Source organism: Myotis nattereri (assembly GCF_964212035.1).
Source record: "Myotis nattereri genome assembly, chromosome: 9".
Lineage (NCBI taxonomy): Eukaryota > Metazoa > Chordata > Mammalia > Chiroptera > Vespertilionidae > Myotis > Myotis nattereri.
In genome coordinates this window covers 8,070,072-8,313,864 of record NC_138084.1, presented here as the reverse complement: position 1 = coordinate 8,313,864, position 243,793 = coordinate 8,070,072, and the positions used below count along the sequence as shown (strand labels likewise).

Sequence of the window (243,793 nt, the reverse complement as noted above, 5' to 3'; positions counted from 1 at the left end):
GGCCTCCTGGTTCATAGGTCGACGTTCAACCAATGAGCCACGCCGGCCGGGTTCAAAATTTGATATAACTGCAAACCACCTGGGTATCTTATTAAACTGTAGACTTCAATTCAGTAGTTTGGGGTGGGGCCTATTTTAAGAAGTTCTTTCTGACAAGTGCTGATGCTGATGCTACTGGCCTATGACCCCAAACATAGAATAGCAAGATGCTAGGGCAGTTTTTTTTTTTGTTTTTGTTTGAATGGTCTGAGTTGTCTCACTATGAAGTCCAATTTCCAGCCCAAGAGAAGGGGGAAAGAGAGGAAGTGAAAGGAGCAACTTCCTTTTAAGAAGTGATTTGGAAGCTGCAGAAATATACCTCTGTTCCCATTCCATTAGTAAAAACTTAGTCATGTGGCCATACCATGACTGGAATAAGCTATGAACCTATTGCTGTGAAAAACGGGAAAACAGTTTTGGAGGATAACTAATAGTCTTCCATGAATCTTATTCTAAGTCAGTTTCTTCATCTGTTTTACCAGGGCCTTTATGCCTCTAATATTTTGGGTTTTGTGACACCGAATGTCCTCAACTGTATAAATCTGGATTCTGGGTTTACTTATTGCTGCTTTCTTATAATGTAACAGGAAATTTTTTGATTAACAGGATTTCAGGTGTGAAGCTACAAAATTGAAGAAACTCAGGGAGTTGAATTTCTGTGTCGGAGAAAAAGGAGAGATTTAGGAGTCTGGAGAGAAGATTCCAAAGGTTGTAAAGCTGAAACCAGGCAAGGCTGCCTGAAAAAAGGGTCAGAAGGGAGAGAAGGTATCTGGTATATCTCCTCAAGAGATGAACTTGAGGAGAGAACAGAACTCTTTAGTGCAGTTATTTATTAAAGTTTACTCTTTGTTTTACGATGTAACCCTCCAATCCATTTTCTCTACAAAAATCTTCCCTCTATGGATTTTCTTCTTGAGATACGAAGTACTGACTCCTAGCCTAAGGGCAGCACAAGGCAACAACAATGGCTGTTACTGGTTATATAATGTAGTAGGTTCAGTTATCTTTGACACTCACTTTAAAAATGAAAGAAAAATAAAACACATACACACACACACACACACACACACACACACACACACGGCTGAGAAGTTGAGAAGCCTCCCAGCCTCCCCTGTCCTCATGCTTACCGCAGAGCTGAGCTGGAGGAGGAATACGTTCTAATTTACACAGGGGTTTGGAATTTCAATTATTTCACTGACTGGCCAATTTCATTACAGAAATGAAACTATTATTGGAAATAAAAGTGCTGTGGGAACTTTTAATTTTCAAAGTGACCAAGAAAATTATGATCTTGCACAACATTTCCTCTGAGGTTTAAAGGGATAGTGAAGGGAAAGAATGAAGTTGCTTTTTACTTATACCTTATTTTGAGTGTGACCCATTTAATAGGATAGTTACAAAAGCATGTATGTGCATACCATACATTCTGTTCTACACTTTCCTTTTTTATCAAAATATAGCTGGGTGGCTGTTCCATATTAGTATATATAAATTTATGCATTCTTTAAACAGCTGCATAGTAGACCATTATAAGGATGTGCAATGATTTATTTTAATTGTTCCCTTTTAGGGTGTTGTCAATATATTAGTAACTCTTTTTTTTTTTTTAAATATATTTTATTGATTTTTTACAGAGAGGAAGGGAGAGAGATAGAGAGTTAGAAACATCGATGAGAGAGAAACATCGATCAGCTGCCTCCTGCACATCTCCCACTGGGGATGTGCCCGCAACCCAGGTACATGCCCTTGACCGGAATCGAACCCGGGACCCTTGAGTCCGCAGGCCGACGCTCTATCCACTGAGCCAAACCGGTTTTGGCAGTAACTCTTAATCTGTAAAGAAAAATGCAGAAAAAAATTTAAAGCAAACACTTGAATGCTTCTATTGTACTTAAACACACACTTTCTAAGTATCTATTTTATGTGGAAGGTATTCCCATTTTAGAGAAACTTTGTAAAAACACACACACTCATTGCTAAGCTTCATAGTAATCCACATCACACTTAACTATCCACTGGATGACTGTTATTAGTGATTGAAAGCTGAAATTCTGAAATTGAAAGCATTCAATATTAGGCAAATAAATTATAATTAAGCTAGGGGCCCAGTGCATGAATTCATGCACCTTGAAAGGAACTGTGGGCTGAGAGGCTGCGGTTGGCACAGGGGCGGGTCTTGGCCCATCCTCCGCATACCCACTCAACCCCTCCCACCATGGCCCTCTGTCTGCCGGCAGCCCCACTCCTGCCACTGCAGCTCCCACGTGCTGATAGCACCAGCCCCCTCACACCTGCTGATGGTGCGGAGCGATTGGGACTGGCACTAGGCGCTGGCAGCGGGTGCAAGTGGCAGCTCCAGCACCGGCTGCAGATGTGAGCAGGGCTGGTGCCGGCAGTGGGTGCGAGAAGCGGCTGCTGGCCCCAATCGCCCCTCAGGAGTAGGGGGAGGTGGAGACCTGCTGACGGTGTCAAGCAATTGGGGCCAGCACTGGGCACTGGCAGTGGGTGCGAGCAGCGGCTCCGGTGCTGGTAGCAAAGAATTTTCAGTAACTACCAGAGGCTCGCCCCAATGACAATGACCAGCACCCCACCTTGGTCTGGCACCCCCACTCACCTGCTCCACCATCCCACTGTGGCCAACGCCCACCATGTTCTGCACGCGCCCCCTGGTGGTCATCACACGTCATAGCGACTTGTTGTTCAGTTGTTACACAGTTCGGTCTATTTGCATATTAGCCTTTTATTATAGGATTTATTCTGGAACTTGGCTGAGCCACATAAAAACATTTCCTATTATACTAATTTAATACTACTGAGGTGGGTATAAGTCCATTATTTTATTATTTATTTATTTATTTATTTATTTTTATATTTTTAATTGATTTCAGAAAGGAAAGAAGAGATAGAAACATCAATGATGAGAGAGAATCATTTGATCGGCTGCCTCCTACACATACCCCATTGGGGATCAAGCCCACAACCGCGGGCATATGCCCTTGATAGGAACTGAACCTGGGACCCTTCAGTTCTCAGGCTGAAGCTCTATCCACTGAGCCAAACCGGCCAGAGCATAATTCAGTTATTTTATTTTATTTATTTATTTTTAAAGTTCCTTCTTTTTAAAATTCTTTTTAATTGATTTTTTACAGAGAGAAAGGGAGAGGGATAGAGAGTTAGAAACATCGATGAGAGAGAAACATCGATCAGCTGCCTCCTGCACACCTCCTACTGGGGATGTGCCCGCAACCAAGGTACATGCCCTTGATCAGAATCGAACCTCGGACCTTTCAGTCCACAGGCCAATGCTCTATCCACTGAGCCAAACCGGTTAGGGCAATTCAGTTATTTTAAAAATAACTTTTTGATTGTTTAACAAAGTTTTGTGCTTATTATATATTGAACACTGTTCTAACTTCATTACTAGTGTGAACTTATTTAATCCTTGTAGGAAGTATTGTCATTATCACCAATGTACAGATGAGGAAACTGAGGCCTAGAGAAGTCAAGTAAGCTGACCAATGTCACATCGCTAGAAAGGGACAAAGCAAGGATTTGGATGCAAGAAGTTTGGCTCTAGACCTCATGATGATAGTCACTACACCATATTATACCCCATAGACTGCCTGTAAGTCTATCACATCTATGCAAAGAGTAAGACTCATGGAGTGCTTTCTTAAAGCAAAACTAGTTTTCAAAGCTGTAATCTTCAATACCATCATCATCAACAAAATTGGATGATGAAGGCACACTACACCAAAGACACCCTTTTGGCATTGTGGATAAAAGAGATACAACATGGCCACTTTTTTTGGAAGAAATTTAATCTAATTTCCCTGTTGGGTCAAAGGAAATTGCCAGGGCTGACCAGCAGACCCTGAGCGACGGATGAATGATTATTACTCTGACACAATGTTTGCTGTGAAAGAGAGGACTAAGAGACTGCCTGGCTAAAGGAACCAGCCAGCCTCCATGACCTGCCTCTCCAGACTTTTATTGTAACAGCAGGTTGAGATAAAGTTTATCTTTTAGATACAATCAGTAGGGTAAGTAATCTTGGGAGGACACACGTGTCTGCAGTGTCCTTTAAGCAAGGACACCTAATAAGCATAAAGAATAAGCATAAAACACCTGAGGGTCTGCACGCGCACAGACTTGTTTGGAAAGGTCAAGGAACAATTTGCGGCAGCCGCCTTTGGCCAAACTCCCCTAAATCAGAATTCCAATAAAAAGGGCGAGCCACCTTCAGCCCACTTCCCTTTTTGGAATTCCCTCCTTACATACTTTCCAACCAAGTTTCCTGTGCTCCCCCACAGGAAATTGCCAGAGGCAGTATTCTAGAGAGTTACCAGGTCAGTTCCAAAAGAAAAAATATGAAACCTGATCATTATATCCAAATGAGGAAAAATAAGAGAAAACCAGGATGCAAATTCATTCAGCTTGGGACTGGAGGAAAGCTAATATGTGAGATGGTTCAAAGCAGACTAAAGCAAAGACATCTTGAATCCTTACCTGGGTGAGTTTACGTGTTGGCCACAGATTGTTACTAGTGACTTTTGGTGTGGGTGTGGTGAGAAGAGTCAAAGAGTTAAAGAGTTAAACCAATAGGGAAAGGGTCCTATGTGCCCATCCTATATGATAAAAGCCTAATATGCAAATTGACCAAACAGTGGAATGACCAGTCTCTATGATGCGCCAACTGAATACCAGGGTGCAGATGCTCAATGCAAGAGCTGCCCTCAGCCCGCAGGCCAGCTAAGACGGGTGCCAGCGGGGGGCCCCCCAATTGTCCCACTGGTGACCCATGGAGGGAGGTGACCGGTGGCAGCAGGGGGTGGGGCCGGCCAGTAAGTGGTTCAGCACTGCCCCGCCCACCCCCAATCGCCCCACCAGTAGCCCCCTGCAGGTCGCCCCTGATTGCCAACCAGGCCTAGGGACCCTACCCATGCATGAATTTTGTGCATCAGGCCTGTAGTCAACTATATGGGTAATCAAGGCTCCAACATATTACTTCTGAACTCCAGGTAGTACTCTTTTAACAGTACACACTAGAAATTTATAGACATGATTGGCTAATTTTTAAAAAAATATTTTTATTGATTTGAGAGAGGAAGGGAGAGGGAGAGAGATATAGAAACATTTATGAGGAGAGAGAATCATTGATCAGCTGCCTTCTGCACACCCCACACTGGGGATCAAGCCTGCAACCCGGGCATGTGCCCTGACTGGAAATCAAACTGCGACCTCCTGATTCATGGGTTGAAGCTCAACCACTGAGCACACTGGTCGGTCATGATGGGCTAATCTTGATAAGCATTCAACTGAGAGAGATCTAAGAAGGGAAAACTCAGATACCTACAGAGGCCAGGCTGGTGACTATAAATGAGTGTAGCAGGTCAGGGTAGTCAAGTTAAGAGTGCTTACTCCCTCTGACACCATTCAACAGCCCCTCTGGGTGCAGCAGCTTAGAATTTTATTGTTTAACTATTTCATGCCAATAGTCATTGTGTATGCAGTAAGCAGCTACTCTCTAGGGAAAGTGATATTTAGCTGAAAAGTCAAATAGCTTAAAGAGAGATTAAATAAACATTCCAGTTTTATTCTTTAAAGATTCTAAGGGGAAGTCAGGAACATAAGGGTTGATGGGTCTCCAACAAAGGATATGTTTACTACAAAGGCAGAGACAGCTGGATTGCAGGTTCCTCCCAGCACTTTGTTTCCTTAGTGTATAAACAGACTTCATACTTATTTTCAGAGACAGAAAGGAAGGGGGGAAGCTAAAGAAACTGGGTCAGACCACAACCAGTCTTAGGTGGGATGGGGTGGGGGAGGAACCTCAGGAAATAGAGCAGGTGGTGACAGCTGTGAGGAGTAGAGGAATGAGTGCTGAATCCCCAGGGAGCCTGCTGAAAGCAAGAAAGAGAGTTAGAGGGAGGTGGCCTAGAAGTGGGAATAGAGCTGGTACCTTTTTTTTTTTTTAATATATTTTTATTGATTTCAGAGAGAGGAAGGGCAAGGGAGAGAGAGAGAAACATTAATGATGAGAGAGAATCATCGATCAGCTGCCTCCTGCATGCCCCCTACTGGGGATGGAGCCCGCAACCCGGGCATGTACCCTTGACCAGAATTGAATCCAAGGCCCTTCAGTCTGCAGGCCAATGCTCTATCCACTGATCCAAACCAGCTAGGGTGAGCTGGTACTTCTTAACAGCCTTGGGAGTGGGGTTCTGGAAAAGTGCCCAATGAAAACACTTTTAAAGCAACCAAACTGGAGAAACTATGAAATTCTGCCTGATTGAATAAAATTAGTTAAAGAAAATGAGTTTGCTGTAAATGTTTAGATCATTTGGTTTGATTTCCCCAAGTTGACTCTCCAAAGGCTGCCACCATTTACATTACATCGTATTCCACTTGTCTTTGGGGGTTCACTTGTAGTCAAGTAAGAAACAGCACTAGAATAGCTCAACCATTATTTTAGCTTTCTATCTATCTATTTATTTTTACCTTGTCTATTTAAAAGACTTCCCTAAATTGATTTTCTTCATCTCCTACATATATAAAAAAATTTACCTTCATCTTATCATTCCCAAAATAAGCTTCTTAAAAAGAAAGTAATGGCCCTAGCCTGTTTTGCTCAGTGGATAGAGCATCAGCCTGTGGACCAAAGGGTTGGAGTTTAATTCCGATCATGGGCACGTCCCTTGGTTTCAGGCTCCTCCCCAGCTGGGGCCCTGGTCAGGTCACATGCCAGAGGCAAACAATTGATATGTTTCTCACACCTATGTATCTCTCTGTCTTTCCCTCTCACTTCCACTCTCCCTAAAAATCAATGGAACAATCTAGGTGAGGATTAACCAAAAAAATTAAAAATTAAAAATTTTAAAAAATAAAGTAATGAAAAGACTTACAGAGGATAAGAAAGAAGGTAATGAAATTTGTTAGCTTTGCAAATAAGGAGTCTTCAGGCCTGTAATCTAAACATTTTAGACTTTTATAATATTTTATTGCTATTTCATTTGGGTTTTGTTTGTTTCTTTTTTTTTTAATTAAATCTTTATTGTTCAGATTATTACATTTGTTCCTCTTTTTTCCCCCCATAACTCCCCTCCTCCCAGTTCCTGCCCCACCCTCCGCCCTCACTCCCCACCCACTGTCCTCATCCATAGGTGCACGATTTTTGTCCAGTCTCTTCCCGCATCTCCCTTTCCCCCCCAAGAATAGTCAGTCCATTCCCTTTCTATGTCCCTGATTCTATTATGATCATCAGATTATTTATTCACTTGATTCTTAGATTCACTTGTTGATAGATGCATGTTTGTTGTTCATAATTTGTATCTTTACCTTTTCTTCTTCTTCCTCTTCTTAAAGGATACCTTTCAGCATTTCATATAATCCTGGTTTGGTGGTGATGAACTCCTTTAGCTTTTCCTTATCTGTGAAGCTCTTTATCTGACCTTCAGTTCTGAATGATAGCTTTTCTGGATAAAGTAATCTTGGTTGTAGGTTCTTGGTATTCATCACTTTGAATATTTCTTGCCATTCCCTTCTGGCCTGCAAAGTTTCTGTTGAGAAATCAGCTGACAGTCGTATGGGTATTCCCTTGTAGGTAACTGAGTTTCTTTCTCTTGCTGCTTTTAAGATTCTCTCTTTGTCTTTTGCTCTTGGCATTTTAATTATGATGTGTCTTGGTGTGGTCCTCTTTGGATTCCTTTTGTTTGGGGTTCTCTGCACTTCCTGAACCTGTAAGTCTATTTCTTTCACCAGGTGGGGGAAGTTTTCTGTCATTATTTCTTCAAATAGGTTTTCAATATCTTGCTCTCTCTCATCTTCTGGCACCCCTATAATTCTGATGTTGGTACGCTTGAAGTTGTCCCAGAGGCTCCTTACACTATCTTTGTATTTTTGGATTCTTTTTTCATTTTGCTTTTCTGGTTGGGTGTTTTTTGCTTTTTCGCATTTCAAATCTTTGCCTTGATCCTTGCGCTCCTCTGGTCTGCTGTTGGGATTCTGTATAGTATTCGTTATTTCAGTCCGTGTATGCTTAATTTCTAGTTGGTTCTTTATCATAACATCGAGGGTCTCATTAGATTTCTTGAGGATCTCACTACATTTATCGACGGCTTCTAGACAGTTCTTAAGAGACCTTAAAAGTGTGGTTCTGAACTCAATATCCTCCATTGACAGTTTTGTCCTGTTTCTTTGTCTTCGCATTTTTTTATCTTTTCTTGGTGCACCCCCTAGTGGTCTTTGTGTGCAGTCTTGTTGTAGTTAAGCCTTGATTGTTGTCGGCAATACCAGGGGTGATTTCACCTCCAGGTTAACTGGCTATGAGAGTCCCTTGTTTGTTTCTATCAAAAATTCTACGCATAAATTTTAGGAAAATAAGAGTATATGACCACCATAGTTATCTTATTCCATATACCACAATTTGGAAAATAACAGATTTATTATTTTAGAGGGCAGCAAAGAAAGAACTTCAGACAGTGAATGATATCAGAAGCATAGTTCTTTATTTGAGAAATGTAATAAACTAATACATTATGGTCTAAACGAATTCAAATAAAGACTTAAAGTAGACTAAAAATTTCTGGTAGGAAAGAAGATATTTGCAGGTTTCCTTAGTGGAAAAAAATTCAGTGGGCCTCTAATTAATGGTCAATTACGTATAAGTAGATTTGCCTAATAAATCCTCTGTTTCAGAGTTATCCATAAGGTTGCTGTTTTTTTAATCCAAACTCTCTTTTAGTTCACTTTAAGGCACAGTATGGCTTATTAAGTAATTCAATTCTCTAAATAAAGTAAATTATATTGTAATGGGCTACCAAATTACTTAATATACATGGAATTGCCTTTTTAAAATTATTATTTTAAAAGGGTACACATATTGTTATCAAAAGCCTCTGTAACTATAGTTCAATACTTTAAGATAGCTATTGAAATAAGCAATTTGGTAATTGCCTTTTGAAAATAAATTTAAACAATGCCTTTTTAGTTGTTTAGCAAAATATTTATCACAAATAAATTATACTCAAAATAAGTATGTGTTAAAATATAGATATTCGTTAAAGATATTTTTTTTTCTTGGATAAATTTACCCTCTCTAACAAAATGATTCCAGAATGTGGCAGGTGGGTGGTGCATGAAGTCTTACAGCCTAAGCAAAGCAAACTTAGGAACAGATTTTAAAAAATAGATTAAGTGTTTTCTAAGCTACTGCTTGCCTACACTAGCCAGCTGAAGGCTTTAAATAATGTAATCCCTACAACAACTGCCAGCTCCAACTGGAAGCCTTAAACAAGGACTGGAATCACTGAGGACTCCAACAGGTGCAGCCTAATAGTGCTCCCCTAAATCTGCTACTGCACATGTGTAGGACACTATATTCTTAAATTCAACAGGTTGCTAATTAAATGAATTCAAATGCCTCTTGTTTTGTCCCATCTTCCACTATCATATTACCTAAGACATTTCTCTCCCTCCCCACCGCCCCCTCCCGCAGAGAAATACTTAGCACAATGTGTGGCAGGTACTGAGTTTGCTTTCAGTGTTACTTTTCTAAGCAAGATCCATATATATATATATAATTTTTTAAATTAATTTCAGAGAGGAAGAGAGAGATAGAAACATCAATGATAAGAACAAATCATTGATGGGCTGCCTCCTGCACGCCCCCAACTGGGGATTGAGCCCACAACCCGGGCATGTGCCCTTGACCAGAATTGAACCTGGGACCCTTCAGTCTGCAGGCCAACACTCTATCCACTGAGCCAAACCAGCTAGGGCACAAGATCCTTCATACTATAGATTAAGTTTTGGAAAGAAAATGAACTAATAAATTACTTTCTTCCTATTGTTATTGCTCTGTCTAACTTTTCTATATTAGTACTTGCTAAGTACCATTAGAATTGCTCAGATTTTTTCCTTTTATACATTTACTAGTGACCCAGTGCACGGATTCGTGCACATTGAAAGGAAATTAATTAGAAGGCAGGACTGGGCAAGATGGGCCGGACATGGAGCCAACCTCCCACGATCCCTCCCTGGTATCTTCAGAGTGAGCAGGGTCCCTCCAGCTCTCTGACATCCCCCGAGTGGTCCTGGAGTGCAAGAGGGCGCTCTGCAAAGTTGCTGTCGTACAGGGTGTGGAACACAAACGCAAGTGTACAGTAAACCAGATTCTGGCCAACAGTGCCCCAGCAACAACATAACCCATGGCCAAAGATGGCATCCCATGGCCCGGCGAGGAATCAGGCTCCCTCTTCTCTGGTTTTGGGGTGCATCACCCGAGAACCGCCACTGCCAAGTCACTGCAGCTCAGCAGCTCTTGTGTTGAGCATCTGACCCCTGGTGGTCAGTGTGTGTCATAGCGACCAGTCAGATGGTCGGACACTTAGCATATTAGCCTTTTATATAGAGAGAGATAAGTTGTATCAGAATGTACTTGTTGCTTATGTATTCAAATATATTTACAGATAAAATTCACACATACCTTTTATATAATCAAATTGAGAACTTTACTATCAAGTTAACTTGAAAAACCAAAGAAGAAAAGACCACTATTATACCCTCAATGATCAAAATATTATGAAATTATAATAAGATCTTTGCCAGACATGCAAAAAGGAAGTTTAAAAACATATACAAAAATTAACTTTGCCCTGCGGGTGTGGCTCAGTGGTTGAGCATCAACCTATGAACCGGGGGATCACAGTTTGATTCCCAGTCAGGACACATGCCCAGGTTTCTGGCTCGATCCCCAATGTGGGGCATGCAGGGGGCAGCCGATCAATGATTCTCTTTCATCATTGATGTTTCTATCTCTCTCTCCCTCTTCCTTCCTCTCTGAAATCAATAAAAGTATATTAAAACAAAAAAATAATTAACTCAAAATGGATTAAAGGTCTAAATATAAGACCTAATAATATAAAACTCCTAGGAGAAAACACAGGGGAAAGCTTTAGGACATTGGATTTATAATGGTTTCTTGAATATGATACCAAAAGCACAGGCAACAAAAGCAAAAGTAGACAAATAGGACTACATCAAACTTTACAACTTCTGTACATCAAAGGAAACAATCAACAGGGAAAATCAACCTACAGAATGGGAGAAAATATTTACAAATCATATATCTGGTAAGAGGTTGATAGCCAGAATAAATAAAGAACTCTTCCAACTCAACAACAATAAAAATGGGCAAAGGACTTGAATAGACATTTCTCCAAAGAAGATATACAAATGGCCAACAAATATATGAAAACATATGAAAATATACTTAGCATTACTAATCATTAGAGACTTGCAAATCAAAACCACAAAATAACACCTCATACCTATTAGGATGGCCACTATTAAAAGAACATAAAATAACAAATATTAGGAAGGATGCAGAGCAATCAAAGCCCTTGTGTTCTGTTGGTGGGAATGTAAAACGGTATAGCCACTTTGGAAAACAATATGGAAGTTCCTAAAAAAAAAAAAAATAGAGCTACTATATGATCCACCAACCCCACTTCTAGGTATAGATCCAAATGAATTCAAAGCAGGCTTTCAAAGAGATATGTGCATACCCATTTTGACTGCAGCATTAATCACAGTAGCCAAGAGGTTAAATAAAGCAACCTAAGTGTCCATCAATGGATGCATGGATAAAGAAAAGGTGTTATACATATGACCTAGCTATTTTACTTCTGGGTATTTGTCTAAAGAATATGAAAAGACTAATTCAAAAGGATATATGTATCCCTATATTCTTATGTTCATTGAAGCATTATTTACAATAGCCAAGATATGGAAACAACCTAAGTGTCCATTGATGGATAAATGGAGAAAGAAGATGTGGTGCATATATAATGGAATACTACTCAGCCATAAAAAAGAAGGAAATCTTAGCATTTGCAACAACATGGGTGGGCCGTGAGGATATCACACTGACATAAGTCAGAGAAAGACAAATACCCTATATGTGGAATCTAAACAAAATAAAACAAATGAACAAACTCATAGATACAGAGAACAGACTAGTGGTTACCAGGGGGGAAGAGGGTTTGAGGGAGGGCCAAAGGGATGAAAGGCATCATTTATATGGTGATGAATGGTGACCAGACTTACAGCAGGGAACACGAGGTAGTGTATACAAATATTGTACTATAATGTTGTATATCTGAACTACATATAACCTTGTATAGCAATTTTACCACAATAATAAAAGACCAATCTGAAAAAAGAGAAAATGTGGTATCTACATACAATGGAATATTATGCAACTTTAAAAAAAAAAGGAAATCCTGTTATATGCTACAACATGAGTAAACCTCAAAGACATTATGCTAAGTAAAATAAGTCAGTCACAAAAGGACAAACACTGTATGATTCCACTTATATGAGGTATCAAAATCATAGAAACAGAAAGAAAAAAGATGGCTATGAAAGGCTGGAGAAAAGGGAAGGGGGAAATTAATGTTTAATGGGTATAAAGTTTCAGTTTTGTAAGATGAACAAGTTCTATAAGAAATCTGTTGCACAACAATGTGAATATACTTAACACTACTGAATTGTACACTTAAAAACAGTTCAGATGGCAAATCTCATGTTACATGTTTTATCACAATAAAAAATAAATAAACATAATTAATAAATACAATCAAGGGGGAGTGTCCCAATATCTGCCTTCTTGCCCAAATCCTTTCTCTAATACTTTTTTCTCCTCTAAGATTTACAGGATTATTTTTTTATTTGGTAAAATTTAAAAACCAGAATACTTGTGAAAACTGTAGACTGAAAACTCATGCTAGATTCATTTTGCCACATATATTTTTTTCTCTGTCTCTCTCCTCCTACATATACACATATACATATAACATATATACACGTATATATGTACATAAATAGCCCTGGCCGGTGGTTCAGTTGGTTGGGCATGGTCCCATGCACCAAAAAGTTGCCAGCTTGATTCCTAGTCAGGGCACATGCCCAGGTTGTAGGCTCCATCCCTGGTAGGAGGCGTGCAGGAGGCAGCTGACTGATGATGTTACACTCTAACATCAGTGTTTCTCTCTCTCCCTCCCCCTCTCTCTAAAAGTCAATAAACTATTCTTTAAATAATTAATTAATTAATTTACAAATCTCTATTTATAAAAGCCTAAGCAACCAAATGACTGGTCACTATGATGTGCACTGACCACCAGGGGGCAGACACTCAATGCAGGAGCTGCCCCCTGGTGGTCAGTGCGTTCCCACAGCAGGAGCACTGCTCAGCTGACTGGGGTGAGTGGGGCCAGAATGAGTAGGAGCACCTCCTCCCCAGATCCCTGCAGGCCACGCCGAGGGACCCCACGTCTGCACGAATCCATGCACCAGGCCTCTAGTAATAAATAAGATTCCATCTGTACATTGATTGAAACACATTTGGGAAATCCCATCTCCATTAAAATGGATCAATAATTGTTCATCTTGCCCTAACCGGTTTGGCTCAGAGCATCGGCCTGCGGACTGAGGGGTCCCGGGTTCGATTCCGATCGGGGGCACGTACCTTGGTTGCGGGCACATCCCTGGTTGGGGATATGCAGGAGGCAGCTGATCGATGTTTCTCTCTCATGGATGTTTCTAACTCTCTGAACCTCTCCCTTCCTCTCTGAAAAAAATCAATAAAATATATTTTTTAAAAAATAATTGTTCATCTAGAATCATTTAGAAATTGTCTGGGTATATATAGGCAGCACCTTTCTATATGACTACTAACCAGTGTCTACATGAAAATGGTAGGTTTATTAATCTATTGTCAATTGGACAAGAATTTTATATTATTTTTCCAATTATAGTGGTGGATTTTCACAGAAAATTTTATTCTTTTTTTCAGGCCTCCTTTGGGCTAATAAGATACATTTATCAAGCAGTTGGCTGGCGCTATGGGTGCATGCTATGATTAAGGAAGCTAGCAAAGATAAATGAGCCACATTGGGATGAAAACTATGACCTCATTGACAAAGAGTTCCAACTAACCAGCACAGAGATAATAAATACATACTTCTTGGAACTTTGCTTTCTCTCTTTTTCGGAAGTGTTTTCTCTGTAGTCACTGAAGTATAGAGACATTTTATTCTCTCTAAGCTTCCAGCAGAACTCTTTGTGTCAGGGATAGCACACTCCATGCTTCTGTGTAATATTACCAGTAAACAACTAAATGATCATCACAGAGTCTAAGTATTTGTTGCCTCATAAAAGGAATTTAGGAGTCTTTGGACGTAAATCACCACCGAGAGTATAATAGTTGTATTATACTGTACAGAATATTATTATACCAAAGATTATGAGGCATACATACTTTACTGAGAGTCTTTTGTAGGCCAAATTCATGTCCTGAAAACAGACATGGCATATTAGCTAATGTAAATTTATGGAGATTGTAGATTTCCCCCCTAGAAAATGAATACATCTTTTATACAATCTCTGGGGTAAAGGACAAATATGAAACTGTGGAAGCAAAGTACTAAAATATTCATTATTTTTCTGTAACAAGTTTTTAGAGTTGGTAAAATCTGTTTTTAGGCCACCTGGTTGAGCATCGGCCTATGGACCATGAGGTCATGGTTCAATTCCCGGAGAGGCCATATGCCTGGGTTGCAGGCTTGATCCCCAGTGTGGGGCGTGCAAGAGGCAGTCAATCAATGATTCTCTCTCATCATTGATGTTTGTATCTCTCTCCCTCCCTCTCCCTTCCTCTCTGAAATCAATAAGAATATTTTTTAAAAATCTGTTTTTAAAAATTACTTCTATTTCAAATGAATCATTTGCTGAACAAACTCACATAAAATGTAAGGGAACACATACACCAAAAAGGTTTTGGGTCGATTCCCAGTGAGGGCACAAACCTAGGTTTTGGGTTCAATTCCCAGTCGGGGCAGATATGGGAAATAATCGATTGATGTTTCTCTCACACTGATGTTTCTCTCTCTCTCTCTCTCTCTCTCTCTCTCTCTCTCTCTCTCTCCCCCTCCTTCTTTCCCTCCCTCCCTCCCTCCCTCCCTTTCTCTCTAAAATCAATGGATGTATCCTTGCATGGGGATAAAAAAAGAAAAAGGTAAAGGAACAGAAAAAGAAGACATAAATGAATAATTTATCAAATTGTGGTTGTCTCACACTTTAGGATGCAAAAATCAGAAGTTATTCAGTCTAAAGGAAAAAGGGTTAACTGTAAGAACTTGTATAATTTTAAATTAAGCCATTTCATAACTGAGATTTTAGGAGTGGTTACATCAGTGTCCATTTGGTCTCTCTCTCTCTCTCTCTCTCTCTCTCTCTCTCTCTCTCTCTCTCTCTCTCTCGGTGTCTCTCTTCTTCCAGCTTCAACTTTTCAAGTAAGTTACATGTGACTGGATTAATTTATGTAGAGTTTATCTATTGGATAGACTCTGATTCTAGGACCCATCCCTGAGAAAAGCATTTCCTTCTTCTCTTAAGAGGAAAGAAGAAGCAGGACAAAGTCTATATCACGCCAATTAGTATAGGCCCCACATTTTTTAAAATCTTTATTGTTGCAAGTATTACATATGTCATCTTTTCTCCCCATTGACCCCCTCCAGTCCATCCCTCACCCCTACCCCAGGCCTTCACCACCCTATTGTCTGTGTCCGTGGGTTATGCACACAAGGTTTTTGGTTGATTACCTCCCACCCACCCTCCCTCGCCTTCCCTCCGAGATTCCTCACTCTGTTCCATGCTTCCAAGTCTCTGGATCCACTCCGTTTATCAGTTTCTTTTGTTAGATTAGATTCCACATATGAGTGAGATCATGTGATACTTATCTTTCTCTGAGTTATTTCACTTAGCATGACACTCTCCAGGTCCCTCCATGCTGTCTCAAAAGGTAAGAGATTCTTCTTTTTTCCTGCTGCTTAGTATTTCATGGTACAAATGTACCACAGCTTTTTTATCCACTCATCTATTGATGGGCACTTGGGCTGTTTCCAGATCTCAGCTTTGTAAAATTGTGCTATGAATATAGGGGTGCATACATTCTGATTGGTTTTTTGGTTTTCTTAGAATATATTCCTAGAAGTGGGATCACTGGGTCAAATGGCAGTTCCATATTTAATTTTTTGAGGAAACTCCATACTGTTTTCCATAATGGCAGCACCAGTCAGCATTCCCACCAGCAGTGTACTTTTTTCTACATCCTCACCAGCACTTGTCATTTGCTGATTTGTTGATGGTAGCTATTCTGACAGGTGTGAGGTGATACTTCCTTGTTGTTTTAATTGAATCTCTCTGATGATCAGTGACTGAGAATTTTTTCATATTTCTCTTGGCCATCTGTATGTCCACTTTGGAGAAGTGTCTATTTAGGTCCTTTTAGGCCTCACATTTAAAAATATATATATATATTTATTGACTTCAGAAAGGAAGGAAAAGGGAGAGAAAAATAGAAACATCAATGATGAGAAAGAATCATTGATTGGCTGCCTCCAGCATGCCCCACATTGGGGATCGAGCCCATAACCCGGGCATGTGCCCTGACTGGGAATCGAACCGTGACCTCCTGATTCCTAGATCAACACTCAACCACTGAGTCATGCTGGCCAGACTAGGCCCCACATTTTTAAAAACAAAAAAAAATATCCTCCTGCTCTGGTCAGTGTTGCTCACTGGTTAGAGTATAAGTCTAAGTACTGAAGTGTCTCAGGTTCAATTCCCAGTCAAGAGCACGTACCTGGATTGCTGGTTCAATCCCGGGTCCTGGTTGGGGCATGTGAGGAAGGCAACCAATAGATGTGTCTCTCTCATATCAATGTTTCTCTCTCTCTCTCTCCCCTTCCATCTCTGCCTTCAACTTTCAAGGGCACATGCCCAGGTTGCGGGCTTGATCCCCAGTGGGGGGGCATGCAGGAGGCAGCTGATCAATGATTCTTTCTCATCATTGATGTTTCTCTCTCTCCCCCCCTCTCCTTTCCTCTCTGAAATCAATAAGAATATATTTTTAAAAATATCCTGTGGTGCCGAGGCCGGTTTGGCTCAGTGGATAGAGCGTCGGCCTGCGGACTGGGAGGTCCCGGGTTCGATTCCGGTCAAGGGCGTGTGCCTGGGTTGCGGGCATGTCCCCGGTGGGAGATGTGCAGGAGGCGGCTGATCGGTGGTTCTCTCTCATCGATGTTTCTGGCTCTCTGTCTCTCTCCCTTCCTCTCTGTAAAAAATCAATAAAATATTTAAAAAAAAAATATCCTGTGGTGAGGATTAACAACAATAATAACAACAAGCATATATATGCATATATGCATATATATGGGTATATATATATATAGATAGATATAGATATAGATATATAGATATATATATCCCAACAGAAATGAAAATATTATGTACCAATATTTACTACAATGGAAAAATGTATGCATTTTGAGTTATGCTTGAATACAAAAAGGGACTGTGAGAAAAAATGTTTTTCAAAGTGGTGAGATTATAATTGGCTTTTTTTCTCTCAATTTTCACAAATATTGTTGTTCTACTGCTTTGACTAATTTAAGAAAGTTTTTAAACAATGAATATAATTTAACAATGCCCTGTTTTTCTAACTGATCAGCTCTAGAATTTTACTTTTAAAATCCTTTTCAACTCAAGCAATAGAGTCAGATTAAATTTAAGAAATGTGTAAAAGATGTGTTTAATTAACATTCTAATAGAAGATGAGTAAATAGTCATTTCAGGAAGTTTCATCATGTACATGGAGAATTCATTACTTGAAAGTGTTATATTTTGCTGTGGCCCGTTTGGCTCAGTGGATAGCATCGGCCTGCGGACTGAAGGGTCCCGGGTTCGATTCTGGTCGGGGGCATGTGCCTTGGTTGCGGGTACATCCCCAGTGGGAAGTGTGCAGGAGGCGGCTGATGGATGTTTCTAACTCTCTATTCTCTCCCTTCCTCTCTGTAAAAGATCAATAAAATATTTTTTTTTTTAAAAAAAGAAAGTGTTGCCGAAACCGGTTTGGCTCAGTGGATAGAGCATCAGCCTGCGGACTGAAAGGTTCCGGGTTCGATTCCAGTCAAGGGCATGTACCTGGGTTGCGGGTACATCCCCAGTGGGAGATGTGCAGGAGGCAGCTGATTGATGTTTCTCTCTCATCAATGTTTCTAACTCTCTATCTCTCTCCCTTCCTCTCTGTAAAAAATCAATAAAATATATTAAATAAATAAATAAAGTATTATATTTTTAAAAATAGCAGGTATATTTGTGTCCTGCTTACACACACTTTTAAAATATTTGTTCATCCCTCTACATAGCTGTAGTCATGCACCTATTGACTTTTTTGTAAGTGGGTCAAAATATACAAAGCACACTGGAACATTAGGAAAATATAGCTCTGAGGGTCAGGAGGTCAGGTATGCTTAATGTATTTATAGCAAGTGGGTATATTATATCAAGTGTAACATACACTCATGCTTTTATGACCAATTTTAATGGGCATGAATTTAAAATTAGAAATAACTATAGAAAACTTAAAACAATTTTTAAAATTCCACTCAATTGGTTAACAGAGCTTTTGCTTTATTACCAGTGATGCTTGATTGAGTTTTTCAGATTCTAAAGGACCAATATTAGCATTCATAGCCAGAAGATACATTTCTAAGTGTTCAGAATGATGGATCAGGAGGAATATATATTTATCAGAGTACCTAATTACAATGATTGTTCAGCAATTTAATAACTGTCGCTTATGTTTCTAATAAAATTAGTGTGTACGTTATAAAAAATCAGTTCCTTAATCATATGGTAAGTATGCTTGGTGTTAAGAATTCTGATTAGTATTTCTCATGATTTTCAATAAGGAAGTAACGTTCTTAACCAAATTTGTTTAATCAAGTGGAAATTGTATTTGTCTGCCACCTGGGGGATTCATGGAAACATTGCAAGTAGCAAAATTCACAGTAATAAAATATTACAATATATATTAATAGTATTATATTTGTCTTCTGAGTGGTGGTGGCTGAAACTTATATATGTATACATGTATATATGTGTATGTATATATCCTATATAATAAAAGCCTAATATGCTAAGTGTCCGGTCGTCTGTTCAACCAATCAAAGCATAATATGCTAATGACGCTCAACCACTCACTATGATGTGCACTGACCATCAGGGGGCAGACACTCCGACTGGTAGGTTAGCTTGCTGCTGGGGTCTCGCTCATTGGGACTGAGTGAGACTGGCACACCCTGGAGCCCTCCCACGGTTCCTCCCTGGCTGGCCAACTTCCCGAGTCCCTCCCCGGCCCTCTCACAATCTGGGACCCCTCGGGGGATGTCGGAGAGCTGGTTTTGGCCTGATCCTGCAGGTCAGGCCAAGGGACCTCACTGGTGTACGAATTCGTGCACCCGATCTCTAGTATATGTATAATTGTAGTCAATAAAGTAATGACAAAAATCAACAAAATTGAATTCTGGATTTCAAGTGACAAAAAAGTTTCCAAAAGAAGAGAGTGATCAGTTTCATCATTGCTGATAGATCAAATAAGATGAAGAGAACCAGCCCTAGCTAGTTTGGCTCAGTAGATACTAGAGTGTCAGCTTGTGGACTGAAAGGTCCTGTGTTTGATTCTAGTCAAGGGCATATGTCCAGGTTTTGGCTTGATCTCCAGTAAGGGGCTTGCAGGAAGCAGCTGATCAATGATTCTCATCATTGATGCTTCTATCTCTCTCTCCCTACCTCTCTGAAATCAATAAAAATACATTTTTAAAAAAGGGATGAAGAGAACTTAAGACTGACCACTGCATTTGGCAATTGGAAGGTCATAGGTGAACAGAACAAGAGCTATTTCTGGGTATTTTATTGTTTTTATTACTATTATGTGCATGTCTTTTCATTTATGATGTTTTTCTAATTCATTACTGCTGGAGCATAGGAAACTATTAATTTTTATGAGTTGATCTCTTACTTGACTACCTTACTGGATTTTATTATTATTTCTAATAGTTTGCCAATTGATTTACTTTTATTTTTTAGGTAGAAAGTCATATTGTTTGAAACCACTGACAGATTTAACTTACTTTTCATCATTTATACTTCATTTGGCATTAGTTGGGATCTCTAGTGCAGTGTAGCAGTAGAGTTGAAAGTGAACATAACTAATTTTAAATGATTTGCTGTAGATTTCTGGGAAATATTTAACAGATGCAGAAGTTTCCTTTTATTCCTAATTAGAGATTTTCCTTCTCTCTTTTTTTTAAAGCTTTTTTTCTTTAGATGTGTTGATTTTAGATGTAAGGATGGAACTCTCAATCATGGTGTATAGGGATAATGTTCTAACCAACTGAACTACCCGGCAACGGCAAGAGATTTTCCTTGTCTTATATTATAAATGTGTGTGGAATTTTACCAAACGCTTTTGTATTTTTTTTTAGCTTGAATGAACTGTACTTGTTTACTTATTTAAAATATTTATTGTTCTTTGTAATACTTTAAGCAATAAAATAAAAAAAAATAAAATATTTATTGTTGAAAGTACTACATGTTCCCATTTTTCCCATATTGACCCCCTCCAGCTTGCCCCCGCCCCAGGCCTTCGCCACTCTACTGTCTGTGTCCATGGGGTATGCATATATGCATATAAGGTCTTTGGTTGATTACCTCCCACCCACCCATCCTCTCCCACCTTCCCTCCAAGATTCTGCACTCTGTTCCATGCTTCCATGTCTCTGGAGCCACTCCATTCATCAGTTTATTTTGTTAATTAGATTCCACATATGAGTGAGATCATGTGATAGTTGTCTTTCTCTGACTGACTTATTTCACTTAGCATGATACTCTCCAGGTTCCTCCATGCTGTCTCAAAGGGTAAGAGATTCTTCTTTTTTACTGTTGTACAGTATTCCATGGTATAAATGTACCACAGCTTTTTTGTTGTTGTTAATCCTCACCCAAGGATATTCTTCCATTGATCTTTTAGAGAGAGTGGAAGAGAGAGAGAAAGACAGAGAGAAAGATCGATGTGAGAGAAACACATCGATTGGTTGCCTCCTGCATGCACCCCAACCAGGGCTCGGGCTGGGGAGGAGCCTGCAACCGAGGTATGTGCCCTTGACTGGAATCAAACCCGGGACCTTTCGGTCTGCAGGCCGACATTCTATCCAGTGAGCCAAACCAGCCAGGGCCGCAGCTTTTTTATCCACTTATCTACAAATACTTTTTAATAAATATCTGATGATAAATTTTCTTTTTTAAAATTTAGTATGACAACATATTTAATGGACTTCTTAATGTTAATCTACTCTTATGGATAAATCTATCTATCCTGTATTTTACGTTTTCTTTTTAAGCTCTGTTCTGTGCTGTTTTCAATTTGTTGATTTTGATTTTGGATTCTTCCAGTTTTGTTCATAAGTAAAATTGGCCTTAGGATCAAGTAATAAAGTACCAATTTTGGTATCAGAATTATTTTCAGCTCTAAAATGACGTTGGGAGTTAATGAAAGCAATGAACTAAATAAATTATTAAAATATTAAATAATTAAATCCCCAAGCTCCAGTGATGATTTTACACATTTCAAATGATAGCTAAAATAAAAATTTTATTGCTTTTTAATTCATTCAAAAGTACCCAGTGGATTCAATCCACTTGGAAAGTAAGTTATTAATACAGCTAATATCCGTGAGAAATTGGCACTGTGTTCGGCCTGGTGCTGAGGTACATAGCCCTCTACTATGACCCTTAATGACCTCCACCTCCTTTCTTCCATTCCCCTGCGTAATCCTCTTCTCTTGAGAGGGTTCATTGGCCAGCTTCTAATGAACCAAATATCATACAAGTGATGGTATGTCGCTTCTGAGGTTGGGCTATAAAAGACAGTGGTTTCTGTCCTGGATATTTACTTTCTCTCTTTCTTGGACTGCTCACTCTGGGGAAGGTCACCTGCCATGCTGTCAGGTATCCCTGCAGAGAGGTTCATGTGAAAAGAACTGACGGAGGACTCTGGCTAACAGTCAGGACAAAAAAAAAAAAAAAGGAGGTCCCCAATCTCCCAGTCCTGAGGAATAGAGGCCTATATTAGTCTAGTCAGGTTTTCAGATGAGACTTCAGACCCAGCCAACAGCTTAGCTACAACCTAATGAGATCATTTACGCCAGAGGAACCCAGCTAAGCTGGACCCAGATTCCTTTACGTCCAAATTATTTTGCAAACCCCCCCCCCCCAAAACTATATATGTCAATACATACCTATGAAATAAACATGCCAAAATGTTAGTCACTGAATCAAGGCAGTGGTTACACGGGTGTTCATTGTATTATTCTTTGAACTTTTAATTCTTTAAAGGTTTTTATTAAAAATATTGAGAAGAAAAAATGGCATTTGAGTGAAACTTGGCATGTGAATATGACTCTCAGAGAATAGTGTCCTTATATTAGTTCATCATAGACAAACTCAGAAAACAGATGAAAAGAGAAAAATTGACACAACCTAGGTACTGTATATAACATATACACATATACTGTACATCCTATTTAATGCACGCTATTTCTGAATTCTGCTTTTTCACCTAACCATACCATGGATACCTTTCTATCTTTACTGGCTGCATGACATTCCATTGTGGAGATGCCTGGTGATTATATTTAACCAGCACTGTTGTTGGGGGGTGCAACAAACATCTGTTAACATAAATCTTTTGCTCATGTGTCTCATTACTGGAAGGGGCAAGAATTTCAGGCTGTGCAAAGGGCAGAGGTGGAAATGCGGGCAGAGGCGGGGGAGTGAAAAGAATAGGCGTGTATGGATGGAAAAAGTTGAGTCGTTTGCTTTATCTGGGGCGTGGACCACGTAAGGAGCCATCTGTTGAGGATCCTTGGACTGGAGAGTTGGAGAAGACTTGTTCTCACTGAATCGTGGGCCATGCCAGGTACTCTTCTGAGCACCTTTTCATGTATAACTGGCTAAAATGGCAGGTGCTGTTGTTATTCCTGTCTGTAGGCAAGGAAATGGAGGCACAGAAAACTTAGATCGCCCAAGGCTACCCATCTAGTGAGAGATGCAGCCGGGATTCGAGAGAATGCGGTCTGGCCAGGGCCTGAGCGCTATTCCGCCCATTTTCCGCCCATTTTGCAAGCCGAGGAGTCATGGTGAGATGCCGGGCTTAAAACCGGGCCTTACTGACTTCAGAGTCTTAGACACAATGGTAGGTGGTAACAGCATACATTAAATATGGCCTTGACCTGTCCCTCTCGTCCCCTAGGAGCGTAAAAATCATCAGCTGAGGCTTTAGAAAACCTCGATAGATAGCTTATCTCCAAAACACAGAAGGCAATGAACATTCAGTATTGCTCCTGAAGATGGCCAGGGCCTGAACTTAACTGATTGGCAGTCAGGATTCGACGGTGAAGAACTGGGACCCACAGCTTGATAATTAGATTCCAAAAGGCGCGCGGGCCTTCCTGCAAGTTTCCCGCCTCCTAGCCGGTAGCAGCCAGTTCCGCAACAGTGGCCGCAGCCCAGCGCCGTGACGTCATCCCAAGCCAGGAACCCGCCCCCGGGATCTCTGCTTCTGCGCGGCCGAGTAACCGGCGAGTTGCGCTCTTAGCCCCGCCCACTGCCCCGGAAGTTAATACCGAAGCCACGCCTCCCCTCGACCGGCTGGGGCGCAGCCATTTTAATTCATAGCTGAGTGGGCGGTGGCGTTTCGTGTTGGCCGTCTGGCCCTCCTGGGCAGGGGGTGACTTTATTGGTTTGGGGGTGGTTTTTAGTTTAATTTTTCTTCCCTAGCTTCACATCTCGGGCCAACTTGCGCGTTCTAATTATCTGAGATCATGTCAGGAGACGCCGCCGCGGAGCAGGTGAGGAAGGAGAGCGGTGGGGCCTCGTGGCGACCTCTTCTCTCCATGTCTCTGTTCGCCCTGATTCTCCAGCCATGTTCGCTTGAGGAAGGGGACCAGGGGGCACGGAGTACAGAGAAATGGTGGGAATGGGGCGCAAGAGCTGACTGAGATTTACAGTTATCTTTCGGCTTTTCTGTTTTAGGCATTAGTATGAGCACATTCGGTTTAGACAGTAACGGGGAAGCTGCTTCCACCAGTTTAGGTTCGTGGGACAACCTCGGTTGGATGCCTTCCTTTCATACCATTTCGGTAGGAATTGATTGTTGAAACATGTACTCGCTGATATCGAAAAACTTGGCAGTCTTCCCCCGCCTCTTCTCCGATATATATATATATATATATATATATATATATATATATATATACACTGTACCCAGAAATAGGTTAATAGCCTGAGAAATAATGTGAGGTTAGACTAAGCTGGGAAAATAGACGCGTGCTCGAGCGAATGAGGGAAACAGCCTGGGAGCAGAGCAGAGTTTTGCGGGGTAAGAGTTGGGGATTTTGTGGCTTTCTCCCACTTCCTTCTTTATCTCTCCTGTTTACATTTCATTTTCGTTCGCACGAGACAGATATTGCAGAATTTGGTAAGTCGAAACTGAGAAGTCTGTTTCGGCCCCTCTAAATAAAACCATCGGTGTTCATCCTGGATATAAGCGATGTTTAAATATTTCAAAATGAACAATTTTAGATAATTTGTTTCTTTTGCTCATTATTTAGAATTTTGTGGGATAGTGTTTACCTTTTAGTTTGAAAGATGGAAACTGATATTTAATGATAGATGTTAGTTTTTTCAATTTAAGTTTTGGTATATGTTTAGGGAAGTAGTTTTTGAAATGGGAGCTAGCTGGCCTGCTGTCTCAATTTTCTGAAATTTCCCATTGCCATAGCAACGAGATACACTTAGGTTTTCATTTTCAAGTCCCCAGCTTATAACCTGGAGGTGGTCTGTGTGACTAAATTTTGGGAAAGTCTGGCTAACTGAATTTTGTGTTTGCTCATCGACTGATTTCAGTCCTAAACTCTTGGCAGTGTTTACTTTTTACATGATGCCCAAGAATGCAGTCTTATAATTAGTGTATCAGATCTGTTTATGCATACTTACCTTTTTTCTGGACTCATTTTTTTGTTATCTGAGATTCAAGGGAGGAGTAATATACAGAGGTTTCATTGAAAGTTTCCAGAATTCATTGTTACTTCTTACATTTTTCTAAAATTGTAAGGACACTGAAATGTTGCTGTGACCTCAGATTTTTCAGAACTGTGGTGTTTTAAATGGGAGAGATGTTGGTGAAAATTTACAGGGGGGGGGGGAACCTCATCCAAAAATTTTATTGTTTAGAACAGAAAAAAGTTAAAGTGCAATGAACACCTACAGTACAATTATTCACTTAAAATCAACAGTTAAACATGTTGCCGTATTTGTTTTATCTCCCATACAAATTTGTCAACACATATTTCAGCATTACCATTATTCAGCATCAGCCCCACATCATTCAGCACTAATGCTTTTACATAACCATCATGCCATTTTCCCACCTAAGGAAATTGATATATGATTTATAAAATCCAGTCCATATTCAAATTTCCCCAGTTGTCCCAAAATGTGATTCATAGGGTTTGTTTGTTTTGTTTTGTCAGAATCTAATCAAGGTTCACATTGTATAATTTGCTTGTCTCTTTGAATAGTCCCCCAATTTTTACCCCCTTAGGACAGGGGTGGGAAACGCTTGGCCTTCGGGCTGTATAAGACCTGCAAAATAATTTGGTCTCTACTTTTAACAAAAAAAAAAAGAAAAAAAAATTGGTCTGGCCATGCCAAGGCATTAGGGGTGAGTTAATTAAATATCTGAGTAAATATAGCAGGCTAATTGTTAAGTTGATAATTTCGTATGGCCCTTGAATGATACTATAAATGTCCGAATGGTCCTTGGCAGAAAAAAGGTTCCCCACCCCTGCCCTAGTATGTCTATTTGAAGAGTCCAGGACAGTTTTCTTCAGAACTCTCATATTCTGGATTTCTTTTATTTTTGTGTATGCAGTGTCATTTAACTTGCCTTTTCATCTTTTGTATTTCCTGAAACCTAAACTCAACTTTGACAATATTTTTGGATAGAAAACTTTATAGCATTACATAAAAAGGCACTTATTTCATGCTAGATTGTTCCACTGTTAGTGATGTTTAAGTTTGATCACTTGGTTAGGGTGATACTGCTGTAACTTTTACAATGAGTAAAAGATTATTTTCCCCTTTACAGTTAATAATCTGGGTTGATATTGTGTTCCTCAGTAATCTACCTAGTTACTTATCAATTGATAATCGTTGAATAAAGCAGTTATTACATTGGAGATAATCATTGAATAAAGCAGTTATTACATTGGAGATAATCATTGAATTTTATTTTTTTTTGGAAAAGCAAGCAAGAATTTGACTGTAACAAAAACACTTAGGACAGTGAAACAAGGAAGGGCTCAGAGGAAGCAACAGGAGAGCCTGGGCTGGGCTGCTTGACTCACTGGAAAGTCAGAGAAAAGGGGGCCTTGGAGACAGGTTTGGGGGATTAGCCTGGGAGGAGCTGCCAGTGCCCATAGCTCCCCTGGTTATAAATCTCCTGGGGTCCCTTGGAGATTAGGAGGTAGGTGCTGTGGGAGAAGGGGCGGGGGGGGATGGCACAGACATGCTCTCTGGAGGGACAGTGGGCTGGGACCTTCTTCAGGGGTTTCAAAAGCTAGGCCTTTAGGGGAGGGTCAATAGAATATTAAGCGTTATGCTGGTGAACCAAAAGGAGGTTTATTCTCTTACTTTGTCCTTGGGTATGGTTGACAAATGTCCCTGATTGGATTTTTGTTATCTGTCCCTGAGTAGGGTGATTTAAGCTATTTACCTTCTGGTTGGGGAGACGTGCAAATCATTTACTCCCCTGAGTGTCCTTGGTTTAGGGAAGATAGGATTTACTAGGTGGCTGCAAACTGCTGTTTAGCTATCTTAGTTTTCCTATCCCTTAGTTTGTCCTGGAATTTTCCTAGCTTCTTACTATACTGTACCATTCTTCCCTCAGAGATTTTCACCCCTAAAATCTTTTAGGATTGAGAGGGAGGATGGTCTGTCTTTAGTAGTTGTTTCCTGCTGAAAATGGTTTTTTAAAAATTCTAATATTCTGTCTCTACTTACTGGCTCATATTTTTCTGTAAAGAAGTTTCCTCTTTTTTTCCCTTTCTCCTTTTCAAAGATTATTGAATATCACTGTGAATTTATAGGTTTCTCTTTATTTCATGTTTTCAAATCAGTTATAACCATTTTCTTTTGGATGTTCACCTTGTCCCAATTTTAATGGTAGCTCCTATATCTTTTTCCTAGCAATCTAAAAAACATTTTTTTGCATCTCATTACCAACAGAGTCATCTTCATATAATATTTTCTTCAGTTTTTTAATGATATATTTCAAACATTCAAAAAAGGAAAGAATGGTATAATGTTCCTATCATAGAGTTCAACTCATGGCAAATCTTGTTTTTCTCCACACTTTCACTTGTTCTTCCCACCTCCATTATTTTAAAGCAAATTCTAAAAGATACCTTAAAGAGTGAGATGATTAATTATGGATTAACTAGCTTAACTAGCTTGCTTTATTAAGTGTAAGACAGCAGTCAGTGAAAATTCAGAGGAAAAGAGGGGTGCCTGAAATGATGGACAAGAAAAAAGAGATTAAGTAAATGTGAAGAATAATAAGAAAAAAATCAAAACCACTCTGAAACATGGATTTGCTTTGGAAAGGTGTCAAGGGATGGAATAGACAAAGAATCCTGCAAGATAACGAAGTGTGGGTTTCTTTTAGCCTTTTAGCATTGAAGCTTAAAAATGTTTGTTGAATAAACCCAATATTTATAATTTGTTACTCAAAATATGGATGATCATTTCATTTCTTTCTTGGTACTGAATCTCTGGATTTGTGCCCTTTGAAAGTGGGAAATGATTGTAATCAAAATCACTGCTAAGGTTTATTGTAAATTTTTTTACTCTTGTAAGGAAGTTAGTTTGCATTTCTAGAGTTATTTAAATGATCTTCCAGTGTTTGTGGGTATTCTAGAGTTCATGTTGACTGTCTTTACCAGTTTAATGGTGACAGGACTGTGTGTACTAGTATTTAGGTTCCCCCCTACTCCCAACAAAGTCCTTTGTGGAATTATGGCTATAGTCTTATTTTGTAGATACTTTTTTTAACTGCTCAATTCAACTTTTGATCTCATTCTTTCTTAGCTCTGCTTTATATTGTGTACTACTCCCTGCAGTGTTTAGTAGACTGTTGTTTAGAGTTCCTCTACTGAGTTTGAGCTTGGATTGAAGGTGCTTCCTTACTTACTGTTGCATCTTACAAACCTAGGAAATACATATGGGTGTTAAGTAAATGAATGGATTAATTTGGACCAAAGCTATGTGTTATACGTTACAAAGTCTCAAATAATTTAATCTGTTGAGAAAACAAGTACATAAATAATTAATACAACTAAAATATTTGGGGTGTAAATGGATGGTTTATAAAGTTTTATTGGATAAGAGGGGGAGAAATGTGTTAGGCCAGGTCAATCGATATGAACCTTTAAGTCCCTAAAATGTTTCTACATTCTTACCTTTTGGAAATAAGACTTCACTTTTTAAACAAACTATATATAGCCTATTCTAAAATTAGAGGAAGGCTCAAATATAAACAAAATGATCCTCATTTTGGAAAAATGCCCCTTATTTTGGAAAAATGTTATGACTTGAAGAAGCTCAAAGGAATTGCCACTTCAGGGCCATAAGACAATATTTTACTTTTGGGGAAAAATAAGCTTGTGGAGAGATAGAAAATATGAAAAATGTGTGTTCTGTTGTATACTTATCAATGAGGAAAGGAAGATGAAACACCCACAGTGTTGAAACCTGAAGCCTGGTTTATTTTGTTGGGTAATTACTAGTACTTATTAGCAGTTAAGAGATAACAGAAGTGCCAACTAATTTTATTTTATTTTTTAAATATATTTCTTTATTGACTACAGAGAGGAAGGAAGAGGGAGGGAGAGATAGAAACATCAATGATGAGCCCTGGCCGGTTTGGTTCAGTGGATAGAGCAGCCGTGGGCAAACTACGGCCCGTGGGCCGGATCCGGCCCGTTTGAAATGAATAAAACTAAAAAAAAAAAAGACCGTACCCTTTTATGTAATGATGTTTACTTTGAATTTATATTAGTTGACACAAACACTCCATCCATGCTTTTGTTCCGGCCCTCCGGTCCAGTTTAAGAACCCATTGTGGCCCTCGAGTCAAAAAGTTGGCCACCCCTGGGATAAAGCGTCGGCCTGTGGACTCAAGGGTCCCAGGTTTGATTCCGGTCAAGGGTGTGTGCCTTGGTTTCGGGCACATCCCCAGTGGGGAGTGTGTAGGAGTCAGCATATCTTATTTCTCTCTCATCGATGTTTCTAGCTCTCTGTCCCTCTCCCTTCCTCTCTGTAAAAAATCAATAAGATATATCTAAAAAAAAGAAAGAATCATCAATGATGAGAGAGAATCATGGATCGGCTGCCTCCTGCATGCCCCCCACTGGGGACCGAGCCCGCAAGCCAGGCATGGCCCTTGGCCGGAATCGAACCAGGGACCCTTCAGTCTGTAGGCTGACGCTCTATCCACTGAGCCAAACTGGCTAGTTAATTTTAAAGCCAAACTGAATGTGTGTGGGGTGGAGGGTAGGAAGAGGGAGGGAAAGGGCCAAGAATGTATGTTAGATAATGTTTTCTTTGAACCCAATTATTTTTATGTTTTTAACAACAAAATCTTTCTGTAATAGCATTTTCTACTTTTCCCCCTCTTTTTTTGTGTGTTTTTTTTTTTAATTCTCACCTGAGGATAATTTCCTATTGATTTTTAGTGAGAGTGGAAGAAAGAGAGGAGAGCCACAAAGAGAGAAAAACATTGATGTGAGAGAGACACATCTATTGGTTGCCCCCTGCATGTGCCCAACCTGGCCAGGGATTGAGCCTGCAACCAAGGTACTTGCTGTTGACCAGAATCTAACCTGGGACCCTTCGGTCTGCGGGCTGACACTCTATCCACTGAACCAAATCGGTTAGGGCCCCCTTCTATTTTTAAGTGATATTTATTTAGTATAGCAGTTTGGGCAGGCAAATATGATTTGGTCTTTATTGTTAATGTTCATTAACATATGAACTATCCTACATAATAAAGAGGTAATATGCAAATTGTCATTACAACATCGCGTGTAATGATCCATCAGCAGGAGGGCAGGGAGCGAGCTACCTGGGGTGGGAGAGCTATGAGCGATGGTGGGTGGGGCGGCCAGCTGAGGCAAGTGGCAGTGAGCTACTTGGGCACGGATTTGTCCTCAGGGCCACTTGTACAGAATTTTTGGCAATGATTGTTTCTAAGAGATTGATCTGTGTTTACAGAACTATTGGTTTTTCTTAGAGGTACAGCAGAAAGGTACTCTTAAGAGAGATTGCTTTCTCTCAGTGTTAGGATTACAGAAGTTTCTGGGAATACCAGAGTTGACATACTGGATAGACCAGTGATGGTGAACCTCTGACACGTGAACTCATTTTTTTGGTTGATTTTTCTTTGTTAAATGGCATTTAAATATATAAAATAAATATCAAAAATATAAGTCTTTGTTTTACTATGGTTGCAAATATCAAAAAATTTCTATATGTGACACGGCACCAGAGTTAATTTAGGGTTTTTCAAAATGCTGACATGCTGAGCTCAAAAGGTTCACCATCACTGGGATAGACCTTCTGGGACAACATCTGTATTCAGATGTTTGTGCCTATTAAGTGGACAATTGCCAAAAACAGTTCATAAATTTAAGGTCTTCTGTCATTGTCCCTGATTCTCTTTAAACAAGACTTACCTGTGAATTTGAGTCGTTCTGTTTTGCAGGATAGTTGGTAATAATGTGAGAATTGATCTAAAAAAGAATTTGAGTTGGCCCAATGTTTAAACTATTTTTAGATTAGTAGATATTTTATAATAAGCAGTAAATACTGAATAAAGCCAGAAGGCAGAACTATGTTCTGATTGGTATTTTTCTGTTCCACTTAGTTTATCTGATGACTTAATATCTTGGCTACTCTTGGTTTAAAGAAGCTACATTTTTCAAATTCTAAAAGATAAAGATTTTTATTTGTAGTTTGTAGCTATTTGTTTCCTAGGAGATAAATAAGCAAATATGATAAGTATAATTATTTGGATCAGTAACCTTTAGCCTATTTTTTTCTTAAGTTTTTGGATTGTTTGCATGTTTAGTAGATTTTTAGTTTTTGAAAGGGTTGAAGGGATTATATGCAGGATACATGCTCAGATTCATAACAAAGTCATCTAGTAGAGCAGAGCTCTGTTGCACTGGTAAAGGAACATAGGACTAAGCAGGCATCCAGTCCTAATGTTACCTGTCACATAAAGTGCTATATTCTCTAGGCATATTATTTGGCTTAGTTAGGCCTGTACTTGCACATGCTTTTTATTGACTTTTATTTTTATTTATTTATTTTTTTAAAAAAATATATTTTATTGATTTTCCACAGAGAGGAAGGGAGAGAGATAGAGAGTCAGAAACATCGATGAGAGAGAAACATCGATCAGCTGCCTCCTGCACATCTCCCACTGGGGATGTGCCCGCAACCCAGGTACATGCCCTTAACCGGAATCGAACCTGGGACCCTTCAGTCCGCAGGCCGACGCTCTATCCACTGAGCCAAACCGGTTTCGGCTTTATTGACTTTTAGAGAGAGAGAGAGAGAGAGAGAGAGAGACAGACATCAGTGAGAGAGAAAGATTATTGATTGGCTGCCCCCTGCACACCCCCTACTAGCAATCCAACCCGCACCCGAGGCATGAGCCCTGACTGGGAATCGATCCGGTGATCTCTTGGTTTCTGGGTCGATGCTGAGCCACACTGGCCAGGCTACCTTAGTCTACTTTTGAATTTTTATAGTTTACCCATTAAGAGACTTCAAATGTATAGTATAGTATGTGCAGTTTTCTTAATGCTTTAGCCACACACAAAAAATAACTTAGGTCTGATGCCACTTTTTTTTTTTAATGAAACAGCATTTGGAAAACATTTATTTACAGAATAGATAAATCAGGTAGTGCTTCTCAGAATGGAGTCCTTGATTCATTGCATCATAATCATTTAGGTGCTTTTTAGATGTATAAGTGCTGTACCCCAACTTCAGACATACTATAACTCATTCTGTAAGTGAGGTTCATAATATTCTAGATGAGTACCACAGGTGATTTTTGTGTAAATGAAAGTGTGCAAACCACTTAATAGGGGTTGAAGATACCTGGACTTCAGAAGTTGTTTTTGAGTAAATTCCTTTTTTGTTGTTGTTTTACATCTTTTTTTTTTAACTTATTTATTTTTCTTCTTGAATACATTTCTTGATAAAATTAAGTGGGGAGAAAAGTTGCAATTTTTTTGAGAATGGTTAGGCTTTTAATAGAGTGTTTTACTGATTTTCCTCCCTCTACTATAGTCAGTCATTACCCTGAACAGTGGAAAATTCTGAAAAAAACAGGCTTGAGACTCATCCTCTGCTTGTTCTGTTGGTCATGGTCAAGAGCTTATATGGGTTTAAATCCTTTACCACCACTACCCCATACTTTTGACACTTACACTTGGGTTAAACTTTCATTGACCTGTATTTTAATATAATTTTGGTGTGACCTCTAGAATAACACCTTCTTCATTTACCACAAAGATAGCTCTTTAGAAAAAGAAGACTGCCTTTTTCTTTCCTGTCCATGTTTTACTTCCCTAGTGCCGTGGTTGGCAAACCGCAGCTCTTTGGTCCCTTGAGTGTGGCTCTTCCACAAAAATACCACGTGCGGGCACACACGTACAGTGCGATTGAAACTTCGTGGCCCATGCACAGAAGTCGGTATTTTGTGGGAGAGCCGGTATTTTATGGAAGAGCCACACTCAAGGGGCCAAAGGGCCGCATGTGGCTCCCGAGTTGTGGTTTGCTGAGCCGCAGTTTGCCGACCACTGACCTAGTGGGATCGGGAAGAAGAAATTAGATTATTCTTTCAATCACAAATATAATAGTTTGCCACTTCCCTCTCCCCAAATTAACAACTTCCCAATATAAGTTAAGCTGTCCTATAGAGAGTGGTTTATAGTTTTAATAAAGCTTGACTTAGCGTTTTCCCGGGGCTATATGACATCCACAATTGCTTTTCCATTTTCCAACTACATAACTGGTTTTGTAGTTATAATCTTCCAAAACAATCTATATGTATAAAAGGCTAATATGCAAAGTGTCCCCTCAGGAGTTTGACTGGGAGCCCGGGAATTTGATAGCTCACTGTGACATGTGCTGACCACCAGGGAGCGACACAGAACATGGTGGGCGACCGGTGGCGTGGTGGCGGGGTGCTGAGGGAGTGAGGGAAAGAGGAGGTAGGGAGGCGGGGAATCTGACCAGCCCTGATTGCTGGCCAGGCCTAGGGACCCTACCTGTGCATGAATTTCATGCACTGGACCTCTAGTATAATACATTGAAGCAGGAGCAGATAATGTCTTTGATTCAGCTAGACCAGTGGTCGGCAAACTCATTAGTCAACAGAGCCAAATATCAACAGTACAACGATTGAAATTTCTTTTGAGAGCCAAATTTTTTAAACTTAAACTATATAGGTAGGTACATTGTTATTAACTTAATTAGGGTACTCCTGAGGCTTAGGAAGAGCCACACTCAAGAGGCCAAAGAGCCATATATGACTCGTGAGCCGCAGTTTGCCGACCACGGAGCTAGATAGAGAATCACACAAAAAAGTAAGTCAGTGCTGTTGTTTTCATTATTTTCTTTTTGCTTTGGAAACATTTTTTAAATGAATTTATTTAAAAATGAATTAAAATAATTTTTAAATTTTATTTTTAATATAATAATTTTGATAGAAACAACGCTCATTTTAAAATAATTCTTTGTCTCCTTAGTATTGAAGAGTGAAAAGTCATTCTTTACAAAGTTTTGAGAATTGTTGCATGGTGCCTGTGAGGCCAGTATCTTAAGTTCAATTTCTTTGAGTTAGCTTCACATAACAAACAAAAGGTTAAGCATGGAAAGTGAAAAGACAACTCACTGAATAGGATAAAATTTTTATAAAATATATATCTGAAAAAGGACTTGTATCTATAACATAGAAAGGACTATTGCAATTCAGTAATAAAGATAACCCAATTAAAAATGGATAAGAATCTGAATAGATATTTCTCCAAAGATATACAAGTGGCCAATAAGGAAATGCTTAACTTTATTAGCAATCAGGAAAATGCAGATACTTTTCACATACACTAGGATGGTTATGTTCATCAAAAAGTAAATAACAGGTATTGGTGAGGAGATGGAGAAATTGAAACCCTCATAACACTGCTGATGAGAATGTAAAATGGTTCAGTAGTTTTGAAAAACTGACAGCTCTGCTGGTGTGCTTCAATGTTTGAGCATCTACCTATGAATCAGGAGATCATGGTTTGATTCTCCATCAGGGGACATACCTTGGTTGTGGGCTTGATCCCCAGTGTGGGGCCTGTAGGAGACAGCCGATTAGTGGTTTTCTCTCATCATTGATGTGTCTATCTCTCTCTCCCTCTCCCTACCTCTCTGAAGTCAATAAAAATACTTTTTTTTTTTTTTAAAAAAAAGCACATCATTAAATTCACATTTTTTTTCTGATTTTTGTACTCATTTGAAATTGTATATGTTACTATGTATATCTGTATACTCCATACAGTTGCATTGGTTTTCTGGTTTTTAATATTGTACATATCAAAGAAGTTTCCAAAGTCCTACTAATATCATCGGTAATGTGTATGCCTTGGAAACTAGTCCAGTTTTTGTTCTGTTTATTTGATTTGGGGCCCATCCTACTCCCCATTAACATGTAGAGAGTGATAATGGAATTATAGTTTATTACAAAGGCAAAAGGTAGATTTTAATAGAGTTTCTTATAGTAATATGTTCTGGGACACATAAGCAGGGGACGGTGGTTCTCTTGCTGTAGTGATCAGGGTTCTGACCTCATTCCATTATAAATAGGCACTGGAAACTTGCTGGAAGTTTTTTTAAAGTGATCTATTCCTCTGATCTGTCAGTAGATTCAGGAAAAAATAATAATACAACTCCATTCCATTTTTTTTTTTATATTTTTTATTGATTTTTTACAGAGAGGAAGGGAGAGGGATAGAGAGTTAGAAACATTGATGCGAGAGAAACATCGATCAGCTGCCTCCTGCATACCCCCTACTGGGGATGTGCCCGCAACCAAGGTACATGCCCTTGACCGGAATCGAACCTGGGACCTTTCAGTTCACAGGCCGACGCTCTATCCACTGAGCCAAACCGATTAGGGCATCCATTCCATTTTTTAAAAAGTTGATTTTAAGAGAGAGGGAGGAAGGGAGAGAGAGAAAAAGAAACATTGACTTGTTGTTCCACTTCTTTATGTATTTATTGGTTGATTCTTGAGTATGCCCTGAGATCAACAAACCTGTGCTACATTGGCGTATTGGGACAATGCTGTTAACCAACTGAGTTACCTGGCCAGGGTATAATCCATTCCTTAAGGAGGGGCAATCTCCTTGTAGATACTACTAACACACTGTCCAGTTTTCAATTTTACTTTGCCCTATATCGCAATATGATAACCAGGCCAGAAAACAAAGACATTGTGCTGTTAGCTACCCAAATGGTTCATAGCTGTAAGGATGGATGACTTTTTTTTTAATTTTAATTTTTTTTAATCCTCACTGGAGGATATTTTTCCATCGACTTTAGGAAGAGAGAGGGAAAGACAGAGAGAAATATCGATGTGAGAGAAACACATCTATTGTTTGCCTCCTGCACGAGCCCTGAACAGGGCCTAGGCTGGGGAAGAACCTATAACCAAGGTACGTGTCCTTGACTGGACTCGAACCCAGGACTCTTCAGTCTGCAGGCCGACACTCTATCCACTGAGCCAAACTGGCCAGGGCTGGATGACTTTTTATTGTGAGAATTAAATATTAAATATGTCCATAATGACCAGAGTATACTTTTAGTCATTTTGGATAGCTTCCATTGTTAGTTAATGCACTTGATGGAGAATTATCTATATAGATTATTTTATGGACATTTGACTACATCCTTGATCAGAGGAAAATAGGGATGTAACAGATTTTATAAAGAGCTGAGCCATGGTTCTGTTAGCAGTTTTATGTAATTTAATTATATTTCTTATGCAATTGGGTTATTAGTTAACGAGGAGTGATGATTAATGCCTGACGTAGATGTTTTTTTCACATTTGATCTACAATATCCTTTGTATGGGTCCTTTCCCCCAGGTGTCTGTGGATAGAATTTTATGGGTTCCCTGAACTTGGATGGGTAATATAAACCTTTTCTTTTCACGAATCTCAACTCAAATTTAGCCTTTTCTTTAATCATGAATATAGGCAAGAAACCACAGTAGTAGTGTTAGCAACAGCTATGATTGGGACATAAATATTCAACATATTGCTGCATTCATCACTAGACTCGCCACTGGATCTTGTTATTTAATGTGTTAAGTATCTATTACTACATAAGACTTCGTTTTAAAAAATATTTCAATAATATTTTAATAAAATTGGTTTCCTTTGAAATCCCTCAGAGTTTATATATTTAAAAACATTATTCTGAGAACGGGTCCTTAGGCTTCACATAGAACTTCACTGGAAAGTTCTGTGGCACCAGTAAAAGTTAGGAAGCCCTGGAAGCCATGGTTTTCTTTTATTTTTTTTCCATCTCCATTTATCCCCTTCCCGCTTCCACCCCCACCCCACCCACCAATCACCACACTGTTGCTCATGTTTGTGCGTTCTCTCCTTTTTATTTTTTGCTCAATTCCTCCAACACTTCCCCCTTATAACACTGCTCCCCCCACCCCCGAGCTGTCTCCCTGCTCTTAATGAGTCTGTCTCTATTTTGCTTGGTGTTCAAATTGTTCATTAAATTCCATATATGAGTAAAATCATATAGTCCTAGTTTTTCCTCTTACTGGCTTACTTCACTTAGCATAATGTTCTCCAGGTCCATCCATGCTGTCACAAAGAGTAAATTTTTCTTCCTTTTTAAGGCAGAGTAGTATTCCATTGTGTAAATGTACCAAGTTTTTTATCCACTCATCAACTGATGGACAGTTGGGCCGATGAACATAGAGGGGTGCATATATTCTTTTGAATTAGTGTCTCGGGTTTCTCCAGATAAATTCCCAGAAGTGGAATTGCTGGCTCATAGGGCAGTTCCATTTTTAATTTTTTGAGGTAATTCCATACTGTGGAAAGCCATGGTTTTCAACTGAGGCTGCACATTGGAACAACCTAGAGAGTTAGGGTTTTTTTTGTTTTTTAAAATAATGATGTTCCAGTTCCCACTCCTAGTATTCTGATTTTATTGGTTGATGGTGGGGCTTGCACGTCTTTTTAAATTCTCTTTCTCCCAGTTGATTTCAGTGTGCTGCTAGGATTGAGAATCACTAGTGTTAATGGTATCTTACAAATTAAGATCCTGTTTTAAAGTTTGTTTTTTTCAAGACGTAAACTCTTGAAATAGGTCTATTTTGTTGGATCCCAAGTGCCCCTTCAACATTGTCTAGCACATACTAGCAAATATTTCTCAGGTGAATAGTAAAATTTCAGACACCAAAAGAGTATACAGTGTAAAGTGAGTATGTTGTTGTTGTGTGTGTGTGTCCCCACTTTTTTTTAAACTCAATATTACGGAGAATGTTTCATGTTGCTAACTATAGACCTTGTTCTTTTTAGTGACTACAAATTTCATAATAATATTTAGCCAGGTTTTTTTATACATGATTATTTAAATTATTTCTGGTCTTATGCAACAATATAAAGCTAGGAGCTAACTATTCTTCAGTATACATGTGCAGTAGGATACCTTGCCAGAAGTAGAATTCAGTGTCAGACATTCTTAGTAAATTTTGATCAGTATTACTACTTGCCCGTCAACGATGTGAGAATGTTTCTGTTTACCCTTGCAATGTTAATTATAAAACACTTTTGATCTCTATTTTATGGTTTATATTTCTATTTCTTCTTTTGTGTTTTCCTTTGTTAATCCTCATCTGAGGATATTTTTCCCATTGATTTTTTTTTTAGGGAGAGTGCAGGATCGGGGGAGAGAGACACATCTATGTCAGAGAGGCACCTTGATTGATTGCCTCCTGCACTCTCTCCAACCCAAGGGCCAGGATTGAGCCTGCAACTGAGGAATGTGCTCTTCACCGGGAATTCCACCAAAGACCCTTTATAGTCCTCAGGCCAGTGCTCTAACCACGGAGCAACTGACCAGGGCTCTTTTTTCTTTTGAGTGTTTACAGTTCATTTTTTCTATGAACTGTTTGAATACTTTTGTTTTCTTCCTTTCCATTTTTTTTAAGTTGTTGGTCTTTTATTGATTGAACTTTAAGTTTTTTTTAAAATATATTTTTATTGATTTCAGAGAGGAAGAGAGGGAGAGAGAGATGGAAACATCAATGATGAAAGAGAATCATTGATTGTCTGCCTCCTGCATGACCCCTGGGAATCAAGCTTGCAACCTGGGCGTGTGCCCTTGACCGAAATCGAACCCCGACCCCTCAGTCCACAAGCCGACGCTCTATCCACTAAGCCAAACTAATACTTTGCCAGTGTATTAGGGATATTTTTAAAGTTTGTCTTTTGACTCTGATTGTAAATTTTGGACCCAAAGTTACACTTCATGAATTAAATTATCGTTTTTTTTTCCAAAGGCTTCTGAAGAGCCTTTTCCAACCAGAGATAAATTTCAGTGTTTTTCTCTCGTTCTTCCTTGTGTTTTTGTTTTTAATGTGTCTTTGAACAACCTAATTTTTACTTTGGTAGAAAGAGTAAATAGGGATTCAATTTTATTTTGACAAAGCTCAGTTTGTAGTTACTCTAACATGACTATAGTTATTTTAACATCATACTTTGAATAATCCATTCTGATTTGAAGTATCACTTTTATTATCTTGACAATTTTTCATTAATCATTCTCTTTCTGAACCAACCTGCTTCAGTGATTGGTTTGTAACCATTACCAAACTGTTTTACTATGCCATTTTATGTTTTAATAGGTGGGTGGGGCCAGTAGTCCTTCATTAAAATTTTCCAGTTTTAGTATCTTGAGCAAGCTACTTAAAAGCTCTTGGCCGAGACCGGTTTGGCTCAGTGGATAGAGCGTCGGCCTGCGGACTGAAGGGTCCCGGGTTCAGTTCCGGTCAAGGACATGTACCTGGGTTGCGGGCACATCCTCAGTGGGAGGTGTGCAGGAGGCAGCTGATTGATGTTTCTAACTCTCTCTCTCCCTTCCTCTCTGTAAAAAAATCAATAAAATATATTTTAAAAAAAAAAAAGCTCTTGTATGTTACTAGTTTTTAAAAACATGTTTTTTTTTTCTAAATAAATAGTTATTAGTGATAGAAACTAATTTATATTAAAGAGTATATTTTTCCCAGGTAACTTTTTTCCCTAGATTACTTAAATTTTTTTCCCTCAACTTATGTTTTGACAGAATTGTTCTATGAGATTTTTTTTTTTAATTTTTATTTTTATTTTATTTTATTGATTTTTTACAGAGAGGAAGGGAGAGAGATAGAGAGCCAGAAACATCGACGAGAGAGAAACATCGACCAGCTGCCTCCTGCACATCTCCCACTGGGGATGTGCCCGCAACCCAGGCACATGCCCCTTACCGGAATCGAACCTGGGACCTCCCAGTCCGCAGGCCGACGCTCTATCCATTGAGCCAAACCGGTTCTGGCTATGAGATTTTTTTAAAAAGATTTTTATTGATTTTTAGAGGGAAAGGAATGGAGAGAGAAAAATATCCATGTGAGAGAAAAACATCATGCCCCCTACTGGGGAGTGAGTCTGGAACCCCAGCATGTGTCCTGATGGGGAATCGAACTGGCAACTTTTCCAGTGCATGGGATGACGCCCAACACTGATCCATTCTCGCCAGTGTGCCAGAATTGTTCTATGAGACGTTAATTGCCACTAAAATGAAAAGAAGAAAGGTGTCAGAGACACTGCTTTCCTCTTTATCCTCTGTTGAATATATATATATACACACACACACTAGTAGCCATGAAGTGTAACGACCGACCACGTAATGATCAGATCACGGATCAGACAGGAGGGTGGGGCAGCAAGCTACAAGCAGGCGGCAGAGAGCTAGTAGCCCTGCACACGAATCTGTGCGCCCGTAGCTCACTGCCGCCCGCTGCCCCACCCTGCTATAGCTCCCTCCATCCCCCTATCCCCCTTATAGCTTGCTGCCCTGCCCCCTCCTGTAGCTCTCTGCCGCCTGCTTGTAGCTTGCTGCCCCACCCTCCTGTCTGATCCGTAATCTGATCATTACGTGGTCGGTCGTTACACTTCATGGCTTAACAACCATTTGCATAGTACATCTTTATTATATAGGATACTTAAGTATATTTTTATTAATTTCAGAGAGGGAAAGGGAGAAAGAAACATCAATGATGAGAGAGAATCAATCATCCACTGGCTGCCTCCTGCCCCTTACTGGGGATCAAGCCTGCAACATAGGCATGTGCCCTGACTGGGAATCAAACCACGACCTCCTGGTTCATAGGTCAGTGCTCAACCACTGAGCCACACTGGCTGGGCTTGAATATTTTTAATGTGTAGGATCACTATAGATTTCCAGAAGTTCTGAAAAAACGCAGAATGAAACTTCATATAAATTAACATTTATCTGACTTACTGAGAATCGCTTTCTTTTTGTGGTACACAGTAGTATTCTTAACAATTTGGGAACTAATACTTGTTTTCATGCATCGGGTGCTAGCTGCTATTAAGATTATATTTCTACTATCGGGCCTCTAGTAGAAATATAGTCTTGCACCGGTGGGGTCCCTCGGCCTGGCCTGCACCCTCTTGCAATCGGGGACCTCTCGGGGGATGTCGGACTGCCGGTTTTGGCCCGATCCCCACAGGCCAGGCTGAGGGACCATGCACCCGGGCCTCTAGTATGCATATAAAATCTTTGGTTAATCTCTTCCCGCCTTCCCCACAACCCCCTTCCCTTTGAGATTCATCAGTCTGTCTCACGTTTCCATGCCTGTGCATTGAGCGTCTGCCCCCTGGTGGTCAGTGCACATCATAGCTAACGGTCAAATGGTTGCTTAGGCATATATATATATATGGGTGGGGTAGATATATATATCTACCTTATTTAAAGGTTTAGAAAATACTGAAAGATAGAAAGGAGGGAGGGAAATCACCTATACTTTTATCATCCATCACCCACATGACCCTAAACATTTTAGTACAATCTTTAAATCTCTTACTGTAGATTTATTTTATAACTTTTATTATGCTGTATATAAAGTTTTTGAGTCACGTTTTTAAACTTTTCTATCAAAATAAGCGTTCATATCATTTCATGCTTTATTGCTCAGGATGAATGCCCTATAGCAGTGCTTCTCAAAGTTTGTCTACGGACCTTGCGGGTTCCTAAAACTTTCAGAGAATCTGTGAATTCAAACTGTTTAATAATAAATTTAAAGCATTATTTGCCCTTTTCACTCTTAACCTCTTGTGAGTGTATAGTAGAATTTTTACATGATGTGATATTATAACAGATTGAATGCAGAAGCAGGTATGGAAACCCAGCTACATTTTTAAAAGTCGGACATTGCCGGGGTCCAACCCCAGCGGGTCCAGGGGTCCCCAAAGGTGTGGACGGAGTCAGCGAAGAAGGAATGACACTGAGACAGCGTTCAGTTGATCAGCAGCCTATCCAGGATCTCCAGCCAAGTTCTGGTCTGGATCTCCAGCGAGGTTCTGCTTAGGATCTCCAGCCAGGTTCTGTGTCCATGTTCTCTTGCTAGGTTCTCCAGGTTCTCCAGCCAGGCTCTGTAGCCATGTTCCCTCGCTAGGTTCTCCAGCCAGGTTCTGTCCAGGTTCTTCAGCCAGGTTCAGTCACCAGGTTCTAGTCAGGTTCTCTTGCCAATTTCTCTAGTCAGGTTCAGTCCAGGATCTTCTGCCATGTTCTCTCCAGCGAAGTTCTTCTGTCTCTAGAGAACGTTCTGTGTAGGTTCTGTGCCAATTTCTGTCTCCTCTCTGTCTCTCTTGCTGTCTTGTTACATCTGTATTTATACCAGTTGACTCAATCCTATCAATCTCTATTACAAAGGTTAGGGCGTTTCTTATCTCCATTCCAGGGAATAAAGATTATGTAGCTTAAGCATGATTGTTTGTAGTTAAAGTGATTAATTACCCGCCTGGCACTAGTTGAGAGGTTTTATTCCCTCCCTAACTTCAGGGGAAAATCCCTACCTGGGGAACAACCTTTCTCAGAGACCTTGGTTAAAACACATAGTGCCTAGAAGGTGAGCAAACATTAAGAACAGTATGCCATATATGCCAGGTCCGTTGAAACAGCAAGCATGGACCAGCTCCCGGCAGGACATTAAATTTATAAATATGTAAAACAAGGATGTTCTCAATTAATATGTAAATAGTTTTTTAAAAATATTTTTTTTTTATTGACTTCAGAGAGGAAGGGAGAGGGAAAGAGAAACATCAGTGATGAGAGAGAATCATTGATCAGCTGCCTTCTGCACTCTCCACACTTGGGATTGAGCCAGAAACCCAGGCACGTGTCCTGACCAGGAATCGAACCGTGATCTCCTGGTTCATAAGTTGACACTCAACTACTGAGCCACGCAGGCATGGCAATAGTTTTATTATTTGAACATGAATAAATATGTAATATTTTTTCTTAGTTTTAATTGTAATGGTAAATATTGAAATAAACCACATAAACAACCTTTTTTAAGGTATGTGATTACTTGATTTTGTTTTTATGCAGTTGACTTAAGGTAACATATAGATTACAGAAAATACAGGCCTCTTTTATAAAAAAGAGAACATTTTTATTCTTTGTATTCTGATACTGTATACTGATATCTTGTGCTTGAATAAAATTAGGCATGAAATTTTTAAAATGGTAACTTCAGTTTGTTACTTTTCTCTCCTCAGGCAGCTGAATATGTCCCAGAGAAGGTGAAGAAAGCTGAAAAGAAATTAGAAGAGAATCCATATGACCTTGACGCTTGGAGCATTCTCATTCGAGAGGCACAGGTTTAGTGATATAGGATTACATTTCCTTCTCTATGGGTCCAGTCACACTACTTGGTTCTACAGTAAATATTTTCATAATCCTAACACTGTAAATGCTGTTTATTGGTTTTCAATTTTAGAATCAACCTATAGACAAAGCACGGAAGACTTATGAACGCCTTGTTGCCCAGTTCCCCAGTTCTGGCAGATTCTGGAAACTGTACATTGAAGCAGAGGTTAATATTTTATTTTATTTTTCTTATATAGCATCTGATGGGAATTGCAGCATACACTATAGTGGTAAAGACAAGTTAGGGACATAGATAGCACAACTCGGACAAGGAGGGTTTAAATGTCTCTTGCCTTTATTTTGTAACATAGATATAAAGGAGTGATTAAAATGAATTTTTGAAATTTGGGTCTTTACAAGCTGATGATTGTTGCATTTTGCAATTGCAACAACATTAAAACAGTTTCAATGGTATTGGAGTGCTTTAGCCTTTTATTTACTTGTCATGTGTCAATTTATTGCCTCCTGTGTCATTTATTTAGAACTCATTTTTCTTTTGATTCCTGCTTACAAAAATATGAACTACTGGTATTATAAGAAAAATACAGAAATGTTAACTTAGTTTCATAGGTTTTGAACATCTCTGGTAAAATGAAACATTTAGATGAAAAGTTATTTCAGATTTTAATTTCATGGAAATACATGGTTTGTCAATAAATGTAAGCACTTCAATAATTTAAAGAAAAATTTTTTCTGTCGGAAGAAGTTTACATTATAAGGAATAAGCTAATGTGACTTAAACTTATGTAATCATAATTTACACCATGATACTTTTTAAAAATTGCTTTTTAACTGTTTTGATATTTGAAGTCAGGTATGTTTATTTTAAAGAGTAAGGGCCCCATTCTTAATTATAATTAGAAGGGAATGTTCCTTTTTGAAGACTGGAATTAGCAGTCAAGATGATAATAAAGTGTTAATGTGTTGATAACATTTGGCACCAAGTAATCCTTTTTCAGGTTATAAGTTAATGGAATGGAAAGGGTGAGGTGGGAATAATTGATATCCACATTATAACTTATGAAGTATTCTTACTTTCAATATTAATTTTGTATTTTAAATTCTCAACATAATCAAGTACACTGCAGCCTTGTCATATTTTTACACTAGCTGAAATTTGATAATATGTGGGTCTGTTTTTGGACCTATTCAAAGGGCTTTTAGTTATCTGCGATACTGAACAGACTTCAGCACCACACAGTGTTCTTACCTGTGATGTGTGTCTTAGAATGGACTCAACCAATAGCAGCTGTAAGTGGAGGCTACAGTGTACTCATTGTATTTGTGATATAACTTATATTACTTTGGGAGGGGGACAATTACTGAACGACAGCAGGAACATTGTGTGTGTGTTAAATTTTGTGTGTGTGATTGTATATGTAGTATGTGTGTTTGTATGTTTGTTGTGTAAGAGAGATTGTACCTTATGTGGAGTCTGGTTGTGGTTTTGGCCCAGAATCTTATCCTTAAGTTTTATCCTATGGGACCATTTCTTTTGTTAATATATTTAATCATCAGAATAGACTGGCATGAAATTCAGCAGGTGAGTGAATAGGTCTGTCTGAAGTATGCTGAAGCCAGTGCTGCTTTGTAATACTTACTAAAGCAAGGAACCTGAAGCACATGTACTTGCTCTGCATTCCAGTTTGACTTTACAAACACAGTTTATATGCAAACTCATCAGAAATGAACATCATTGGAATATAATAGTTTTTCTATAATGAAGTAGTATGTTCTGAGTTTTAGAAATTTCAGTTTCTCAAATATTTAGTCATTATTCATGTGCTTTATTATAACGTAAGTTAAACTGAAGTTGGCAGTTACATTCCATTCTATAAGTTTAAACACAATAAGTCTGTTTCTCCAATTTCCTAACTAAAAATATGAAGTGCATTCTAAAAGAGAATTTCAAGACAGACCAGATGTTATTCCAAGGGGCTGAAAGTTTAAATATCAGACTCATTTCATATATTTCAGAGCTGCTAGCAGTTGACTAATTTACTTAGTTGGTAATGTTTGCAGTTATTTTGCACACATACACACAAATATAAATATACGTATAAAACATCTTTTGAGAAAAAGTGGTAAAGAATATATTGTATATTTTGTAAAATATATATTTCCGGTTTAAGAGTTAAGATGTTAAACTGAATCTTAATTTCGGAAATCCATATCCTGAGCTGTGTTTTTCTCTTTTTTGATTTGCCCTTTATTTTTTAAATTTTTAAATCTTTTACTTTGTTTAGCCTGTGAGAGGCTAAATTTTTATTTGCCCGTATTTCCCAATGTGACCCTTAATGTTTCTGGTGAAGACACATAACCTGTTCATAATATATTAAAATCTAAAGTAATAAGAATGTCTTTACATCAAAGGTAGTACTAACAATGTTTACATAACGTCCTATTTGCATTCTCAAGAAAATAAAATTTGGTAATACATTTGTTGTAACTCAGTACTTCATGGTGGGGAAATTGTAATGTTTCATTTATTTATGTTCAGCTAAACCAACTCGTATGAATCCAAATACATTTAGTTTTTCTCTAATAGAAAATACATAATATCTTTCATAACAAGAGATTTGATTTCCCAGAGAAGTTTCTTATAAATCCTACTTAAGATCAAAGTGGGGGCGGGTAGCATATATTTGCTTTTAAATTTGAAATACCAATTGCAAATAAATAATTCTCAGTAAAGTAGTTAATGACACTAATCTAATATTTTTAATATTTGCCAATATATCAGCTTTTCTTATATCAGTGAGCATTTAGCAAATACCTGACTTCTTGTGTAAAAGTTGCACTTTATAATGTCATCCTTAATTCATTACCTACTTTTATTTTTTTACTAAAGCATAGAAAGTGTTGGAGATAATTTTTTTTTGTTCTAATGGAAGGGCATTTAGGACCAACATCTTTGTATCTATGATGTTACATAATTTCAAAATTAAGCCAAATTACTTTAGTGTTGTACCTATTATACAGTCATGCGCCACATAACTACAATTGGGTCAATGACGGACTGCATATACAATGGTGGTATACCGTAGGTCTATAGTAGGCTATACCATCTAGGTTTGTGTAGGTGCACTCTATGATGTTCACACAATGACAAAATCGCCTAACAATGCATTCATTTCTCAGAAAATATGCCTGTCGTTAAGCAGCTCGTGACCATATAGGCAATCACATTTTGCCTCAGGTATGTGAAAGATAATGTTTTACTCTTGAATTCCAGAACTGCTACTTTACATGATTTAACGTCATAAGAAAAACCAATTGTATGACTATTCTTAAAGTGCTATAAATATCAAATATAGTCTAATTGTAATTGTTACATGAAAATACTTTTGCTGCTGGTTAGTTTTATTTTTAATATATTTTTATTGATTTTAGAGAGAGGAAGAGAGAAGGAAAGAGAAACATCAGTGATGAGAATCATTGATCAGCTGCCTCTTACTGGGGATCGAGCCATACAACCCGGGCATGTGCCCTGACTGGGAATCAAACTGACCTCCTGGTTCATGGCCAACACTTAACCATTGAGTCACACCAGTCAGATCACTGGGTAGTTTTAAAGTAAACATTTTAATACATTTATAGCCATTTAATTGATGCCTTAAATCTGCAGTGTAGGTGGGGTTTTTTGTTTGTTTTTTCCTGTTCCACTTATTTATGCATTCATTGGCTGATTCTTTTTTGTTGTTCTTAATCCTTACGGGAGGATTTTTTTGTTGTTGATTTTTAGAGAGAGTGGAAGGGAGAGAGGGGACACGCGCACACACACACACACACACACACACACACACACACACCACTGCCTTCCACATGCTCCCTGATCGGGACCAGGGATCAAACCTGCAACCCAGGTATGTGCCCTTGACCAGAAATCAAACTCAGGACCCTTTGGCCAGGGCTCATTGGTTGATTCTTATATGTGTCCTGACTAAGGATCAAACCTTCAACCTTGGCATATCAGGGCGACGCTCTAATCAACTGAGCTATGTGGCCAGGACTAGTGTAGTATATTTTTGAGTTTAAGAAATGTGAGTTTTAAAAAACTAGAGTTAATGGAGTGTCCCTGAGAACCTGAATGCTCTTTAAAGAACCACTTTTTAGAGTGGTCAGAAGGGTCACTAAGTATCACAAAATTGAGACAATTTATAGTTTTGCCATTATGTTTTTTAAGTTTTTCTCTCCCTTGTGACTACAGCTTTTCATGTAGCTAGGTAGTCAGTGTGACAGCATGTATGTACATCTTATTGTTAGAAGTAATTTGTTTTGCATTGGGCCACATTCATAAGCAATTGTCCTATGAAAGGATGATGTTTTTTTTTTTATTGGTAGATAAAGGAGAAATGAAAGTAATGCTGCTGGTAATAGCAACAATGTATCTTGCTGTCTGTGAAAGCTGTAATTCTTGAATAAAAGCAATATAGAATTGATTGCATTTTCTTTTAAAGAATTTAAAAGCATTAATACTTAAATAATGGGTTGTAAAGTATATATTTTTAATTTTTTCATAATAATCTTTCTACTTGGGAAAAATCACTTACAAATACCTTTCTTCATGGCAAATGGAAGTGAACTCAGGATGGAACATGAGTGACCTAAATTGAAATAAACTTCTCTACTGTCTTTACTGTTTTAATGCCTCTGAATAGCAGTTTAAACTGTATTATGTTTTGTACATATTGAGCAATGTTATTTTTTTAAATGCAGATAAAATTATGGCCTTATTTATGTAGATTATAATTTTTCTATTCAGCTTGCAATCTTTAAAAAAATTGTACTCTTTTTCCTATAAATCTCTTCCTGTTTGTAATAAATGTTGGTCCATGTCTGTGTGATTATTCAGATTTTACTCTAAAACATAATATGCTCTGTAGTTTCCTAAATACATGTATAATGTAGTGTGGGGGTGTAAAAGAAAACAGGAATTATTTGCAAACACAGACCTGAGTGGTTAAATATCTGAAAGTGCTTTGAATAGTAACATAACTTTTAAAAACATAGGAAATATTTTCATGTTTACTGTAGGCAGTAAACAACTTTTTTGGTTTTATTATAATGTCTCATCCCATATTCCTTTATATTGTAGCATAGATGTTTAGGTGTTGTCACTTCTAACATGGTCTATACATTTTTTTTACTTGAGAGCCTTTTCTCTTCACCCAAGGCATTGTGTACAATGAAACTACTTGCAAACAGACGTAGTTAATTTAGATAAAATTTCTTTTTTTGATCTCACTTATGTCTTGTAGGTAGTTTATTATTTTATGTGAAATATAGGCATTTAATTTTAAACAAAACCTTGCACTATTCAATCTAATCTAATCTATTTATGTTTCTCAACTTTTTATAAAGCAAAATTATATTTTTTGAAGCCACTGATAAACATTGAAAAAAATGGTTATCTTTTTCCCTCGGTAAAGACTCTTAAACTTAACTCATCTTCTTTATATTCTATTTTTGTATGTGTAATAAGAGTTATGATTTATTTTGAAAATGTATAAAGGCATCTCTAACCAGATTTTAATAAAAAGTACATACATTATATTTGTTTTGAAACAAAAAGGGCTGTTTGATCATATAATGTGCAGTTCCCCTGTGGGTGGTGTTTTAGCCTAAATTTCTTGAGCATTTATGGAATAGCATAACATTTAATTTACAATACCTAATAGTTTAAAAAATTATTGGGCATTGTAGTCAATAAGATTTTAGGGGATTATTTTGGTATATTTCCCTCTATGCCTATCTCAAGACGTATTAAAGATATGCTCCAACATGGCATCCATGAATAAGCACAAACACATTTAAGCCCATCATAATATTACCGTTAGAAACTTCCACATTTGGATATAGAACTAATTATAATACACACAAACGTTTTAGGGTGCTCTGTATTTTGGTTCTAACTTGAGCATAAAGGAACCAGGTGGCAATTAATTGACTTTCTCTTAAAAAACAAAGACCTCTTAAAGTCAAAGGTTCAGCTATTTTCTGATGGATTCATTGTGAGGGTTTTTGTTTAGTATGTACTTTCATCTTGCAAACAGCTACTTATTTGAATGAGTCTGTTTCAAGGCACTTCTAAGAAATGAAGATGTTAAAATAATACTAGTAATATCAGTTAAAAGCTGTACTTCTGAGTGGACAAGACTGCATTTATTTATTTATAAATGATTTACTTTTTAAATTTTAATTTTTATTACTAAACAGTTTTGGTCTTACAAGTTTGGAGCAGAAAACAAATGGTATAATGGTATAATCAAAGTCTAATTTTTTCTCATACATATTCACTGTCCACAGCAATATCAACAAAATTATGAGTATTTGCTTTGAATACAGCTTGTTGAGAAACTAAACAGCATTTTTAATAACCTGGGGTAAATTTTATGGTTTTGTATGCTAGAAGGCTTCCAAAGAACAATTTCCTATTTGGAAATACTAAGTAATAGTTATAAAAACAAAGAATCTTACATCTAAGACAATATATTTAAATATAGTTTTATAATAATAATTTGAAATGTAATATGGTCCAAAGAGAAAATGAAACCTATTTTTAATATTTCTGATACTTTTTAGAACATGTTCAGTTATAACCTTTTTTTTTTTTAAGCAAGATTTTAGCTTTGGCATATACAGATAACATTATTGTAAGTCTTTGTCTAATGATTCTTGTATGGGAAATGGTCTTTTTTTCCTTTTCTAGTTTATTGAGATATAATCAACATTTAACATTGTATAAGTTTAAGGTGTACAACACAATGATTTGATATATGCACATTGCAAATGATTACTGCAGTGTTTAACATGCATCACCTCACGTAGTAACAAGGGAAATTGTCTTTTGTGGTGACATTTTCTGTACATTTTCATATTGAAATTGGAGAAGAAAAGTATTGATCATTTCATGATGATTTTCTTGAAAAAATTTCTATTTAACAAACCCTGAATATGCAGGTATTATGTATTTTAAGCCAAAGTGAACATTGAATTTAAATCAGAAATTTAAAGCTGGAAGACAAAATAAAGTAGTTCAGCCCTCTTACTTTATATATGAGTAAAATCAAGAAATGTTGTTTCTTAAACTTAAAGCTCATAAACCACACCAATGTATAGGCATTGCAATTAGCATGCTAGTATTGCTGATGTAGTCTCCAAAGAATGGACACATGGAATCTGTTATTAGGTGTTTTGGTAATTGAGACATTGCAAGGCAGCAATTGAATCTGAATGCTGTGAGTATGTTTCTTATCTTGCAGACTACTCCTTAAACTTGTCTGGACTATAAAGTCTGCTAATTCTTTCAGATGTACCTTGCTGTGCTTTATCAATCAGTATACAGTGGGGCCTTGACTTACGAGTTTAATTCGTTCCGAGACCGAGCTCATTAAGGAGCTCGTTAACTCAAATTACTCTGTCAACTCAATGCAAAAAATGGGCCAAGAGACAGCTGGTATCTCAAAAAACTCATTAGTCGGGACACTCGTAAGTCAAGGCCCCACTGTATAATCAATCAAGACTTAATCTTAGAAGCATGTATTATGTGCCTGGGAGTATTCTTGACAGTGTGGTAACTTTCTGAGGCCTGCAGTCAGGATTAGGGTTGTGTAAGATTGGATTTTCCAAGTTCCCAGAATAGTTGTGAGATTTACATTCAAAGAACACACTCCAAGTCAAAAGAACTTATTTATATAAGTGTCTGTGACTTAATTCTTATGTAGTTAGTGGAGTGGTTACTTGCCATGTGCCTCAACTGCAAGGTGAGAATTCTACCCATTATCTGTCTTATAGAAACAGTGGCCTGATTATTTTTTGTAGTGTAGAAAGATGTTTAAAAATTGGTTAATTTTTTTAAACGGCGGGGAATTTGTAGGTTACTCTATAGAGGACATATGGAGGAATAAAAATGACACAATTTAGAATATGGTGATGTAGGACTTCCTTTTCTTGGCTCTTCCATTGAATTACTGTGACTTTGGGAAGCCATTAATCTCTCCCCAATTTTTATTAGGAAATTTTTAAGATAAAAATTGAAAGAGTAGTATGAATATTAATGTAGATGCCTCTGTACCTTCCATCTTGACTCAGTATTTTGTTTTGCCATGCATGCTTCTTTCTCTGATTATATAAAGAATATAGTCCTCCATAACCACAATGTCATCACACTGAAAAGGACCAGCGGTGTTCTAATATAACTGGAGGCCTGATGCATGAAATTTGTGCAAGGGGCTTGGACCTTGCAGCCCCGGCTTTGTCCGGAAGGTCGTTTGGCCTGGTCTAGTTAGCATATTACGCTTTTAATATTATAGATATCCATCTCATGTTTACCTTTTTCTGTCAGATTTATCATTTCTAAAATTCCCTATTTCTATTATCAGTGAAATCATTTGAATTTCTGCTGTGCCTTCTGTGTATATCAGTTTACCACACAGATTTCTTACTATTTTTATTCTCGTCCCCTAAGAATTGTGACATAAATGGAAAAGTTTCATTCACTGTTCCAGGCAAGAGTTTTCTTTAGAAAACTGCCATAATACTGAGGAATGGGGTGGGAATTTTAATTTTTGTGGCTCCTACCCAAAATATGCATGGTACTGTACTGGAGTTCTTAAAAGCAAGCAGGTGCTTTTCAGTTCTGTTATATTTTAGGTGTACATCTGCAAAACTGAATTTTATGGAAAATAGTATTCTATATGAACATTATATAAGCAGAAGTATGGGAGGAAGACATTTTGAAGGTGAAATATTCTAAAATAGAGTTTTAGAAGAACAAAGATAGTCTTCATTTTAAAAATCCATTTTAAAATGAATTTTCAGTTGTATTTTGATGGTGATTTTTTTTTCTTTATTCTGATTACTTGCCTCAACAGTAACTAAAATTTAATAGGCTTTTAATGTATTCTGGGAACTGTTTTTAGTGCTTTATGTGAAATACTAGGTTATCACATTTTACCATTTGAGTTAGGTATCTATTATCCCTCATTTTCTTATTTTGTTCAGCTTTTCTGAGATTTAGAGGCCTTAAGTAGCTCTCCTAAGCTCAAAAACATTAAAGGTTATGCTACTGGGAAGTAAGTGGAAAAGGTGGTATTCTAATATCTGGGCCTACGCTCCTAGTCACTAACCACTATACTAACTAAGCTAAGGAACCTAAAGTACAGTATATTGTAGAAATAACTATATAGTGGATTCATAACTGACATTTTTCTTTGCTTAAGAGTATCTTACATTCTTATTTAGTTATTAGGATTTGGGGTTACATTTGAAAAAATAAACTCAGCAACTCAGCCACATAAAATCTCTACAAGTCTTTTAGAAGATGACATGTTACAATCACTTCTGTGCACCTCATCTCGTGGTATGTATAAAATCTTAGCTCTGAAACTCTACTTTGCCATTTGTACTTTCCCCTTCACAGTTTGAAGTGTTTTAGTCATATGTACTTGGATCTAATTTCAAATAGCAGGAATCCTGTACACAAAACAGGCAAGTTTTCTTAATTACGGACCTTTAACTTTAAGAACAACACATTCTTTACAACCCCAAATGCTTATTTACATTCAATATTAATGTGAGGACAATAAGTTTTACTTTCTGGTCTAACAATTAGGAGTTTTATTAGAATGGAATATCTGTTTACTAAACAGTGTTCTTTATTTTTTTCTATCCATTCAACTGTATAATGTATAAGACTTGCAAAATACGTTTTCTGATAGCATAGACTATATGTTATTGTGATTTTTTTTTTTTGTATTGGATGGGAGACCTTTAAAATACTTGAAATTATTGTCATGGTGGTGTGGCTCAGTTGGTAGGTGCATCGTTCCATACAGTCAGAGCACATACCTTGGTTGCTGGTTTGATCCTTCGTGGCACATGAGGGAAGCAACCAATTGGTGCTTCTCTCTCCCTATCCTTTCCCCTCTCTAAAAATCAATGAAAATGTCTTCAGGTGAGGATTTTTTTAAAAGTTGAAATTGTGAAACAAAATATAATGAAATAAAATATTGAAGTCAGAGGCACACAGTATCCAGCTCTCTTAAAAAAAACGGTTTGAAGGAGGATCTTGACTCCTGTAGTTAATGGAAAAATCACATTTATTGAAACTGGACCAACATTTCCGGTTGTTTGTATTTGGTGCTTTAGCAGACAGACATTTAAGAAATATTTTTGAGTACATCTCTCTGTCACTGGAAACTGAACTATCTTCATGCAGCCTCCTGATATTGCTCAGTATATTATAAGTAAACCATTAGGATATATCCAAACTTGAAATTACCTATGAAACAGTTTTGTAATTTTAATTTTCCCACAATGGAACTGTAGAAATTTGGTGTATTCAGTGGTGCTTATCCTAAGATACTTTTTGGTTTTTGTTGGATTGTTTTGTTAATCCTCACCTAAGAATATTTTTTCCATTGTATTTCAGAGAGGATGGAAGGGAGGGAGGGAGGGAGGAATAGAAAAGAAAGAAAAAATCTGTGTGAAAGACACATCAACTGGTTGCCTCCTGCATGGAACCTGCGACCTTTTGGTGCTTGTGGCCAATGCTCTATCCACAAGCAACACTTGTGGGGCCTATGATACTTTTTAGATAGGAAGAAAAGTATAAGCTGTAGTTTAACTTTCATGAGATTCTCTGCAAATTAAAATATGCAGAATTTTGTACCCTAGCTGGTTTGGCTTAGTGGATAGAGCGTTGGCCTGCAGACTTGAAGGGTCTGGGTTCGATTCCAGTCAAGAGCACATGCCCTGGTTGTGGGCTCGATCCCCAGTGTGGGGTGTGCAGGAGGAGGCAGCCAATCAGTGATTCTCATCATTGATATTTCTATCTCTCTTCCTCTCCCTCTCTGAAATCAATAAAAGTATTTTAAAAAAATAAAATAAAATAAAATATGCAGAAAATAGTTAGCGAATGCTTTGGCAGGTGATTTTATATGTGGAGCCTTTGCAAGTACCCTGAAACGGGTGTTTAGTAAAATGACTTAAACAGAAGCCTATTCACATACAGGGTGAGGCAAAAGTACATTTACAATTCACATGGAAAATAATAAATAATACAAGAATAAACTCTGTTTCGTGTACTCACAACTATAAACCTACTTTTGCCCCACTATGTATTTGCCTGGGTTATATTCAGAAAATATTGCCAGAAGTGTTACACTATTTTTCAGTGGTATAATTGATGAATTTATAGGTTCTCAAAGTCATCTTCAGGCCCCACATCATCTATTTTCATAGGTTTTTATTTGGCTACAGGCAGAAAAGTACATAAAAATGTTTCAGGTTCTTGCTTTGACTTTATATATCAGAGGAAGATGGTAATTACTTTTTAAGTATGTAGTAAGTGCATGATAGACACTTAGATGCTATAGACACCTCTGAACAAATTTACAGTTTGGTATAGGAGATGATTATAATAAGTGGTATGCTATAATTGAGAAAATACCTATGTTTGATAGAAACAAATATTTGCTGAAAGGGAAGAAAAACATGCTTTATTTGAGGTATTGAAACCGTCTGATAGTTTAAAATTTTTATTGATTTGTTATTCTACTTACTTATGCATTCATTGGTTGATTCTTATATGTACATTGACTAGGGATTGAATATGCAATCTTAGTGTATCAGGATGATGCTTTAACCAACTGAGCCACCCAGCTAGGGCCACAACTTGATGGTTTTTTAGCTGAATTTTGCTTCTAGTTCTTCCAAGTATTTCAGGTGACTATTACATAAAAAAATTTTAAATTACGAAAACATGAGCTTGATAGTTAATCTGGAATTGTAGCTAAACTGTTAATTAAAGAACTGGAGAAAAGGCATAAATATCTGAAATTTTATAAAGGCCAAAATAATGTGAATGTAATTTTGCTCTAGGAAAACCTTAAGTTGAGATATTTATAATTCTGGGCCCTGTTTTAACTCAAATGCCTACATGAATTTAGGAGTGAACTGAGTGGAAGTTTCCTTTTCACAGAAAAATTGCATATTGGCTAGAAATTCTTTTTTGGTTTCATTTTTATATTTGAGTCTTAAGAAACTAATAGAAATAAGAAGCCATGAAACCTTATTGCCTTTAATAATCTTCATATAGTTTTGGGGAAATGTGACATTAATTGAACAAAGTATTCATTTTGGGAGAGAAAGGAAGACTTTTTTTCTAAGGGAGAAAATTGAGGAGTTCTCTCAATTTGATTCCTAGAAAAATTTTCACCATGAGTAAAATGTTTGTACCACATTGCCAGTATTTATTTTTCAGTAACAGTTTCCAGATTGATTCCTGCTCAGAAAAAAAATGATCCTCGTTTGTTATGTGAATTGTATTAATGAAAAAATTTGAAACTATCTCCTTATTTTGTTAAATGCATACGTTAATATGCAAGTGTGCACTAAAAGGGACAGTTATACCAACAGGACAAAGAATTGATTACCAGGATTTTAAAATGCCACTTTTATTAATATCAGTATCAAAAATCAAAACCCTTGAACTTATGTCCTGGCATCTTGTGAATATTAATAGAATACTTAAAGACTGGCTAAAATTAAGAAAAGTGAAAGCACAAGAATTGGTTTTCAAACATCTCTTTAACAAAAATTATTGGTAAATCTACATCAGTCCCTAAATTTTATTTTCAAAATTTTGTAAAGTCCAAAAATATTAGGGAATATTTTTTACCTATGGCAATATGTTAGATGAATAATGAGAGAAGTATGGAATTGTATTAAGGGGATAGTGATTTATTGTATTTTTTTGGAATGGTATATGGAATACATTGTTTTTATAGCAGTAAGTAATTGAGGATTATAATGGAAATTTGGTCATTAAATTAGTGACATGATTGTTGATTGGGTGATTGTTGATTGGGTGATTCTTGATTGGGTTTGGCCACTTTTGGAATCTTCCAATACATTAGAATAAGCAGGGTTCCATTACAAGTAGAAGTTGGATATAGTAAAAAAAAAAAAAAATCAAATCATACATTTATATGAATTTATATTTCTGTCTAACATTTTTATATGTTTCATAGACAGTTATTAGTCATAAATTCAGATAGGTTGTTTAAATAAATTTTTAATAATTAGAAAAAGTGTCAGGAGTAAATTAGGGCACCAACTTAAGTATAGGATTTTGTGCTTGGTGTCTTTGGTAGGTAATGCACATAGTAGTCTCTTCAGTCACACTGGCTTTATTAAACATTGACATGTTCCCACCTCAAGGATTTTATTTACATTAGCTCTTTTATCTTCTCTAAAGAAATTTATCCAGATAGCTGCCTGATAAAATCCTCTGGTTTCTTCAAATTTTTGCTGAAGTGTTATCTTCTCAGTGAGGTCTGCTATGGCCATCCTATGTAAAATTACCACTTTTATTTCTAACACCTTAAAAACTTGTCCTTTTTTTCACCTATATAATACCATCTTCTGATAAAGTAACCAGTTTACTGTGCTTAGGGTTTGCCTTCTGTGCATTGTTATGTTTTAGGAACCTAGAACAATGGTATAATAGTGGCATTCTAAGTATTTATTGTATGAAAAATTCACAGCGGAAAATAAAGTTCAGTTTAATCATATTTTACAACTTGAATTTAATTTCTAAGATTTAGAGTATGATATCAATTTATAACAAAATATATTATTTTTTATAAAATTATAGGTGGCCAATACCTTTACTGTTAACTTACATTAAAAAACTTATACATTAAAAATATATCTTTACAGCCGAAACCGGTTTGGCTCAGTGGATAGAACGTCGGCCTGCGGACTGAAAGGTCCCAGGTTCGATTCCGGTCAAGGGCATGTACCTGGGTTGCGGGCACATCCCCAGTAGGAGATGTGCAGGAGGCAGCTGATCGATATTTCTCTCTCATCGATGTTTCTAACTCTCTCTCTCTCTTCCTCTCTGTAAAAAAATCAATAAAATATATTTTTAAAAAAATATATATATCTTTACAGTTTTTATAAACATACAAAACAGAGTTAGAATAAGCTTCATTTGTATTTAAAATTCATGTATGACCAAGAGAAAGATTTTTAAAGAATTACTCAATATAAAAGGCATAACTAATTTACCTAATGTTTGGAAGTACCTTTTTTAAAAAGTTTTTTACTTTTTTTTTTTTTTTATTGATTTCAGAGAGGAAAGGAGAGATAGAAACATCAGTGAGGAGAGAGAATCATTGATTGGTCACCTCCTGCATGCCCCCTACTGGGGATAGAGCCCGCAACCGGGCATGTGCCCTCACCTGGGAATCAAATCTGAGACCTGGTTCATAGGTCTATGCTCAACCACTAAGCCACCCCAGCTGAGCTGGAAGTACCTTTTAAGAAAATGTTTGCTTGTGTTTTCAAAATACTTTCAGATAAAATTTAAAAACCTGATACAGAAGATAAATCCCTGACTGGTTGCAATAAACTTTTAGCCACATATGGGTCGTCCCCCCAAAATATATATACACACTTTGACTAATTATAGAGGCAGTTATTATTAAAATACATTTGTTTTCAAAATTGAGCTATCAGCTGTTAAAGTGTGCACACATTTTTTTGGGACACCCTATATATTGGAGTAAAATTTCCAAGCCAATTGTATGTGTATATATGAGATGCAAACTTGAGTTTTCACAGCTTTTGTCACATTGGTGAAGCATAAGTATTCCAACCCCATAACCCCCTTTGCACAACTTTGATGTCGTGTATGTGTATAATGCCAACATATAATTGAGGAGAGGACATTCATTAAGACAAATGTCTATCTATCCCTCTCCCTCAGGATTTTCCCATTCCACTCTCCTCAGGATTACAGATAGCAACTTATTTAAATTAAATTATTTTAATCCATAAGCTTGACTTTATATAGGTTTACTTTTAAAACCATGTAAAAGATTACTCTAGCTTTTGTCTTTTAAAAAAGTTATAGAATTTGGTGTTAAATATTGTCATTTTTCTTTTTTTTTCTTGTGGCTTTCACCCAAACTTTCTTTACTTATGTATAGCAGACATTAAAGGTAAGCTCAAATTGGTGGATTTATAAAGTGTTTCAGAGAACTGAGTTACACCTATTTGAGAATGCTATAAAATATTACAGGAAATATATTTGATTGAGTTCTATAATGTTTTTAACCTTTGGAAATGTAGAATTTCAATGACATTGGATTTTAAAGTTTTTAGTTAGTTTCTTTTTTCAGTAAGAGTATTTGAGCCAAACTGACGACATTGCTGGGAAACAAGATCACAAATGCTCCTTTGGTTGCTTTAAATTAATTGCAAATTTTTTTGAAAGCTATCCTATGTAATAAAGAACTAATATACATATGATCGTCACACCCTCCTGCCGGGGCCGGTGGACCTGAGGCCGCACACCCGCCCGGCGCCGGGCTGAGGGACCTGAGGCTGCACCCCCCACCTGGCGGGGCTTGATGGGGGACCTGAGGCCATGCCCGCCACCCGGCACTGGGCCGGGGGACCTAAGACTGCGCCCCCCACCCTGCAGAGCTTGATTGGGGTGGGGCCAGCTGGGTCTGGGTCTTGCACGATTTTGAGGCACACACAGGTGGATGGGGACTTGACTCTCAGTCCCGTGGTGTGCCCCAGACCTGACAGGAGGGAGATTTTTTTTTTAAAAAAATATATTTGATTTTTTACAGAGAGGAAGGGAGAGGGATAGAGAGTTGGAAACATCGATGAGAGAGAAACATCGATCAGCTGCCTCCTGCACACCCCCAACTGGGGATGTGCCCGCAACCAAGGTACATACATGCCCTTGACTGGAATCGAACCTGGGACCCTTCAGTCCACAGGCTGACGCTCTATCCACTGAGCCAAACCGGTCAGGGCAGGAGGGAGATTTTCATGTAAATTTTACAAATTTTCTTTCATCTCTGACACTTCTATTATAGAGAAAGGGAAAATAGCAATATTAAAATATTTCCTCTAATTACCTTTTAATGTGCATGAATTTTGTGGACTGGGCCACTAGTATGTTAATAAAATATATTTAAGAGGATTTGGTTAATATGATGAGCTCTTCTATGTAGATCAGCTCTCACTGAAAACAAGGCAGGCTGCTGAACAGAATTTTTGAAATATCTTAAAAGCATCGAAGAACTAATGCATTATAAAGAATTACCAAGTGGAAAACAAACACTTTCCTCCTCTCCCCCAAAAAGAACATTGGGAGATAAGCTGAGTACCTAAACTTTTTATTTTGAGAACTGTTGCCAAACTGAGAATACTTAGGCTGAAATTTTGAGTGCTTCTAGAGGTTAAAGCCGGAAAAGTCAAAGTTCAAGGCATACCCAGCAGGATGTCCTTTCCCTTTAAAGCTGGGTGCAGGCAGTACTAAGGATGACAATGACCAGAAACAAATGAAGGCTACCTTCCTAAACTTGGGAGACTGAGGAAAGTTGCTATCTGTAATCCTGAGGAGAGTGGAATGGGAAAATCCTGAGATGTTACAATGATAAGTTGGCCCTTGCATGGGTTTGTGGTCCAAATAAACATCACTTGGGTATTTCAAAAGAATTTGAACCATGAATGTTAGTGGACTCGACCTGAATTATGCTCTTAGGTGCCTAGTAAAGCTTATTTAAACCCTTTAAAAATAAATTTTTTAAAATTGAATTTTCAAGAGTGAGAGGTAGAGAGAGAGAAACGTCAATGAGAGATAAATATTGATCGACTGCCTCCTGTGTGCCCCCTACCTGGGCATCTGCCCTGAACAGGTATTGAACTGACAACCTCTTGGTGCATGGGATGATGCTCAACCAACTGAGCCACACTGACCAGTCTCGAATCCTTTCTTTTTTTTTTTTTTTTTTTTTTTTCAAATCCTTTCTTGATGAAAAGTAGTTCAGTTGTTAAAACCTAAGCAAATAAGGAAATGGCATATAGTAGAAACATCTGCAAAGATTTCAAAAACTAGAATTAAAGTTGACATAGGTTGATATAACCCATTAGAGCTGAAGAGAGAATTGGAGAATTGAAGAAAAACAGACTGGAGCTTAAAGAGACTGAGATAGAAAATAAGAAACTAAGGATTAAGAGCCACAATGGATAGAGTGAAAATTTGCAATTGAAGTTTCAGAAGTAGAAGAGAAATGTTGGGACAAATCACAATTTTAACAGAAATACTAAGAATTTTTCAGAATGGCTAAAGAATTCAACAGTTTCAGGATGTTCAGTGAATCCCAAATAAGAAAAATTACCCACCTATCCTTATGAGAATGAAACTATAGAAAACTAAGGACAAAAATATAAATCACAGAAACAGTTGGATACAAAGAAAAATGACCAAAGGATTTGCAGTTAACCTGACAACTCCCCAACAGCAACAATGGAAGCCAGAAGAATGGAATTGCCTCTTGAATTTGCAGAAGAAAATGAGCTGTCAAAATTCTGTATGCAGGGGAAAAAAATCTATGGAGTGAAAAAAGATATCCTACTGGTAGACACAGTGAAATAACATTGTTAGTTACATGTATACTTTTGGGCATTACTGATTGTAGCATAATTTCAAAAAATACAGGAGCACTGTTTTATGGCTGGTTTTCTCTAAAGCCAAGATGGCAGCCAAGCAACCCCTCTCTGAAGAGTGTAGGGTTGCTATTAATCATGTGGCACATAGTGATGTTGGTTTATCTACTAGAGGCCCGATGCATGAAATTTGTTCATGGGTAGGGTACCTAGGCCTGGCTGGTGATCAGGGGCAATCTGTGGGGTGGGGGCCCCCTGCTGGCACTGGCCTTGGCTGGCCTGGGGCCTGTGGGCTGGGGACAGCTCCTGCGTGGAGTGTCTGCCCCCTGGTGGTGATTGCACGTCATAGCGACCAGTCATTCCGCCTTCCGGTCGGTGTGCATATTAGGCTTTTATTACACAGGATGGCCTGTTATTGAAGGCCCAGAAGAACCTCATCTTGCCACATTCTATGAAAATCAAGCTGAGGTGAAAAGGAAACATGGAAAGCAATTCATAAGATACCTAAGAGAAAGTAAAAGTACAACCTTCCTTCTGGTGATTAAGAGGCCTGAGAGCCCTAGATGGTTTGGCTCAGTGGATAGAGTGCCCACCCTCAGACTGAAGGGTCCCCGTTTCGATTCCAGCCAAGGGCACATGCCCGAGTTGCAGGCTTGATCCCCAGTAGGAGGGTGCAGGAAGCAGCCAATCAATGACTTTCAGCATTGATGTTTCTCTTGCTCCCTCTCCCTTCCTCTGGAATCAATAAAAATGTATTAAAAAAATAAGAGGCCTGAGGTAGATAACTGGGGAATAGGCATACAAGCTCTAGAGCAGGGGTCCTCAAACTACGGCCCGCAGGCCACATGCAAGTACAAATATTGTATTTGTTCCCATTTTGTTTTTTTACTTCAAAATAAGATATGTGCAGTGTGCATAGGAATTTGTTCATAGTTTTTTTTTAATCTATAGTCCGGCCCTCCAACGGTCTGAGGGACAGTGAACTGACCCCCTGTTTAAAAAGTTTGAGGACCCCTGCTCTAGAGTCTACTCTGGAATTGGAGAACCAGTTAACCAAACCCCTGTTAGACGTGAAGACCATAGCTTCTGCCAATAGCGACACTAATATCTTATGCTTCATGGATGAACAGAAGAGTAACACAGACTACCTGCAACACCAGCTAGTATATCTTAAGGAATTAGAAAATCAGGCCCAGGAGGAGGAAGACCCATTGAAAAAGCCTGAAGTGTTAGGTAAATAGACCCAACATCTGAAGGCAACAAAGCAAGTCTTGCCATTGTAGTAGGTCCCAAAATCAGCTACTTACCCTTAATCTCCATTTGTCAAAAGACTGCTTTCCTTCATTGGTGTGTATATAAATCCTTTTGCGTTATTAAAAAAAGAAATAGATTTGTATATTTTAAAGAATATCTTTTCATTTAGTAAGAATCCATCAAGTCACTCTTTATTTTTGTAATAAACTGTCTTCCCCCAAGTCATTCTGTCATAAAATTAAAGGACTTTTATTAGAATTGTAACAATGGTATTTTTTAGCTTCCTTTTTAAAGAGTTAAATGATTGAATTTTATTTTTATGTTTATTTATAAATAAACTTTGTAAATCTCATTTGATTGGTTTAATGTCAGAAGTTTATAAAGTCTATGGCTTACAACAGTTTCTTAAATGTTGACTTTTAGTCATATTTTTACCCATGTATATTACTACAGTAATCTCATTATTAAACGTTAGAAATAATCTATAAAACTTTTTTAATGTAGTTCAAAAATCCAAGATAACATGAGGGACCTACAATGAAGTCTTTCATGTACCTGTCTTGAGGCACCCAAGTGTTCAGTGTGTTTGTTCTTTTTCTCCTTTTACAGGAATAATTATGTAATCTTATGTTCTGTTTTTCACTTTGCTTTTTTTTGCTTAAAGTAAATTTTAGAGGTTTTGTTTTTTTTAAATAAGTACTTACTTTTCCGTATTTTAACCTACCTCCTACTGAACGACATTTAGTTTCTTCCCAAACCAGTTTTATTGTAAACATTTCTGCATTGACTATTATCTGTATACATGTCTTTTCCATTTGTATCAGTATATCTATATATAAAATTTGTAGTTGAGGACTTGCTGAATCAGAGTATGGGATTGAAAACTTTTTTATATCCAAATGGCTTTTCACAGAGTTTTTAACAATTTAAAATTACATTGATAATGCTTGAAAGAACCAATTTTATATTCTCTTTACAAAATATGTTATTACACTTTAATTTTTTGCCAGTTTTCTTAGGTAAAGAACTATAATCTCAGTGTAGTTTTGATTTTCACTTCTTTTATAAATGAGATTGAGTACATTTCCTATTTTCAAAGACCTTTATATTTATTTTTCTGAGGACTGATCCCCTTTACCCCAATTTTCTGTTGTTTCTTAATTTGCAGGAACACGATATATTAGGAGAGTTAAGGGAAATGTTTAACTTTTGCATGATTACTAGAAGTTCAAATAATTTTGATATAACTAAATAGTATGTTATCTTTACTGCTAATGTTTTTCTTAATGTCAGATGAGAAGGAATAATAAGTATCTTTGAAAGACCAATATTTTCCTTTGTTTTGGTGTTTTACTTTAAATATTTTTCTTTCAAAAACATGTCGTGCTTATAATTTCACTTAGTTCATTAAAACCCATTTCTCATTTAAATCTTGTTTGCAAATTATTTTTCTTACACGTCTCAAATCTTTTATATTGCTACTCAATGTTAGAAAGACATAAGACTTGAATTGCCAATATGTAATGATAATAATTTTAAATAGATTTAATAAGAGTATGTTCTGTTGGTAGTTACATTTTTCCCCTTAAATTGATTTGCCTATAAAGTATTTGTGAAGAAAAATCTTGATACACAGTTACATTTTCTTAAGTTATTCAATAAGGTCATTGAAAATAGAAAAATGAAAGCGTCTTTTAGGAATTGTAGAGATCCCTTTGATGTAAGTTTTATGTAGCATATGGATTATATTTGTACTATTTAATATTAAATATTTTAAAAATTAGTTTTCCCAATGGTGAGGTAATTAAACATTTCATAAAATCTAGTTTATAATAAAATATATTGATCCCTCCCCCCCCCCCCCCCCCCGCACCCTCTTCCCTCTCTTCCCCAGCTGCAGGATACTGATTGATTGATTGATTTTTTTTTTTTTTTTTTTTTAGAGAGAGAGCGGTTGTGGGGAGAGAAATATCAATTTGTTGTCCTATTTTTTATGCATTGATTGGTTGCTTCTTGAACCTGCAAACTTTGCTAATTGGGACTGGACAACCCTCTAACCAAATGGGTTGTCTTATCTGGTCAGGGCACATACAATCTAGTTTTCCAACTGCTTGCCTTCCTATCCAACAGTGTATTTCAACTGTAGCAATTGAAAGCCCATCCTTAAGATTATTTTAATAGTCTTTTGTGTGCATATTGTGGGATGGACGGAGAGGAACAGAACAGTGGTCTTGTTCCTGTTCTTCAGGTTTAGGTAGTGATTAGGGAAGGGCTGTCGGGAGCTCAGGTTCTTTGGGAAACTGAGTATTAGGGAAATGTTATTTTTCCTATTATTTTTTATATCACAGCTTTTGATCATCTGACAGCTCTTACTAACTTGTTACATAAAGCCAGGACAAAATTAGATCTGTATATTAGAATCCACCAGAAAGAATGACCATGTATTTATTAGATTACAGGAGCCTTCCTCCAGACTTCATTTATAGGATAAAATATCATCTTGATCCAGAGCTTGTAGGTTTTTTCCTCTTCAACTTTATTTACATTTCAGTGATAGCACAAAAATCTCCTTTTAATGGCAGGAATTCCCATCTGGTCTTTATTTCCTTCTTGTCTACTGAAATCTTAGTGGGTATTCCATATAGGATTTCAACCTAATTTGTTACTTTCGGTGGTATCACTTTGGGAAATATCATCAAAAACTTATTTTGGAGAGGTGAAATGTAAAATACTAACCAAACATTTCAAACCAACGGATATAAATAAAATTCCAGAGAAAATAGTGCATGCTTTTGTTCAGTCTTTAAATGTGACCCTGTTTGGAGAAATGCACTTAGGAACTTAAGAAGTAAGGGAAAAAAATTTTAAATAAGTACCTATTAGATTACATTATAAACATTCTGGAGATAATACTTAAAATTTCCAAATAGGACTTAACTCATTAAAATAGAACCAAAATTTCATCTTTGGAACATGTCTCTCAGCGGAAAATGATTCATCTGTCTCTTAATTGTGCTGGAATTTAATGTTTTAACCTGAATTTTTTGTTTTTTAAAAAATATATTTTATTGCCAAGACCGGTTTGGCTCAGTGGATAGAGCGTCGGCCTGCGGACTGGGGGGTCCCAGGTTCGATTCCGGTCAAGGGCATGTTCCTCGGTTGTGGGCACATCCCCAGTAGGAGATGTGCAGAAGGCAGCTGGTCGATGTTTCTCTCTCATCGATGTTTCTAACTCTCTATCTCTCTCCCTTCCTCTCTGTAAAAAATCAATAAAATATATTAAAAATATACATATATATATATTTATTATTGATTTTTTTTTACAGAGAGGAAGGGAGAGGGATAGTTAGAAACATTGATGAGAGAGAAACATCGATCAGCTGCCTCCTGCACACTCCCTACTAGAGATGTGCCCGCAACCAAGGTACATGCCCTTGACCTGAATCAAACCTGGGACCCTTCAGTCCGCAGGCCGACGCTCTATCCACTGAGCCAAACTGGTCAGGGCTTTTCTTGTTTTTTATAAAGGTAATTAATTTGATAGGTATATCTACGTATTTAAACCTCCACTTTCAAAATCCCAGTTTTTCACCTTTTACTTGGTTATTTGAGGCAGTGTTATATGGGAAATCATGTTTTCATTCAAGAGAATTAATGAAAAATAAAATTGATTTGGGTGTTTACATGGAATTCTAATAAGCCATGTAAAAATCTTTTCAAAATCCGTTTTAGAGTTTTAATGGGTCCTTAACTATTTTTAAAGATAGATAGTATTTTATTCTGAATTGACTGACAGTATAATTTGTATCATTCTTCCTAAAACCTTTTATTTAAGTGTGGTGTTTTTGTTTTGTTTTTTAACAAGAATAACAACTCCTGAGCTTTCTATACAAGTTCCATGGTTTCATTTTTATATTTCCATTACTAGTTAAGTTAGTATAATATTAATTCCACAAGTAATAAATATTTAATCAGTGACAGATTTTTAGCCACATTTACTTAGCCATATTTATTGAATGTCACTATATGTGGGCACTATTCTAGGTGCTTGGAAATAAACTGATAAAAATCCGTGCCTTTGTGGAATTTTATTTTATTTTCTGAAAGACAATGTTTATTGAGCCATATCTCAAAAAAGGACCAAGTCCTGGAACATACAGTCTAAATTACCAGCAGCAGCACTAGATAGAGAAATCAAACATGTCCTGTGGGATTTTTTTTATGATGGAGCTAGAGGTCAGGTGCACGAATTTGTGCACCAGTGGAGTGCCTTGGCCTGGCCTGTGGGATGGGGCCGACACTGGCTCTCCGACATCCCCCGAGTGGTCCCAGACGGTGTAAGGGCCCAGACTCGGCCGAGGGACCCCACTGGTACATGATCGGGGCTGGGGACACAAGAGGTTGGCCAGCTGGGGAGGGACCACGGGAGGGCTCCAGGACATATCTGGCCCTTTTCTCTCCGTCCCCAGCAGCAAGTTAACCTACTGGTTGGAGCATCTGCCACCTGGTGGTCAGTGCACGTCATAGCAACCAGTCGACTGTCTGCCCCCTGGTGGTCTGTGCACATCATAGCAAGAAGTTGAGTGGCCTTAGCATGTCATTAGCATATTATGCTTTGATTGGTTGAACGATGGACCAGACATTTAGCATGTTACACTTTTATTATATAGGATAATACCTAGATGGACTACTGAAAACATAGTTAAACAGTTGTCACTGAAGCTAAATATGTGGATGAATGAAAATTTTGGAATTAAATGGTACAATTTTACAAAGCAAGCATAATGATATATCAAATGAATGGAAGTTGAAAAAAGATGAGGAAGGAAAAACAGAACTTGTTTTTTAAAAAGGAAAATAAATTTAAAAGAGTAATATAGCCCTATCCGGTTTGGCTCAATGGATAGAGCATCAGCCTGTGGACTGAAGGGTCCTGGGTTCAATTCTGGTCATGGGCATATGCCCTGGTTACAGGTTCCATCCCCAATAGGGGGCGTGCAGGAGGCAGCCAGTCAATGATTCTCTCTCATCATTGATGTTTATATTTCCCTTTCCCTTCCTCTCTCTGAAATTAATAAAAATATATTTCAAAAAATAAACAAAATAGTACTATAATGTGGTTATTGCAGGAAAATTTGAAAAGTGTAAGCATAATGGGAAATAATTCATATTTCCACTATCTTTTACCACTGTTAGCTTTTCTAGATACAGGTTTCTATAAAACAAAAACTCAAAACTTTATTGTAACTTTTTTTTTTTTGTAACATGTTTTTTATATTTTTGTTATTATTCGTTATACGAAATTACTTTTAAATGTGCTAAATTAGTACATACAGATGTATGCTACTTAACCAATCCTTTATTGTTGTACATTCATATTTCCATTTTTTGCTTTATAAGAAACTAACATACAATTTTACTTAGGTATCTTTAAACATTTATGATCATTTCTTTAAACTGACCATTTAGAATTGGTATTTCACTATCAAAAGTTGCTGGCATGATCTTTCAAATTGAGTTAGGCAATGAGATTTTTTTTTTTTTTTGGCAATGAGATTTTTTAATTGCTTCAGAATTTAGTAAAATAGTTTGTCCAAGTGTAAAGAGGAAAAGATTAAGTAAATGTATGATTTTGGTGAAAAGGATGACTTGGAGAATATTTGATGAACATTTTAAAAGAATGTGCAATTAAGTCATTTAAATTAAAAGTAAAAATAACGTATGCATATAGGATTGAGAGAACTAGAATTGGCTCATAATACAAATGCTGATTTTATTGGATACAATGATTAAAAGTATCAATGGCAGAATTGCATAATGTAATTGAAATAATTTCAGATCTAAAATTAAGAGTTTGAATAGCATATTTGGATAAAAACATGGTATTTTAGTCTGAGGAATGCACTATAAAAGTTTTATGGAACAAGGAAATGTGTTGTTTTCCGCATTCATAAATCTATTGATAGAAAAATACTAGACGAGTAGGCACATTGCTCAAAAAGTAGAGAAATTTAATCCAGTTTTTGAAAAGTGATTTTAAGAAAGACTAGGTAAAGCATTTTTCTTGATACTAGATGTCTATTCTAATTGTTACACTTATTTAGCGGCATAACAGTAAATCACCTGTCAGCTCTCTTTTTTTCTTAGTGTTCTCCTTTGGTTTTTAGATGTGATTTTATCCTTTCTCTTATCGCAAGCACTCTGAGTTTCTGTTCCTTTTCTCTGCCTGGTAATGGCTGTTTTTCAGAAATTAAATCAGTGACTCAAATACACATCTTGTTTTATTTGAAAACCAATCCCTTATGTCCTAACTTTAAAAAGTTTCTGAGTTATTTATGGTTACCACATTAAATCCAATAAAATGTAAACTTGGCTCTGGCTGGTGTGGCTCAGCTGATTGCCATCCTGTGCGTATAAAGGTTGCCAGTTTGATCCCCAGTCGGAGCAGCAGATGGATGTTTCTCACATCAGTTTTTCTCTCTCCCTCTCCCCTCTTCTCTAAAATCAATAACAAACATTAAAAAAAGAAAAAGTAAACTTGCCCTCGCCGTGTAGCTCAGTTGTTTGGAGCATTGTCCCCAGGACTCCAGGGTTGCAGTTCGATCCCTGGTCAGGGCACAGGCAAGAATCAACTAAAGAATGCGTGAGTAGATGGAACAACAAATCAATGTTTCTCTCTTTTTCTCCCTCCCTCTCTTAAAATTAAAGCAATAAATAAAACACTGCATTAAAAATAGTAAAAAGTAAACTTTACAGCAATTACCATAACATTTTTCATCCCATGAAAAAATACACCTCTGGTTTTTCCCCTCTGTATTACTATTTTTCTCTCCCTGCCTGGCCTTCTCCCAAAGCCCAGGCCACTGTTACCCCAGTTAAGGATGATAGCAACAGCTTCTTAGCTATTTCTCTGCCAGTGCCTTGCCTTATCCCATGAGACTGAAAGCCACCTTTCTATCTTCCCCAATTTCACTCTCCCTCACCCCCCAACCCCACTGATGAGCCATAGTTTCTGTACTTTCATTATTGGGTGACATCCAAATTTTGTGTATATCAGTTTTAAACTCTGCTTGGCGTTTTGTTTAGCCCTCTGTAATGGACTGCCACCGCAATTAGCCAGCCTACTTTCCTAATACATATTCTTTCCACTCTTCCACAGAAAACTTCAGAGACTCACACAACCTTTTTTTCTGGATTTCATCTGCTCAGCAAAACTTTCCTCAGTAACTAATTGGCATGGGACTCCTTTTCCTCTTAATTTTATAGGACATGGTGATATATATAAAATTAAATTTTGTCCTCTGTTCTTCCCAGTAATTTCGTGTTTCCAACTTGATTATAAGATCTTTAATAAAATCCAGATCCATGGACCCATATCCACCTGGTAAATCTGAAGCACACACTGCAAATATTTTTTAGTTGGTTCAGAAAAGTGGAAGATTAATAACAAATTTGGTTAGTACAAAAAGTAAAAATGGCCCTGGCCAGTGTACTAAGTGGGTAGAACATCAGATTGCATGGTTACTGGTTCAGTTCTTGTCAAGGACATATACTTGGGTTGCACGTTTGATCCCTGGCCCCTGTTGGGATGTGCACAGGAGACAACCAACCGATGTTTCTCTCTCTTCCCCACCCCCCCTTCTGTCCCTTCCACTCTCTAAAAATCAATGGAAAAAATGTCCTCAGTAAGGATTAACAAAACAAAAAAAAGGAATGTAAACTCAACCTAAAACTAATTTGCCCTGCAAATTATAATTTCAATTATAATGTTACTATAACTGGTTTATATTCTCTACTCAGATAATGTTGTTTCTGTAACACAACTTTAAGTATCTTGAACAAAATTTATGGGATAGCAATAGGTTTTAGCCAACTTGTTAAATCTAAATCTGTGTATATGTAAGCATACATTTTTTTTTTTTAGTTTTAAAAAATTTTTAAATCCTGATATTTTTTCCATTGATTTTTTTTTTTTTTTTAAGAGAGAGGGAAAGATAGAAATATCAGTGTGAGAGAAGCACATCGATTGGTTGCTTCCTGCACACGCCCTGACCAGGGCCTGGGCTGGGGAGGAGCCTGCAACCAAAGTACCTGCCCTTGATCAGTTTGGAAACCCGGGACCCTTTGGTCCATAGGCCGATGGCCTATCCACTGAGCCAAACTGGCTAGGGTAGTGTTGACCAATGATCCAGGAGGTCACAGTTCTATTCCTGATCAGGGCACATGCCCAGGTTGTTGTCTTGATCCCAGTAGGGGGCGTGCAGGAGGCAGCTGATCAATGGTTCTCATCATTGATGTTTCTATCTCTCCTTCCTATCTCTGAAATCAATAAAAATATATTTTTTAAAAATTTGGTAGATCTTAAAGTGCCATTCTTCAATATTTTCCAAATTCCTTAAAATAACTTAGGTCTGTAATATCCAATACACTTTTTTCTGGGTATAAGGAATTAGAGAGCCCCAGAAAAAAGTAGTGAAAAAGGGGAACTGAATGGAAGATGGGGTTTGTGTTCAGGATGCCATTTGCTTTTAGGTTTCCGGATTGGGGCTAAACTTTTTAGAATGAAAAAGACAAGCAGAGCCCTAACTGGGTGGGCTCAGTGGTTAGAGCGCCGGCCTGCGGACTGAAGGGTCCCAGGTTCGATTCCGGTCAAGGGCATGTACCTGGGTTGCAGGCACATTCCCAGTAGGAGGTGTGCAGGAGGCAGCTGATCAATGATTCTCTCTCATCGATGTTTCTAAGTCTATCCCTCTCCCAACTTCTCTGTAAAAAATCAATAAATTATATTTTTTTTAAAAAGAAAAAGACAAGCAGAATCAGCTTTTACAGTGCAAACTCAAATTGATTGTCTCAAGTTCCACAAAAGTGCAAATCTTGAGAAAGATATGGGAAACAAATTAGGACTGTGTGTTTGCAATTAATTCATTTATTCATCCCATTTGTAGAAGCAACTGCTATGTAAACTCACTTGAGATGGGGTCTAACCCTGTAGTGTCTTAAAACAAGCATTGGCTTGTCTCAAATGGTGATTTTATATGAAGACCTAAACAAGTATATAGAGACTTCCTTTAAATTGTTTGGTTTGTTTCCTTTCCTTGATGCCAGTGGTTCTCAACCTTCTGGCCCTTTAAATATAGTTCCTCATGTTGTGACCCAACCGTAAAATTATTTTCGTTGCTACTTCATAACTGTAATGTTGCTACTGTTATGAGTCATAATGTAAATATCTGATATGCAGGATGGTCTTAGGCGACTCCTGTGAAAGGGTCGTTTGACCACCAAAGGGGTTGCGACCCACAGGTTGAGAACCGCTGCTCTATAGGATTATGTCTGTTAGATTCACTTGTCAAATACGTTTTTGAATTATTTAAAATGAATTGTATAGTTACTTATTAATAAGTACTTCTAAAAATAACATTTAAAAAATTCTGATAACAAAAAATTTGATATCGAGGAAAACAGCCAAAATTTTCTTTACATGTAGAGATTTCTCTATTAAGGAAAATGTCAGCTTTATAGGCATTTACACCATTTTATAAAATGTTCAATGAAATATGAAAAATATTCCTAATATTACTTAGGGAAAACTAATTTATTTTTAAACAGTTAAATATTGTAGCTTCTTTACATCTTCATATAAAAATTAGAGGCCCCATGCAAAAAATTTGCACACAGGTAGGTCCCTAAGCCTAGCCGGCAATCAGGGCCGACCAGTGGGGCGATCGGGGGGCCCCTGCTAGCACCCGCCTTAGCCAGCCTGGCGCTGCCCCCTGATCACCAGCCAGCCCTGCCACCACCACTGGTCGCCTCCCTCTGTGGGCGTTTGGGGGGAGGGGGGCCCCCCGCTAGCACCTGCCTTGACTGGCCGGGGGCCTGTGGACTAGGGGCAGCTCCTGCAATGAACATCTGCCCCCTAGTGGTCAGTGCGCATCATAGCGGCCAGTCGTTCTGCCATTCGGTCGATTTGCATATTAGCTTTTATTATATAGGATGTTCCAGATAAAGGGCACAGATATCTAAACTTAAAAATGGATGTTACCATAGTTAGTCAGTAGTTTATTAGACATTTCTTCTGATAAGGTTTACATTTTGCAAAGTTAAATAATCTGCTGTGATTATTAGTTTCAGTAAATGCCCAGAGGGTAGTTTTAGTTCCAAAAGATAATTAATGTTCAATTATGCTTGAGAATAATCATAGACGTTAGCAAAGAACTAGAATTAAGAAGTGTTTAAAGTATCTGAGATCTTGCTTCCCGCCATATGCAGTTTGACTCAAACTTATAAAAAAATTTTTAATGTATCAGGAATAGATCTATATTTATTCATTGTTATACTTGTTTTACTCTTCCCCCAATAACCAGTCTAATTTAATAAAAGTCAGAGTCTGCTTTTGCTAATCTAATTATCTTCCTTTTTTATAAAATAAAAATAGGGAGTTGACAATTTAAAATTTTTTCTTCCTTTCCCTCCACAGCATCTTTTCATATCTTGGTAAAATTAAAATGACTCAGCAAAAGAATAAAATTTCAAGTGCATGACAATTTTATTTTCTCTATTTTCCTCTCCCATCATCATTTATCCCTTCATACCCTCTTCCACCTTAACCCATCTCCTGCCCCTGGCAGTCACCACACTGTTGTCCAGATCCATGAGTTCTTTCTCTGGTTTTTCTTTTATTGCTCAATTCCTCCACCACCACTCTCTCAAAACCCCTCTATTAGAGCTGTTTGTCTATTCTCTATGAGTCTGTCTCTATTTTGCTTGGTAGTTTAGTTTGTTCATTAAATTTTACATATGAGTGACAAAAAATTCTACATATGAGTGAAGTAATATGGTACTTGTCTTTCTCTGACTGACTTATTTTACTGAGCATAATGTTCTCCAGGTCCATTTATGCTGTTGCAAAGGGTTAAATTTTCTTCCTTTTTATGGCTGAGTAGTATTCCACTGTGTAAATGTACTATACCTGTTTACTCATTTACTGGTGGACTCTTGGGTTGCTTCCAAGTCTTGGCTATTGTAAATAATGCTGCAGTGAACATAGGGGTGTACATCTTCTTTCAAATTAGTGTTCCGGGTTTCTTCAGATAAATTCCCAGAAGTGGAATGGCTGAGTCATAAGGCAGTTCTGTTTTTAATTTTAAAAAAATACATATTTTATTGATTTTTTTACAGAGAGGAAGGGAGAGGGATAGTCAGAAACATCCATGAGAGAGAAACATCGATCAGCTGCCTCCTGCACACTCCCTACTGGGGGTGTGCCTGCAACCAAGGTACATGCCCTTGACCCTATTGAACCTGGGACCCTTCAGTCCACAGGCCGACGCTCTATCCATTGAGCCAAACTGGTCAGGGCCTGTTTTTAAGTTTTTGTGGCAACTCCATACTACTTTCAATAGTGGCTGCACCAATCTACATTCCCACCAACTGTGCACAAGAATTCCCTTCACATCCTTGCCAACACTTGTTTATTGATTTATTGATGATAGCCATTCTGACAGGTGTGAGGTGATAATGATTAGTGACATTGAGTTTCATTTTTTAAAATATATATTTATTAATTTCTGAAAGGGTGAGAGACATAGAAACATCAGTGATGAAAAAGAATCATTGATAGGCTGCCTCCTGCATGCCCCCTTCCCCCCCCCCCCCCCCAGTGGGGAGCAACCAGGGCATGTTCCCTTGGCTGGAATCGAACCTGGGACCCTTCATTCTGCAGGCCCACGCTCTGTCCACTGAGCCAAACCAACTAGGGTCCATTGAGCATCTTTTCATGTCTGTTGCCCATTTTTTCATTGTTTTTTTGTTTGTTTTTGTTTTTTGGTGTTGAGTTTTATAAGTTCTTTATAAATTTTGGATATTAACCCCTTATGAGATGTATTGGTGAACATGCTCTCCCATTCCGTGAGTTGTCTCTTCATTTTGTTGATGGTTTTCTTTGCTGTGCAAAAACGTTTTAATTTCATGACAAATATTTATGACTAGCAGTAGATATATCAGAAAGGTGAATATTAAAAATTATCCTCAATTTTTTCTTGTAAGGATTTTTTAAATTACAAAAATAATATAACTACATTATAGAAATTTTGAAAAAACAATTATTCCATCACACTAACACATAAATTGGTCATATGTTGGTATATTTCCAACCATTTTAGAAAATCTTTGCATTAGTATAACTTGTGATTTCTGTTAAAAACAGAATTCTACACTTTTACCAACTCAGATGGGTTGCACATTGAAGTTTGAGAACTAAGAACAAAAATAATTTTTAAGGGCCCCTGTCACTTATAATTATATAGCATTACTTTTAGTAGATAGATATAAGCAAGTTTATGTATGCTTTTAAAACTATGTGTATGGATATAATGGACTTTAAATGGAGGTATTTTTGATTGGTTAATGATAGACTTGAGAATCTGATGTCAGACAAACTTCAAAGCAGTATTAAGAATTTTTTAAAATTGAAATCAAGCTTTGGTTTTCAAGTAGAGCCCTGTAAGCATGTTTATATTTATTATAAAATAGAGACGTAGTTTTTACTGAGATGCATAAATGAATCATATACATGATATAAAGCCTCTTTTTTCTTATCTCTATTCCTCCACTGATAGAACTCTGCCCATCAACTACATTAACAACTTTGTGTATGTTCCTTATTTTCTCCATGCTCATAAAATCATACAAACATACATGTATACAAATAAGATTATTTATTATTATTTTTAATCCTCACCCAAGGATATGTTTCCATTGATTTTAGAGAGGAAGAGATGAATATGTATATGAGAGAGAAACATTGATCAGTTGCCTCCTGCACATGTCCAACCAGAGATGGAGCCTGCACCCTGATCAGAAATGGAACCCGTGACACTTTGGTGCATGGGACAAAGCTCCATCCAACTGAGCCACACTGGCCAGTGCAAGATTTATTTTTTGAGCATTGTTTTACAAAAATGGAATGTATTATACACATTTTAATCTTTTTTTTATTCAATAAAATCTTGTGATAATTTATTTCACATGGGTATATGAATGCACCACAATTGATTGAACTATTTTTCTATTGATGAGCATCTACTTTAACTGTTTTTGTTTTTCCCATTTTGTAAGTTTGCATGTGTTGCCATATTATCTTTTTTTTTATTTTTATTTTTTTAAGTTTTATTGCTTAAAGTATTACAAAGGGTATTACATGTGTGTCCTTTTTTTTCCCCCCCCCGCCCTTGACAATCCCCCGTCCTCCCCTACCCCCCAGTGTCTTATGTCCATTGGTTATGCTTATATGCATGCATACAAGTCCTTCGGTTGATCTCTTACCCCACTCCCTCCTGCCCCCCAACCCTTTCCAACCATTTTCATTTTCTCTCCTGGAAATCACCTATTCATATTCTTTGCCAATTTTCCCAGTAGTTTTGGTTTCCCTAACCTATTGTAAGAACTGTATATAATCTGTCATTGCCTTTGGAAGCTAGTGACTTCAACTCATCTTACCTCACTGCCATTCTCAGCCTATTTACCTCTACTGAGCAGAGCAGCTGGATTCAAGGAAACCTCAGGTTTTGTGGCTGTCTCAAAGAAGAGGGCTGGTGGAGAGCCTAGGGCAAGGTATTAGAAACTGACCCATAGAAACACTTGGAAGTCCTGGACTTTCTACCCCAGAGGAATATGGACATCAGGCGAGCTGAGCCCTCCTACTCTTGAGCAAAGACTTCTTTCTGGATCTTTGTCAGAGGACTACCAACAGCCTATTTCCTGTCTACACCTGCTACATAGCTGTCATGGTAGGGAAGGGATCAGTTACTATCCTAAGACTGCCAACACAGCGTCAGGGAACAGACAGAAAAAATAATTGCAGTTAATGATGCACCAACTGTCAGGATAGGCCCCAACAAAAGAGCTGCTGAAGGGGAGAGACAATAACTTGAACAAAATAATATGAATGCAATGAGATTGAAAGGACAGTATTAAAATCTGGAGCCAAAAATCAACAAATACTTTTGCACCTAGATCAAAGAAAGGGTAAAAATAAGCAATTTTGAAGGTAGAATAAGGAGGCATAATGTGTATAATAGGAGTTCTAAAGGGAAAAGGAACAGAAGGAAGAGAGACAATTTTAAAAAGAAGAAAATTCCCAAGCTGAAAAAGAGACCGTCAGAGTTCTCACCTGCAATGTCTTAAGCCAGAAAACTGGGAAAGTTGGTATATATACTGCTGAGAGAGAAGGATCACAAGTCAAGATTTCTCTAACCAACCCAATTATTCACTTAGAGTAAAACAAAGACTTGCTGATAAATCATAATTGAGCAACTAATCCTACCTACCATCTGATGAAAACACTTGGAAGAGAAAAGGAGATCTAATTATATTTAACCTCGGTCTTTGCCTGGAATAACTCCCCCCTTTATTCACCAGTGTAAACGCATCATTCTTAATGTCTTAACTTTTTAGGAGATCTTGTGCAACTCCCCAAGTCTGAGTCTTGTGCTCCTCCTAAATGCACCTAGCACCCTGTACTTCCCCCAGTTCGGCATTTATTCCCATAAAATCGTCAGCTCTATCAGAACATGGGCAGACTGTGCAGGTTGTGTTCACTGGTAGCCCCAGTGCCTGGAAAATAGTAGTTTGCCTGAGTGACTAAAATTTAGTCAAAATGAGCAAAAAAAAAAATTCTGTTCTACTCTGCTTTGTATGTCTGTATTCATCTTGTTGACTATTTTACAAAATTTTAAATTCACAAAATTTCAACATAAATGAGTACAAGAAAATATTCATATAGGATGAATTTGTATACGGGCATATATTTATAATGCATATATCCATAATTGGGTTCAAACTTCTATTATTTATTTTAGAAAGGCAGGATTAACAGGAAAGTATAGAGATGAATTTGCAAGATTAGTTTTTTAAAAATGAGAGGTAGTGTTTTAATACTTTAAGAAGAGTGATGTTAATCTTGTATTTTTCTGTTTCTCTTCAGATTAAAGCTAAAAATTATGACAAGGTTGAAAAGGTGAGTTCTGTTAAAGATACTTTGACTTTTATGCTGAAGCTTAACTGAGGACTTACCATATTAGGAAAATATAGTAAAGTGTTAACAATTATTAAATCTAGGTAGTGATTATATAGTTCATTGTACTTATTCAGCACTTTTGTATGTTTGATAGTGTTTATAATTAAAAAATAAGAAGTAGGTAGGAGTTGTTTTTGCCATTTGTTTTGTTAAGAAGATAGATTCATGAAAGGAGCTAAGTTTGTTTTGTAAAGTTCCATTTTACCCACGTACCTGTGAAATTTACCCATGGATTCTGATAATATTTTCTTGTATTTATAGTTATTTCAGAGATGCCTTATGAAGGTTTTGCACATTGATTTATGGAAGTGTTATCTTTCATATGTCCGAGAAACCAAGGGCAAACTACCAAGTTACAAGTAAGTTAAATCAGGGTCTTAAGAATGCAAGTGATCCCAGGCACACAGTCAGTCCCACAGTAACTCACCTTCTCTTAACGCCAGGGAAAGAGACAGGCTTGTCAAACTTAATAAAGAGCATTTTATCATTCGTCATGGCACCACTTTTGGTAGGTGGCAATGCAATGTGCTACTTAAGTATTCCAAGGCATGTTTGACAGTTCTATTGTGTAGTTTCCCTGCTCTGACTCTCGCCCACCCATCTAACTTCACTGAGTCTAAGTAATGGACCTTCCCAAATGTTAAAACACACATCTAAGTTTTATCTATAACTAGAATTCTATCTTCCTTTCCTCATTATCCTTTATTGTCTTATATTGAAGAGGAAGTTCTTTTACTCTAAATTTTACTTCAGAGCTAATAGATCTTCATATGTCACTTACCTGCTTACACCAGGTATTTCCACATTTTACTTTGCTACATATAAGATTAAACAATTTAAAGGATATAAAAATAAATAAAACCTGGGCCTGATCATTGATAAGCTCACAAGCAGAAGGTAAAAGAAACAAATGACATTGGCAAGCTAACCAAAAGAAGCACTTTGTGTACTTGTAAGGATACCTTTACATTTTTGTTTATATATACAAAAAGGTCAAATGCTGTTCTGATACTGTGATCAGCAGTTATGATTGTGTTTTAGTTGTAGATACATTTTTAAAAATATGTATTTTTATTGATTTCAGAGAAGAAGAGAGGGGGATAGAAACATCAATGATAAGAGAGAATCATCCATTGGCTGCCTCGTGTATGCCCACACTGGGGATTGGGCCCATAACCTGGGCATGTGCTATGGACCAGAATCAAACCTGGGATCTTTCAGTCCACAGGCCGATGCTCTATCCACTGAGCCAAACCGGCTAGGATTAAAACAAACTTTTAAAATAAATAAATAGAATTTTTTTTAAAAAAACATGTCTTTCACATTTATTTCAGAGAAAAAATGGCTCAAGCATATGATTTTGCATTGGATAAAATTGGGATGGAAATTATGTCTTATCAGGTAGAGTTAAAATATTTTTAATATATACACTATAAATTTAAAAATATCAAGAAAGATACTAACATTTTATTTTATTTCTTAGATTTGGGTGGATTACATCAATTTCTTAAAAGGCGTGTAAGTATTTTTATGGATGTTTTTCAGTGTGCACATTTGATTTAGGTATAATATGATTGATGGCATTTCTTACCCAACACCAGGGAAGCTGTTGGATCTTATGCAGAAAATCAGCGAATAACAGCTGTCCGAAGGGTTTATCAACGAGGTTGTGTTAATCCAATGATCAACATTGAACAGCTCTGGAGGGACTATAACAAGTATGAAGAGGTAAATTAGGCCAGAGTAGTTATTATAACCACACCATTTTAATTTTAATTTTAATTTTAATGCATTGTGGGCCTGTGGATTCTAGCCTCTCTGATATTAGGTACCCCCATATCAGTGCTGCGCATGTCTGTTTTTATGTTGATTGTAATGAAAGAACCACTTCTGAAGTTTTTGCAAGGTTTTGAGAAAGTCATTATTTTTTAGAGACTACTCTGGGAAAATCAAAATTCTAACAAAACCCATTTTTATTCATTGTTAAACTATACCCACACATTGATCCCTTATGAAATGGTACCTTTTTAGAATTGTTTTTCCAATGGTAGTAATCATTGCAATACACCTCTTTTACCTAGTTATAGATATGATTGTTGGCTTGCATTTGTGAAATGTGGAGCTACCATCCAAGATTTTTGGCTTATTGGCATATGCTTTAATCATCTGAGCTAATAAGTAAACATGCGTGCCAAGTAAGCTTCATCATTAAAAGAAAGTTCCTCACATGTCCACTGTGATTTGGAAAAACTATGTAGAGTATTAAAATTGTTCCCTCATACATATGAACAGTAGCTCTCTTAACTTTTTATTTTTGGGATTTTAAAAAGTATTGAAGACTGAAGACTACAAAGAACTTTTCATTTTTTTTTTGAACTTTTCATTTTAATATGGGTTTTATATATCATATTCTGCATATTAACATTAAAACTGAGAACTTTTAAGATACTTTTTAATCATTTAAATTTTACAATAATAAACTCTTTACATTTTAACATAAATAGTATTGTAACAAACTGTAATTTCCAAAACAAGAAAAAATTTAATAAGATTGGCATTGTTTTGTATTTTTTTAAATTTCTTTAATATTGAGTTTAATAGAAAATAGCTAGATTATATCTGCTTCTAAATTCAATCTTTTATAATATTGAATGTCACATAGTCTCTGAAAAGCTCCACTGTATATTTGTAAGAAAGGCAAATGATGTCTAGTATTATATGAAAATTGTTTTGATCTTATGGACCTCACTGAAAGGGTCTTGGAAATCAGAGTTTCTTGGTCTGCTCTCTGAGATCTGCTGGTCATGAACGATAATGTTTATGTCTACTTCTACCATTGCATTTCTTTTTCTTTCTTTTTGTCCTGCAGTAATTTTGCAAGTTATGCAAACTTAGAAAAGTACTTTTCAGGATTAATCCACAGCTATTCTGTCAGATGAATCTGTACATCATTCTTTATTAAAATTTTATATGAAATAGAATTTGTATCCTTTCGAAATCATTCCCTAACTTTAGAAATTCCTGATCTATGGAAATTTTTTGCCAGTTTATATCAGACTTTAGCACATCTTCCTTGATCTCTGAAGCATATAATGTGATTGAACCTTTATTTTATTAACAAAAAAAATTCTTTTAAAATAAGAAATTTAAAGTAATTTAGTACATGAATAAATTTAACTATATTGTGCTAATATGAAAGTATAGTTAATTTAAAACTAACATGTTTTCTTTTGTTTTTTTCTTAGGGTATCAATATTCATTTAGCTAAAAAAATGATTGAAGATCGGAGTAGAGATTACATGAATGCTAGGCGTGTAGCAAAGGTATGAAATTCTGTCAGGCCACTTATTTTAATGATTGTTATGAGTTTGTTTACACAAGAGCTTTTCCTGTATGGTATTTTTCTTAATATTTTCAATCATTAGAAATCTTAATGATGATTAGTTGCATTGTCTGAGCAGATGATATATTTGAAATGAAATACCTCTTTTTTTAAAAAATAATTCTTTATTATTGAAAGTATTACATATGTCTTCTTCTTTCCCCCATTGACCTCTTCTATCCTGCCACTGCAAATGAAATACCTCTTTACAGACATGTTAAAGGGCAAAAGAGAATAAGTTGAGTTTGGAAGAAAAATTTTAAATATAGAAAATGGTCGTAGAGACAAGGTTCCAGCTATAATTGATGAAGTTCTTATCCTCCCCTCCTATTTGCTCATGCATATCTGAACACTATATTACTCTGTTGTCTATTAACAGCTCTCAGAGATAGACTTTTGTCTTGGGAACATAGCTTTTCACTAATTGACACGGTGAGAAGTTAGGGAAAATAGCCTAGTGATACAGGTTTAAAGAGACACAGTTTCTCCAGAGATGGCAGTAATGACGCCCCGGGTCATCAGTCATGCTCTGTGCTGGAGAGTGGCCTCCTGGATTAGCCCACAGACCAGGGGGGTTCTTGTCAGCCCGTCCTGATAACCTCTGCTTGGGTAGGTAACTTGCCGTAATCTTTCTCCCTGATTTTCAATATTTAGATTATATTAAAGTGGTATTTGGAAGAAATGGCATTTTAGCAAATTATTCCAAACTGATCATTTTGTATATCTGAGTTGTTCCTATGCTCACCACAGAATGCTAAATGCTTGTTGTCTAGGAATACGAGACAGTAATGAAAGGTTTGGACCGCAATGCTCCCTCAGTGCCTCCTCAGAATACTCCTCAAGAAGCTCAGCAGGTAGATATGTGGAAGAAATACATACAGTGGGAAAAGAGCAACCCTCTTCGTACAGAAGATCAGACCCTTATAACAAAAAGAGGTAATGAGATGAACCCTTCTGGGATTCCAGTTACATGCATGTTACACCACTTGATATTATCTCATAGGATACTGAGGTTTTGTTTTTTGTTTGTTTGTTTTTTTTAAATATATTTTTATTGATTTCAAAGAGGAAGGGAGAGGGAGGGAGAGATAGAAACATCAATGATGAGAGCAAATCATTGATTGGCTGCCTTGGACCAAGCCCGCAAACCAGGCATGTGCCCTTGACTGGAATCGAACCTGGGACCCTTCGATTCGCAGGCCAATGCTCTATCCACTGAACCAAACCGGCTAGGGCAAGGGACATAATGGAAAGTACAATGTGTTTACCCAGTCCATGAAACTTGATGGGACTCAATTCCAAACTTGGTCTCCAATACAGTGGGCAGCTTCAGCGATATCTATTCAGCTCTTTCAACCTTCCAGCTTTGCTTTCTACTTACTACATTTTATAGTTGCTCTCTTAGTATATTCTCTCCTATGCATGTCCATTTGGGGTATCAGCTAAATATCTGAGGGCATGTATGCCCAGATTTTCAGGCCCCACCTTCGATGGCTCTCTTTTGGGGAATTTCCTCCTTAATTTTCAGCTGTTTTCATAGCTCAGAATTACATCTTACTTATCTCAAGCCAGTAAGTCTTCAGCATTTGACTTGAGTCCTAGCTATCCCAGAACTATACACACAAGGGTATGCCCTTGAGGGGAAAAGCCATACTAAATATGGATCTCCCCAGTGTAGCTCTGATTTTTTAAGGGCTCAGTCTTCTCTGGTTTCTGTTCTTTTGGTCATTCTCCAGTGCCTTTAAATAGTTGCTTTTGTATTTTTCAGTTTATGAATTTCATTTTCGGGAGAGTTGATCTGATACAAACTCCTCTGCCACTGCCAGAACCAGAATTTGGAACTTTAAAAAAATTTCTCAATCTTGCCTTGCTTTCCCACCTATAGGCCTTTGCAAATACTGGTTTTTGTTTTAGTTTTTTGCCTACACCATTTTTGTGTCTACTCCTGACATTCCTGCACTCCACTTATTGTCTCATCTGACCAGCTTCTATCCCTTCTTCAGGTTTCGCTTTAGATGTCAGTTCCTTAGTGAAGCCTTTCTTGAGTCCCTAAACTATGTTAAGTCCTGCTGCTGTAAGTTTCAAGAGTACCCTGTACTTACCTAATCACAATACTTATTACATTTTGAGTATAGGAAGTCTTAGATTCACTGGTGTATTCATGGTGTTTTTTATATTCCTAGCATATAGTTGGTGTTCAATAAATATTAATAAATGATAGATAGGGCTTGGGAGGATGATGGTGCCAGAAATCACTAAAACTTTTTATTTCCAATTACCATACATTATTGAGTGCATTGATGTAGCCTAATCATTTAATTATGATGCTTGTATTGATAGTTTTGTAAATAATATTTATCTTAATTGAATGTTGTGACTATCTTTCCTTAGTTATGTTTGCCTATGAACAGTGTCTGCTTGTGCTGGGCCATCACCCTGATATTTGGTATGAAGCCGCCCAGTATCTTGAGCAGTCAAGTAAACTGCTAGCAGAGAAGGGGGTGAGTATTCCTTTTGGTCCCTTTCTGTCTTTCCATGGTTTTGGCATAGTACTAATTTGCTAAATATAGCACTGAGCCCTGGCCACTGCCGCTCAGTGATTAGAACATCAGCTCACACACTGGAGGGTCTTGGGTTTGACTCCTGGTCAAGGGCACATACCTGGGATACAGGTTTGATCCCTGGCCTTGGTCAGAGTGCATGCAGGAGGCAACTGGCAACCAATTGATTTTTCGCTCTCTCTCCCGCCCCTCCCTCCTTCTGCTCTCTCTAAAAGTCATTGGAAAAAATATCCTCGGGAGAGGACTAACAAAATTTTGGTAATAAAGAATAAGTGTTGACGGCCCGAACCAATATGCTCAATTAATATTTGACAAAGGAGGCAAGAACATACAATGGAGCCAAGATAGTCTCTTCAATAAATGGTGTTGGGAAAATTGGACAGATATATGCAAGAAAATGAAACTAGACCACCAACTTACACCATACACAAAAATAAACTCAAAATGGATAAAGGACTTAAATGTACAACAGGAAACCATAAAAATTCTAGAAGAATTCAAAGGCAACAAAATCTCAGACATATGCCGAAGCAATTTCTTCACTGATACAGCTCCTAGGGCACTTGAAACTAAAGAGAAAATGAACAAATGGGACTACATCAAAATATTTTATTGTGACTTTATTTAAGCTTCTGCACAGCAAAAGAAACCATCAACAAAACAACGAGAAAACCCACTGTGTGGGAAAACATATTTGCCAATGTCATATCTGATAAGGGCCTAATCTCCAAAATTTATAGGGAACTCATACAACTCAACAAAAGGAAGATAAACAACCCAATCAAAAAATGGGCAAAGGACCTAAATAGACACCTTTCAAAAGAGGACATTCAGAAAGCCAAGAGACATATGAAAACATGCTCAAAGTCACTAATCATCCGAGAGATGCAAATCAAAACAACAATGAGGTACCATCTCACACCTGTCAGACTGGCTATCATCAACAAATCAACAAACGACAAGTGCTGGAGAGGATGTGGAGAAAAAGGAACACTTGTGCACTGCTGGTGGGAATGCAGACTGGTGCAGCCACTATGGAAGACAGTATGGAGTTTCCTTAAAAAACTTCAAATGGAACTCCCATTTGACCCTGTGATCCCACTTCTAGGAATATATCCCAAGAAACCGGAAACACCAATCAGAAAGGATATATGCACCCCTATGTTCATAGCAGCACAATTCACCATAGCTAAGATCTGGAAACAGCCTAAGTGCCCATCAGTAGATGAATGGATTAGAAAACTGTGGTACATCTACATGATGGAATACTATGCTGCTCTAAAAAGGAAGGAACTCTTACCATTTGCAACGTCATGGATGGAACTGGAGAGCATTATGCTAAGTGAAATAAGCCAGTCAATGAAGGAAAAATACCACATGATCTCACTCATTCATGGATAATAGAGACCATTATAAACTTTTGAACAATAATAGATACAGAGGCAGAGCTGCCTCAAACAGATTGTCAAACTGCAGCGGGAAGGCCGGGGAGGGTTGGGGGGCAGGAGGTAGAGGGGGTAAGAGATCAACTAAAGGACTTGTATGCATGCATATAAGCATAACCAGTGAACATAAGACATTGGGGGATAGGGGAGGCTAGGGGACTGTCTAGGGCGGGGGGATAAAATGGACACATATGTAATACCCTTTGTAATACTTTAAGCAATAAATAAAAAACAAAAAAACAAAACAAAACAAAAAAAAGAATAAGTGTTGAAAACTTTAATTTATGTCAATATGAATCTTAGGGACACTCTTATATAATTAGACTTCCTTAGTCAGAATTAAAACATAGTAGCTATTTTTCAAGGTATTACAGTGATAAATCATTGACAGTATTTTATGATTCTTCTGTTAAAATAATGAGATGAGTCTTTGAAATATTTTTAAAATCCAGAAATGCATATGTGTCTATATGTGTGTGTGTGTATGTATTTTATTCTCTTTCAGCTATATTAACATTGTTATAGTGAGCTTTTCTTTTGTTTTTCCTCTTAGGATATGAATAATGCCAAACTATTTAGTGATGAAGCTGCTAATATATATGAAAGAGCCATAAGCACTTTATTAAAGAAGAATATGCTTCTGTATTTTGCATATGCAGATTATGAAGAGGTGAGTAAAAAATATTTAGAACTTTCTTATAATTGGATTTTTTACTGCAGGACTGAATTTTTTTCTGGCTGCCTCTTTGCCTAAAATATTATTTTTGGTAGACAAAGATGATACAAAATGAACATTTATTAGTCCTCAGCTCATTACATATTCATGCTCAAAGCAGGTGCCATTGTGGGGTGCAGCCTCTGGATCCCTCAGAGCTCTGATGTGCTTGTTTAGAGTATATATTCATATCCACTTCTTCTCTACCACCTTAGAGTCGCATGAAGTACGAGAAAGTTCACAGTATATATAACAGACTTTTGGCAATTGAGGACATTGATCCCACATTGGTGAGTACATTACAAATCTCTTTCCCATCTTTGCAGTCTGCTTTAACAAACAAAAATTTATGTACATACAACAAAACTCACTGTTTTTATTGTTCAGTTCTATGAATCTTGACCAATAACAGTGAATATTGGGACCATCATGATGATGAATTATGGGAATCATCATCCAGTGACATTTGTTCATCATAATTAAATATAAAACACTTCAGTGGCTCCCAAACATTCTCACGTGACCCAATTGTAGTCAACCCTTCTTTTTCCCCAATCTCTGGCCGTAACTGATCTGTCTCTACTCAGTCTGCTTTTTTTTTAATGCAGCAATATGGCATAGCTGCTGTGGCACTTTCTCCAACACCTTCATTGTGATCGTGGTTGGAGCCATTTATGCCACATAACTGTAGCATATTTTTATTTTTAAATTTTATTTTTAAATAAATGGAGGCAGGAGAAACAAGCATCCTGAGAAGAGATTGGACAGAAACTCACTTTGACCTGAATACTGCTCTGTAATAATGGTTTTTCCAAGTCCTGAGTTTTGTAAAAGTACCATCGGTGCGAGATCCAGAAAACGTAATGAGGATGAAGATTCACCAAAGAAGCTCTATCTCTTGGTCACCTATGTACCTGTCACCACTTTCAAAAATCTACAAATACTTAATGTCGATGAAAACTAACTGCTCATTGTTTACTAAAGTTATAAAACTGCCTCCTCCCCCACAAAAAGTGAAATTAAACATATATTTTAAGTGTGCTTGAATTATATAAAAACTTGAGTTTTCTAGGTGGTATTCATTAATGGAGTGTTTTCTAGTAGTTTCACTTTTATTTGTTAATAGGGAAATTAACAAATTCCTTAATTACTAATTTCACGATCTGAAATTACATAGTGGTAATAAGTGCACAATCTTGTAAAAAAAAAAACTCATTGAATTGAATTAATTACACACTTAAAGGGTGAATTTTGTGGTATGTGAATTATATCTCAATTTTAAAAAAATAATGTGCATGCATCTTTAATACCAGAACGAATTTGCTCATGGATTTAAATAGTGCAATGTCTATAATCTTACTTTCTGATTTCTTGGTTATTCAAGATTTATTTCTTATACAGAAAATATATTAATATTAAAGTAACATAAGCCAGTTTCGAACACTACACGGATCACATTCTGCCTTATTTATAGAACACAAATACTTGGTTTTACATAGGTATATATCCAGTATATGAAATTTGCAAGAAGAGCAGAAGGTATCAAATCTGGAAGAATGATATTTAAAAAAGCAAGAGAAGATACCAGAACCCGCCATCATGTCTACGTTACTGCAGCACTCATGGAGTATTACTGTAGTAAAGTAAGCACTGAAATAAAATACAACGATGAAATAATTTCTTTCCTCTGAGATACTTAATTGAAAGAAAGGTAGTTCTAGTTCCTGCCATTAGGCTTTAATTACTCTTGTCATAAAGGAAGTCTTTTAAAAATATATATATTTTTATTGATTTTAGACAGGAAGGGAGAGGAAGAGAGAGATAGAAACATCAATGATGAGAGAGAATCATTGATTGGCTGCTTCCTACACGCTCCCTACGGGGGATCGAGCCTGCAACCCAGGCATGTGCCCTTGACTAGAATCAAACCTGGGACCCTTCAGTCCGCAGGCTAACGCTCTGTCCACTGAGTGAAACCAGCTAGGGCAGTGGTCGGCAAACTCATTAGTCAACAGAGCCAAATATCAACAGTACAACGTCTGAAATGTCTTTTGAGAGCCAAATTTTTTAAACTTAAACTATATAGGTGGGTACATTGTTATTAACTTAATTAGGGTACTCCTAAGCTGGCCTTTGCTAAAAACGTCCTCAATCTGATTGAGGTACGTTTGCTGAGGTGGACCCCTTCCAACTCTCCCATCCACACTCGTCTTGTATACTTGTTTCGTCTATCTTTTGTCACCCGCGGGCGATTTGTGGACGTGACTAGCACTAACCACTGCACAATGGGACTGCTGACTGACTGGCTCACTCAACTCGTTCATGAATCGCACGCGCCTCCCCCGCGCTGCATATCCCGCGGTCCGCCTGAGCCGTGTCTCCCGTCGACCGACCGACACCCCCCACTTCTTCTAACGTCACTTCTTCAAAATAGACTTGCCCAGGCCGAAAACTGACTTCTGCACATGGGCCACGAAGTTTCAATTGCACTGTACGTGCGTGCCCGCACGTGGTATTTTGTGGAAGAGCCACACTCAAGGGGCCAAAGAACCGCATGTGGCTCGCGAGCCGCGGTTTGCCAACCACTGAGCTAGGGCATAAAGGAAGTCTTAAGTGCATCTGTGCAATTACATGGAGCATCATCCCAAACCCTCACTGCCTGCTCATTTCTACCTTATTAAACTCCATATTTCTGAATCTAAACCCCCTTGAGTGGTTTTTAGCACAGTAATTTTTACTTAATGTATTAATTTTCATTTTATTGCTCTTTTTTAAAAATATATTTTTATTGATTTGGAAGAGGGAGAGTGATAGAAACATCAATGATGAGAATTATTGACCGGCTGCCTCCTGCAAGCCCCCTACTGGGGATCGAGCACCCAACCTGGGCATGTGCCCTGACCAGGAATCGAACTGTGACCTCTTGATTCAACGGGCAGGGTTCCATTTTAATTCTTAATGTAACTTGCCACATTTAGGTACTGTAGTTTTAATATCCTTTTGAGTATCTTGTCTGACACTTCATGGAAATCAGTACTTTCCTCTATTTCTAGGACAAATCTGTTGCCTTTAAGATTTTTGAGCTGGGGCTAAAGAAGTATGGAGACATTCCAGAATATGTTCTGGCCTATATTGACTATCTTTCTCACCTCAATGGTAAGTAGATCTATAATGATTACATAATATTAAGCCATCAATGTTATTCTCTGAAATTATGTTGCTGGATTTTTTCCTTCTCAATGTATTATAATCATGTTATCACACCAGAATCAGGCACTTGATAGTCACTCAGGAAATATTTGTGGCCTGTCAACCAAGAATTTATATTTATTGAGAAATGGTGGGTGCCTTTTGACTCTGCAGAATCATCTTCAATGCATCATCAGTAAATTCCCATCAATAGTAGGATAAAGCTGTATATTTAGAGTTGGAGACAGAGTTGTCCATGCTCATCTCTGATGACTCTGGGTAAATTGTCTCTTGTGTGGGGAAAGGGGTAAGGGGTGATATGACAGGACAGACAAAAAACTATAGCCAACAAAACTCAAAGGTGCCCAAGCAGTAAAGTAAGATGCTTTGAGGCTACTGGGGAACCAACTTCAAAACCAAACATTATGTTTATTTAGCATCTTTATTTTATTTCCCTGTTCTATTATAATAATAATGGCCATCTATTGCTGAGTTCCTACCTTATACCAGGCACTAAGCTAGGGTATTCATATATACTGTACATGTATATCTCATTTAGTCCAGTTACCCACAGCCCAGGATAGGTTTTGACCAAAAAATGGTATCATAAAAGTTGATTTAAGAAAGAAATATATAAGTATATGCCATGTGAATGATTATAGAATTAGATATCACAGGTATTGACCAATGATTTTAATCATAGTTTCAGGAAATATATAACATTCTGTATACCTAAATAGTAGAAAAGAATACAACTTACATATGATTTTGTATTTCAGCTTAGTGATTCTACACTCTGGAAAAGGACTTAACTTCAAAAAGTGAGACAGTGGAGCATTTAATTAAATTTTTTTTCTTGTATGAAATTAATGTTCCTCACTAATTTTAACTATTTTGCTTGATTTTTTTTTTAGAATAGTTACTAGTATGTGTAATATTTGCTATTCTAAAATTGAGGACGATATCTGATGTAGGCATTTTTGTCTTCCAGCCTCAGTGTTTTAGATAGTCTGCCATTCATTTATCCATCCACTCATCTATCCATCATTTATTTATTCAGTACCTTCTGGTTCCTAGGGCCTGGGAATAGCAAGGTGAATAGGACTCCATTCTTTCCCTGAGAGCATTCTCATGGGGGAATCATATGTATAAACATAATTGCATCATTATGTGGTCCTTAATTAAAGCATGAGTTCTGGGATTAGGTATATGAACTTGTTTCGGGTTTCTCACCTGCAGAACAGTCATAGTAAATACCTTTCATATGATAAGTTGAGAGGATTATATGAAGTTTTGACTTTTATATGGATGTAGTAAGCATGCTATATATAAATGTTACCTACTTAGGATATGGTGGCAATCATGAAAAAATGTGCTAAATTCTGTAATAGAGCCCCGGGTGAAGTACTTTGGAGGCAGAGAGAGGAGACTATAATTTAAGTTCTAGAGCTATGCTGTGCTATTATGGTAGCCATTAGACTACTGAGTTTTGAACACTTGCAGTGCAGCCAGGCCAAAATGAAATGTGGTGCAATCAGATTTCAAAGAGTTAGTATGAAAACAAAAAAAAAAGGTAAATAAAATATCCTAATTTTTCACATTGGTTGCATGTTAAAATGATAATAATTTAGATATATTGGGTTAAATAAAATATATTAAAGTAAATCCCACCATTTTTACTCTTTATTTTTTTATTTTATTGATTTTCCGAGAGAGGGGAGAGGGAGAGATAGAAACCTTGATAAGAGAAAAACATCCACCGGCTGCCTCCTGCATGCTTCCTACTGGGGATCGTGGCCTTAGCCCAGCCTGTGCCCGGAGCCAGCAGCCTCTTGGTGCATGGGGTGACGCTCAGCCAACCAAGCCACACTGGTGGCATATTTTTACTCTTTTAAATGTGGCTAGCAAAAAATTTAAATTTTCTATTTGGCTTGCATCATATTTCTGTTGGGCAATGCTTTCTAGAGGGTGTCATAATGAAGGGGACACAAGATGGGTCGTGAAGGATAAGCTGTAGTTAGCCAGGTAAAGAGACGAAATGTGCTATTCCAGGCAGAGAACAATATGACAAGCAGTGGAAAGTTATACGGAATGGCAAAACGCGTGCCTAAAGCAAAGCGTGGAACACAGCAAGAAGAATAAAATGCAAGATTTACTTGCCACTCTTTAAAGTACAGTAGAGCTCAGGCTGCCCTGGCAGGCACCTGCCACCCTGGGCACGAGAAAGGGATGTGGGCAGCACCCCCCCCCCGCCCCCCCCCCCCAACTGGCCCAGGGAGCACAGTGCGAAGAGACAAACTTTTGGGGAGCTTGGGAGCCGAGGCCAGTGTGAGACTTTCTTTTCAATTTGGGGCAAAAGAGAGAGAACCTAGAGCGGGGCATGTTCTCCTCATTCTTAATTCATTTTCCATTTGCATATTTGTCTACCAGTCTAGATATTATTGTACCTATATAGGAATTTAAACCTAAATACCTATATTTAGAGCAGTCCTGGTGTTGCAAAATAAGAAACTCAACTATATCTCAATTTGAGTTTGCCATCCTTCCCACTCATTGTATTTAAAAATATCAACAGACTGACACTTCTAATGTCAGCAGATATGTAATTTTCATTATTTTTAAAGGCAAATGATGCCAAGCTTAGACCTGGTGACAGTTTTACATTACAACTGCAAGGTGGGCTGAACTACAGGTAAAAAGACTTGGTTTCAAGTTATAGCTCGGTTACTCAATAAAGGTGAACCAGATCAACTACCTTAGTTTTGTGAACCTCAAGTTCCCTCATCTATAAAAATTGGTTGTGATAATAGTTAATGCATGTGCAAATACACTGCTGAATTGTGAAACTCAGTTTTTTTAATATTTAAAAACTCTTTTATCCTAGAGGACAATAATACCCGAGTTTTGTTTGAACGCGTTTTAACGTCTGGAAGCCTTCCTCCTGAAAAGTCAGGGTAAGCCACCGTGAAAACTTGCTGGTCAGGTCCTAATGTGGCTTGAATACTTGAATTGTGATCTATGGAATGAACATTTGCTTGTTGAGTATAAATTTCAGGAGAAATTTCCCATCTCTCTTGAAGGTTAACTTACAAATGCCTACCCTCAATATTTTCGTATCTGTTTAAGATAATTTTTTTAAAAATTTTTGTTTAGTTTTTAAAGATACATTTTTAGTGTTTCATACTGATCAGAATTGTTTTGAGAGAAGCCTTAGCAATTTATTATTGACTATTTTAATATATTTTTCTAGTTTACTATATCCTTAGAAATTGATCTGAACAAATAAGAGACGTGTTCTGAAATTTTACCTGCCTGAGAGCAAAGATTCTTATAGATTGAAAGTTTGTTTGACACATTATATTCCTGATTTATGGTTTTACCTCTATCAGTTTTACCAAACAAAGGAACAACATGAAGTAGTGATATAGTGGAAATAGTAAGGCTTGAAGTCTTGGGTTCAAATTCCAGCTTAGCTAACTACACCCTGGGCAGATTTCATAACCTTGCCAATCCTTACTTTCCCATCGAGTAACAATAATCTCTACCAGTGTTGGATTTTTGTGATAGTTTTCTACCTGGTATGTAATAGGTATTCAGTATATTACTTTAGTACAGTGGCGCTTAATGACACTTAGAGCCTCAGAGAATTAATTTTGGCTGTTAGAATAGTAGTGAGGCATAAATTGATCCTCAGTGATCCATACTAATGGGAAAAATAGAGAGCTTTTTTATATTTTTATTCATAAAATTGAATGAAGAATGTATTCTATGTTGTAATTCATGCCACTCGACAAAAAGTGAAGCCACATTATTCAGGAGAAATTGGAAATCTATCCAGATTCTTTTTTTAGCTCTTCCACCTGGAGTTTACCTTTTCCAGGGTAAATATCTGTCTTATTGACCACAAAGAATAGGAAGGTATGCTAAATAAAAAATCACAACAGAGCTTAAATATAAAAGTATTTAGGGTGAAATATTATGATGTCTATAATTTACTTTCAAATACTTAAATAAAAACAAGATAAAGCAAATATGGCAAAATATTGGTAATGATATATTTGTTGCACTATTCTATTTTTCTATAGTTTGGAAGTCTTTATAATAAAAAAGAGACATAATTTTTAAAAGGGAGGGGGAAATATAAGGCTTTTTTTTTAATAAATGGATTTCCTGCCCCAAACCCAGAACAATTAAGTACTGATTATATTTATTTTCTTACAGAGAAATCTGGGCCCGATTTCTAGCTTTTGAAAGTAATATTGGTGATCTAGCTAGTATACTCAAAGTGGAGAAAAGACGGTTTACAGCATTCAAGGAAGAGTATGAAGGCAAAGAAACAGCTTTACTGGTAGATAGATACAAGTTCATGGATTTATATCCTTGCTCTGCAAGTGAACTAAAAGCACTTGGTTATAAGGTATGTACTTAGGGGCAAGATGTGTGTAGTGTCCTTACTTTTCTGAAGTTTTAGAACACTTCATGGATAAACTTCACTCTAAATTCTGAAGTAGAAAATAATCTAGTTTTAGAATAGATTTGCAGAAAACAAAAAAGTTCAGGGAATTTTCTTGGTTTTATGAAACACTGAATATCAAATGTACTGCCCTGGCCAGATGGCTTACTTGGTTGGAGTGTCATCTTGTACACCAAAAGGTGGTGGGTTCAATTCCCAGTCAGGGCGAATTCGGGAGGCAACCCATTGATGTTTCTTTCTCTCTCTCTTCCTTTTTCTCTTTCTAAAAATCAGTAAACATATCCTCGGGTGAGGATTTTATAAAAAAAAAGTACTGAACAAAATGAAATTTAACAAATACAACAAAATGAAATTTTTTTAAAAATATATTTTATTGATTTTTTACAGAGAGAAAGGGAGAGAGATAGAAACATCGATGAGAGAGAAACATCGATCAGCTGCCTCCTGCACATCTCCCTCTGGGGATGTGCCCGCAACCCAGGTACATGCCCTTGACCGGAATCGAACCTGGGACCTTTCAGTCCGCAAGCCAACGCTCTATCCACTGAGCCAAACTGGTTTCGGCAACAAAATGAAATTTAACAAATACTTTCATTCCCTGAAATTGTCAGTGCCCTAATGTCTGATGGGCAGATAGATGGAGGTGTTGGGAGGGAAGAAAAACAAAAGAAAATATGACTGTCATCTTAGGTATTTTATATATTTTCCTCAATAGTTCTTAAAACTGAATGTATTTGGATAGATCTTAAACCAAATGTAGCTCCTGGTACATATTTGTAGGTATAATGAAGAAATGTTACAGTTTGTTAAGTAAATTTCCTTGAGGGATCTATATATTTAAAACATCAATCCTTCCAGGGGCCCTTGAGGAAATTAGCTTATCTAGGAAAGGAACTCCTCTGTGTAGACCACTGAGTCATAAGAAAACAAATCTGGCTACCTGAACCTGTTCCGACCAGGAGGAAAAGTTAATGCTTACACGGCCCCAGAAACAGCCCTTGCTGAGAAAACCATTGTTGTATTATTTGTTGATTTTTCTTGGTCATGTTAGCAAGGACCAAGGTGGAAATTCAAAGGGAAGAGTCCTAGATTGGTCCCCTTAATCCAGCCAGCATTAGGGCGTTCCTGACCATCATTCTCCATTTCCTCGCTGCCCTCTTTTGGCCTGGGTCTCCCTGGTCTGCTGTCCAAACCAGGTTGAAATATTTGAGAAGAATTACTCATAATTAAACTTCAGACTTTTTATGAATGGATGTTCCAGTTCTGTGCCAGTCCCAAGCTCCTTTTCTGAACTAAGGGATTACTGCCCAGGGCTGAGCAGGTTCTCCTTCTAGTTTAACTATTTCTCAATGAAAAGCCAAAGATTACCACATGATCTCACCCATTTATGGATAATAAAGACCATTATAAACTGATGAACAAAAATAGATACAGAGGCAGAGCAGCATCGAATAGACTGTCAAACTATAGCGGGCAGGCTGGGGAGGGTTGGGGGCAGGGCGGGAGGGGGGGTAAGAGACCAACGGAAGGACTTGTATGCATGCATATAAGCAAACCAATGGACACAAGACACGGGGAGGGTAGGGGAGGCCGGGGGAATGCCAAGGGGGAAAAAAAAAAAGGAGACATATGTAATACTCTTTGTAATACTTTAAGCAATAAAACAAAATTTTTAAAAAAAAGCCAAAGATATTTTAGACTGTGTGACTTTATTAGAAAAAGTCTCAACTTTGCAAAGATGAAAATGGAAATTCTGGAAGTTAATGAAAATAAAGAGCTATCTCCAAGTAGAACGTCTTGAATATGAATTTTCCATCTTATATTTCTCTTTCTCCTCTTTTATTTGGAAAGATTCATGTGTTTCTGTGTGTGTAGCATGTTAGAGAGGGAATGTGAGAAAAGAGTAATTCCCAGTGGGCCTACTCATTTAGATTTGCCTCCAACTGCATGTGAGCAGAATTTGAGGTGAAAGCTTGTATATCCCTTGATGGTGGCAGAAGAACTCTTGCTTCCAGACAGGCAGAGCGACACAGGTTGCCTGTAGCAGAGGCACTTCTCTGGGGTGGGGCATCTGCTAATGGGAGGCTTCCTTCGGAGAGTTGTTCTCGGCCCTGGTGGGGCACTGCCACATACTAAAGTGAAGACGGTGATGGGTTTGAGGTCAGAGAGGCCGGTGCTCCTAATCCTCTCTACTTGGCTGTTTGACCTTGGAAATACCACAGCCTCTTTGAGTTTTCAGTCACTTCACTAAAATGGAGATGTTACTATTTGCCTCATTAAAAAAGTAATAAGGGGCCAGAATTATCTGACAAATAATGGCTGCTCAGTAAGTGTTCCTTCTTCCTGTAATTGCATGTTGGGAATATTTTATTTCATTAACAAATTCTTCTTAATCTTAACTAGTGTAAGCAATGATAAACTTTATTTTAGCTTTCATGAAGCAGGACTTCACTTAATCTAGCTTCTTCATTTAAATGGATGTTGTTCAATTCCAGTGGAAGAGAGGTGTCAGAATTGCAGATTTTCTTCCAAATTACCCTCGTGTACTTGGTGCCCAGTCTTACGTATTTACCCACAAAAGATTGTGTCTATCTAACAAATGTCCTAAATGATTTTTCCCCACCCCTAAATGATTCTTAACAAGTTGGGTAAGGTTAAAAAAAACACCAAATCTTTAGAGCCTCTTAGCTTTCCTTGTTGAGTATTTACAGTCTTTACCATCAGCAAGTTCTTGCTTATTCCTCTCCATTCTCTCTTTCTGTGGTTTTTACCCAATTATTCAGTGTATCCTCAAGATTGTAGAATTGCACAATTATACTCTATAAGTCCCTTTTTCAGGTTTAGGATTCTTCTGTTCTGCATTTTCAGGATGTCTCCCGTGCTAAGCTAGCAGCTATAATTCCAGACCCAGTTGTAGCTCCTTCTATAGTGCCTGTTCTGAAAGATGAAGTGGATAGAAAACCAGAATACCCTAAACCAGATACTCAGCAGATGATTCCATTTCAGCCACGACATTTAGCACGTAAGCCATAACTTTAGATCCAGTACTGATTTAAATCCAGAGGTGTGGGGGGGCAAGAAATGTGACCTTTCCATTGTAGGTTCACTATTAGACTAGGGTCACTACGACAGTGACTAGACCAGGGGTGGGCAAACTTTTTGACTCGAGGGCCACAATGGGTTCTTAAACTGGACCGGAGGGCCGGAACAAAAGCATGGATGGAGTGTTTGTGTGAACTAATATAAATTCAAAGTAAACATCATTACATAAAAGGGTACGGTCTTTTTTTTTTTTTTTTAGTTTTATTCAAACGGGCCGGATCCAGCCCGCAGGCCGTAGTTTGCCCACGGCTGGACTAGACTGTAATCTTTGACCTATGTTAAGAATGTCTTTAAAACAAAAAACTCAATAACCCAGATTCCAGTGACCCATTTTGGCAGTGATACTTAGACAGCTTTCAGAAATGCTGCTACATACAGATTATCTGTACAGCTGGAAACTTACTTCAGTCCTGTTGTTTGGTATTATTTATACTTACTAATGGACAGTAGTCCCTCTAGATCCTATTTGAACCAGCCCCTTATGATTACATATGTTGTTGAATACCTAACCGACTTTAAACAGGATTGCTAACAAATCGCTTGTGAGGCTTAGAAATGGCCTTTGACAATGGACTGCAGGTCAGACCCTGGGTTGTCTTATGCAAAGTCATCTAAGTTTACTCTCTGCCATGGGGTCGAGACGGCTTTCACTATCTCACCCTCTTGAGTTTGTTCAAATGTGTAAAGCCCTGAACACAACTTTAAAATGTCCAGAAAAAAGCAACATAGACATAGAACATCTTTATGTACAAATTACTTATTTTAGCTCTTAAATGTACAGAATTCTTCCATCGTCTGATTCTTGCTTTTCTCTCTTATAGCTCCAGGTTTACACCCTGTGCCCGGTGGAGTATTCCCAGTACCACCTGCAGCTGTTGTTTTAATGAAACTTCTCCCTCCTCCGATCTGTTTCCAGGTTAGTTCACAGTTTTCTTGATAGATACTTGCTCTGTGAGTTAGAGTAACTGCGTGCTTTTCCTCTTGTATTATGGGAAATATAAAGTAGTGCTTTTTTAACTTGTCAGATTTGGGGGATTAAAATTTGTGTCAACCTCACTAATCACCAGAGAAATGCAAATTAAAACCACAATGAGATATCACCATACACCTGTCAGAATGGCTATCATCAATGAATGAACAGACAAGTGTTGGTGAGAATGTGGAGAAAAGGGAACCCTTGTACACTGTTGGTAGAAATGCAGACTGATACAGCCATTGTGGAAAATAGTATGGAGGTTCCTCAAAAAATTAAAAATAGAACTACCGTATGATCCAGCAATTTTACTTCTGGATATTTATCCAAAGAAATCCAAAACACTAATTTGAAAAGATATATGCATTCCTATGTTCACTGCAGCATTATTTACAATAACCAAGATAAGGACACAACCTAAGTGTCCAGTTGGATAGTAGACAATTGTATAAAGATGTAGTACAGCCCTAACCGGATTGGCTCAGTGGATAGAGCGTCGGCCTGCAGACTGAAGGGTCCCAGGTTCGATTCCGGTCAAGGGCATGTACCTTGGTTGTGGGCACATCCCCAGTAGGGGGTGTGCAGGAGGCAGCTGATCGATGCTTCTCTCTCATTGATGTTTCTAACTCTTTATCCCTCTCCCTTCCTCTCTGTGAAAAATCAATAAATTATATTTTTTTAAAAAAAAGATGTAGTACATATATACAGTGCAATATCATTCGGTCATAAAAAAAGAATGAAATAATACCCATTTGCAAGAACATGGATGGACCTAGAGCAGCCATGGGCAAACTATGGCCTGCGGGCCGGATTCGGCCCGCTTGAAATGAATAAAACTAAAAAAAAAAAAAAAGACCGTACCCTTTTATGTAATGATGTTTACTTTGAATTTATATTAGTTCACACAAACACTCCATCCATGCTTTTGTTCCGGCCCTCCGGTCCAGTTTAAGAACCCATTGTGGCCTTCGAGTCAAAAAGTTTGCCCACCCCTGACCTAGAGGGTATTATGCTAAGTGAAATAAGTCAGACAGAGAAAGATAAATAAGATATGATTTCACTTATTTGTGGAATCTAAAAAACAAAATAAATAAAATAAAATAGATTCATTGATACATAGAATAAACTGATGGTCGCCAAATGGGAGGGGGGTTGGAAGACTGGATGAAAAAGGTGAAGGGATTAAGAAGTATAAGTTGGCCCTAGCTGGTTTGGCTCACTGGATGGAGCGTCAGCCTGCGGACTGCAGGGTCCTAGGTTCGATTCCGGTCAAGGGCATGTACCTTGGTTGCGGGCACATGCCCAGTGGGGGGTGTGCAGGAGGCAGCTGATCTGATCGATGCTTCTCTCTCATCGATGTTTCTAACTCTCTATCCCTCTCCCTTGCTCTCTGTAAAAAATCAATAAAATATATAAGAAAAAAAAAAGAAGTATAAGTTGGCAGTTATGAAATAATCACGTGAATATAAACTACAGCATAGAGAATATAGTCAATAATATTTTAACTATGGCCCTGGCCAGGTAGCTCAGTTGGTTAGTGGGTCATCCCAGTGTGCCAAGGTTGCAGGTTTGATCCCCGGTCAGGGCACACAGAATGAATGCATAAATGGACCAACAAATCAATGTTTCTCTCTCTCTCTCTCTCTCTCTCTCTCAAATCAATCAATAAAACTTGTTTATAAAATCTGGGTATTAAAAAATATTTTTTTTAACCATGTATGGTGCCTGGTGGGTACTAGATTTATCAGGGGGTCACCTCATAAATTACATAAATGTCTAACCACAATGCTCTACACCTGAAACTACTATAATATTGAATGTCAAATGTAATTTTAAAAATATTTTTAATAAAAAGTTTAAGAATAAATAAAATTTATTTATATCAAAATAGGGTCCTTTTGTACAAGTGGATGAACTGATGGAAATTTTCCGAAGATGCAAGATACCCAATAGTAAGTCATGAAAACTCCACTTCTTAGAGTGGAATTCACATTGTTGTCTCCTATGCAGGAGAGATTGTTAATCTTTGCCACTTAAGTTTCCAAAACCAGCTAGCCATCTCATAGAAGTACAAAGAAACAGAGTGACCCTTGGCACAGAGACTTCTTCATATTCTAGTTTCACTAAGTAACATGTCATAAAAGTTTATCTTTTCTATTCATGTGAACAGGCACTATGAGACTTCGCCTATGAAAAGTTTTATTGAAGTTAGCAGCTTTTGTCTTTTCCCTTAATTACTGTTAGTAGTACTATACCAGGCTTTGCTAATAGTAGGCTATGAAATTAACTACAAAGTAGCCAAAGTAGTACATACTCATAGCAGTGTGATCTTCAACATCTCCCAAAAGCCCTTTTTGTTTTATTTCATCAGCTGTTGAGGAAGCTGTGAGGCTCATTACTGGCGGAGCCCCGGAGCTCGCTGTGGAAGGCAATGGCCCGGTGGAAAGCAATGCAGTACTCACCAAGGCCGTCAAAAGGCCCAACGAGGATTCAGATGACGACGAGGAAAAGGGAGCTGTCGTCCCTCCTGTTCATGACATTTATAGAGCACGGCAGCAGAAGCGAATTCGGTGAAACGGGCTCAAAACCTGCCTCTAGAAGAAAACTTTTATCCGGGATTCCCTTTTTGCCTCCTACGTCATATGTTTAAGAGACAATGCTTTGTTACAAGGTTCTTGGAAACAAAGTTGTATTGTCATTGGTGCCTCTATCATATGGTTCTTGAGAAAGAAAACCAACCAACCTGTGTGAATTTTACAATACGGAACTGAGAACAGTGCAAAATGGCAGAACCACATTTTGTTCCCTCTTCAAGGGTGTCTTGTATGTGCCACTTGAAGATTTTGTGAGTTTTCAATAGTTTTATTTTAAAACTGGATGGCTTATGATTGTAAAGCTTTTATCACATTTTTCTGAAAACAGTTGTTCTCAGTTTGCTTATGTAGAGTCCTGCCTTATTGTTTGTTTTATTTATGGCAGAATGTATGGAATCTGTTTTGTAGTTTAAAATTTTAAAACAATCCTTTAAAAAATAAAAGGATCTAAAAAAAAACAAGTCTTCTCTCCTTCTGCTGCTTTCATTCAGAATTTGTTTAAAATAGCTCCTTAGGTTATTTAGCCAATACCAGCAACATTACAAGGAAGGGTCATACGTTATTTACTGTGTGTATACTTAACTGCATGTCCTCCCTAATCTTTTTTGGTACTAACTGAAAACATGAGGGATCCATTTTTTAAATAATGTATTTTTATTGATTTCATAGAGCAAGGGAGAGAGAGACAGAAACATCAGTGATGAGAAAGAATCATTGGTCAGCTGCCTCCTGCATACCCCCGACTGGGGATCAAGCCCACAACCTGGACATGTGCCCTTGACTGGAATTGAACACGGGACCCTTCAGTCTGCAGGCCAATGCTCTAGCCACTGAGCCAAACCTGCTAGGGCCCTTAGTGATAAGAGATTCCAGGAAAAAAACTGGCTCATTTACCTTCAAAGAGCAACAACAATACAATTCAATGTGAATATTGTGCTTCTGAACTTTACCTCCTTCACTCTTGGCTTTTGCCCCTTGCGGAAGGAACTCCATCAGTGGAAGGAGGTGGGGGGGTGGGGTGGTCATGAGAGTCTGAGGCATTACAATTTCAAACAAACTTAACTTTGTCAATTTAGGAACTCATGAGGGAAAAAATAATACTGTAAGAGTTAATTCTTACAAAAGAAGGCAAAAGAATTCTTGAGATTTAGGAAGACTAACTATAGGAAGTGTATTTGGGGGTAAAGCTCCTCTCCTTCACCCTTGGAGAGGGAGGGAGAAAAGCCCCAATACTCTGGGCTGAGGTAGGCAAAGGAGTGCTGCCCCTGGGTGCTCGGGCTTGGAGCTACTATATAGCACAGCGGCCACAGAGCAACCTTAACCATAGGACCATCCCAGAAGTGACCGCACTGAACACACTAGAAAAATTGAATTTTGATTTTTTTAGTTCTACTTACTTAACTTTTATCACTTTCCAATAAAACTAGGGAAGATTTGTCCTTTAGTCTTTAATAATATGACTTCTGGCCACAGAATACAGCATGCATCTCTGACTACAACAAAAAATACATAAACGTGTAGCATGTACTTGGAGAAATTGCATTCTTCCCAATATAATCAACCCTTCCCTCCTCTGAAGCCTGGTTTACGTCTACGGGTTCAGTGTTCATCTGGCTGCTTCCAACTCCGTCCCTCCAGCCTACCCTTTTTTGCTTTGTTTCAAGGTATCTTTTAATTTCTTCCTTGACCTTATTGTTAATCCATTCCTCGTTTAGTAACATGTTATTTAGCCTCCATGTCTCTGTGTGTTTTTCAGGTTGTTTTTTGTGTATGATTGATTTCTAGTTTCATACCACTATGGTCAGAGAAGATGGTTGATATTTCAATCGTCTTAATTTTATTGAGACGTTTTGTGTCCCAACATATGATCTATCCTAGGAAATGTTCCATATGCACTTGAATGTATATTCTGCTGCTTTGGAGTGAAATGCTCTAAAGATATCAATTAAATCCATCTGATCTAGTGTGTCATTTAAGGCTGCTGTTCTCTTATTGATTTTGATGTCAATGGGGGTGTTCAAACCCCCTACTATGACTGTATTACTGTTAATCCCTCCCTTTAGGTCCATCAAGATGTACTTGACATATTCAGGTGCTCCTATATTGGGTGCATAAATGTTTACCAGGGTTACATGCTCTTGTTGGATTGCTCCTTTTTTTTAAATTATTATGTAGTGTACTTCTTTGTTTCTTATAGCCTTTGTTTTAATGTCTGTTTTGTCAAAAATAAGTATGGCTGCCCCAGCTTTTTCTTTCATTTCCATTTGCATGAAATATAGTTTTCCATCCTTTACTTTTAGTCTCTGTGTCTCATGTTCCGAGGTGGGCCTCTTCTAGACATTGTATATATGGGTCTTGTTTTCTTATCCATTCAGCTACCTCATGTCTTTTGATTGAAGTATTTAAGCCATTTACATTTAAAGTAATTATTGATAGGTATGTATTTATTGTCACTTTATTTTTTAAACTATATTCCTCTTTCCTCTTCCTCTTCTTATTCTTCTTAAAGTAGGCCTTTTAAGATTTCTTGGATCTTTAAGAGGGTGCCTGTGGCCCTACCATGTAGCTCAGTTGGCTAGAGCATTGTCCTGATATGCCAATGTTGCAGGTTTGCTTCTGGGTCAGGGAACATACAAGAAGCAACCAATGAATGCATAACTAAGTGGAACAACAAATCGATATTTCTCTCAAATCAGTAAATAAAAATTAATTAAAAATAAATAAGTTGGTGCTTGGTCTTCAGTGGACGTTCGTCTTTCCCTGGCAGACACAAACCTCACTGCTTTTCACAGCCAGATGTTATATGAGTTCCTATTCCAGGCCTAGTGCTCTAGGCTTAACCCCCCACAGCTGAGATATACTTCTGGGACCTCAGCAGCTGTCCGCTGGAGTGGGGCCAATGCTTTCGGATCTCCGCCTTTCCTACTAGTTTCAAAGTGGCTTCTGTAAATCCTTGGTTATAAGACTTCTCCTCAGTTAGTCTTCAGTTATTTATTCGGGATGATTGTTCTATATTTCAGTTGTAATTCGTTTGGTCCTTGGAAGAGGTGACTGTAGCTTCCACCTACTCCACCACCACTTTGGATCTCTGTCCTCATTGCCTTTACTAAAGGGATTCCTTGCATTATTTCATCCCTTGCTGTTCTGACAGCTAGAGGCCACTCCAATAACTTCATGGCTCTGCTAATACAATGTCTCTGTCTGAAATACACATGCACATTTTATATTTTTTAATAGAGCAGGTAGTCTATGAGACCAAAACTCCTCTTTCAGTTACAAGATATGCTGGTAATTCTGGTCACTGAAGTTCCTCAAAAAATAGTGCTCAACACCCAGGGATTTTTCTGTGACTTTCTTATCAAAGAAATAGTGAGTTCACACTATTTTATCTGAAATTCTAATCCAATCAATACAACAGTTAATTGTATGACAGTGAATTTTTCAGTGAAAACTCCAGACATTTATCTCTTTTTATATTACTATATTTTAAATATATATAATTTCCTCCTCAACTCTCCAAAGTTTAAGAGTCAAAGAACTTCCTCTCTGTAGATCCCATAAATCATGTAACTGCTATCATCCAGGCTCAGGAATAATCTATAATAATAAAAGGGTATATGCTAATTAGACCAGACAGCTGGACATCCTTCCAGATGAAGCCAGGGCTGCGAGGGCCGAGCCCCTTGCACGATTTTCATGCATCGGGCCTCTAGTTCTGTATAAAAGAATAAAGCATTTAAAATCAATTAACTCTCCTCTAGAACAAATGGGTTCTGGGGCTCTGGCTGAAACAGGCAGGGGAAAAGCAATAAATAGGGTCAATGTCAGGGTAGGGGATGGAGGTGAACAATAGCCCTTTTATTTTTATTTTTTAATGTATTCTTATTGATTTCAGAGAGGAGAGGGGAGAGAGACAGAAACATCAATGATGAGAGAGAATCATTGATTGGCTGCCTCCTGCACGCATGCCCCACACTGGGGATCAAGCCCACAACCTGGGCATGTGCCCCAACCAGGAATCGAACCATGATCTCCTGGTTCATACGTCAATGCTCAACCACTGAGCCACACCAGCTGGGCTATCTATGGCCTTTTAACACAAAATACCTGGAAGGAGAAGGGGTTCGAGGCTGTGCCAGAGGGGCAAAAGTCTAGACAAGGTCATGGCTTATGCTCTTTCATTCTTGGGTGTCTGAAAGAAAAATTACCCGGTAACAGAAGAGAAGTCCCAGCTTTCTGGGAGAGACAGCTACAGTGTTGAGAGAGTGGGGGTGGAGACACATGGCAGTCAACCATTCCAAAGTTGAGTGCTTCCTGTGAAACTCAAGATAACAAATGCTTTCTTGATTTATAAACTTGCACTTATACATACAAACCCTCAAAATAGAATTCAGTGCATTTTTCAACAAGTCTTTTCTTTCTTTTTCTTTTTTTTCAACAAGTCTTTTCAATAGTGATACACAATAAATATATTCTTCCTTTTGGAATCAATGCTATTAAATAGAAATGTACTAAAGAGCCATTTTCCAAAGCAACATTAGAGTTGAGAACAGGCAATCTGAGCAGAGTAGATAATATTGCTGCTATTTGGAGCACACGTGTTAGGATCTAACAAGGATCTTACTGAGGACTGCATCATAGTAGGGACTGAAGACCATCTTGTTATAGTTGACCAGACGAACAAATTTAATAGCAACTTCCTCCAGCTCTTTGTGGACTGGACCCAATCCCCCAGGTATTGTGGGCAATGCCTTCTCATGGCCTGAGGCAAGGTAGGTTTCTAAGAAGGTCAGGATTCGGGAATCTGTGATAGAAAAGAATGCAATTAGTTGTTTCTTGTCCAGGGTGACTTTATAAACATGATTATGCTTCCATTTTTAACTTAAACATCACCTTTTTAGGAAAGTCTTTCCTGACCACCTCCCAGATCAGGTACCCAGAGCCCCTTGCACTCTGAAGAGCCATCACATTTGCATTGTTTCCTCTCCCCCTCTAGATGGTTAGTTTCATGAAGGTAGGACTCATGCTTATTGTGTTCTTCTCTCCCCAGCATCCAGCACAGTCCCTGGCATGAAACCTGGCCCCTATAAAAGCTCAAAATACATTTGGAAAGCAAGAACAAATGTATGGATAAATACTGGGAAACCAGAGCATTAACAGGCTCTGCTCTCAGAGGAGCAAGTCATACTGCGGCCAACATGAGCCATGGTTGAAGATCACATAAAAAAAGTGGGAGGAAAAATAAAGCAGGAATCACAAGTTCAAAAGCAAAAAGAAGATTCCAGCACTGATGGCTTGTGATCTGTCGTTTCCCACTAAGTCCGTATGAAAGAAGCATGAACTTCCTTCTTCAATGCCTACCATGGGAGGCCATGGAGTTGGTGGTATTTGTGAAGTTGTCCTACTCTGAGGAATAATTTAGGTTGATGCTTTTTTAGCCCATTCCCTTCTACAATGCTTCTGCACTTTCCTGTGTGCCCTCATTAACGAAAAAAATTGTGAATATAAGCCATATTTCTTACAGATTTTATTACAAAAGCAATAGGAACATTTATATTGAATGGGCTTTTCCACACTACTTGCCCACACCCTGCCCTGGGGAACCCTCTCAGGAATAAATGACTTACACCCTTCAGAACCCAAAAACGCAGAGAAACTGCTAACTGATCACCAAAGTTAGTTTGGTTTTCCAAGGTTCCCAGACCTGGAAGCCTCACCCAGAAGTGGAGATCCTTGTGTCATTCCTTTGTGAGGGCAGGTTTCTATCTCCATGTCTATAACTGGCTGTTACTAAACAACCAGGATGGCAGGACAAGGACAGCTCTATTTACAGGCACTTTCCTGCTTCTCAATAATATTAATCTTGATGGTCAGAGGGCACGGCAATATCTTCAAGAGGCTGCTCCGGAGTGATGCACAGGTGAAATTGTGACCATTGCAGGACTGGGACAAAATATTTTTTTCAAAACCACTGATCCACGTACCTCTTTTTTCATAAATATGAAAAAAGTAAAAAAATATTCTTTTACTAAGAATAAAAAAAAATCATAGTATTAGAAGCAGACCCACCACTGGTCCACCCTTCTATCCAACCTGATATCTAATAACCATGAATCATTCAGCTTTTGCTGGAGCAGGATTTTTTTTTATAAAAAAAATATGTTTTTATTGAATTGAGAGAGGAAGGGAGAGAGAAAGATGAATGATGAGAATCACGCTCCACAACCCAGGCATGTGCCCTGACCGGGAATCGAACCGCAGTCTCCTGGTCCAAAGGGCTACGCTCAACCACTGAACCATGCTGGCAGGCTGGAGCAGGCTTTTGGACCAAGGGCTGTAATTTCAAACTCAAAGCCTTCAAAACAATGATGGCTGTCTGGTCATTTGCCCAAACGTTTGGGTCATCCTAATGGCAAGTGGTGATCCCTGCTTCCTGCCTTCCCCCAAAACGTACCCATGATCCTGCGGATGGGGTTGTCAGGACTGGCCACCGCCTGGATCTGGCCCTTGAGCACGATCTCCTTGTCCGTGGTAAAGGGGGTGAACCCACACAGGGAAAGGCAGCTGCTCACCTCTAAGCAGACTTTCTCACCAATGGTTGTCAGGGCATCCTTCAGGTGGAAGGAGCTTGAGTAGAAAAGGGAAAGGAGAAGCCAGGGAAGAAAGAACCTATAAACAAGGTGCACCTCTGCCCATGCCCTGATAAAAATCATACAACCAAGTTGTGGACTGATGTGTCCAAAGGAAACATCTGTGACTCTTCACTGCCCATAACCTCTCCCCTCTGCACTCTCTCCCTTCCTCTCTCTTTCCTCCCAACCCCAGAAAGGACAGTGGGAAGGGGAGAACTCAGAAAACATCAGGACCAACAACTCAAAACCCAACTTCTTGCTAGCATGTGTGGTAAAATCAGCCTGGAACTGACTTAGAATATCCTGAATAACTCTGGAACAATACACAAGACACCAGAAATTCGGTAGCAATGGGACAGAAGTGGGAGAGAAACTTTTCATTCAATACACCTTTTCCCGTTTAATTTTCAAAAGACGTGAGTATAACTACTTTAAAAGAATGAGTAAAACTAAAATCTAAAGGTTAAGAAAATTAATATATGGATTTCTTGGGGACCCAGGTCTGCTGGGAACCCTCCCAGCAGCTGGGTATTCTGGGAGGTATTCTGCTGGTCTGCTGGCAGGTATTCTGTGAGAAGGCAATTAATTGCATTTGTTCTGGGTCTTTAAACAGCAGAATTAGTGGGAGCAAATGTGCAAGCCTGCACTCACTGCTGGCACCAGCTCTGACTGCCAGGGTGAACATGGCCATGCAGGGCTGGACTCCGAAGGACTCGCTGAACAGGGCCCCTCTCAGCAGTAACTGACAGAGCAGTGTTACTGGAGGGGAACCTTGGTGACAGCTCAGGGTTACACCTGCACGAGAGCCCCAGGCTAGGCCTCAGCTCAGCAAACACCCTCCTTCCCTATTGAACCCCTAGTCACAACATGTGGACGTGCCCCTCACTGCACCAAACACATGCATGCTTTATGCAAACTCAGCAGTAAAAGTCCTCCTTTCGTAAGGATGAAAATGTTTTGGGGACATTCCCCTTGAGGAATCTTCTCAATTAGACCTTGTCAGACCTTGCTTACTTAGAACCATTCTAAATTTTCCATATGCTATAAACCACATAAATGGCCTAATCTGACTTCACTGTAAGAGCAGTTACAGCAGCTGCCCTTAAAAGTTGGATTAGCCCTGGCTGGTTTGGCTCAGTGGATAGAGCGTTGGCATGCAGACTGAAGGGCCTGGGTTCGATTCTAGTCAAGGGCACATGCCCAGGTTGCAGGCTCAATCTAGAGTAGGGGTGTGCAGGAGGCAGCCAATCAATGATTCTCTCTCATCACTGATATTTCTCTTTCTATCTATCTATCGCTCTCCCTCTCTGAAATCAATAAAAATATTTAAGAAAAAAAAGTGTGCATTAGTGCTGGTTGATAAAATAATCCAATATACCCAGCACAAAATGTCTATGAGAAATGTGCAAAGGGCAGAAAACTTTAAAAATATATTTTTATTGATTTTGAGAGAGATAGAAAGGGAGAGAGATAGAAATGTAGATGAGAAACATTAATCAGCTGCCTCCTGTATGCCCCGTACTAACCCAGGCATGTACCCTGACTGGAAATCAAACTGGTGACCTCTTCGTTCATGAGTCGATGCTCAACCACTGAGCCACACCAGCCAGGCAGCAAACAGTATTTTTATTAAAATATATTTTTATTGATTTCAGAGAGGAAGGGATAGGGAGAGAGAGATAGAAACATCAATGATGAGAGAGAATCATGGATCTGCTGCCTTCTGCATGACCCCTACTGGGGATCGAGCCTGCAACCCAGGCATGTGCCCTGGACTGGAATCAAACCTGGGACCCTTCAGTCCGCAGGCCGACGCTCTATCCACAGAGCCAAACCAGCTAGGGCAGCAAACAGTATTTTTTAATGGAATAGAATAGAAATACCTGGGTGTATTAAACATAGTTAGGGTAGATTGCAATTTTTGAAATTTTTATTTACATATGTGATGTGTCTAAGTGTGTACTAGGTCACAATAGAAAATAAATTTCTTACTATGGGTCCTGGTCAGAAATATGTGAAAGCCACTATCCTAGAGCCTTTCTAACATGGAGTTGATGCTAACTTTGACCATATGACTGAATAAATTCTGCTGGAGTAAAGAAAGCTGGAGAACAAGGTCTCTCAATTCCTAGAAGGTGGCTCTAGATCAGGGGTGGGCAAACTTTTTGACTCGAGGGCCACAATGGGTTCTTAAACTGGACCAGAGGGCCGGAACAAAAGCATGGATGGAGTGTTTGTGTGAACTAATATAAATTCAAAGTAAACATCATTACATAAAAGGGTACGGTCTTTTTTTTTTTTTTTTAGTTTTATTCATTTCAAACAGGCCAGATGTAGTTTGCCCACGGCTGCCCTAGATCTTGCCTTACACTTGGAGACCTCAGTTCCCGCCTGCTCTCTGCCCACCCGCTGCCTCCACCCATCCATTAAAGGCCGTCTACACACAGGGGACAATGCCCTGGGAGGACCCAGGGTGTCTTTAGCCACTTACGGCAGATGCATATCTGTGAGCAGGATCTTCACGATCATCTTGAGTTTCTCAGCGAAGGTGGCCTGGCTGGAAACACCTGAGGCAGCCATGCTGAATGTGACCAGCAGCACCGCCCCCAGGACGGTCAGGTGTTCCAGCTGGAGCTGGAGCTCTTGGAAGCGAGCCTGGTCCATCAGCACTGTCTGTGATGAAAACAGAAATCACCCTTGAGCTGTAGACTCAGGCTGCCAGCAGAGGGCGGTGGGGCCACAGCCTCTAAAGTTTCCCTCAGATTTCCTAGTCATTTCACAGCCATAAAGAAATCATGTGTGAATTATCCTTCCATTCACACGTGGGCTAAGACTAGGAGCCCCTTCTTCCTCAGAGAGGCTGCAGTAGAGCACACCCATTAAGAACACAAGACAGCCCTAACTGGTTTGGCTCAGTGGATAGAGCGTCGGCCTGCGGACTGAAGGGTCCCGGGTTTGATTCTAGTCAAGGGCACATGCCCAGGTTGCGGGCTCAATCCCCAGTGGAGGGCATGTAGGAAGCAGCCGATCAATGATTCTTTCTCATCATTGAAGTTTCTCTCTCTCTCTCCCTCTCCCTTCCTCTCTGAAATAAAAAATATATATCCTTTTGAAAATTTTAAATAAAATAAATAGAAGTTACATCATTAGATAGGAAAGGGTAATGAGGTACAGAGCACGGGTAACCAGCTCATCCCAGTTTGTCCAGGGCTGTCTCGGTTTTAAAAAAGAAACCAAGTCCTGTGAACGACCACCACGGTCAGAGTGAAATGCCCCACCTCTCTGACTCCGCGTGTGCAAGGCTGCCTCGTTCCAGGCCTCAGGCCAATAGCTCCTGTGTGTCTGGCACACAGACATTCTTATCACTAGAGGAACTCTGCTGTGGCTGGAGCCTTACAAAATCAGCCCCGCCCACATTCCATTGGGCTGGTGCAGAAGAGGCCTGACCTCTGTACTTCCAGAAGGTGGATTTGAGGTGAGGCCTCCCATCTTCTTGGTGCCTCTTGATCAATAAACCTCCCCTTACTCTAGACTCTGAGGTTTTGAGTTTTAGTATTCCCAAGCATTGAGCACACAGACTTTGGACCAGTAATACCACCCTCCCCACAACACATACACACACACATCAGTCCTGGGCAAACCAGCGATTCACTTATCTGGTACCAGAGTGAAGGAGGAAAGTCCTTGAGGGCAGAGCCTATACTGATTCACCCTCAGTACCCAGAAAGGAGATGCTCAAGAATTGGTAAGTGGTTAAAGAAAGAGAAAAATAAACAGTAAACGGAAAAAGTGGGAATGACAGGTAATAACCCAAAGCCTCCTGGAAAGCAGTCAGTGGTAAATTTCCATGGCTGTGTCCTGTGTTAAAGACACCCTGGGTCCTCCCAGGGCAATGTCCCCTGCGTGGAGTGAGGGAAAGAGCAGAAGAAAGACCGAGGAGCTATGACTTCTGATCTGAGTTTTCACAGGTTAATCAAATGAACTTTCAGGACCAGTCTTGCTATAAGAAGCTGACACACCAACTCAAGGCAGTAACAATTTGGGGTCTTAGCCCAGAATTCATCTCAAGGAGTAAAAATTATCCTTGAAGATTGAGATTCAGTTGTTAAACACAAATGCCTTAACCAACTCGGTCTCTTTTTTCACTTCATTTTGCTACACAGCAGCGTCCTTACTTTGATGCCTCCCAATAGAATGCAGTATAGTGAGTTTAGGACGCCAAAGATTTCCAAAAATCAATTCCAAAAGTAATCATCTATCCCCGATGAAAACACCATCCTCTTCACAGCTATTTTTTTAAGGCTGAGAACTGCCCTCCAGCAGAGAACCCGCTCCCGACTCCCTACCCCTAATTCAACACCCTCTTGAGGCACAAAACACGGAACTCAGAGGCAAGAGATGAAACCTTAGGCTTTCAATGTCATGAAAACAATCATAAGGAACTTAGAGATAACGATATTTAGAGAAGTAGCAGTGCCTGCGGCTAGAGATCAGAAGCCTGAGTGCCCTCAAAAAAGAGGGGGAGTCTACACACCAAACCAGCTATTTGCAGACAAAATGGGGAAATTCCTTGTTAGTCATCTCCTCAAAGGACTGCTGCAGTTACAACTTACTGTGAAAAACATAGTAAGAAAAAATATTGCTCGGCATAGAAAGGGAAGAAGTTTCTTTAGATAAAACTAACAGGCACCGCCGAAACCGGTTTGGCTCAGTGGATAGAGCGTCTGTCTGTGGACTGAAGGGTCCCAGGTTCGATTCCGGTCAAGGGCATGTACCTGGGTTGCAGGCACATCCCCAGTGGGAGATGTGCAGGAGGCAGCTGATCGATGTTTCTCTCTCATCGATGTTTCTAACTCTCTGTCTCTCTCCCTTCCTCTCTGTAAAAAATCAATAAAATATATTTAAAAAAACAAAAAACAAAAAAACTAACAGGCACCATCAATGCTACTGTTTCATCAAGATGAGTAACAACAGGATAGTGGTTCAGCAGTACAAGTTGGAAGCACCATACATTGCTGATGGGACCATAAAATGAGCAGCTACTTTGGAAACCAGTTTGGCAGTCCCTCAAAATGTTAGAGTCACCACATGACCCAGAAACTAATCGTTTGAGATACCCAAGAGAACTGAAAACATACGTTCACACAAAAACTTGTACCCAAATGTTCACAGCTGCTTATCCACAATAGCCAAAAAGTAGAAACAATCCAAATGTAATCCAAATGTTCATCAACTGGTAAAGGAATAAACAAAATGTGGTACTGCCATGAAGCCTTAAAAAGAAATGCTGACACATGCTACAACATGGATGAACTCTGAAGACGTTATGCTGAATGAAACAAGCTAGACACAAAAGGACAAATATTGTATGACTGAACTCATATGAGGTACCCAGAGTAGTCAAAATCAGAGACACAAAATCGAATGGTGGCTGCCAGGGGCAGAGGGAGGAAAGAATGAGTTACTGTTTAAAGGGTACATAACCCTGGGTGGGGAGTTCAGTTGGGAAGAGTATGGTCCCAAAACACCAAGCTTGCGGGTTTGATCCCTAGTCAAGGCACATACAAGAGGCAACCAATGAATGCATAAATAAGTGGAACAACAAATCGATGTTCCTCTCTCTCTTTAAAATCAATGAAAAAAATTAAAAATTTAATTTAAAAATAAAATAAATAAAGGGTACAGTTTTAATCTGTGAAGATGGAAAAGTTCTGGAGATGGATGGTGGTGATGGCTGCACAACAATGTGAATACTTAAGGCCTTCAGAGGCCCTGGTGCATTACTGAACTACATACTTAACACTGATAAATTCTGTAATATGTATTTTACAAAGAAAAATACAACTAAAAAAAAAATAGGAATGACATACTGACACATGCCACAACATGGGTGAACATATCTTTAGTGAAAGAAGCCAGACACAAAGGCTGATACTGTATGATTCCACTTATAAGAAACGTCCAGCATAGGCAAATCCACAGAGACAGAAAGTAGATTCGTGGTCAGGGATGGAGGCGGAGGGTGGGGAAGGTAGTGACTGCTAATGGGTACAGGGTTTCTTTTTGAGGTAATGAACATGTTCTGAAATGAAATAACGGTAATGGTCACATTATTCTGTGAGTATCCAAAAAAAACCAAACACTGAATTGTACAATGTAAAAGGGGAAATGTTGTGGTATATGAATTATAGCATCACAAAACTATTATTTTTTAAAAGTTCGGCAGCACAAAAAGAAACGAGCAGTCACCCTGCTCTGGAGCACTTACCTCGGGGAAAGGTTGCTGGAGGTGGTCCCACTTCAGAAGCTTTAGGTACGCGTGATTCTGGACAGCAACGGGACTAGGCGTGGGACTGCCCCCCGAGCCGGCGGCCCCTCCCCCAGCTGGCAGGGCATTTTTATACGTCTGATGCATAAGGTCATCTGCGGCTTCTCCCAACCACTGGGTGACAAAGTCCAGGGAATCTGTGAAAAACAAGGCTGTGGGCATTACTGTAACCATCAGGAGGGATGCTTCTCGGAATTACCTTTGGGAAGGCCATCCTGGAGGTGTGGTAGAGTACAGAGAATGGACTTTGGAATCAAATAGAACTTGGCCCAAATCACAGTATCACTAATTACTGGCTGAGTGATCTTAGGCAAGTCATAATCTGTCTGAACATCAGATTCCTAAAATAAGGAAGTGTGCATCACGTGACAGTCTGTTGTGCGGATGAAACAAGATTGTGCCTATAAAGCACCTAGCCTGGCCTTGCCACCTACAGATGGTCAATGAACTGCTCTCTTCTCTCCCACCCTGGCTTTTCCTTGTCTAGATCTTAGTCTCGGATCAAGCTGGTTTACCATCAGCCTTGCAGGAGGTGAGCTTTGTCACACGTTTGATGTGTATTATGCAGCGTTTGGAGCACTGTCTTTCATCCACTATCACCCTCTCCCTACTTTTCTAAGTAGAGTAAGGCACCAGGGACTCTGAAGGACACAAGAGAAAGAAAATGAGGCTCCTGCCACATTATCTGAGCAAGAAATCCCTCTGGCAGGTCCTGGAACGGGGCTCAGCTCTGCCAGTTGAGTCCACCTGAAAGCCCGTGGGCAGCCAAGGCCAGGGCTGGAGTTCACTCTTGGTTGATGCAGGAGACACACTTCTGCTTCTGTCAACACAGGGATCACACGAAGCTCTTGGTTCTGAGCTTCGCTCTTGCTTTAGCCTTCTTCTGCCAACAGCATTCTCCAGGCCTAGCAGCTTTGGGAAACCTTAGCTTTTATGCTGTGAGTATTAAGTTGTAGACTCTGGCCGCAGTGTGCCCTTGGCGGGTCCCGGCTGCCGGGCCTGGCTCTCACACTAAGTCTCTTCCGCCAGTCAGACCGCAACCCTGCACGTCTCCTGAGAGGCAGGACAACACTGGATGAGGAAGTGAGCTGTGTGGTCAATCAATTCTAGCCAAAAATCTCTCAAATCTATGTCCACATCTATAAAATGAGGCTAAAATATAGGGCCCACCTCAGAGGCTTAGTGTGTGAGGGTTATACTTGATAATGCACGTACACCCTGGGCACAAGCCTGGGACGGAACAAACATCAGCCAGTCTTCCTCTGGTCTGATACTTCTACTCTGCTCTGTCCTCCTCCTCCTGGCCCAGCACCATCCCAAACGTCTCTGTCTGGGGCTGGATGAACAACTGCTCAGGCTGAATGAACTATTGTGGTCCGGCAACACAATCTATGCCGAGACAGGCACTTTCACTTTGTGACCAGCAAAGTTACAGGTTAAACGGGACTAGTCTTAAAATAGATCTGAAGATTGCAATTTACCCAGACAATAGCTGCGAATCCAGAGACCCACAAGTCACCCTCGAAATGCAACATAATTTTGGATTCTATAGTCATCTGTTTTCCTGCAGCCATCTGAGAGGTTCATAAAAGTAAGACTTTTCTGGGTCTGAAGACAGATTTATGAATATGAAACCGAAGCAAAGTGAAATTTCTTGATGTACCTCACAGGGAGGAGAAAAGTGAATCCAACAGTCACAAGAAGTTTGTCATGTTTGTTTCATTTTTTCGTTTTATTTTATTTTTTATTTCAAAGAGGAAAGGAGAGAGAGAGAGAGAGATACCAACATCAATGATGAGAGAGAATAACTGACTGACTGTCTCCTGCAAGCCCCACACTGGGGACCCAGTCCGAAACCCCAGGCATATGCCCTGACCGGGAATCGAACTATGACTTCCTGGTTCATAGGTTGATGCTAAACCACTGCGCCATGCTGGCTGGGCTGTCATGTTTTAAAATCAAGGCCAAGCATAAAATTTATCTCAAATTGGTGTCATCATTAAAAACCTATTTAAGATCATCATTCTTTCAATATGGGGGGGGGGGGGGGGAAGGAACAACTGTAATAATCTGAACAATAAAGATTTAATTTTAAAAAAATCACCATTCTTTCAATTTTCTATTCTTTTCTTTAATCCTTACTCAAGAATGTGTTTTTTTATTGATTTGAGAGAGAGAAACTTCAGTTGCCTCCCATATGTGCCTGGACCGGGGATTAAACCCACAACCTAGGTATGTGCCCTGACCAGGAATCAAACATGTCACCTTTTGGTGCATAGGATGACACTCCATCCAACTGAGCCACACTGGCCAAGGCTTAAATTTGTATTTTTATATCCTACTTATATTTCTCTTGTTTGTCAATTAAACTTTCTTTTCAAGTACTAATGTCTGTGCTTTTCTGTCTTCAAATAAGACTATTCTCACACTAAAGTTTTGCTTTGAAAATAATATTGTTATGCAACAAGCTACAGCAACTAAAATTAAAAAAAACAGACAACAAAAGAACATCCCAAAACATTTAAACATACTTGGCTGCTTCTCCAAAAGCTCTTGAAACTTCTTCCTTTCGTATTCAACTGACTGCTGCATGAGATGTGGCCTGATGCTACTGACAGCAAAGTTCGCCATGTCCACTTTCATCAGGTCCAACACAGAAAAAATTGCCCTAAAAGAGGAGAGCAAAGGATTTAGAACTGGACACTGTAAACATAGTTTTAACAAAAAGAGGTGATCTGAGACAGTCTTTTCATCTCAGAAAGGTTGGCAAGAAAAGTTAGAAAAATCATGAGAAAGTGAATTAAGAAAAACACATTTAGAAAACACAAAAGCTTAAGTAATAGTTTGAAAAGACTGCAAATTTTTAAGCTGCTTTCTGTCCCCACCCCTTTACCCCGTGCCCCCAAGCAAACATAGCTCTCCCCACTGCCTGTCTAGACCGGAATGCATTCCTTGGCTTTGGGGCAGCCCTCACAGCAGCCACAGAGGAAGGAAGGAGCCCAAGATTCGAGGTTAAGGGCAGAGAGCTCATCACCCAGTAGCTATTCTCACATAGGTTAATTCACGTTCCTAGGAGAGAAAGGAAATTAACTCTCCTCTCTCCTCTCCTCCTACCTCAGTGTCTCTTACTTCAGGGCATGCTTTACATTCTAGTTCTGGTGGCAGAACTGCTGTTTCATTCTCCGAATGTACCCAATGAGCAGACTTGACACAGTCATCCCATCTTAAGAACCTATCTTTAGGAAATAACCTAAAATACAGGTAAAAGTTTTGTGCACAAAGATGTTCATTGCTGGGTTAAATAGTAAATAATTATACATAATCTAATTGTCGATTTTCACACACACACAAACCTTAATTATATGCAAATGAATATTTTGCAGCTATTGAAAATGCTTATAGGGAGTTTTTTAAAAATCACATAAGTTGGTTATAAAAGGGCAATGCAAGAGATCCTTGTGGTGTTAAAACTGTTCAGTAAATTAAATGTGGTGGCAAATACACAAATTCACACAGATAATAAAATCATAAAAATACACAAACACACAAATATATATACAAGTAAATCAGGAAACCTAAGTGAGAGTAGTAGATTGTATCAATGTCAATATTCTGGTTGCAATACACTACATTTTACAAAATGTTACCATTGAGGGAAAACTGGATAAAGTGTACTATATTATTTCTCACAACTCCATGTGAATATACAATATCTCAATGACACTTTAAATTTCCAGAGACATGGAAGCATGGAACAGATGTAGAATCTCAGAGGGAAGGTGGGGGAGAGTAGGTGGGTGGGGGGTAATCAACCAAAGACCTTATATTCATATATGCATAACCCATGGACACAGACAATAGGGTGCTGAAGGCCTGGGGCAGGGAGCAGGGGCGGGCTGGAGGGGGTCAATGGGGGGAAAAAGGGGACACATCTAATACTTTCAACAATAAAGAATTATTTTTTAAAAATAAGTGAAATGATTAGGGTATAATGTTAACAGAGAAAGGCCTGCAATGCCCACTAAGTCTCCTCAGCTTCAACTGAATATTCAGACTCACAAGACTATCATAAGCCACAGCCTTGGCACCATCTAGTCACACAGCTTGCCAACAGGGCAGCTCCAAACATTCCTCTTCAACAAGAGTTTCAGTACCAGCCACAAGCACACAACTCAGACATGTGGGAGCTACCTGGCTTAAAAGCCTCAGGTGAGAAAAAATTTTTTTTAATTTATTTTATTGTTTAAAGTATTACAAATAATAGTACATATGTCTCCTTTTTTTCCCCATTGACCTTCCCCTGGCCTCCCCTAGCGCCCCCCCCCCCGACCCTCGGCACATGCCCTCACCCCACCCCCCCAGTGTCTTGTGTCCATTGGTTATGCTTATATGCATGCATACAAGTCCTTCGGCTGATCTCTTACCCCCCCCCCCCCCCCCCCCCCCCGCCGCAACACTCCCCAGCCTTCCTGCTGTAATTTGACAGTCTTCAGGTGAGAAAATATTTTGTAACAACTCTATAGCATGGCTTCCAGGGTCTTCACTAGGGGTCCAATTATAAAAGCTACCTCACTAAAGGAAGTTCAAAGTATGGTGTCCCATCCAGTATTTACAGTTCATTATCATTCCTTTCAATCCAGACACAATTCACCAATCAGAGTTTACTTGCCCCATAAGCAATGTTGCCTAGTGCCATTTTGATACAAAACATATTTATCTGTTCACAGGAGCACACAGCTAAGCAGTTAACCAAAAGTCAAAGTCTCAGGCAACATCAGTCAATTCTTTGTCCACATTAGCATAACAATTATATAAATTTAATAATAATGATATATACTTAAATATAAACATGCAAAAGACCAAAGAAAGTTAATATAAAATATGTTAGTTAATAGGATTATATTAAAGTTAAATTTATTGAATGTCTTGTTTGTATTCTGATTATATAGAATGTCTACATTCTTAGGAGATGCTGAAATATTTAAAGGTGAAATGTCACAATGTCTGCCATTAACTCTCACAAGGTTCAGGAGAAAAAAACATACACACATGCATACATACTCACAAGTATATATAAAGAAAGCAAATTGGGAGCCCTGGCTGGGTGGCTCAGTTGGCTGGAGCATCATCCCGTACACCAAAAAGGTTGTGGGTTCAATTCTTGGTCAGGGCACATGCCTAGGTTGCAGGTTCCATCCCCAGTGGGGGCGTGTATAAAAGGCAACCAATCAAGGTTTCTCTCCTACATCGATGTTTCTTTCTCTCTCTCTCTCTCTCTCTCTCTCTCTCTCTCTCTCTCTCTTTCTCTCTCTCTCTTAAATCAATAAAAACATATCCTCGAGTGAAGAATAAAAAGATAAAATAAACAAAATACAAAGAAAGCAAATTGACAAAATGTTAAAAATTGGTGGATCTACATAAAGGGTATATGAGTCATAATTATACTGTTTTTGTGACTTTTCTGTAGATTTGGAATAAAAAAACATTAATGGTAAAAAACTAAAAAATATATATCAACATTATAACAGTGATTGCGCCTTTTGGTGGTAAAGTTATGGGTGAACTTTTTTCTTCTTTCTACCTTTCTATGTTTTATAAAATGTTTCCAGTTTAAAATTTTTTTAAATGCCTGAGTTATCTGCCCTAGCCAGTTTAGCTCAGTGGATAGAGCGTCGACCCACAGACTGAAGGGTCCCAGGTTCAATTCTGGTAAAGGGCATGTACCTCGGTTGCAGGCTTGATCCCTGGACCTGTTCGAGGTGCGTGTGGGAGGCAACCAATCAAATTGTCTCTCTCACATCGATATTTCTCTCTCTCTGACTCTTCTCCTCCCTTCCACTCTCTAAAAATCAACGGAAAAATATCCTCGGGTGAGGATTAACAATAACAACAAAAATGCATGAGTTATCTGTATTTGAGAAGAGGTTTTTGAAAAGAGGTTCTGTGTTCTAGGTGCACTGAGGTGATTAACACAACTCTCATACCTGAAAAGGGGCACTATTTCCTTAATGTCCTTTAGCTTCTTAACTTCCTCATCTCGAGCAGGTGCACACAGTGTCCCCATCATGCCAATAATGAATTCAACCAGCTTGGAAATGTCAAGGGCCCCATTCTCTGCCTCCTGCTTTATGAGATCCAGATCCAAGACTTCCGTAATCTGGTTTCTCAGTCTAGTGTGACCAGGCAGCAAGAAAGATAAGAGAGTCTGCAAAAGAGCACAGCCAAGTTTAATCAGTTTCCTAGTCAGACATCATTTTTTATTATATATACAGGAATTTACTCCTACCCAAATGAGGACTTACCAACTGTTACTATAAGGTTGCACATATTTTAACCCCTCATTCAATAAGTCTACAGAAAAACATGTCTACAAATCATTTAGAGCTATTTAAGTTTCCATTTAAGTTCTAGGTAACGCTCAACTGGATGCACTATGAATAGAAGTGAGAGCAGTAAAACACATTAATTAACACAAGCCTGTGAACCAGCCACAGGGGCCAATTTCCACAGAAACATCTCTTCTTTCGTACTGTAAAAGGCATCACAAAAACAGCCCTACCTTTCACTTAAGGCCTTCTCTAGTCCTCAGGCTGAATCACTTTTTGGCCACTATAAATTGAACGTGTCCACACCTATTGAAAATTTTATAATCACCTATATTTCATAAAATAAATTTTCTCTAAATAATTCTGTTTTTTAAAAAATTAATCTTTTCTTTGTCTACAAAGGAATGCCTTCAGGTTATCATAGCTTGTTTGAAACTTTAAAAAGGGCTTTAAGCCAAAAGTACTCAATCCACATTTTGGCAAGTAATTTAAATTCATCCTTAATTTCTTTAGTCTTCTGGCACAGTACCACAGAGAAGTGGAATATTCCTAACACACCAGAAAAGCACCACAATTTACTCTTCACCGTACCTCTTTGATCTCCCCGACAAGTTTAATGGCATGGTCATAGGTTGGGGGGTCCTCACTTAGCTGGACACTCAAGCAATCCCAGAAAGCTTTATGTACAATCTCCTTTACTTTCTTCTCCAAACTGGAGGCAAATGGGGGAGGGGGGAAGCAAAAACAAATAAAATATTTGAGCTCAAATCACATTTTAAAAATTAAAACAGTTTTTTTGAACTATGGTTTACATACTATAAAAATCACCTGTTTTAAGCATACCATTCAAAGATTTTTAGTAAACTCATCAAGTTGTGCAACCATCACCACAGTCCAACAAAACATTTCTATCACTTCAGGAAGACCACTCGTGCCCAAGTTGTGCACCAGGTTCCAAAGATGCCTGAAGGCATTCCCAGAGTACAAGCCATTGGGCTTGGCCACCCTGCCCCCTACCATCGACCTAGTTGAATACGACGTATCTCCAGAAACCTGGAAGGCACAAGCTGAGCAGGTGGCCATAAGATACCTGCTTACAAGAGAGTACCTGCTTCAGTACAACGAACCCAGTCTTCTAGAGCCCATCAAAGATCCTGCTTTGAATCATTGGGCCTACACAAGATCAGCAAATGCCTATCCCAATTTCAGATCCACTCTCAAGGCCTCACTCTTAGGAGCTGTGATTGGAATTGGGTCCCTCTTCTCTGGTATTACATTTTTAAAACTGATAGAGAGATAGGAAAGAAAAACTTATCCTGGAAGGAAAATTGGATCAAACATTTAACATCTCACATTAAGTCTAGTATGAGGACTATATGTATTATTGTTTAAATAAGTCTTCTATTAATTATTATAAAAAACAAACATCCTTGTGCCTATTAGGAGTCACTGCCCAGTTCCACCCCAACCCAGGCAATCACTAATCTACTTTCTGTCTCTATAGATTTTCTTCTCTGAATTTTTCATGTAAATGAAATTGTACAGTATGAGGATTATGGGTCTGGATCCTTCTACTTGGCAAAATGCTTTTAAGCACTGTCATCCATATAACATGTATCAGTGCTTTGATCCTTTTTATGACTGAAACATATTCCATTACATGGATATACCACATATTATTTACCTATTCATGTGATGATGGGACATTTGGGTTATTTCTACTTTTGGCTATTATCAAATCACTTTCAAAAACACAAATTCTACAGGTTTAGGGTGAGCATTTTTTTTAATTGGAATAAAAGAAAGATTTACCAGACATACTTAAACTAATCACATGTCTTCTTATTTTTAGTTAATGATTTATTTCAATAAGTACCTCACTGGAAAGAATAACTTTCAACTAATTTGACAGATGGTATTAAACCAGTTAACAGCATTAACAATGCCATATGATAAAAAGAATATTGGAAAGTTTAGAGCTGTTAATTTTTAGTTTTTTTATACCATCAAGTTTCCTAAGGTATTTATGATTAAGTAGTTTAAAATAACAATCTGGCATATATATATATATATACACATACACACACACATACACACATACATACATACATACACATACATATCCTTTATTTCCTAAAAAAATCCTATTTCCATGTGATATATGAAACAACTGCTTAGACGAGGTACCAAACTATAACATCTTATAACACTTCATTAAAACCAGTAATTATCGCCCAGCCAGTGTGGGTCAGTGGTTAGTCCACCAGCCCACATACTGATGGGTTGAAAGTTCGGTTCCTGGTCTAAGGCACTTATCTGGGTTGTAGGTTCGACCCCCGGCCCCAATCAGGGCACATGTGGGAGGCAACCAATCGATGTGTCTCCCTCATATCGATGTCTATCTTTCTGTCTCTGTCTCTTCTCTCTCTTCCCCCCTTCCTCCTTCCCTTCCACACTCTCTAAAAAATCAATGGAAAAATATCCTTGGATGAGGATTAATAAAATAAATAAATAAACCTTGTAATTCTACTACGAGAGCAAAACAAGTAAGTCTGCATTATTACTGTGAAAAAGTACTATCTTGGCAGAACACATAAGAAATGTCTGTAAAGTCATATTTAAAAGCCTATTGTGGGAGACACTAGCACTTGCCAACCCAGCAGCCATTCCTCCTCCTTTCTTTTTTCCATGGCCCTTTCACAATTATAATGGCCAATGATTTTTCTTCCTTATGACCATACATCTTAAAAGGTGCACCTTACAATCAATAGAGTATTAGATTCAATATGGTATTTGCCAGGTGCTAGGGATACAGAGAACAAGGTATAGTTCTTGTCTATAGAGCAGGGTGGGGAACATCCAGCCTGCCGGGCCATACAAGGCCCACAAAATCACTTGGGCTGGCCCTGCCAAAGCATTAGGGGTGAGTTCATTAAATGTTCGACCGAATATAGCAGGCTCATTTTTAAGTTGATAATTCTGTATGGCCTTCGAATGATGCTAAAAATATCTAAGTGGCCCTGGGCAGAAAAGGTTCCCCACCCCTGATGCAGAGTTTACAACCTGGTAAGAAACACAAGTAAACCAACAGCTACAGTGCAATGTGATAGTTACGAGAAATGAATGAAACAAGCAATGAAAACACAGTCGGAGGCAGCTAAGTCCTATGGAGAAGGGAGAAGTGAACATGAAAGATTTTTATTTACACTTTTGAAGGATCAATGGTCCTTCGATCCACTTTCAAACTCGAGTAATTCTTGGTAGAGGAGTATTTTTTAGAAACATACAAAAGGAGAGGTGTATTTGAATATAATGACATCAACTGAAGAAAACATTCCCAGAACTAGGAAATGACAGTATTCTACTAAACAAGTAATTTAGTAACCACCTTACCTGTCTTCTGGTAATTCAACAGGTTTAATCTGGAAGTCTCCATTGACTACAATTTCATGGGCTAGAGCCATGTTAGTGACTCCTTTTGCTGTCTCTAGAAGCTCTTCTACTGTCACAAAGCGAGGAGGACTGGCTGTAACAAAAAATCCAGTGTAAGAGATTTGCTTCTCTAGATTAGAATTTCTATTAAAGTAAGGAGAAGGAAGTGGTTCTGGCACTAGCTAATAATTTTTGATTAGGCCTCTACTTACGAAAATATTCCGGCAATTTCAAACAAAAAACCTGTATTATTATTATTTTTTTAATCTAGAGTCCAAAAAGCAGAAATTGTTTACAATGCTCAAAACATGTTTTGTTTTACTAAGACTGGTCAATGAGAAATGATTACAATTAACTGAGACAGAAAAACTTTTACAGACTATCAATCCTTAATGACAAATGAGACGCCAGATTTAAGATTTCCTGTTTTGCTCCCATGAGCAGTTTACATTTTGCTCCACCAATAACACTATCCATGAATGAATCTACCAAAATTAAAACAGCAGAAGTACTTTAGGTGCCAGGTGCTGTTTAAACATTGCCAAAACACTACCCTGTACAGATACCAAGAGAGAACATGAGTTCTAAAGCTGACCAATGAAGAAATCAGAGGGTGTGTGACACAAGAACTTTGTAGAATACAGGCTCACTGTATCAAAACCTTGAATCCTCTGATTTCTCCCATCCCACAGCTCTGATATCCAAGTCCTGTAGATTTCACTTCCGTATCAACAGCTGCAATAACTAGACTCCATCTCTCCCTCTCCTTTGATAAAACTTGTGATTTATCTTCCAGAAATCTCCCCAGGTGTTCTGAGCCAAGGAACACTGGATAATTCTGATAAATACATGGATTTTCTTGTATATCAATAAAGCTGTTTTTAAAATAAAGTCCATGATAGCAGTGCTTTAGCCTATAACAGAATTGGGCGGGGGAAGGGGGAAATGCTTGTGAAAACAGATTGCTGGGCCCTCCTCACAGGGTTCTGATTGAGCTGATCTAGGGTAGGGCCAGAGAATCTGCATTTCTCACACATCTCCAGCTGATACTCATGGTTGCAGAAATCATACTTTGCAAAGCAATGGCCTAGATTAGAAGATGACAATATTAATTTTATGTCATCTGACAGGACCTGGGCTTAAAATGAGGTAAATAATGTCACTGGTTTACACAGGGTTTAATAATTACAAAGTTTTTAAGTTGGTGAAAAGTAATTTTCCTTCCTCTTTTACTTTTTTCTTTTGCTCAGCAGAAAAAGGGAACTAAATCCAAGAGCTGGTCATACACCATCTGGTAAAAAATTTTATTTGGTCACACAAGGGGAAGTTGGAAAAATGCAACAAAATTCTAAGCATTTCCAGAAAAATATTAATAAAAATAATAATTTGCTTCATTAATATTAAAAAATAGAATACCCAAAATCAAAGCCCAGACAGAAATTCTCAATATTCTCAATATTATTAAGATGTCAATTTCTGCCAAATTGATCTATTGATAAAATGCAACCACATTTGCAGTCCCGGCAAGATTTTTTTTGTCAAAATTGCCAAGCTAATTTTAAAATTTATATAAAAATGCACCAGATCTATAAAAGGCAAAATCATTTTGAAAATGAAAAAAGAATGAAGTTGCAGGCCTCATACTGACTGATTTCAATACCACATAAAGCTACAATAATCAAGACAGCGTGTTCTTGGTACGAGGATAGACATAGATCAACTAAAGAGAGCAGAAGATGCAGAAATAGGCGAATACAACACACACATACAGGAACTATACATGTGGTCAATAAGGCAAAATTAATTTTTTGATCAAATGGTGCTGGAACAATTAGATAGCATATGTGTAAAAAATGATTCCTGAACAGGCCAGTGTGGCTCAGTTATTTAGAACGTTGTCCCATACACCAAAAGGTCATGGGTTTGATTCCAAGACAGGACGCATACCCAGGTTGTGGGTTTGATCCCTAGTCTCAAGTACAGGAGGCAACTAATTGATGTTTCTCTCTCACATTGTTTCTTTCTGTCCCTCTCTTCCTCTTCCTTTCTCTAAAATCAACTTTAAAAAACCCACATATCTTTGGGTGATGATTTAAAAAGGGGGGGGGCAAAATTATAGTGACAGAAAGCAGATCAGAGGTTGCCCAGGGATGGTGGAGAAAGGGGAAGATTTATGTGAAGGGGCACAGAAAACTTTGGGGTGATGGAAATGTTCTAGCACAGTGGTTCTCAACCTTCCTAATGCCGCGACCCTTTAATACAGTTCCTCATGTTGTGGTGACCCCCAACCATAAAATTATTTTCGTTGCTACTTCATAACTGTAATTTTGCTACTGTTATGAATCATAATGTAAATATCTGATATGCAGGATGTATTTTCATTGTTACAAATTGAACATAATTAAAGCACAGTGATTAATCACAAAAACAATATGTAATTATATATGTGTTTTCCGATGGTCTTAGGTGACCCCTGTGAAAGGGTCGTTCGACCCCCCAAAGGGGTCGCGACCCACAGGTTGAGAACCGCTGTTCTAGCAGCTCACGATCATGGTGGTAGTGACACAACTGTAAATGTATTGGTCAAAACTCATCAATCTACACACTTAAAATTGGTGAATTTTACTATGCAGTATAAATTATGCCTCAATAAAGTTGATTAAAAATTTGAAGGCATTCATTAGGGATTTACTATATATACAACAATTACTAAATTTCTTCAAGCCATTCATCAGAAAATGGAACGTCGTCCACTGTAGTATATCAATATCATGCATCAGGAGTTATTAAACTCCGAGTTCTTAATCTCTTAAAAAGAAATCCAGAGACTGTCACCAGGGCTTCCAAGTTTGTTTTAACCTAGGTTTTGCAAAATCTCCCAATGTATAATCATCTTAAATTTATGAAATAACAGAAACACACCAAGTTCTCCTAGTAATAAAAAGGGTCCAATGCTTGCTATAATAATACAACGTTAACTTTCGTCTTGGCTGCTGATACGCCATCCAGACCGAGGAAGACCTGGAAACTTTGGGGCCACATGAGCCACGGCCACAGCCGCATCAGCAGGCACTGGAAGCCCCTGGAGGGAATGCTGGTGGCATGCGTCATCCCAGGATCAACTTGGACAAATATCACCCAGGTTACTTTGGTGGCATTACCACTTAAAGAGGAACCAGAGCTTCTGCCCAACTGTCAATCTTGACAGACTGTGGGCCTCGGTCAGTGAGCAGACACAGGTAAATGCTGCCAAGACAAGGCTGGAGCTGCTCCTATCATTGATGTAGTGTGATCAGGCTACAACGCAGCTCTGGGGAAGAGAAAGCTCCCAAGGCAGTCTGTCATCGTGCAGGCCAAATTCTTCAGCAGAAGGGCTGAGGAGAAGACTACAGGTGTATGTGTGTGTGTGTGGGGGGGGGGGGGGTGCGGGGGGGAGGAATGGGAGGGTCTGTGTGTCCAGGTAGCTTGAAGCCACATGGACAAAAGTTCATGAAACACTCGTAAGTGCTTCCCTTTCCCACCCGCAAAAGGGTACTATGTTGACTAATAAATTATCTAGAAACACAAAAATGTTTGTACTTCTTCCAACTATGAAGAATTACTGATCATCTACACTTTAAAGAGATAACATCAGCAATGACATTCTTAGACTATGACATCCCCTCTTAAAACTTCCATTTTTGGACTCACTTCAAAAAACATAAGTATTCTTAATAAAAGACATGAGTTGGGGCAACTGCTGGGAATGTCTGCAAAAACTGCCACCCTTTCATCTTAGGAGGCCTGCTCCCTGCCAGGGATCTGAAGTATCTTTACCATGTATGTTCAGCAATTTGAATTCCTTCAACCCGTGAGAACTCAGCCTCCAGGCAATGAACCTAGGGTGTGGTGAAGTCACTCCAGTTTAATACCCCCCCCCCTTCTGTTTTAACCTGCACAGGCACAGTCCTGGCTGGAACCTGCTTCAGACTTTCAAACACTCTTTTAATTAAAACTGCAATATAGAATCCAACCTCCTATTTTTCAGAGCACTTCGGAGAAACTGGAATGTCACTGAGGCTGCATGAAGACAGGAACATTCTGGACATTATTCAAAAACTTTAATTTCTCATGCAATTGAAAACCCACAAGTGACTAGGCTGCCAGTTGGAAGAGAAAGAAGAAACTGTTATTGTTCTTAAATGCTAATTAGTGGCAATGTTATCATATTATTAGAACCTAGCTCAGGGAGGCCTAATGAAAATATCATCTGAAAATATTGCTTTTAACCAACGTTAGATTTGCTTACAGTGAGGTCTTTGCACTCTTTGGGTGCTAGGAGAGCCTGACTTTTTTTTCTGTAAAGCTTCATCAGAACCTTCCACGGCATCTTCAAGGCCTTGTTCAGAATCATTTGATTTTGATTTCCCTGCTTCATTTATATTGGACTTTTCAAGATTTTCAGACATTCTCAATTAAGTTTATTCACTTTCCTAAAAAGAAAAAAGATAATGAACCTGGGAAGAAAAAAAAGGAACAAAATGTTTTAGCTCTGTCAGTAACTAGCAGTGTGACTCCTGACAAATCATTTAATCTCGTTGGGTTTCAGCTTTCTCATCTGTAAAAGAAATAGGCTTGCTAGGATCTTATCCAGTTATAATATTCTACTCCAATGATTAAACATACACTTTTGTTATTTATCAAATTAATGGACCTGTATCTCAGATGGAGAGTAACAAGTTTGAGTGTTTTTGTCCCATTCCTGAGTACCATGTAACATTAGAACACAGGGCTATAAACTGCCTGCTTCCATTTTAATTCAAAGAGTGATTCGACTCTTAAAACTCTTTACTTTCACTCCTGAGTGCTGGTAGGAAAACTTTGGAAATAATGTGTTAATGTTTAATCAGGCTTCCAAGTGAACACTCTGGCTGAGGAGTTGGTTCCCGGATCCCATTATGTGAGTGAGATACGTTGGATGACAGATAGAAGATAGAATCTTATGAAGCATTTAAGAAGAATGTGTGGGCAAATACTCTTATTAACTCCTTACCAGTCAGCAGAAAAGGATGATGAGTAAAGCAGGAAATTGCCAATAACCATATGTGGCTGGGTGCGGTTTTAATTTTTTTAGTTGCCGATTAGAATAGAAATAACATGTCAGTTTGGGCCAGTCAATAAAGGCCTGGAATAGTACCCTCTTATTTACTGTATAAGTTTTTGTCAAGTTGGTTTCCACCCCCGTTTTAGAGTTCTCTATTCCTAAGGTTCCAATTGAGGGAGGAGAAAGATGTAACGTTCCGTTCCTGCACTTACACTACTGAAAATAATCAGTCTTGGTATTATTAGCATTTGAAGATCACAAAACATTTTCATAAACACTAATTAAACTTCATTACACACCTGGCAGGTAATCCAGAAATCAGAAGAAAGAGTCAATGGCAGACTCTCTTCTGCACATCAGAGAAGAATCACTTGATATAATTACCTGTAATTTTAGATACCACCATTAAATAGAATGAAGTTACTGGAATTTACATTTTCAGGCCTGTATTATTCATACGAAGACTCTTTTCCTTCCTTCCTTCCTTCCTTCCTTCCTTCCTTCCTTCCTTCCTTCCTTCCTTCTTTCCTTTTCTTGAATGGCAGGTTGCCACATGCAGCACCTCATTTGAATGTGCCTGGAGTCTTGGAATCTTGACTACCCTATGCTCTACAAATGGACCCTGAGAGATGGTCTGGAGATTCTAGCAGGAGAGTGCAGCTACTGGTTATACCCTTGACCCAGGAACAGTTAGTCCTCGCCTCTAGCGGGGAAGGCCCTCTTTGACCAAGAGCACAGCTTGGGGAGAAAGGCAGATGGAGTGGTGAGGGGGGAAGGGGACACCTGCCTAACCAGCCAGATCAGCCAAATCAACCCTGGCGATCAGTGGGGTGACAGACGTTGCAACCAGATCACCCTCACGTCCTGAAGAGTCCACGTGGCTTTAAAACAGTTCCCCTTTACCTTCCAGCATCTCACTCCAGACACCCATCTCCTCTCTGTTCTAAATCCTATTTGGCTCTGGAAATGCTCCAAGAGCCAACAGATAACATTACCAGCAAATCCTAAGAGAAAGGACAAACAAAAACACTTCTAATTTTATCCCTTTCACATGCTGGGAATGAGCTCAAGAAGGATGAAGTAATTCATTCTATGCTCTGCGGAAGAAAGGCAGGAAACTTACCTACATAAACTAACCCGTCCTGGTAAAATTAGGCTCGGGTCCACGCTCCTCCCAGGACCTTCCCCAACCTCACCAGTATTTGCACCTTTCTCTGAACTCCTGCAGGACTGGTTACTAGACATCTGGCACTCACCGCTGCCTTAAATCCAATTCAAAATATGCTTCTTTAAGTAGTAATAGGAAGATGAAAAGGCATGGTCTAGGGAGAGACATTCTGACAAGGAAACACGGTGAAACTTAAGCCTTCATGGCATGATGAAATCACTAAGGAAATAGAGCAGCGGGAGAAACTAATTCTGCCTGCAAGGAGGTTGGTATTCCCAGAAAAGGGGACATTTGAGCTGGTCTTTTAGAAAAGAGTAGGATTTCATTCAATTAAAAAAAAAATGTCTGGAGGGGGAGAGGAAGAGCACAAGTGGAGGCACATAAATAAGTAGCATAAGAGGCAGGTGAGGAAGGTAAAAAGACGGGTTGGGGCCAGATTGTAAAATTGCTAGTTTTCTTTAAAAACAAACAAACAAACAAAAAACAACTTTTCACCTAGATTTCTAACTTCTTAAGGGCCAAGACTAACCATAGCCCCCACGTATGCTCCATGCATATATGCCCCAAACAGACACCCACTAAGGATCTGTTGACAGCTGTGTCATCTCAGTGATGTCGGTGTCTGCGGGAGGGATGGGCGTTGGTCTCGGACATGCACGGGTCCCCATTCTGGCCCTTTACCAGCCCCGCTTCCCCACCTGGACAACGCCGCTAGCCTACGCCGCTCCGGCCTGGGGGACGTTTAAAGGCAGACCGTGCATGACAACAGCTGGCTCCCGACCGGCTTCCCGTGAATGGCAGGGGCGGTTCCGGGCTGGAGGATGCATTCACGCACTCCGTGCGCTCACTCACTCAACACTCGCCAGTGCCCGCCAAGCCTGGAAAGGGAGCCGAGGGGCGGGGTCCCCGATCGGGCCGTGAAGACCGCCTCTCGGAGCTCCAGCCCCGGCCGAGCTGGACACCAGAGACGCCCCCGCAGAGAGGGTCTTTCGGCAAAACGCAGGGGCTCGGGGCACCGACGCCGGGAGCCACGTCCTCCCGCACGCGGCGCCACTCCTCCCAGACGGCTTTGTAAACAACTGTTTGGGCCGGCGAGGGAGTGGCCCAGGCGGGGAGCAGCGATGGAAGCGGGGCGCGCCCGGAGAACCGCCGCGAGGGGTGGGACGCAGGCCGCGCTAAACCCGCCCGCGGTCCCCGCCGCTTCCTCGCCTCCACCCGCCATCACCGGGACCCGGTCCGACGCGGGGAGGCGAAGAAGTGCCTGTCATTTCGAACTCGTGCTGACAGCCTCCGCGCCCGCTTCCCTCACCTGCGGCGGAGTCGGCGTTTTCCTAGCTGCGTCCGGGGCGGGCAATCTGGCTGGACCGGCGCCCCGGCGGAGGCGGGGAGAGATGCGCGGCGGGCGGGGCGTTCAGCCTCTGCCCCTCAAAGGCCACATCCCTCGCCGCGCAGCGGGCCGTCCCTCCCGCAGGGTAGCGGCCAGTGCAGTCGCTCCTCTGAGTCGGGAAGCGGGAGGCAGCTCTTCACCTGGGGGCTTAAGCCCAAGGTGGGAGGCGCCATTTTCTGTACGGAAAGGCAGGGGGCGTGGCTGAGCCCAGGGCGGCGCCATGTTTGTGTACGGAGAGGGGGCGTGGCTCAGAGCGGGCGGCGCCACGTACGGAGAGGCGGGGGCGTGGCTCAGAGCGGGGCGGTGCCAGGTCCGGAGAGGCCGGGGCTGAGGCCGGGTGTTCGCCTCAGGAAGCGAGCGGCAGGAGAGCAGCGCGAGGTTGAGGAGGTGCGGCTTCAGGCAAGTGAAGGAAAAGGGCGGGTCTCCCACCCTCGACGCCGTTCCCAGCTTCCCGGCCCAGGTTTCCAAATGTGAATATGACTTCAGATGTTGTAGTTGCACGTGGTTTATTCCCTTCCCCTCATCTTGGCTGTTAAAGTCATGCCCATCCCCTGGGCAGCCAGGCCTCACGTTCATGGCACAGACGAGGTTTGGTTCTGGGGTGACCTCTCAGATTTTAAGCGGCTGCTACACTTGGTCGATAGGAAGAGTGAGACTTTAGCCCTGAAAAGACGGAAGGCTTGGGGCAGACGGTTCCCTCGAGGGCTCAGCCCGCTTTCGGGCCGTGGCACAGGGAACGTCCAAGGCAGCCCCCGGAGCAGGCGTCCCTCCGAGCTTGGACGAGGCCGTTTTGCAGCCTCCCCTTCCTCCGTCCCAGGTGGTGGGGCCGTGACTGCCTCGAGGCTGCTCCCTGAAGCCGTTCTCCCCTCAGCCGGTAGCTGTAAAACCGCATGCGAAGAGAATCGTTTTTTGTGCCTCATGTTAAAAAGTTTAAAAAAAAAAAAAAGTGCGTGACTCCTCACTGTGTTCATTTGTGGAAAAAAAATGCTCTTAAGACTGAGCACTAAATCATGCTTTAAAGTGAAGGTAATAGTTGTCTTCTACCTGTAGCTTACGAACTTGTTACATTAAAAGAACCAGAATAGCCGAAACCGGTTTGGCTCAGTGGGTAGAGCGCCGGCCTACGGACTGAAGGGTCCCAGGTTCGATTCCGGTCAGGGGCATGTGCCTGGGTTGCGGGCACATCCCCAGTAGGGTGTGTGCAGGAGGCAGCTGATCGATGTTTCTCTCTCATGGATGTTTCTAGCTCTCTGCCTCTCTCCCTTCCTCTCTGTAAAAAATCAATAAAATATATTTTTAAAAAATAAATAAAAATAAAAGAACCAGAATAAAGCAAGAGGGAGTGGAATTGGTGCTTGCAAGCACTGCTTCCGAAAGGGTGGCTACCCCGACAGTAGAGACCGCACGAACACCGCCCTCAAGCTCTTCCCTCGCCAGCACGTGCACGTCCTCAGACCAGGGTTCACTTCCGGAGGGAAAAAAAAACAAAAAACTTATCCAACTGGAACTAAGATTCACGAAGAAAACATGCAGTTTTCACTTCTGAGTCCAGACGGCTGTGCCCTCGAGTCTCTAGATTGGGGCATCTCAACCCTGACTACCCCTCGGCGTCTTCTGGGGACAGTCTCAAGCTGTCACCCGAAACTTGGGGGGCGAAGTGGGGGAAAGGGGGTGATGCCAGGCAAGAATTGTTAAGCTTCCCAGGTGACCCTAAGATGCAGCCGGGCTGGAATCGCCTCCCTAGCAAGTCCCACCCCCTCCCTCCGGCCCCGGTGACCGTGCTCTGCCTTCCTTGGATTAATATAGGCGATGTTCACACGTGGAGAGGACCGTGTGACAACACCAAAACCTCTGTTTGACTCAGTTCACCTTGTAGCCTTTTGATATATTTTGAATTGCGTCCTTCAGATATTAAAAACATACTGACTCGTGTTTCAGTTTTGGCTACAAGGACTGGAAACAAATTACCTCAAGGTAAAGGGAACTCCTGCAAGGCTGGCTGCACTCGGGTTTGGGAGGAGAAAGCTGGCAGCTCTAGAGATCGCTCCTGCTCTGTCATCCCAAGTCATCCCACCCCGCTTCCTGCTGCAGGCTATCGCTCTCCCCTCTCTGCTACAAGCTGCTCTCTCTTTTCTTTGTTGTTTCCTCAGAGTTTAGTGTTTTGTTTTTTTAATCTTCACCCGAGGATATTTTTGCATTGGTCTTTTAGAGAGTGGAAGAGGGAAAGACAGAAACATCTATTGGTTGCCTCTTGCACGCACATGTGTCTCCCCCCAACCTCCCCCCACACACACACACACCAGGGCCCAGGCTGGGGAGGAGCCTGCAACAGCAGTGTGTGCCCTTGACGGGAATCGAACCTGGGACCCCACCAGTGCACGAATCTGTGCACCAGGCCTCTAGTTTATAGATAAAAATGATATGTCTGAAATTTGCTGGGGTGGGGCCAAGGAGTGGGTGGGAGTATAGGTGAAACAAGATTGAGCATGAGCTCTAGCCGGTTTGGCTCAGTGGATAGAGCGTCAGCCTGCGGACTGAAGGGTTGCAGGTTTGATTCCCGTCAAGGGCATGTACCTTAGTTGCAGGCACATCCCCACTAGGGGGTATGCAGGAGGCAGTTGATCGATTGTTTCTCTCTCGATGTTCTCTCTATCCCTCTCCCTTCCTCTCTGTAAAAAAATCAATAAAATATATTAAAAAAAAAAAAAAAAGATTGACCATGAGCTAAGAGTTGTTGAAACTGGATAAGTATGTGGGAGTTAAGTATTCTGTTCTCCCCATTTTTTAAAATATATTTTATTGATTTTTTACAGAGAGGAAGGGAGAGAGATAGAGAGTTAGAAACATCGATGAGAGGGAAACATCGATTCAGGTGCCTCCTGCACACTCCCTACTGGGGATGTGCCCACAACCAAGGTACATGCCCTTGACCAGAATCGAACCTGGGACCTTTCAGTCCGCAGGCCGACGCTTTATCCACTGAGCCAAACCAGTTAGGGCCTCCCCATTTTTTATATATGTTTGAAATTTTCCACAATAAGTTATAAAAGATGTTGAAGTTTTCAAAAGCATTAGGAAAGTTCAATTTCTAATTTGTCTACAGTCTTTGTTAATTAGTAAATTTACTTCATCAAATTTTGTATCTTTAAGGAATACCTCTTAAGGTACAAACCACATTCCTATTAACTTGTAATTATGGACATTCTTAATGTTTAATACTTTCTTATGTAAACACTATAAGGTCATTTAAATTCTTATGTTTTAGAAAGTTTTATACACAAGAATTATAAATCAACTCACGTAAGAGAGGTCAATACTTAACAGCAATACACCATCTAATAACTCAGTTTCAGGCACAAAAGGTTATACAAAAAGGTTTTATTAAGTACAGTTTCATATTTAGAAGAACATTCAAAATTACAAATGTGATTGGGTCTTTAAGATACATAATTCTTAAAAAACACAAGTGATATACAGACATTAGAAATTTAGTCTCCAAAATATTCAATAAAGATGTCTGGGTGACACTTATAGAACTGACCTAGCATTTTTTTCTTCTCTTTGGCAGACAGTTTTGGATCCTTATCAATAGTTTTTAATAAACTCAATAGCTCATCCTTGGTTGTCTTCTGTGTATGGTCCGAATAATCACTTTGATCAATTCTCTCACAAAAAGTATATCCTTAAATATTAAGAGTAAAAAGTTCAGTTAATGAATCTATTCTTTAGGTTTAACTATAAAAATCAATATTTTTATATTTAGTCCCCATTTTATAAAATGCACGGAAGATGTTAAGCACTGCCAACTTTCTAACGCTGGTCAATCTGCATCTGAGTTTAAGGAAGCTCTGCTAAGTCTGAGGAGGTTGTTTAAAGTTTAGTTGAAATTAGGTACAATTACTGACAGTAAAACACTTTCAAGTAAATAGTAGGAATTTATCTTTGGACGATCATTAAAATAATATTTCTCAGATTACCTGTGCCTGTATTTGGATCTCTTCCCTTCTGAATGGCCATGAGCTTAACACTGACAATTTTATGTAGAGTTCCAGGAATCTTTAAAAAAAAAAAAGAAGAAGAAGAAGGGAGGAGAAGGAGGAGGAGGAGGAGGAGGAGGAGGAGGAGGAGGAGGAGGAGGAGGAGGAGAAGGAGGAGGAGAGGGGGAGGAGAGGGGGAGGAGGGGTGAAGGAGGAGGAGGGAGAGGAAGAGGAGGAGGAATAGGAAGAGGAGGAGGAGACATTGGACATTATTCAAATGCATTTTAATCTAGTGACCTATTATAAAAACTCAAATGGACTACTTTCAGAGTTTTACCTTAAAGACATCTTTTTGATGATCCATTAAAAAGAGTACCAGAAGATCAGTTTTGCCTTTAGATAAATTTTTATTGTCAACAACAGCTTTTGAGAACATCCTTTTCACAACCATTCGGTTGTCACTCTATAAAATAAAATAGCACATACCTAATGGATATTTAAAAGTTTAACATAAAAGGCAAACATTAAATATTAATAACTATTATCCTAGTTCAGCATGCTGATGATGGAATAATGTGACACGTGGGTCCTATAAGTATTAAGGATACTGAATACAGTTAACATTTAGACAAAAGACTTACTTCTTTCTGTAATTTAAATTCAGAAGGATGTGCTGCAACAGCCATGAAATACAGTAGTCTTCTAAACTCTTCTCTGCTCTGGGAATCCAGAAGCTTTAGAAAGAGCTGAGTAGCTTCTAATGCTATTTCAGTCTTCCCATTCACTTTAGCCAAAAGAAAAGTGCTTTTAATTTTGACCAAATATGACTATATTAAAGGGAACAATATTAAGATAAAGCTTAAGCTGAACAGTAAATGTATTCAAAATAATTTTCAAAAGCAAAAAATAAAACAAAAAGACTAGGAATTATAATGAATGACTGATACCATCAAGGAAGCCAATTCTCGAATTGGCAACTAATATCCTAAGTCCTTGTCATATATTACTCTTAGGATGTTAAATCCAAGTCTTGGCTTTGTACATAAATTTCCAGCCTGTTTTCCATCAATTCAATACATTTCAAGGGCACACTATAGGTACTGTATTGATATATCCAACCCTCCCTGAGAAAAATGGCCTGGTATATTGGTAGAGGGACAAAGCAGGAGTCCCATTTTGAAGAGACTGAAGGAGAATGATGGTGGTACTGGTGTTCCTTTCTAAAGAAGAGAACAGCTACTCTATGCTTAATGAACTTCCAACGAATGAGAGTGGCATTCTGTGGGCACTAGAAGTTGTAGGTCACTTCAGAACTTATCAAAGCCTCTTTCCAAATGATCCCTAGATGTTTTGAAATAAACATACAATCCAGATTCACTCCTAGCTTGAAGTTATACCATTCTGATTAATTTTGAGAACAATTTTTTTCTTGTTTCTTCCAAAATACTAATTCTAGTATCCAGTAAGATTCTTACTTACCTAAGAGCTCTGCAATTCCATTATGAACATCACATAAGTGATTTAACAGAGGTTCCCTACTACTGTAATATTTGCCAATGGCATTAAACAGAAGTTCTTTCACTAAGTCTATTCTATCTGGTTGCTCAGGAAAGTTTCTGCTTATGTCCACCACCATCTGGTCTGGTAAGTATTCCAAGCAGTCAGTTGCTGCAGAGAGCCACTCATCTTCCCTATGTGGGGAAAAAAGAACCATTGTAAAAAGCCAACAGTAACAAATATACACATAGTACCCAATTTACTAGCTATTTCCAGTTTGCCACCAGGATAAATGTCTACACACTTAGGTAAAGATATGTGTAATTTTTTTTAATATATAGAGAGGTCATGTATCACAGATAAAAAGTTCAGCTTATTAAATGTCTTCTTTTTCTTACCTTTTTAAAAAGTGAAAATGGAAGCTATCCAGTACAATATAGAGCTAAAAAGGACATCAAAACTCAAACTCTATTCTTTACATTTACAGTAGAGGCACAGAAACTCTTAAGTTACTTGCTCAAGGTCCCAGACAGGACTAGATCCCAGATCTGATTCCTAGACCACTATTTTTCTAATATAGTGTTCCTTACTTCAGAGCTCTATATATGATGTCATCTCTCACTTTGGCTGAGAGAATAGAGAAAGATAAGGTAGGGTTTCAGAATAGTTAAATATTAATTACCATTTCTAATAAAAATACCAGCTGAGTGACTTCAGAAAAAGGCTGTATTTCAAGACATAAAATAACTTTTAATATTTGATTTGTTAATATATATAGTTTAAAAATATTCATGTACTCTACTGCTATAGACTCAGAACAACTGTATCTACCACCCAGGTGCAGTATCTGGGGCAGGTCACTTCATCTCTCTGGGCATCAGTTTCATCAAGTTTATAATAAGAAGCAGCGAGATGATCTTTAAGGTTACATCTAGCACAATTGCTGATTCTGTATTTAAATTTAAGGTCATAATGTTTTCACGTTACTTTAGGTTTTAGAAATGTAATTTAAATTCCTGTAGAATAATAAGCTCCCATTATACATGCAGAGTTCAATAACTAGTAAGTTGGGATTAACTTTTACATGTAAGGTTTTAAGTTAGCTTTTGACATTCAACTATTTGTTTATTAATAGCTCACTGGAATGTAGATCCGGTGAAGTACTAAACATGTTAAGTTGTATTTCTTTCTAACATTTCCATCTCTCTAACTGCTGGAACACTATCTGCTAAGGCAAATTATTAAAAATTAAATGAGCTTAAAATACAAGATTTTAACCTTTAATAATTATATTTAGGAGAGGAGCTCCAAAGTTTTAAGGAATATAGCGCTCTGCTTTAAGGGGGGGAAAAATCATAATTTCCTTAACTTGAAGTTAATTTAAGCCTTTAAATCTTAAGATTTATATTCAGGAGAATGGTAGAGGTGAAACAAGAGTTACTTTCATTATATTTATTTAACAAAACTAGTTAATTTAAAAATACATATTTAACAGATATTCTAGAGGCATATAAAATGCACATGTGGAGCCCTGGCCGGGTACCTCAGTTGGTTAGAGCATTGTCCCAATACACCAAGGTTGCGGTATGATCCCTGGTCAGGGCACATACAAGAAACAACCAATGAATGCATAAATAGTGAAACAATAAGTCAATGTCTCTCTTTAAAATCAATAAGTAAATTTAAAAAAATTTTTTAAGCATATGTGGTCAAAAGATTCTAAGAATTTGCCAAATCTGTTCATTTTTTCCAGGTTTCTTTGAAGACCCACACCCCTAAGAGACCTAACAGACCTACATTTTAACAAAGATAAGAAGATGGAGCATAATCATTTTCTTCACTTGATGCACAAGTAAGTTATATGTGAAACAAAAATGAATATGAAAAATAATGAAATATAAATCTCTTTCTAATTTTGACCACAGTGATTTTGTTCTTTACTTTCCCAAATACTGATAATATCAACTGACAATGCATATCTGATTCTATGGACAGAAGAACTCAAAAGATTATCTTAATTAGCTATAACCATCCTACAAGCACACTCAAATTATTATATGTAGTTCCACATACTGAGAGTCACCATAAGCCTTGAGAATCCCTCGATCCAGGTAGTTACTATTGTTGACCAAGTCAGGCTGCCTCTTAGGTTGAGCAACTTTAGATACAACCTCTTGCTGTTTGAGTAAGGAGTCAAGAAGTGGAAGGTCTACAAGTTGTAGTAGACGCGCAATTGTTTCTTCTTGCCAAACTTCATTAATAACTACACAGGAAAAATGACAGGGCGAAAAATAACAATAGTTACTAAATGTTCACCATGAGATTTGTCTAGACAGATATAAGCTAATAAATTGTGACAAAAAAAAAAGTAAGAGAGAGAGAAATAGTCAACCTTATTAAGTGATTTCTGAAAACAATTCAAGATTTGTTTAAAGTGTAGGAGAACAGACTTTGGACAACAGGAATTCCTTTCATTCTTGTACTATAAAAAGCAATATGGCAGAGATAAGAAATCAAGTCATAAAGCATGTTAATAAGGACTTTGGAAGAAAGAATGGTTCATTCAATCTGAAAACTCATTTGAAACTCTTGGCTGCAGATTATTCCACTCAGGGTTTCCACAACTAGGATGGGGGAGGGAAGGTGGAAATCAGTCATGAAACTATATTCCATTTCCACAGACAAGGAAGAATATAAGAATTCTGTTACTATTTTAATGGAATTTTCAAATTTTTATTTAATCTAATAAAATCTTAAGGAAATAAATATCTGAAAGCATATTTTAAATAAAAATCTGCGTGCAAAACATTTCAGATTTGAACTTCTGCCAGCTGACAGGACAAAAGTCAGTGTTCAAGAATTGCAACACTGATCTATTTGTTAAAGATAATAGACCTCTGTTAAAACTTAATATAAACAGTTTTAATACACAGTGTGCCCTTTCTTTGTGCTTTGAATATTTAAATTCTAAAAAAGGTTAAAATTGAAACAATTTTAAATAACTTTATTTGAAATTAGCCTTTTGCTTCTTACTTGCATCATCTTTAACTTACCTTGTGGAGACAGAGTTGCAGAGATATTTACATGAGGGGAGTTAGCAGGCTTTAAACTCAGATTTTCCCACAGGTCCTCTAAACTTGCTGATTTGATATCAGATGATTTAAAAAATGCATCTGTATACCTAAAATGAATTTATTTCATAAAATAATGCTTATTAGTAAGCCCACAGAAATATTTTAGTATTCGAGAGCCAAGAGTTTCTAGAAAGTTTATGTATTTGAGTAAAAACACAATACATGCAAATTCTAAGAGTAGAATAACATACAAAACATCCCACCTTTTTTATTAGGCCTAAATATACATACTCTAAATTCTCCTTTGAACATTTAGATTTAAGTAACTCAATGACTAAAATGTTAGTCTGAATTTTAAAACAAACTTCATTATGCTTAATGTTTTTTATTAGTTATCTCTATTCCTGGGGCATTCTTTTGTAGACAGTGCTAATCATTCTCCAAATACAAATCTACAACCCTTTAGTCACAATTCTGAAACCCAAAAAGCTTGGAAAAAATCTAAAGTTTATTCAGAACTCATATAATGACAAAACTTGTTTTGAGACTATCATAGTTTTTATGAATCCCAGTTAGTATGAATGTTTTGTTTACTGCAAAAACATTAATAAGTTGCTTAAAGATCCTTCTAGGGGTGTTATCTAATATATATGTACAAAATACCTTTCTAAACTCTCCTAAGTTCCAAATTCCTAAACGAATCAGTCAGGTCCCCAGAGGTTTCGGATAAAGCGTGTGGACCTGCATCTGGAAAGTATTGACTTGCCCTACCTTACCCTCATATTTCCTTCCCACATATAGCGGTAAATTTTATTATGTTTTAAATATATAGTTTTAAAATATTTGAAAGTCAATACATTAAACTTGTGTCACCTCTGAATTATAAGAGCTTCAATTACCTCTGCACGATTGAGGTGAGGGGAATAAAAGGAAAAAGGTTTTTTTTTTTTATAACAAATAACTCAGTTCATTATGTACTTATCACCTACATTCATTTCAGTCACTGGGGTTTTACAGTTCTGTCCCACGGTCTCCCTTTATATGTCTCCCTCATCTTCACCATTTGCTTCAGCCTCATCTGTAGACTGCAATATTGCAATAGATTCCAAACTGGCTCTCCCCATTAGGCTGACCGTACAGCTACCAGGATGGCCCTTCTAAAATGCAATCTCATCCTGCTTAAAATCTTTCTGTGGCTTCTCAAAACTGTATGACCAGGCACAAACTCCTTAATATGTCATATGAAACCTGTGCATTCTAGCTCCCACATGCCTTTCATACTTCATATCTACCATTTTGTGGAATCTAGTAATACCCTACCTGCCTGTGTTCACCTTCTCTGTTCTCATACCATTTTGTGAATAAGCTAACATTTTTTACACTATAAATTGTAACTTGAAGCAGAAAAATCAGTTTGTTGATTGTTCATATTTTATATTTAGCAGAAACAAACAAGAATTCTAAAAGATAGCAAAAAAATAAAAGTTCACTCTACTTGATCAAATTTATCCACAAACCCAGATTTTAGCCTAATTTACTAATTCAAAAGAAACAAAGCCAGTCAGCATCTTATTAATAGGTAGACAAAATCCTGCCAGTATGCCCATGATAACCTTATATTATATACTAACCTAGAAGGTGAATGTAGTTTATTCTCTTTGCCAAATTGATTGTCTTGGTTGGGTATTGTTGTGAATCTATAAAGGCTGCAACTACTATCTTCAAACATAGGTTTTTTGTCTTTTCTAAAGACTTTGGTTGGAACTGCTTCAAATACTTTGTAGTCCATAAGTGCTTGACACACTCTTACTACTTTGGCCCGAGGAATATCTATATCACCAAAATATTTATTCTGAATTAGGTGAGAAAAAATAACATCGACAGCTTCTGAACCAACAAAGCAGTCATTGTGTCTTTTTAAATGGTGCCTTCGTTTTTTCACCTCCACTTGTGTTTGAAGAGTGTTTATAATGCTACTCCACACATATGTGGCTCCAAATGGTTTCTGGGCCACACTGAAACCTGGAATGGAAAAAAATCACAGAGTAACCTTATTTATTTATGATAAGGTCTAAGCAATCCTTAAGCAAAAAGTGGCAATTTCTAAAGTTATTAAAAGGAACAATTGTGAAGTCAGCTTCTTATTGAAATATCAAATTATTAGTAACAATTCATTTAAAAATGTAATGCCCACTATATGCTAAACACTGTCCTGTGTACTAGGATACAAAGTGAACAAAATAAAGTCCCTGTTCTCATGGATGTATACTTTATGGGAAGATACAGACAATACAGATATGTTAGATCAATGCTAAGAAGAAAAAGTAAAGCTAGCTAAGGAAGAAAATGCTATTTTAGATGGACATCAGGAAACACCTTCCTGACCATGTGATTTCTGAGCAGAAACCTGAGTTTCTGGGCACCATTTAAAAACCAGGAAGCAGCCCGGCTGGTGTTGCTCAGTGGTTGAGCGTTGACCCATGAACCACGAGGTTACCAGTATGATTCCCAGTCAGGGCACATGCCTGGATTGTGGGCTCGATTCCCAGTAGAGGCCACGCAGGAGGTAGCCAATCGATGATGTTTCTCTCTCGTCAAAATTTCTATCTCTCCATTCTCTCTCCCTTCCTCTATAAAAACAACAGCAAAAAACTACAACAACAGAAAACAAGCTATGCATATATTAGGGGGAAGAGCGGAGAGAACAGAAGAGCACAGGCCTTGAGAAGAAGAAGGAGACCAGCATGGTTTGTGTGGGTGACAAAGGGAGAGAACAGTAGGAAGTGAGATCAGAGAAGAGTAGAAATAGGGTTTGGGGCTCAGGGTTTGCAGATCAAGTAGGACCTTGTGGCAGTTACCAATTATGTGCAAGGAACTCTATTAAGTGCATTAATGATCTAATCTTCATAGCAACCCTATGAGGGAGATATCATTTCTTTTTAAAAGATGGAAAACAAACTCACACAGGTTAAGGGCAATTCCAGACATTATAAGAGGTGGTATTGGATTTGGCTCATGTTCTATATAATTTTAAAGCATTATCAATCAGATAGATAGATAGATAGAGATATAATTATAGATACATACACATGGTTGTTGCATCAGTAAAACAGTAAGGAATATGGGGAATTGTAATTAAGGAAACTACTGATGGAAATTACATTCCTGCCTTCTTAGGTAAAATAGAATATGGAAGGTGAAAGCAAAGATAAGTTCCTGAAGGACATGAAAACTCCACTTAATTCACTAGAATCATAAATTTTAAGTGGGTCATTTGGAATTCATCTTTTGTGTTGCAATTAATTTAATGAGTGTAGTCGACCATCTATATATATAAAAGCCTAAGCAACCATTATGACCAGATATATAAAAGCCTAAGCAACCATTATGACCAGACGACCAAATGACCGGCTGGTAGCTTTGAGGTGCACTGATCACCCGGGAGCAGACGCTCAACACAGGAGCTGCCCCCTTGTGGTCAGTGTGCTCCCACAGCCAATTTCCTGCGGCCCGCCAACCTCTCGCGGTCCCTCTCCCTGACTGGCAAGCCTCGATTGCAGGCCAGGCCAAGGGACCTCACCTGTGCATGAATTCGTGCACCGGGGCTCTAATTATACTATAATTTTGTAGCTACTAGAAATGTTAACATCTTTACCATGAAAATTACTAACATACAAACACACATATACATAAAGCCCTTGACTGCTTATTTGTAGATTTTCAATACCAAAAGCTGATGAGTAATTTTCTTTTTCTTTTTTTTTTTTTTAATATATTTTATTGATTTTTTCAGAGAGGAAGGGAGAGGGATAGAGAGTTAGAATGAGAGAGAAACATCGATCAGCTGCCTCCTGCACACCCCCCACCGGAGATATGCCCGCAACCAAGGTACATGCCCCTGACCGGAATCAAACCTGGGACCCTTCAGTCCGCAGACCAACGCTCTATATACTAAGCCAAACCGGTTAGGGCTAATTTTCTATCTACCTATTATTATGATGTTATTTTATTTTTTTATTTTTTTAAATATATTTTATTGATTTTTTACAGAGAGGAAGGAAGAGAGATAGTTAGAAACATCGATGAGAGAGAAACATCGATCAGCTGCCTCCTGCACATCTCCCACTAGGGATGTGCCCGCAACCCAGGTACATGCCCTTGACCGGAATCGAACCTGGGACCCTTGAGTCTGCAGGCTGACGCTCTATCCACTGAGCCAATCTGGCTTCGGCATATTATTATGATGTTATTTTAAATAATCATCGGTTGTTTTTAATTATCAAAATTCTATTTTAAAATTCAAGATACTTTATAATCTAGTAATAAACAAAGAAGGAGGAAATTTCTTCCCGTTTTCCAAATACCATGTGAGCAGTTTTAAGAATGAAATTATAGAGAATCAACTAGATAAATCAAATTGGAACTAGATTTAATGCTGGTACAGTATTTGGTCTCTACTGAATAAAGCCAGAATCAGGCATTTGATGGAATCTCAAAATATGTCCAGGTCATTAATGGTATCCAGGACTCAGGAGCAGCTATGCTGTTTCCAGCCACAATGACTAAACAGAAGGAGTATTAGCCATTACTATGCTTAACTTCCTAAACTAGTAGAGATTATAGTGAAGATTTAAATGAACTTAATGTCTGCTTTTTAGTCTTCTTCATATCTTCATTGTATTATTAATAGCTAACATTTAGTACTTACAATATGACAAGCTCTGCCTTCTCTCACTTAATCCTGATAAAATTCTCTGAAACAGTCACTAACAATCCTATTTTGAGGTAATTAAGGCTTAGTGAATTAAACAAACTTGCCCTCAGTTTCATAGGTAGTAAATATAAACTAGTTTTTCCTAGTACTTAAATATAAATATATTAAAGCAAGCCACCAATCAATGTCACCCCAATAAATTCTTTTTAAAAATATTTTTATTTTTTAAAATATATTTTTATTGATTTCAGAGAGGAAGGGAGAGATAGAAACTTCAATGATGAGAGACTATCATTAATTGGCTGTCTCCTTCACACCCCCTACTGGGGATCGAGCCTACAACCAGGGCATGTGCCTTTGACCGGAATCGAACCAGGGACCACAGTCCACAAGCTGACGCTCTATCCACTGAGTGAAACCGGCTAGGGCCCCAATAAATTCAATAAAAAGTAAGCCACCAGATAGTTTTAGCCTTAATTTTCATTGAAGAATTGGATTAAGTGAAAGACCTTTAAATGAGCCAATAAGATCAGGAGAAACGAAATACACAACTTTAAGATTTGTGAACCCTTAACTAAGTTATTTAAAAACACTTAGTAGTTAGCACTCCTAAAATAAGGCAGGATATCATAAATTCTATAATATGTCCTATCCACAGTACACAGGGGTAAAACAGGAACGGAAAATAAGACAGATTCAGTCTTGCAGAGATCAGATTGCCTTTTAAGTACCAGTGAAACAGACTTCTGGTTTAGTGATAATATTAATGATGAAACACATAAGTCAGCTGAGCTACAAGTAGGTTGGCATACAAACTCTAAAAGATAAGGCTGAGTCACTTATTAATTTGAGATCAATAAGACAACGGAAGTGGGTGAGAGGTAGGGAATACACAGCCTCAATGACGTGGAAAAGGCTAATCTGCACAAGGGAATTAAGAAGTACATAATAAATTTCCTTATATTAACTTGCTGCTTAAATATGGGAAATCAGGAAGTTTTTCAGGTTGGATAACACAGTATAAAAGATTAAAGAACAGGTTAGAGCAGAATAGTAGGCACCTGTGAGCCACACAATCTTTTCAGAGTCCTCTAGGCATGATACAATTCAGCCCTTTCAGGTCCCCTCTGTTCTCACTGGCCATTAATTCCCAACCTTTGCACAATGAGATAGTTCCCCTCAAGCATTGCCACCCACAAACCCAAACTAGCTCATGTTCATACAGATACTTTAATACATAATATATCCTGGATCTAACAAGTAAATGTGCCAAAACCCACACCAGGGTAACCTGTTTTTTTAATGCTGACTTCACCAGTTGAACACAGATTCCCCAACATGCTATTTTTAAACTTCTTATTTATCACCATCTAATAGCTGAAATGAACATTGGTATAGCAGACCATGTCCAGTAAGATGAATTATTGTGATTTCTAAACAGAATTCAAGAAATCAGAAGTGTACAATGAATGCTTTGTAAGCCCAGCAACCAGAATTGAAGCTGTAGCTTATCCTCAAAACTCATGTGTATGTGAGTTGGAAAATTCTTTAAAATTTATCACTGTTTACAACTTTTTTAAAAAATATATTTTTATTGATTTTAGAGAAAAAGGGAGAGGGAAAGAGAGATAGAAACATCAATGATGATAAAGAATCATTGATCAGCTGCCTCCTGCCCATCCCCCACTGGGGATGGAGCCCACAACCCAGGCATGTGCCCTTGACCGGAATCGAACCTGGGACTCTTCAGTCCGCAGGCCGATGCTCAATCCACTAAGCCAGACCAGCCAGGGTACTGTTTACATCTTGATGCTTCCTTATTTATGTTTGGTCAAATGTGTTCTAAAATCATCATTACCAAAGATTCAAAGAGTCCAAAGACCAGCTGCGATCACCCTGAATAAAAGGTTTACCTCTTGGTTGGTTTCTCCATTTAGTGCTATAAGAGTTGAATGCTATGTTTAATGCTGGCTTCAGATCTAAACTGCTGATTATAGGATTTTAGAGACTGAAATTATACCTCTCCATTTAGATGTAGATATTGAGCTCCAAATACAACATAGTATGAAATGAAACATACAAAAAATTTTACCCTATCAGATAAAAAGCTTTTTGGAAGGTGGCCTAACAAGAGGCTCAGAGATTGTTTTAAATCAGATCTGTAGCATACTACACATGTTTTTAAGCACTACATAAATCTAGGCTAGTTAATATTCATTTATCAAGCAGTCTCACCTTTATTTGCTTGAAAACAATAGCCTTTTTTCAAAAGCAAACACCTGCCCTTTTATGTATTTGAAGTCTACCAAAAAGAATTACCAATAATAAAAAAGTTAAGCTTCTAATATTGAACTCTGATATGTATTTGTGATACAACAAATAACCATCTTCACTTCTAAAAATGCACACTAAATAATCAAGCTATTACTATAATAGTTCCTAAAAATCAAGTCATAAGGCAGACATGTCAGGAAATGACACTTACTCAAGAGTTACAAGGGGATAATCAACATCAACCATGATCTGTGCAGTCAGCATCAACTGTGGTCCTGCTAGCAAAACCTATTTAAGGACTAAAACACTTACATAATAATTGAAATAGTGAGTTTATGTTAACTCCTTAGATCAATATACACATTACTAGAGGCCCGGTGCACAAAAATTTGTGTACTCGGGGGGGAGATGGGGTCCCTCAGCCCGGCCTGTGCCCTCTCGCAGTCTGGGACCCCTCGGGAGATAACGACCTGCTGGCTTAGACCTGCTCCCGTGTGGCAGAGGGCAGGCCCAATCCCTAGGTGCAGCCCCTGGTCGGGCTCAGAGCAGGGCTGATTGGGGAGTTGGGGCGCCGCCCCGTCATGCACAGAGCAGGGCGATCAGGAGGTTGTGATGCCACCCTCAGTCATGCTCAGGGTAGGGCCAATTGGGGGGTTGGGGCACCGTCCCCTGTCACACTCAAGGCAGGGTCAATGGGGAGGTTGCGGCACCACCCCGTCACGCACAGAGCAGGGCCAATCAGGGGGTTGGAGCTCCGTACCCTGTCATGCACAGAGCAGGGCCAATCAGGGGGTTGGGGTGCTTCCCCCTGTCACGCACAGAGCAGGGCCCATCAGGGGGTTGGGCGCCGCACCCTGGCACACACAGAGCCGCAGGGCGATCAGGGGCTTGGGGAGCTCCCCCCTACCAGGCACAGAGCAGGGCTGATCAGAGGGTTGGGGTGCCTTCTCCTGTCACGAACAGAGCAGGGTGGATAGGGAGGTTGTGGCCCCGCCCCCTGTCACACACAGAGCCGCAGGGCGATTAGGGGGTTTGGGCGCTGCCCCCTGTCACGCTGATCCCGGTGCTGGGAGGCATATTACCCTTTTACTATATAGGGTAGAGGCCTGGTGCACGGGTGGGTGCCAGCTGGTTTGCCCTGAAGGGTGTCCTGGATCAGGGTGGGGGTCCCCACTGGGGTGCCTGGCCAGCCTGGGTGAGGGGATGATGGCTGTTTGCAGCTGGTCACACACCCTTCAGGGTGGGGGTCCCCACTGGGGTGCCTGGCCAGTCTGGGTGAGGGGCTGAGGGCAGTTTTCAGGGTGGGGGTGACTGAAGCTCCCAACAGCTCCTTTTTTTCTTTTTTCTTTTTTATTCTGGGCCAGCTTTAGCTTTGAGGCTTGGCTCCAGCTCTTAGGCCTCCGCTGCTGAAAGTAGGTTTCTGGCCTTTGCTTACAATGGTGCGATCCTGCTGGCTGAAGCCTGGCAGACTAAAGCAGGTTTCTGGGGTTTTGTTTAGCTTCTATATTTGTTACATAGTTGCTTAGAGTTGCAGCTCTGAGGCCTGCAGCGGCAGGTGGGGAACGTTGGAGTCCTCCATCACTGAAGCAAGCAAGCCTCATCTTAGTTTCAAGCTGCTTGGCTGCTGGCCGCCATCTTGGCTGGCAGTTAATTTGCATATTGCCCTGATTAGCCAATGGGAAGGGTAGCGGTTGTACACCAATTACCATGTTTCTCTTTTATTAGATAGGATAAAATTGGATCCCATGGCCCTGGTCAGGAGGCTCAGTTGGTTAGAGCATTGTTCTGATATGCCAAGGTTGCAGGTTCAATCCCTGTCAGGACACATACAAAGAAGCAACCAATGAATACATGGAACAGACTGACAAATGTCAGAGAGGAGTGGGGTGGAGGGGACTGGATAAAGGAAGATAAAGGGATTAGCTAAAGAAAATATGTACATAACCCAAGGACACAGAAAATAGTGTGGTGAGGGCTGAGGGAGGGGGTGATGGGGGCTGGGTGGAAGTGGGCAAGGGTGGGGAAATGGGAGATCTACAATAGTGTCAACAATATAAAATTCAAATTAAAAAGAAAAGAAGAAGAAAAAATAGTCCTGGCCATTGTGGTTCAGTTGGTTGGAGCACTGCCCAATACACCAAAAGATGGGTGTGTGTGGGGCGGGGGGGGGGGGGGGGGGGGAGGGCAGCCAATCAATGTTTTTCTCTCACATCTTTTTTGTTGTTATTGTTAATCCTCACCCAAGGATATTTTTCTCCATTGATTTTAAGAGGGAGGGGGAGAGATAGAAAGAAACATAAATTGGTTGCCACAATTTATGTCAGGCACCCTGACCAGGGCCTAAGATCAAGCCTGCAACTGAGGTATCAGAATTGAACCTGTGACGCTCTAATCACTGAGTGAAACTGGCTAGGGCTTTCATATCTTGTTTCTCTCTCACATCAATGTTTCTCTCTTTATCTCCTCCTTCCTCTCTCTAAAATTAGTTTAAAAAAATAGAAGCAACCAATAAATGCATAAATAGGTAGAACAACAAATCAATGCTTGTTTCTCAAATCAACCAATAAAAATAAATAAAACTGGATCCCAATGTAAGATAAACATACACACAGAATTACTAAAATATGCTAAAAATGAATATGTAATAATTTCATTTTCAGGCATTAAACTACCCCTTTACCACCCTCCAAATGCAGATAGCTCATAGGCAGTTTCCACAAAATTTTATTTTTTAATCCTCACCCGAAGGTATTTTTTCCATTTTTTTTTTTAAAGAGAGAGTTGAGGGAGGGAGTTGGGGGAGGAGAGAGAGAAACAAACATCCATGTGAGAGAGACACATGGATTGGTTGCCTACCACACATGCCCTGACCACCTTGCAACCGAAGTATGTGCCTTTGACTGGGAATCCAACCCAAGACCCTTCAGTCTGATGGCCAACACTGTAACCACCGAGTAAACCCAGCCAGAACAGTTTCCACAAAATTTGAAGAATAGTGACCTGGTGCCTTATTTCTTTCAAATTTCCTTATAGTTTACAGAGACTCAAATTATTTAAATGACTTATGGAGTGCTTCACATAATACAGTTGGTTATTCAATACTTGTAAATTATTACCAACTTTTTAAAAGAAGGGTTAACACAGTGATTCACAGTGGGTGATTTTACTCCCCACTAGACATTTGACAATGTCTAAGAGACATTATGGTGTCACAAGCTGAGGAGGGGGGATGCTACTGGCATCTAGTGGGTCGAGGGTCCAGAGATGCTGCTAAACATCCAATAATGCACAGGGCCAGCCACGAAAACAAAGCAAATGTCAATAGTGCCAAAGTTCAGAAACTTTTGGTTGATCAAATATGGTTCAGACTTGGAAACTTGTGTTAATGCAGTAGGTACAGTGGTAGGTTCTGTGAATACAAAGCATAAAATAAGAGCATAGGTTTTGAAATCCCAGAGACTTCGGTTCCAATCTTGGCTCCATCATTTACTAAAATAATGCAATCTGCCCTAGCTGGTTTGGCTCAATGGATAGAGGATTGGCCTGTGTACTGAAAGGTCCCAGGTTCGATTCCGGTCAAGGGCGTATACCCGGGTTGTGGGCTTGATCCCCAGTAGGGGGTGTGCAGGAGGCAGCCAATCAATGATTATCTCTCATCATTGATGTTTCTATCTCTCTCTCCCTCTCCCTTCATTTATGAAATCAATTTTAAAAATATTTTTAAAATGTTACCAAATAAAAAATAAAATAATGCAACCTTGGACGAACTACCCAACCTTTTTGTTTCAAAACAGAGTTAATTCCACTTCTCTCAGTTACTGTGAGGATCATTTGAAACAACATATGTAAAGTGGCTAGCACAGTACACAGCGATTAACAGAAAATAAAGGGGGAAACTGTCACAATTTAGAAGAGCCTAATGAGACATGGACTCAATGTAATGTAATCTCTTAGGCGGATTCTGGAATAGAAAAAAAAGACAGTAGGCAAAAACTGAGGAAATCTAAGTGTGGGCTTAGTTAATAATAATGTATCAATATTGGTTCATTAATTGTGACAAATATACTATACTAATGTCAGATGTAAATAAAAGGTAAACTGAGTGAAGGACATATGGGAACTTTTTTGTAAATCTAAGTCTATTCTAAAATTTTAAATATTTATTCAAAAAGTAAAAAGACACCTAAAAATCCTCTACTTAAAATATTTTCTCACACACACACAAAGTAAAAAAGAAAAGTGACAGAATCTTTCTTCCTCTTTCTTTCTCTGAACTAATAGGACACAGTCTCTACCCTCAAAGGACATAGTCCCTGCTCTTTACCTATTCATACCACCTGGATGATGATGTCAAGCTCTGAACAATATTCAATTAAATAAAGGCCAGTAGCAGATGTGAGGACAAGATGTGAAACATGCCAGAGGATTTAACTCTTCATCAGAAAATATAAGAATTCTAAATCATTTAAGATTTAAGAGAATTTTATTTCAGAATTATATTTATCAAAAGATGTTTTAAGACATTACTTAATTACAGAATTGTCAAGACAAAGGAAAAGGACTATATTTATTAGATACTAACCAAATCCTGACAATAGATAAAGGTAGAGAACTATGTTCTGAGTGTTAAAACTGGGCAGCTGTGACTGAGTGGGGAAAAATTCCTGTACACTGATTCCAGTATTGCAACACTTTTACTGCATATTGGTTTGGGAGTCCAAAGTTTGTTTTCCTCTTATATGTCATTAGAATTGTCATGCAGAAGACTGAGATTGCCTGCAGGCAGGTAAAGTATGTAAAATAAATCTCTACTAATAAGGACAATTTAAAAATATGTTAAGAGAGCTATCAACAAAAGTAGGCATTGGCCACTGCTTTAATTCATACAGATTAATGAAATAGCATATGGGAAGTACTTTGAGATCCCTGGAAAAGTGATACCAGGTGAATTCAAAGAATTAAGTTACAGTATAAAGGGATAGCAGGATAACATACCACTTTCTTGTTTGTCTATATTAAAAGACAAATATCTTTGAAGTACTTACTGAAAGTTAACATACAGACTTTTCTACACAAATCAGGTCCCTAGTCGTACAGCCCCTTTAAGGTATGGCAGAGTTATTAATCGGTAGAGAAACAAACGTGCAAAGCTGCTTGCCAGAGCACACAGAAAGGGAATGGCAAGGAACCAGAAACGGAGGCTCCTATTACTGTGCTTACTGGGACCGGGACAAGGCAACTAAAGGGTGGAAGAGGTAGGTTGCTAACAAATGCTAACAGGTAGGTTGCGACAGTAGCAAGCCAAACAAATGAGAAAAGGCAGTGGGCCCTTTTCTGCCACTGCACCTGGTGTGCAGAGAACAGTGGTCTTGTCCTTGGGTTCAAATCCACTAAGCAGAACTTCAACTCTTCTTTCTGAAAGTCCTCTACTTAATTTTGAACACATATTCCCTTCCACCATCTAAGAATCTGTTCACAAATGCCCCAAGCTTAGAATTGGTATTTCAGTTGTTGGAGAAAATAGGATGCCATATTTTTAATTATGTAAAATTTGGGAATTTCTTTCACTCAGAAAGTGAGCCTAAAGATTTCTCATGACTATTTCCAGTATCATTTGATTTAAATTCTCAAATGATGAAAAGTATTTTCCTTCACAATGTAAAACAAGAAAAAAATTCTGAATGTAGATATCATGTGCTTTTCTGAATCCTTTAAATTGGATCAGAATAGGTCAATATTATGATTGTTCTTAGAAAAGTACAGAAGAAAAGCAGTTCTTAATCACAATTTGTCATTAACTTTTGAAGATTAAAAGGAACATTACTAATTATAAGTCAAACACAAGACTGGGGCCACTGAGGTGCACCCATTTGACCCAAGTCAATTCACTGACCACTGACACCTGGTTAGCGTTTTACAAACGAAAAGCTTTTTGTCAGATAGGAACCAATTCACCTAATACCCCACACTGCAGCTACAGAAAGGGGGAAAAGTTGCAACTTTTGCAAAAAGGGGGGGAAAAAAGCCAAGTGTTATCTGGATATCTTAACTATATTTACTGAGTTATAGATATGCTAGAATGGAAATTTTGTAACTGATCATCCGATTCCGTTTGTTTGGACATTTAAAGAAACCAAGATACTAAGCAAAGTGCCCCCAAAGATATTAAACTGGTGGCAGAATTCACCAGCATCTTTCCTAATGTCATGCAACCATTAAAAAAAACAAGTCAAAAAGCTGTATTCATTGAAATATTCCTTATTCAGAAAGTGTATCCCGCGCGAGAACAGTAGCCTCAGCTCACCTGCCCGCCCGGTGACCCTTCCCCTCCCCGGACAGGGTCCTCAGCACCTACCGGGAGGCCTCTGCGCCGGGCTGGGAAGAGCGGACAGGTTCAGCGCCGCCGCCTTCTCCCGCACCGTGGCCATGGCCGTGGCTACGGGAACACCACCTCCTTCGTCCGCTGCGCCTGAAGTAGGAGCCCGCCGCCGCCAGTTAACTGGTCCGGGACGGGGCGGGGCTCCCACCAGACCCCGCCCCCGACGGAGGACTGGCCCGCCCCACCGCGGGCCCCGCGCGCCCACACCGCCAGTCACGTGCCTGCCGGGGCCGCGGGTAATCAGGCGCCCTGCGCTCGAGGGGAAGGTGCGGGCCCCGCCTCAAGGAGAACGCCGGCCATTCCCCACGCGAGCAATGGCCAGGTAGCAGGTCTGTCTGTGCGTCCGGCCCTGTGGGTGCGCGCCGGCCCCCACGCGGCCCGCATCCCACAGCCGCTCGGCACCGTCCGAGCGCAGGCGAGGGAAAGTGCCCGAGGGGCCCTGCCCAGCCGGGCGCAAACCACGTTCCCTGGTTGATGAGCTCTGAGACCCTTCGCTGTGCCTCAGCGTCCTCACCTGGGACGCGGCGGTAGGATTAGAACCCGCTTCGCGGGGTTTTTTATGAAGATTACACGAACTGATTGATGTTCAGCATTTTAGTAGTTGGGTCTGGAACATAAGTGCTTATTGAAATTATGTCATGGTAATAAGAGCACCTGGTTTTTCACACATTCTCTCCATGTAAAGACCAAACAAATCTTTATCTGGCCCAGGAGAGCAACGTCTAGAGGTCACAGTCAGGAGGGCATCTGGCTGGCCTTCGGGCTGGCGGCCAAGGCAATGGGTGCTGCCTCCAAAGTAACTGCGTGTCAGACGGGTGGGGACAGAGTTGGCTGCGGAAAGGGAGTGAAGGCGAGGGAAGCGGGGAGGGAGGACTGTTAAGGGCAAGTTGAAACCAGGGAATCCAGGGGTCCGATGTTGGGGTACCTCTGAAAGGATGAGTGACCTAAGAGAACAGTAATGCAACTGCCAGATATTTACCCTTTTTTAAAAAAAAAAATTGGGTATTTTGCAATTACTTTAAACCTTTTGTACATATAATAAATGTCTTCTTGGAAGGAGGAAGCAGGTTATAAATTAGAGTGGTGTTTAAGTGGGAGTTCATTACTCAGCTTATTGGAAGAAGCTCTACATGTTGCTTCATAAAATACATACTAAGAAGCTGTGTCCCTAGGGGCCTGAGTTTGGTGGGCAATTGCTCTGCCTAAGATTTAGTAGATTGCTAATGGTTTAGCCCTTTTTTTATGTGCTCTCTCCCCCTGGTGGTTATAAAACCTGGCCTCACTTCCCTTAAAGGAACTTCCTTTGTAATTTCTCTGTCGGTTACTGCTCAGAGATAAGATACAACTTAGGATCAGTTTCCAGCTCACAGTAGGCCTGTTGTTATCTTTAGTCTGTCCCAGGTTACATAACTGCATGAACCCACAAGTCCATCCTCACTACTTGCGAGAAAAAAAGTTCTTCCTATTTCTGAAAACAAATCTTGACAAACACCAATATTGGGTCTTTTGGTAAGGTTGGTTACTTCAGTGACCATTTTGATAATTTATATCACCTATCAAAGAATTTTTACCAGCTTGTACTATATTTGTCTATCTCACCTGAAATGCTCTCTTTCCTCTTCTCTACCTAACCACATTCTATGTACCTGGAGGCCTAACTCAAATCCCACCTTCTTTACTGGACATATATTTCAGATTATCTTGATATTTTTCTTCTCTGACCATCAATGGCATTTACCAAGTACCTTACTATTTGTATAGATAGATGCTACCTAATTTCAGCATACACATCTTGATTAACAAGATTGGAGAATGGTCCAGGGCAAGAAGCATATTTAACCTTTCAGATTTCTCTCAGTATCTGTAGTGTTGGGCACAGAGTAGATGTCTTGATTGTCCCTATCAGAAAACAGAGCTTTTGAAAAATATCAGCTTCATACTTTTTAAAGTTGAATAGTTAGGAACCTCTATTAAAAGGAACTGATAAAAAATTTCTCTCATCTCTAGCAAGTATTACAATCAGACAGTTTATGACAGGGGTGGGCAACCCCTGGCATGCGTGCCAAAAATGGCATGCCAGTAACTTTTGCTGGCACGCGAAACCCTCTCTTATAATCTTACATTTACAATTTTTTTCTTAATATCGACTTTTTTATTTTTCAGATAAATTCAGCGTAAGTGCATCTTAGATAAATAAATAATTTTACATAACAAATTATCTTAAAGACCTAAATTTAAGTTATAGCCTGGCTGCTGTGTCTCAGTGGCAGTTGAATTCCCCATCAAGGCACATGCCCGAGTTGCTGGCTCATTCCCCGGTACAGGGTGTGCAGGAGGCAGCTGATCCACGTTTCTCTCTCATTAATGTTTCAACCTCTCCCTTTTCCTCTCTCTAAAATTAATCAAGACATATTTTTTAAAATATTATAAACAAACAAAACCACCAGCCAACACCTCTGGTTTCTCTAGCAATGTAAACTAATGATGAGTAAAATTCTTTTGGAGTTTTTAAAATTTTTATTAAGGTGGTAATCTGCCATCTTTCACTATTAAAACATTGAAAATATAATTTTGGAGAATCACATATCAGGTTTATATCTTAACCAAGTTCACCCTACCAAAATTTGTAGTAGACTATTTGTGTTTAGGAAATTTATCCCATATTCATTCTCATATTTTGATGGGGCCAAGTGCTAGGGGAAAATGAGGATACTAAAAAGAGAAGGGAATTAAAACTTATTTTCTGGAAAGGATCTGATACATAATTGATAAATTTTGTGTGAACTGGTTAGTATGTTACCTTTTCCAGGGTTCTTTCCATTGTAATTTTAATTTTTATGTATTTTTTAATATATTTTTATTTATTTCAGAGCGGGAAAGAGAGATAAAAACATCAATGATGAGAGAGAATCATTGATCGGCTGCCTCCTGCACGCCCCCTACCGGGTATATGCCCTTTACCAAAATTGAACGCAGGACCTTTCAGTCTGCAGGCTGATGCTCTATGCCAGTGGTTCTCAACCTTCCTAATGCCGCGACCCTTTAATACAGTTCCTCATGTTGTGGTGACCCCCAATTTCGTTGTTACAAATTGAACATAATTAAAGCATAGTGATTAATCACAAAAACAGTATGTAATTATATATGTGTTTTCCGATGGTCTTAGGTGACCCCTGTGAAAGGGTTGTCCGACCCCCAAAGGGGTCGCGACCCACAGGTTGAGAACCACTCCTCTATGCAGTAGGAATATTAGATGCTCTATCTGAGCCAAACCGGCTAGGGTTTAATCTTAATTTTTAAATAGAGTACAACAAGATTGCCCATTAAAGAAATTTTGAACAAGAGTACATTAGATGATGAACATCCGGGAAACGAAGTCTTTTTTAAAAAGTTATTTTTATTGATTTGAGCGAGAGGAAAGGAAGGAGAGAGCAAGAAAGAGAAGCATTGATTTGTTTTTCCACTTACGCATTCATTGGTTGATTCCTGTATGTGCCCTAACTGGGGATAGACCCTACCACTTTGGCATATTGTGAGGATGATCTAACCAACTGAGCTACCTGGCCTGGGCAAGGAAGTCTTGATATGAGACAGCCTTGAGGCTGGCCTTTAGAAATTATTGGATATGCCTTAGCCAATTTGGCTCAGTGGATAGAGCATCGGCCTGTGGACTGAAAGGTCCTAGGTTTGATTCTGGTCAAGGACACTTCCTGGGGTTGCAGGCTTGACCCCCAGTAGGGGGTGTGTGGGAGGCAGCCCATCAATGATTCTCATAATTGATGTTTCTATCTCTACCTTCCTCTCTGAAATAAAAAAATATATATATATATTTTTTAAATATATTTTATTGATTTTTTACAGAGAGGAAGGGAGAGAGATAGAGAGTAAGAAACATCGATGAGAGAGAAACATCGATCAGCTGCCTCCTGCACATCTCCCACTGGGGATGTGCCTGCAACCCAGGTACATGCCCTTGACCGGAATCGAACCTGGGACCCTTCAGTCCACAGGCCGACGCTCTATCCACTGAGCCAAACCGGTTTCGGCAAAATATATATTTTTAAAAATGATTGGATATTATAGGGGGGGTCAGTTTATAATTCCTCTCTATTTTTTAAACTTTTGTTTATTTATTTAGGCTATTTCAATATCATAAAAGATTAAATATACACCATGATGAAAATATCCTCTTTTGTCCTTTAAAAATAATATTTTTCTTAGAAGTAGTTTATATTACTTGGTACAGATTAATGTCAATTCTAATGAGTGTGTTTTAACAGGTTTGATCCATCTTCACATAAATTAGATTTTCATGTCCTTATAATGACCTTTTAGAGGCTACCAAAGATCCTGGATCTATGAGGACTTCAAATATACTCTAAAAATTACATTCTAATTTTTTTAAAACTGAACATACCTTCTACTATTATGTGCTATTTTAAATGCAACTTCCTGTCCTCCATTCCACTTTATTTCTTGTTTCTGGGGTGGTGTACCTGAGAATCTCCATAATTTTTAAAAATTATGATAAAATAAATCATTTTTTAAAAAATCTATTTTCATTTTAGAGAGGAAGGGAGAAGGAGAGAGAGATAGAAATATCAATGATGAGAGAGAATCATTGATCAGCTGCCTCCTATATGCTTCACACTGGGGATTGAGCCTGCAGCCCAAGCATGTGCCCTGACCAGGAACTAAACCATGACCTACTGGTTCACAGGTCAACACTCAACCGCTGAGCCATGCCAGCTGGGCATCATCATTTTTTTTTTAAATATATTTTATTGATTTTTCACAGAGAGGAAGGGAGAGAGATAGAGAGAGTTAGAAACATCGATGAGAGAGAAACATCGATCAGCTGCCTCCTGCACATCCCCCACTGGGGATGTGCCCGCAACCCAGGTACATGCCCTTGACCGGAATCGAACCCGGGACCTCTCAGTCCGCAGGCCGACGCTCTATCCACTGAGCCAAACCGGTTTCGGCAAGGGCATCATCATTTTTAACATGTACCACTGATAATTAGAATGCATAATTTCAGAGAACCATTTTTTTGAGAATTATACCTCATAAAGTTTCCTTTTACCTGGCATAACAAGTTCTCTTTTTTGCCTCATATATTCCAGAGTTAGAGCTAAAGAAGCCAGCAACCTGGATACACCAATGGGCACAACAAAAGAGCCCCAACAAAAGCTTGCTTCCTGTAGTCAGTGAAGTATGAAGACTTCATGGTAGGAGAACTTGTTTATAGACTGGCTCTGCCATTAACAAATTGCAACTTGGTAGATACTCTCTCCAGCTCTTCATTATCAGCCAATAGCTAAGTCCAGCATTATGATTCCAAGTTGGATGAAGAAAGGAGTTGTGTTTAAAGCAATTTACTTTTATTGCTTAAAATAGAAATAATTGCACACTGGAGAATATTTGAAATTAAAGAAATGCATTTAAAAAATTCTACAATCCAGAAGTAATCACTATTAACATTTGAGGCATTTAAACATTTTTTAAATATAAATTCTTTATTGTTTAAAGTATTAGATGAGATGAGTCTCCTTTTTTTCTCATTGACCTCTTCCTGGCCACTCCCAGCCCCTCAGCACATGCCCTCACTCCTCTACTGTCTGTGTCCGTTGGTTATGCTCATATGCATGCATACAAGTCCTTTGGTTGATCTCTTACCTCCTCACCCCCCATCTTCCTTCATAGGTTGGACAGTCTGTTCAATGCTTCTGTGTCTCTGGTTCTGTTTTCATTCATCAGTTTATGTTGTTTATTATATTCTACAAATGAGTGAGATCATGTGATGTCTATCATTCTCTGACTGACTTGTTTCGCTTAGCATAATGCTCTCCAGTTCCATCCATGCTGCTGCAAATGGTAAGAATTCCTTCCTTTTCACAGCAGCATAGTATTCCATTGTGTAGATGTACCACAGTTTTCTAATCCATATTCTGCTGATGGGCACTTAGGCTGATTCCAAATCTTAGCTATTGTAAATTGTGCTGCTATGCGCATAGGGGTGCATATATCCTTTCTGATTGGTGTTTCTGTTTTCTTGGGATATATATTACTAGGTCAAATGGAAGTTCCAGTTTTAATTTTTTGAGGCAACTCCATACTGTTTTCCACAGTGGCTGCACCAGGCTGCATTCCCACCAGCAGTGCATGAGGGTTCCTTTTTCTCTGCATCCTCACCAACACTAAACATTTTTTAAAAACAGTGCACAGCCGAAACCGGTTTGGCTCAGTGGATAGAGCGTCGGCCTGCGGACCGAAAGGTCCTAGGTTCGATTCCGGTCAAGGGCATGTACCTGGGTTGCAGGCACATCCCCGGTGGGGGATGTGCAGGAGGCGGCTGATCGATGTTTCTCTCTCATCGATGTTTCTGACTCTCTATCTCTCTCCCTTCCTCTCTGTAAAAAATCAATAAAATATATTTAAAAAAATAAAAAATAAAAACAATAAAAACAGTGCACATATTTTATCTGAGATCCTACTGTATGTAAAATTTTTCATTTGCATATTTTACTTAATGCTAGAACATATTACAAACCCATCATAAACATTTTATAGTCTACATACTCTTATTGTATAAATATATCATCATTCACCTAACCATTTCATAAAATTTATAGGGTTTTTTTCCAATTGAAATCATTAAAAAAACTTTATTCATGGCAACTCTTATATTTTGCCTCTTGTGCATTTATTATTTTTTTAATTTTAATTATTTTATTTATTGACTTGAGAGACAGAGAGAGAGAGACCTCAATTTATTGTTCTACTTATTTATGCATTCATTAGTTGCTTCTTGTATGTGCTCTGACCAGAGATCAAACCCACAACTGAGGCATATCAGGACAGCTCTTTAACAAACTGAGCTACTCAGTACATGCATATTACTTTTAGTTTACATTTCTTTGGAACATTGACTAAACTATTTGATAAGGCCCTTAAAAATAAAGGGTCATTTGGATGTTTGGAACCAGGCATTCTTCCTATGTTTTCTCCTAAGGCCTTGCAATTGTCTATAGTAGTGAGACTTTAACTAATGGGATAAATATTAACTAAGGTAGCCTATTAAAAGTAAATATTAAAAGGAAACATAAGCCCTTGCTGGTTGGCTCAGTGGATAGAGCACCGGCCTGCAGACAGAAGGATCCTGAGTTCGATTCTGGTCAAGGGCACATGCCTGGGTTGCGGGCTTGATCCTTAGTACTGGGCATGCCGATCAATGATTCTCTCTCATCATTGATGTTTCTAGCTCTCTCCCTCTCCCTCACTCTCTGAAATCAATAAAAATATATTAAAAAAATAATAATGAAAAAAATAAAAGGAAACATAAATTAGGACTTAGATTTGGTTTGGAATTACAATTTTGCTTCTTTTGTAAGTCTTGTTTTCTTTGTGTCAGGAGGCTGTAAGTGAGAGAGTGTGTGTGTGTGTGTGTGTGTGTGTGTGTGTGTGTGTGTAATCATGTAATATGATTCTTCTTAACTAAATAAACATTTATTGGGAAACACTTCCACAATGGCAGAGTAAGGACTTCCCAAAACCTGCTCCTCCATAAAGCAGTGAAATAACTGGCAATAATTGTCTAGCTCAACTTTTTCAGAATTCTAGAAAGTAACCAAAGCCTTGCAACGACCTGAGGACTGTTCATTTGAGAAAAATGGCTGATCTCAGAACAGAGAGATTTGTGATGTTTATTTTTTTTTTAAATATATTTTATTGATTTTTTACAGAGAGAAAGGGAGAGAGATAGAGAGTTAGAAACATTGATGAGAGAGAAACATCGATCAGCTGCCTCCTGCACATCTCCCACTGGGGATATGCCCGCAACCCAGGTACATGCCCTTGACCGGAATCGAACCTGGGACCTTTCAGTCCGCAGGCCGACGCTCTATCCACTGAGCCAAACCGGTTTCGGCTATTTTTTTTTTTTTATTGATTGATTTTAGAGAGAGGAATGGAGAGAAAAAGAAAGAAATCAATTTGTTGTTCCACTTATTTTTCATTCATTGATTCTTTTTTAAAATATATTTCTTTATTGATTTCAGAGAGGAAGGGAGAAGGAGAGAGAGATAGAAACATCAATGGTGAGAGAGAATCACCAATCGGCTGCCTCCTGCACGCCCCCTACTGGGGACCGAGCCCACAACCCAGGCATGTGCCCTTGACCGGAATCGAACCCGGGACCCTTCAGTCTGCAGGCTGATGCTCTATCCACTGAGCCAGGCCGGCCAGGGCCATTGGTTGATTCTTGTATGTGCCCTAATCAGGGAACAAATCCACAACCTTGGTGGAGGGGGACAGTGCTCTAACAAACTGAGCTGCCTGGCCAGGGCTGACTTGTGGTGTTTAAATTGCTCTGTTACACCCTGCCAGCATGGCTCAGAGGTTGAGCATCGACCTATAAACCAGGAGGTCAAAGTTCAATTCCCAGGGCACATGCCCAGATTGTGGGCTCGAGCCCCAGTGTGGGGTATGCGGGAGGCAGCCAATCAATGATTCTCTCTCATCACTGATGTTTCTCTCTCTCTCCCTCTCCCTTCCTCTCTGAAATCAATAAAAAATTTGTTTTAAAAATTTGCTCTATTCCCATCCCACTCTCCGTAGCTCTACAGTAGCCTCAAAAATCAAAGTAGTATCTATAAAATAGCAGCAAAGCAGCCACAGGATAGTGTTGAACAGGTTTGGAGCACCTCAGAAAGTCCCATTGTCTGAGAATTGTCACTATTTAACCTGCATAGCAGCTCTCCGAAAAGCTGCATTCACCTGACCTGATTCAGTCTCTCAGGCCATGTAAGTTTTGTCATAGAGGCAGAATTTTTAGAATTCTCTGGGATCACATAGGAAGGATGGTCATACTCTGTCTAGGGGGGATGTAGAAAGTTTCTCAGTGGGTCTGTGTTAAAGTTGAGCATTAGAGGATGTTTACCACATAGAGGAGGAAGTAGGGCACTTCCAGGCAGGCAGAAGAAATATCATAAGTAAAAGCATGAAAAAACATGTATAAAATGGCATACTCAGCAATAAAAAGCTGTGTGGCTATGGAATAGAGTCCATAAGGGTAGCGATGGGAGAACTGAAGAAGTTAGGTGAGAAACATAAGGTGGCTACGTCATGAGGGGTCTTTGGTGATCAGGAAACAAACTCTGAAGTTGAAAAGTTCAGTAAATGAATTAATAAACTCATGAGAGGAACTCAGTATGCTTTTGAACTGACAGAAGAAAGAATAAACAATCTTGAAGATAGACCAAGAGATTATGCAAACTGAAGAACAGAGAAAAAAGAGAATGAATAGAAATAAGGAAAGTTTCAGAAGAAATGTGGGACACCACTAGCACAACAACATATGTGTAATGGGAGTACCAGAAGGAGAAGATAGAAAAGAGCAGAAAAAAATATTTGAAGAAATAATGGAGAAGGGAGGTGTGTATTCTGTTCTTGCCTCTTGATAGACCAGAGATCATTTTAAGCCAATCCATGATGACTATGTTCAGGGCTAGCTTTAAGTTTTTCTATGCCATAGTTGACACCTCAGTGGTTATCATGCACTCAATATTTTTGTCCCACCAAGTTAATTTTTGAAATCCTAACCCTCAAAGTGGTGGTATTTGGAGATGGAAACTGAGAGGTAATTAGGATTAAATAAGGTCATAAGTGTGGGGAGAGTCACTAGAGAGCTTGCTCTCATTGCCATTTGAGGACACAGCAAGAAAGCAGCCCGTCTACAAGCCAGGAATCTTGATCTGGGAATTCTAGCCTCTAGATCTGTGAGGAAATAATTTTTTTTGTTGTTTAAGCCACCTAGTCTATTACATTTTGTTATAGCAGCTAATATAGTAGTGCTCAAGTACCTGTTACAGTGATGATTTTTCATCTTTCTCATTGAATGGCAGTGTTTGTTCTTGAGTAGTATGGGCATACTTAACAAAACAAGTATGCTTTGCAGTGCTTTGTGAATGGTGCTTTAATGCATAATCTTTTTGATAGTGGATTGTTTGCAAACTCCTATGATAAAGTTAATGCATTTGCATTAGCATTGGTTGTGCAAAGCCCTAACATCCTGACTTCTACTTAAGTCAAATAACATTATCTTATAATAAACTTGATGGAGGACTGGCATTTAAAAGACTTTATACTGATTGGCCCATTTACAGTTTTTAAGTCATTGATAGAGTGTATGTAAACAAAGCTAATTTTAAAAATTCATTCTGAAGCCGGGTTCTTTCTGTTAGGCTGTTGCTAGTGTTTTGAATTCTCTTGCTTCACTGCTTAAAGACACCTGCTCTCTGATAATAGCACATTCGCTTCCATAGAGTAAATGGAAATTAAATATGACAAGAGACTCTGGTCTGTGGAGAAGCACAGTGAGAACTAAGAGAGTGATATGCAAAAGATGGGTAGTATAAGAGAGATTTTCTTTTAAAGATAGAGACAGTTCCTAGCTGGTTTGGCTCAGTATAGAGCATCGGCTCACAAGGGTCTCTGGTTCCATTCTGGTCAAGGGCATGTACCTCATTTGCAGGCTCGATCCCCAGCTCTGGTTGGGGGTTGTGCACTAGGCAACTAATCAATGTGTTTCTCTCACATCAATGTTTCTCTCTGTCTTTCCCCTTCCCTTCCTCTCTCTCTCTCTCTCTCTTTTTCTCTCTCTCTTAAATAAATAAATAAATAATGATAATAATAATAAGAAGACATCAATCGAAAAAATATCCTCAGGTGAGGATTAACAAAAAAGAAAAAAATTTAAAAAGAGACAGTTTGCCATTTTGAACTACTATGAGGCCACCTTGAAAACATAAAACTGATTCCAAATAAACTCTCATTTATATATTCACCCATCTATCCAACACATTCCTATTAAGTTCCTGTTGTGTAAAAGACATGCTATTGGAGATAGAGGACTAATTGAATACAGACCTTAAGTACTCCATAATTAACTGTTGATATCAGACATGTTTCTAATTGATCTTATACTAGTGTCACAAGATGAACTAAATACTGATGGGTTTCTACGTGTGTAAAATTAGCTGCTTAATGATTTTGAGCGTCTTGCAAGTTAGTAAAAGATAGTAAAATAATGTGGTAAGGCCTTTCCATTCTTACTATTTTGCTGTACCTCTTTTGGTGCTGCCAAACTGAACCACTTTGCATTTCTCCTAACATTCCAGTCGACCAAGAACATTAATAGCTGAAGACTTGCCTAATTTAAGGAAGAGAAAAACATCCAGACTAATATCACATGACATGGGAGTAGAACTAGTTTAGTGGCAACTGAAGCAGAAAACATTCTCCTGAATACAGACTATCATGTGGTCTTTCTTTTCTTTTTTTTTTTTAATATATTCTATTGATTTTTTACAGAGAGGAAGGGAGAGAGAGAGAGAGATAGAAACATCAATGAGAGAGAAACATCGATCAGCTGCTTCCTGCACACCTCCTACTGGGGATGTGCCCGCAACCAAGGTACATGCCCTTGACTGGAATCGAACTTGGGACCTTTCAATCCGATGCTCTATTCACTGAGCCAAACCAGTTAGGGCTCATGTGGTCTTTCTTAACCAGCTGTTTAAAAGTCCTTCCAACCTGAGGGTTGGTTTCATCATTACTGCTTCCATGAAGCCTTCCCTGACTGCCCCAAGTAAATGAACTCTTCACCCAAGAATGTTGCTCACAGGGAGTGCACCTACCAGAAACTTTCATTTACTTTTACCAGGACTTTTTCTCTTAATTATTCTATTTGAAGAGTCTGAAAACCCAAAAGACAGGAATGTGAAATCCTGGTCCCTGGGCTCTCTCTTCATGAGGACAAAATGTGAAATACGATGGCTACTACATTTCACTTTTTTATAAAATACCAGCATTCTTGTATTATATAAACGCCTGGTATTGACATTTTCTCCTGATGTTGCAATTATTGCACACTAAGGTCATTAATGCTCTTATTGCAAAATCCCAGTGAATACTTAACTGTTTTTACCTTATTAATGCTCCCTGTAACTTTCCATTCATATATTCAGTTATTCATCAAATATTTAATGAAACCAGATTCTGCACTAGACACTGGGAATGCAATAGTGAGCAAAATACACATGGGTCCTATCATCAAGGGCTGCTAGGATCCAGCACAAGAGAGAACAACAATCAAGCAACCACACAAAGTGTGGTGAATGCTCATCTAATCTAGTCCAGAGGGTTAAAATCTAATCTGGCTAACAGAAGTGACGTTAAAGTGAAATCTGAAGAATTAAGAGATGGAGGAAGAATAGTTCAGCTGAGGGAACAGGAAGGACTGGCGGCAAGAAAAAACATGCACATTTAAGGAACTTAAACTTTATTAAGAATGGGCCACATAGAGGAAGGGCAGTAAGGAGGAGGACAGTGCTTAGGGGCTTTGTAAACTGTGATAGAATTTGGGTTAAAGGCAATGAAAAAAGTCCATGGGAAGGTTGTGAGGAGGGAAGGACAGGAAAAAAAGTAATTTTGGCTACAATTTAAGAAAAACATTTCTATTATGTCCATTATTTCCTATTCTATTTTCTAACTGATTTTCATTGTTGCCTTATTCTAAATACTTCAAAGAGCTAAGTTAAAAGAACACTTATATTTAGTTCGGGTATAAACAGTAAATTCTCCATGTATCACAGATAAATATGTAAAACTTAAGTTATTTTTGCAGAGTAACTTCTTGACTCCTGATTAACATCACAAAATAGATAAGGTTTAACAATAGACTAACAGGTAATTGTATCTTCCTTTTATTTGAAACCATTCAGTTCTAAATTATTCATTTTAACTGAAGAACAGATATGTACATCAACTAAAATGATCAATAATCTAGTTTCTATTCCACTTTGGAATGTCCTTCTTAATTTTCATTTAAATATGGTATCTCTAAAATTTAGGAATTTAAAGCCACACTACAGAAAAGGGCAAATCCATAAATACATAATCTTGCGATTTATCCCCATATTGGGAACTGAAAGTGTGGGTTAGGCTGATGTCAAAGACCGAGTAGAGAATGGTTTGTAATTTTTTTTACAAGTTCATTTTTATATTCTTGGGCTTTAAGAACAAAAATTATGAGTTTTATTATTTTTCTGCTAATAAAAACATTTCCACATGGAAAACAAAGAGTAGCAGTATTCCCTTTCAAATCTTCCCTGAGAGAGTCAGGTTAAATAACTGAGTTTCATTGAGATACAAAAATTTTTTAAAATGTTTTTACTGATTTCAGAGTGAGGAAAGGGAAGGGATAGAAACATCAATGATGAGAACCATTGATTGGCTGCCTTCAGCATGCTCCCTACTGGGGAATCAAGCTCTCAACTTGGGCATGTACCCTGACAGGGAATCGAACCTGGACCTCCTGGTTCATGGGTCAGTGCTTGACTACTGAGCCACACTAGCCTGGCTACAAAGTGTTTTTTAAAATACTAAAAAAAGAATGTAAGCCCTAGCCGGTTTGGCTCAGTGGATAGAAATTCAGCCTGTGAACTAAAGGGTCCCAGGTTCGATTCCGGTCAGGGGCACATGCCCAGGTTGCAGGCTCGACTCCCAGTAGGGGTCGTGCAGGAGGAAGCCAATAAGTGATGTTTCTATCTCTCTCTCCCTTTCCCTTCCTCTCTGAAATCATTAAAAATATATTTTTTTAAAAAGAACTACATTAACAAAGCAAGTGTAGTATTAATTTCTATCATTTAGTTTTGTATGTGAATATATAGTTTTGAATAGTGGCTGTATTCTAAAATATTTTGTGCAAAAATACTAAAATGAACAGCAATGTCAGCAACCAAATGGAGATAAGTTACAGAATTTTAAAATACTTTTTGATAGCCGGAGCCGGTTTGGCTCAGTGGATGGAGCGTCGGCTTGCGGACTGAAGGGTCCCGGGTTCGATTCCGGTCAGGGGCATGTGCCTGGGTTGCGGGCGCATCCCCAGTGGGAGATGTGCAGGAGGCAGCTGATCGATGTTTCTCTCTCATTGATGTTTCTAACTCTCTATCTCACTCCCTTCCTCTCTGTAAAAAATCAATAAAATATACTTAAAAAAAATACTTTTTGATAGAGACCATTGATTAAAGTTTTAGTTTTGAACTGTGTAAAATAAATCAAGGAATAAGGTCTTATATAACCAAAACTAAAACATAGCAAAAATGCTGACAATATTTTTGCTTGAAATATTTAGTATTTTAAAATATTTGAAGGTTAAGGCAGCATCTTATTCTGAAAATTAAAGGATCAGTCAGGACACATTTCTTTTTTACCTTTTAATATAGATAATAAAAATATCTTGAGAGTAGCAGTTACTTCTAGCTTTGCTTTATTTTCAAATAAAAAATTAGGTGAATTAATGGATTCATACACCTTTATATGTAGAAAAGGACTAAAAGAGTTCTACCTTAAGACAAACTCAGTTATTTTCTGATATTGTCTGCTGAGGTAGTATATAATTAATCAATATTGACTAATTTTAGAAAATCATGGGTGGATCATATACCACCTATACCTAGTAACTTTGTTTAGGACTCTACATGATATGTGTTGTACGAGAAATCTGTAACATGATGATGCTTTAGTAAAATACAATACCTGTTTTCAAATATTAAAAAATAGACCAAACCCCAAACATTCTGATTTTGTTGTTTAAAAAATTGCTTTCATTTAATGATCTGAGTTAGTAACAAACAAATGTACAAAATTATCTTTCACATTTTCATACATTGTATTATGGACCACTTAAAACTCTGGATTGCAAATGTAGGTTTCTTTGTATCCTTAACTTCAATTATTGCCACTTATAAATAAAGGTGATTTACAAAAACATGCATTTGAGAACACAGATGCTAAAAGTTGCACATGGAAGTTAATGTACAACCAGTAGCGTACATTGTTCATTTGTGCAGTTTGTGTCGATGCAACTGACGCAGAAGCAGTTATCCTGGGGATTTTTCACTCTAGTTAAATAACATTTTTGGGCAACAGATGAAAGTACAGTTTAAAACAAAAACTGTATTCTACAAATACAATAAAATTCACTTGTACAGCTGAAGAAACTTTTGGGACCCAAAGCTGATTCAATAACCCTGCTGGTACATTGGTTTTATGGGTATATTGCCAAAGTCATAGGTTGGAAAATAGCTGAAAATAAGTATGTATAGTAAAAGGAAAGTGAGACTAAAAAACGTGAGGAAAGCTTTGAAAATAGTAGTAATGTATGAGTCATCTATAATTTTCATTTTTAAATTTCAGAAACTTGGAAGATAATCTGAACATTTTCTAAGCCGTTTAAAATTTTAAGATTTTTCCATCATACTGTTTTCTAGGCCACTTCCCCAACCACTAATCTGCACTATAAACAAACACCAACATATGACTTTTTATATTAAATTGTTTCCAGATACCTGTAGGTAAAAAAAAATCTAATCTTCCTTAAACATGTTTTTCTAAGTTGTGGCAACATGTGCTTTACCCCTCTTTAACTCAATCTACAACCTGAAGTTATTTCTATATTATAAATTTTAAATTCCCTGGCAAGTAATGTGAATGTTACCCAGCTAGATATTTATTCAGCTTCTTAAAGGACTTATATATGGGTGTCATAATTGTCCCACTTTCCCTTAAAGCCCAAGTTTGATGTAATCTCATGTAATATGGATTACCTGAGAAAAAAATGGTACAAAGCAATGGATCTACTCCAGGCAGTATTATAGACTTGGCTTCTGATGTTATTGAAAACACTTGTTTTATTACAATGAATACAACTGCAAACAGTTTGAGGACAACTGCAGTTGAAAAGAAAATGGGTGGTTTTCTATAGGAAACATCTGTTTTCCATGGACCTTGTGAAGAAAATGTGGCTAGTGATTTCAAACATGTACTTCAAGTTACCTAAATGCAACACAGCTTCTAAAAAAATATAAATCATCAGTGATTCAGGCAAGAAAGCTGGGGGAGTAAAGATGTATACTTAAACACTACATTAGGAGATGTAGTTACCTACTCTGTACTTTGAAATGAAAGAAACCAATTCTGTCCAGAGTCAGTACCAGAAAGAGATATAGCTGCTTCCTACTCTTCTACATAACAAAATTAATTTTATGATGCTTTCACTTGCTGATAGTTTCTTATTTGAACTATCAAAAAGAATCTAGGTTATTTTTGTTTTCAAAATAAGCTGCCTGGTGTTGTTTTTATAAAACTTTCAGAAATGAAACATTTAACCTTAGAGAGAAACTTTGATATTGAGTATCTTGTCTAATGGCAGGTACAAAATTGTTGAATTAAGGATTATTGCTTTTAAAAAGATAACCATCAGAAATAAATATGTAAGGTTAACTCAATACTCATTTTTCACTCAATGCTACGTTTTATTCCCAAATCAAGTCACATGTTACCTTCAATTCTTTGCCAGTTTACTTAGGTTTTTAATTATAAGAAGTTAGCCTGTTAACTCAAAATGAAGACAATAGCAATAGCTACATAAGCACGTCTTATTTGGGCATTGAGCAGTAACACTGCTTTCTTGACAGGACTTAAGGCACTAAATGGTAGTAAAATAAACAAAAGTATGATGATTAACAAGTTCTTTAGAATCCTAAAAAAGGAGATCATTTAGAAGGACACTATTAAATCCTTTTCTCAAACAAATAAGGCATCCTGTTGGCAAACACAAAAAACACAAGGTCATGTTGAACCTAATACATTCACTGTCTCTCAGCTAAAGTACTTGACAAATTGACAAATTAACTAGCTATGATAGCATGTATAAAGGTTGGAAAGGCACCAAGGAGAGCTCTACCACTTCCAGTTCTGAGAGTCAGGTAGGCTGTGTTTAACACTGCATGCATGTAATCTAATTATAAATTTTATTCTTTAAAATGTATAATGTGGTTAGATTTTCGTTTCAACAAATCAGTTAATCAAATGCTTGTTTAGTAAGAAATTTATTTTCATGAATCAGAAAATTACAGCAGTGTCTAACACAACCCCATTATAAAGCTAAACTAATTCTAGTACTGAATGCATATTCTGGATAACACTGAAGCAAATCTGTATAAACAAAAAAGGTTACCTCAAGATAGAATTCACAATTGAAATTCAACATATAACTAAATAAGATTTACTGAAAACGAAAAGTGTAGTACAGGTACATCAAACAATTATAATCACAACATTTTCCTTGTGAAAAATACAACTATTAGTGAAATAAAATGTACAACTGAAGTTTTTTTCCAAAGGAAAAAAAAACAGTATAAAGGAAAATACTTTTCTTCGAGATAAGGAAGATAGTATGTCATTGTTGTTGTTTTTTTATCACAATTTGACACAAAAAGCAGTCATAGAATTGCACCAATTCCACATCCAGTTTCCTGAACATGTTAAGAGTAAAAGGAGTTTGTAAAGCAGAATGCAGTTTCTGAATTTTATATTTTAAATTGATGATATTCTCATACAGAATGTCATAGCACACCAGATCTGTTTACACATGTACAATACTTTCTGTTTTGTGGCCAGACATGAATACAAACATGATTTCTGCCACCTTTCTATCATTCTGGTGTTTAGTCAGAGTCAGGAAAAAATAATCAAGCTACTTAAGTGTTACCTAACAATAAAGAAAAATATTTAGTGCATGCTTCATCATTTGTCAAAAAACATTTCTGAAAATAAAACTCAGTTACCAAATGGTTTACAAAATAGAAAAATCATTCATTAGGATAAAAATGTGGTGGGACGTAGGTCCATTTTCGAAGGACTGACTTCCTTGGCAGCACCACTATCCTTCAGCAGAGGTCAGGATGCAAGCAAGTTCTATGGCCAGAGCAGGTGTGCCTGCAGGAGATCACTACTTGACATTTGATTATCCAAGGCTCTAGACCAGCGGTTCTCAACCTGTCACGACCCTTTGGGGGTCGAACGACCCTTTCACAGGGGTCGCCTAAGACCATCGGAAAACACATATATAATTACATATTGTTTTTGTGATGCTTTAATTATCTTCAATTTGTAACAATGAGATTGGGGGTCACCACAACATGAGGAACTGTATTAAAGGGTGGCGGCATTAGGAAGGTTGAGAACCGCTGTTCTAGACCAACTTTGATCACTCCCTCCACCATTTCATTAGTGCTACAAAACAGATGAAAATTTTCTGGAAATGTTAGAAGCATTTCTGCTGTACATGATTTAGAAGTTCTCCAAATTTTTCAAATAGGTCTTCTACCCATTTTACATTTTTCATACAAAGCTGAACAATTTCTTCTTGTCCTAAATCTTCATTTTTCTTCTGCACAGAAGAGATCTAAAATAAAGAGAATTGCCACATTAGCTTATACATATCACTTTATAAGCTCTTTATAAAGACTATTTCTATATCCTGAAAAGAGGATTTATTAATTCACCTGTAAGTACTGATCTTTTTTTTAAAACCCATCCACGGAGAATAATTATTTCATATACATTTGAATGAAGTCTAATCCTATCATTTTTGGCTCCATGGGAGAAAGGAAGAAGGCCAGGAAAAGTGGTTCAAACTTTTTAAATTCCTTTCAGTTGTATTAAAAGCAGAATGACAAAATTTGAGGTCAATATTTCCTTTAAGATAATGTAAAAATAGTGAACATATTTTGCATGACCACCTTTACTTTCTCCTTTGCTAAACAGAGGTTAGATTTAGAACATCTTTCGAAACAGACCATTATGAAATCCATTACATGTAACTGTGAGTAAACTTAACCCTTTCTAATTAAAAACAAAACAAAACACCTGATAGTACTGTCTACATTTAAACCCTGAGCGAGTTAATCCTTATATCCCATCCACAAAGTGGTACTATTGTCATATATAATTTCTAAGCAACCTAAATTATGATACTTAAAAGTTACAATTAAATGTTAACTATCATTTCTTCATGCCAAGAACAAGACCCCATTTCTCTATAATTGAAAAGGATAGGGCCATTCTAGTGATAAGGAAAACAGTGAGAAATATGTGACTGAAGTGTATTAAAACAGGATCATTATACATTGAGAAGAAAATATAATCAAGTACCATTTATTATGGCAATGTAAGCCAAGCACCCACAACCTAAAACATTACCACTTATAGCTCCTTTGAGAGGCGGTGAGCCTCAGATTAATCTGAGCACAACACAACAGAGAGGCTGGGAGCAATAGTCATTACTTATAGGAGAATATAGAGACATACATTTTTAAGCAATTCTCTTTGACACATTAAAAATACTATAGTTACAGTCTCCTTAAAGCATGGAAAAACATACATTTTGTTTTTAAATAAATGAAAAAATAATTACCTCGTCTTTACATATCAGATAAACATGATATTTATAATGATGGAGTGAATGATACAAAGAATATAGCTGTATTTTCTCTGGATCAACAGCAAACTCCTATAATAAGAAAACAGTTTAGAGATATATTTATTTCATGGAGCACCTGAGCTAAGAACACTTTTATAAAAATGCTAGGCTAAAAGTTTCAAAGGAAATATTAAAAGTGACTTGTATGGCTAGATATTAGCTCGTATTAATAAGCTGCTATTAATAAGAGGCTTATTCGAAATAATTTAAATTTTATTTTTAAACCTTCACTTTTTTTCCTGAACATAAATATACACTATTTCAAAATATTTAACCATTATAGAAAAGTTTAAACAATGAAGATATAAGATGATTTATAAAGTAAAAGAATCCTATAATTTCTTGGTTCAGAGATAAACAAGATTAACAAAATGTTATATATTTCTCATGTTTTCCTCCATGTATAACATATATTTCTATAACTTCTTTTTTAGCCTAACTAAAACATGGGTCTCTATCTATTACATACTCCATCCCCAATATAAATTAAATGGCAGGAAATTTTGACCCTTTTTCACTGTTGTATTCTTAGTACTTAAAACTGTATTTGGCATACTACAAGCACTAAAAAAACCCCAAAAACTTTATTGAATGAATGAATCTATCACTTCTTTTTCTGAATAGGCATTAATTTAGACCATGCTTGAAAATGAATCAATTTCAATTGTAACAATTTTGCAGATATGTGGTCAACACTGAATCTTATTAAATGTGTGCACACTCATTTATCTGTATGCATTTGTATCCAATGACAAAAAAAACTATAAAATATACATTCAAGCATGGTATATTTCCTTGCTTACTAGGCTATTTAGAAATTTTCTGAGCACTTACTATATGCCAGATACTGTGCTAGGTAATGGAGAGAAACAAAGAATAAGACGGAATCCCTGCTTTTTAGGCCAGAGTGGCTCATTCCTACCTGAAAATAATTCAAATTTAACAACAATATAGTAAAATATTTGCCTGCCTCAATGTTTTAATTAGAATTATATTAACAACTGGAAAAGGTATAATAACATCAATCAATATATACTTACTTGTGCAGATTTAATGGTTGTTTTAGAAGTCCTTAGAGTTTTCTTATTATAAGCTTTGCCATTCATTTTGATTTTAGAAACAGCAGATCCCCCACTTTTTGCTTTAGAGTCTCGAGTAATTATCGTTAGTTCAGGAAAACTTTCCAAAGCATTCTTTAAAATAAAGCAAAAATAATTGACATCAGAAGAAAACTAATTTACACTCCTTATAGCTACTCAAATTTACTTTAAAAAATATATAAACGTTTCCATACATGTACATAAACACACAAATATATATACATGGGGAACACTGATTGGGTGTGGCATATCTGATATTCAAATACACACATACGTGGGAGTGTTAAACATGGCCAGATTCTTTGCAGCTCCCCTCCCCATCAAGATGTGAATCTTAACTATATTTATGGTGATCATTTTGCAGTATAGACAAATACTGAATCCTTGCTATACACCTGAAACTAATATAATGTTGTATGCAAGTATACCTCAAATAAAAAAAATGTAGATTCTATTTCCCCATCCCTTGTATCTGGGTCAACTTTATGACATGCTGTAAGCAACCCCACATGACACTGTGGGAACCCCTGAATGAGGCAGAAAGTTCTTTGCAATAATGCCTTTCTGGTTTCAATGTAGGGGAAAGAGGGACATATACAAATGCTTTTAATTTATGATGGGGTTATATTCTGATAAACCCATGCTAAGTTGAAAATACTGTAAGTTGAAAATGCATTTACCACTACACTACAGAGCATTGTTGTTTAACATTGTGATCACGAGGCTAAGTGGGATTTGTGGGTCCCTGCTGCTGCCCAGCATTATAAGAGAGTATCATACCACATATTATAGCCCAAGAAAAGGTCAAAATTCAAAACTCGAAGTATAGCTTCTACTGAATTCATATATCTTTTACACCATCTTAAAGTAAAAAAATTAAGTCAAACCATTGTAAATCTACTTAAGTTTCTTCAAAGCTCTACCAATTGAACCACTGTTAACACTCTAAAACTTGGTCAAGTCCTGGATCAGGGCAAGAAACAAGTGTTGTAATGTTCCTCTGGCTTCACCACTTCTCTTGCTTCTTTTGACTACAGGAAACGCAGTTGTGAGATAAGAGTGTAAAACAGAAAAGGGACAGACCCAAAGACTGAGAAACAGCGATCAGGCTATCAATCCCCAGAAGGAAAGTAGGGGAGGGCGGGGGTAAGGGGAAGAGATCAACCGAAGGACTTTATACATGTATATAAGCCAAACCAATGGACATGGACAACAGGGGGATGGGAGCATGAGTGTGTGGGGCGGGGGGGGATTTTGGGGGCTAATGGGGGGGATGAGGACACATTTGTAATACCTTAACTAATAATAATAAAAAAAATAAAACAAAAAATAAAAAAATATTTAAAAAAAAGTGTAAAACAGAGTTTGATGAGTTTTGTGACCACAATGATACAATAGTTATCACTGATAATTTAGTGGCCATATGGCAGAACCAATTCTAGTCCATTCTTTAAAAGTCACTGGCGTATTTATGCCCTTACCTACTTGGCAAATCATCCTGACATGAAAAGCTACAAACAATAATTGGAGCCTGGTCACAGTGGGCGCAGTGGTTGAGCATCGACTTATGAATCAGGAGGCCACGGTTCGATTCCCAGTTATGGCAAATGCCCAGGGCGCGGGTTCGATCCTCAGTGTGGGGTGTGCAGGAGGCAACTGATCAATGATTCTTTCTCATCATTGATGTTTCTAGTTCTCTCTCCCTCTCCCTTCCTCTCTGAAATCAATAAAAATATATTTTAAAAAAATAATTGAATATTTGTAGCTAAATTTAACTAGTTTGAATAGTTTTTAAAAATTGAGCTACTAGCATCATTTAATATTTTGATACTAAAAGGGTTCAAGAGTTCACATTATCTTTATTTCCCCCCATTATATAATAAAAACTAGAGGCCCAGTGCACAAATTTGTGCATGGGTGATCAGGGCCAGCTGGCCAGGGGGAGGTACTGCGGGAGGTTGGCCAGCTGCGGGAGTGCACTAACCATCAGGGAGCAACTCCTGTGTTGAGCGTCTGCCCCCTGGTGGTCCGTGTGAGTCATAGCTACTGGTCGTTCAGTTGTTCCGCCTTAACGGTCGCTTAGGCTTTTAAATATATAGATTGTACTTCTCATTTGATAAACTGAACTGTTTTATAAACAGTCACAACCTTCAAGGCCACTCTTTTCAAACCCTGTGTGAGTTCCCAAACACCTGGTATTCCCAACAATGCATTTTTAAACAGAGACCCTAATGTTTTTATATATAAGTATAGGAGGGAACTAAGTTTCATTTAATAGACACAATAGAATTTTTACTATTTCCTACCAGAGTGAGCTATCACTAATTTCTAGCTTCATTTTCTTAGATTATTTGTGCTATTATATACTTTGGTGTTTTCCTTATAAAACATGCCCAGGCTTGAATTACTCTTTATAACAAATGGAATTTAAAGACCAAAAAATAAAAATAAATGGATTTTACATTTGGGAACAATGAACACTAGGTCAGTATGCAGATGAAAGGAGAAAACTTAAGTGCTCTTTCTAATAAGCACAAGATGCTAAAGATGACTAGAAGTAAATAGGATTCAGAGGAAATAGATCATTAACTTCAAAAAGCTTTAGGATTCCTAAAATTACCGGGATCATCATGGGAAGTGGGGTTATTTCTAAAGAATAGAAAATAGTTTATAATCTGTTTGTAATATTTTATATCAAATCATTCTAAATTTTAGTACTGTTTGTGTATGTAGCTTAGAAATGGCTATAAATGAAAATTATCAAAATTAACTAATTTTTTTAATTAAATCTTTATTATTCAGATTATTACATTTGTTCCTCTTTTTTACCCCCATAACTCCCCTCCTCCCAGTTCCAGCCCCACCCTCCGCCCTCACTCCCCACCCACTGTCCTCATCCATAAGTGCACGATTTTTGTCCAGTCTCTTCCCGCATCTCCCACACCCCTTTCCCCCCCAAGAATAGTCAGTCCATTCCCTTTCTGTCCCTGAGTCTATTATGATCACCAGATTATTTATTCACTTGATTCTTAGATTCACTTGTTGATAGATGCATGTCTGTTGTTCATAATTTGTATCTTTACCTTTTTCTTCTTCTTCCTCTTCTTAAAGGATACCTTTCAGCATTTCATATAATACTGGTTTGGTGGTGATGAACTCCTTTAGCTTTTCCTTATCTGTGAAGTTCTTTATCTGACCTTCAGTTCTGAATGATAGCTTTGCTGGATAAAGTAATCTTGGTTGTAGGTTCTTGGTATTCATCACTTTGAATATTTCTTGCCATTCCCTTCTGGCCTGCAAAGTTTCTGTTGAGAAATCAGCTGACAGTCGTATGGGTATTCCCTTGTAGGTAACTGAGTTTCTTTCTCTTGCTGCTTTTAAGATTCTCTCTTTGTCTTTTGCTCTTGGCATTTTAATGATGATGTGTCTTGGTGTGGTCCTCTTTGGATTCCTTTTGTTTGGGGTTCTCTGCACTTCCTGGACCTGTAAGTCTATTTCTTTCACCAGGTGGGGGAAGTTTTCTGTCATTATTTCTTCAAATAGGTTTTCAATATCTTGCTCTCTCTCATCTTCTGGCACCCCTATAATTCTGATGTTGGTATGCTTGAAGCTGTCCCAGAGGCTCCTTACACTATCTTTGTATTTTCGGATTCTTTTTTCATTTTGCTTTTCCGGTTGGGTGTTTTTAGCGTCTTCGCATTTCAAATCTTTGCCTTGATTCTTGCGCTCCTCTGGTCTGCTGTTGGGATACTGTATAGTATTCGTTATTTCAGTCCGTGTATGCTTAATTTCTAGTTGGTTCTTTATCATAACATCAAGGGTCTCATTAGTTTTCTTGAGGATCTCACTACATTTATCGGCGGCTTCTAGACAGTTCTTAAGAGACCTTAAAAGTGTGGTTCTGAACTCAATATCCTCCATTGACAGTTTTGTCCTGTTTCTTTGTCTCTGCATTTTTTATGCTTTCTTGGTACACCCCCTAGTGGGCTTTGTGCACAGTCTTGTTGTAGTTAAGCCTTGATTGTTGTCGGCAATACCGGGGGTGATTTGACCTCCAGGCTAACTGGCTATCCAAAATTAACTAATTTTAAAAACTTTGTTTTTTTCTGTGAAAATAAGAATATCAAAACTAATTTTTCACTTGCTTATCATAAACTATTACATAAGCTTTAAATATCTACTGAATCTATTAAATTTCAAGTGGTAGCTTTATTTTAATGCAAGTTATTAGAGAACTGGTTTGATATTTAAAACATGGTTAGCCAAAACTGGTCACTATTAAGATTTAATAAATCTTTAGAAAACACACATCTAAGAATATTCTCTTGTCTCTAGAAACATGGTATTTCCCAAAGGATATTTCATTTGAAGAACAGTTAAGTGGAAAATACTTGACTAGCAGTCAGTAGACCAAATTCTTAGTAATGAGCTTCTTACCAACTTTGGACATTTTTTCCCTACAAGTACCTATCAGTGAAGAATATAGGACTACTGGTAGAGTTTGGTGTCAATTAATTTTGAACTCAGTGTTCAGAGCCTTAATTTTCACCTAGCTAAAATAAAATCAATTTTCACTTTTATGTGGAGTTCAGATAAAACAGTGATGTGAAAAAGCTATACAAATTACCCAAAGAAATTGAAAATTTAAGCCCACACAAAAACCTGCACATGGATGTATACAGTAGCTTTATTGATAATTGCCAGGATTAGGAAGCAACCAAGATATCATTCAGGAGGTGAACAAACTGGTACATTCAGACAATGGAATATTATTTAGTGCTAAAAAGAAATGAACTATTAAGTTATGAAAAGACATGGCAGTACCTTAAATGCATATTACTAAGTGAAAGAAGCCTATCTTAAAAGGCTATACACTATATGGTTTCAACAATATGACATTCTGGAAAAGGTAAAAAGAGACAGTAAAAATATCAGTGGTTGCCAAAGGTTGGGGGGCGGGGAAGATGACTTGACAGAGCACAGAGGATTTTTAGGGCAGTGAAACTACTCTACATGATACTGTAATAGTGGATACACGTCCAAACCCATAAAATGTGCAACACCATAATGTCAACTATGGACTTTGGGTTATAATGATATGTCAGTGTAGGTTCATCAATAATAAGAAATGTATCATTCTGGTAAATGTTGATAACTGGGGAGGTTGTTCGTGTGTATGTGGCATATGGAAACTCAATTTTGCCGTGAAACTGCTATAAAAAATAAACTGTTAATAAAAAGAAAAACTATACAAATATGCAAAAAAATTTATCTGAAGATAGACTCAAACACTTTTAGATGTTATATGTTATACTCTAAATAAGAGCTGGAGAGTTTTTGACAACTAGGTAGCTTCTGTGATAAATTTTCTGAGTTTAGATTAACATATATTTTTATATAAATTAAAATACTTCTGATAACACTAAAAACAACTTATAGTGGCAAGATATATTAACAGATATAATTATATATATCTCCTACCATTATATGAGGATTAATTTTCCTCAGATATTGGCTAAATAAGGCAAGTAAAGGGAATTTCGATGACCATGCAAAGAAAATGCCAATTCTAACTATAGATGAAATGTGAAAAATTTGAAAAGTTTCAAAGTAAAAAAGATTGGTATCCAGTGGTAGTTTATAGGAAATATTTTTGAAACATTTGTGAGTTATTTTATAGAAGGAATACTAGATAAATATATTAGCCTAAAAACTTAATTTAAGCAAAGAAAAGTAAACAATTAACATTAAGAATATGTTTAATAGGAATATAATGAACAACATAAACTGATGGACAAAAATAGATCCAGAAATATAGAAGCATCAAACAGACTGTCAAACCGCAGAGGGAAGGTAGGGGAGGGTGGCAGGGGGTAAAAGATCAACCAAAGGACTTGTATGCATGCATGCAAGCATAACCAATAGACACACACAATAGGGGGTGAGGGCCTGTACTGGGGGGTGGGAGCAGGCTGGGAGTGGCCAATGGGGGCAAAAAGGAGACATATGCAATACTTTCAACAATAAAGAATTTTTTAAAAAAAGAATATGCTTAATAATGAAGACAAGCTAAAGACTCAATGAATAAAAATCAAATTTTTATTGGGTAAGGAAATTTTATAAAATGGAAAATGACTGTCATAAATTTCCTTCCTATTGTATTTAAGACTACGATTCCCACTGAGTTTGCTAATAAATCATCTGAAGAAAATACCTTGAATGATTGATCCAAATGAAGATTCAAAAGAAGTCTCTTTCGGTTATCATTCAGCATGCTATCTATTTTTTTCATATGAGGCAAAAGTAGCTCATCTAAAACAAGATAAAAATTTATTATAACAGGATAAACTATCAACTCAAAAACTCGTTAAAGTTTTTCACATCATTAATATATCAAGACATTAATTTAATTGGCTTATATAAAGTAATGCTTTTGAAAATTAGGACATGAAGTTTTCTGAACAAAAGCTAACTTGAAAAATAGGTTTACAATAGTCAAGTGAGAAAAAAGCATGATCCTAGTATGAAAGGATTAAAAGTCCTAGGTTTTACCTTTCTCCGCCACCAGAATTGATTGATAGCAGTGATTTGACAAGTAAGCAAGCTGTCTGATTTCTCCAGACCTCATTTACCATCTGAACAATAATAGTATCATAATTATTGGAAATTTATTTAACACTAGAGGCACTGCACCGGTGGGGTCCCTCAGCTTGGCCTGTGGGATAGGGCCGAAACCAGCTCTCTGACATCCCTCAAGGGGTCCCGGATTCAAGAGGGCACAGGCCAGGCCGATGGACCCACCGGTGCACGATCGTGGCTAGGGAGGGCTCCAGGGCATGTCCGGTCCATCTTGCTCAGTCCCAACCTGCTGGACCCCAGGAGCAAGCTAACCTACTGATCAGAGAATCTGCCCCCTGGTGGTCAGTGCGTGTCATAGTGAGCGGTTGAGTGACCTTAGCATATCATTCGCATATTACCCTTGATTTGTTCAATGGCCAACTAACCAGCCAGTTAGCATATTAGGCTTTTATTATATAGGATTATAAAATTTTCTAAAATACTGAGTATGATATACTTAATTCACTGTAGTTTGGGGCAAAGAAAAAGTAGGGAAAGGCCCTGTCTTGGTTGCTTGGTTGGTTGGAGTGTCATCCTGTATACCAGAGGAGTGTGGGTTCAATCCCCAGTTAGAGCATGTGCAAGAGGCAACCCATCGATGTTTCTCTTTCTCTCTCTCTACCTTCACCACTCTCTCAATCAATAAAAAAAGCATGTCTTCAGGTGAGGATTAAAATAATTAGTTAACTTAGAAAAAAGTAGGGGAAGAAAAATGATCGAAATCCAGTTTTAAAAACACAAGAGTCAGCATAGTTATATTAAAAAAGGAGAGAGTAAAAGTATAACAAGGATTCCAACCCAAAACTTTCTGCTTCCTTCTTCACCCTTCTGAAATGTTAAGGACTTTTAAGAAAAGCACCTTCAGAATATAAGTTTAATTACTTTTGGTGTTGTATTAAATATTTTAGGCTATTAGATGATTTCTTTTTCTTTCTTTGTTCTTTGCTTTCTCTTTCTCAATAATCCTCATCTGAAGACATGTGTTTTGCTTTTTGTTTTTTAATATATTTTATTCATTTTTTACAGAGAGGAAGGGAGAGGGATAGAGAGTTAGAAACATTGATCAGCTGCCTCCTGCACACCTCCTACTGGGGATGTGCGCGCAACCAAGATACATGCCCTTGATTGGAATCGAACCTGGGACCCCTCAGTCCGCAGGCTGACGCTCTATCCCAGGGGTGGGCAAACTTTTTGACTCGAGGGCCACAATGGGTTCTTAAACTGGACCGGAGGGCTGGAACAAAAGCATGGATGGAGTGTTTGTGTGAACTAATATAAATTCAAAGTAAACATCATTACATAAAAGGGTACGGTCTTTTTTTTTTTTTTTTTTTTTTTTTTTAGTTTTATTCATTTCAAACGGGCCGGATCCGGCCCGCGGGCCGTAGTTTGCCCACGGCTGCTCTATCCGCTGAGCCAAACCGGTTAGGGCCAAAGACATGTTTTTATTGATATTTTTAGAGGGAGGGAGAGTGAGAAACCTCAATGTGAGAGAGAAACATCAATCAGTTGCCTCCTTTACGGCCCCAACTGGGGATTGAACCTGCAATCTTTAGGTGTACAGGATAATGCTCCAGCCAATTAAGCCACTGGGACAGAGCTAGATGATGATGTTTTGTAACATGAATAATCTTTAATGACCTTTCTGAAAATGTATATATAATCCTCCGGATCTAGTTTCTAATTTCAGAGATGAATAAAACCACTCTTTATATATTTAAAATACAAACACAAGCACAGTGACCAGTGAAAGAACACGTCCCCTAATTGAAGATAAAGTCCTTAGTGAGGAACACTTTTTAAGGTCACACAATAACACACCTGATAGTTTTCTTTTATCTTTCTAGTAGTGATTAATTCTATTCAAATACTATGAGAATTACATTAAACAAAAACAACTTTTACATACTTATGGATTTTTAAATATAACCATTAAAATCTTCCCCCCTCATATTATATGGAGAAAAATAAGAAGATAAGCAATATTAAAAAATCATTTAAAATACAACTGTTGAGAAATGACCACTGCTAAGAGATGTGTATTTTATGTTGCAAGAAGCTTTGAGAGTGGAAAACATTTAATGGCAAAAATACCAACCCAGAAATTAAGTATTGTTTTTGTTGTTGTTAATTCTCATTCAAGGATACTTTTCCATTGATTTTTACTTTTTTTTCTTAAATATATTTTATTGATTTTTTTACAGTGAAGAAGGGAGAGGGATAGAGAGTTAGAAACATCAATGAGAGAGAGACATCGATCAGCTGCCTCCTGCACACCTCCTACTGGGGATGTGCCTGCAACCAAGGTACATGCCCTTGACCAAAATCGAACCTGGGACTCTTCAGTCCGCAGGCCGACGCTCCATCCACTGAGCCAAACTGGCTAGGGCTCCACTGATTTTTAGAAAGTAGAAGTGAGGGAGCAAAGAGAGAGAAACATCTATGTGAGAGAGAGACATTGATTGGTTGCCTCCCTCGGGGATTGAACCTGCAACCAAGGTACGTGACCTTGACCGCAATGGAACCCAGGACCCTTCAGTCCATGGGCTGACAGTTTATCCACTGAGCCACAAACCAGCTAGAGCAACTATTGGGTTTTGATCATGGTTCATCTACCACTAACTTGTTAACTTAGGAAATACATTTAATCTTTTTGAACCTTAGTCTACCAAATAAATATTTTTGACTAGACAATCTCTACTCTAAAATGATGTACAGATTATATCAGATGGTCAAAAAAGCATGGACCAGAAATTAGAAGACCTTTGATCTTAATCCTTTGCTACTTGCAAGCTGTGGGCCCTTAAGCAAGTCACTTAACCTCTGATCCTCACTGTCTTTATCCACCAAAATGGATGTCCAAGTTCTTCTGGGATTGAAATGGAATAGCCCGGCAAAATATGTGGAAATAATAAAACAATATGTATTATTAGGCATTACTGTTGAAATATCTGATTATCTTTTGATCTCATACCCGTTCAATTCATTTTGATATAAGGGTAATGAAAATTAGCTCATAAATCCTTTCATTCCTTCTCAAAAAACCCCACAAAAAACAAGTATTGATTTCAGAGAGAGGAAGGGAGAAGGAGAGAGAGATAGAAACAGGAACGATGAGAGAGAATCATTACTGACTGCCTCTGCACACCCCACACTGGAGACGGAGCCCACAACCTGGGCACGTGCCCCGACCAGGAATCAGACCACGACCTCCTGGTTCAGGGGGTGATGCTCAGCCCGAACCACACCAGCAGGGCTCATTCCGTCTTAGCTGTCCCTGGTACAGACTAAAGTAGCTGAAGGCTGAGTATTAGTGAGCAACATCAGCGATGCGAATTATAAGTTTATTTCATATGTCAATTTTATCCCTATTTTATTATAATAGAAAATTACTAAAGTATAAAGAAATATTAATGAATGTAACCCAATGCATATAGTTTTACTACTAATAGATTAGAAAATAATTACTGTGATGTATCTTTTACTGGACACAAATATACAGTTTTAATTTTTATATCATTATCTGATTCATCTTTCCAATTACTGTATCTGGATCGTTCATGATATACATGAAATATTATGAGGATAAAGATTCCGCAGTTGAAAGAAACTATTGGTTAGTTACATAATTTTACTATGAATAGAAATCAGTAAAAGTGCATCCAATATAAAGTTGTTCAAATATTCAGAAAACTCATGAAAAGATATTACCATTTTACAGAATAGATATATATCATGGATTTGGTTTTTTTAATTAATTAATTATTATTATTTTGAAATTTATATTTATTGTTGAAAGTATTACAGATGTCCTCCCCCTCTTTCTCATTGACCTCCTCCCACCCTGCACTGCCCCTCCCAGGCCTACACCACACTACTGTCTGTGTCCATGGGCTATGCATACCATTGATTTGTTAATGGACAAAGTATAGGTATATGTTACAAAAACCATACATTAAACACATAACTAAAACACAAGAATAAAATAGATCCATAAAGTACTACTTAGCAGACTGTACCATTGCTCTTCTCTAAGGCTTGCATTGTGTCAGGGTCCAAAGCAATGCTAACAAGCAATTCCATGTAACTCTTAAAGGTTTCCTTCATTGCTCTTGTGTTCAAAAAACGAGTGACAAAGGGAGCTGGATGATCAAATTCTGGGAGGGAGAAAAGATGAAATATTAAATATTCTTTCCTGACAACTTTAAAAAGCAGGTTTCTCTATAACAAGACTGTATAAGCAGATGAAAGGATGTAGATAGAATTTCTCAAATTAAAATGGTTCTCCCACTCTGCCTTTAAAAACACCTGGGTGAGAGAATTAGAAAGCTTGTTTATACCTGCGAAACAACCGCCGCCGCGCCCCTCCCCCCCCCCCCCCCCCCGATTGCTAGATTTATTAAAACATGATCTTTTGACAAGGGATGGAAGTTGCAATGAAGCTTAATTATACGTTATAAAAGGTTCCTAGGTGACTCTGAAGCCCAACACCAGTCCAGCCTCATCAGAACCTATTTCTCCTCCCTGGGCCCTATCACAGATAGGAGAAGTACATATAAAATGCTTCTGCTATGAAGTGTGATGATTATCTCCAGGAAGATCATCCATATAACTGTTTGAGTCATAAAGTAAACTAGACATCTTTTCCCTATGGGACACCATTATTAAAAAAAATAATATTGTATTGATTTTTAGAGAGAGGGGAAGGGGAGAGAAACATCAATGTGCAAGTGCAACACTGACCGGCTGCCTCCTGCACGCCTCCTACTGGGGACAGAGCCCATAATCCTGACATATGCTCTGATCAGGAGTAGAACCAGCAACCTCCTGGTGCATGGGATAACACCCAACCAACTGAGCCACAGCAGCCAAAGCTGGGACACCATTTTTATCTAAAAGAATGACTGACAGACACACCATGCCTATTCAGACTTAAGTATGCAGCAGACATTTTCTTAAAAATCAATGCAGTGGCCTTAGCTGGTTTGGCTCAGTAGATAGAGCATCAGCCTGTGGACTCGATTCTGGTCAAGGGCACGTTACCTTGGTTGCAGGCTCCCGGTCCTGGTGGGACAGGAAGCAACCAATTGATGTGTCTCTCTCACATCAGTCTTTCTCTCTGTCTCTCCCTCTCCCTTCCACTCTCTAAAAATCAGTGGAAAAACATCCTAGAGTGAGGATTAAAAAAAATTTAATGAAGTGAATCTATCACTTCAAGGAAAACAACTAATGGTATTTGTTGCCAATAATAAAAATTGAGGTTTCAAGTGAAAATTAGAATTCTGGAAAAATTATATCTACCATTGTCCCAATACTTAAAGACTTCATCAATGAGAACAGAGGTGATATTAATAAATGTTATTTTTGATACTATAAAAATATGACATAAATGTAAGAGGTAAAACCATAAAACTTTTAAGAAAATATAGGAATAAATATTTATGACTTGGGACTTGGTAATGGATTCTAAATATAACACTGAAAGCAGAAGCAACTAAAGAAAAATTTGGTTTCATTAGAATTTCAAACTTTTGTGCATTAAAGGACATTATTTAAAAAGTGAAATGGTGCCCTAGCCCAGTGATGGCAAACCTATGACACGCATGTCAGAGGTGATACGCGAACTCATTTTTTTGTTGATTTTTCTTTGTTAAATGGCCTTTAAATATATAAGATAAATATCAAAAATATAAGTCTTTGTTTTACTATGGTTGCAAATATCAAAAAATTTCTATATGTGACACGGCACCAGAGTTAAGTTAGGGTTTTTCAAAATGCTGACACGCCGAGCTCAAAAGGTTCACCATCACTGCCCTAGCCAGTTTGGCTCAGTGGATAGTGTGTTGGCCTGTGGACCGAAGGGTCCTAGGTTCAATTCTGGTCAAGGACACATGCCTGGGTTTCAGGCTGGATCCAACGTGCAGGAGGCAGCCAATCAATGATTCCCTCTCATCACTGATGTTTCTATCTCTCTCTTACTCTCCCTTCCTCTCTGAAATCAGTAATAATAAAAAAAAGTGAAAAAAAAAGTGAGATGTCAACCTACAAATTGGAAGAAAATGTTTTTAAATTACATATCTGATAAGTGTTAAATATCTAGACTACATAAAAAACACCCACAACTCAAGAACAAAAGGAAAAATGACCCAATTTAAAAATGTTCAAAGGATTTGAATAGACATTTCTGCATAGATAAGCAAATGGCAAGTACATGAAAAGATGCTGAACACCATTAGAGGTTAGGAAAATATAAGTCAAAACCACAGTGAGACACCACTATAAATAACAAGTGTTGGTATGGATGTGAAGAAATTGGAACCCCCATGCATTGCTGGTAGGAATGTAAAATGGGCAATGATAGTGAAAAACAGCGTGGCAATTTCTCAAAAAACTAAACATACAATTGTCACATGACTCAGCAATTTCACTTCTAGGTATATACCCCAAAGAATGGAAAACAAGGACACAGATATTTGTATGCCAATGTTCATTGCAGAGGGGGAAACAATCCAAGTGTCTATCAAGAGATTAAAAATTAAACTAAATGAATGTATATACAGGTGGATAAACTTACAATGGGATAGTACTGGACCATAAAAAGGAATGAAGTTCTAATTCATGCTATAATATGGATGAACCTTGAAAACATTATGCTAAATGAAATAAGCCAGGTACACTTATATGAGATATTTAGAATAGGCAAATTCATGAAGACAGAAAGTAGATTAGAGATTACCAGCAGCTGGGGGAAAGGGAGTTAATGCTTATAGTTACAAAGCTTCTGTTTGGGGTGATGAAAGTTTTGGAAATAGTTGTGATAGTTGCATAATAATGTGAATATAATTAATGCTACTGATTTGTATACTTAAAAATGGTTAAGCCCTAGCCGACTTGGCTCAGTGGATAGAGAGTAAGCCTGCAGACTGAAGGGTCCCAGGTTCGATTCTGGCCAAGGGCACATGCCTGGGTTGCGGGCTCGATCCCCAGTAGGTGGCGTGCAGGAGGCAGCCGAATGATTCTCTCTCATCATTGATGTTTCCATCTCTCTCTCCTCTCCCTTCCTCTCTGAAATCAATAAAGAAATATATATATTTTTTAAAATAATAAAAATAAAAACAACTTTTTAAAATATGATGAAAATGAAATAGAATATGTACATCAGTGAGCAAACAAGTATCTTCACATGACAAATGAAAGTTATAAAATCATTCATAGATCAAAGATATATTCAAAAGGTAAGATGAACCAATAGATCTTAATGTAACAGGAATGAAAAGCTGAAGAAACTACTACTACTCAAGTTTGTCAAATAAAAAATTTCCTTGAGTAACAAAAATATCCATAATTATCTGAAAAGGTAATTAAAATACTCCTCCCTGTCCCAACTACATATCTATGTAAGGCTGAGTTTTCTTCATATACTTTAACCAAAATAATCTATATTATAAAAGGCCTGTGGCCGTAACGCCCAAAGACTGAACTCACCAGGAGTTGTATTGATGGGTCCTGCGGTCGCTGCGGCAGGCAGGACTTGTGGGTCACCAGGAGGTGCATGGAGCACCTCTTGTTTCCCCCCAACCCCGAAAGCCGCTCACGGTGGCAGGGCCTGCAGCTGGGGGCCCACGGCTTTCAGCAGCTAGTATATAATAACAAACTGAATGTAGAAGCAAATATGAAAATGCTACTCTTCTAAATACTGTTAACTTAGGAAAATACAGTTGTTACAGAACTTAATATCTAATTGGTTTATTTTAAAGAAATATTTTTAAAATTTGTTTTAACTGATACTTAGTAAATATAAATAATAGAAAACCTAAGTATTTTGGAATCCTCACTCTATCCTCACTTAAAGATTATAAGAAGTTTTTGTTTTTTTTAAATATAGTTTATTGATTTTTTTATAGAGAGGAAGGGAGAGAGATAGTTAGAAACATCGATGAGAGAGAAACATCGATCAGCTGCCTCCTGCACACTCCCCGCTGGGGACGTGCCTGCAACCAAGGTACATGCCCTTGACCAGAATCGAACCTGGGACCCTTGAGTCCGCAGGCCGACACTCTATCCCAGGGGTGGGCAAACTTTTTGACTCGAGGGCCACAATGGGTTCTTAAACTGGACCGGAGGGCCGGAACAAAAGCATGGATGGAGTGTTTGTGTGAACTAATATAAATTCAAAGTAAACATCATTACATAAAAGGGTATGGTCTTTTTCTTTTTTAGTTTTATTCATTTAAAAGGGGCCGGGTCCGGCCCACGGGCCGTAGTTTGCCCACGGCTGCTCTATCCACTGAGCCAAACCAGTCAGGGCTATTAAGAAGTTTTGAAATAAATAGGTTGGAAACCAAAAGCCTGTTAATTTTATATTTATTATTAATTTTTGCCTTCTTGCCCTGGCCAGTTTGACTTAATGGTTAGAGCACTGCCCCGCAGACTGAAGGGTCTTGAATTATCAGTCAAGTGCATGTACCTAGGTTGCAGGTTCCCCAGGCTCGATCCCTGGTTGGGGCAGGAGGCAACCAATAGATGTGTTTCTCTCACATCAATGTTTCTCTGTCTCTACACCTCCCTTACACTTTCTCAAAAAAAAAAAAAAAGTCATGGGAAAAATATCCTCAGGTGAGGACTAACTACATTTATTTTATCTTCTTTTTAAGTAGTACTAAAAATGTTTGCCTAACTTTAAGTGACACCTAGTGGTTACTCAAATTACCAATGAAAGAAAAATATTATTGTGATTGTTTTTTGGCAAATTTAGTGTATGCTCAGAACCCATACCTCTCTATTCCAAAGAGTAAGTAGGCCTGGCCAGTGTTGCTAAATGGTTAGAATGTGTCGGATCACCAGCCCAGCCGGGCGCATGCAGAAAGCAACCAATCAATGTGTCGCTCTCACATCAATGTTTCTCTCTTTCTCTCTCCTCCTTTCCCTCTCCTTCCCTTTCACTCTGTCTCTTAAAAAAAAAAAAAAAAATCAATGGAAAAAATGTCTGTGGGGGGGCATTAACAACAACAAAAAAGTAAGTAGGAATGTTAACTGCAAAAATTATGCCTTCCATACATACTCAAAGCACTGAATTCCTTTATAAATTCTGATACGCACACTTCTAAACAACCATTCCTAAGACGCTTTTAAAAACAGTACATTTTAAGTCAACTTTTGCCCTGAGGAAGAATTTTTATGATTCTATTTCAATTCAAATAATCTCTAAGATTACCTACCAAGTAATGATACTTGTTATGTGAGAAACCATTCTGGACATCAAACAGTAGCCCCCAATAACCAATTCATCATTCGAGTTCTGCTGAGATTGCAAACTAAATTTCTCAAATGTGTCTCCTCTCTTCCCTCCATCCCTGCTGCCACAACTTAGGTTCAGATTTTCAATTTATATCTAAACTATGATGTCTTGTAATTCAATTTCAAAGTTCTCATGTTGTTTCCTACTTAAATCCCTACAAGGGCTCTCCTTTGTTTACAGGATCCCAAGTTTTTAGCTTTAGCATGGCATACATGGTATTCCATCAACCTTTCATCTTTTCCTTCCTACCTTCAACTTTATGCTCTAATATAGAAGGATCAGCAAACCTTTTCTGTAAAGAGCCAGATGGTGAATATTGAAGCTTTAATGGTCACATGCTCTCTGTAATAACTACTTAAATCTGTGGTTGGAAAGCAACAGTATGAAATATGCAAATGAATCGGCATGCCAATAAAACTTTATTTATAGACTAGGTTGCAGATCCTATTTGGCTCACTGTCCAGAGTTTGCTACCTCTGCTCTAGACCACGGAACCATTTGAAATTTCTTGCCTATTGTAATTATACAATAAGTTTGATGGCTAATGAAATGTGTACTGACATTTTCTTGTGTTTTACAACTACCTGAGGTTTTATTTCGAAGAAAGTAAATATTTATGTATAACCTACATAAATGCTCTTTGGTGTTTCCAAAATTTTTAAGAGTGAACAAGGGTTCTAAGGTAAGAAAAATTGATAACTGATTTATTTCAATCTTTTCATGTTATAAAAGAGAAGTAAAGCACAGAGAGGTTACCTAGCTTAGCCATGGGCAACTGGTTGGCTGGTGGCAGTATGCATTACAGTATACTAGAGGCCTGGTGCACGAAATTCATGCACAGGAGAGGGGGTGTCCTTCAGCCCAGCCTGCACCCTCTCCAATCTGGGACCCCTTTGGGGATGTCTGCCTGCCGGTCAGGCCTAAACTGACAGACATCCCTCTCACAATCCAGGACCACTGGCTCCTAATTGCTTGCCTGTCTGCCTGCCTGATGGCTCCCAACTGCCCTCCCCTGCCAGCCTGATTGCCCCCAACTGCCCTCCCCTGCCAGCCTGATTGCCTCCAACTGCCCTCCCCTGCCAGCCTGATCACCCCCAATTGCTCTCCCCTGCCGGCCTGATCGCCCCTAACTGCCTCTGCCTTGGCCCCCACCACCGTGGCTTTGTCCAGAAGGAAGGCAGGATGATTGGAAGATGTCCAGTCGACCCGGTCTAATTAGCATATTACCCTTTTATTAGTATACTAGGGGCCTGGTGCACGAAATTCATGCACTGGGTGTGTGTGTGTGGGGGGGGGGAGTGTCCCTCAGCCCAGCCTGCCCCCTCTCACATACTGGGAGCCCTCAGGCGTTGACCCCCATCACCCTCCAATCGCAGGATCGGCCCCTTGCCCAGGCCTGATGCCTCCAACAGAGGCGTCAGGCCTGGGCAGGGGACCCTCATTTCCCCCCATCACTGGTTCTGCCCCCAGCCCAGGCCTGATGCCTCTGGCCCAGGCGTCAGGCCTGGGCAGGGGACCCCCAGACCCCTCCAATTGCTGGCTCTGCCCCTTGCCCAGGCCTGATGCCTCAGCCAGAGGCGTAGACCCCCATCACCCTCCGATCGCCTGATCGGCCCCTTGCCCAGGCCTGACGCCTCCGCCAGCGGTGTCAGGCTTGGACAGGGGACCCCCATCTCCCCCTGATCACTGGCTCTGATCCCCGCCCAGGCCTGAGGCCTCTGGTCCAGGAATCATGCCTGGGCAGGGGACCCCCATCTCCCTCTGATCGCTTGCTCTACCCCCCGCCCAAGCCTGACGCCTCTGACCCAGGCTTCAGGCCTGGGCAAGGGGACCATCATATCCCTCCAATCCCCGGCTCCACCCCCCACCCAGGCCTGATGCCTCTGGCCCAAGCATCAGGCCTGGGCAGGGGACCCCCAGCCCCTCGCCCAGGCCTGATGCCTCGGCCAGAGGAGTTGACCCTCATCACCCTCCGATCACCAATCACCGGATCGGCCCCTTGACCAGCCCTGAGGCCTCCAGCAGAGGTGTCAGGCCTGGGAAGGGGATCCCCAGCTTCCCGCGGTTGCAGGCTCCGCCCCTTCCCAGGCCTAACGCCTCTGGCCGAGGCATTGGGCCTGGGCAGGGGACTCCCAGCTCCCCGCGATCTCCCGCTCTGCCCCTGCCCAGGCCTAACACCTCTGGCCGAGGCATCCGGCCCGGGCAGCGGGGACCTGCAGTGGCAGCGGGGGGCGCCGCGGTCGCGCGGGCTCCGCCCCTGCCCCTGCAGGACGCCTCTGGCTGAGGCGTCCGGCTCGGGCAGCGGGGACCCGCAGCTGCAGTGGCCCCGCGATCGTGGGCTCCGCTTTAGGGCCAGGCAAGGGACCCCTAGCTCCCGGGACTGCCAGCTTCGACCGTGCCCAGCTCCCATCGCTGGCTCCACCCCTACTTCCTGCTATCACTGGCCAGGGCGGCAAAGGCGCCTGATTCTCCGATCATGGCTGGGGGGCAGGGCAAAGGCAGCCCCAGGGCCGCCTTTGCCCTGCCCCCCAGCTCTTAGCTCCCCCCTGGGTTTCCGATCACTGTCAGTGGCAGGGGGCTTCTTCCTGCTTTCCCTTTCGCCTCCCTGCATTGTACCTACATATGCAAATTAGCTGCCATCTTTGTTGGCAGTTAACTGCCATCTTAGTTGGCAGTTACTTTGCATATAGCCCTGATTAGCCAATGAAAAGGGTAGCGCCGTACACCAATTACCATTTTTCTCTTTTATTAGTGTAGATGATTGATAAAATCCCATATATATATGAATATCCTATTTAATGAGGAATATGCTAATTATCCATTATGCCCTGAGGTGTAACGACCAAGCGCATCACAACCAGATCACGGATCAGCAGGAGGGTGGGCCAGCAAGGTACAAGTGGGCTGCAGAGAGCAACAGGAGAGTAAGGGCAACAAGCTATGAGGGGGGGCAGGGGGAGATACAGGAGGGCGGCAGCGACCTACTGGCGCACGGATTCATGCACAGGGCTACATACATACATATACACTATATAGAGTTTCAGAGTTGCTGCTTCCTAGGCTTATTTTACTCTTCTAGCATAAACACAAACTCAGACATTCAGAACTAGAGCAGTGGTTCTCAACCTTCTGGCCCTTTAAATACAGTTCCTCATGTTGTGACCCAACCATAAAATTATTTTCGTTGCTACTTCATAACTGTAATGTAGCTACTGTTATGAATCGTAATGTAAATATGTGATATGCAGGATGGTCTTAGGCGACCCCTGTGAAAGGGTCGTTTGACCGCCAAAGGGGTCGCAACCCACAGGTTGAGAACCACTGAACTAGAGGATTCTTAGTAAATCATCTGAGAACTGGCATTACTAAGGTCTTCTTCAGTTCACTGCTTTTTCTACTTCACAAGGCTATATGTGTGGGCAAACTGACCAGGGAAAGTGAATTTATTTTTATAAAAGTCTGATTAGGTAGCTAAACCTCCTAAAGATAAATAAATATTGAATCATCAGCACTACTGCTTCTCCCCATTTATGTAGAAGATGTAAAGTAATTAAGGTACTCATTTCATGGAGAACTCACCCTCATTACTACTACTAGAATGGACCTCAGGAGATGAATCAGACTGGGATGATGAAAATTCTTCTTTCCATTTCTTTCGTTTCTTTGGTGGTGGCTCAGCCTTTACTTTTAGCTGTTTACCTTTGGGTTTCATGGAAGGGGCTTTTGTAGTCGTTTTTGGTGGTGGAGGATCAGAAGTTTTACTGCTATTACTAGGCTTCGCCTGAACAGTTCTGTAATGTTATAAACAGACTTCATTAACACACTGAAATCTTGTCAAATTAAAATAAATTAGAACAAATGAAAAAAACAAAAACAAAAACAAAAGAGAAAGACTGGAGAACACTTTCACTTCCTCAACAATAGCTCCAAAATAAAGTCCAAGTCCTATATCTCTCCAATGCTGAATCCCCCAAATTCTCTTGAAATGCATTCTTTACTGACATTCAATACTCAGTTACTAAGGGACTATTAATTCAGTCCCTATTTCTCTCTCTTCACTACCCCCTCCCTTTATGAACTAATTTTCCCAAATATGAGGCTGTATAGCACAGGGGTGGGCAACCCTTGGCATGGGTGCCAAACATGGCACGTCAGTAACTTTTGCTGGCACGCGAAACCCTCTCTTATAATCTTCCATTTACAATTTTTTTCTTAATATCAACTTTTTTATTTTTCAGATAAATTCAGTGTAGGTGCATCTTAGATAAATAAGTAATTTTACATAACAAGTTATCTTAAAGACCATAGACATAGATTGACGAGAGAGGGGAAGAGCAATTTCTATGCCTTTGCCTTAACTCTTCCTGCCTTCCTAGATCCAACCAGTGTTTTGGTTTCATCCACATATGCTTGTGAATCTTTGTTCTCAGTGATGAATTTTAAGTCTTGTAATAGGAGTAGCCTGAAGGATGAAAGCAGTAGCTCGTGCATATCTCTGAAGGTCACGAAATATAAACCTGATGTAAAATCTGTCATCAGTGATGCAGCAGCAAAAGTCCCACTGATAATATCAAACGGAGTCATAAAGTTTTCTGTCGGACTATCAGTGTACATGTATACATTAAAAGATAAATGTATTTTTCATCATCATATACTGTGTTTTTGTCGCTCGAATGAATTTTATTATTTCTTCAAGGTTCTTCACATACATACACCTTAGGAGATATCAAGTAGGCGTAACATGTTCTCAAAAAATTAGGGTTGGCACGCAGAAGAATTTTGAGTCAGAGATTTTGCAGGTTTTGGCACGCACTCACAAAAAGGTTGCCCACCCCTGGTATAGCAGATGACCAGTGGGCTTTGGGAAGTAATACATGATAAACCCTTCAAAGCTACATCTAGCTGTGAACATAAAAAACTCTCACATGTGGTGTAGGTTTTGATGTGGAGACCCAACTGTATCTGTCCTGGAGCCCCTTAAGAAGATCTACTATAGCCCAAGCTGGTTTGGTTCAGTGGATAGAGCAACGGCCTGCGGACAGAAGGGTCCGGGTTCGATTGCAATGAAGGGCACATGCCTGGTCTCTGGGCTCAATCCCCATAGGGGGCATGCAGGAGGCAGCCAATCAATGATTCTCTCTCATCATTGATGTTTCTCTCTCTCCCTTTCTCTCTGAGGTCAATAAAAATATATTAAAAAGAAGATCTGCTATATACGAGTGCTAGAGATTTAAATGGATCAAATTCCATTATAAAAATAAGGTGGGCTGTTTCCAATAAGTTGGAATTTTAATCAACTAGACCTTCCTAGCACTAGATTGAGAATAACTAGTGCAGTGGTTCTCAACCTGTGGGTTGCAACCCCTTTGGCGGTTGAACGACCCTTTCACAGGGGTCGCCTAAGATCATCCTGTGATATTTACATTACAATTCATAACAGTAGCAACATTACAGTTGCAACATTTCGTTGCAAATAATTTTATGGTTGGGTCACAACATGAGGAACTGTATTTAAAGGACCAGAAGGTTGAGAACTACTGAACTAGTGTATCTCCTTTCCCATACAGACCACAGGGAATGTGGCTAGGTAGGTCAGTGTCCTTCCAGATTCATGCTGCCAACAACTCAGTTACATTAATATGATGATAATTCTATTGTACACTTGCTTAATAATATACACTGAGTGGCCAGATTATTATGACACCTGACGTTGGTAGGCAAATTAGCTATAATTTTGCGCTGAAGTTGCTAGAGGGCCAGATCATTATAAATAGGGAAGCAGGTTGTGTACCACAACAGAAGTGATTTTTTCTGAAGATACGGGTAAACAATGCGATTTAAAAGCCTTTGAATGTGGGATATATATTATGATGAGTGGCCAGATTATTATGACCACCTGACGTTTGTAGGCAAATTAGCCGTACACTGCATCATATGGGATGTGAAGCCAAAAGCCTGTTCGAACATCTTTGCTATCTGCAGTTACCAAGATAAAGCATCTCCAATTCACACAGGAACACAAGGATTGTGGACAGTCGAGCATTGGAAAAAAGTCATGTGGTCCGATGAATTACATTTCCAGTTGCATCATGCAGATGGCAGAGTGAGAATTTGGCAGAAACAGCATGAAAGCATGCACCCCACATACATGAGTACAACCCTTCAAGCTGGTGGGGGCAGTGTTATGGTTTGGGGCATGTTTTCCTGGCATGATTTGGGCCCTTTAATTCATGTGGAACAATGTCTGAATAGCACAACAAACCATTATCATTTTCAACAAACCATTATACTTTATGTATAAAAAAAGATTGTCTTACTCTAGGTCACAAAAAGCTGGACTCAAACCTTGACTACAAATTCTTTTTCTTCTCACTTCTTCAAAAAGAATTAATTATTCGCTAGGGCTGAATTTTTAGACTTGTATATAATGGGGGGGAAATCTGTCTCTTTGATATAATTCTTTTTTTTAACATATTTTATTGAATTTTTACAGAGAGGAAGGGAGAGGGATAGAGAGTTAGAAACATCGATGAGAGAGAAACATCGACCAGCTGCCTCCTGCACACCTCCTACTGGGGATGTGCCCGCAACCAAGGTACATGCCCTTGACCAGAATCGAACCTGGGACCTTTCAGTCCGCAGGCCGATGCTCTATCCACTGAGCCAAACCGGTTTGGCTGATATAATTCTTTATACAAGACATCACCAATAATAAGCTCTCCAATAATTACTACACAAACATCTATAATAATTAAAGCGTAATATGCTAATTAGACCAGACATCCTTCTGAGTGACTTTCCAGAAGAAGCTGGGACTGGGAGGGAAGCCCAGGTCCCGGGTGCCTGCTGGTTGCCGGAGGGAAGCCAGTGCCGGCAGCCAGGGGAAGGAAGGCCTACTCTTTTTAAAAAATATATATTTTATTGTTTTTTTTCCAGAGACGAAGGGAGAGGGATAGAGAGTTAGAAACAATCAGCTGCCTCCTGCACACCTCCTACTGGGGATGTGCCCGCAACCAAGGTACATGCTCTTTTTTATTTTAAATATATTTTATTGATTTTTTACAGAGAAGAGAGAGCGTGCTGCCCGCCTGGCTTCCATGTGGCGCCGCTGGGCAGCACAGAGGCCCAGGCTGCACCCTAGCCCATGGCGTCCGTCCACGTTAATCGCATCTCTGCATGAAGACGGGCGCTGTGACTCAGGCGGAGAGGGCGCGTGGGGGCCCAGGAGGCCAAGAGGTCAGCTGGGACCTGCCCTTCCATGCCAGATGCTTGCACTTCGATCATCAGCCAGGTGTAGGACCACACCCCTGCACTAATTTCATGCACCGGGCCTCTAGTATTATATCAAAAAATAAATACCTGCTAGTTTGTGAAGGCTTACTTCTTGGCTTTTTGGAACACACTCTGACATATTCCTTTTTGTTTGTGTTTTCAATGAACTTCACATATATCCTTTTGTATTTACTCTTTGCGTCTCCAAAATATCCAAGGTACTAAGGAAAAAGCAACACTTTGAATTACATAATTATACATTCTGTACATAGAATATCACTTTGTCAGCTTGAATGTCACATAACCATCCTTCACGTTTTTCAAAATGCAGCTCTGGGCAGGCTAATTGCACCCTTAATAAAAGTGATCCTAGGCTAATTCTTAACTGCAGGCTCATACACAGAAGCAATTTCATTTGGTTAATTATTAGATATTAACTTAATGCTATTAAATAAGTACATAAGTATAAAAGAATAACCTCTGTAAATCTTCTGGTAAATCGGGATAATCAACATTAAACGTCTCTGAGCCCATCTAAACTCTTACCTTCCACCAGCAAAAAGATTATGACTCACTTTATTGTGGTGTTCTGAAACTGAAGCTGCAATATCTCCAAGGTATGCCTGTACTCTGTTATTCAGATTTTATGCTATTTAATAAATGCTCAATATAAAATATATTTAAATTTAAATCATTCTATATTTTCCACAGGATCACTGTCAAAAAATAGGAAAGCTAATATAAACAAACATTTTGCTTACACTATTTGTAGCAGCAAATTCTCTTTGCCCAACTCGAATTTCAGGAACAAACTTCTGTAATAAAGCTTTCTGTACTTTCCAAATAGCTGGCGGTTCTTTTCCTGTTTTTAAAGCCTCCTATAATAAGCAGAATTAATTACATTTATAAACACTAGCAACATATTCTAGATTTATAGAATCTTAGAGCTAAAAGGAATCTTAAAAACCTATCTAGAGCAACCTTTTATCTTTTACCTTAGCTGAATTTTTATAATAATTCATATAAGCTGGCTATTCAGTCTCTGCTTAAATTCTTCCAGATATAGGGAGCACACCAACATGCAAAGTAGCCCATTACCCTTTTGTATAGCTATTGGAAAATTTTTCTGATATTTTCATGTATTACTTATGCAATTTTATAACAGTAAATACATATTTAAAAAGACAATAAACAAACATGCTGAAATAATAACAGCAGTTAATTGTGAATGGAATATAGATAATTTGAATTTTGTACTCATTGTACTTTTTAATGCTGTTCCTTTCCACCCCAATTAAAAAATAAAACCAAAGCAAACACACAGAAACTCAAACATAAGTTTTCTTAAACATAGATAAAATTTTCTTGTGTGAAATTGTAAAGTTCTACTCATGGTTCTATAATTTGAAATTATAAAAATAAGTCTAATTCTACTTTTACATTATACTCCTGTTATTTTCTTTAAACTTTAAAATTAAATAATCATTTTCTCAATCTCCTAATAGTATACAATTAGTTGAGAGCCTTGAAAAAAAAAATTAACATTTCAAAACTGCTCTAGTCGCTAGTACATAAATGCAACATATTGACTAGTCAGAAATACATAAGACTCAGATACAAGTTAAAATTATTTTAAGTTATTTTCCTTTATATAATATCTGGTATATACTAGTGATTTTATTATTGAACAATTATAAAGAATATAACTTTATGAATTTCAAGCTAGGTACATACTACTGAAGTCATCATGAAAGCTAAAATAGTACATTCCCACTAAACTATACATAGCCTTTATACCTGTGAACATTCACATCACCTTAAAAGTCTCTATGTCTTCTATCTTTACCACAAACTCATCACGCTCTCTGTATTGGCCTTCTCCTCCACTTTCTGTGTTCTCATCATCTGTAAAACCTTCTATGGCAATAGTGTCTTGTCCTTTTGCAAATTGGTTTGAAGGAAGACCATCAAGTTCGATGGGCTTTGGGAGTTCTGTAGAGCCTTTATTTTCCTGGATATTTACTGCAGATGAAGTAGAGTAGAGAGGTTCTTGCTTAATTGTACCCACAGAGGTGGAGGAAGTAGTAGAAGTACCAGTAGTATTGGCAGTTAGGCTAGTAGTTACCACCTGTAGGGCTTCTGAAACTAGATCAAGCAAATACAAATAAATAATAAAAATAATTAAACATAACAGTTTAAAAAGAACAATTATTTTTGCCTAAAATTATTTGAAATGCCCAGCTTATGTGGCTCAGTGATTGAGCATCAACGAACCAGGAAGTTAAGGTTCGATTCCCAGTGAGGGCATATTTCCGGGTTGTGAGCTCGATCCCCAGTAGGGGGCATGCATGAGGCAATTGATCAATGATTCTCTCATCATTCATGTGTCCATCTCTCCCTCTCCCTTCCTCTCTGAAATCAATAAAAAATATATTTAAAAAAGTACTTGAAACAGTCAAAAACTGCAGAAAGAAATTAAAGAATGGTTGTTAATTTTCAATAATCAAAGTGGTGGGCATTACAGACTGAGAACCTCCATCGACCTACAATGACCCTAAGTCCACTTAAGTAATATAAAGATATTTTAAAAAGAATAGAGTCACAAAAGTGATGCAAATTAAGTAAGGGTCAGCTGACCAAAGCTGTGAAATATTCCTAGAAGAACAGCCAATTGTATGTAGGAAAGGAAAACAACAACCCAAAAATATTCTGAACCAGCTCTAGAAGCCATAAAATAAAAATGATTACAATGTAATAATACGAAAAATTGTATGCTAACAAATAACTTACATGAAATGGACAAATTTCCTAGACACAAACTACCAAAATAGACTCAAGAAAAAACTGAATTCTGGATAGACCAGTGATTTTTTTCTTTTTTTTACTTTATATATTTTATTGATTTTTTACAGAGAGGAACGGAGAGGGATAGAGAGTTAGAAACATCGATCAGCTGCCTCCTGCACACCTCCCACTGGGGATGTGCCCGCAACCAAAGTACATGCCTTGACAGGAATCAAACCTGGGACCTTTCAGTCCGCAGGCCGATGCTCTATCCACTGAGCCAGACCAGTCAGGGCTAGACCAGTGATTTTCAACTGGTGTCATAAGAATTTTAAAAACATGCAGTATTTAGTCAGGGGCACTGACCTCTTTTCCCTTAGATTATCAAATTTAAAAATGACAACAGCTGCCCTAGCCAGTGTTTCTCAGTGGGTTGAGCTTAGCCCCATGCACTAAGAGGTCACCAGTTTGATTCCTCGTTAGGGCACATGCCTAGGTTGTGGGCTTGATCCCCAGTAGGGGGCATGCAGGAGGTAGCCAATCAGTGTTGATGTTTTTCGCTCTCTCCCTCTCCCTTCCTCTCTCAAATTAATAAAAACATTTTTTAAAATGACAACAGCCATCGGTGGGAACGAATCAAAATTATACCTATTTTTTTTGTCAGATCAGCAGGAAATATACGTTTGGTATGCCGTAGAATTTTAGTAATTAGTTTATGTGTGCCATGAGATGAAAAAGGTTGAAAATTATTGGAATAGACCAATAACAAATAAAGAGAATAAAAGAACTTTTAAAACATCCCACAAAGATAAAGATAAGCACATGCCTAAATGGGTTCACCCAACAGTTTAATAAGAATACGAATCCCTGCTAAATTCCAAAAAATAGGAGGAAGTACTTCCAGACTCATTTTTTGAGACTGGTATTATTCTAATACCTAAACCAGACAAAAATACCATGAAAAAAAACTATAGATCAGTATCCCTCATGAATATATACACAAAAATCTCCAAAACAAACAAAGAAAAAAACTCTGAGAAAATCTACCAACATAAAAAAGAATGACCCAAGTGGGTTTTATCCTAGGAATGCATGCTTAGTTTAATATCTGAAAATCAACCAATCATCATATTAATATAAAAAAGTACAAAAACCAAGGATCATCTATCTCAATGAGCACAGAAAAAGCATTTGACAAAATTCAGTATCATGAATAAACACTTTCATGATACAAATACAAACTAAAAATAGAAGGGAACGTCTTCAACCTGATAAAGGGTATCTATCTATAAAAAATCCAGTTAATATCACACTTATTAGTAAAGGAATAATTCTGACTTTCAGTCTTATTATTTAAGAAATATATTTCATGCCTAAATTGGTTTAATTATACAAATCACTGTACTTTTATGTTTGAAAATTTCCATAATTAAGCAAATATTTTTTTAAAGTGTATAACTTCCAAACAAGTAGAGAGATAAATGTATAATACTGTATGGTGTTCTTTATATGAAGTTTTAAAACAAGCCAAAACAAAAGTATAGTGTGTAGGGATGCATACACAGGTGGTAAAATGATAGAAGAAAAGCAAGGAAGTGATTACCATCCACCTCAGTGATTAATTCTAAAGGTTATGAGTTGGGTTTAATTTAATATTCAATTTATTTTTGTACTTTTTTGCTTTCTAATGTGTAGAATTTAATGTCATAAGTTTTCTTCTTTGCTCCACATTCTTGGTACATCCCATTGGTTTTAAAATACAATGCTCCACGGTCCTTTCTAAGTGGTTTGTCACTTCAGTTCTGGTTTCCTTTTTAAGCCATGAGTGTTTAGAATTGTAACAAGTTATTTAGAAGTTTTTAAATAAAAACTTTTTTTATTTCTTTATATCTTTCTTTTTTCTTTTTGCCTGGCCGATGTGGTTCAGCTGATTGATACATAAATTGGTTTAATTACGCCAATCACTGTACTTTTGTTTATGTTTGAAAATTTCCATAATTAAAAGTTAAGCAAATATCTTTTTAAAAGAATATATAACTTTCAAATTAATTGAGGGAAAAATGTAAAATACTGAACAATGATATTGCTGTATATGGTCAGAAAATATGGCTTAAATAATGTCTGCATTTTCAAATTTATGGAAATTTTTATGTGTTTTTCCTGTGTGTGTTATAGTCCATATGTGAGTTTTATTTCATAAGAAAAATGTTCTGAAAGAAAGAAAACAGAGATATGGACAAATACACTAAATATGCTACCAATAATAAAATTAGTACAGCAATATTAAAAACAGAAATGGGAAATTAAATGGGGAAAAGAGATATTTTATTATGATAAAAGAAATTTAACTATAGTAAAATTGTATGCACCTGATTACATAGGTTCAAAACATATCAAATAAACTGTATTCGATAAATAATTAAATGTAGTTGGAAACTTTTAACACACCTTTTTCAGGAATCAACAGATCAAGCAATCTAAAAACAAATAAGGATAGGGAGGATTTTTAAAAACTTTTTTTATTATTAAACATTTCAAACATACACAAAAGTAGAGAATACAAACCCTCGTGGTACCATAGCTCAGTGGTAACAACCATGAACATTTTGGTATACTACTTTCATCTACCCATTTATCACATAGTGAAAAAGGAGATATAAAGGATTTAATGAAACCTATTACCACTTGTTACTCATGGAATTTATAAAAATTGACCATTTACCCAGCTACTAATAAAATTTCCATACACTTAAAGATGCAGACATTATTTAAGCCATATTTCCTTGATAATAATATAACAGGGCCACAAGTCAGTAACAAAAGAATACCAAAAACAACAACAAACACCAAAACCTGCTAGGAAATAGTCAAAAAACCACTATTCTTAATAACTTTTGGGTTAAAAAGGAAATCAAAACTGTAATGACAAACCATTTAGAAGGGACAGTGAGAGCATTACAAATTGAAACCAGAGGGATAGAGACAGAGTGTTGTGCAAAAAAAAAACAACTAACACTTCAATGGCAATAGTTAGAAAGTGAGCAAATACAAACATGAAGTATTATACTCAAGAAGCCAAAGAGAGAATATTAAATTGAAACCAGGGAACGTAGGAAAAAAGAACCGATTAAAGCGAAAATTAAGAAAAAGTGAGTAAAAAATGATAAAAGAATAAAAAAAGTACTTAGGTTTCTTGAAAAGACTCATTAAATAGGTAAACTTTTCACAAATCAACCAACAAAAAGATTCAAATAGTCATTTAGAGCAAAAAAGAACATAATTACAGAAATAGAGGGGAATAAAAACTTATGAGGGAAGACTTCGCTAGGTTGCTAAGTAGGTTAGAGCTGTCCTAATACACCAAGGTTGTGGGTTTGATCCCCAGTCAGAGCACATATAAGAAGCAATCAATGAATGCATAAACAAGTGGAACAACAAATAGATGTTTCTATCTCTCTCTCTCACTCTTCCTTCCTCTCTTAAATCAATAAAAAGTTTTTTTTAAATGTATAAGGAATACTATGTACAATTTTATAACAACAAACTTTAAAATTAAGCAAAAGGGATGATTTTACTAGAAAATATACCTTTCTTAAATTGACCCAGATAGATCAAACTACCTCAGGAAAAAACTGCAAAGTCCCAGACATATTCTTAGAAAGTTTAACCAAATCCCTATAATATGTAATAAACTTCAAAATATTCCTGAATACAAACAAGAATAAGACAAAAGAAAACTAGTACAAACTAATCTCATTTATGAATCTAGGTCTAAAATCCTATATAATAAAAGGCTAATATGCAAATCGACCAAACAATGGAACGACCGGTTGCTATGACATGCACTGACCACTAGGGGGCAGACACTCAACAAAGGGGGAGCACCCACAGGGGGAGCACCACTCTGCCAGAAGCCAGGCTCAAGGCTGGCGAGTGCAGCGGCGGTGGCGGGTGCCTCTCCCACCTCCGCCGCAGCGCTAAGGATGTCCGACTGCCGGTTTAGCCCCGCTCCCCACAGAAAGCGGGCCTAAGCCGTCAGTCAGATGTCCCCTGAGGGCTCTCGGACTGCAAGAGGGTGCAGGCTGGGCTAATGGAACCCCCCCACCCCCCCCACCCCAAGTGCACAAATTTCATGCACTGGGCCTCTCGTCTATAATAATAAAAGCATAATATTCTAATTAGACCGGAGGAAGCCAGGGCTGCGAGGGAAGCCCAGGTCCTGGGTGCGTGCTGGCAGCTGGAGGGAAGCCGGGGTCCGGTGCCTGCCGGTGGCCGGAGGGAAGCCCAGGTCCCAGGTGCCTTAGGGAAGCAGGTGCCGGTGGCTGGGGGAAGGAAGGCCTACTCTTGCACATCACTCTAGTTCCAAATAAAATACCAGCAACTTAAATTTTACAACGGGTTAAAAAAATTCATCATGACCAAGTAGAGTATGGTAGAATTTTTTTAAAAAAAGGATTTAGCAATAAGAAATCAACTGAGCCCTAGCCGGTTTATCTCAGTGGATAGAGTGTTGGACTGCGGACTGAAGGATCCTGGGTTTGATTCCAGTCAAGGGCACATACCTCAGTTGCAGGCTTGATCCCCGGCCCTTAGTTTGGGTGTGTGTGGGAGGCAACCAATCCATGTGTCTCTTTCACATCGATGTTTCTCTCTGTCCATGCCCCTCCCTTCCACTCTCTCTAAAAATCAATGGAAAATATCCTTGGGTGAGGATTAACAAAACAAAAAAAAAAAAAGGAAAAAAGAAGTAAACTGAATTCATAGTTAAAAACTTTCTGATGAAGAAAACTCCAGATCTAGATGGTTTCACTAGCAAATTCAGCCAAACATCTGTGGAAGAAATACTACCACCAAATCTTTTACAGAAAATACAAAAGAAGGGAACACTACCCAATTCATTTATGAAGTCTGCAATAACCAGATACCAAAACCAGACAAATGAATTACAAAAAGGAAACTACAGTGGGGCCTTGACTTACGAGTTTAATTCATTCCGTGACGGAGCTCGTAACTCAAATTACTCGTATGTCAAATCAATTTTCACTATTACAATGAATTGAAATGCCATTAATCCGTTCCAGACACCCAAAAAACACCGCAACTGTTTTGTTAAATGTTTTTAAAAAAGAAAAATGTATTTAAAAATAACGAATATTGTATAAAAACACAATACTGAACAATAGAATGTAGTGCAATAAACTTGTTTTATTAAGTTTAATGTACAGCATTTACCTTGGAGATCAAACGACTTAAAGATGCTGATGGAGTTGGAGGAGAAAGGCTGAACTGAATAACTGAATAACTGAATCTTATTTGCTGATTTTTGCCCTTTTTGCCATGCTTTCATCACTTTCACCTACAGGAGTTTTCGATAAAAACCTGTCCAATGAGATCTGTTTCATCCTCCCTTTCAGAATATTTCTGAAATGAGTTAGGCAAGTGTCATTAAATAGCTCCATCACATGCCCAGTTGCAATTTTTTCTGGGTGTTTCTTTTGAATAAAGTATGAAAGTTTCTCCCACATTTCCAACATTTCCTTTATCTCACTTATAGAGATAACCTCCTCTTCCTCCTCCTCCTCCTCCTCCGTGCCATCTATTTCCTGCAAAACCTCCGTGTGCTGCTGCTTCTGTAGCTCCTTTAGCTCCTGCGTTGTCAGTTCCTCGGAGTGCTCCTCGATGAGCTCGTTGATGTCACCTTCCTGTATATCCGCGCTCTCTGCCTCACCATGTCTGACAACGGAGTGAATGCCGGTCCTCTTTTTAAAATTTTCGAACCAGCCCGACTGGCTTTAAACGGCTCGCCCGATACCTCGTCCATTGAAGTGCCTGGGGTCTGCTGCAGCAAATCAGCGTAAATAGCTCGTGCCTTCTCGCAGATTATAGCCTTCGTCACGGTATCTCCTGCGAGCTGCTTCTCCATTAACCACACCATTAGCAGCTTCTCCATATTTTCATGGATAGATGTCCGCTGTTTAGAAATTATTGTAACACCCTTGGCTGGAGTTGTAGCTTGTATCAACTCCTTCTGCTTCAGTATGGTGCAGATCGTAGAAGTGCTACGTTCATACCACTTCGCCAAGTCGATTACACGCACACCTTGGTCATGTTTTTCGATAATTTCTTTCTTTAATTCAATGCACATCATCCGCTTCTGCTTCTTAGCACTGTCCTTCACACTTACTTTCTTCAGATCCATGGCTGAAAAAACCAAGTTTTGCAAAATAACTGCAAGCACAAATGCGAGCAAAACACTGATGCTTCAACCAAGAGCTAACCGCGTAAAGTGAGTGAGTGAGACACGTGATGCTGGACTGATGTTGTGGCGTTCACTGTGATGTTCGCTGCGCCAACTAGCGGTGGGGTATTTGAAGCTGGCTTGTAACCCGAATTTTAGCTCGCAACTCATAGCAAAAAATCAGCCAAGAGACGGCTCGTATCTTGAAAAACTTGTCAGGACACTCGTAAGTCAAGGCCCCACTGTATATACTAATATCGATTGCAAACAGAGATGCAAACAAAAATTAGAAAGTCGAATCCATTCATGTATAAAAAAAGGGGAAAACTGCATGAAGCCCTGGCCTGGTAGCTCAGTTGTTTAGAGCAGCAGTTGCCAACCTTTCAAATCTCATGGACCACCAGTGGTCCACAAACCACCGGTTGGTGACTGCCGCTCCAAAGTTTTCCCTAAACCAGCGGTCGCCAACCTTTCAGACCTCACGGACCACCAGTGGTTCGCAGACTATTGGTTGGCGATCGCTGGTTTAGAGGATGGTCCTAATACTCCAAGGTTGCAGGTTTGATTGCTGGTCAGGGCATATATAAGTATCAACCAATGAATGCATATATAAGTGAAACAACAAATCAATGTTTCTCTCTCTAAAACAGCCGTGGGCAAACTACGGCCTGCGGGCTGGATCCGGCCCGTTTGAAATGAATAAAACTAAAAAAAAAAAAATACCGTACCCTTTTATGTAATGATGTTTACTTTGAATTTATATTAGTTCACACAAACACTCCATCCATGCTTTTGTTCCGGCCCTCCGGTCCAGTTTAAGAACCCATTGTGGCCCTCGAGTCAAAAAGTTTGCCCACCTCTGCTCTAAAATCAATCAATTAAAGTTTTTTAAAAGAATTTTAAAACAAGAAAATTGCACGATCATTTCAACAGATAAAAAAGCATTTGACAAAATTCAACCTCCATTCATTGTAAAAACTGTCAGCAATCTAAGAAATGTATGGAACTTCTTTAATGTGATAAAAGACATGTACAAAACACATATGGTTAACATCATACTTAATGGCAAGATTGAGTCCTTTCTGCCAAAGATTAAGAACATGATCATGATGTCCAACACATCACTCTCATTAAACATTGTATAAGAAATCCTAGCATGTGCATTAAGACAGGGATAAAAAGGGCATAAGATTAGAAAAGGAAAAATAAATTATCTCCATTTGCAGATGCCGTCATTTTCTACATAAAAAGTCATATGGAATAAAAATATCCTAGAATAAATGAGTTGTGCGTATTTGCAGAATTTAAAATCTATAATAATAAAAGTGTAATATGCAAATCAACCAACGACCTAACAGCAGAACGACCATCCGGATGACCAGGCTATGACATGCTTTGGTGCCAAGCCAGCCACGATTGGCCCGCAGACACTGTGGTGGGTGTGTGTGGGGCCAGCCAGCGATCACCCTGCAGAGGGAGACCCAGGCCAGCCAAGCAATCGCACCCCACACCTGTCACCCGCAGAGGGAGGTGACCAGTGGCGGGGAAGGGCAGTGCCATACAGATGGCAAGCAGTGGCAGTAGTGAGGGCGGGACCAGCTGTGGGCAACCAGGGGAAGGAAAACCCCAATAGGCCCTGATCGCCAGCCAGGCCTAGGGACCCTACCTGAGGGGTCCCAGATTGCGAAAGGGCACATGCCGGGCTGAGAGACCCCCTCCTCCCCCGTGCACGAATTTCATGCACCGGACCTCTAGTTAACATATAAAAGGCAACTGTATTTTTATGATCTACCAAGAATAATTGGAATTTGAAAGCTTTTAAAAGTATAGTTTATAATAAATAGCACCACAAAAACATCCCAGAATAAATCTAACAAAGCATGTATAGGATCTATATGCCAAAAACTATAAAAAAAGACTAGTGAAATTTAAAAATGTTCATAAATTGTTAAAACTAAAAAATTGTTAACAGCTGTTTTTCTCAAAATGCTATAGATTCAAGGAAATCAAAATCAAAATCCCGGCAGGAGTTTTTGTAGATGCCAACAGTTAATTTGAAAATGTATCTGGAAAAGGAAAGGAACTAAAATAGTCAAAACAATTTTGTAAAAGGCAAGTTTGGAGGACTCACACTGCCTTACCATAAAGCTACAACAATTAAAATAGTGTGGTATTGGTAAAACCATAAACACATAGGTCAATGTAACAGAATTGAGTCCAGAAATAGATTCATATGAATATGACCAATTGATTTTGACAAAAGTGCAAAAACAACCAATGGAGAAAGGATTGTCTTTTCAACAAGTGGTACTGGAAACACTGGACTTCTATATGTAAAAAAAAAATTAACTTCAAACTATATTTTATATCTTACACAAAAATATAATCAAAAGACACCATACTCCTAAATGTAAAATGCAAAACTTTGCAACTTCTAGAAGAAAACAGGAGAAAATTTTTGTAACCATGGGCTAGACAAAAAGCATAGATCATAAAGGAAAAGGTGGATTTATTAGATCTCATCACAATTTAAAATGCCTGCCCTTCAGAATTAAGGGCTGTGGGGATTTAGAAGACAGGAGCACTTTTCAGGAGCACTTATTCTGCCTGCAGTAATTTCCACAATGTGACTTTGAGAATGGTCTTCAAAGGTAACTAAGTGTCTGCTGGGCTAAAAATGGAGAGGAGGTAGAAGAAAACCTGTTCAAAGACTCACAGTCTAAGGAACAATGAGAAGTTCAGTTGTCACAGAAGAGGGAACATGGAAAGAGTAGGGCAAGAGAGTAACATATGGAAAAGAAGAATTTTTACATATTATTTGTCTTTCTTCCCATTAAGCACCAAGTAAGAATTCTTCAGAAACATACTAGCAGATAGCTATGCTAATAGATTATTTGGGATACCATTTGTTTCAAGTCACTTTAGTAGTTAAAGGTAGTCTCAAGTCTGGAAAGAAGCTAAGAACACCACAAAACAAGGTTTAACACTTGAAGCACCACTGTTTATACAAAAGAGCTAGGCTAGAACCAGGAAAACTTGAGTTCAGAATCCAGCTCTGCCACCTACTAGCTGCATGAACCTGGGCAATTCATTTACTCTGTTATATTATCAGTATATTGGAGGTAACAATGCATATCTCCCACCATTGCTACTAGGTTCCTAGCACAGAGGTGGGAGCTATTTTACTATTTTAAATATTTTTTCCTTAGTATATTCTTTAAAATAGTAGTATTTATACTTGTCAATTATTTACATAAGATAGTGTTTCTTAAAACAGTTCTTCTAAATGTTCCCTTAAAGTTATTTGGACATAGTCTGGAGCCAGCTGAAAATTTTATCTTATATTAACTGTATATGCTACATACAATATAACCACATTTAATAGTAAAATGTTACTCTTCAGGTAAAATCGGCATACCAAAAAAATATGCCAGTTTATACAACAGGGCCCTCAATACAATGCCTCATATTCATAAGCCCACCTCAAGGTGTCTCAGATTAGACAAGTCTGGATAGCATACCATGTAAGTTAAGTTGCATGTGATAAAAAAAAGTCAAGGAAAATATGAAACTACTCCATCAGAAATCCAGAAATTCCTACAGTCAAGGAACACTGGGGGAAAAAAAAGTCCTTAAGGTACCTACCTGTGCATTTTGTCCTGAAAATTAATTTGCAGACCTGCTTCAAGTGAAAAAAGCTTCAAAGCCAGTCTTACAGCCAGAAGAATAATAGTGGACAGCCATAATTATGAAATCTAAATTTTAAAACTTTACCTGTTTCCTTTTTTTTATCAGAAGTAGTATCCAAAGTAGTTAAGGTAGTAGGGGTGCTTTTATAAATATCCTGACTGCATACTCCAGAATCTTCTTCATCAGATGAGAATGAAGATAAATGTTCTAAGTTTTTAAGTTCCTTATCAACTTTTTCTGATGGACTGTTATCCCCCGTTTCAGACACTAAAGGTGTGGGTATTGTAGATGAAGTCTTTGGAAATGGTGGGGGACAAAATGTACGAACGATCTGGGTCCCTGGTCGTCTAGTCCTGTTAGGCATTCGTACAGCAAGAGTGGAAAACTGCTGCTTGGGCCCAGATTTCAGAAAATCTAAGAAAGAGGCAATAAATCCTGTTTTGACTTCTGGCTGTTTTTCCTCTACTTCTTTGATCTTCTGTCTCATTTTTTCTTGATGCTGATAAACATCATGGCAGCCTTCTGAGGGAGGAGGAGTATATGGCAAATATATATCTGTTCCCCTTGAATTCTGGCGTTTGCCTTGGATAGGTCTTTTCAGCTGTTTCAGATTACTGTTCTCTTCCTCTTTAGTTTGCCCTTTCCCTTTAGTTTTCTTCTTCTGAAGGTTAAAATGCAGTAAATCTTGGTTTTCTTCTTCAATCTTGACACTGATTGCCTCCCCAGGTTGGGCCATGGCCAACAGTGCAAGTGCACTCCTTGTCAGATTCACTGACACACCACTGTCATCACCCCCTAAGGTGAAGTCACTCTCCGATGTAGCACTCTCTCCACTTATACTTCTACTACTGGAAACGAACTCTTGGTTTCTGTTATTTAATGAACTATCAACAGGAACTTCACAATCATCTTCAAAGTCATGATTGGTAGCAGGCTGTTTCTTGAATGGGCCAGACCTTTGCTCCTGGACTTCATGACTTGGTCCAGTCACTGGTGAAGTTAGTTTAGATGCTTTATTTTGACCTGGTGTTTCAATATGCTGTTGATCAAGTGTCATTTTTGACTGAAGGGTAGATACTGGTGAAAGGTTTACCGTAACTTGATTTCCATTTAAGGAAATATCATTTATATTCTGTGGCTTTCCTCCTGTAGCTGTTATAGAGTTAAAATCTGAACTTACATGCCCGACATCTAATGACTGCTGAAAATGAGATTTAGAATTACCATCTTCAACAGTTGGAATGGTTTCATTTGAAGTTGACTTGGAAAAATCAGAAGGTGTAACCCCACAAGCTGCTGCTGTAGCTGCTAAGATATCATCCACATTTGATAAAATATTTCTTTCATCATTGAGAAGAATTGCCTCTGGAAAACATATTGATCCAAGGGAAACAAAATGATTCTTTGAATCATGCTGATTTGTTTCACTAAAATGGCCCTTTGTTGTTAAATGTTGTTGTAAAGGTTTTGAAGACTCAGAGAGGTCCATTTTCATAATTTCAGAATTCTGAGTATGGAGTTGCTGCTGAGAATGATCACCATTGCTCTGAATAATATGACTATCCATTTGAAGAAAAGGATGCACTATTTGTTGAGGACTTGGAACATGATGTACTTGTAAAGGCGCCTTTACTTGTCCTAAACCTGCCTGCAGCATTGACTGCTGAAGAATTTGTAAATCACAGGTAGAATCTAAAAGGATCTGTGTATTAGGAAGAGATGCCTGATGGCCCTGCTCTAAAGTATGATTTGGAATTTGAATCTGAGATGATGCATTAATTATTTGATCATGCTGCTCCTGGACCTTGGCATCATGTACCTTATGTATAAGAGAGTGCTGCTGGTTTAGGTCTTTAGTATTCAATGTTATTTGTGGAGTTTGCATTAAATCAGTTGCCTTCTTAATATCAAGGGCTGCTGCACTATTGACTTGGCCAATTTGTTGGTTAAGTTGTGTCACTGAACCAACCATACTTTCTTCTTTTTTTGAACTTGGTAGAGCAATCCCAACAACGTGATCTTCAAGATGGGAATTACTTCTGATTACGCTCTGAGAATATCTGTCATCTGCCTTTGACACCTTATAAGTTGATTCTTGAACATTAATTTCCCCATCAGATAGCCTTTGGGTCGATGACTCAAGAGATACTTGTGGCTGTAATACCTGTAACTCTTGCATTGGAAAACCATCTTTTTGCTTTGAAGATGTATACACATTTGAGTCAAGTTTCCTTTCAGCATAAGACTTTGGATCAGGGGAAGGTATGCTGTTCTTTAATGTCTGACAATGAGTAGAGGACGTAAAAGATGACTGAATGGCAGGCAAAAACTTTTGGGACTGGGGAGATGATGACCCTTGAGCTTGAGCATTTTGGGAAGAGTGCATAGAAACATAATTCTGGGTTGTGCTAGACTCTGGCAAACTCTGAGCCCGAGAGGCGGAAGAATAAGAAGGAGAAGGAGCTGTTAATGTTAGGGACTGCCCCGAGGCATAGCTTTCTGAAGGATTAACAACTGACAAAACTTGTGATTGAGATGAATAATTAACCTGTGTCTGGCTAGCTGGTGATAAACCCTGAGAATGACCAGATGAGTAACTTTGAGACTGGCTAACTGAAGATAGATCTCTTGTTTGAGCAGGGTAATTCTCATTTGTAACTGAGGATAACACCTCTTGCTGATTAGAAGAATAATTAAGTGTCTGATTTTCAGAAGTTATAGTCTGAGGTGAACCAGAAAAAGTCAGTGTTTTATATAAGGATGGCAACTTTTCAACTTTGCTGGATCTATAAACCTGTGAATGAACAATAGATGGCACATTATGTGGTTGTACTAAACCATAATTTTGGGACTGACTAACTGATAAAAGGCTTGGTAGTTGTGCTGTAGAATAAATTTGTGCTTGGCCTGATATTACAGAACTCTGGTTATGTAAAGGTTTGGAATAGCTTAGTGTTTGCACAGGAGGAATTATACTTTGAGGTTTGGGAGTCTGAGTTGATGTGAGTGGTTCCTTTGCAGAAGAGCTTTTTACTATTATAGTGGAAGGAGGATACCCTGATGATGGAATTACAGATGAATAAGATTGAGCAAGTTCCACTGATACCTGGGAGGTCTTCTGCTGCAGTCCTCCATTGCTCACCTGAGTGGACTCTCCAATTGGGCTACAGGATAAAGATGTCTGCCTGCTTGTTTCCTGAAAATTAACTACATTTGCATTTGATAGATAACTATGTAAGGAATGCTGTGAACCAGTCAGTTGTGCCTGAATAGACTGGGTACCTGAAGGCCGCTGATGGTGTTTAATAACACTACATTCTCGAAGAGCTCTTTCAATGGAAGCAGTAGAATTAGTAAAGAGAGTTGTACTGTAGGCTTGAGGCATTTGCTGGGTTCCCCCAAGTGCTGAAGGCAACAAACTGAACTGAGGTTGTAAAAGATGGGGTGCAGACTCTTGAGCTGAGCGATATGTTGAGGACTGAGGTGGTACACTGTTACATAACACAGAACTGCCCAGGCGCTCAAATGCCAAAGCAGTTGGAACAGTTCCCTGGGAAGTTTTGATTTGTAGCAAAGGGTCATGAGGATTTAGAATTCCATTTGATGTAGTGTTAAAACTTGAATCCTGAAGCACCAAAGGTGAGGTGGTAGCAAAGTTCCTATTGTTGAAGGTGGTGGGATGCTGATAAGCAGAGAGGGCAGAAGGTGAAAGTGTTCCAGTGGTTGGCAAAGGTCCAGTAACGAACAGTTCAGCTGCTGCGGAGGAATGCATACCTATGAAGAGAAGACATGAAGATATTTATGCAATTACCACACAAATACACACACACATATATATGTTTTCATAGTAGATACTTCTGTAACATTTGCTCACTAAAAAGCATGTAAACAATACAAGGGTATATAAAATGGAAAGTGATAGTTTCTAACAACAGTCCTACTTTTTGAGAAGATTCTGAAAATTACATTTTCAAATAGCTAGCTTTCTTAAAGCAAAAACAAAATTACAGTTATCAGCAACTCATACCTATAATTGTTACATAAATGTGATTATAAACAGTTAGACAGGCCAATTAAGAAACCAGTAAAAATGAGTCCTGGCTAGGTGGCTCAACTGGTTAGAGCATCATCCCAATATGCCAAGGTTGTGGGTTCGATCCCCAGTTAGGGCACATAAAGTAGGAACATATGAATGCATAAATAAGTGGAACAACAATTCGATGTCTCTCCCCCCCGCCCCCACCCTCCTTTCCACAATCTCTAAAAACCAGTGAAAAAAATGACCTTGAGGATTAACAAAAACCACCTGTAAAAATGCACAATCTCTAGTGATCAATTTAACCAATGCAAAATAACAATGGACAAACTAAAATATTCATAACATTAAAATTGAAACTAAGCCCTGACCAGTTTGGCTCAGTGGATAGAGCGTCGGCCTGCGGACTGAAGGTCACAGGATCGATTCCGGTCAAGGGCATGTACCTTGGTTGCGGGCACATCCCCAGTAGGGAGTGTTCAGGAGGCAGCTGATTGATGTTTCTCTCTCATCGATGTTTCTAACTCTCTATCCCTCTCCCTTCCTCTCTGTAAAAAAAAATCAATAAAGTATATTTTAAAAATTAAAACTAAATTATCTACATTTAACATGATAAATAAATCTCACAATTACAGTAAGGTTAATACTGCAAAGTTTCTCTTATCAAAATATATGCACTTTAAAAATCTCTTGCAATTGAAGTTTTGATGCCCTATGAACAATTTCTAGTAACAACAGATGCATGTTTATCATAAAAGGCTAATCAGAAATTAATAAAGTACTGTCAAGAAGAAATTGTTGCTGAACCGGTTTGGCTCAGTGGATAGAGCATCGGTCTGCGGACTCAAGTGTCCAGGGTTAGATTCCGGTCAAGGGCATGTACCCTGGTTGCGGGTACATCCCCAGTGGGGGGCGTGCAGGAGGCAGCTGATCGATCTCTCTCATCGATGTTTCTAACTCTCTATCCCTCTCCCTTCTTCTAAAAAATCAATAAAATATATTGAGAGAAAAAAAAAAGAAATTGTTAACATTTCAGGACAGCATTTTAGCCATATACAGCTAAAATAAAAAAGTGTATGCCCTTGTCATCCTAAAGTTCCACTTCTAGAAATTTATCCTATAGAAATAAGTGGACACAAAAAAATTTGTACAAGATATTCACTACAGTTATTATACATAATGAGTAGAAACAACCTAAATGTCCACCAATAGGGGATTGATCAAATAATGATGGCATACCCTAATAATATTATTGCTATAAACATTGATAGGTGGATATATGTTTTGATATACAAAGACATAAAAAAAAAAAAGGGTTGCCTTGACCAGTTTGGCTCAGTGGCTAGAGTGTCGGCCTGTGGACTGAAGAGTCCCAGGTTCAATTCCGGTCAAGGGCATGTACCTTGGTTGCGGGCACATCCCCAGTAGGGGGTGTGCAGGAGGCAGCTGATTGATGTTTCTCTCTCATGGATGTTTCTAACTCTCTATCCCTCTCCCTTCCTCGCTGTAAAAAATCAATAAAAAATATATTTTAAAAAAAGGGTAAATACAAACTGATAAATCTTCCCTAAAAAGTGGGATTGTTGTTAGAAACTATCACTTTCCATATTATATACCCTTGTATTGTTTACATGGTATTTAGTGAGTTTCCATTAAAAATATTTTTTTCCACTTTGGAGAAATTGGGGAAAACAGATTCTCTAGTCCTTTCAAAAACATTCTTCTCTTACTTCTTCCCATTAAATGTCAAAAAAGTATTACTACTACAAGGACAGAAAATATCTAGTTACACTTAAAAGAATAAATAACACTTATAATTAGTGGTTAAAATAATATTACCATAGGAACTAGAATAGAAAGTCTAACTGAATATGTAAAATTATTCCAGGAAGCAAAAGATGAAGCTATTGTGTTTTTTAATATTCTGTTATATTTTACACTAAACATTATCTTCTTAGAAGCAGAAATTGCTGAGGCATTTTGAGAAGCTCTATTGTAATTTGCATTAGAATAAAATATTGTTTCCTATAGCTATCATTTACAAATGTTTTCTCAAATATGCTATGATGTTTCTTATTCTTTAAAATAAAACCTTAAAAACTAACCTTCCTGTTATCCTGTAAAAAATAAAAACATACAAATAACTGGGGGTGAGAAACAGTTGAAAAGTAAAATAATGAAAATAAAATTTACAAATACATATAAACGAACACAATACAGAGTGGGGCGAAAGTAGGTTTATAGTTGTATGTGAAAGTCTATTCTTGTGTTATTATTAATTATTGTATTATTTTCCATACAAACAACTATAATACCTACTTTTGCCCCACCTTGTATAATGATTTTTATTAAATAGTGATTCAGTCAATTTCATTAAGAATAAATTTATGTAACTTTAATGATGAAATCAGTTCCATGATTTTATTCTATCATATAAGCTACCTAGCCTGCAGTTGCTGACATATGTGAATTTAATCTTTCACCAAAAATAAAAAATAAAGTGATGAATGTAGGTTTACTAAATGAGGGGGAATTCGTTCACAATGTAAACGTATATAAAATCATTACAAGGTATATTTTCATTATCTTACAATTTTATATTCACAATAAAAGCTAAAATTTAAAAAAGAAAGTCAATCTCTGCTCCTCTCAAGTAGACAAGAACTACAGTTAGCCCTTAGATACACAGGTTTGAACTACATGGGTTCACTTACATAAGATTTTTAAAAATAAATACTGTAAATGTATTTTCTCTTCCTTATGATTTTTTTTATTTTTATAAAAATATATTTTATTGATTTTTTACACAGAGGAAGGGAGAGAGATAGAGAGCCAGAAATATCGATGAGAGAGAAACATGGATCAGCTGCCTCCTGAACACTCCCCACTGGGGATGTGCCCGAAACCAAGGTACACGCCCCTGACTGGAATCGAACCTGGGACCCTTGAGTCCGCAGGCTGATGCTCTATCCACTGAGCCAAACTGGTTAGGGCTGATTTTTCTTAATAACATCTTCTTTTCTCTAGCTTACTTTCTTTTAATATAGCACATAATACATATAAACATATAAAATGTGCAATCGACTGCTTACTTTATTGGTAAGGCTTCCAGTCCACAGTAGGTTGTTAGAAGTTAGGTTTTAGGGGAATCAAAAGTTTTTGCATGCCCAGCCGACATGGCTCAATGGTTGAACATCGACCTATGAACCAGGAAGTCAAGGTTTAATTCCCAGTGAGGGCACATGCCTGGGTGGGCTAGATCCCCAGTGGGGGACATGTAGGAGGCACCTGATTGATGATTCTCTCTCATCATTAATGTTTCAGTCTCTCTTTCCCTCTCCCTTTCTGTCTGAAGTCAATAAAAATATATTTTTTAAAAAGTTATTTGCAACACAGCAAATATAATGAATACTGTAATAACTATGTATGATGTCAGGTGAACACTAGAATTATTAAAGCGATCACTTTGCAAATTATAAAAATGTCTAATCACTATGTTGTACTCTTGAAACTAATATACAATAATATTGAATGTCAACTGTAATAGGGAAAAAAGTAAATTTTGCTCTTAAAAAGAAGTTATATGTGGATTTTCAACTATGCAGGGGGTCAATACACCCTTAACACCCATTTTTCAAGGGTCAACTGTATTTAAGTTGACAGACAAAAACTTTACTTCTAGGGTTTATCTTTAATAATTATCTTCTTTCTTCAATTTGGTTTTTATCAGAGTGCTAAAACTGAATTTCTGCTAGTAAAATTTATTTTGTCCACCTTAAAATTGTGAAAAATTTCAGGTTTTAAAGTTCACTGGAAAATCAATAATTAACTTCACTCTCAGCCACACTACCATAATGATAAGGCCCATTCAAAGTATATTTTTACAAGACTTAAAAATTCTGAAAACAAAGAATCACCTGTCTGCCAGGATGGAGCCCTGAATTGTGGTAAAAGAGTAGTTCCTGAAGAAGCAGCCTGAGCTGTTTGAGATTCAACAGAAGAGAGAAAGTTCATTACTGAAGATTCCTTAGTGTTAGTGCTGGCACTGTTCACACCAGTATCAAATGTTCCAGAAAGACCTACATTTGAAGATAAAATATATCCCAAAGTAAAGATATTATTAATATAAAATTATATTTCTGATATTTTTAAAAGGACTCTCTGAAATTTGAGGCCAAAATTCTACAATTCTAAACTGTCTTATTTTGAAGTAGCAAACAAATATTAATTTGACTAAGCATAGTTATCATTTAAAATCTATAAAGATGCATGAAAAAGATCTCCCAACTAATTAGTTGTTTATATTCCTTATCAATAAAAGACAAAGCTTTTAATCTCATTTTAAAATTTCCCATGACACTGTTATGTACTGCACACATATTCATAACCCAACATGTGAAAACTGATTTTTTTCCCCTTATTCACTAAATGTATCCAGATTCTGTTATATTTCACAAGAGAATTTTTACCGGTTGGCTGAGGTGTGGTAGGATATCCAGGAAGTTGATGAGAAGCTGCAAAAGTCTGTCTCTGAAGGCGATTTGTTTCAGAGAGTGAGGGATGTCCTTCTTCATAGCTTAAACTAAAGAATAATAAAAATAAGTGACCAAAAACACAATGCTCAAACCATATGACCAAAAAATTTCTAGAAAAAAAGTTTCTAAAACAGCAACTGTCAAAAGTAGCGGAAGTCTTTGACTATAAATTCCTGATCTATAGACCAATAGATCAAGCACAGTCTGAAAATGTCAAAATGGGGAAAGCACATTGAAGATATACAAGGAAGAAAAATGACACATAATATTTTCTTTAATTCAACTTTTACCTCCTACAAAGTCCTTTTACTGAGAGTGGTAAAACATGGTACAGTGGGAAGAGCAATATCCCGGAAAACAGGAGAGCTGAATTCACTATCCAAGCTCTACTACTGGCTTACAGTGTGATTTCAAGAAGTGATTCAATTACTGTCAGACTAATCTCCTCATCTGTATGAATAAGGGACTAAACAAGATAATCTCCAAGGTCCCTCTAATTTTAACATTCTATGTAATATCAGATCATTCAAATAAATTGATCATTAATATCATTTCCCAAAAGCTTAAAATTACATTTTGAGTCATTCAGAAAAAGATGTTTTCTTCCCTTGATTTTTATTTTGAATATTTTAAGCCCACAGAAAAAATTAAAATAGTATAGTGAATAACCCACACACCTGTCACCTAAGATTGAACAATTGTTAACATTTTGTTATCTTTTACTACACACACACACACACACACACACACACACATTATTTTTTTTTACTAAACCACTTGAAAATAACTTGCAGACATCACACTACATCCTTAATTCCTTCAGTTGTATCTCCTAGGAATAGAATATTGTCCTATATAACCAGTATTAACTTAAAGAACTTCAACATTAAGTCAATAATAGCATGTAACACAGAGGTCATAATTCAATTTCCCCTAATTATTAGCAAAATATTTGGAAATTTTAAAGCTTTTTCAATGTAGGATCCAATCAAATTCAAGAATAGCATTTGGTTGTATCTCTTTACATTTAGTTTTTTAAATAAATAAATAAATATATATATATATATATATACACACACACACACACATACACACACACACACACATATATACATACATATATACTAGAGGCCCGGTGCATGGAGGTCCCTCAGCCCAGCCTGCGCCATCTTACAGTCCAGGAGCCCTTGGGGGATGTCCGACTAATGGCTTAGGCCCATTCCCCTAAGTCCGCAGTCAGACATCCTTAGCGCTGCTGCGGAGGTGCCCCTGCCACCACTGCTGCGCTCAACAGGGGAGCCTTTTCTGGAGAGCAGAGGTTCACTGGAGAAAGATATCCTCTGCAGTGTAGGAGAATGACTCAGCACAGGAAACCAGGGTGGCTGCCCTACCAACTCCAACCCCAGATCCCTCAAACCTGTCTTCTTACTAACACAGTCCCGGTCCACTCTGCCCAGGCCCAAGGGACAATGGATTCTCGGTGGAGCCAGATCCCACTGATAGGTGGGAGCCTGGATCTCAAACAGGCACAGCAACGGACACTGAGCTTTCAACTGTTCCAGAAGAAACCTGTTTCTGTTGCTGGAGACAGAACACACACAGCCTCTCTCAGAAGCAGAGTCAGAGAAGAAGTTTCACAATGTGGACAGTGTGGGTTGATCGCTGAGGAATCTGAGCCTTGCTTTTCATATTTCAGGTGGAAGGAAGGCCTGCTGTGGGAAGAGGATACTCTCAATGGGGAGGACTTCCTGGAGACGGAGGAGAATCAGAAGGCTCCAGGGGCGTGCCCATTACTACCTCTGGCTCTTCTGAGAAAACCAGGATGGAGACCTGAGCTTTCAGTACTTGTGGACCTGGCATGAATCAAAGAGAGACAGCCAACCCAAGTCAAGTGAGTGAGTGGTGAGCGGCAATGAAGGGACTCATGAGCATCAACGGTGTATTTCACAGAATTGCAGGGAGGACTTACAGTCAGGTGTTCAGGACAAATAGATTCTTGACCTCTCTCTCTTTGTCAAAGTGCTATATTTTTTCACAAGGAATTAGAAGATTTTCAGTTTTTCGAAAAGGACCTTTACAAAGCCCTAGCAAAATCTCCAATGGAGTGGTATTTCTTATCCATGAGAGTGAGTATTCTCCAGACAGAGGGACACGGTCAGTTTTATTACACAGACAGATACTGAAGCCAAGCATCACTGTTTTGGTTCTGACATTAATCTGTAATCAGAATGGGCACAAGCCATGTGCCTCTCAGTACCAGCAGGAAATTCTCTGTCCCATGCACCTGTAGGCTTGCTAGAAGGTTGTGGTGGGAGCCACTGGGTCAACACTGTCAAGGGGGCTTTATCTCTTCAACCTGATGGCAGCTGAGTAAGCAGGATTCTTGTCTTAGAATAGTTTGGTTCCCATGAGAATAAAATCAGGATCATTTTACCATTCCTTCCTTAGAGAGGTCAATGGGGCCACCACCTGTTGCAGACCTGTGGGCTGCCCACTAGGGAGCCATTTCCTCCTTCCTACCTGGGTGGCAGAACCTTGATTGGGTTGCCCTCTTCTTAGGGTTATGTCCTTTTTAGGACCGTGGGCTCCACCCAGCTCCAAAGGGCGACTCTTCATTAGTCTAGGCCAGTGGTCGGCAAACTACGGCTTGCGAGCCACGTGAGGCTCTTTGGCCCCTTGAGTGTGGCTCTTCCACAAAATAGCGACTTCTGCGCACGGTCCACGAAGTTTCAATCGCACTGTACGTGTGCGCCCGCACGTGGTATTTTGTGGAAGAGCCACACTCAAGGGGCCAAAGAACCGCATGTGGCTCGCGAGCCGCAGTTTGCCGACCACTGGTCTAGGCCATTGTGGGGGCCTCGTCTTACCTGGAGATTGTTAAGTGGGTTGTGCTGATTCTGGCTAATGAAACCTGGGGGACATCTGATGAGGGACATGAGACAGGATACCGTGAGCAAAAGTGAATGGCAGGGGGAGAAAGTGGAGAGAACCTGGGTCCTCAATGACATTTTTCAGCTGCTCATGTATGTAATCTTGGATCATCTCTACTTTGGAAGCTCTTACTGTGAGAGGGAATGATTTGTCCCTGTTGCCCAGAGCCACTTGGTTGGGTTGCTATTATCGAAGCCGGCTAACAGGCAAATCAATCTCCTCTTCGGCATCTATACTTGCCTTCCTGCTTGGAGAGCACTTGGGAGAAGGTACCACCAAGCAAAGGCCCCCTCAGAGGGCGGATCTTAAACCAGAGCCTTTCAAAACAGGACGTGAGGCAGGGTGGAGGAGAGGCAACCCCCACTCCCCCATAGGACTGGGGCACAGGGACTAAAGCCACCACCCAAGGAGCTGAAATACACTTGACTTCCCATCTTCAACTTTGGAATTCATGGGAACTTTTCATTCTATTTCCTAACATTGTTTTTCTTCACATAAAACTGATATTTCTGATCTTTTTCCTACTTTCTAGTTAAATTACTTAACCCCCACCCCCACTCCCACTCAGCACATTGTCCACATGAAGCAGTTGTGCATGGACCCCGGCTGCATGCCACAGGTAATCCCAGAGTGTGTGGATAGCACCTGCCAAGGTCCACACAGTGATTGTTGCAAACACAAAAGGGGACAGAGCAATAGAAAGCACCTTGGGTGGATGTAGCAGCTTTCGCTTCCCCTGAATCCTCGGGTTGGAAGTCTGGGCAGGTGGTGGTGACAGAAGCCCAGCACAGACCACATTCCTGCCTCAGGTGAGGTCTGTGTAGGTGAATTCCCAGGTCACATGAAAGGGCCCAGTCATCACAGCTGAGAGCTCAAACTTGCCCCAGGCCAATTGTTCAACAGCAGGGACAGTGTCCCTTCCACTAGGCTTCAGTAACCCTGGCTGGCTGTAGTTCAAAGCAAAAGGATGAATTACTGACTTTATCTAGGGTGATTCTCCCTGTCTCTCCCCACCCAGACTGGCCCCTCTGTGGTGAAGTTGGAACTCTCCTTTCATTAAAGTCCCTAGAATGTCCGCTTGGGGAGGCCAGGACTTTGCCTATCCTGGTCCCTGCTGGCTTCCCAGTGCCCAGAACTGTCTGGCGCCTCATGTGTGTTTCATAAGTATTTCTGAATGACTAACTTTGACCTGTTTAGATTAGGGATGCTTTAAAGGCCACACTACAGTGGGAGAGAGGAAAGTGCCCAGTGCATCTGGACTCTGAACAGAGTTTAAACGGTAGGAATAGAGAGAATAAATGAAGATGGAGCCTTGGAGGGTGGCAGGAAGGAGCTGCTGGAGAAGGCAGGGTGGCCCCACTCAAATTTTCAAGAACCAGGTGGGAGAACAGAGCTTATCTTTACTGGCGTGGGAACTTCTGCTGGCTTGGGTCCAGGGTCCAGGCCAGGCAATGCTCTGTGGGCCCAGGATAGAACTGGGCTCCATCCCCTTAGCACCCTATTCATGGCCTGGCCAGGACTGAATCTGATGACAAGACTGTCCTTGGTCCCTGTTCAATTACCCGAAAATCTCCAGGGGTAGTTTCCAGATCCTGGAGGAATGGTTGTGAGGAAGCCCCTGAATTCTTCCCAGAGAAAGGAGGTGGTGGGAGGTATTCCTGTTAGGCTCAAACACATCCTTCTAACACAAGAAGTTTTAGGCTCACCTTGTTATTTTTCCTGTACCAGACCTGAAATCAATCATTTCTACTAGGAGCTTCTTTAGTGGGCATTGGCGTTTAAAAACCAAGATCTGGGTGTAAGGTGTGTTCGATGCCTGAGGTTTCATTTGCTTTTAGGCCCTTTTGGTGGACAAAGCTAGTCTTTTAAAATATATGAGTTCATACTGACAATTCTCATTCAAATCTAATATAGTATTCCTCATCTTCCCTGATTTCACATATGTATCTCCCTTTTCCTAAGGTTGGAACCCTAATTCACAACGACATCAATATTTCTCATTAGCTCTATTTGAAAATACTCTAATTATAATGCAACCTCTACCAAAAACAATCTACTAAGTAAAGTCAGTGTTTCTTCATGGTGCTTTCTGTGCCCAGATTATATCCCACTAAGTGTAAACAGTTAGAATACTGATTCAAAAGTAATATTGTTACAGCTACCTTATTAATTACTTGTAGGAATTACATTTTGTTTGTTTGAAGACTCAATTTAGGGTTATTTTTAAATCTTTTTTGTTGTTGTTAATCATCACCTGAGGATATTTTCCCCTTTATTTTTAGAGAGAGTGGAAAGGAAGAGGAGAGACAGAGAGAGAGAAGCATCAATGTGAGAGAAACACATCGATTGGTTGCCTCCCACACGCACCCTGATCAGGGCCGGAGATTGAGCCTGCAACCAAGGTACATCAGGACCCTTCAATCTGCAAGCCAACACTCCATCCACTGAGCCAAACCAGCTAGGGCATAAAAATCTTTTTTTAACTTTAAAAATAAATTTTATTAAGGTATAATTTACACACAATCAACTACATCCATTTTTTAAAATCTTCACCTGAGGATATGTTTTTATTGATTTTAGAGAGGAAGGGGAAAGGAGAGAGACACACCAATGTGAGAGAGAAACATCCACAGATCAGCTGCCTCCTATACCCTCGACCTAGGTATGTGCCCTGACCAGAATCGAACCCAGAATCGAACGGGTGATGCTCTAACTAACTGAGCCAGTTGGCCAGGGCAAGTATACCCATTTCAAGTGCACAGTTCACTTATTTTGATAAATAAATACACCAATATAATCACAATCCTAACCAACTTTTCCTTCACAACAAAAGGTTTCTCATGACTATTTGCAATCAATATCTTTTTCATCTCATCCCCAGATAGCCACTGATAAGCCTCATGCCTATATTCTTTTGTGTCTGGCTCTTTTCATTCAACATGTTTTTGAGATAAATTCATGGTGTTGCATACATGAATAATTCATTCCTTTTCAATGAGTTGTATGAATACTAGTATATCATAACATGTTTATCTAGTCACCTAAGGGACATTTGGGTTGTTTCCAGTTAGGGACGACTATAAATAAACAAACCTGCTTTGAACATTTGTATATAAGTTTTTTGTGGACATATGTTTTCATTTCTCTAAATTAAATATTTGGAGTGGGATTTCTAGGTGAGAAGGTAAGTGCATGTACTATTTATTTCACATTACCATTAATAATGAATGAATATTCCATTTCTGCTTTATATTCTTTTGACCATTTGAATTTTTCAGTCTTCTTAATTTTAGACATTCTAAGTAGGTAGAGGTATCTCATTGTGGTTTAATTTGCATTTCCATAATAACAAATGATGAGGAGCAACTTTTTATATTTTTATAGGCTATTCTTATAGTTTCCCTTATGAAGTTTGTTTAAATTGTTTGGCCAAAAAAAAAAAAAAAAAGTGGTGGTTAGCTGTCTTATTAGTTTTTAAGAAGTGTGTATGTGTATTATATAAAGTCCATGACAAGGACTTTATATTTTCCTCTGGAGAAACATTGGAAGGTTTTAAGCAGGGTAATGACATCACCTGATTTATATTATGAAATATTAAATCTGACTGTTGCATGCTTAATAGACTCTAGAAAAGCTAAAGTGGAAGCAAGAAAAGCAAAAGGAGGCAACTGCAACAGTCCATGTAGGAAACCATGGACTCAAGTCAGCAGGATTTACTAAGGGAGTGGATACGGAAGGAAAGAAATGAATCATAGATGGCTCCCACTTTTAGGCCTGAGATACAATAAAAGGTGATATTATTTACTGAGGTGGGAAAGATTAAAGGAGAACCAGTTTGGTGGTTAGGGTGATATCCATATTTGTTTGAAATACCTCTTCAATATTCATATGGAGATAATAGTAAGCAACTAGGTATGAATCTAGAGATATAAATTTGAAAGTCATTTGATATACATGGTAGCTTCACTAAGGATGACATAGGATGCTACCATAGTAATCCAAGTGAAAAATAACCGTACCTTGAATCAGGGTGAAGTAGTGGGAACAGAAAAAAGTAGACAATTTCAATATATATTTAAGAGATTAAAAAGTAGTAGCACACACAACTCCCAGGTTCTGGCCTGAGCAACTAGGTGGAGAGAGGTGTGACTGAGATGGACCTCACTATACAAACAAGAGCTGGGGTGGTGGGGGAAGCATGAGCTCTTAACTAAAAGCCCATCACATACCCAAGTAAAAGTTCAGAGAGGTAACTGCATATGGATTAGGTGCTCAGAAGAGGTCTGGGCTTTAGCACATGTGTCCCCAGAGATGATATTTAAAGCCATAAGCATGGATGTTATGTGCTTAGGAGAAAGCACAGAATGGACAAGAAATCACATCAGTCCCAAGCTGTGAGGAAATGACAACATGTAGAGATTAAAATAGTCAGGACTAACGAAGAACAGGGAAAAGCAGTGGGCCAGAGAGGAAAATACAGTGCTATGGAAGTGAAAGGAAGCTTGTTTCAATTAGGGGTGGGGGGGTGGGGGATGGGGGGGGAGGTAATGGTGACAAAGAACAGCGAAGTAAATATATTAATAATCGTTAGGTTTCCAGGCCAGCTACAAAAGCTCATTCAACCCATAGTACAGGTAGATGTATCTTATCATGAAGTAGTTAAGTACAGTAATTAAACATGCGGCTCCAGATCCACAATGCCCAGGTTTAAATCCCAGCTCCACTACTTACTAGCTACGTGTCTCTAAGTATATTAATGTCTCTATGCCTCGGCTTCCATTTTCAGTAAAAGAAAGTAAAAATACGTACCTCAAACGATTGCTGAAGATTTAATTGTGTGCGTGTGTGTTCTAGTACATCACTTAAAACACTCAGTAGCTAGCACACATTAGTTGCTCAGTAAATGATGGTTACTATTACTTACAACATTATTTCTATGGGAAAACACTTTCTGAACAACAAAAGTTTATTTAAAATAACCTTAGTAATTTGGGATTGTCCTTACTCCTCATAAATTGTGATCTTACAAGGTCTTTTTCCAAAAGCCTTGAGGGAAACTCTAACTTTAAAACTCACTCAAAAAGTCCTTAATATAGTAGCTGACCATTTTTAGAGAAGCTAATCATTATTTTGTTTTTTTGGAGGGGTACCTATCACACTCATTACACATACTATAATCAGAAAGAACTTATTAGGAAATTCTAAAAACTGGTGGCAAGAAAAACCCCGGACTGTTTCAAGTTAGAAAGGCAAAAAAACAAATATAAATCATTGTAAAACAAAATATTTCCATTTAGTCACTTTCTGGTGCATATTCAAATACAAACATCTGTCATCACCATGATAAAACTGCTATCTCTTCCTGTTCAGTACAAAATATAAGTAATAGAGAAAAGGCAGCAGGTCTGCAGCTTCCTGATGTCATCTTACTTCCAAAAGCATGCGAAGGTATTTATAGTATCTAAAATAGTCCCACAAAAAATATTTCCAATTCCATAGTGATAGGCAAAAATATGCTCATTTGGTCCCTAAAACCAACTGAGAACAGCACAAATACATGGAGACTGATATGACCAGTTCTTACCCCTGAACTTCCATGTACCTAGCCGGTATTGTTTTAGAAATATTCAGGAATCCCTATTTACACCCTATTTTAAGGTAAAATGCTGGTGTTTCCCATTAGCTCTTTATTTTTCAGTGGATAAAATAAGAGAAATACCTATGTCTGATGGAGCGGTTATATAAAAAAAGCATTACTTTAAACTCATGAAAAATTATTTACCATGCTTTTCCCTATCAACTGATGAAAATGTTCCATTTCAGGACCAAGCAGACAGAAAGTAGGATGTTCGATCCCATGCCATGAATGTCATTATCATCTATAAGCTTCTGAATAGGTTACTGGAAACAAGGCGACAGACAAGCTAATTCTTTATGGATATGTATCCATATTACCTCATCACAACTAGTACTCATTTGCACCTTCAAGAATAAAGTGCCACAAAGGGAAACAAAAACATTCAACTGATAACCTGAATTATGAAAAAGCTCTTTAAAATGTTATAAAAATATGAACAGGCTTCAGAAAATGAAGAATACTGAAAGACTTAAGGGCATCATTTCAGATTTGGTATTTTCTATATAACTGAAATGAAAGAGGGCATTGCACAGTTTGAGGAATAAAACGAGGTGCAATTAAGAAGTGTGTGTAGCCCTGTACAGATGGCCTGATCCTAACACAAGATGTTAACAAAGCAAGTTGGTGGGGGAGGGGGAAAGCCTGCATTTTCTATGCTATAATTTTGCTGACCCCATCCCCCAATATATTTTAAGGGGGGGACTTAGCATTTAAAAATCAGTAACTTCCAATAAACAGAAAATAATTTTTTTTCTAGATTATGTGTTCCAAATGAATCTACTTACTGTTTTCAAATGTGTTTGGGAAGTCATTCTTTGTTATTTTGATAAACAACATTTGGAAAATATGACAAGTAGATTTAGTTTCTTGCCTCAGAAGTATTCTGCTAAAAGAAATAACAGAAATAACTAGGTAGCATTTACCTAATAAAACATTTTTTTCATTTAAAACATAAAAAAATGCTGCACAAATTCCTATCATTGCTGTTCACTGAAGAGAAAGTAGTTTTAATTTGTAAATTATCATTTTCAATGCAAAAGCTACTTGAAAAATGATAGTCAAATTACCACCAAAATAGTAATAGTAATGGGAAAGGTACCAAACATCTTTCATAAAACTCCATGGTTTAATTGTATATAATACAGTTATGACTGTTTATAACTATTTATTTCAGCATTTAAGTATTTATCTCCAAATTGGGACATCATATTATTTTTTAAAAAATCGCAGTTCTTTTAAGCAAAGGCCCTAAAATTTTCTAAGGAAGCTGATTTCCCGTTTCTTGTGCCAGATTTTTCTCAATTTCTCATAATCATCCCAAGATACTAACTAAAGACAAAGATCAGCGGATCTTCACACCTATTTTCCAAATCGTGAACGTGGAATTTTCACAAAAACAAAGATAACCTAGAACACTGTAATATGTAAAGTAAAAAAAAAAAAAAAAAGTTCACTTCTGTCTGGACAATAATGAAGAAATCTGATGAGACAAAGCCACGAAGCTCCCTGTCGGTAGTTGAGGATGAAGTCATGAGCGACCCCGGCTTCCCGATCCCGGTCCTCAGACGCGGCACCCACCTACCGGACTCAGCATTGTTCGGCGGAGGTGGTTTCAAAACGCCCCGCTCCCGCACCACCCGAACCAGACCACGCCTTCCGGCCATCACTCGAAGGACCGTTTCGCGAAGTGGCCCTACCACACGTCTCCCGTGCGCTTAAATACCGAGAAAGCGTCAATCTCTTAGATTCCCTTGGTTCTGCTATCGACTCGCAGAGATGAACTCTTGAACCCCGCGCTACAATGACGACCAGAGCGCCAGAAGCCGAAATGGAGAAGCGCGCCCCTGTTCTTCAACCTTTGCGGCCTGCACGGAAGCCCCCCTCCAATGTCTTCCCAACTTTTGGTCTCCCCAACACACAGAGCGATTCCTTACTTCTGCCGCTGCTGCGGAAAGGGAAGGAGGCCGAAGAGTAACTCTGAAGGCGGGGAAGAGAAAGGGCTTGGGCTTGGCCGGCACTGCAAACATATGTCACCCGCTCGGCGCAGCGTTCGCGCCACCAGGACCCCTCCCGGGGCCCCGCGCCCCAGGGGTTCTCCCGCCGCCCAACCCTCTCGGACCCCCCAAAGTCAGCGGCCCGACTCGGCGCCTCTTCCTCTCCGGCCTCCCCCACCCCTACACTGCCAGGCCCCCCAAGACCACATTGCCGGTGCTAATACAATGGAATGTCACAGCCCCGACCTCCTCGGAGCCCCCCTTCCCCCCTCACCCCGGAGGCACTCTCGGGCTCCGTGAGAGCGAGTGCAGCCACGAACCCAAACTTCACCATGTGAGAGCCCAGGACCCGGGAGGTGACGGATCCCACGAATCCCGACCAGCCCTCCCTGGTCCCCACCGTCCCCCACTCGCCCTGGGCGCGAATCCCGCGCTGGGCGCCCCCGCCCACCCCAAGACCACCGGGAAGAGTCACCCGCCGCCGCCTCGGGGGGGGTGAGGGCGGGGAGGCGAGCGGAGGGCTCCCCACCCGGCCCGGACCCCTGCGCGGTGCTGCAAAGGGGCGAAGGCCCCAAACGCATCCCCGGCCTTTCCTGGCCCATCAATACCCCGCCGCCCACCTCCCTACCTGGCCTTGATGCTGGGGCTGCTGCAACTGCTGCCGCTGCTGCTGGCGGCGGCCGCCGCGGCTCGGGGCTCGTAGGCCCAGGCGGGGGCGGGGGGTTGTGCGGCGGCGCTGGAAGCGGCGGGGGCAGCGGGGGGCGCGGGCGGCGGCGGCGGGTCGGCGAAGCCGGAGGTCGCGTAGTTCCTGTCCATCGCGGGGGCGGCGTAGGAAGGGCGGGCAGCAGCGGGGGCTCCTCCAGGGCCCCGTGGGAGGGGAGTGGGGGAGGAGGGGAGGGGGAGGAAGAGGAGGAGGCGGCGGCGGCGGAGGGAGCCGCCCGCTCACATGGCCCCGGCGGCGGACGGGCGGAGGTCGCGCTGGCCAGTTTGTGCCCTGGGCTCCTGGGCCGCGGCGCGCGGCGAGGCCCCCGCTGGGCGTCAGGGAAGCGGCGGCATCCGCGGCCCGGGCTCGCGGCGGCGGCGGCGGTTTCGCCCCATGTTGGTGGATTTCCCAGGATGCACCTCCCGCCCCCTCCGCCCCGCCCCCCCGCTCCGGCGCCCCGCGCTCGCAGCTCCCGGCCGAGCGGGCTGCCCGCGAGGCCTCCGCCGCCACCGGCCGCCTCTCGGTGGCTACCGTGGGGGTGAAGGCTCGAGGCCTCCCCCGCCCAGCCCGCTCTGGGGGTTCCGGAGGGGCGCCCCCCAGCCGTAGCCCGCGGGCCGCGAGCTTCCCGCCGTCGGCTGCTCCAGGGACGGCTGCTCCAGAGACAGCTGTCCGCTCGCCGCGCCCCGCGTGGGCAGGGGCCGCGCCTGATGTTCGCGCTGCGCGAGGGAAGGGGAACTGAGTGGAAACGGGTAGGACCTGGCCACGCGTCGCCTGGAGCTCGTGTTTGACCCTTCGAGTTACTTGGACCCAGATACTCGGCTCCCACATCGCGACTCCTTTCCCTGCGCCTGGTCTCCGACCAGAAACAGCTGAGCGGGCTTCTCCGGTTCCGTTTACTCCCTTCCTGCTCCGAGCTGCTCGGTCAGGGGACCCTTTTCCTGCTGTTAGGGGGTTTTTTCTATTTAAAGAGATTCAAATTCAAATGCATTATTTATTTTCAGTCTTCGATGAAAGGACCTTTCCCAGGGGCTCTTATTAACTCCCCACGCCCCACCTCGGGGATTTTCTCATTCTGGGTTTTAGAATCTTCTATCCCAAGGTAAATAGTGCCTCTTCATTAATTAATCCAGCTACCTTCTGGATGACTTTAATTACAATAAATTTAAACGCACTATGCACATCTTGTGTTGGAGTTTTTTGTTTGAGACTTGGAACCTCAGCAGGACTCTTTACCCGCACATTTACTATCTGTTTGGTGCACGGTAATTAAATTATTATTTGAGGTTCTTCTATTGTACATGAGTTGTGTTTCCTCTACCCTAGTAGTGAGATATAGGGATCATAGGAAACATCGGTCGTGAAGGCATAAAGTAAAAGTTAAAAATAAGAGTAAAGTTTATATTTATTGGCCATCGCCCTTAAAAATCAATACTGGCTTAACACCTATTATGTGCTTAGCACAGAAATCTATCCCCAAGATAAGCCTAGGATAAAAGTTTAAGCAAATCAGGCAGGCATAGTAGAAGACCCAATAAACTTGATACACTATCTCTGATCACCATTTTAAAGGCAGTTTAAACTTTGGTAATACCCGGTATTGGATTAGCTATTTCTTTTGAGATTAATTTTGTCCTGGGAGATTGTTTTCCTCCTGGCGCCTACATCCCTTTGTTCCTATTCATTCCTTTTTGTAAGTCTTTAGGCACCTGTGCTGCTTGGAGTCCTGTCCTGGGGTGGGAAAGCAAGGAAGTGAGTAGTGGTTATTTACAAATGAATTCGAATGTGCAGACACAAGGGACTTGCCAATTTTATGTTAATTTCAGTATGCATGTTACCGAGGATATCTTTGAAAAGTGGTTTTCCTTGGGGAAGGAATTTGCCAGAAAATCTGAGATCCTGCAGAGAAGTAAATCTTCCTTGCAACATTTATTTTTCTTACTGCAGACTGGAGGTCTGTAATCTAAATAAACCAAAAAAAGTTTTCACAATTACATTTATGTGTATTTTTCTGAGCACTAAAATGTTGTCTCTGTGGAGAAGGTATATAGGAAGTAGAGAGACATGCTATAAATGTTTTATGGCACTTAGTTTGAGGTACCCACAACTGTTAGTCAGAGTGAGTTATGCAGTCAATTCCAAACAAGTGGCAATAAAACCTTTATAGTACCTCACACCATTATGCAGTGTGTTTATATCACATAAATAAGAGGAAAGATATTAAGCAAAATGTTCAATGAGTATTTAAAAAATATATTACTCTGCCACCATGTTCCTTTGCCCACTAAGTGAAATTTCCTTAATTTACTTTAAACCAATACACATACATTTCCAATGTTACATGTCTACAAATAATGTCATTAAATCTTTTTTATTAAATGAGTATCTGGAGAATGTCTTCTTCCCTACTGGCAATATACTCCCAATGCTGCAAATTTTTCATGATCTCTTTTAAATAGTCCACAACTAAGCTGCATTAAGTCTGAGCTAGATAGTGTCAAAAGGGAGCCTTGTTCTTGTTTTAAATAAAAATGGTTATTCCAATCTTTGCCTGTGGAACTTTTACTCATTGTTCAAGAATCCAGATCAAACATGCTGTCCTCCATGACATTCCCCCAACTTTGCAAAGCAAAACCAATTGCTTCCTTTTCAGTTGCCTGATGGCGCTTATTATTATTACATTTAACACTGTCGTGTCCATTACAATTAGTTGTGTATCTGCCACTTTCCCTCACAGATGAGTTCCTTAAGGGCACTCATCTTTGACTGGCTGCCTGCCATACCCCCTGGACAACAGCAATGGAGTCCAAAGAGCTGTCTTTAAGCCTGCTTCTTTGGACGCCACAGTCTCACTGAAGTTCACCGGCAGACAGTGATGAGATACTCCTCCCAGTGAGCAGAGCTTCAAGAAGCATATTTGGTCATCAATTTTGTATGTAGAAGGAGTGGTCTGAGCTATTGATATGGATGGACCTCAGGGCTCTGGTGAATGGCTTAGCTGATTGGTGCTCTGGAAGGAGCCAAGGTTGAAGGATTGGACCAGGAGGCCTGGGAATGAAATAATCTTAAATAGTAGCTGTAAAGATAGGGGTGTGGCCTGATCATAAAGTCTTTCAATGAGTATAGCTTTTTATCTCTCTGGAACTTAAAATATACATATTTTAATTGATTTAAGGGAGAGAGAGAGAAACATCCACTTGTTGTTCCACTTAGTCATGCATTCGTTGGTTGATTCTTGTATGTACCCTGACCCAGGATCGAACCTGCAACCTTGGAATATTGGGATGACACTCTAACCAATTGGGCTACCCGACCAGGACATATTACAGGAACTTGAAACTTCATTCTGTAGATGATAGCTATTCTCATCAGAACAACCAATGTGTATTTTAATACATATGTGCTGGATCCTGTGCTGTGGGCTTTACATGGGTTGTCTCATTTAATCCTCAAAATGTCCTTCAGATATGGGTATTGATGATTAATATTTCCATTTTATAGAAAATTGAGGCTTAATGAAGTTAAGTAACTCCCAAAATCATTTCAGCTAATATAAATTGATAATGCAGGTAGAACTTCAAACCAGTTATGTTTGACTCTGAAACCCAGTAAGTTTCAGCAATAAGGACTATTGCCTACTTTCCCCACTGAGGAGTTACTATATTTTTATATTTTTCCTTATAATGAGTACGAATTTTGTGGGTACTTTAAGAATTTGTAAATTCCTGAGGCATCACTCTTTTTTCACCAATGGTTTTAGCATCTGTATTAGTTTCCTGTGGCTGCTGCAACAAATTCTTACTAACTGGATGGCTTAACGCAACAGAAATTTATTGTCTGAGTTCTGGAGGCCAGAAGTCTGAAGTCAAGATGTCTGCAGGGTGTTTTCCCTGGAGACTCCAGGGGAGAATTCTTACTTGCCTATTCCAGCTTCTGGTGGCATTCCTTGGTTTGTGGCCACATTAATCTCTGCTCTGTCTGTCTCACATTACCTTCTCTTCTGTATATCTGTCTGCTGCTCTGTCTTTTATAAGAGAAAAACATTAAGTATCTCTTACAGTCATTGGATTTAGGACCCACCTAGGTAATTCATGATGATCTCATCTCAAGGTACTTAATTTAATTATATCTTGCAAAGACCCTTTTTCCCAAGTAAAGTCAGATTCCCATGTTCTGAAGAATGGAACATGGACATACCTTTTGGGCAACCATTAATCAACTCACTGGAGCATCCATTAATAATTATTGCTTGAAGTAAGTATTATCATGGTAACCAAACAGTGATTTTTCTAATCCATTATCCCTCCTAGAATCATTCTTGGACAAGAGGGAACTTTTTCTTACTATTTATTTATTTATTTATTTATTTATTTCCTTATAGACTCGTGGATTCTTATGTTATTCAATGGGTTTGTGCCAAAAGATTAACTGAGCAGATCCAGGTTGTCCAGACCCTGTACATTCCAAAGAAAGATTTGTCCCTTGCCAGACTCCAGGACAGTAAGTTTTAAGTACTTTGAATATCGTTCCTGTTAAGAGTATCTTTGTTTATCTGAGGCCTTGGCCCACACCAGATAGTTTATGCTAACAATGTGATTTATGGTGAGGGTTTTGGACCACACAGTATCTTTTGACCTCTAAAGAGGCTAGAGAAATAAGTTCAGCCACCAGGACAGTCAGCCATGCCCATGTGACTGACCACCAATAAAAACCCTGACACCAAAACTGAGGTGAGCTTCCCTGGTTGGCAGTACTTCACGTGATCAGTGTCCACAGTAGTCCACTGAGAGAGGACAACTGCAAACTTGCACCTGGTTTTCCATATGCTCTACACCAGGGGTCCGCAAACTCCGGCCCGCGGGCCACATGCAAATACAAATACTGTATTTGTTCCCATTTTGTTTTTTTACTTCAAAATAAGATATGTGCAGTGTGCATAGGAATTTGTTCATAGTTTTTTTTAAACTATAGTCCGGCCCTCCAACGGTCTGAGGGACAGTGAACTGGCCCCCTGATTTAAAAGTTTGAGGACCCCTGCTCTACACTGTGTGCCTTTTTCCATTGCTGATTTTTTTTTAAAATATATTTTATTGATTTTTTACAGAGAGGAAGAGAGAGGGACAGAGAGAAACATCGATCAGCTGCTTCTTGCATACCTCCCACTGGGGATGTGCCCACAACCAAGGCACATGCCCCTGGCCGGAATCGAACCCTGGACCTTTCAGTCCACAGGCCGACGCTCTATCCACTGAGCCAAACCGGTTAGGGCCCATTGCTGATTTTGATCTGTATTCTTTCACAGTAACAAACTGTAATCCTCCTCACAACTTCCTTACTCTGTGGGTCCTTAGAGCAAATCATTGAGAGTGAGAGTGGTATTGGGAGGTCCTTGAACACAGGATTATAATCCATTACCATAATTATTTATTTTGATGTTCACATAGTCTATATTTGGCCCGATATCCACACATTTGATTACTTTAGTATACCTCCTCCCAATAAGGAGCCAAGAGAAACTTTAAAGCAGGGAGTGACATGATCAAAGCCATGGAAAACATTCCCTTGCCCATCCTAATGTTCCACCATAGTCTACATCTTCAGCCTGGATAGAACATTGGTGTACCCACCTGAGAAGCATAGTTCCTTCACAGGTTTACACACACACCACCACCACCACCACCAACAACAACAACAATAACAACAAAAAAAGAATAAAACAGGCCCTGGCTGGGTAGCTCAGTTGGTTAGAGCATCATTCCGATTGTAGGTTCCATCCCCAGTCAGGCTAAGTGTCTGTCTGTCTGACCTGTAGCTATGATGCACACTGACCACCAGGGGGCAGACGCTCAATGCAGGAGTTGCCATGACATGCACTGGCCACTGGCTATTTAAAAATAAAGGCACCATGGACCTGGCCCCAACAAACCAACACTCAGCTTCCGCTAAATGGGACACACCCTGGAGCCACACCCCACCAAATCGCAGCCAACATTGCCAAGACCTCATGGTGCAAAATGCGGCCCACAGCCCAGCCGAGAAATGGCCACTATGGGTGCCAGGTAATGACTTCACATAGCAACACCTGGCTTCCTCTCCCTAGTGACTAGCCTCCTTGGAGTTTCCTCAGCCCAGGAACATGACTTGCTTTATAGCCAGGTGCAAACATTTTACAGTTTAACCAAATGTTTGTGAAGCGTTTTCACATGCCTCATCTCATTTGATCCTTACAGAAGTCCTGGAGTAGGTAGATAGGAGACTTGGTAGAATCCTATTTTCTTTTCATTAGCAACACAATAGAGATTTAGAAAGTTTAGAAACTTGACCCAACTGAAAAGAAGTAAGAAATGGTGGAACTTGACAATGACTTCAGGTTTTCTCACTGCACAGAATATAGTCAAACACTGCTACAGTTAAATATTTTACCCTTTGTTCTCCCTGCATCATCTACAATAATAATCTGCTTCATGTTGATATTTACTGCTGTGTTGCTGACAATTACCTGAAAGAGAAGTTGGGGTGCTTCATTCGGCTGGGAAATGTTTAGCAACATCAGAAATCAGGTCTAATTAAGCAAGTTTATTCTATATCTATAAAAGGCTAAGTGTGCATGTGTGATACATATAAAGCTCTCACTAGTGCCAATCGCATGCGTGTATTTCAATCTGTCATTGCTGATCATAATTTGGTTGATACTTCTATTATAGAGAAAAGAGGAATAGCGATATTAAAATATTTCTTTTTAAAAAAAATTTTTGTTTATTGCTTAAAGTATTACAAAGAGTATTACATATGTCTCCTTTTTTTTTTTTCCCTTGACATTCCCCCGGCCTCCCCTACCCCCCAGTGTCTTATGTCCATTGGTTATGCTTATATGCATGCATACAAGTCCTTCCTTTGATTTCTTACCCCCCCCGTCCCCCCCCTCAACCCTCCCCAGCCTTCCCGCTGTAGTTTGACAGTCTGTTCGATGCTGCTCTGCCTCTGTACCTATTTTTGTTCATCAGTTTATAATGGTCTTTATTATCCATAAATGAGTGAGATCATGTGGTATTTTTCTTTCATTGACTGGCTTGTTTCACTTAGCATAATGCTCTCCAGTTCCATCCATGCTGTTGGAAAAGGCAAGAGTTCCTTCTTTTTTACAGCAGCATAGTATTCCATTGTGTAGATGTACCACAGTTTTCTAATCCATTCATCTGCTGATGGGCACTTAGGCTGTTTCCAGATCTTCGCTATGGTAAATTGTGCTGCTATGAACATAGGGATGCATATATCCTTTTTAATTGGTGTTTCTGGTTTTTTGGGATATGTTCCTAGAAGTGGGATTACTGGGTCAAATGGGAGTTCCATTTTTAACTTTTTTTTTTTTTAATATATTTTATTGATTTTTTACAGAGAGGAACAGAGAGAGATAGTTAGAAACATCGATGGGAGAGAAACATCGATCAGCTGCCTCCTGCACATATCCTACGGAGGATGTGCCCGCAACCCAGGTACATGCCCTTGACCGGAATCGAACCTGGGACCCTCCAGTCCACAGGCCGATGCTCTATCCACCGAGCCAAACCGGTTTCAGCCCATTTTTAACTTTTTGAGGAAACTCCATACTGTCTACCATAGTGGTTGCACCAGTCTGCATTCCCACCAGCAGTGCATGAGTGTTCCTTTTTCTCCACATCCTCTCCAGCACTTGTCGTTTGTGGATTTGTTGATGATAGCCAATCTGACAGGTGTGAGATGATACCTCATTGTTGTTTTGATTTGCATCTCTCGGATGATTAGTGACTTGGAGCATGTTTTCATATATCTCTTGGCTTTCTGAATGTCCTCTTTTGAAAAGTGTCTATTTAGGTCCTTTGCCCATTTTTTTATTGGATTGTTTATCTTCCTTTTGTTAAGTTGTATGAGTTCCCTATAAATGTTGGAGATTAAACCCTGATCAGTGATAACATTGGCAAATATGTTCTCCCATGCAGTGGGCTTTCTTGTTGTTTTGTTGATGGTTTCTTTTGCTGTGCAGAAGTTTTTTATTTTGATGTAGTCCCATTTGTTTATTTTCTCTTTAGTTTCCAATGTCCTAGGAGATGTATCGATGAAGAAATTGCTTCGGCATATGTTTGAGATTTTGTTGCCTTTGGATTCCTCTAGTAATTTTATGGTTTCTCGTCTTACATTTAAGTCCTTTATCCATTTTGAGTTTATTTTTGTGTAAGTTGGTGGTCTGGTTTCATTTTTTTTGCATGTATTTGTCCAATTTTCCCAGCACCATTTGTTGAAGAGACTGTCTTGACTCCATTGCATGTTCTTGCCTCCTTTGTCAAATATTAATTGAGCATATTGGTTCGGGTCAATTTCTGGGTTCTCTATTCTATTCCATTGATCTATATGTCTGTTCTTGTGCCAATACCAGGCAGTTTTGAGAACAGTGGCTTTGTAATACAGCTTGATATCTGGTATTGAGATCCCACCTATTTTGTTCTTCTTTCTCAGGATCGCTGCAGCTATTCGGGGTCTTTTTTTATGCCAGATGAATTTTTGGAGAGTTCATTCTAGGTCTGTGAAATATGTCGTTGGTATTTTAATGGGGAGTGCATTGAATTTATAGATTGCTTTGGGTAGTATGGACATTTTAATGATGTTGATTCTACCAATCCATGAACATGTTATGTTCTTCCATCTGTTTATGTCTTCCTCTATCTGTTTTTTCAGCGTCCTGTAGTTTTCTGAGTAGAGGTCTTTTACCTCTTTAGTTAAGTTTATTCCTAGGTATCTTAATTTTTTTGGTGTGATGGTAAATGGGACTACTTTTTTAGTCTCTCTTTCTGTAAGTTCATTATTGGTGTATAGAAATGCCATCAATTTCTTGGCGTTAATTTTGTATCCTGCTACATTGCCAAATTCATTTATTAAGTCTAATAGTTTTTTGATGGAGTCTTTAGGGTTTTTTATGTACAATATCATGTCATCCGCAAATAAGGACAGTTTTACTTCTTCTTTTCCAATTTGGATGCCTTTTATTTATTTCTTCTTCTTGTCTGATCGCAATGGCTAGTACTTCCAGTACTGTGTCGAACAGGAGTGGTGAGAGTGGGCCTCCCTGTCTTGTGCCTGTTCTTACGGGAAATGGTTTTAGTTTTTCCCATTGAGTACGATGTTGGCTGTGGGTTTGTCGTATATGGTTTTTATTATGTTGAGGTATGATCCTTCTATTCCCACCTTTCTGAGACTTTTTATCAAAAATGGGTGTTGGATTTTGTCAAATGCTTTTTCTGCATCAATTGATATGGCTATGTGGTTTTTATCTCTCAATTTGTTTATGTGATGTATCACGTTTACTGATTGGCAGATATTGTACCATCCTTGCATCCCTGGGATAAATCCTACTCGGTCATGGTGTATGATCTTTCTGATGTACTGCTGGATCCGATTTGCTAAGATTTTGTTGAGGATTTTGGCATCTATGTTCATGAGGGATATTGGCCTGTAATTATCTTTCATTGTGTTGTCTTTATCTGGTTTTGGTATTAGGGTGATGCTGGCTTCATAGAATGAGCTTGGAAGTGTTCTTTCCTCTTGAATTTTTTGGGATAGTCTGAGGAGGATAGGTTTTAGTTCTTCCTTGAATGTTTGGTAAAACTCCCCTGTGAAGCCATCTGGCCCTGGGCTTTTGTTTGCTGGAAGCTTTTTGATGACTGCTTCAATTTCTTCCATAGTTATTGGCCTATTGAGATTTTTAGATTCTTCCTGATTGAGTTTTGGAAGGTTGTATTTTTCTAGGAATATGTCCATTTCCTCCAGGTTGTCTAGTTTGTTGGAGTAGAGTTGTTCATAGTATTTTTTAATAACCATTTGTATTTCTGTGAGGTCTGTTGTTATTTCTCCTCTTTCATCTCTGATTTTGTTTATTTGGGTCCTCTCTCTTTACTTCTTTTTTTTTTTTTAATATATTTTATTGATTTTTTACAGAGAGGAAGGGAGAGAGATAGAGAGTCAGAAACATCAATCAGCCGCCTCCTGCACATCCCCCGAAACCCAGGGATGTGCCCGAAACCCAGATACATGCCCTTGACCGGAATCGAACCCGGGACCCTTCAGTCCGCAGGCCGACGCTCTATCCACTGAGCCAAACCGGTTTCGGCATCTCTTTACTTCTTGGTGAGCCTGGCTAGAGGTTCATAAATCTTGTTTATCCTTTCAAAGAACCAGCTCTTGGTTTTGTTGATCTTTTGTATTGCTTTTTTTTGGTCTCTATGTCGTTTATCTCTGCTCTGATCTTAAAATATTTCTTCTAATTAATTTCCTTTCAATGTGCATGAATCCATGCACCAGGACACTAGTAATAAATAGATAAATAAACAAACAAATACCGTTTAAATGCTTCACTAAACTTTGGGGAAAACACGCACACAAAAAATATACAAACATTTTACTGTTGAGGAAAATCACATTTGTCCTGGTTGCCTGCAAACACTTGAAGCAAATATTTTGCATTGGTTTTGCTGCTGGAGGACTGAACCTCAAACCAAGGGTGATAGAGCATGTGTTCCCAGCCTCCAGCCTCCAGCTTCTCCCAGCTACGGCCTAAGGTGTAAAGCTCACTCTGCTGGTTTATATCCTCTCCTTTCTCTGTTCCCTTTATCCCAATGCCCCAGATATGGGCGCAGTAAAGGAACTTGTTGGAAAAGATTTAGGCTTCCCCTAATTAGTGTCCACGCTAATGTTATATATATACTAAGTATTAAGCATGTCAGGAATTGGTATTAGATTCAGTTTTGTCATATGGGATTTCTTAGTTTAAGTTCAGGATAAAGTAATCGCAAAACATCTTGTGAAAGTCAAAAAACCCTCTCCCAAATTTCTGCAAACTTTGGAGAAACTTAGAGTCTCTTCCTCAACATGTCTTCAAGTTTCTTCTGCTTCCATGAGTGCTTTCTCTTTTCAGGAGAGAAGCTGAAATTCAGTCTCTTCATAGACTTACACACACACAAAATCCACTCAAATGGAACATTTATGAAACTAACAATGTAAGCACTGGACTATTCATCATACCAGTTTTATTATATTTATATAAATTCGTTTTTCTGCTGCTCACTCAGAACTTTAAGAATTCAGAGGAAAATTGCTTGTGTCAGGTGGTAGAACACCCCTCTGTGCCCACATCACATCCCCGGCTTACCTCTGAGGTCTTGCTGCACTCTGCTTATTTTTATAAAATTTTATTGTTATAAAATATATATAATTTATTGATTTCAGAGAGGAAGGAAGATGGGGAGAGAGATAGAAACAGCAATGATGAGAGAGAATCACTGATTGGCTGCCTCCTGCACACCCCCCACTGGGGATCGAGCCCGCAACCCCAGGCATGTGCCCTTGACCAGAATGGGACCTGGGACCCTTCAGTCTGCAGGCTGACACTTTATCCACTGAGCCAAACTGGCTAGGGCTGCACTCTGCTTTCTTTGACTCCACTGAAGCTCCCTGAAACTCAAGGGAGCTTGCATCTCCCCATCAGGAGAAACCCTCATCCAACAGAGAAGGGAAGTCAGTGGGTAAACACTCCAGCCTCCTAGCTTCCAGGTGGGTTGCTATGGAAGGCATTTAACACCTCTTTCAGTGGTCCTCACAGAAGTGAGCCCTTATTGCCAACAACTTTGATAAAATACCCTTTGCCTTGTCCTCCTGCCCTGTCTTTGTTGAGGTGTCTATTCAGATCTTTTGCCCATTTTAAAAACTGGGTTGTTTTCTTAATTGTTGAGTTTTAAGAGTTCCTTGTGTAATTTGGGTAACAGGTCTTCTTTATCAGATGTCTTTTGCAAATATTTTCTCTTAGTCACTAGTTTGTTTTCTCATTCCCTTGATTAAAGTAATCTTTTTTAAAAAATATATTTTATTGTTTGTTTTTTTTACAGAGAGGAAGGGAGAGGGATAGAGAGTTAGAAACATCGATGAGAAAGAAACATCGATCAGCTGCCTCCTGCACACTCCTTACTGGGTATGTGCCCCAACCCAAACCAAGGTACATGCCCTTGACAGGAACCGAACCTGGGACCCTTGAGTCCGCAGGCCGACCTCTATCCATTGAGCCAAGCGGGTTAGGGCGATTAAAGTAATCTTATATGCATAGTTGTATTGGATCCAAAAACACTTAAGGTAATTTATTTATTTATTTTTAAAATATATTTTATTGATTTTTTACAGCAAAGAAGGGAGAGGGATAGAGAGTTAGAAACATCGATCAGCTGCCTCCTGCACACCCCCTACTGGGGATGTGCCCGCAACCAAGGTACCTGTCCTTGACCGGAATCGAACCTGGGGCCCTTCAGTCCGCAGGCCGATGCTCTATCCACTGAGCCAAACTGGTCAGGGCAAAAACTTAAGGTAATTTAAATGTATAACATGAAGTAATATTTAACAATAATCAGGGTTTATTCTATGTATATGGTACCTAATATTACTTAATGTATTTCTCTTAAGCTAGAAGTACTTCTATGCTATAATTTACCTTTTATTTTTTTGCTATGGTATAGTTTAGTGTAACATTACTATAGTCTCTTGATTTTTAAATTATGTATAGTCATAGGCCACAGAAATAAATTATACAATTTTACTATATAAAATTAATATATATAATTTTTAAGGAGTAATATATAATAAAATTGCCTCAAACAATAAATTAAATATTAAAACCATGTTAAAGACAATAGCACTTTCACAATGGCAACTAAATTGTTTAACAGAATGCTGGCCCCACTGGGTGAAAGATATATACAGCAACACCATGCTGTAAACGTTGTTTTGAAAACATGCATTGTGTTGTTCACATTTAATTTATATAGTTATATGCCACTAAGTAAGGAAAATGTATAATTGAAACAAGCAATAAATATTTACTTAGTATAAATTTACTTAGTATAAATTTTATTCACATGTTTAAAAAGTGTCTGTAATTAAAAATCCATTAAAACCAAAACATAATCAAGGTTGTGGGGAAAATGTACATTAAAAAAATGGATTTCTTTTTCCAGATAATGAAAATACTGGTACATTTGTACTGTATTGTCTTAAGTTCTTAACCTGATAGGAAAACATTCTTAAACAACAAAAAATGGTGGAGAAATCACACAGTACAGAAGAGTGAAGGCATCAATATGACATATATGTTCCAAAATGTCATTCTGGCAATCTACATAAGAATCTAGTTTAAAAAATACAGAAATTCTAGACACTCTTTTAATAGCATAAGCACTATATGCAACATTCCAAGTCAAACTAATAACAATTAATTCACATTCAGTTAGAACAAAAACAATATGAATGGTATGAAATTGAGCTTTTGAACAGCACTAACAAACATTTTCTTGTTAAAGCTTCTCTTGTACATACTGGAAAAGTGTACACACAGAAAGTATCTGATAAATAGAAAAAAAATGATTAGAATTTTACAGGCAAAGGGGAAACCAAAGACACCGAGGACACTTTTGTTCTACTTCTTAGTTGTTCGGAGTTTTCACCCACCCTGTTTTTACACAGAGGGAATATTATTAACAGATGCAAAACTTTCACATTATTTTGTGCTCTCTTTAATTTTTTTCATTTTGAAAGAACATTCCATGTAGAATTATCTATCTACGGAAGATATAACATTATAAATGTGTATTTCTCTTTTTCTAGTCTAATTTCCTTTTTAAAAAAAAAAAATATTTTATTGATTTTTTACAGAGAGGAAGGGGGAGGGATAGAGAGTTAGAAACATCGATGAGAGAGAAGCATCGATCAGCTGCCTCCTGCACACCCCCTACTGGGGATGTGCCTGCAACCAAGGTACATGCCCTTGACCAGAATCCAACCCGGGACTCTTCAGTCCCCAGACCAACGCTCTACCCAGTGAGCCAAACCAGCTAGGGCCAATTTCCTTTTTTATACCCATATTCCATTCATTTCCTGACTTTAATAGAGGGGAAAACACCTAATTCAACATAAAACTTTGTGTCAAAGTAGATTTAATGGTTAACCCTAATCAGTTACCTAGGGAAGAAGCACAAACAAAAAAATCCACCCAAAATACAATAGGAGTAGGAAAGGGTGGATATATGTCAGAAATATGTCAATAATTTTACATTGAGATATTTTCCTTTCAAACATTATAAGCATTTGTCAATTGTGGCCGACGCTCTATCCACTGAGCCAAACCAGCTAGGGCACATATACTAGTATATACTTTTATATATAGGTTCATATATTACATATGACAAATGCTTATAAATTCCTCATATAGATTTAGAATTAAGCAACAACATCCCTGGATTTCATAATTTGAGACAGTCTAATTCTATAGTTACAAGTTGGGCCTAGAAAAGTGTGCTTGCTCATTATAAACCTAGCTCTCATTAATATGTTAGATTTTGGGCAAGTTAGCCTATGCCTTAGTCTGACTGTTACAAAGTGAGCAAAGTAGAGTTTGCCTCTGACCTGTTAAAGTAAGTGCAAAGTGCAAGGTGCAAAGTTACATGAGAAAAAGTGCTTACTTGTAAAAGCCAAGTTATGACTAACAGTTAAATTTTTATAGGTAATATAGGAGGCTCTATAAGGACCACTTTTCCTAATTATATGTAAATGTTACTAGATTATTTCTTTGTGACAGACAAGCAAACAAAGAGACACAAGAATCTAAAAAGGATAATGCCTTTGGTAGTCTGTAATGGTGAAGGTATTGCTTTTATGTGCCTTAAGATCATGCTGTCTTAAAGGAGAGACACATACACATATGGTAACATGACTTACACTTTCTAAATATTCAATTTGGAAGGAATTATCAGTCATGTGAGTTTAAGTCTCACCTCTGTAAAAATTATAAAACAATACACTTTTACAAATGAGCTTTAATAGAAAAATGCAATGCCTGGTAAAAACATAAAGAACAGAATTTTCTGTTTCTCAGGAGTATGTTATATTTCTTTTCTTTGTCTTTCTTTTGTGTGTGTGTGATTCTGGATCTCTTTATTACATGTAATAGTTGTATTTCTTGAGCTCCTGCAAGGAGGAAACAAATTACACATACATACACATCCACCTACATAAATTTGTGCACACACATTCATTCCAGAGGTTACTAGTAGCCCTACGCATGAATCCGTGTGCGAGTAGCTCCCAGCCACTTGCCTCAGCTGGCCACCCCACCCACCGCCCCAGTAGCTCTCCACTGTTGGTAGCTCATTGCCCCGCCCACCGCCCTCCTGAAGCTCTCCGCTCATAGCTTGCCCGCCTGTAGCTCGCTGCCCCACCCCCCTGTAGCTCTCCGCCGCTTGTAGATTGATCATGACATTACGGCGTCCTGGCTAATTTGCATATTCCTCTATTATTACATTAGATACTCTACTACATTATTTTTTTTTTTTTTTTTTAAATATATTTTATTGATTTTTTACAGAGAGGAAGGGAGAAAGATAGAGAGTCAGAAACATCGATGAGAGAGAAACATCGATCAGCCGCCTCCTGCACATCCCCCACCGGGGATATGCCCACAACCCAGGTACATGCCCCTGACCGGAATCGAACCCGGGACCTTTCAGTCCGCAGGCCGATGCTCTATCCACTGAGCCAAACCGGTCTCGGCAATACTCTACTACATTATTTTTTGTTTGTTAACCCTCACCCAAGGATATTTTTCTATTGAATTTTAGAGAGTGAGAGGGGGAAAGACAGAAACATCAATGTGAATGAGACACATCAATTCGTTGCCTCCTGCACACACCCCAACCATGGCCAGGGATTGAGCCTGCAACCGAGGTACATGCCCTTGACTGTAATCAAACTTGGGACCCTTCAGTCTGCAGGCCAAACTCTAACCATTGAGCCAATCGGCTAGGGCAACTCTACTACATTCTTAAGGAGAGACTGGTCATA

The 243,793-nt window shown here is 38.9% G+C and overlaps 4 protein-coding genes across 9 annotated transcripts; 1 reads left to right on the top strand and 3 right to left on the bottom strand.

The window, feature by feature from the left end:
• The first annotated feature begins 23,657 nt into the window (after nt 1-23,657).
• On the top strand, nt 23,658-99,845 carry CSTF3 (cleavage stimulation factor subunit 3). The gene is made up of 21 exons (XM_081100429.1): nt 23,658-23,855; nt 43,002-43,103; nt 43,223-43,318; nt 76,868-76,900; nt 77,222-77,319; nt 78,295-78,361; nt 78,444-78,478; nt 78,562-78,688; nt 80,206-80,283; nt 81,116-81,278; nt 82,734-82,843; nt 84,902-85,018; nt 85,279-85,353; nt 86,563-86,706; nt 88,117-88,219; nt 91,137-91,206; nt 92,474-92,669; nt 95,595-95,748; nt 96,650-96,744; nt 98,693-98,753; nt 99,173-99,845. Exons 1-21 carry the CDS (start codon nt 23,829-23,831, stop codon nt 99,373-99,375), a joined length of 2,154 nt encoding a protein of 717 aa, XP_080956555.1. The 5' UTR covers nt 23,658-23,828; the 3' UTR covers nt 99,376-99,845.
• A 3,626-nt stretch (nt 99,846-103,471) lies between these two features.
• Nucleotides 103,472-129,946, bottom strand: TCP11L1 (t-complex 11 like 1). 6 transcript variants are annotated; one of them, XM_081100428.1, is made up of 11 exons: nt 129,674-129,931; nt 126,402-126,609; nt 122,075-122,207; nt 119,273-119,393; nt 118,340-118,560; nt 114,887-115,023; nt 112,296-112,492; nt 108,519-108,700; nt 105,850-106,022; nt 104,020-104,199; nt 103,472-103,587 (listed from the first exon to the last, which is right to left on the bottom strand). In XM_081100428.1, the coding sequence occupies exons 2-11, from the start codon at nt 126,559-126,561 to the stop codon at nt 103,574-103,576; spliced, it is 1,518 nt and encodes a 505-aa protein (XP_080956554.1). In that variant the 5' UTR covers nt 126,562-126,609; nt 129,674-129,931; the 3' UTR covers nt 103,472-103,573. The 6 variants fall into 6 exon arrangements, with proteins under 6 accessions (XP_080956554.1, XP_080956550.1, XP_080956549.1 ...); XM_081100424.1 differs by lacking the exon at nt 103,472-103,587 and adding an exon at nt 127,496-127,580 and having other exon boundaries at nt 103,701-104,199; nt 126,402-126,585; nt 129,674-129,946; XM_081100423.1 differs by lacking the exon at nt 103,472-103,587 and adding an exon at nt 127,496-127,580 and having other exon boundaries at nt 103,701-104,199; nt 126,402-126,585; nt 129,063-129,680.
• A 3,166-nt stretch (nt 129,947-133,112) lies between these two features.
• On the bottom strand, nt 133,113-151,753 carry DEPDC7 (DEP domain containing 7). Its single transcript, XM_081100422.1, has 9 exons — nt 151,643-151,753; nt 139,931-140,321; nt 138,279-138,406; nt 137,299-137,488; nt 135,208-135,419; nt 134,370-134,512; nt 134,066-134,191; nt 133,729-133,807; nt 133,113-133,433 (listed from the first exon to the last, which is right to left on the bottom strand). Exons 1-9 carry the CDS (start codon nt 151,713-151,715, stop codon nt 133,240-133,242), a joined length of 1,536 nt encoding a protein of 511 aa, XP_080956548.1. The 5' UTR covers nt 151,716-151,753; the 3' UTR covers nt 133,113-133,239.
• Nucleotides 151,754-168,607: 16,854 nt separating this feature from the next.
• Nucleotides 168,608-228,308, bottom strand: QSER1 (glutamine and serine rich 1). Its single transcript, XM_081100421.1, has 13 exons — nt 227,819-228,308; nt 216,562-216,674; nt 216,010-216,171; nt 208,141-211,830; nt 197,161-197,489; nt 196,106-196,222; nt 195,432-195,565; nt 191,652-191,863; nt 182,794-182,931; nt 178,371-178,468; nt 172,097-172,249; nt 170,991-171,086; nt 168,608-169,979 (listed from the first exon to the last, which is right to left on the bottom strand). Exons 1-13 carry the CDS (start codon nt 228,004-228,006, stop codon nt 169,839-169,841), a joined length of 5,571 nt encoding a protein of 1,856 aa, XP_080956547.1. The 5' UTR covers nt 228,007-228,308; the 3' UTR covers nt 168,608-169,838.
• Nucleotides 228,309-243,793: the final 15,485 nt, after the last annotated feature.

Excerpts from the sequence above, each read along its gene's own strand:
- CSTF3 (XM_081100429.1), top strand. The coding sequence starts at position 23,829 with ATGTCAGGAGACGCCGCCGCGGAGCAG. Across the intron at positions 43,104-43,222 it reads TTCTCATTCGAGAGGCACAG|AATCAACCTATAGACAAAGC; the intron begins GTTTAGTGATAT and ends TTTCAATTTTAG. Across the intron at positions 85,354-86,562 it reads AGGACATTGATCCCACATTG|GTATATATCCAGTATATGAA; the intron begins GTGAGTACATTA and ends GGTTTTACATAG.
- DEPDC7 (XM_081100422.1), bottom strand. The coding sequence starts at position 151,715 with ATGGCCACGGTGCGGGAGAAGGCGGCGGCGCTGAACCTGTCCGCTCTT. Across the intron at positions 137,489-138,278 it reads TGCAACTCTGTCTCCACAAG|TTATTAATGAAGTTTGGCAA; the intron begins GTAAGTTAAAGA and ends TTTCCTGTGTAG. Across the intron at positions 135,420-137,298 it reads AAGGCTTATGGTGACTCTCA|GGAAGATGAGTGGCTCTCTG; the intron begins GTATGTGGAACT and ends TTCCCCACATAG.
- QSER1 (XM_081100421.1), bottom strand. The coding sequence starts at position 228,006 with ATGGACAGGAACTACGCGACCTCCGGCTTCGCCGACCCGCCGCCGCCG. Across the intron at positions 211,831-216,009 it reads GGCTCCATCCTGGCAGACAG|GTATGCATTCCTCCGCAGCA; the intron begins GTGATTCTTTGT and ends TTCTCTTCATAG. Across the intron at positions 178,469-182,793 it reads AGCCTTAGAGAAGAGCAATG|ATGAGCTACTTTTGCCTCAT; the intron begins GTACAGTCTGCT and ends ATCTTGTTTTAG.
- TCP11L1 (XM_081100424.1), bottom strand. The coding sequence starts at position 126,561 with ATGTCTGAAAATCTTGAAAAGTCCAATATAAATGAAGCAGGGAAATCA. Across the intron at positions 119,394-122,074 it reads GTTGAATTACCAGAAGACAG|TTTGGAGAAGAAAGTAAAGG; the intron begins GTAAGGTGGTTA and ends ATTTGCCTCCAG. Across the intron at positions 118,561-119,272 it reads TTGTCGGGGAGATCAAAGAG|ACTCTCTTATCTTTCTTGCT; the intron begins GTACGGTGAAGA and ends GCTCTTTTGCAG.